At 46.1% G+C, this 288,358-nt stretch overlaps 1 protein-coding gene and 1 pseudogene across 2 annotated transcripts; one reads left to right on the top strand and one right to left on the bottom strand.

Annotated features, from left to right (window-relative positions):
* Positions 1-38,569: 38,569 nt before the first annotated feature.
* On the bottom strand, positions 38,570-161,954 carry mn1b (meningioma 1b). Of its 2 annotated transcripts, XM_070886368.1 has the most exons (3): positions 161,630-161,954; positions 158,227-161,533; positions 130,206-130,486 (listed from the first exon to the last, which is right to left on the bottom strand). In XM_070886368.1, the coding sequence occupies exons 1-3, from the start codon at positions 161,879-161,881 to the stop codon at positions 130,305-130,307; spliced, it is 3,741 nt and encodes a 1,246-aa protein (XP_070742469.1). In that variant the 5' UTR covers positions 161,882-161,954; the 3' UTR covers positions 130,206-130,304. The 2 variants fall into 2 exon arrangements, with proteins under 2 accessions (XP_070742468.1, XP_070742469.1); XM_070886367.1 differs by lacking the exon at positions 130,206-130,486 and adding an exon at positions 38,570-39,954 and having other exon boundaries at positions 158,227-161,954.
* Positions 161,955-264,759: 102,805 nt separating this feature from the next.
* LOC139269820 (5S ribosomal RNA) lies at positions 264,760-264,878 on the top strand (annotated as a pseudogene).
* The last annotated feature ends 23,480 nt before the right edge of the window (positions 264,879-288,358 follow it).

Here is a 288,358-nt window from a genome sequence, read left to right on the forward strand (position 1 = left end):
AGGTTCCCTGGAGTACAGGGAACATTGGTTCCTGCTCCTGATCACTATCCAGCGATTCATAAGAAATAGGAGCAGGAGAAGGCTATTTGGCCCCTGGAGCCTGCTCCGTCATTCAATAAAATCATGGTCGATCTGATCTTGGCCTCAATGCCACTTCCCTGCCCGTTCCCCATAACCCTTGATCAGTCTATCTCCACCTTGAATATATTCAATGACCCAGCCTCCACAGCTCTCTGGGGTAGAGAATTCCAATGATTCATGACCGTCTGAGAGAAGAAGTTCTTCCTCATCTCCGTTTTAAATGGGCGACCACTTATCTGAAACTATGCCCCCTAGTTCTAGAGTCCTTCACAAGAGGAAATATCCTCTTTGCATCTACCCTGTCCAGCCCCCTCAGAGGGCCCAAGTTTCGGATCCCCAGTAGAATGGCTCGGAGAGGCCCGCCTAATTTCTAGAACTGAAAAAGCGGCAAATACTTACCTCGCGATTCTCCGATATCTGTAGGCCCGTTTGCAGCTCAGCGCGGCGCAGCAGGAGCTGCTGGGGGCGGAGCAACGCATTCTGACCAAGCACTGCCGGCAGAGGGCGGGGCTAGGGCCCAGCGTCAGTTTGAGTGCCGGCAGCATTGCGCATGCACGTTAGAGCGTGCGCGCATGCGCAATGGCACACAAACATTGGCAATCGGCCATCTTTAAAGGTATATGCAGAAGAGCGATTTTTGGTTTTGTGGAGCTGTGCAAAGCCTTCTGACTAATTTTTTGTGCCTGAAGGAGTGCTGTTAGCAGTACTGTGGAAGAAATCACCTGCTGGAATCAGTGAGTGTTGCTGCTAAACTTCCAGAACAAGTGCTGCATAGGTGCATGCAAATTAAGGGCTGTGTGTTTTGAAAAATCACTGAGTGTCAATTCAATACAGCAATGGAACAATGTCCACCAAGAACAAAGAATTTCTTGCATGAGGAAGTGGAGACACTAGTGAATGTCATTGAGCAGAGATGGCAGGAGCTAGATACCAGCAACAGAGGTCGCACAAAAGTGCCACCCAAAGAAATGAAGAAATGCTGGAACCTAGTTGCAGAAGATTACTGCGCAGTGGTGAATACCACGAGATCTGGAAGCCAGTGTAAAAAGAAATGGCACGATCTTGGTCAAGTAGTTAGTGTAAGTAATAGTTTCATTTTTCAATGGAATCTAAATTGTAAATGTGACCATCTGTGTATGACCCACCCTGCAGAAAGACGCACTCTGTAAAAAGTTATGTTTTAATCTTTGCAGAAGAAATTGGCCCACAACAAAAGGGAAAGAACTCAAACAGGAGGAGGCACACCCAATCTGCATCCACTGACACCCTTGGAACAGAGGGTCGCTGCTTAGATGAGTCGTACATGGAGAAAAGCAATCAGAGCTGCACACGCGAGGGAGAGGGTAAGTCCTGAAAATGCATCGTGGCCCTTCAAATCAACCTGCTGTCTGGCCTGCTATGTGTGAGAGTACTCATGCCACCCATCCTGCCCCCTCCTGTGCTGCTAACCATATGACTGTTCTGTTATATTTTGCAGAAGATGATGCCAATCCTGAAGATACAAAACAAGAACTGGAAGAACCAGATGCAGACAATCCAGACCAAGGGTGGCTGCAGGGGTTGACTGAAATGTCTTCAGGGGAGACTTTAGAACTTAATATTTATGAGCCCACATCAACGTGTTTCAAACACTTGCATAGGTTCTGGTCTGACGTTCCATGGTTTCACAGATTCCGACGTTGCGGGTCCCAGTGGTGCTGGTGGTGGTGTAATGCAGCATTTTACACCCAGGGCCCCACTATCCCAGCCTGTGCCTCCCACTGGAGTGGTGCCGCATGCAAGATCCAGGGCCCCACCAATCCAACCCGCGGCTCCCACTGGAGGGGTGCTACTTGGAACACCCAGGACCCCACCATCCCAGCCTGTGCCTTCCACTGGAGTGGTGCCACGAGGCAGACCCAGGCCGAGGAGAAGGAGAATCGAGACACCCTCTCCTGAGATGCAGCATGCAACAAATGTGGGTCAGGTTGTGGAATTGGGTGTGGAGAGCAATGACCTTACCCGATCACTCATGGGCAGGGTCAGTGTAGTGGGTATGGAGAGAAAGCAGGAAAGGAGTACTGAGGGAATGATCAGCCATGATCTTATTGAATGGTGGTGCAAGCTCGAAGGGCTGAATGGCCTACTCCTGCACCTATTTTCTATGTTTCTATGTTTCTATGAAGAGGTAGCGATACTGACGGGAGAAATAGCAATAATGACACGGTAAATGAGGGAGGGAATGTCCGAGGGAGTGCAAGCGATGGCACAGGCCGTCAGGGAGGGGATGCAAGTGACGGCACAGGCTGTCAGGGAGGGCCTGGGTGAGGTAGCTGCTGCAATAAGGGCACACAGCCCAGCCAATCAAATGACACCCCCATGAAGAAGTGAACATTCACTGAGATGTGGATGAGAGATGGTTGCAGCCTTTCTTTGCTGCTTTTGTTCTTGTTCTTGATGTAACTGTAGTAACTTTTTTCAAATTGAAATTGTTTTGTAACTTTTGTAACTTTACAACTTATAAGTGATCTTAGGGTTTTTAAGTGATCTTACAGTGTAAATGTTCTCACATTTTGTAAGTTATTTAATTTTGTACCTAAAAAGTAATCTTGAAGTTTCAGTGATCTTAACAGTGTATGATTTTTCACATTGAAATTGTTTTGTAACTTTCGTAACTTTACAAGTTTATAAGTGATCTTAAAGTTTTTAAGTGATCTTAGAGTCATATTAAAGTAAAGTTTGATACAACAAATATTTTATTACACTAACGTGCAGTACATTGTGAACTTTTCAATAAAATATTTTTACATTAAAACTGAATCATGTTCCATTAACACAACACAACATAGGAACAACTCCAAAAAATAAACATGTCCATGCGGAACAGTTGTCGCTGAGCCCTCAGGCATCAGTAATTGAAGTGTTCACGGATGAACTGCTGGTGCAGGGCTCGAGCAATCATTAAAGGAGCACGATGGACCACCCTCCTCCGACGTCGTGCTCCGGCATCAGGCACTTGCATGGTCTCCTAATCGTCGTCATCATCCTCATCCTGCTCTTCCAAATTACTATCATCAGGTACTCTCACCTCATGTGGGTCTTCTGGTTCAACTACCAGCTCCTGCTGCCTCATGATGGCTAAGTTATGCAGTATGCAGCACACAACAGTGAAGTGACTGACAATCTCAGGAGAGTATTGCAAGTTGCCTCCGGAATGGTCCAGGCATGGAAATGCTGTTTCAAGATGCCAATGGTCCTCTCTATGATGCTGTGTCGCAATGTGCGACATGTTGTATTGATGGTCAGCTTCCGTCCGTGTTATGCGTAGGGGCGTCATGAGCCAGGTGGCGAGGCCGTACCCTTTGTCTCCCAGTAATCAGCTCTGCCCTTCTGGCTGCTGCTGAAACATGTCAGATATAACACTGTCGCGTAGGATGAACACATCATGAGTGCTGCCAGGGTATCTTGTATCAACTGATATGATGTGCTGCTTGTCGTCACATACGAGCTGCACATTAATGGAGTGGAAACCTTTTCTATTCCTGAACTGCTTGGCATCCTCCACAGGTGCTCGCAAGGCGATGTGGGTATAATCATTGCAGCCCTGTACCTTTGGGAAGCCAGCAATCCTGGAGAAGCCCATAGCCCTGTCATGCATTGTTTGGCCGGTCATTGGGAACTTGATGAAGTAATTCCTCTGCGCAAACAGTGCAGCCATGACCTGATAAACACAGGCATGTATTGCACGTTGAGAGATAGCACACACATCTCCAGTTGAAGCTTAAAATGATCCCGAGGCATAGAAGGAAAGTGCAGCTGTAACCTTCACTTCAACAGACAAGGCAGTTGGCGTTCTGCTTCTCGGCTGCAAATCTGCTCTCAGCATATCACAGATCTCAACGACAACTTCTCTGCGGAAACGCAGCCTTTTGACACAATTAGCCTCGCTCATGTCCAGGTACGAGCGCCTGGCTCGATATTGCCGATGTGGGTAAGCCCTCCTGCCCATCAGCCTGTGGGCTATGACGTTCCTGGTGCGGTGAGCACTAATCAATTCTCTCCTATGCAGCGATTTGAGGGACTACCATTGCGTAATCCATGGCGTTGAAAATGCAGCACCTTACTTGAAGTAAAAATTAAACTTTCAAAGGTGCGTGCTGGCTGGCTGTCTCTCCCTCCCAGTGTTTTTCAGGCCTCCCCTATCCCCTGGCCGAACGGCCGAAAGATTGCAGCTTGGTGCCTGCTGCCGCTGCTTCGATGGAGAGGTAGGAAAATGTATTTTTTATTTATTGATTTATTTATCATTTATTATTGATGATGGCTCTTTATTGGGAAAAGTGAAGTATTTAATGCTTTGTAAAATCCCCTAACTTCCCATCTCCTCCCCTCCCCGTCTCTCGCTCCCTGCGCCTAATTCCAAAAATGTAGGCAAGGTTTTTCTGAGCGTACCAAAATTGGCACTTACTCCATTCTAAGTTAGTTTGGAGTAATTTTTCGCTGCCTAAACTTGCAAAACAGGAGTAAGTGGCTGGTAACGCCCCCTTTTAAGAAAAAAACTGTACTAAAACGGAACTATTCTAATTAACTAGAATTGGAGCAAACTAAATGCTGAGAATTGCGATTTTTAAGATACTCCATACTAAACTAGTTGCTCCAAAATAATAGGAGCAACTCGAGCCGAAACTTGGGCCCAGAATCTTATATATTTCAATAAGATCACCTCTCATTCTAAACTCCAATGAGTACAGGCCCAACCTGCTCTACCTTTCTTCATAAGACAACCCCTTCATCTCAGAAATCAACCTAGTGAACCTTCTCTGAACTGTTTTCAATACAAGTATATCCTTCCTTAAATAAGGAGACCAAAACTGTTCGCAGTACTCCAGGTGTGGTCTCACCCTGTATAGTTGTAACAGGACTTCCCTACTTTTATACTCCATCCGTCTTGCAATAAAGGCCAACATTCCATTTGCCTTTCTAATTACTTGACATCCTGCTGGAAAATGTGTGTGTCTAGATTTAGGATGAGACCAGGATTGGGCTCAGTTGTGATGTCTTTGTGTGGCTTTCGTGGTCTGTCATATGAAGATTGTCCATTTGGCTGATGGGGACTGGCACTTGTTGAACTTTTAAGCCGTCAAGATTTCAGTACTTTCAGGAGAGAGGGAAAAAATGGTGCATAAAGAAGAAAACAATAAGAGACAGTGTCAGCAAGCTATTCAACAAAAACGTGCATTTATATGGCACCTTTAACATAGAAAAGGTCCCAGAGTGCACAGTCAGGTAAAGATTAAGACCGAGCCAAAGAAGGAGATATTAGAAATACAAAGAGAAAATACTGAAAATACACAGCAGGTCAGGCAGCAGCTGTGGGAGAGAAACAAAGTTAACGTTTCATGTTGATGACCGTTCGTCAGAACTGGAACAAATTAGAGATGTAACCGGTTTTAAGGAAGTACAGAGGAAGTGGGAGGGGATAGGGTGGAAAGCAGGAGAGATTAAATGACAAAAAGGATGATGGTGCGAGGTGAAAGGGAATGGTAATGGGACTAGTAAAGAAACAAAAGATGGGTCTAGATAGGGTGTAAATGGGAATTCAAGCATGGGTAGTGGAGATCCAACCCTGATCTTGGCCTTACCCAATATTCACACGCACAGTTCCTCAGCAGGAGTCACTGGACAGTGATTGGGGGGCAGAATCCCCAGCTGAGGTTTATACTCCGCCCTGATCCAGAGTAGCTGTACCCCCCGTACCACTACCCTGACCAAGAAAAGCCAGCTCAGCACAGGTCAAGATTGGGCCCTGGGATCTTTCTGCATTATATGGCTCAGTTCCACACCAGGCAGTGCACTTGCAAACTAAGCCATCAGTGGAACTTTTTTGCTTTATTGCAGTCTGTATAAAGCGATTGTGAACCCAACTTTTGGCAGGGAGGGGTGATTCAGTGGCGGGTATCCAGCCTCCCTCAGGATTTAATAACACTCCGTCCGTATTGAAAGAGGCCCACAAATTGTGAGGGAGAAACAGTGCTTCACATTTTCTGACACGATTTGGTTCCGAGACCAAGACTAAACTTTACTGAGCACAATAACATCCAATAACATCATTGCCCAATGTAACAAAATTAGTTAATGATTGAACAGAGTGGTGGCATTTTGACAGAAGCAGTCAATGAATGGACCTCTTGTGCTGCAGTCTCGAGGGAAAATTGGAGTTTTTGCAACACTGAGAAAGTCAAACAATCAGAGAACAGGAGAGCAGAGAGATTGCATGGGACTGTGCTGTTCAGGAAGGGTCAGCACTGAGATAACTATTGTATCACTGGGTGTACGTGTGGGCTCACCCACTGCGGGTTACAATGTTGGCGGAGTTGCGCTGTATGACTCTTTGTGTCACTGTACGCCTATTTCTCCTCTGCCTCTGTCCATTTGTCTGTCACTTCTATGTCACGGTATGTGTGCAGATCTGTGCGCAGGTTTCTATCATTGTGTATATTTCTGTTACTGTGGAAAAGAAATATAACCTCGTTTTGACATTTTTTCAGGCAGAACATTCAGGTTGGAGGGATCCATTTTCTGTCGCGATCACTCGCATCTGATCTTCCTCAGAAGTGCACTGGCAGCCACATTGTAAGTGTGCAGGGTGCTCGCCTGAAACAGGTGCCTTTAGAATGCAAATTGGGGTCCAAATGCCTGTTTTAGGACCCCGATGCAAAATTGGTGTGCAAATGGGAGCAACATGCTCCAGCCAGTTGTTCCAGGTCTTCAGCGCCTTATTCCTGGGTCAGTAAAGGGACCACTGGAGGCCAGCCACAAAAAGTTAAGCAAACATTTTAATTGTTTCCCTTCTGTGGAGCCAAGAGGAGCAGAAGTGCAGATGAGGCCCCAGGCCTGATTTCGGATGGGCTTCAGGCCGATGTCTTGAGGCACACTAGCCCGTAGTCAAGGGCTGGAGTGATGAGGGGTCATTTTCTGTTTTCACCTGCCAGGTGTGCATTACAATATTTCTCTGCCACTGTGCAGCCACTGCGACAGCGGCGAATGTTTTTGTGGTGGAGGAGCTGCGAGAGATCATGGCAAATGAGGGTACGGGGCCCAGAAGAGCTGAGGGCCCAGGGGCAGCACGGGCCAGTCCACACTGTGATATGTGTGCGCACTAGGTCCGTGCAGCAGAGCAGGTCTCCAGTCGTCCTGGTTAATCTTTGCCACTGGATAAAGGCCTACCTCTGTCAGGCCCGTGTGGTGGCTGATGTGCAACGGTCACCACACGGTAAAAAAAATCCAGACACTGGCATCTTCCACCCTTCAATTGAAGTTCAGGACTGGAAAATCGGCTTCATTGAAACATCTGTGAACTCTTGTGGAAGTAAGTCATCCTTGATCGACGGACCGCCTGTGATGATGATGCCAATATTTCGGGCAAACTCTGGGAAGGCTTTCACAATCATTTAAAATGAGCAGTCAGTAAGAATATGCGCAGCACAATGCCAACATTTCCAATAGATTCTCCAGGCAGGTGAGGCCTCTCACCAGGAGAGCAACATCAGAAAACTCCATCATCATCATCATCAGCATAGGCAGTCCCTCGGAATCGAGGAAGAATTGGTTCCACTCTTAACATGAATTCTGTTGTGTATGCAATAACTGTTCGACTGAGTACCGTTTAACTCCAAGAGGTATGACCTTGGCTCTGCTTTATTAAGGCCCAAAGTGACTAATCTACAAAATGGCTGGCCTTTTATACTTGGGCTGCACACATGTGCGTGCAGCCCAATGGCCACCAACAGTGACGCCATCTAGTGGTTAGTGATCCCAAAAGTACATACATGATAATACCCACCTCTGAGATAGTAACACAGTCTTTTAGAAATTGAGAGCGTCCGGTGGTTCACGCTCCAGGATTGACCGTCTCAGTTTAACTCCAGCCTTAGCTGAGTGTTCAGAGTCTGTTGTGACTGGTGGCTGGGTGGCTGACCTGGTGGGAGTGGCAATGGCCATGTCAGGAATTGAAAGTCCATTTTCATTGAACAAGTCAGTGATTGAAAGTTTCGATTCACTGATGACCACTGAGTCCTCTGATGACTGCGGGTAGGTTGGTTGGTCGTCGATTGTCTCTTCCTCCGACTGTTCCAGTTCGTCTGTGTGCCACAGCTTTGTCTGATCCATCTGTTTCTTTCATGTTTGCCCATTTTTGAGCTTGGCAATAAATACTCTGTTGCCCTCATTGGCCATGACAGTACCAACAAGCCACTTGGGACCCAGACCATAATTCAGAACATATACAGGATCATTTACAGAAATATCGCGTGACACAGCTGCATGATCGTGATACCCTGACTGACTTTGTCTTCTATATTCAACATGATTATTCAAGGCAGGGTGCACAAAAGATAGCTTGGTCTTAAGACTTCTCTTCATCATTAGTTCAGCAGGCGAGACCCCGGTAAGCGTGTGTTGTCTTGTCCTGTAACTCAGCAGTATACATTACAGGCAGGTCTGCAGTGACCTTCGGGTTACTCGCTTCATACTCTGCTTTATGATTTGGACAGCACGTTCTGCTTGCCCATTGGATGCAGATTTGAACGGTGCTGACCTTATATGTTTGATACCATTGAGTTTCATGAACTTTTGAAACTCCTGACTGGTGAAGCACCATCCGTTGTCGCTAACAACGATGTCAGGCAGACCATGTGTCGCGAACATGACACTGAGATTCTCAATTGAAGCTGTGGATGTGCTGGATGACATGATTATATACTCTATCCACTTCAAATATGCATCCACCACAACTAAAAACATCTTCCCCAGAAAGGGACCTGCAAAGTCTATGTGGATCCTGGACCATGGTTTGGATGGCTACGACCACAGACTCAGCAACGATTCCGCTGGTGCTTTGCTGAGCTGCATGCAAGTGTTGCACTGATGCACACATGATTCCAGCTCAGAGTCAATTCCCAGCCACCATACATGAGACCTGGATATGGCTTTCATCCTTACAATGCCGGGATGTGTGCTATGTAGCTCACATATAAATTTCTCTCTCCCTTTAACAACATGATTGCCCCACAGTATACAATCTGATTGAATAGACAGTTCGTCTTTGTTACGAATGTAAAGTTTGGTCTCCTCACACATTTGCTTGGGTAGAGCAGACCAATCACCTTTGAGGATGCAATTCTTCACCACCGATAAATCGGATCCTGACAGGGGTTCCTTCACTCTCAAAAGCATCCATAACTAACAATATGTCCGCCGGTCGTGGCATTTCTACCTCCGGTGTGGGCAATGGCAGATGGCTCAAAGCATCGGCACAATTCTCGTGCCAGGTCTATGGCGAATGACATAATTATAAACGGATAATGTCAGCGCCCACCTCTGGATATGGGATGAAGCATTGGTATTGATACCTTTGTTTTCAGAGAACAGTGAAATGAGCGGCTTGTGATCTGTCTTCAGTTCAAACCGAAGACCAAACAGGTACTGATGCATCTTTTTAACCCCATACACACAGGCTAGTGCTTCTTTCTCTACCATGCTGTAGGCTCTTTCCGCTTTAGACAAACTTTTTGAAGCATACACGACTGGTTGAAGCTTACCCGACTCATTAGCTTGTTGGAGTACGCAACCAATTCCATATGACGAAGCATCACAGGCCAATACTAAACGTTTACATGGGTCATAATGTACCAGCAGCTTGTTAGTGCAAAGCAGATTAGTGGCTTTCTCAAAAGCTCTGTCTTGAGACGCACCCCACACCCAGTTGTCGCCTTTTCTTAGCATAATGTGCAGTGGTTCCAATAAGGTGCTCAATTTAGGTAGGAAGTTATCAAAGTAGTTGAGTAGACCCAGGAACGAACGCAGCTACATCACATCCTGCAGCTTTGGTACATTCTTAATGGCCTTGGTTTTCACGTCTGTGTGCCTGATGCCATCAGCAGCAATTTTCCTCCCCAGGAATTCAACCTCTGGTGCCATGAAGACGCACTTCAAGTATTTCAGTCTGAGTCCCACTTTGTCCAGACGATGTAGAACCTCTTCCAGGTTGTTCAGATGTTTCTCAGAGTCACGACCTGTGATCAGGATGTCATCTTGGAACATGAAGGTTCTGGGAACGGACTTCAGCAGACTCTCCATGTTCCTCTGAAATATTGCTGCAGCCGAGCGAATTCTAAAAGGGCACCTGTGATAAATAAACAGTCCTTTATGTGTGTTAATGCACGTAAGTCTCTTCGGTGTCTCGACCAGCTCCTGTCTCATTTAGGCCGATGTCAAGTCCAATTTGGTGAATGACTTCCCCCCCGGCTAGTGTTGCAGCCTTCGGTAACAGGTACTGATCCTGTTTCGAAACCCTGTTGATCGTAGCCTTGTAGTCTCCACAGATTCTGACTGTGCCATCACTTTTCAGCACAGGAACAATGGGGCTGGCCCTTCACGCTGGAGTCTGTCCAGTTCGATTTCGACCTTCTCCCTCATCATATACGGAACTGCCTGACCTTTATGAGGGACAGGTATTGCATCCGAGTCCACGTAGATCTGCACCTGGGCTCCCGTGAAGTTGCTGATACCTGATTCGAACAGTGAGGGGAACTTGCTCAGTACTTGGGCACGTGTATCTTTCGCCGATGACAACGCCTTGATGTCGTTCCATCGCATCTGTTTTTTCAAGCCAGTTCCTGTCAAACAGCGTTGGGCCATTGCCTGGGGCAATCCATAGCGGTAACTCATGAACCGCACCGTCATACGACACTTTAATTGTGACACTGCCAATCACCATTATGAGTTATTTGGTGTACGTGCACAACTTGGCATTGACTGGACTCAGCCTAGGCCTCACAGCCTTAGTATCCCACAGCTTGTCGAATGCCCTCTGGCTCATTATTGATTGACTCACCCCTGTGTCCAGTTTCATTGATACCGGTACCCCATTAAATTTCACATTGATCATTATCGGTTTGCTCTTAGTTAGGAACAAGTACAGCCCATACACTTCCTCCTCTGGCATCTCGGAGTTCGTAACCAGATCCGCACTAGTCTGACCATCATCCTCCTTGTGGTGTGTCACTGCACGCTTGCTCATCTGCGGACATTTGCGCTGGAGATACCCCACTCTCAGACAGCCTTTGCAACCAAATTGCTTAAATCGGCACTGCTGGTGCCGGTGATTTCCCCCACAACACCAACACGGAGAAATCAGATGCATGCCCGCTGGCAGACTTTGGGCAGCCACAGGTTTCGCGTCTGCAATTGGGTAGACCTTGCCATGTGCCGCTCTGCCGAACGGTGACTCAATCACATTTACAGTACTTGCCGAGTTTCAATTTTTCGCTGATATCTGCTTTCGACTTTTATCCGTCGTCATGCATGACTGAGCGATCATGATGGCCCTGTTCAAGTCCAACGTCTCCACCGGCAGTAGTTTATGCAGGATCACCTCGTGTTTGATGCCGATTACAGGTGCTCAGCGCCCTCACGGATGCACTTCCTCCACCTTGGGCGGTCTTTGGCAGGGGCTCCCAGGTGTCAGTGGGTTGTTGCACTTTATCAAAAAACTACCTGTGTGGTCTCTGCACATTTAGAACTGTACTTTTTGGGAACGATAATCCACAGGATCCAATATTCTGGCCTACGTGTCGGGATGCGCCTGCCAATGGCCTCTGGGGTCATGACCAATGGGGTCATGTGGAGGTAACTTTCTATTGCCGATGGGCATCCACATCAGATGGGGCACATCTTGGCGACCCGCCTGACTGCGCAGGCCGGCAGTTGTGGGCAAAGCTGGCTGCCTGTGCGGGGATTCCAAGGCCACCTCCCCAAAAGGTGACCGCGCAAAGTCCACATCATAAGGTGTGCTGTGAAATGGAAGATGTGCTCGCATTTTCTTCAAGGGTCCATCTACGACCCAGGACTGAACCGCCAGGTGGGCCCTGTTATATATTTAACCCCTTGTAACCTGCATCACACCTGTTCACCAGAGGGCCTACCTGTTGGAGTTCCAAAGGATCCCAGCATCCCTTGGGAGCAAGTATATAAGCAGGCCACCCACGAGGTACCTGCACTCTGGAACCTTAATAAAGGAGCTAAGGGTCACACTTGTTCATTGCACACAGTACTCTGTTTGACCATTTATTATGAATGTAACAGGCCCAACTTGCACCCCTCCAGCAGCCAGTACTCCTTCTTTCACCTAGCATAATGGCCGTGACTCAGCCACTAGGCTGAGGCTGAAGGAACGCCCTCTGATGTGGGTGATCATGACTGGAGGTGGCAGAGGTTCAGCCTCAAATAAGGCCCCGCCGAAGCAGAGGAAGAGCGCCAGGAAGCAGTTTAACTGGGTCCTATCCGAACTCCCAGGTCTTCCACTGTATTCCTGCACCTAAAGGCTTGTGGAAATTCAATATTGTAAGTTATCAAAAGAACCTGGGGACCTAACTTCCTGACTTTTTGAAATTAGGACTGCACTAGCAGTCAGTCAGTCACACGGGGGCATTATCCTATGGTCAGTCACGTCGTTGCATTGTCATGTGGTCAGTCAGTCACAGAGCGACTCTCTATCCTATGGTCAATCAGTCACACACTGATGGGGTTAAACTATTGTGAAGTCCTTCAGTCACAAGGTATCCCAATAAAATATCTGCTTTTCAAATCACATGACTCTCATATTAAGTTCACTGTTGTCCCTGGCATTAACACCGGGCAAGAATAGCAGGTTCATAGACTATTTTCTGTGTCCCATTTGGCGTTTGCTTGTTAAGTTACAGCTCTGTCACTAAACACGGTGATGCAATTACTACCTTTTTACTCAGACTCTTAGCCCTGCACCTCCCTATAAGGGTCTGAGGAGAGATAGGCTTCCATTACATCTGTGTTTTCAGCAGCTAGCTCCCTGCCAGCCCTGGCACGAGCCCAGGCAGCCTCTAATCCTGTGACAAAAATACACTTGCAAATCCCAGTCATAAAAATACCTGCAAAGTAACCGACACATGTTTTAGATAGCTTCCAGTGGGAATAAAAATGCTAAAATTAGCGATGAGTTCAGAGTCCCTGACTGGGGAATGGGGTGGGGGGAGGAGGGAGGAGAGAGAGAGAGAGAGGAGGGGAGGTGCGTTACGTTATCATTCTTGTAGGTATCAATCAGGAATACCCTGTGCTTTAACTAACCCTCAGAGCTATCTGACCCATTGTAATTACCTTTTTACTGTGAGTGAGAGTCTAGCCTTTTTATTCATTCGTTCATAGGATGTGGGTGTCACTGGCAAGGCCAGCATTTATTGCCCATCGCTAATTGCCCTTGAGTAGATGGTGGTGAGCCGTCTTCTTGAACCGCTGCAGTCCATGTGGTGAAGGTACTCCCACAGTGCTGTCTAGGGAGGGAGTACCAGGATTTTGACCCAGCGACGATGAAGAAATAGCGATATACTTCCAAGTCAGGATGGTGTGTGACTTGGAGGGGAACTTGCAGGTGATGGTGTTCCCATACGCCTACTGCCTTTGTCCTTCTAAGTGGTAGAGGTTGCGGATTTGGGAGGTGCTGCCGAAGAAGCCATTGTTGATTCACCAAAATGTGGGGGGACAATTGGACCTTATTGTGTCAGTTTTTCAGGGGTACATCGTGCGTCCGAGGGGGGCCTAAAATACACCTGATGGTATATTGGCTCAGGCGATATTCAGACGTCCCTGGTGGTTGCCTGAACAAGGAGTTAGGCCCCTTGTTTCTACCAATGAGGGGCTTGATGCCTGTTTAAGGATCCCTATGGGAAACAAATTGGTCAGTGGTGAATGGAGCTCCGCTCTGCAGTTTTGGTTCCTTCTGCGGCCTAACCTGTGTCCTCAAAGACCGCTGGAGGCCACCATCTCAAAGCTAAGGTTGATTTAAGCTTGCCTTATTGTGGAACCAAGGGAGGCAGGAGTGCTTCTCCTGGCACCACAGTACGCCTGCACGCCGCTGCCAGCCTGCACTCGCTCCCGTCCCCGCCCCCCTCCTGTGCTCCTTCCCAAGATCCTACCCCAGGGAGTGGCAACCATCCCAAATCGGAGCTCAGGAAACTAGGGAACTGCCTCTGCAGATCTGAGCAACACCACAGCTCGTCGGAAAGTTTAAGATGTAATCCGATTTTGGGTGAGCCTCGGGGCTTAGGCTTCTGGCACCCGTTCCGCACCTGAAAATAGGTCTAAATCAAGTTCTAGGCCCGTGTCTTTTATGACTTTCCTTGTCAAATGACTATTTACAGAAACCCCTACAATTAACATAAGAGTGTAAGAATGTATTAGCAACAGGAAAAACCCATCCCATTTTGATAGATCTCAACACTCCACCTGCCCACTTTCTCACCATAGCCCTTATCTCTCCAGAAGCCCATTTAGATGCCCCTTGAACCCAATTATGGTGTGCACATCATTACCCTTCCATGGTCATTTGTTCCTCAAATCTAGTACCCTCTGGGTAAAAAAAAAAGTTCTCCCTGACTTTCCTACTTATTCCTAACTCCCTCATTTTTAGTTTGTGCTTCTGGTTTGTCAACCCATTTGCAATACATTTGTATAAACAAGACTAACAGCCCCAAACGCTGAGGGCCATCAAACTATTAATCCACAGGTATTACCATCATTCAGTTAGAGTGAGTAAGACACAAGGTGCAAAGAGTTTGTGAGAGGAGGAGGAGAGCAGTTTGATTTGATACTCATCAAATCTAGAAGACTGGGTGATGTTGAGTAGAGCGGGGTAGTTGTTCGAATAAATGAAGCAGGCTACCCAGCAGCATTTCTGCACACATTGGGCTTTACAGATTTTTTTTTTATTCAGCTGTATATTGGGTAGCTTTAAGCTCACAGGACTGTATTTGCTTGTTGAGGGATTATTCTGAGACATTTTCCATTCATACAATTCGTCTCTTTTCACAGACCTTTCAGCTAGTGCTGCCGCATAAACTTCTACGAGATTAGTGACGCTGCTGAATAAAGTGAATCAATATCCAGTTAAGAATGGGACTGAAACTTGTGTTATTTCGGGAGGAAATGGACTGATGGTTGGATTAGCTAGAGAGGAGTAGGACTGGGAGGAAAACCTTATCATGTCTGTCGGATCTATCTCAGAGCAATTGTTCTTGGGATGTGGGCGACACTAGCAAGGCAGTATTTATGGCGCATTCCCAGTTAGAGTTGCCACATCAGTGAGACTGGAGTTGTATGTAGGGCAGACCAATAGGGGTGGCAGGCTCTCTTCTCTAAGGGACATTCATGAATCAGCTGGGTTTTTACAAGAAACCTGCCTCATAGCCCACAGATTACCAGATTTAGTCAATTTCATAACTTATCATGCGAATGATCTCACAGCCTCAGGGTTGCTAGTCCACTAACATAACCACTAGATTACCACATCCATTCTGAGCCTACAATGAAGTACCCTGAAGTGTAGTGACTGTTGTTATGTAGGCAAATGCGGCAGCCATTTTGTGCACAGCCCATTAACAAGATCAATATAGAAGTAAGTACTGCACCTTTCAGTGTCTCTCAATATCAATAAAATCCATTTGTTCACATAATGCATCAGCACTGAAGCATCACATATTTGGGAAAAGAGGAGCCAGAGGAGTTACAGAGTACCAAGTATGTCAGAATACAGCAGTGTGACTTGCATTTTGTTATATTAATTCTAAAATGGAAATTGACTGCTTGCATCAAGACAAAATGAACAGGAAGCAGAAGTGATAACATTAACTACTTATTTTATGTCTTCAAATGAAAGTAGGACATTTAGTTGCATTTTCATCTTCAAGTTGTAAAAGCAAAATTTTAAATACGACTTACTTTACCAGTGAGTTGATTTAAAAAAACGCATATCAAATGGATATTCTGTCGGCATTTTAATGTGATTCTGTGATAAGAACCTTTAGTGGGTCAGTCTCAAAGCAGAGGAGCCCATCACTCACAGCAACACTCAAGACTGTAACCTTAATTCCACCTCAAATAACATCATAGCGTTCTGTCCTGTGACGTCCCAAGACTGCACATAGGAGAGTTTCTGGTGTCCCACTGAAGTAAGTAACAAACTGACTACAGTGTGACCATAAGAAACGATTTACTCCAGCCTTGTTGCATGATGATGTATATTGCAGCTGATCTAACGTCAAGAGTTAGAACCTCAGCCCACCTGTCCTATGCTCAAGGACAGCTGAAGACAGAGAGTGTTCTTATGACTTATTGAGTCTAAGGCACTCATCTATCCAGTCTCCATAGTTGCTGTCTCCATTTCTGTTCTGCCAAGTTGATCAGCCAGTGTTCTGTGCCTGTCAGAAATGATCCGATGGAGATGCCTGCCAAGGCCATGTCTTCCTCGCAACATGAAAGAAAGAAAGACTTGCATTTATATAGCGCCTTTCATGACCACCGGACGTCTCAAAGCGCATTTACAGCCAATGAAGTACTTTTGGAGCATAGTCACTGTTGTAATGTGGGAAACGTGCCCAGCTAACTCTAACTACAGGTACACTGCTTTCCACTTCCGCGAAGTCTTCGGGATCCTCTTCAGGATAGGCAATGGCTTCTTCACCAGAGCAAATTGTCCCTTGGAATGTAGTTAAATCTGCTGAGAAGATATTAACATCAAAATAATGAATTTATGGATTCCAAGGTTTGGTGAACTATGAACTTTTTAAGAGCATTTGATTTGAAAATCAATGATCTATTCAAATGTATTGACTGCAGATAGAACATGGGAAATAGCGTTAATAAATTTTAAAATGTCACTGTCTCAAATTAAATAACTGGAATATTATGTAATTTGTAAATGGATTTACAAAAAATGTTTGGGTTTCTTCTTCCTCAATAATAATAACTTAATAATAATAACTTTTATTTAAATAGCGCTTTTAACTTCGTAAAATGTCCCAAGGCGCTTCACAGCAGTATAACAAGATAAAACAGATAAATTTGACACCGAGTCACAAAAAAATAAATTAAGGCACCTGCATCTGATTAAGGTGACCAAAAGCTTGGTTAAAGAGTAGGTTTTAAGGAACGTCTTAAAGGAGGAAAGAGAGGCGGAGAGGTTTAGGCAGGGAGTTCCAGAGTTTGGGCCCCAAACAGCTGAAGACACGGCCACCGATGGTTGAGCAATTATAATGTGAGATGTTCAAGAGGCCAGAATTTAAGGAGTGCAGACATCTTGTAGGGTTGCGAGGCGAAAAAAGATTACAGAGATAGGGAGGGGCAAGGCCATGGAGTGATTTGTAAACAAGGATGATAATTTTGAAATCGAGCCGTTGTTTAACCGGAAGCCAGGGTAGGTCAGAAAGCACAGGGGTATGATGGGTGATCGTGACTTGGTGCGAGTAAGGACATAATATGGAATAGTGCATCTGTCCTCCCAGGAGATTTGCAGGATCTTGCGGAGGCATCGCTGATTGTATTTCTCCAGCAATTTGAGATGTCTACTTATATTATTTTATAGATAATCTCTACTTAACTCATAATATTTGGGGGGATGGGGGGGAATGGAACATCGCTAGATCCTTGGAGATTTTGCTTATATTTGTCTAATTATCTAGAGAACGTGAGTTCAAATCCCACCATGGTAGTCTGAAAAATTGAATTCAGTTTTCGAATATCATTAAAAGTGACCGGATTGTCAAAAAAATCCCAAATGGTTCACTGAAGTTGTTCAGGGAAGGAAACCTGTCTGACCTATATGTGATCTAGTGTCACACCTGGACAACAAGGAATGGGCAATAAAATGCTGGTCTTGACAGCGACGTCAACATCCCAAAAATTAATTTTTTTTAATTGCTCAATGCGAGCCAGTCCAATAAAAACAGGTCAATTAAGCAATGTTTGCATTCTTCCATGTACCTGGGTGTGTGGGATACTTTGATGTCCTTCTTGTTACTTACACACAGACTTTTTGAATCTGCTGAAAAGATGGGAAGCCCAGTAACCTGCTTTTAATAATGTTTAAAATAGTCCTTTTCTAACATTTCAAAGGGCAGGTTTTGCTGTTGCTGCATCTGGGTGTAGTGCGTAGAGGCAAATCCGTAAGGGAGTCCACCTGATTTGCCATTGAAAATGACCCACTCCTATGCGAAAGATTTCTTCAGTGCACTATGTGTAGCACAATTGTGTAAACGGGGGGTTTTTGCTGCACTTCTGGTGAAGCAATGTCGGCGGAACAGAAGCAGCTCTGAGCTGTAATTCAATCTGTATTGGTTAGCTCCTGAGATGGGTTTAAAGTGTGCATTGGGCATTGATGGCTGGTTGCATAGCTGTGGATGGTTGGCTGTGCAATGGGCGTGGGTGGCCTGTTGTAGGTTGGACATGAATAGCTGGCTGTGAGATAACCACAGATCGGTCGTGTGTGCTGCGCATGGATAGCTGGAAATGAGGTGGGCATTGATGGCAAGTTGTGAACTGAGTATGGATGGTTATTTATATGCTGAGCATAAATGGCTAGCACTGCAGTGAATATGGACGGCTGGTTCTGTGATGGCTATATGCTGCTCATGGGTGACTGGCTCTAAGGTGGGCATGGATGATTGGATGTGCAATGGGCATGGATGGCTAACTCTGGGCTGGGCATGAATGGCTTAGTGCAGTCGCCTGGCCACCAATCTATTTACAGGTCGGGCATTTTCTACTGAACCTTTAATCTCACTTCCGTGCATCCTTCCCCAGGCAAATGATCTACTCCTAGATTTCATTCATTGCCACTGTTTGGTATTCAGTAAGAGGACCATGCAGGAGGAGGATGTCCCTCTGACTTAACTGTTCCTCATTTTGGTTAAACAGCAAGTCCTTGCTCAACACCTGTCCCAGCAAGCACAGAAATGCCTACATGTGAGAGAAGGGAATAGATGGATGTGGGGCAGGATGGAGAGGTAATTACAATAGGAGGAAAAACTCGATCAAGTTGGCTAAACTCGATTTGCCTTTAACAAATCCATGCTGGCTTTCCTTAATTAATCCACACTTGTCCAAGTGACAGTTAATTTTGTCCCTGATTATTGTTTCTAAAAGCTTCCACAATCCCGAGGTTAAACTGATCGGCCTGTAGGTGCTGGGTTTATCTTTACACCCTTTTTTGAACAAGGGTGTAACACTTACAATTCTCCAGTCCTCTGGCACCACCCCCATTTCTAAGGAGAATTGGAAGATTATGGCCAGTACCTCTGCGTTTTCTTCCTTCAATTACCTCAACATCCTAGGATGCATCCCATCAGGTCCTGGTGACTTATCTACCTTAAGTACAGCCAGCCTTTCTAGTATATCCTCTATCAATTTTTATCCAATTCAGTATCTCCTCTATCTCCTCCTTCACTATGTCTATAGCAGCAGTTTCTTCCTTGGTGAAGACAGATGCAAAGTCCTCATTTACTGCCTCAGCCATACCTTCTGCCTCCATATAATGGAGTATATACAGCGGCATGGACTATTTGGACCAAATAATCTTTAGCTTCTACGTAATTCTACATAAAACTTACAGGTGTGAGCAGGATTTATATGCAAGAGCAAGGCCTAGAAATCCGAATAGGCTGGGAAACAGCCAGTGCCAACGTGGACTGAAGTTATCGGCCGCCCGCAGAAAGAGCCCAGGCAGCAGCAGTATTTTGGTACTGCGTGCCGATTTAAATTAGCGCGGGGCAAAACCTGCTGTGTCACACGCTGTTTCGGGTGGTAGTCTCAGCAGGAGGCCCAATTCACCACTGGGCCGTGAGTGTGGAGCAGAGCACTAAGGGAGGCATTCCATACTACTTTTAGGGCGCTAAGCCTGCCGAGCAACGGAAAATCCCGAGATAAACAGCCAGCCTCGGAGCGCCATAAGAGAGGTTGCTGCAGGGTGGAAAAATCGGGGGGAAAACCACCAAAAACTTTCCTGACATCACATCCACAAGAATCGCAAAAATAACAAAATTACAAACAATCATACTTACCTCAGGTCAACATTATTTCACTTACTGCGGCTGGTACAGCTTGGACCGCCAGCTTTCACAGGCGGTCCCACTGGAGTGCGCTGCGGGGCGCTACGGAGCAGACGCAAATCAAATTTCGAACCGGTGTCACAACCAGGGACATTGTACACCGGCTCACCTCTCCCAGACAGTACTGCTCCGTGCCCCCGCAAACCCGGCACTGAATGTCCCAGCGGGGCACTGGAAGCTGGCCGCTGGCCCAGAAATGCTTTCCACTGCCATTACCGCCCTTCCAGGCCAAAAACAGAGGTGACAACAAGCTGAAAATCCAGCCCCATAAGCTTAAGTCCAAACCTGCCTGAAAGATGTTTGTGTCCCTTTACGAAGCGCTGACAGCGTCTCTTTAGGATTGCTTCAAACACGCTTTTCTGTGCATGGTTAGAATCCAGCAGAACGGTGAGTGAAAACGTCCAAATTAGCAATCATGGCGACAGGTCAGGCTGCACACCGATTGACGTCACGATCAGCTCATTTACAATTCAGAGTCCAGCGCTGTCAACGGCAGCGCTATGGCCCTTACCAAAATGGTGGCCATCGCCGGAAGCGGGTGGAAGCAAGGCGGCCGCAATTTTTTGGAACAAGACTGGCCTTAACGGCCGGCGGGAAATTTCTAGGCCCACGTTTCTATAGCAGGACAATTTGATATCCATCTGCTTTCTATAAAGTATCTGCAAGTGAAGTGTGGACAGAAAGCTTTGTGATGGTCCCTAATTTCTTTGGAATTCCAAAAGTTTAACAGAAACAAATGCAAGATATAAGCCTTGAAATTAAAATAGTTGTAGCAATAAAGTGTCACATGATGAAAGGAGTGTATTACAAGGATGCTGACTATCTCCTCTGATCAAATAAATCGTCTTCCTACTTGTAGGCTTTTACTGTCACGTATTATTTTTGGTACAATGCATCTTTGAAAGGCCAGTGATGTACGTAAATTAATATTAACAACCACAGCCTAACAAGGGCCAAACAGTTAGACTTCTCTCACTTTTCTTCGTGATTAAACATTGTTCATTGAACCAGATATAAATTTATGATGCTCTTTAAAATTTAACAGCTAACATTGTACTTTATTTTTATTTCATACTTTATGATCGTGACACCCAATGGAATTAGGAAAAGAATTCCTTCTGCTGAAAGCACATGAGGCCCGTAAGTCATGCTAAAGCACAGTCAAGCAGATGAAATAGTTCTAAATGTAGGTTGGTAATTTATACCTATCTCTTTAGCTTCCCAATCTTCAGGAAACCTTTCAGTGAGTGTCCTTCTGCCCACCCACAGCTCACAATTCAGGGTGAATAAATTGTTCCTTCAACTAATTGTGCTCACGACCCACTTGCCATCATCAGCATGTGTAGCAGAAGCATTACAATTGGTCTCAGTGCCCCGCAGGTTAGGAAAGGAAGAAAAGCGGCCAGAGTTCTTGCCCTTGATCATTGTCCAGTGACACCATGCTGGAGAGAGCATGTGTGGATACTGATTTTTGGCTAGTTGCTGCCTCTGTTTTTGCCCTGGAGGGGCAGCAATGGCGTCGGTGAGCTTTTCCAGGCCGACAGCCAGCTTCCAGCGCCCGCCGGGATTTTTGGTGCCGATTTTGGCAGGGTACAGAACATTACCGCCCAGAAGAGGCGAGCCAGTGTGCAACGCCCCTGCTTGTGACACCAGCTTAATTTTTGGCTCCCGCCTGATCCGTAGCGCTCCATAGAGCGCCCCCTGCTGGGATCGCCTGTGAAAACGGGCGGTCCGACCTGTAGCGGCGGCAATGAGGTGTAATGTCGACCTCAGGTAAGTGTGATTTTTATTTTATTTTTGTTGCCATTTATGTTGTGGTGGCATGAGTTATTTATTGGGAATATTTTTGGTGCTATTGTTTCAGGGTTTTTTTTTTTCTCCCCAGGCGCACCCAGGCTGGCTGTTTAGCTTGGGATTTTCCCATGCTCAGCTGGCCTAGCACCTTAAGAGAGGGCGCTCCGCCCCACACTCAGGGTCCAGCTGCCCAATTTTGCTGACTGAGGCCCAAACTGTTCCCGGGTGCAAACTTTACCGCTCCGCCGCCGTTACCACTCCGAAATGAGCAAAGCCAAAAATCCAGCTCGAATCAGTATCCTTTTCACACATGAAGAACAGGGTGAGTCATTAGCTAAAGAGAGGAAATGTAAGGGAAGCATGCAGTGAACTCAAGTTGAAGGAACATATTCTGTAACTGCCTGAGAGCTAAAATTATTAATTTGTCTCTAAAGTCAGGTCCACATTAGGTTATAGTGTGTGAAGTTGTCTCATTACACTCCTTAGGGCTGTGTCTATTAAACAATCCACCAATCTATTTGTGGCTGAGTCTGTGAGAGTTAAACTGTCCCATTGAACTCCTCAGGGAGAACCGATTGCTTGAGGCCCACAGCTGTCAGGACCTGAATCTGCCTGGGGTTTTTTTGCCCCGGATGGCTGCTGAGAATGCCTCCTGGTAGTGACAGATATGAGAAAAGGTGAAAGAAAAATCTCTTGAGTGCATTGTCTTGGCTTGGAGCATGTATGTTTGGAATATGTAAAGAGAAGTCTATAGCACCTTCACCACAGCACCTGGCTGAAAGTGGTAGTGTGGAACTGGAAATTCTCGAGGGGGGAAATGGGAAGTGAGCAAGCCATGCTTAATCAATTGCATAGAAAACACACAAGCATGTCAAGGCTGAGGTGAGCCAGACTTTAGAGCTGATTTGCTAATTCCTTATCATTAGATGCCATTAATGCACATTTAATATTGTAAACTGCTTGCTAAACAAACTAAAGGTACTCATTTATAATGAAAGAGTTGGTGTGCAAACGCTTTGTTTGAATCTCTCCAATTAGGTTTCCACCCCTCCTATGGCACCGAAACAGCTCTAACCAAACGCACAAATGACATTCTCTGTGACAGTGACCAGAGTGCATAATCCTTCCTCAACCTTTCTGGCGACTCTGAGATGGTCGACCACGTCATCCTTCTCCAATTCCTTTACTGTGTTGTCCAGCATGGTGGCACTGGCATCATTTAGTTCGACTCTTGCCTGTCCGATCCTAGCCAGAGAATCTCTAGCAATGGCTTATCTACCCGCACTGTTATAAGAACATAGTAAATAGGAGCAGGGACTAGGCCATTTGGCCCCTTGAACCTGCTCCGCCATTCAATAAGATCATGGCTGATCTGTTTACCTGTTACCTCAGGAGTTTCTCTTTCCCATCCCCCACCCCTCCCAAAGATCCATCCGCGGCCACCAACTACTTGCTGCCCCTTGGCGACGTCAACCACAGACATGGGGGTCAGCTTCCATCGCCCTCACCTCTGTTAACCACCCCTTCACTTCTCCCACTGCCTCTGAGCTGAACTTTGAAACCCATTTCCATCGGAGAGACGGCTTACTGCCACCTATGTCACATTGCCCGTCTCCACACCTGCCTCGACGCATCTGTCACTGAAACCTTCACCCGTGCTTTTATTGCCTCCAGACTTGACTATTCCAATGCTTTTTTGCCCAACCGCTTATCCTCAGCCCTCCGTAAGCTTCAGCTCATTGAAAATTCTGAAGGCCCTATCCTATCCCGCACCAAGTCTTACTCACTAATCACCTCTATCCTTGTTCCTGGTGACCTCCCAATGCCTCCATTTTTTTCCACAGACTCTGACCTCGTGCACCCTCCCCTCACTTTGCCCCATATTTGATAGACATGCCTTCACCCACCTAGGCTCCATGCTCTGAATATCCACCGCTACACCCCACTCCTTCTTCACCTCCCACTGCTCCTTTAGGACTCTCCTTAAACTCCACTGTTTTGACCAAATTTGCTTGACTCAGGATGTGTTAGCCCTCCTAATATCTCCTTCTTTCGCTCAGTGTTCATTTTGTCTTTATGCCTCTGTGAAGTGCCTTGGGAAGTGTTTCTACATTGAAAGGCTATTTGAAGTGCAAGTTGACATTGTTCTCGAACTGAATTTTAAACACCCCCAATAACCTAGCAAAATAGCAGTCAAGTATTTGCCTTGGTTTAAATGAGCGAGGGTGTTAGAATCCTACACACAGCCATTAATAAATTACTATCTTACAATTTATATATAAAAATCTATTTCATGATTTCCAATTTGATGTTTCTTGCATTTAGTTTTGGAGAGCCAACCAGGTCATTTGGCTCAAATGTCTTCCTAACCGACCTCTAGGGGAAAAAAATCGAAACAATACTTTATTAATGGTACACTGGAAACCGCAGAACCTTCATCTTTATACTCGTCTAATGTAATGGGGAATCTGGAGCAATGGACACATAGTCCCAGCACAGAATTCCCAGTGAACATTCCCATCATAGGATGCTGATCTAAGCATAAAACTGAGACAAAAAAGCAACAAAAAAAACTTAAACCTACACCATCCACACTGCCTTAAATCTAAACAAAATACTAAAGCGTCTCTGTTGTTATTGGCCCAGAATTTGCTGGATCGGGGCACTTCACGACGTGCCCTGTTGGTTAGCTTTTTTCCTCACTCTGTAGCTCGAAAAAGTTTTCACGGCACAAATTGCTGGACGCGTGAGCTGATAACGGGACATCTGGGACCTTGGTGAACGATGGGACCAACAGTCTGTCTCTGTAGCCAATGAGATTTAAGGATAGAGAATGGAATGAAGGAGAAGGAAATAGGGTGAATTAGAGGCAAATTTGATACAGAAAGAGAATAAAAAGAGAAAGAAAGATTAAGAGAGAGCGAGAAAAAGACAAAGGAAAAAAAGACATTTTTTTTTTAATTAAAATTTCAATCACCTCTAGGATCAAGTTACTATCTGCAGTAATAAGATGCCACAGTTTCAATTGTTCCCTTTCTGGGCCTGAGAGGTTGAGTGCCATTGCAGGCACATAAATCGTGCCATTAAAAGGTTCCTTACGCCATTAAGTACCAGCCCTAACTTTCCGTGGTGATTTAAATTCATTTTAATATTTCAAATGCAGCAATCTCTTGAAACTCATGGGGAAGTTGACAGAGTTTTCCTGTTTTTCAAGGCTGCGGTGCAAGTCGTCCAGAAATTTGTGGTGATTCGCAACTCATGGCGTATCTCTTTATTGCCACAAAGTGCTGTGTTAATTACACACTAATAAACATAGAAACATAGAAACATAGAAAATAGGTGCAGGAGTAGGCCATCCGGCCCTTCGAGCCTGCACCACCATTCAATAAGATCATGGCTGATCATTCCCTCAGTACCCCTTTCCTGCTTTCTCTTCATATCCCTTGATCCCTTTAGCCGCAAGGGCCATATCTAACTCCCTCTTGAATATATCCAATGAACTGGCATCAACAACTCTCTGCGGCAGGGAATTCCACAGGTTAACAACTCTCTGAGTGAAGAAGTTTCTCCTCATCTCAGTCCTAAATGGCCTGCCCCTTATGCTGTGTCGCCTGGTTCTGGACTTCCCCAACATCGGGAATATTCTTCCCGCATCTAACCTGTCCAGTCCAGTCAGAATCCTATATGTTTCTATGAGATCCCCTCTCATCCTTCTAAATTCCAGTGTATAAAGACCCAGTTGATCCAGTCTCTCCTCATGTGTCAGTCCAGCCAGCCCTGGAATCAGTCTGGTGAACCTTCGCTGCACTTCCTCAATAGCAAGAACATCCTTCCTCAGATTAGGAGACCAAAACTGAACACAATATTCCAGGTGGGGCCTCACCAAGGCCCTGTACAACTGCAGTAGGACTTCCCTGATCCTATACTCAAATTCCCTTGCTATGAAGGCCAACGTACCAGTTGCCTTCTTCACCGCCTGCTGTACCTGCATGCCAACCTTCAATGACTGATGAACCATGACACCCAGGTCTCGCTGCACCTCCCTTTTCCTAATCTGCTGCCATTCAGATAATATTCTGCCATCGTGTTTTTGCCCCTAAAGTGGATGCCCTCACATTTATCCACATTATACTGCATCTGCCATGTATTTGCCCACTCGCCTAACCTGTCCAAATCACCTGCAGCCTCTTAGTGTCCTCCTCACAGCTCACACCGCCACCCAGTTTAGTGTCATCTGCAAACTTGCAGATATTACACTCAATTCCATCATCTAAATCAATTAATATATATTGTAAAGAGCTGGGGTCCCAGCACTGAGCCCTGCGGCACTCCACTAGTTACTGCCTGCCATTCTGAAAAGGACCCATTAATTCCAACTCTCTGCTTCCTGTCTGCCAACCAGTTTTCTATCCACATCAGTACATTACCCCCAATACCATGTGCTTTGATTTTGCACACCAATTTCTTGTGTGGGACCTTGTCAAAAGCCTTTTGAAAGTCCAAATACACAACATCCACTGGTTCTCCCCTGTCCACTCTACTAGTTACATCCTCAAAAAATTCCAGAAGATTTGTCAAGCATGATTTCCCTTTCATAAGTCCATGCTGACTTGGACCAATCCTATCACTGCTTTCCAAATGCGCTTCTATTTCATCCTTAATGATTGATTCCAACATTTTCCCCACTACTGATGTCAGGCTAATCGGTCTATAGTTACCCATTTTCTCTCTCCCTCCTTTTTTAAAAAGTGGTGTTACATTAGCAACCCTCCAGTCCATAGGAACTGATCCAGAGTCGATAGACTGTTGGAAAATTATCACCAATGCATCCATTATTTCTAGGGCCACTTCCTTAAGTACTCTGGGATGTAAACTATCAGGCCCTGGGGATTTATTGGCCTTCAATCCCGTCAATTTCCCTAACACAATTTCCCGCCAAATAAGGATATCCTTCAGTTCCTCCTTCTCACTAGACCTTCGGTTCCCTAGTACATCCGGAAGGTTATTTGTGTCTTCCTTTGTGAAGACAGGACCAAAGTACTTGTTCAATTGGTCTGCCATTTCTTTGTTCCCCATTATAAATTCACCCGAATCTGACTGCAAGGGCCCTACGTTTGTCTTTACTAAACTTTTTCTCTTCACATATCTATAGAAGCTTTTGCAGTCATTTTTTATGTTTCCGGCAAGCTTCCTCTCGTATTCTATTTTCCTCCTCTTAATTAAACCCTTTGTCCTCCTCTGCTGTATTCTAAATTTATCCCAGCCCTCCGGTTTGCTGCTTTTTCTGGCTAATTTGTATGCCTCTTCCTTGGATTTAACACTATCCTTAAATTGCCCTTGTTAGCCACAAATAAAGGCATGCGCATTAAACTCCCCGCTAATTTACAAGCAAATTCTGGGCCGATATTTAGGTGATATAAAATATTTAAAACTACTCGTCACTACTCGTCTCTAAATAGTGGATAGTTAGTGCAGTAAATGTTCAATGACATAACTACAGGAATCTTTTGTGATCATGGTTTTAGAAATACTAGTCGATCTCCTGTGGCATTGCACACAGAGAGTCAGGACCAAGGACAGTATTCATTTAAGCAGGGTTAAAGGACAGGGAGGAGAATTGGACCAAGGTAGGGAAAAGAAAGGGAGGGAGTGGGCGAGGGAGGCAGTTAGGAAAGGGCAGGAAGAACAGGAGAGCGAAGGGAAAAAATGGAGGGGCTGAGGTCAGGAGAATTAGGTCAACGGTAGGGGAAGGAGGTGTGGGCGGGGGATTGAGGCACAGGAAGCCAACCATAAGCGCCGGGGGAAGAAGTGATGGGGAAAGTGGTGGGGAAGGGGAAATTCAGGTCATCAGGAGATAGGGGCATCAAGTCGTGGGAAATCAAGCCTGCAGGGGAGCAAGCGGGATGCAAAGGAGTGGAAATTCGGGTCATCAGGCGGGTGCAGATTGAGGCATGGAAAGCCCAGCCAGCAGATGAATGAGACGCCGAGGAAGGGACTTACAGATCAGTGGAGGAGGATGGCAATGCATAGGAAAGTCAAGCAGTGAGGAAGGGGTTGCCAAGGGAGGGGGAATTCGGGTTAGTGGGGAAGGAGGGGTCAAGACATTGTTAAGCTAGCCAGCAGGGCTGGGAATATTTGCAGTGAACGGTAAATCCAGCCAGCGAGAGATGGATAATGGGTTCCATAGAATGGAACGTCAATCTCAAAGCATGGCATATGATATGAGATCAAAAGTATGGAAAGGAGAGCAACTCCGGTATGGACTACTGGCTGAGGAGAGTGGAGCAGCATCTTTTCTGAAGTGGGCATGGGAAGACTGAGTTCAGGATCAAGAGCAAGTGTCGGGAAAAGCTTGGCTGTCAGAATATTGGGTGCTCCCAAGTGGACAGTTCCTCATCATTGTTCACCATTTCAGAAAGTCTCATGGGAACGGGAGTTCAAAAAACAGTTTCTGAAATGGCACAGAACATCATGAGCGAATGGTCATCCCGACCATTGCTAGTTTATTATGCAACTCACAACAAACTTTCTGTATAAATCCGGCAACTTGGGACAGTGTTTAGGGCTCAGCGATAATGTTCACTAGCTGGTTCCAGCATGATTCACAATGAAGTTGATTTGCTTGTCATGTATTAGGAAAAGTGATGAGCCAAAATGTCAACACTAACAGTATCAGGACACAATCGGGAAGAGAGCCTCCTTTTAAGGGAATTTTTTTTTAATTCATTCTGGGATGTGGGCATCGCTGGCAAGGCCAGCATTTATTGCCCATCCCTAATTGCCCTTGAGAAGGCGGTGGTGAGCCGCCTTCTTGAACTGCTGCAGTCTGTGTGATGAAGGTACTCCCACAGTGCTGTTAGGGAGGAAGTTCTAGGATTTTGACCCAGCGATGATGATATGTTTCCAAGTCAGGATGGTATGTAACTTGGAGGGGTAATTGCAGGTGATGGTGCTCCCATGCGCCTGCTGCCCTTGTCCTTCTAGGTGGTAGAGGTCGCGGGTTTGGGAGGTACTGCTGAAGAAGCCTTGGCAAGTTGCTGCAGTGCATCTTGTGGATGGTACACACTGTAGCCACGGTGCACTGGTGGTGGAGGGAGTGAATGTTAAAGGTGGTGGGTGGGGTGCCAATCAAGTGGGCTGCTTTGTCCTGGATGATGTCAAGCTTCTCGCGTGTTGTTGGAGCTGCACTCACCCAGGCAAGTGGAGCATAGTCCATCACACTCCTGACTTGTGCCTTGTGGATGGTGGAAAGGGAATTGGAGAGCAGTGCAGTAAAGGAAAAAGAGACAACTTGCATTTTAGCTTTCCACTACTTTTATGCAATATATCACAGCTTATAAAGTTACGGTCCACAAGGAATCTCACAATACACTGCAATTTTGAATGCTTGGGTGGTACAGAGACCACAGGATACTGTCGCATAACGTCAGGCGATGCCCTGTGCCAGTTAATAAGTCACAATTTTATACTTACAGCACCACCTACAGGCGTAATACCTGGCATTTTGAGATCATCACCATTTTTAAGTATGTAATAGTGTATCATAATTGAAAAATAATTCCGACTTGACACACTCTGCTCTCACAAAATGGAGTTTCTACTTCACACTTAGCGCTAAAGATCCATCATTGTTAAATTAGGGACCTTCCGAGCTAACGCAACTCCACAATGTGGTTCATCTGAAAATGTTCTCTTCAGAGTGGCCTTCAGTTGACTATGTGGAAAGGGTTACCCTGTATGCAAATACCAAGTTATTATTTCTATTAAAATGTAAAAAAAAATCCACGAACACAATTTGTGGTGTAATTGTACAATTGTACACTTCTCTATTTATAAACCTGTAAAAGCAGCTCAATAGACACATTATCAAGATAAACAACTAGCTCTCCCCTTTTCTTCGCTAATTTTCTTTCACCCCTCCTCTTCTGAATATGTTGGGACAAGTGCCAGCAGTTCTCCGGTGCCTCGCTGAAGTGTCCTCTCTTTATGTGTGAGCTCAGGCAGCGAGTGTTGGTGGGCCATATAATGGTGGGGGGGGCTTTGCAGTCAAACCCAATCCCTCCCTCACCTGATGTCCAGACCTGCACACGTCCCAACTGGGATGAGAAGCAAAATCGACTGCTCCTGGGCATGGCCGGTCCAGGCAGCGGGCGGTCAAGGGGGTCGCTCAGCCCGACTGCCTGCCTCTCTCCCGCGCTTACATCCGAGCCAAGGTGTTTCTGGAGATGGAGCACGTAACGTCCACTAGTACGCTCTCGGCCTTCCGCGAGAGGTGGGCACCGGAGGGACTGGAGTGCATCATCACCTCCGGCAACCAAATTTTAATTTGATCATTTAAGTTTAAAGTTTAATTTGTTTAATTTGTCAGTTTTAGTGTCCGCACCCCCCCCCCACCCTTTTTTAACCAAGGGCACTTGTATACTTTGTGTGTTAGTGCCCTCAAAAAAAAAGGGGGGGGCACTGGAAAAAAAATTATTTTGGAGTGTGACCCCCTTTGCAGGCGACATTTGTTTAAAGTGCACAATTAAAATAGATGAGGAGCGAAATCAGCTACCCTCTCCAATTCCAACAATTGATACTTAGATAGCACCTTACATGTAACAAAACATCCCAAGGCACTTTGCAGAAGCAGCGATGAACACAAAACAGAAAGTAAGAAAGAAAATGCAGTCAAAGAGGTATATTTTGAGGCGACTTCTGCATGTCAGATAAATCCACCTGCTGCCTGCAATCCTTCCTTTTTGAACACTGGAGCATTTGAGATAACTGACTACATTTGGTAGAATGTTTTTCTGCTTTCCAGCCTGTGAATCTTCGAGACCAGCACCCTTCCGTCAAGTAGAAATCGAGAAACACAGAGATACAAACATCACACAATACATCAACATTGATGTCAACAACAATCAAATTAGCCATTTAATTCACCTGAGATGGAAACCACTTTGGTCTCAAAAACACGTGTATTACATGGACTGAAAATGTAATTAAAAGGCATCATTTTTTCTGTTAAATATATATTTTCTGGCTAACAATTACAAAATGAATAAAATTTAACATATATTCATTTCCTTCATTCCAGATAGATCAACCCATATTGTTCTGGTAACTCTTCAGAGATTGGGTTCCAGCTTATAACATGGTACCTTTTTATCAGATGCACAACTCTACAAACATAGGTTGTTTTGTATCATTTGCTGATTAGTTAGTCCTGATTTCATTGGTTGGTTATGTTTATGGTTTCATTGGTATGTTCTGGTTTGGTTTGGTTACTTGGTTGGTTCGTTGCTTGGTCCTGATTTATCTGGTTACTTCTGGTTTGGTTTGTTACAGTTTGGTTAGTTAGTTGCTTGGTTCTGATCTGGTCGGTTAGGTATGGTTTGGCTGGATAGTTGCTTGGTTTTGATAAGATTGGCTGGTTAGTTAGTCGTGGTTTGGTGAGTTGGTTGGTTGTGGGTTTGGTGGGTAGTTGTGGTTTAGTTGGCTTGGTTTGGTTAATTTAGTTGGATAATTAATTAGTTGTGTTCTGGTTAGTTGGTTGATTGGTTAATTGCTTATGGGTTGTTTGGTTGCTGATTGGATGTGGCTTCATTGTTGGTAGTTTGTTTAGTTGGTTGTGACTTTGTGACTTGTTTCGTTGACAATGAAAACCTGCATTTATTCTTTGCAGTAAAATCAAAGCTGCATCTCTCTCCATTGGCTGACACGGTTTATTTCTTTTTCTGCTTCTTAAAAAAAAAATCATTCATCAATTAAATGTACATCTCTTTACACAAGCTGAGTCCTCATGAAATATTTACAAGATATTAGAAAAACTGAAAATTTCATCAAAGTACAATTTTGACAATACTTCAGAAACAAAATGGCTGCTAATTTCTATTGTCTTAATGCTTCTGATTCATGGTGGTGCACTATCTTTAGAGACTGTGCAAAACATTTTTGTAAATGAATTGTACCTTGCATGCATGGTTTGGAGAAGCTAAATTCAAGATAGGTCAGGAGCCAGTGGTGCTGAGCAAACCCACAATATCACTCTGGCAACGTACTTAACTCCGTCCAGCAGCTTCTCAAACCTATTTTTGACAAAGAATTATATTGACCATACAAAAGAGATACTTGGTGTGAAACCACATCTGTTGATGTTTGTATACAAATGTGGTAACATTAAAATAAATGGGTTAAAGCCTCTGTTAAAATAGCAGACAGAGGAATTTCATACAAGCACGTAAATGCATTGTACACTGATAGTGCACAGCACTGGTGGGGGAGACTGGAACTAGAGGGCATGATCTTAGTATAAGAGGTCGCCCATTTAGAACTGAGATGAGGAGAAATTTCTTCAATCAGAGGTTGTGAATCTGTGGAATTCGCCGCCTCAGAGAGCTGTGGAAGCTGGGACATTAAATAAATTTAATACCGAAATAGACAGTTTCTTGAGCGATAGGGGGATGAGTGGGCGGGGTAGTGGAGCTGAGTCCATGATCAGATCAGCCATGATCTTATTGAATGGCGGAGCAGGCTCGAGGGGCCTTATGGCCTACTCCTGCTCCTATTTCTTATGTTCTTATGTATGTTCATAATTTCATCCCAGCAATTGAGATCCCAAATCACTGATGTTTTGAGACCGAGCTCAGTCTCTTAGGTTTCTTAAGTTTACTGTAAGCACCCTGAGGACTCAGCATGGGCCTCAGAGCAGGGGCTCTCAGCAAACTCTTTGGAAAATGGGGCACGTTGTTGGACACAAGATGGGTTCAGTGTGGGACTGAACATTTCAGACCCTGGGGGTGATTTTAACCTTACCTGCCGCCGGTGGAAAGCGGGTGTGTAGATGAGCGGGCGGGCGGTTAAAATCCTCTACGGTCACTTACTCGCCCTGGGGCTGCCCTGCCAGGATTTTCACCTGATCCACCCAGCAGGTGGCCAGGACACCCACCCAAAGCCAGCCAGGTACTTTTTTAGCAGATGCCTGTCGGGTTCCGATAATGTTATCGGGACCCGACTGCAATATTTACTCGGAGGCCTGAGCAGGCTAACCCAGCGCAAGACTGGATCGGAGCCAGAAGAGGCCCATAAAGGTAAGTTTGAAATGATGGTTTATGTTCCGCTGGGCAAGAGTGCTCCTCTGGGCCTCGCAAGGACATTCGAAGTCCTTCCTGCCGCACTCACGCGCCCACCCCCCTTCCCGCTCGCTAGACCCCTTGCAGGACAACCAAGCAGCCGATCCCATGGAGCAGGCTGGCTCCGGGCAGCACAAATTTTCACCGCTATCAGAACAGTTGGGAAGTCAATTGTGGCATTTAAATGAGGCCCTGGAGTTAAAGTACCCTGGACCTCTTTTTGCAGAGTAGATGAGTTTATAACTGATGGCAAAACTTGCCCGCTGAAAACTGGCCGCCAGTTAAAATTGGGGTCTCAGCAAAGAGCAAATCATAGGCCTTGGTGTGGAGAGACCTGAGTATATAAGGTTCATCTTGGGGCACATTGAGGGCTTCATTGCAGGATTCCGTCCAGACTCCAGTGTATTATTCAGCAGATGCCACAACATAGCCTCAAGGCAGGACTGACCACCGTCAGAAGCTGTGTGAGGGCTTCAATCTGAAATTCATCTTGGGACAGAGGACTTTGCAGCTACTCTCAGCTTCCCTTCCTTGACTCAATTTTACCCTGGTAGAGCCACGCTCCCATCATTCATGCTTCAATTGAGCATGTTCATTAGATCAGTGAGCATCTTTAGTCGCCCCACCAGGGTCGGTCTGAAGAAAGAAAAACAACAAAAATGATTTGAAGCAGTAACTTCAGGATTTATGTTACTCAGGAAGAAACAAGCAGAAGTGAACGCCAAACTTCAAAATAACAAAATTAACACAAAAACCAGCACTTCCCTCAGCGCTTCACCCGATCGCCCTCCGCAACTTCAGCGGAAACTCTCTTTACACAGTTCATCCGGAGTTTCTGCCCACCTTCTGCCGAAGTCATGGAGGCCGATTGGGAGACTCCCTGAGGAAATTCCCAGCGCAAGCTCTAATCTTGATGTTTGGAAACAAAACTTTGTTCTCAGCAGAAAAGCAGGTGTTAACATGCAAAATGACATCAGAGGTCAGGCACGGACACTGGAAATCCTGATGCAACGACATCACAACGCATCACGTACAGTTGCAGGAACGATCCCATAAACCCGGAAACAGGTCACACTATAAATGTCAGATTCCAAATGATGGTTAGATTGTTACAATGCAAGTTCAGCTCATGTGATTTTTATTTTCATTTAACCAGGCCAAATTTTCACATCTAACGGGAACTCAAACAGCCAGTGAATGGCTTCAGTATTCAGTTGGTATCTGTGATGAAATACTCACATATACAATTTGAATTGATAATAAGGATTCTGAATGAATGAGATTTACATACAAAATAAATTTTGGTTAAAGTAACACGCTCGCAAAAAGAAGGACCTGAACCATGATGCCAAACCAAGCTGAATCATGCTGGGTCTGCCTTAAGTGTGAAGGTGTGTAAGTCCCGATAGTAGTGGGTGCTTGGTTTCTTGAAGGTAGATTATGGCCTGGTTCTCAATTTGTGTCTCAACTGTGACCCCAATCCCAAAGAATGGATTTTCAACTATATTAATGCAATATTTTATGATATTAATAATATTGTCCATAAAGAAATGAGAATTAAATTGGTACAAAGAGGGATCCCGTTGTTTTAAACATGCAAATGACCTGCTAAAGGTGTTCTAGCGTTCAATTTAAGATCATCTATTTAGGATGACCCATTAGCTTAGATAGGTATAGTTTGTTTTTCACCTGTTTTTGCTAAGTCCAACTTGGCCAAGCGTATTTTGACTACCCCAAATTCCAAATTTGTTTGGGCCTAATCTGATTGGGCCTGGTTTGGTTGGACCTAGTGTGGTGAGGCCCTGTGGTTTTTCTTTGCCCCAGTTTGGTTAGGCTTGGTTTGGTTAGGCCGGGTGTGGTTTGGCTGAATTTGGACCACAGTTTATTGACTTTTGATTTTTAAATCCAGCTGCAATATTCCTTTTTTGTCGGCAACATTCTTCAATTTAATTTCAGCTGCTGATCAGGTCAACTTGATGTCTTCGCTTCGAGCTGCAGAACCCTCAACCAGATGATTGGAAGCCACGTTACCCACTGCATAGTGGGGAAACAATGTTCACCATTGGAAAAACAACATTCCACCAGCTGGCTGCGTCAAGAGAGTGCAAATTCCAGCTCTGTCAGGAGAGACCAAAGTGGCATTTGTCCACGCGTACTATTGCACAGCAAAGTCACAACAAATTAGTGTCACTTCCTGCCTCCTATTCTTTTTTTGAAGCGTTTCTCAGACATTTCCTAAGGGTGAATTCTGTTGTCGGGGCTGAACTCCATGGCAGCTTTCACACCTGAACCTTCTGAATGTAAAACACGGTCAAAAATCAATTTTAGAAAATTATGTTTACACTGTCCCAACTTACTTTAGATGATATCTATAAAGTTTAAAAGGACACTTTTTAAAACAATTTGTAAAAAAAAAAGAACTTTATGCAAATGCTACCATGCTGTAAATGATCAGTTTATAACTCCATCATTAATTAGGTCCTTGTGAAATGCACTAGCTCTTACCTAGTTCATACAGTTGCGATAAGGACACCATCTAACGTCACTCTCCAACACAAGCTACACCAATTGGTGCCTGTAGTTTTTAACGTAAGCCAGGACACTGGTCTGTTCCACCTCTCTCTACTCACTAGTAGATCCTGTTGCGCTTGGTATTGCCAAAGTGCTTTTTTTTTTTACAGACATGTGGTTTTATTGTTATTATATGAGAAATTTGATTTTGTTAACGTATATTTATGGCTCTCACTTAACTTTAATGAGCAGTGCTCGTTCCCATATATGGCACTCAAAGCATAGCCTTGCTGATGACACAAAGTATCATAGTTGATACGGAATTAACCCTTTGAAAGTGAATGATTATTTTTGGTAGCATTCAGTTTCATTATTTTTAATTTATTATTTTGATACAAGAGCTTTGTTATACAATTAACTCTGTGGTTTAAAATTGAACATCGATTAAAGAAAGTGTTAGAGTGCGTCCTGTGTACTGTCCAAAGTCTGCTGGTTATTCCAAAAGGTAAAGGTTGCTCACTGTGTAACTCTCTAATAAATGGAGTTGCTGTTTATTTAGAAAAGTAAGGGTTGCTCGTTGTATAATATACAGAATTACTGTATGTTCAGCAAGTTAAGAGTTACTCACTGTGCAACAATAAAATACAATTGTTTAGCGCCTTTAACATGGAAACAATTCACAAGATGCTGATCAGATAGAAAAATAAAAAGGGCCGGATGCTGAGCCATATTTGGAGAGTTAACAAGGGAACTGCAAGCTTGGTGGAAAGGGTGGGTTTTGAGAAGGATTTGAAAAGTGGAGAGAAAAGAGTAGCTGAAGAGTTTAGGGAAAATGTTCCAGACCATGGGGCTGATGTGTCTGAAAGCTCTACTAACGATGGTGGGATAAAATGGCACAGAAGTTCAGAATTGGAGGAGCAGATTTTGCAGAAGAGGTGTAGACTGCAAAAGTCAGATCAGGCAAAGCCAGAGGGATTTGAGGATGAGGAGTTTAAATTCAATGCATTGGGAGCAATAGGATAGGAGCTATGGGTGTGTGGGATTTAGTGCAGCACACCGCAGAGTTTTGGACAATGTCGAATTTGCGAAGTCAGAAGAATGGAAGGCCAACAAGTAATGTGTTTGTGAAATCAAGTCCGGAGAGGTGAAACGTATGGATAAGGATTTCAACAGTAGGCGTGAGATAGTGCTGAGGCAGGCGATTTTGTGGAGATGGAACAAAGTGGTCTTCATAGACATGATGTGAGGTTTGAAACTCAATTGTGGGTCAGGTAGGACGGCAAGGTTTTTGCACAGGCAGAATTAATCTTGAGTAAGTGCCCCATAGATGAGAATAGTATCAGAAGCAAGTTTATAACAGTGGAAAATTTCACTTATCCACAACTTGAGGCCAATCAAGCAATCTGATGGCACAGATGGGGCTGATAAGTCAAGGTAAATGGTGGAGAGGTAGAGCTGGGTGTTGTCAACATATGTCTAGAAACTGGCTCCATGTCTACAAAAGATGTCACCGGGGGCAATGCATAGATGAAGAACGGAAGGGGATTGAGTGTGCAGAGGTGGGAAGAGAGCCATTGCTATGATGCTCTTGTTACATTGGGACAAATAAGAGTGGAATGTGAAAAGGGCAGTCCCATGGAGCTGGTAACAAAGGATGATCATGTGTTCAACCATGTGTAACACTTTGGAGAGGTCAAGGGGATAATACAAACCAATTGGAGTGAAAGAGAATATGATTTGTGATTTTGGCCAAAGCGGACTTGGGCAATATGGGTTGAAGCTGGATTGAAGGGGTGTAAACAGGGAGTTTTGGGAGAGATCGACGTAGGGCTAGGAAGCAATAACACATTCAAGGGCCTTACAGAGGAAAGTGATGTTTAGAGATGGGACAGGAGTTGGAGAGGGTCAATGGTGGAATATTTGAGGATGGGTTGTGATGATGGTTTTGGTGCCTGAGCAATGGGGGCCGTTGACAATGTCGGCTAGCATGAGGGTGATGAGAGGTAGTTGAGTGGTCAGGAATTGGGTGGGGAGGAGATTGAGGGAGCAGGAGATGGGCATCACAAAAGAGATAAGGTTGGAGAAATTGAGGAGAAACTACAGTGATGGGATCAGGAGCAGGATGAGTGGAAGGTGGGGAGTCGTTTGATGCCACAGGGAAGAGGACATGGAAGTATCAGCAGAGACACTTATACTGATGGTCTCAATCTTAGATACGAAGAAGTCCATAAGCTCTTCATACTTGTGGCTGGAAATAAGGATCAATGGAATAGAAAATTAGCCATGGTGTAAAACAGGCTACCAATTCACTATCAGCCCATTTTGTGCTGCTGGCGTGGACCAATTTTCACCCCTCTGTCCACAAAACAGGTTTCTATCAGGCCCAGGATGTCGATAGATTCATCCGTGATGAAGCTATTTCTTATGTTCTTATGTTAGGGCCTTGTTTGTGGGTCAATGAACATTCTGGAGGATGGTACGGACTAGGACAGACTGGAGGAATCAGAAGGGAGGGCATTGGAAAAGATAAAGGGGATGGGCTGACGTTAAAAAGACTAGCCTCACGAAAAACGAACTGAGTAATAAGTATGGGGAAGATAGGATGAGACATTTGGGTTTGCTATTATCTTCCCCACAGCCTGCCTCTCCTCTGGGGGAGACAGTGGCAGGTGCTGTGATGGCTGTTGCAGAGAATATCAAGGGAAAGGCAGAGGTTGATTGTGGGCCTGTTCAAGGAAGAATTAAGCCTGGGTCAGAAGGAGGAAGTGAGAAGATTGGTGCAGAGTGTTGTCGAGTGGAAACAGAGTGGAAAAGGTGAAAAGCGGCCAAGAAGTGGAGTTTGGGATACTCGGGTCCAGAGCAGGAGGCAACTTGCATGTGTGCGGTGACACAGAGGGAGACCTTAGGTTACCTGGAGCAGTGACAGAAAGCTATGCATAGCAAGGAACATATAGGAATAGGAGTAGACCATTCAGCCCCTCGAGCCTGTTCTGCCCTTCAATTAGATCATAGCTGATCTGTGTCTCAACTCCATCTACGCAAGGCAAGGAAGAGGACTTGGGGTAAGATCTTGATACAAAGGGGGAGCTCGCCCAATGGCTTGAGAGCCTGTCTTGGAGAGGAAGCTGAATTTTAAACAAAAAATAAACAATAACTCTGGACAATTGTATAGAGTTGCAGTTTATTCAGCAAGGTAAGGGTTACTCGCTGTGTAACTATACAGAGTTGTTTATTCAGCAGGATAAGGGATACTCGCTGTGTAACTGTACAGAGTTGTTTATTCAGCAGGATACCGGTTACTCGCTGTGTAACTATATGACATTTTACAGCAGATTAAGGGTAAGAAGAATAGAATCGCTAAAGAATTTAATAGGATTTTTAACAATGTTTGGCCGTGGATTTCCTCAGAGCTGTTCCTGATCTGCCGGCGTAACTTCGGCGGAGGTGCGGAAGAAACCCCGCTGGTTTCGATGGACTTCCGACAAAGTTACGGCGGTGGAGCGGGAACAGCTCCAAAGAACTTCCCGGGCCATCGTGATTGCTGCCTGTGTTCTTCTGAAGCAACGTGCTCCATCACCACAGCTCATTCAAGAGGTACTGGAGCCTCACCAGTGAGGGCGCTAGAGCTCCAGTGTCAATCAAAGCCTGTGTTCAGACAGTCAGTCTTCTGTGGAGTCCACTGTTCTACCAGAGTAACTGGGTCTGTGGAGTCCACTATTCTCTCAGAATAACTGGGCCATGACTGGGAAATTTGGGAAATTGTTACAAATCCCTCAGCTTAATAAGCTATCGTCATTGGTGTGGCATCACTCTATGCGCAACCTGCAAACTATTCCTTATTTACTGGCCTAACATCACATTTCTTTTGCTTGCACTCCAATTTTCCAGTGAGCAAGGATGAGACTGGCACCAATATCCCAATTAATTCATCTAGATGTGGGCAGTGCGGAATGATTGGGAAATGGTCACAGCCCTTAGTGACCATTTTTCGTAGTGTGTTCACCAAGAATCTTATCCAATCACAGTTCATCTTGCTTTGGGGGGCTGGGAGATTGAAATTGCAGACCATGCTTCTGCAGACAGCAAGTTATCCCACATTGGCCAAGTGTAAGGGATATTGCAGCTGTTATTCTCCAACTTCTCCAAACCAATTTAGAAGCATCACACCACTCACAACATTTATGACTAGGCACAGAAATGCACCCAAAAAGACTTAAAAGATGTTAACATAAAAGTCTTGTTGCCATGGTTTCAGTGACCCTTTCCAAGTCCGCCCAATAAAACGTGGTCTGTTTTGCTCCCTCTCTCTCCTTGGTCATCCATTTATATACAGGTCAATGCAGCTGCAAAAGTCCCAGCTCGGTAAGTGATGTCCGAATGTGATGCCATCCACGACTGCACAGGGCTCTGTGGCTTAGAGTCAATGAGGTCAGTACTGTGGACTGAAAGATGCTGAGAGTGACTGCCAGCTGGGCCCATCGTTGCCTTGCTTTGGGAATTGTCCTGGGCTGTAAGGGGTTAAGAAATATCATTAGCAAGACACACACAGGAATCTCATTTTTTTTTTTCAAAGCACAAATCTTATATTTTGACCACGTAACTTTCTTTGCGTTCATCAAGGTGAGGCATGTTAGTTTCGGCAAATGGGACACTTTCCATTCAGGCAACCAGTGTCTCCAGCAGCACTCCCAGGTCAGGTACAGCATGGGTTAGATGGGCCTCATCTAGTGCTCCTAGGTATGGTTCAGCAGAGGATGGATGCAATGTAAAGCTCCTTTCGAGCTGTTCCACCGAGCACTCATAGGTTAGGTATAGAACAGGTTAAATGCAGAGAAAGCTCCCTCTACACTGCTCCAACAAGGTGCCTTGCGGCAGCCTCAGAAAAGCACCCGTTACTGCATCAGTATAATATTCCACGGCTCATACCAGCCATCATTGTGGCCTTTCTGAATGAGATTGCCAATTAATGCTAGATTAGGTGTATTTTTATGCTGTGGGACCAACGCCCGCTAAGAATGGAATTGCCAAAACTCATTTCATGTTCCAGGCAAGAGCTTCTCGTCCCCATCAGTGTGGGCTTGATTAACACATACAACAACTTTTATTTATATAGCGCCTTTAACGTAGTAAAACGTCCCAAGGCACTTCACAGCAGTGTTATAAGACAAAACAAATAATTTGACACTGAGCCACATAGGAAGAAATTACAGCAGATAAACAAAAGCTTGGTCAAAGAGGTAGGTTATAAGGACCGTCTTAAAGGAGGATAGAGAGGCGGAAAGATTTAAGGAAGGGAGGGAGTTCCAAAGCTTAGGGCATATACTGTGGAAACAAGACCCAACCCATTCACAGAGAGCACTTGCCACTATGTCCAGCCATTAGGTGGGCTATCTAATGCTCCAACAGGTGAATGTTTCACTCCTGACGCACAGAACGAACGTCTGAATCCCAGGCTGTGACTGACATTCAAGCTCGTCTACCCCTTCCCAGAGTAAAGGGGAGAGTGGGCCAGAGCTTCAGCTTAAAGTCATTCAAAAGTACATGGCACAGCAACAAGAGCCTCCCGTAATAAGGGGAAGGGAAAGAAAAGTAACTGTCAGCAATCCCCACACTGGGGCTCCCTCCAGTTATACAAACCCAGCATTGAGAGGCCCATGTCGACATCTATAACCCAGGCTGTGCCATTCTCCCAGTACAGGAAGCACAATGCTGGGGGACTAAACAGAGAGGCTGCGAAGGAACAATAATGAGGCATCATTTAGTAATGTTCATGTTTTTGTACAGTATCATTGACCTCCTGAGGAACTATTGCACATTCTTCCAAACATATTTGGAGAAAACAAAAGGCCATGTAATTCTTGAGGTGGTTTCTGTGACAGGGCGCTATTGTCGCAGGTCAGGAATATGCAGGTTTACAGAACTAAACACTGCTGCACAGGAGGAGAGCCCCACAGCTTCCACACTGTTGTGTCAGACCCCCAGCTAAGGGGCCCCTTGTGACATCAACTCAAATGTGCATCTTGGTGGATCGATCAATGAGCAGTACCCACAATCTGGGGAGGGGAGGGGGGGGGAATATTTTTTTCAAAAATAGAATCCAGCAGCATTTCCATGGAAACAATTGAGATAGTTTGTATAGAAATGCTAGCCTTGACAACGTGTCATATAGCTTTTGTTCTGTTAAAAGGTTTAACATGACCTACTCTTTACTATCAACCTTCCCCTAACCTCTCCCACAAAACAGCACACCCACAAAACACCCCCGCAGGCCAAAAGCACAGAGCAGTCAGCATGGGACCCCTGTGTCTTTATCAATCCATCATTTGGTGACAGATCCCTCCAAGTGCCTGTTGTGGCCAGCAGCAACACTCCAGCATTACACAGAGCAACCCTCTGCTGGCAAGGGGCAATCTCTTCATACTAATTAGAAACCCAGATTACTTAGAGGCACATTAGTCAGCTCTGCATAAACATATTGGTGCCTAATATACTTATATAATACTCAGACACATCAACTGTACACACAAATGTATATGTGTCAGCTGTGGCTCAGTGGATAGCATACTCGCCTCTGAAGGTTGTGGGTTCAAGTCCCCCTTTAGGGGCTTGCACACATAAATCTAGGCTGACACTGCAGTGCAGTGCTGAGGGAGTGCTGCACTGTAAGAGTTGCTGTCTTTCAAATGAGATGTTAAACTGAGATTGCATGTTCCTTCTCAGGTGGATGTAAAAATTCCATGGTACTATTTCTAATAAGAGCAGGGGAATTATCCCTGGTGTTTTGGCCAATATTTATTCTTCAATCAACATAACAAAAACAGATTATCTGGTCATTATCACATTGCTGTTTGTGGGAGCTATGCGCAAATTGGCTGCTGCATTTCTCACATTACAGACTGCACTTGGCAGTAAAGTGTTTTGAGACATCCGGTGGCCATGAAAGGCGCTATATGAATGCAAGTCTTTTTTTCTTTATATATTGCACAATGTTGTTACGCATTCTAAATGATAAAATACTCTTATTATTAGAGAAATATAGATACATTGGCAAAGCAAGCAGGAAACAATGGGAACATCGAATGCACATCGACATGTGGGCAGATATAAAGATAGATAAACAGAAAAACTGGATAAACAGACATGCACTGCCCTTGTGCTCGGAAGGAAAGAAAGTCATCCAGGGTTCCTGCTTGAGGATCAAAGTTGGGTGAGGACAGGATTGAGATTAGCTGTGATGCTTTCCCCAGTTGACCAGTCTGTTGACACAGCTCACACAGGATGAATAGGCCAATGGGTTGAGGTATCAAAGTGCTGCCTGTACCTGTTGTACCTCACCTCAGGAAGGGTTGCACCTTCTGGAGAGGATTGGAGAAAATTCAAGGACCGTATCTAACCTTTACATACTTCCAACCTAGCAGCAACAACGGCCTGGCAGCAGTATACAGCCTGTTGTCACCCTGAGCATGAGTGTTTAATTATAAGAAAGAGGTCGGCTCCCTGTACCCATCACCCTGACATTTGATGAAAAGAATGATTTATGTTTTTCCAAAAAAAACGTAATGTTATGAGTCATGCAAATATTTTTATATTAAAATGGAAAAAGAATCATTTCTTTTTGCCTACTTTCAGCACAGACTGTTCTTGGCAGTTCTCAGGACTCAGTCCCTAGAAACAACATTACCCAACAGCACAACATGTCCAGCTGAAGGACTTCATCCCACTCGCGCAGAGCCGCTGAGGAATTCAACAACGCTGAGGTAGCAGGGCAGCAATTCACTCGGTTTGAAACAGGCTCTACATCCGGAAATTAACTTGAGTTAACAAGTCCCGCTCACCCATCACCCCTGTGCTCGCTGATGTACATTGGCTCCCGGTTCAGCAACGCCTCAATTTCAAAATTCTCACCCTTGTTTTCAAATCCCTCCATGGCCTCATCCCTCCCTATCTCTGTAATCTCCTCCAGCCCCACGACCCTCCCGAGATGTCTGCGCTCCTCTAATTCTGCCCTCTTGAGCATCCCTGATTATAATCGCTCAACCATTGGCAGCCGTGCCTTCTGTTGCCGAGGCCCTAATGTCTGGAATTCCCTTCCTAAACCTCTCCGCGTCTCTACCTCTCTTTCCTCCTTTACGACGCTCCTTAAAACCTACCTCTTTTTATCAAGCTTTTGGTCACCTGCCCTAATTTCTCCTTATGTGGCTCGGTGTCACATTTTTGGTCTCATAATACTCCTGTGAAGCGCCTGGGGACGTTTCACTACATTAAAGGCACTGTATAAATGCAAGTTGTTGTTGTTGTGGTTGAGATGGGTGCTGGCACTGTTGCCTCAGAGTTGGAAGGTTGTTGGGTCAAGCCCCACTAATAAATTTGAATACGTAAGCGAAGTGCAGCCCTGAGTGAACACTCTAGTGTTTGACTTGGTCTACCTGTAGATGAGATGTAAACCCAAAATTGCCGCCAGTGTCAGAATGGGTCATCTCGAGATGAGATATTAAACCAAGACCCCTGCTCAAGTGTGCAGTAAAGATTGCCTGACAGTATTTAAGAAGACCTCAGGGCTTAGATAGTGTTTGCACTGGAGGTGTGTCAGAGCAAGGTGTCTGCCTGCCAGTGTGACCCAGCTCTTACCCTGTCTTATTTTCTTTGGTCAGGGTCATTATTGTGTTCATGACAACCTCCTCATGGTATTACAATTCACATTGGGAGCTTACCTCTGAGAAATCAGCATGGCTGCAGCACTTAACTGGCTGCAGACACTTAAAGGGGCAGGCCGCCAATGTAACATCTCTGTACAGGGGGATGCTTGAGTGCCTGAGTGGTTGCCTGATTAGTCTCACTAACTTGCATTTTTACTCCTCACCCTCCTCCCCTTCTAAATAGCACAATTAGAGGGGAATCCCTCATGATTACACCATTACTATTGAATGACAAAAGATACAAAAAGGAACCCCAGAGCACAAAGACAAGTGAAAAAACTAGCAGTAAGGTTTAGATGAATAAAGAAGATGATCACTAGGCAGAAAGTTTTACCAATCTAAATATCTGATGAAAGCTCCCTTTAATTGCAGTGTTGCCTGTCTGCAGCTGCTTAGCGACACTGAGCACCTCTTATACCAGCGTCTGTAGGGACCACATTGGAAATTGGACAGTTGACAGCACAGCAGCATTTTAAAGCAATTTATATACAGTAGTTGGACAGCTGTTTACAACCAATCACCTCAGTTGTGGAGGAAAATTGGGAGGAAGTTTTTAGGGGCAGAGATTCAGTGGAACGCCTTACCGAACTATTTTCCCATCCTGGCTGCCCCAAACCATGTGAAATCACGCAGGAAAACAGAGGAACTCCAGCTCCTCTCTCAACCACAACAACCACAAACAGGTGGGCTCGTCTTTCATGTTCTCCATTTAAAAAGGCATTGCACTTGGTAATTCATTGTATATGAAGTGCCTCGCGATGTGATAAGGGGCTATGTAAATGAGGAAAGGATTTGGCTTACTACATTGACTCCCAATCTAGACGAGAGCATTGCTTACATGCTATGTGTATAAATTAGACAGAGGAAGGGCCTACCCAGACTTCAAGGATAGCTTTCTGAATGCAAAGAGTTAAGCAGTTTGTTATGAAATGAGTATTACCCGATGTGCCCTGGTGCGGTTTCTGGACTATACCTCAATCAGAGGATTGGGATTCTACAGACCAGACTTAATTTGAAATCTTGCTTTTACTCAATAAAGACCCATATGTTTGTAGTCAGTGTGTCCTTTAAAGATGGGTCACATGACCCTTGCTGCTTTGTGCCAATAGACCTTTAAAAGGCTTACAGGACCTGACAGCACAGGCAGCTATTCCAAGCTTTGCTAATAGGTTGGAGAAAGCACACACAGGCTGAATCTAATACAAAAACCTGACAGAAATAGGCAGGCAACTGAAAGAGTGTGGGAAATAGGAGCAATAGGAGAGTATCCTAAGTACACCAAAAGTGTATGTCCTTTCTATGACACAATCTCCTCTATATCACTTCCTTCTCTGTAGCACTTCCCTCTCTATAGCACTGTCTCCTATATAGCACTTCTTTCATTGTAACACTGCAGCATTGCCCCCTCTATAGCGCTCTCTTCTGTATTGCCTTGCTCTCTCAATAATGCTCCTATTTCCAGCGCACATTCCTCTGTATTATACTTTCTGTAATTTTAATATACTCTATAGAGAGCAGTGCTATACGGAAGGGAGAGCTATAAAGTGGGCAATGTTGTGGGGAAGGCAGCGTTATAGTGAAGGAAGTGCTAGTGAGGAATGTCATAGACAGGGGATTGCTATAGAAATGGCAGTGCTATAGAAGGGAATGTTATAGAGGAGGGGGTGCTTTAGAGAAGGCAGTGCCATAGAGAGGAGTGTTATAGAGGAGGAAATATTATAGAAGGAAGTGCTATAGAGAAGGCCCCCTCGATAAGATTTCTTGTGCATTTGATACTAAATCAGGAGGCACAGTAAGTTGGGTAGATGGGAGCAGTAAGTTACAAAGGGACATAGTCAGATTAAGTGAGTGGGCAGATGGAGTTCAATATGAGGAGGTGTGGGGTCATCTACTTTTGATCCAAGAAAGCCAAATCAGAATATTTTCTTAATGGTGAGAGACTAGGAATTGTGGAGGAGTGAAAGGATTTGGGTGTCCATGTACACAAATCACTAAAAGCTATGGCACAGGTACAAAAAGTAATCAAAAAGGCAAATGGAATGTCGTCCTTTATCACAAGGGAGCTGCAATGCAAAGGTGAGGAAGTGATGCTTCAGTTGTACAGAGCCTTGGTCAGACCCCACCTGGAGCCCTGCATTCAGTTTTGGGCACCGTGCCGAAGGAAGGATATATTGACCTTGGAGGATGTACAGCGCAGATTCACCTGAATGATACCAGGGCCTAAAGGGTTAAGTTATGAGGCTAGGTTGCATAAACTTGGCTTGTATTCCATTGAGTTTAGAAGATTGAGGAGTGATCTAATTGAGGTGTTTAATATGATAAAAAGGATTTGATTGGTTAGATACAGAGAAACTATTTCCTCTGGTGGGGAATCCAGAACAAGAGGGCATAATCTTCAAATTAGAGCTAGTTCATCCAGCAGTGAAATCGGGAAGCACTTGTTCACACAAACGGAAGTAGAAATCTGGAATTATTTTTTGAGGTCGGGTGTTTCCACCACCACAAGTCCCACCCACCTAAAATCCGCCAGTAAGCGAGGAGAATTCTGACTACAATGGGTGAGCTGAAATGTTTAAAATCCGCCAGTAAGCGAGGAGAATTCTGACTACAATGGGTGAGCTGAAATGTTTAAAATCCGCCAGTAAGCGAGGAGAATTCTGACTACAATGGGTGAGCTGAAATGTTTAAAATCCGCCAGTAAGCGAGGAGAATTCTGACTACAATGGGTGAGCTGAAATGTTTAAAAAATGGTCAGCTAGAAAGAGACAGAAATTCCCCAGAGCTGCTCGAAGTTTGCCTATACAACAACAGTGACTGCACTTCCAAAGTAATTCATTGGCTGTGAATCACTGTCCTGAGGACATGATACGCCAAGTTCTTTCTTCTTCTAGCCTTTAGGTAAACATTGACAGATTTTCCTATTTGCAATCAGATCCAGAAAACCAAGATAAAATTCTGTCTCCACAGCCGTTAACCAGGTTGGGGCCTCTGTTAAAATAGCAAATTTATGTCATGTGAGGGCCTTCGTTAATATTGCACACAGTCATTTCTAGCCTGAATTTCCATTCCGAGGCCTTCCTTGACATGGTGGGAAGGATTTCCACTTGAATTAAGCCGGCAACCCAGCTTAACTCAGATAGGATGGGTCAAGGATTTCTATCGAGAGTTACTCAGCCTGCTCCCCAGTCAAACTGGCACTTAGGGCATTTCCCACCAGGCGTGACATTGGGTGTATAATATTTTTGCCTTTCAAATTAACAGTTGCATCATTGACTGTTGTCAGAACAAAGATTCATAGGAGCTGGAGGGAAATGGCCATTTACATGAAGAAATTTTTTTCTTGGTCCATCCACGTTCATGGAGTGGTAGCCCTTTCTATTCATGAATGGGTTTGCGGCATGTATAGCTACATGAGTGCAGTCAATTAGTCCCTGTAATTGTGGAAATCCCACCATATGTTAGGAGTGGAAAGTTAAGGAAATCACAAGCAGTGGCAAACAATGTTTCAGTGATCTGCACTGAAGATAGGGAAATATCACAGAGGTGTCCTGTTGCTTGCTTGGCAAGACACCTTCAGCAGTTCAATGTGTGTAGGGGCCTGGCTGTTCCTCAGACATTTCATGATAGGTTTCCAAAGAAAACAGACCCAGGCCTGCAGGAACATGGATAAGGATAGATATGGGCAGTCTACCTCTGTTGCAGTCAAATTTGCCACATAGAATAATAGAATCATAGAAATTTACTGCACAGAAAGAGGCCACTTCAGCCCATCGTGTCCACTCCGGCTGACCAAGAGCTATCCAGCCTAATCCCACTTTCCAGCTCTTGGTCCGTAGCCCTGCAGGTTATGGCATTTTAAGTGCACATCCAAGTATCTTTTAAATGTGGTGAGGGTTTCTGCCTCTACCACCCTTTCAGGCAGTGAGTTTCAGACCCCCATCATCCTCTGGGTGAAGAAATTTCCCCTCCTACCTCCTCTAAACCTCTTCCCAGTTACTTTAAATCTGTGCCACTGGTTGTTGACCCCTCTGCCAAGGGAAACAGGTCCTTTCTACCCACTCTATCCAGGCCCCAAATAATTTTATACACCTCAATCAGGTCTACTCTCAGCCTCTTCTGTTCCAAAGAAAACAGACCCAGCATCTCCAATCTTTCCTCATCGCCAAAATTCTCCAGTCCAGGCAACATTCTTGTAAATCTTCTCTGCACCCTTTCCACACTTTTCCTGTAATGTGACCAGAACTGCACACAGTACTCCAGCTGTGGCCTAACCAATGTTTTATACAGTTCAAGCATAACCTCCTTGTTCGTATGCCATGCCTCGACTTATAAAGGCAAGTATTCCATATGCCTTCTTAACAACCTTATCTACCTGGCCTGCTATCTTCAGGGATCTGGGGCCCTGCACTCCCTTCTTCCTCCTCCAAATTAATTAAATAACACAAAGAATCATTCTCAAAAGAATTCTGATATCCCATGCTTTCATTGAAGCAATCGAACAAGTTTCTAATAAAAATCTAGGCAAAAATAAAATGCAAAAATAAAATGGGTGCAGTATCTCTCCTCCAGTTCCTTTTGAGCATGATAATGTTGGGAGTATGGGATTTACCTAAAACTGTTCAGAAAACGAAATGCAGCTCTCAGTAACCCACTCTTAAATCTACTTTATGAAGAGGCCATGGTCAAATACAGCAGGTCCTCCTTTAAAGAGTGACTTTCTATTTGACCTCAATGGGTTTGACATTCATTGCCCATTTCATATGTGTTAACTGAGAGCACAGCACGTTCCCCGCACTCATTTTACTGACATTAGCATATATTGCACTATTTAAATAGAGCTCTCAAAGATTCTAGACTTGACTATTCTAACGCACTCCTGGCTGGCCTCCGACATTCTACCCTATGTAAACTAGAGGTGATCCAAAACTCAGCTGCCCGTGTCCGAACTCGCACCAAGTGCTGCTCACCCATCACCCCTGTGCTCGCTGTCCTACATGGCTCCCTGTTAAGCAATGCCGCGATTTCAAAATTGTCATCCTTATTTTCAAATCCCTCCATTGCCTCACCCTCCCTATCTCTGTAATCTCCTCCAGCCCCACAGCCAGCAGAGATGTCTGCGCTCCTCTAATTCTGCGCTCCTGAGCATCCCTCATTATAATCGCTTGCCATTGGTGGCCATGCCTTCTGTTGCCTAGGGCCCAAGCTCTGGGACTCCCTGCCTAAACCTATCCGCCTCTCTACCTCTCTTTCCTCCTTCAAAGCGCTACTTAAAACATACCTCTTTGACCAAACTTTTAGTTAGCTGCGCTAATTTCTACTTATGCAGCTCGATGTCAAATTTTTAGCGCATAATACTCCTGTAAAGTGCCTTGGGATGTTTCACTACGTCAAAGGCGCTATATGAATACAAGATGTTGTTGTTGTTCATTGTACCTGTGCAAATCGTATCGACGATTCAGTGATGTGGATCTCCGCCTGATTTCTCAACACGGCTCACCCACTCCACAATGGTTTAACGGCTATGCAGGGCGGAAAGATTATCCCGTAGTTTTCTGTTTGTTCTGAGCTCACTGTATGAGCATCTGTCTGGGCAAACAGTGTTTGTGCATGCGAGGCAGGAGGGTATCCGAGCCACAATAATGCAAAAAGTGATGGCATCTTGCATGGTTACTTGAGCAGGGAGCAACAGTGCGCGAGTGTTGACCAAATGCCTCCAACACTGCGCTTCTCGTCGAGCCAATTACACGCGATGAACTACCATTATTAACACTTCTCACTTTTAAATTATAACCTCGTCCCACTCACTAGAAAAAGCATTTGAGTTTTGTCAAAATCTCAAGTCCTTCGCAATAAATTAAGGAGCCGCCCAGGTCCTAGTCAGATTTCATCACATTTAAGCATATGCACCGCGCTCTAGCCAAGGGCAATACAGTAAATTAAGGGACTAACAGAGAATCCGTTGGGAAGCCAGCATCTAATGAAATGAAGACTAAACTCCCAAAGGAGTTAGACTGGGATGAAGATACCTCATATCTAATGAGCGCAGAGCAGTTACCACAAGAAGTAGAACCAGGGCCACTGCTCCAGCACATATCATTTGCATTTTTCCGTTTCATTTTCATTTGCTCCTCTGAATACAAGTATCATTAGAACATTCCGTTACCTGCGGAAAGCGCACACCCACCCCCACAGCATCTCATTATTTACTGCAGATGTCGGTATTGAGTTTTTCATTTGATAATCTTTGGCAGAGATGAGTCAGTTACACACAGACACAACACACACAATCTCCCTACCTGTGCTGAACAGCCTGACTGACCCTCACCCTGCTGAATAAATGGCAACGCCACACAGTTACACAGCAAGTGACCCTTACCCCTCTGAATCAACCTTCAACAAACGGCAACGCCATCTCCTCATCTCAGCTGGAACCTTCCTGTTACCATTCTGTCTGTGACCCGGCATATCGCAATTAGAATCTGTGGAATACTTCGGAGCTATTTTTCGGAGAGTTTTAGCCAGCTGATGCAACTCATTCGCTGGTAGAAGTTGATTGCTGAGTATTTGCCCTGTATCTATCTTAGGAACGAGACTATCGCCAGCCGCAGCTGTTTATACTGAGCCAAATTTAAGGAGCAGGATGCGTGCCTTTGAGTATTTCTGTAACAATTCCAACTTCCAACATTTAAATAAACTGCAACTCGTCATGTTCTACTTTCAGTGAAATATGTTCCTATTAGCTCCTTTATTTTTTCCAATTTCCTCTGCTTGTTCTCTCCTCCTCTCCCAAAGATACTGACTCATGCCGGGGCCACGGTTCCATGGTGCCAAGATATTTGCCTTTCATCGCCACTCCACCCAAGCCACCTTCAAACACCAGTCAAGATGGAAATTGTGGCTCGAGTCTCCTCGGCCAAGCGATCACAGGCCAAGGCTATTGGAATGAGGAGCCCATTGCTTTTTACCATGAACCCTCAGGCAATGTAACTAACTGACTGTTCCCATTCCTTACTGCTATCCTCCCATTGCGCTGCTTGGCTGTGTAAATGCCATAAGCACGTAAGAACATAAGAAATATGAGCAGAAGTCGGCCATCTGGCCCCTCGAGCCTGCTCCGCCATTCAATAAGATCATGGCTGATCTGATCTTGGGCTCAATTCGACTTCCCCGCCCGCTCCCTATAACCCTTTACTCCCGTATCATTCAAAAATCTGTCTATCTCCACCTGAAATATATTCATTAACCCAGCCTCCATAGCTCTCTGGGGCAGAGAATTCCAAAGATTCACAACCCTCTGAGAGAAGAAATTCCTCCTCATTTCCATTTTAAATGTGCGGCCCCTTATTCTGAAACTATGCTCCCTAGTTCTAGATTCCCCCATGAGGGGAAACATCCTCTCTGCGTCTACCCTGTCAAGCCCCCTCAGAATCTTATACGTTTCAATAAGATCACCTCTCATTCCTCTAAGCTCCAATGAGTATAGGCCCAACCTGGGTAAAAGTGGTTAAACCATCAGAAAAAAAAAAATCAGCTGTCTTAATCGAAAATACACTGTGATCGCAAACAGTAGCTGAAGCCTAATATCGCTGGGTTGCTGGCACCAACATTCTGCCCTGATCACACAACAGCCTGGTAAAGATGGAAAGGTCACCGCGGGTCAAACTGCATCTGGGTCAAACTGTACCTCTGAAACTCTGCTGAAAGAATCTCTATCCCAGTTTTTCTCACTGGAGACTGAACCCTCTCGGGTTCCCGAGCTTTGAGAATCAGTGCCAGTGGTGGGGCTCGCCAGGAAAGCTTTTGACAAGGTCCCACACAAGAGATTGCAAAATTAAAGCACATGGTATTGGGGGTAATGTATTGATTACTGATGTGGATAGAGAACTGGTTGGCAGACAGGAAGCAGAGAGTCGGGATAAACGGGTCCTTTTCAGAATGGCAGGCAGTGACTAATGGGGTGCCGCAGGGCTCAGTGCTGGGACCCCAGCTATTTACAATATATATTAATGATTTAGATGATGGAATTGAGTGTAATATCTCCAAGTTTGCAGATGACACTAAACTAGGTGGCAGTGTGAGCTGTGAGGAGGATGCTAAGAGGCTGCAGGGTGATTTGGACAGGTTAGGCGAGTGGGCAAATGCCTGGCAGATGCAGTATAATGTGGATAAATGTGAGATTATCCACTTTAGGGGCAAAAACACAAAGGCAGAATATTATCTGAATGGCAAGGGGAGGTGCAACAAGACCTTGGTGTCATGTTACATCAGTCATTGAAAGTTGGCATGCAGGTACAGCAGGCAGTGAAGAAGGCAAATGGTATGTTGGCCTTCATAGCTAGGGGATTTGAGTATAGGAACAGGGAGGTCTTACTGCAGTTGTACACGGCCTTGGTGAGGCCTCACCTGGAATATTGTGTTCAGTTTTGGTCTCCTAATCTGAGGAAGGACATTCTTGCTATTGAGGGAGCGCAGTGAAAGTTCACCAGACTGATTCCCGGGATGGCAGGACTGACATATGAGGAGAGAATGGATCGACTGGGCTTGTATTCACTGGAGTTTAGAAGGATGAGAGGGGATCTCATAGGAACATATAAAATTCTAACGGGATTGGACAGGTTAGATGCAGGAAGAATGTTCCTGATGTTGGGGAAGTCCAGAACCAGAGGACACAGTCTAAGGATAAGGGGTGAGCCATTTAGGACTGAGATGAGGAAAAACTTCGTCACTCAGAGAGTTGTTAACCTGTGGCATTCTCTACCGCAGAGAGTTGTTGATGCCAGTTCATTGGATATATTCAAGAGCGAGTTAGATATGGCCCTTACGGCTAAAGGGATCAAGGCGTACGGAGAGAAAGCAGGAAAGGGGTACTGAGGTGAATGATCAACCATGATCTTATTGAATGGTGGTGCAGGCCCGAAGGGCCGAATGGCCTACTCCTACACCTATTTTCTATGTTTCTAAGCAACTGCAGCACTAGTGAAAAAGTGGCATGGCTTGGCAGGGTGGGTGGGGTCGCAGTCCACCTCATGAGCGCACAAGCTTAATGCATTGTAGCCTGGTAACACACATGATTTAAAGTTGAATAAACAGTCGAGTAAATGCCCCTGCACTTTTGTGCTTGCCTCAGCACATGAGGAGACTGATAGCATAATGGAGGGCCTGCGACTTAAGTTAAGCGACCTGGGACGTTTTAAGAAAGAAACACTTGGATTTATATAGCGCCTTCCATGACCACCGGACATCTCAAAGCGCTTTACCTAAGAACATAAGAAATAGGAGCAGGAGTAGGCCATTTGGCCCATCGAGCCTGCTCTGCCATTCACTAAGATCATGGCTGATCTGATCATGAACTCAGCTCCACTTCCCTGCCCGCTCCCAAGAACCCTTTACTCCCTTATCACTTTTGCAGCCAATGAAGTACTTTTGGAATGTAGTCACTGTTGTAATGTAGGAAACGCAGCAGCCATTCTGCGCACAAACAGCAATGTGATAATGACCAGATAATCTGTTTTTTTGTGATGTTGATTGAGGGATAAATATTGGCCAGGGCACCGGGGATAACTCCCCTGCTCTTCTTCAAAATAGTGCCATGGGATCTTTTATGTCCACCTGAGAGAGCAGACAGGGCCTCGGTTTAACATCTCATTCGAAAGACCTTTACTACGCTAAAGGTGCTTTATAAATGCAAGTTGTTGCTGAGTTATACTGCCAGCTTAATGCTGCTATCTGTGTGGAAAACTGATTGTCTCAATGCCTTTCGGCTAATACTAAAAAGTTTAAAAATTATATTTTAAAAGTTCCTAGATGTGTCTCATGATACCGTGGCAGGTGCAGAGCTCGCGTGGTGTGAGACGTCCTTCTGGGAGGCTCTAACCCAGCAGTAGGCCCCTATAAAAATAGTGTCTGGCGTTAACTAGAAAGAAAGACTCGCATTTATATAGCGCCTTTCATGACCACCGACATCCCAAAGTGCTTTACAGCCAATGATGTACTTTTGGAGTGTTGTCACTGTTGCACTGTGGGAAATGCAGCAGCCAATAAGTGCACAGCAAGCTCCCACAGACAGCAATGTGACAGTGACCAGTTAATCTGTTTTTTGTTATGTTGATTAAGGAATAAATATTGGCCAGTTAACGGGGCAGTAAGTCTGACGATCCTGTTTTAAGGCCATTAGTGACGATTTCAGCAAATTAAAATTGGCTTCATTGGAAAATAAAACTAGCCAGAGTGTAAAACGGGAGCCCGATCCGATCCCATCACTTTCTCCGCCGTGTTGTGGATTAGCTTAAAGTTAGTTCCCATCTTTTGTTGTATTTCATTGAAATTGCTGCAATTCACACCTCACAAAAGATGTTCCATTGAAAGCAGTAACTCCTGCACAAACCCAGTGCAATTAGTTTGCTTTTAGTCTTAGAGAGATTATTCTACTTCAGCACAAATTCGGCAAACATCCAGATGTCTGCCGCCAGTTTGTAACAATAATGAATTCAAATTCGCGCACACACCCGACACCATTTCCTCTCCATCTACTAAATCTTGTAATCGCAGGGGGCCCCTGACTCAAGGCAGTCTTGCAGAGCTTTAATGCTGTGTGTCCCACCAGATACCTGGGAGACAATGTTTTGTGAAATGGAGATGGGTCTCACCATATCACTGGGAAAAAATAGGAGAAAGGATCTCACTATTCTGTATTGCCATGGGCTCTATCCCGTCCTTCCCTCCCCGCCCTGTCTGACCGGGATTGCCTCCTGAAGACTGCTCCTGCTTTGCAAGACTTGCGCTGACACCAAAACCTTCTGGTATTCACACACTATGCCGTCACCTGGCATTAACGGGGAACTAACGGCTGAAAATGGGATCAGTAGTCTTAGTGCCCCGTTAACACTGGTGATGCGGCCAGCTCCATTTTAAAAGGGGCCTACGGACAGGTGTCCAAAGGGCACGCCTGTTTCAGGCTATGACGTAAATAGGACCCCGATTACCATTTTAGGTCGGAACTGGTCACCATTGTTGATGGCACAAAACTGGAGAGTTAGACTTGGAAGCCTGAATATGATTCCCCTGTATCAACTGCTATTCAAAGCAGGATTTTCCCAGCTAAAGGATTTGTGAGTGAGAGTCTGCTTGTGTGAGAGGGGTGAAGGTAGAGAGAAACCGAACTCAAGCAGATATAATTTGTCACTGCACTCAAGCATACAGCCTGGCAGAGAAGAGCAGATTTAAGGGGGAGCATTAATAAAATGAAATGAATGTGATATTATTTGGTTCCTTCCTGGTTCTATGGTGCCTTAAGTCATTGAGTCTAATGCATAGTTCAGAGACGTGCAGTAGGAGGAGGCATATCATAATGTCAAGGATGGTGTGGGGTATATCAGAGAGTGTTACAGTGAAGAGTGTGGGGTTAATTGGTGACTGTTACAGTGCGGCAGATGTGGTATATCTAAGAGGGTTACAGTAAGGGGTATGGGTATATCAGAGAATGTTATAGTTAAGGGAGTGTGGTATTTCAGAATGTGTTAGAGAGAGGGGTATGGGTATATCAGAGAATGTTATAGTTAAGGGAGTGTGGTATATCAGAATGTGTTACAGAGAGGGGTATGGGTATATCAGAGAATGTTATAGTTAAGGAAGTGTGGTATATCAGAATGTGTTACAGAGAGGGGTATGGGTATATCAGAGAATGTTATAGTTAAGGAAGTGTGGTATATCAGAATGTGTTACAGAGAGGGGTATGGGTATATCAGAGAATGTTATAGTTAAGGAAGTGTGATATATCAGAATGTGTTTTAAAGTGAGGGGTGTGGGCATATCAGGCATTGTTGAATTAATCCCAGTGACAGTTATTGGAATTATTATGTTGATGTGAATTTTTCCCAGTTCTTTCTTATTTTTCTCCTCACAGCATTCTCTTTTAACTTAATTAGTCCACTAGGGTACAATGATGCCTTTTGCCCTGTTTTTCGAACTTTGAAAGACAAGTGGGATCACTGTAAACTGGCACTTGCTTTGTAAGCATTGTCACTGGGTGAAAACTTTCTGCTGGGCTGTGTGGTCTGCCAGACGTGTCAACCCCGGGAAATGTAGAGATTTATGATCAAAAAGAGCTGAGGAAAATAGTCGACACAACAAACACTATTCTTAAGAGGGACATGCACCGATATACAGCACATTTTTAAAAACCAAATGAATGAGTCTCAGTCTACCTGAGTTAGTCCAAGCCTCCATTCAGCCATCTAACCATAACTCCCAGCTGCAAAACAATTGCCATGGCAACCCAGGTCACTTTGATAAGCAAGCACACAGGCTTGGCAGGATAAATAAGAAACAGCTGAGAGAGATACACAATCATAAAGTAGAAGGAACACTGAGTTATAGTATCATTGAATGACTTCACTGCTGAGCGCAGTTCCCTCCCCTTCTAAAAGGAGGGAAGGGTGAGTAATACGATGGAAAGAATTACTTCACCCCTCCTGGAGTTCTATTTTCCTCGGAATTACACTTTTGCACAGTCCTGCAGAGGGGACGGTGCCTCTCGCGCTCCTCTGCTCTGTTGTAAGAACAGCCAGAGTTTGAACCAGAAACTCTTGCCTGGAAAGTTAGATTGAAGTGTTGCAGGAAAATATAATGTGGATGGCTTCTCAGAAGCTTTAGGCTGTGGTGCTGTTCAGCATTAATTAAAATGAGATGACAAGAAAAGTAAGATTGCAAAAAATCTGAGCCGAGAAATTACTGTGTATGACATTGGTGTATGGACACTTAGGGGGTTCCTGAGACATTAGCGACAGGACACTTAGGGGGTTCCTGAGACATTAGCATATGGACACTTAGGGGGTTCCTGAGACATTAGTGTTCAGACATTAGGGGGTTCCTGAGACATTAGCGTACTGACACTTGGGGGGCGGGGGGGGTTCTTAAGATATTGTTTCTTTTTCGCATTATTTTGTTGGCTGTTTCAATGGATACATTCAATGGATATATCTTTATTTTATATGGGTTAACACCTCCATTAAATAGATGTCAAAGTAATGTTACACAAGGTGATGAAGCATTCATACGTTAATATCACACATCCGAAAGCGAAAAAATTGATTCATATTTCTGATATGGTGAAGAGTCCTGTCTTAAATATTAACCTATCTTTCTCTTTTCAAATGCTGATGCACCTGTTGTGCATTCACACCAATATCTGCTTTAGTATTTGTTATTGTTTGATAGCTTTGATTACCCACTACTAAATAGTCAGACAGCAATACATAACTACATCACTTTGATCCCTGGGTTATCTGTGCCCTCACAGACCCAAAAGTAGCTTTGTTTTAAAACCTAGCCAGAGCAAAGTCTCGAATGAGGTTTGATAGGATAATCGTATCACCCGTCATTGTGTCTCACACTCACATCCTTTGATAATTTCCTCGTTTTCTGGATCTATTGCTGTCACTGTTGCTGGCGAGTGAAGTTGGCTTTAATCTGACACTGATGGGTTAATGGAGCTTGGCTCAGCACGGGTTAAAGAAAATAGTTGTTTCCTTTGTCTGATACTCTGAACTCGACTACAGAAAGGAATATTTTTTAAAACCACAGTACCACAGAGATTGCAACACACTCGTATAGGAAGAGATGCCGTTGAAATGTTCCCTACTCATCTTTTCCTCTCGGCGCACACTCTTTCTCTGTGGTGTTATTTATGGTCGGTCGAGTGTTGGATACTTGCAGAAACCCATTATTGTGCTTAAGGTTCTCCAAACCAAACTTCTGAGAAATCCGCATACGTAGTCTGTTTGCCTCATACAGAATGCAATTTCTTTTCTCCCGTAAAAGGACATCCTACTCACTTAAGCCCAGGAAATGTAGCCACTGGTTGGTAAGAGCCGAGGCTTAGGGATCCCTGGAGTCCTGGTAAGCTTCCTGCTTATCCAGTCTAGCCATTAGGACATTGGCTTGCATGGTTATAAGAAACAATGTGGAAAGAATATCAGGCCCCAATGATGGCCAGTCCCTGGAATCGAGGATGACTTGCTTCCACGTCAAAAAGTTCACAGATGTTTCAATGAAGGACCTAATATTCCAGGTCCCGAACTATATGTTGAAGGGTGGAAGATGCCTGTGCATGGATTTTTTTAACGTGTGGTGGCTGTTGCACACCAGCCACCACATGGGCTTGACAAAGCTAGGTCTTGTTCCAGTGGCAAGGATTACCCAAGACGACTGGAGACCAGCTCTGCTGCATGGATCGAGTGCGCACACATATCGCAGTGTGGGCTGGCCCGTGCTGTCTCTGGGCCCTCGCCTCTTCTGGGCCCCCGAACTCACGCCTCTCCTGGGCCCTGATCACATCACTCTACAATCTCTTGCCACTCCTGTGCCCCGACCTCGCCGCTCCTGCTGTACCTGCCCACACTCCAATCAGTGACCTGGACCTTGATGACATCCAATTCAGTTGCCCTCTTCACAGCCGTCGCCCTCCTGCACCAGCTCGCATTGTACCTTGCAGTGGCATGCCACCACGCTGCTCCAGGGCCGCTGCTCACTGCTCCTTTTATAGCCCTGACCTGCCGCTGATGGTCTCGCACAGTGTACAGTGTGCAGAGTCTACTGTATGATAGGACTATCTCATTAATAAGCTATTTCGGCTGATCAATCACCAACAGTGGAGTATTGCGAACCTACCAGCTACTGAATTTTCCACAAGAGATTGACGGTTCCAATCTCTCGTTGCCAATATTGTCACCTTGGAGCCAACTGAAGCCCCCAAGAGGCCTTGTTCACCTTGTCACTAATTGGTTGTTGCACAACTGACGAGTACAGACCCGCTATTGGGCCTTGGGTCTCATTTACATCAGGCCAGGGAGCTGCAAACACCGGCTAGGCATCCCCAGTCACCCCGCCAAGATCCCACCGGATCCTTATCTGGCCGTTATCAATTGTTATCAAGATGTTCCAAAGTACTAAGAATGCAAGCCAAATATGCCAGTTTCACAGTGTGGAAATGCTCCCAGTCATGATCAGTCAGTTCACTTGATGTGGTAAAATCTACAGGGGCAACATTGTGATAGCCCAGTATGGCCATGCTCTCCAGAGAAAGAGAGTAAGAGTGGCAGAACTCATTCGCTCATGCTATGATTGTGAATTTGTGTCTTTTAATTGATGGGATCTGAGCAAGGACTGATGATTGGGAGGTCTGTGTAGAGCAAGCGTCCATACAAGCAGTCATCATCTTTTATTCATCTTCTCCCCTTGAGTTCTTGGCCATATCGTGCATCATTACTTGATCCACTAACATTGGGATCAAACACCAGGAAATACAATCAAAACTAGGAATTAGGAGTCAGAAGGGAAATCACTCTTTTCTCCTACGTACATTTATGTAATAGGTTACCAGAGAAGGCCTCTGAAGATGGCAGCATATATTCAAGAGACAATTAGACATGTTTTTGGAGAGACAAAGGGGTGGAAATTTGGTCACTCCTCTGTTGCAGCGTTAACCCAGGCGGAGCGGTAAATTTTGCGGCAGGTAATGGTTTGCGCCTCCAGCCACAAAATGCTTTGCGTCTCCAACCGCAAAATTCACCAGCTGGGCCCTGAGTGTGGAGCGGAGCTCTAAGGGAGGCGTTCCACACCTCTTTTAGGGCGCTAGGCCGGCTGAGCAAATGAAAATCCCGAGGTAGACAGTCGGCCTCGGAGCACCCTAAGAGAAGCTTCCGTTAAAAAAAAAAGTCTGAAAAAAACCCACCAAAAACATTCCCAATACTTTCCTGACGCCACATCCTCATGAATCGCAAAAATTTTAAAAATTAAAACAATCACACTTAACTCAGGTCGACATTCCTTCCCTCACTGCGGCCGCTACAGCTGGAACCTCCCTTTCACAAACGGTCCCATTAGGAGGCGCTACGGATCGGGCAAGTTTCAAATTTCGAGCCGGTGTCGCAACCAGGGGCGTTGCACACTGGCTCGCCTCTCCCGGGCGTACTGCTCCGCCCTCCCCACCTAATGTCCTGGCAGGGTGCCGGAAGATGGCCACCTGCCCAGAAATGCTTTCCGCCGCCATTACCGCCCCTCCAGGGGGGGGAAACAGAGGCGGCAACAAACTGAAAATCCAGCCCAAGGGGTTGAGGGATATAGTCAGAGGTTGGGTAGATGGGGTTCAATTCCATCAAAAGGGAACAGGTTTGTAATGCTTTTCCTAGTCCGAACTGCTCTTATCTGCTCATTCTCACCCCTTCGCTATGGAGAAGTTTTGTTACTCTGTAAACCCCCTCCCCAAACTCACCCAACCCCTTGCAAAATCAAGCATTCCAGATCACTTGGTTTTCTCAAAAATAAGGAATGTATTTTTTAAGCTTTAGCGAGATTCTTATAAACAATGGCGGGTTTGCCAAGAATTATTCTGCTTGAATCCAGATCTGTACAGAGTGTTTGTATAAAACACAGCAATGTGGAATATTTGTATCGCAGCCCAGTAATCAGTCACTGCAATCTAGTCTAAATCAAAAGCCTTATTAAACACATCATGATCTTTCGCAGCAGAGTTGTTGTGTTGTGAGAGAAAGGAACAGAGTGCGGCAGGACAGTACTCACTGTGCTGACCAAAGCAATAACCAATCACTGGGAAACCTTTCCTGGAACACAATAAAATAATCATTTTTTGAGTGTGTCTCCCTACATCTACATGTTTTTCTATATCTGTGTGTGTCATGGTGTGTCTATAGTGGGGTGGAGTGTAGATGTTTTCAGTATAAGGGGTGTTGCAGTTATGTGAGGCGGACTAGTTGGGCCGGGTGCTCTTTGCCTTTCCGTCATTGTTCATAGGTTTATATGTAACCTTTAGGGCTGCTGATCAAGGGCCGTGCGGCTCTTTGTCGGCCGGCATGGACACGATAGGCCAAAATGGCCTCCTTCTGCGCTGTAAATTTCTATGTTTCTATGTTTCCATGCGTCAGGATCTGTCTATGTCCATGCGTGTGTCAGGGTGTGTCTATATCTGTGTGTCGGGCTGTGTCGCGCTACATCTATATGTGTCAGGGCGTGGCTTTCCATATCTCTGTGTATTGGACTGTGTCTCTTTGTATGTATGTATGTCAGGGTGTTGGTGTATCTGAGTGTGTTGGGGTATAGCTTTGTATTTATGTTGGTGTCTCTCTAGATCTATGTGTGTCAGCGTGTGTTTCTGCACATCGATGTGTGTCAAGGTGTGTCGCTTTATGCCTGTGTGTGTGTCGGGGTGTGTTGCTCTAGATTATGTATGTCAAGGTGTGTGTTTTTGTACATCTAGGTGTGTCAGGTAGGAGTGACTACTGCACAGTCCTTGTGGAGACAAAGTCCCATCTTCACACTGAGGATACCCTCCATTGAGTTATGTGGCACTACCACCATGCTAATTGGGATAGATTTAGAAAAGATCTTAGCAGCTAAAAGCTGGGCATCCATGGGCGCTGTGGGCCAGCAGCAGCAGCAGAATTGTATTCCACCAAAGTGTGTAATCTCTTGGCCCGGCATATCCCTCACTCTACCATTACCATCATGTCAGGGGACCAACACTGGTTCATTGAGGTGTGTAGAAGAGCATGCCAGGAGCAGCACCAGGCTTACCTGAAAATGAGGTCCCAAGTTGGTGGAGCTAAAACATGGGGCCACATGCATGCTAAACAGTAGAAGCAGCATGCTATAGCCAGTGCTAAGTGATCCCACAACCAACGGATCAGCTCAAAGCTCTGCAGTCCTGCCAGATTCAGTAGTGAATGGTCATGGACCATTAAACAACTAACGGGAGGAGGAGGCTCTATGAACATCCTCATCCTTAATGATGGCGGAGCTCAGAACTTGAATGCGAAAGACAAGGCTGAAGTATTCGCAACTATCTTCAGCCAAAAGTGCCGAGTGGATGATCTATCTCGCCCTCCTCCTGAGGATCCCACCATCACTGGTGCTAGTCTTCAGCCAATTCAGTTCACTCCACGTGGTATCAAGAAATGGCTGAACGCACTGATTACAGCAAAGGCTATGGGCCCCGACAATATCCTGGCTGTCGTGCTGAAGACTTGTGCTCCAGAACTAGCCGTGCCTCTAGCCAAGCTGTTCCAGTATAGCTACAACACTGGCATCTACCCGACAATGTGGAAAATTTCCCAGGTATGTCCTGTCCAAAAAAGCAGTACAAATCCAATCTGTCCAATTATCGTTCCATCAGTCTAATCTCAATCATCAGCAAAGTGATGGAAGGTGTCATCGACAATGCTATCAAGCAGCACTTACTTACCAATAACCTGCTCTCCGATGCCCAGTTTGGGTTCCGCCAGGACCACTGCACTCCAAACCTCATTACAAACCTCTTGGAGCTGAATTCCAGAGGTGAGGTGAGAGTGACTGCACTTGACATCAAGGCAGCATTTGACCAAGTGTGGCATCCAGGAGCCCTAGTAAATCTGAAGTCAATGGGAATCAGGGGGAAAACTTTCCACTGGCTGGAGTCATACCTAGCAGACAGGAAGATGGTCGTGGTTGTTGGAAGCTAATCATCTCAGCTCCAGGACATCGCTGCAGGAGTTCCTCAGGGCAGTGTCCTAGGCCCAACCATTGCTAGCTGCTTCATCAATGAACACAGATAATGAAGCAGTCCATGCCCGTATACAGCAAGACCTAGACAGCATCAAGGCTTGGGCTGATAAGTGACAAGCAACATTTGAGTCACACAAATGCCAGACAATGACCATCTCCAACAAGAGAGAGTCTAACCACAACCCCTTAACATTCAATGACATTACCATCGTCAAATCCCAACCATCAACTTCCTGGAGGTCACCATTGACCAGAAACTTAACTGGACCAGCCCACATAAATACCGTGGCTACAAGAACAGGTCAGAGGCTGGGTATTTTGCAATGAGTGACTCATCTCCTGACTCCCCAAAGCCTTTCCACCATCCAGAAGGCACAAATCAGGACTGTGCTGGAATACTCTCCACTTGCCTGGATGAGTGCAGCTCCCAACAACACTCAAGAAGCTTGACACCAATCAGAACAAAGCAGCCCGTTTGATTGGTATCCCAACCACCACCTTAAAAATTCACTCCCTCCACCATTGGCACTTTGTGGCTGCAGTGTGTACCATCTACAAGATGGTACACACTGCAGCAACTCACCACGGCTTCTTCAGCACCACCTCCAAAACCCACGACCTCTACCATCTGGAAGCACCAGGGCAGCAGGCACATGGGAACACCACCACCACACAATGTTGGAAAGTGTGAGGTTGTGCACTTTGGCAGAAAAAAATCAAAGATCGAGTTATTATTTAAATGGAGAAAAATTGCAAAGTGCCACAGTACAGCGGGACCTGGGGGTACTTGTGCATGAAATACAAAAGGTTAGTATGCAGGTACAGCAAGTGATCAGGAAGGCCAACGGAATCTTGGCCTTTATTGCAAAGGGGATGGAGTATAAAAGCAGGGAAGTCTTGCTACAATTATACAGGGTATTGGTGAGGCCACACCTGGAATACTGCATACAGATTTGGTTTTCATAGTTACGAAAGGATAGACTTGCTTTGGAGGCAGTTCAGAGAAGGTTCACTAGGTTGAGTCCGAGGTTGAGGGGATTGACTTATGAGGAAAGGTTGAGTAGGTTGGGCCTCTACTCATTGGAATTCAGAAAAATTGAGAGGTGATCTTATCGAAATGTATAAGATTATGAGGGGGCTTGACAAGGTGGATGCAGAGAGGATGTTTCCACTGACAGGGGAGACTAGAACTAGGGAGCATAATCTTAGAATAAAGGGCCGCCCATTTAAAACTGAGATGAGGAGGAATTTCTTCTCTCAGAGGGTTGTAAATCTATGGAATTCACTGCCTCAGAGAGCTGTGGAACTGGGACATTGAATAAATTTAAGACAGAGATAGACAGTTTCTTAACCGACAAGGGGTTATGGGGAGTGGGCAGAGAAGTGGACCTGAGTCCATGATCAGATTGGCCATGATCGTATTAAATGGGGGAGCAGGCTCGAGGGGCCGTATGGCCTACTCCTGCTCCTATTTCTTACGTTCTTATATTCTTATGACTTGGAAATATATTGCCATTCCTTCATTGTCGCTGGGTCAAAATCCTGGGACTCCTTCCCGAACAGCACTGTGGGAGTACCTTTTGCAGCAATTGAAGAAAGAGGCTCACTACCCGCTTCTCAAAGGCAAATCGGGATGGGCAATAAATGCTGGCCTTGTCATCGACGCCCACATCCCGTGAATGAATTCTTAAAAATCTGTGGTGGGGGCTGTCTCTGTATATCTGTGTGTGGGTGGCTCCATCCATATCTGTGCATTGGGTGCCTTTGTGTACATCAATGTTTATCTCAATCTGCATCTGCCAGTCAATGTTTTCTGAGGGTTTTCCTCCTTGTTTAACCGTATGCTACATGCAGGCTCAGATTCACAGAAATAATTTGTTATTGATGCTGCTTCACAGTGAAGTGGCTGAACCTGTCCTGCACTGTGCACTATTCCATCAGCTGCAAGCTGTGAGGGGACTCATCTTATTTGTTAAATTCTACCTGGGGATATCTTCATGCCATATGGAATTACACGAGGCTGCTTCAATAACATCACTGCATTCCTATGGTCTGCTTTTTGGCATTTAGATTAATGCCAGAGACTGAAAGAGAGAAACCGAGCTGTCTGCCACATAGTCCCTCAACAAACACTGGGTGATGGACAAAGACTCCCACTTCAAAATGCTTTGCTAAATCTTTCTTTCTATCTATCTATCTATCTATCTATCTATCTATCTATCTATCTATCTATCTATCTATCTATCTATCTATCTATCTATCTATCTATCTATCTATCTATCTTTCTTTCTTTCTTTCTTTCTTTCTTTCTTTCTTTCTTTCTTTCTTTCTTTCTTTCTTTCTTTCTTTCTTTCTTTCATTCATTTCATTCATTTCATTAATTCATTCTATCTCTCTCTCTCTCTCTCTGTCCTTTACCTTCTCTCTGTCTCTGTCTCTCACCACTATGTTGCTCACTCACTCTTCCCACTCTGCTGCCCAACAGGGATTGAAGGGAGAATCAGCAAACTCTCCATCTCCCCAGACATGAAGGAAACTGATATACAAGAGCAAATGGATTTAGAAATCCAACTCCTAAGATCAGGTCATATATCCTCTATTGTCCATTGGGAATCCAGAACACATATTATAAGGGGTCTAAATTCCTACAGATTTACTGGTCGGATACCAAGACATGTTAGGAAGAAAGAAAGACTTGGATTTATATAGCGTCTTTGGCGACCACCGGACATCTCAAGGTGCCTTATAGCCAATGAAGTACTTTTGGAGTGCAGTCACTGTTGTAATGTGGGAAACGCGGCAGCCAACTTGTGCACAGCAAGCTCCCACAAACAGTAATCTGATAATGACCAGATAACCTGTTTTTGTTATGTTGATTGAGGGATAAATATAGGCTTGAACAACGGGGATAACGCCCCTGATCTTCTTCAAAATAGTGGCATGGGCTCTTTTATGTCCACCTGAGAGGGTAGATGAGGCCTCGGTTTAACGTCTCATCCAAAAGACAGTGCAGCACTCCCTCAGCACTGCACTGGAGTGTCAACCTAGATTTATGTGCTCAAGTTCCTGGAGTGGGACTTGGACATACAACCTCCTGACTCAGAGGCGAGTGTGCAACCCACTGAGTCACAGCTGACACAGGAAGAAAGGAAAGGAGTGTTTCCCCTGACTCCACAGGCCTGGCGATCAATCCTCCCCAGCCCTCATTGCCCGACTCAATGCCACCATCATGTCCCTGCTCCTACCGGGCCAATGGTAGTTTTTCCTCATTGGTCTAGCTGCCTGTGGAGATGCAGTAGGTGGCAGCAAATCGTCCCAAAGATGTTGATAAGTCCCAAGGATCACTTTCTGGATGGCCTCGGGCCTTTGTCTTCTGCTCCTCACACCCAGACACACTGTCACACTCAGGCACAGCGAGACATCACACCCAGACACACCCTCACACCCATACACACCCTCACACCCAGACAAGCGAGACATCACACCCAGACACAGCAAGATATCACACCCAGACACAGTGACACATCACACCCAGACACAGCGAGATATCACACCCAGACACACCCTCACACCCAGACACAGCGAGACATCACACCTAGACACAGTGATATATCACTCCCAGACACACCGTCACACCCAGACACAGCATCACACCCAGACATAGCGAGATATTACACCCAGACACAGTGAGATATCACACCCAGACACAACGAGACATCACACCCAGACACAGCGTCACACCCAGACACAGCGAGACATCACACCCAGACATAGCAAGACATCACACCCAGACATACCGTCATACCTAGACAGAGCAAGATATCACACACAGACACAGCATCACACCCAGACACAGCGAGATATCACACCCAGAAACAGCGAGATATCACACTTAGAGACACCGTCACACCCAGACACAGCGAGACGTCACACCCAGATACATCATCACACCCAGACACACCGTCACACCCAGACACAGCGAGACATCACACCCAGACACAGTGCGATATCACACCCAGACACACCATCACACCCAGACACACCGTCACACCCAGACACAGCGTGACATCACACCCAGACACAGCAAGATATCACACCCAGACACACCGTCACACCCAAACACAGCAAGACTTCACACCCAGACATAGGATCACACCCAGACACACCGTCACACCCAGACACACCGTCACACCCAGACACAGCGAGACATCACACCCAGACACACCGTCACACTCAGACACAGCGAGATATCACACCCAGACACAGCGAGATATCACACCCAGACACAGCGAGATATCACACCTAGACACAGTGAGACATCACACCCAGACACACCATCTCACCTAGACACACCGTCACACCCAGACACAGCAAGACATAACACCCTGACACACCATCACACCCAGACACAGCAGCCCACCCAGAAATACCATCACATCCAGACATACCGTCACACCCAGACACAGCGAGACATCACACCCAGACACACCCTCACACCCATACACACCCTCACACCCAGACAAGCGAGACATCACACCCAGACACAGCAAGATATCACACCCAGACACAGCGACACATCACACCCAGACACAGCGAGATATCACACCCAGACACACCCTCACACCCAGACACAGCGAGACATCACACCTAGACACAGTGAGATATCACTCCCAGACACACCGTCACACCCAGACACAGCATCACACCCAGACATAGCGAGATATTACACCCAGACACAGTGAGATATCACACCCAGACACAACGAGACATCACACCCAGACACAGCGTCACACCCAGACACACCATCACACCCAGATACACCGTCACACCCAGACACAGCGAGACATCACACCCAGACATAGCAAGACATCACACCCAGACATACCATCATACCTAGACAGAGCGAGATATCACACACAGACACAGCATCACACCCAGACACAGCGAGATATCACACCCAGAAACAGCGAGATATCACACTTAGAGACACCGTCACACCCAGACACAGTGAGACGTCACACCCAGATACATCATCACACCCAGACACACCGTCACACCCAGACACAGCGAGACATCACACCCAGACACAGTGCGATATCACACCCAGACACACCATCACACCCAGACACACCGTCACACCCAGACACAGCGTGACATCACACCCAGACACAGCAAGATATCACACCCAGACACACCGTCACACCCAAACACAGCAAGACATCACACCCAGACATAGGATCACACCCAGACACACCGTCACACCCAGACACACCGTCACACCCAGACACAGCGAGACATCACACCCAGACACACCGTCACACTCAGACACAGCGAGATATCACACCCAGACACAGCGAGACATCACACCCAGACACACCCTCACAGCCGGACAACCAAACTATCACCTCTAAACAGTGAGCACCCATACAGAAAAAATCATGCCAAAAAACATCACACAAAGAGAGCCACATAAACATTCACACATCCTCTCACACAGAAACACGAGTACACCCACCATCACCAAAACATTATGTCAAAGGTTCGTTGAAGGTGTTTGAAGTCCTATCATTGGGACCACTCTCCTCGCCTGCCACTGATTGAAGAGAACCTCTGATGAGACACACACTAACTGACAGGGCTGCAATCCAAAGATATTTCTCAGCCCTGAATGTCAAAGCAAGCTCTCTTCTGCCTGACCTCTTACTGAAGGAAAGCCTCTGGTGATAGGCCAAGCCAGGGCCGTGCCTCTCTAATTATTGACATCACAGCTCAAGAGGAAGGAAAAAGCAAATCGTTGGATGACAGGCATGTTGTACTGCAGGTGTTGCAGGCTGAGAGCCAAACAAGTCGCCCAGCTCAGAGCGCCAAAGATTCCACACTGAGTTTTAATAGCACGACGAATCAACGCAGATCATTGTGTTAATACTTGAAGAATCCAGTGATTCGACCACAGCACTTAAAAAAATTGCATGACTACAATTTATTTTTAAAACACTCAAAGGCACAATGCCAATTTGTGTGTATTAGATCATATTACAGTCAATTTTTAAAATGATATATATATATATATATAATCAATGAATTGCTAAACTGAATTGTGATCAAGATGCTTAACGTTTGCTCCATGTCATTTCGGATTTAACCATGGTGTCACTTGCTTTGTTTTGTGACTGCAGTTTTAGGGGGAAAGATTGCGAATAAGGGAAATGTGAAGCCTTTAAAATTAAAATGTAATTGTTTAAACAGGTACTAATTGATGGTAAATGTGATTGTTTGGAAGATTTGCTGAAATACCCCCCCACCAAGAGCTAATAACAGCAAAGGAGCAATCCACTAAATCATCAGGCTGGATATACAAGCGGCTGGAGGCAGTGGGGATTAGGGTTACTCTTACTTTTGCCCCTTTTCTCCCCTCCTCTCCGAAGGCACTGACTTTGCTGGGGTGTGGTTCCATGAGTGCCAATCATCTTCTGGTGCATTGCCCAATTCATCATTCTTCAGGTGTGAGTTGAAGCTTGTCTTCTGATTGGCGATCCCTCTCACAACGCCAGCCTCCAATCTCTCTCTCTCTAACTCGCAATATTCCTCGTGTCTCTCTATTTTATCAATTCTACAATGGGTAGTGGTCCCTGAACTTTTATCTCTTGTTCCGCGATAGCTCCATCTCATCATCATAGGCAGTCCATCGGAATCAAGGAAGACTTGCTTCCACTCTAAAAATGAGACCTTAGGTGGCTGAACAGTCCAATATGAGAACCACAATCCCTGTCACAGGTGGGACAGACAGTCGCTGAGGGAAAGGGTGGGTGGGACAGGTTTGCCGCTCGCTCTTTCCACTGCGAGGATATATACTATCCTAGACTCTCTTTCACCTTTCTGTATCCTCACTGTGTCGAAATCGAGATATATCAAATGGCCTGCCATAATTAATTATTTCCCAGGATCTCCAAACTCCGGAGATCTTTAACCCCTTCAGTTTTCCTTTCCCTTCTTAATCCGCATACTCTAAAACCTCCAAACTCAATGTCACCTAATCATAAAGTCATCTATTGATTTACTTCATCTTCACTTTTACTCTTTCCAACCTCAATGTTTTTCTAAAGAGGTGCCGTCTTTCAGATGAGATATTAAACCGAGGCCCTGTCTGCCCTCTCAGGTGGACTTAAAAGATTCCATGGCACTATTTCAAAAAACAGCAGGGGAGTTATCCCCGGTGTCCTGGCCAATATTTATCCCCCATAGAAAAACTTATTATCTGGTCATTATCACATTACTGTTTGTTAGAGCTTGCTGTGCGCAGGTTGGCTGCCGCGTTTCCCACATTACAACAGTGAGGACACTACAAAAGTAAAGCGCTTTAAGACGTCCAGTGGTTGTGAAAGGCGCTATAAAAATGCAAGTCTTTCTTTCTTTTTCTACTTTGGAGCTTGGCCCTTTCACCTTTCTCAGTTAGTAGCAGTAGACTATTTAATTGTGAGCAGCATCACAGCCAAGCCCAGTGTCGCCCTCACCCAGAATACACAAAGGTGGACTTTCCACTGAATGGCAAGCAAGAGTAGAGATCCCGAATTTCTCCTCCTTGGTCCAGCGACCCAGGGGCTAGTTGTTGCTCCTCAACTGTTGCACCAACTAAAATGAGCAAACGCAAGATAAACCTGGGATTTTCCAGGAAGGTATGTCTCAGTACCATGGCATGCCATGCTGCGCATTCACATATTTAGGCACTGAGGAACTTGTCTTTACTTACGTTCCTGACTCTGCCCCCTTATTCCCTGACTAAGAGCCAGCAACATTTGCTCCCTGGTATCTACTTTTCTTTATTCATTGGATGTGGGTGTCACTGCCAGGGCCAGCAGTTATTGCCCATCCTTAATTGCCCTGAGTAGGTGGTGCCAAGCCATCTTCTTGAACTGCAGCAGTCCGTGTGGTGAGCGGTTTGGTACAACAGAGTGCAGAGTGCCCTGCTAGACCATTTTAGAGGGCAGTTAAGAGTCGACCACATTGCTGTGGGTCTGGCCTATCACATATAGGGCCAGACCAGTAGATTTCCTTCCCTAAAGGACATTAGTGAATCAGATGGGTTTTTACACAATCCGGTAGTTTCATGGTCATCATTACTGACACTAGCTTCTTATTCCAGATTAATTAACTAAATTTAAATTTGTGCCATGGTGGGATTTGAACTCACGTCTCCGGATTAGTAGTCCAAGTCTCTGGATTATTAGCCCAAGTCTCTGGATTATTAGCCCAGGAACATAACCACTAAGCTACAGTACCTTGCTCACCACCACATTGTAACTTTCTGTCAGTCAGTGCTCCAGAGCAGCCCAGATCCACTCGATTTTTTCAGCTTGTTCTTTTTGTTTGAGGAGTAAGTCTGCACCCTCGCCATCCAGACACCCCGCTCGGTCGATTGCACAGGTTTGATGCAGGAATAAGGCAGGGTACCGATTAAAGCACAAGGTCAGAGTGGAGAGCGCAAACCACTTCTCACTCCTTTGTATCAGAATAAAACCATCATCTTTTGACACTTCCCTTTCGCGACTTTCCACGACAATTTCAGTTTGAAACGGACTCTCAGAATGTGCTGGCAATGGCTACTGCTGTTCCAAAGTGTACTAATCTACACAAACCAGGAGCTCTGAGGTTCCATTGCTGGTCGATGTTGAACAGCTGATGTCAGCCAAAGCGACTGCTGGGGGCACTATAATAGGCAACAGACTTTAGGCCTATGGAGAGGGAAAATTACCCAGCTTCTGTGGGTTGCCGTTCTGCTGAGTGTATTTTTTTGGACAATGGTGAACATGCTCCTGTAAAATTCCTGTGTTGGCTATTTTTATTGAAGCCACCAACCTGTTTATTTTAAATATCGGACACCGGTACTTTAAACGGGCAAGGTAATCATCGTGCCGAAAAACAGCGGCCGTGAGAATTTCAATCCCCCAATTGCCATTCGGTGACACCCCCTCTACACCCACCACCTGCCCTTGCTGGAAGTGTTTGTGTTTTGGGTGTCGGACACAGACAGGAGCAGGCTCGGCTGTGAAGCCTTCCATCGAATAGCCTGCTGACAGCAGGACTGTTTATGCTGACACATGAGGAATGGCGAAGTACAGGAGGGTGGCCATTGGCCAGATGAAACATTGCACGTTGAGGTTAACTTGTTGCTCGGCCCCGAGAGGCTCCCTAACACAAACCGGATTAACAAGTTACCATAGTATTCTATTTCCTTCTCGTCTGCATTCTCTCTCCTCTTTTGTTCTCGCAGAGAATTAGACAGGGAGCCTTACTGTCCTGAGCTGGTTAGTAATCTGACCTTCCTTCCAGCTCTGCTTCAATCTCCTGTTACAGCACTATACTGGCTCCTGCCACTTCCACAGTCAAATTTGTTGTGGTGTTTATGTTTTTATTTATTAAAAATGTTTCCTGGCCTTGATGGACTGGCCCGTGATTGTCCTGTATTTTCAGAATCCCACAAAGATAGGAAATATTTTTCACCCCACGTGATGGGTTAGGTGAGATTACCATGTAGGCCTGAGGAGAAGGTATGTCGGTCTCCTTAAAAAGAGAATTACTGTCTGTAGGTTCTTAATCTTTCCCACAGATCTTTGTGTACAGTGAGGCTGCATTATCTTTCAATATAATTGGCACCAGGAGCAATCTGGATTGTTGTAAAATTAATAGTAAGCGGGATCAAACAAGCAACCACTTTCCAGCAGGTTTCCTCAAACATTTAAGAAGTGGGTAATGGGTCATCCTGGGGGCACTGAGCAACCAAAGTGAAGTGCCAAGACCCATAGTACAGGACAGCACCAAGGTTGGAAAGAGTAGAAGAGAGTAGATGAGAACACAATGCAAATCAGGACGTGGAAGTCAATGGCTGCTTATCCATGTTTGCAGATAACAGTCAGTGCCACTCCGAGCACCGCCCCTCAGGACCAATCCCAGCTCCGACCTGATACTGCTCCAGAGGATAGTAGTTTGCTGATAGCAGGCACCTCAGCTGTACGTTGGCTTATAGAATTGCAAGGTTTCAGTCACCTAAAACTATGGTGCCCTTAAAGCTGTAAATGATTCATGGTAAAAATATATGAAGATAGAAAGAATATTGGATACACCTAATAAGTCAATATTCCAAAGCCCTTCAACAAATTAATAATTTTGGTGCTTCTCTTCCACATTATAGGGGTAATTTCCATTGAAGTCAATGGCTATGTATAATTGAGTGGCTGAATCGATAGCGCTCAATTTACACTATCACCCAAAGTCGAAATTACCCCCGTTTATGTCTGCACTTCAATAAGTCTCATCTCGACCATGTCTTTTTCTCTTAGCAACTCCACTCTTAACCTGTTTGCTACTGTTGTTAATATTGTGCTGAAGGAATTTTTTTCAACGTTATTCATTAAAAGAATGATTCTTGAATTCTCTCTGTAGAATGGGCAGCTTAGTATGATCTATGTGACAGACAAAATGGCTTCCTTATCACAGAGTATGAAGCAATCAAGCAGAGAACACTTGGATCATTTATTTTTCAGTTTATAATGACTCAAATTAAATTAACTAGTAAAAAAAAATAAGCCGTAGGAAACTCGCCAGAAGTGAGGCCGGTCCCTCCGCCAGTTCAAACATGAACAATTATATATAATTTGAAAGAACCAAACTATTTTAAACCACTTAAGGCTGCACATTTCACACTGTAACACATTTTATTTCACTGGCTGTATCCATAAAAGACTTCAGGTTAGCGGAATGGGCAAACAGATGGCAGATGCAATTTAATGTGGATTGGTATGAGGTAATACATATTGGTAGGAAGAACAAGGAATGGGAGTGTACACTTAATGAAAAAAACACTGATGGGTGAGACTAAACAGATTCTTGGAGCATGCTTCACCACACAGAGTCATGCATCTTTTAATGGAACATTGGGTAACTGTTTGATGCATAGGAAGATACTGAGATCAACAGTGCGGGCCAGTGGGATTGGTTTTGGATTGTTATAGCAAAATGCTGGCACACCCACAGTGGGCCAAGTGGCTACCTTCTGTACCGTAGACCTCTGACGTTCTATAGCAAATATACTCGCATTCCTGGGAAAATGATGCAGGTGCAGAGTTGAGGCAAAGATAATGGTCCTGATGGAGTGGTATTTCCCTAATCTCCTCCTTTCCCCCCATGTACACAAAGTGCAAGCCCTGTCAGCAAAATGTTTACATACAAATATGTATCACAGAGAATACTTTCGTAGCCATTGCTTTCTTCTGCTTTATTGGTTCGGTAGTTTATAAAAAAAGCAACGCGGTAAAGTGATCCTGGCAGTCTTGATGAAACTTAATTCTCTTTCCAGACTAATAAAGAGTTTTTACATTGTCGTTGGCAAGGCAGGAGAGCAGTGCTCAAGTAGAAACCTGCAGCCCACTCTCTGGCCCCAAGTTTCGTCCTGCGACGAAAACGGCGCACCTCCGAGCTGGGCGCCTGTTTTTCGCGCCGAAATCTGCGCTTAAAAAAAACTCCGATATTCTCGAGCTCCTTGGAGCTCGATGTCTGCTTGGCGCGGCGCGCTCTTCGCAGCAGAGAGTGGAGCCTAACACTCGCGCCAATTTTCTAAGTAGCAGGGGGCGGGTACAATTTAAATTAGCCTTCGTGGTGCCGGCAACCCTGCGCGTGCGCGTTGGAGCGTGCGCGCATGCGCAGTCTCAAACAAACATTGGCACTCGGCCATTTTTAAAAGGGCTGCAGAAAAAGTGAAGATTTGTTTCTTGGACCCCTGCAAAGGCTTGTAATTTAATTTTTTTGATATTTCTGTGTGTGAGGGAATGCTTTTAGCAGCACTGCCGAATAAATCACCTGCTGAAATCAGTGAGTTCAGCTTTTCACTGCTAAACTTGCAGAACCGGTGCTGCATTGGTGCATGCAAATTAAGGACTGTGTGTTTGGAGAAATAAGAGTGCCAATTCAACTTTGCAATGGATCAATGGCCTCAGTCCCCCTCACAGCTCGAAGGCTGCTGCTGTATCTTCGGCTGCCGTCGAGCCACTGACGCCGCCCCTAAAGCGTGGCCGAATGGCCTCAAGCACCATAAAGAGCTGCGTGTGTCAGGTGTTGATTTTCGGCTGCCGGCCAGCCACTGACGCCGCTGCTATCTCATGGCCGAATGGCCTCACGTCGGTCCGCTGCTGATTCTTCGGCTGGCTGCCGGCCAGCCACTGATGCCGCTGCTATCCCATGGCCGAATGGCCTCAAGTCCGTCCGGGTGTTGCTTCTTTGCCGCCAGCCACGAAGAGAATGAAGGTCTGCCTCAAGCACTGCAGCTCAGCTCGCAGCTTGCTGCCGCTGCTGTCGAGACACTGATGCCACACCCCTGCCTGTCTCCAACATGAAAGGCCTGCCTGAAGCACAGCAGCTCGAAGGCTGCTGCTATTTCACACAGGTAGGAACTTGGTTTATTTAATCTTTTCTTTGCTTATAAATTTTTATTCAGGTTGGATTTATTTGTATAAGTATAACTAAGGATTGATTGTAGAATTTAATGACTTCCCTTCCCCCCTCCCCCCCCCCCCCCCCGCCCACCCGACCTCGTTCCCTATGCCTAATTTGTAACCTACACCTGATTTTCTAAAGTGTAGACAAGGTTTTTTCGAGCGTACAAGAATCTTCACTTACTCCATTCTAAGTTAGTTTGGAGTAAGTTTTCACTGACGAAACTTTGAAAACAGGCGTAAGTGGCCGGACACGCCCCCTTTTGAAAAAAAAAATTCTGTTCCAAAGTGAAACTGTTCTAACTGACTAGAACTGGAGCAAACTAAATGGCGAGAATTCCGATTTCTAAGATACTCCATTCTACACCAGTTGCTCCTAAAAATCAGGAACAAATCATGGCAAAACTTGGGGCCTCTTCTGTCCCTGTGTTTGCCTTACAATGTGCTGCTAAACCTTTAAGAAGACGTTGGAAGACCAACAGGATGGAGGCCCATGGTTTAGGCTGTCTCTGGTGGCACTAAAATTCAGGTCCTGGACATCAGAGGTTTGGGTTCGGGTGTAAATCAGTTTTAATTTGGATTGCATTGCTTTAAGGCCCGCCTGAATCTCGAGTGTAAGTAGCATTCACTCTTACACTCTAACCTCGTTTTCACAATTATTCACATCTCTAGGGGTAAACACAGCTGGACGACGCCACGAGGAGGACAGGAAAATTGGGTGTGTCAAATTTAAAGTAATTGGCGCAATTAAAGGGGACTGTCACAGGAAGAGGGACAAATGTTTAATTTATGCTAAAGTCAAGGTGGTGCTACATGGGATGCCAGTGCAGTGGGTTTCCCTCAGGGCCAATCGACAGCACTGCCCCATAGGCCCGCAGCAAGCTTGCAGGAAGGGGCCGCCAAATGGTACGCCCCAGCTGACCATCCGGTTCCTGCTGTGTGCAGGCTCTGTGCTGCACGGCGGCTGCAGAAATCCCCGCCGCAAATGGCACAACCCAGCATCTGTCTCGCTCGCTGCTGGTCCACACCCAGAAAAAGGCAGGCTTGCTCGGCTCATTCCCAGGTAAGCTTTCCAGGTCCGAGGCCTTTTGCCACTCGCGGGTGGCTCCTGTACCATTCCTGGTACACCTGGGCCACTCCCCTGGGCTAGAGGGAGGGCTCGTGTGGTGGTACTTTGCTGCAACGTAAATAGGCTCGAGGGAAACACAAGATAATGAGATAAAACCACTTGGTTTTGCCACTTTCAGAAGTCCACTCAATTGCAGAGAGTTCGATCGCACCGCTGAAGACAGACTTTTCAAATTGAAAACATCACTGCCAGAGCTTAGCGAGGCCCGACACCAAGGGACCCCTCGGGTATCTCTTGTACCCTGCGTCATTAGAGTACAGGCATGGTGTTGCAATGCCCTCACCCCAAAAGTGGCTGGGAATTCGAACTGGCAGAGAAAAGAGCAGAAACTCAGCATGTCAGGTTTCCCTCACACCCTCATCCATCCAGAAAATGACACCAGGCCTGAAATTCCTGATGGGCTGATCCATTACCGGGAGTCTGGCCCCGACCTCGACACCGGTCCCAAATCCCAGGGACGGGCACATCCACAGAAAGTTGCTGGGTGCCTGCACCATTTACAATATACCCTGTGCGTACACTCCACCGCTGGTCTGGACTGTCGGAGCTTGCCACTGCTCTGGAGATGGCGGGGTGTCCAACCCCATGATGGAAGATCTTTATCAACAACAAAAAAATCTATTTCATGATAGCTGCTTTCCTAAAGGCAACTCCAATGCTCTGCTTTCATTGGCCATTAGAAAATCGCCATTGGCGACCCCACTTTTGTCAGCATGTCACACAGGCCTACATTGTCTGAGGGCCAAAGGAAGCAGAACTGACGGATGACATCATCCCACCAGTCCTACTGTCATCCCACGGGAGGGTGGGGCGGGGGAACGGAAGCAAGAAGCATTAGCACCCATCTCCCTTCAGAATGTCTCGCTGTGAGGGTAAGTGGCAGGGGAGCAGGGTCTGCCTCAAAACCCAGACTTACATTTTAGAAACATCAGCAATGGCCCAGGAATGTCAGGCCCCTTCAGCGTACAGGGAAATATCGCCTTTCTGAAAAGTAATCTAGCACAGAAGGTTGGTATCAAACACTGTTACTACAAACCACTCATAACAAACTGCTAATACAAACCTCGTGACAACAAGCTGCTGCATTACAAACTGAGCTTACACAATCAGTGATTCTTACTCTGCTGAATAACCAGCGGCTTCATCAGTTACACAGTAAATAAGAACGAGAAAAAGAAAGAACTGGCATTGTTATAGCGTCTTATCACGTCTCTCAGAAAGTAGTGCAGTCATTGTTGTTATGGAGGCAAACTCTGTAGTTACACAGTGAGTAACCCTTACCCTGCTGAATAAACAGTAACTCTGTAGTTACACCGTGAGTAACCCTTACCCTGCTGAATAAACAGGAACTCTGTACAGTTGCACCGTGAGTGCTCTGCTTAATTGGAAGATGGGGAAACACTCACATCCTTTTGTAATGCAACCTGTCTAAATTGATTTCTTTAAAATGTAATTTTTGGCTAAATTATTTCATTTTATGTTAGGAAGCCCTCCGCTTGTTTCTGGTTCCAATGTTTCTCTCCTTCTCCCTCATGCCACTAACGCATAACTGGAGTACGGTCTCACAGGTACTGACTACCCCCCTACCCCCCCCAAATGGAAATGCTTCATGCATGAGCCTAGGCCGTTGAGTATCAGCAGAGCTGAATATGAGGGGTGGGGGGTGGGATTCCAGTTTCCTTACATGGTTTTTGAGCTTCACTAACATATAACTGCACTACCACAGCCTAACCTCCCGACTCGCAAAACTGTCTATTCAGAAAAAAAAACATAATTTTCTTTAACGCGCAAAGTTTTTTTTTCCCTCGCCAAAAAAAGTATCTGAGGAGCAGTGCTGTTGCTAGGCAACCGGCCCGCAGGAGCAGACGGCGGGCCTTGCTTCGTGCTCTGGTGACTCGCACACATGACTTGATTTGGAGCCGCTCTGACCTGTCAGCTCGTCAGTGCGCTTGCTGCTAATACAATCTTGTGTCAAGCACAACATAGGCGCCAAAACCCAATCGTGGGGAGGCTCAAGCTCATGTCCTGGCATTAGAGGAACTGTCAGTGATCTGAGCGGATGTCGAGAGACTGAGGAGAATCCGATCACAACAGGTTGGACTGGTCAAAACCAGCCGACACAAAGCCCCGCCAGCCTTCAAAGGCCGCGCTGTCTTGGTCGCTGGGCCTACTCCTTGCCTCTCCAGAAGAGGAATGTGAAATCAGACGACTCCGCTGCAGTATAATGATACTTCCACTGAAAGAAAGAAAAATGCACAGCTTGCAAGCAAACAAAAAGGTGCTTTTTGCCTACCTCAGGCTGTGGCACAATTCAAGGCTGTTCCAATTTGCTCACGAGCAACTTTATTTTTTCTACAAATGCAAAAGCTCCCCCATCCAAAGAACAGTTGCATTCTCTTCCAAAGTATTGTTGGAGGAACGACAGCAACAGACCGCAATTCCTAGACTAGGCCCCATTGTAGATTCCGCCTCTACCCGAAGCCTATCTCAGGAACAACCAACCCCACACAATTCAGGCCTCCCCCCTTGCTCTGCTTCAGGTTCCATTGTGGCACCCGCCAGATTTTAACAAAAGTGCTCCAAGTCTGAACAGGCAGGATGAACAGGACACAAGAAAAGTTCGATTTCCCCTCCATGACCAAGGTTACCTGAAGCCTTGTTGTCACAGCGTTAGTAACCCTGAACCTGCTGAATAAACAGCACGTTTGTACAGTTACACAGAGGGTAACCATTATTCTGCTGAATAAAGAGGCACGCTGTACAATTACATAATGAGTAACCCTAACTCACATAAATCAGGTCTCTCGTGTCTCCCAATTCTGTGGCTGCATAGTTTGTTCTTTCCCACAAAATCCCCCCTCCCTTGCACAGAAGCAGCATAATCAGCAGCCAGGAGCAGGTGGGAGGAGTGAAAAAGAGCAGTCAGCTTTTGCAGTAAACTTCTTAGTTAATATAGAAGTCTTGCTTTGTCTTGTAAAGACATCAGTCCTGCATAAGAAGCCGCCATTTAAAAAGATCATGCCCAATCTTTGACCTCAACTCCACTTTCCCGCATTTTCTCCATATTCCTTGATCCTCCTAGAGTCCAAAAATCTATCTATTCTCCAGGGACCTGAGCACTCCAGTGCAGCTGAGGGAGTGCTACACGTCAGAGGAGCCATCTTTCGGATGAGACATTAAACCAAGACCCCGTCTATTCTTTTAGGTGGATGTAAAAGATCCCATGGCACTATTTCAAAAAAGAGCAGGGGAGTTATCCCTGGTGTCCTGGGCAATATTTATCCCTCAATCAACCTAAAAAAACAGATTATCTGGTCATTAGCACATTGCTGTTTGTGGGAGCTTGCTGTGCGTAAATTGGCTGCCGCGTTTTCCACATTACAACAGTGACTACACTCCAAAAGTACTTCATTGGCTGTAAAGCGCTTTGCGACGTTCAGTGATCGTGAAAGACGCTATATAAATGCAAGTCTTTCTTTAATTCTCAGCCTTGAATATATTTAATGACTCAGCACCCACAGCTCTTTGGGGTAAAGAATTCCAAAGATTCACAGCCCTCTGAGTGAAGAAATTTCTTCTCATCTCAGTCTTAAATGACTCTCTAGCCAGAGGAAACAACCTCTCAGCATCTACCCTGTCAATCTCCCTCAGAATCTTATATGTTTCAATGAGATCACCTCTCATTCTTCTAAACGCCAGAGAGTATAGGCCCAATCTATTCAATCGCTCCTCATAGGACAATCCTCTTCTCCCAGGGATCAATCCAGTAAACCTTCGTTACACCGCCTCCAAGGCAAGCATGTCCTTCCTCAGATAGGGAGACCAAAACTGTGCACATTACTCCAGGTAACCCTCTGTCCCTTCCTGTCACATTCTGCTTACCTTCACCCAAATTGCTAAACTGCTGCATTGCCTTGTCTTTTCCCTTTGATCTTTGAATTTCTACATTTTCCCTCACCTCTCCCCCACCCCCCCTTTTAGTTTAAAGCCCCTATCTATTAGTTATTCAATTCGCCAGCCTGATTTAAATGGAGCCTGTCCCAATGGAACAGCTCCCTCTTTCCCCAGTGCCCCATGAATTGAAACCAGTTCCTGCCACACCACTCTTTAAGCCACACATTTAACTCTCTGATCTGCTTGCCCCTTTGCCACTTTGCGTGTGGCTCAGGTAACAATCCAGATATTATTATCTTTGAGGTTCTGCATTTTAATTTGCTTCTTAGCTCCTCAAACTCTCTCAGTAGAACCTCATTTCTAGTTCAACCTATGTCATTGGTTCCTACGTGGACCACGACAACTAGATCCTCCCCCTCCCACTCCAAATTCCTCTCCAGCCGCAAGGAGATGTTTCTTTTCACTCCGCCCACTTGAAAGGCCTCCTGTACCATGATGCCGTGGTCAGTTTGCTCATCCTACCTGCAGACTTTGCCCCATCCACACAGGCAGCAAGAACCTCGTACCTGTTGGATCAGGACAAAGGCCGAGGCTCCTGCAGCACTGCACCTAGGTCCCCTTACCTGCCCAAGTTGCAGTCACACCCTTCTGTCCCTGACTACGAACCAGACCTCTACCATCACCTAACCTAAGGGGTGTGACTGCCTCCTGGATCAAAGTGTCACAGGACAGAGAGTGGAGAGCACCAGTTCAAACTGTCACAGGAGAGGGAGTGGAGAGCACCAGTTCAAACTGTCACAGGAGAGAGAGTGGAGAGCACCAGTTCTAACTATCACAGGAGAGAGAGTGGTGAGCACCAGTTCAAACTGTTACAGGACAGAGAGTGGTGAGCACCAGTTCTAACTATCACAGGAGAGAGAGTGGTGAGCACCAGTTCAAACTGTCACAGGACAGAGAGTGGAGAGCACCAGTTCTAACTATCACAGGACAGAGAGTGGAGAGCACCAGTTCTAACTATCACAGGAGAGAGAATGGTGAGCACCAGTTCAAACTGTCACAGGAGAGGGAGTGGAGAACACCATTTCTAACTGTCACAGGAGAGGGAGTGGAGAACACTAGTTCTAACTGTCACAAGAGAGAGAGTGGAGAGCACCAGTTCAAACTGTCACAGGAGAGGGAGTGGAGAGCACCAGTTCCAACTGTCACAGGACGGGAGAGTGGAGAGCATCAGTTCCAACTGTCACAGGACGGGAGGGTGGAGAGCACCAGTTCAAACTGTCACAGGAGCATCCAGTCGTGCCCCGGTAACTGCCCCCAAAGGAAGTGGAGTGTGGGAAATTGCACTCCGCTTCCATTGAGGGGTGGTAAGGCCAATTCTGCGGCAGGAGCAGGACTTCCATGCTGGGGGCTAAAATTCCCTGCCCAAGAAGGTTACTGCCCCCAAGATGGGAACCTGTGCGGGGAGGCAGAGGGAAGATGAGGGGAGACGGGGGCGGGGGATGGAGGGGAGAGTGGTAGAGGTGGTGGGTGGAGAAACCCAGGGCGGGGGACAGGAGGGGCCACATTGCAGCGAAGGTCTGGGGGGGTCGAAGTGTGTTGGAGGGGCGGGCCTGGGGGCTCTGTGCCTCGGTGCGGGGAGTGTTCAGAGTGCGGTGGACGGGTTGACTGCGCAGATGGCGGTTGGTGGATGTGGTGTGGTTGGCGTCGCGGGGGCGTGGCTCCGGGGTGGCCGGGGCTGGGGGCTCGACATCTGGGGGTGGTCGGCATTTGGGAAGGATTCTGACGGGACGGGGCGGGTTGGGTGCGGGGGGAGTGTTCCCGGTGTTGGGTGGGTCCGGAGCCGGGGGGTGGCACGCTCTTGGGATGGGGGGTGGGCTGTTTGGGGCTGGGATTGGGAGAGACTTCTTCACTCGGGGAGTTGTTGGCCTGTGGGGTTCCCTGGCGCGGAGAGTTGTTGATGCCAGTTCATTGAGTGTGTTCGGGAGGGAGTTGGATGTGGTCCTTGCAGCTGGGGGGGTCGGGGGTTGGGTGTGGAGGGAGCGTAGGGGGGGAGGTGCTGGGGTGGGTGATCAGCCATGACCTTGTTGAATGGCGGTGCAGGCTCGAAGGGCCAAATGACCTATTCCTGCACCTATTTTCTTTGTTTCTATGTTTCTATGTTTCTATAACTTTCCTCCTCCCTGATGCCCCGCAATGTCTGCACCTCAGACTCCAGCTCAATTCTGTGTTGAAGTTCCTCGAGATGCAGACACTTACTGCAGACGTGGTAATCTGGGATCGCGATGCTCTCCGCAAACTCCCACATACTGCAGTTGCGGCACACCACCTGCAATGCCATCCCTATATAACCTTGTTGTATTTAAATTAAATATATGTACTTAAGTTACTTAGTTAATAGTTTCATGTTTTAACTAATTACTAGATATAGTTGAAGTTCTAGGTAGATTAAATTAAATATTTACCTGTAACAACTCACTACAAACAGCGGAGGCAAAAAGCAGCACCTCCTTCCCCCTTTGCTCCAAATTCCTCCTCTCTCCAAATTCCTAACTTTATCACTGTGTTTAGAAGCACTCCATTTAAGATCACTCTGTGCAGGCTGCTCTGTGCATCAGCAGATAAGTGTTTACTTTTATACACTTGGAGACACACACAAGTTACCAGTCCTGCTGGTTCTCCCGCTTCCGCTCGGCCCCCGCTCCCGCTGGCTCTCCCGCTCCTGCTGGTTTGAGAGAGAAAAACAGCTGCAGGCCGGTGAAGCCTCCAGCTGCGGCCCTGGCTATTGGTGTGGCAGACTTCCCGTTGCTCCTGCAGGTCAGCAGTCGGAAGATCTCTCGGCGCTGATGAAAAACAGTGGCCTACCTACCTTCTGCACCCTCTGATCTGATAGAGGTCCTGGTGCAAGGCCCACTACCAGGTTCTTGGGGCATTCCCAAATCTGGTGCCCTGAGGCTGCAATCACAGGACATGGAGGTGGGAAGCTGGAGGTACCCATTGCAACATGGGTACCCATTCCAACCTCACTAACATGGGTATGCTGGGCCTGTGACCTACTACAGGCACAGGCGCTGACTGACCCTCAAGGAAAACACTGGAAACCCCAGGGGCAATGTAAAGAGGGCAAAGAATGAATGAATCTCCTCTCTATCCTTTTTTCTTACTCCTTATGCCCAAATATTAGGTGTTCCCTGGCAGCAAAAGTCGAATAATTGGCCGCTATAATTGGTCTATAATTGGACTCTGTCATTGGCCTCTTTCTAAACTTGTGCTGTTTTAAAATCTAAAAATTGCTGTCTTTCATAAGATATAAATGTGTGCAAACCACTTAGTAATGCAGAAACTGAATAGACTTGCCACATAATCGACATTCTCTTGTCACAGAAATTGGTTGGGTTTATCGCAGAAATTGCCCTGAAGGTGTTGGAGAATTCCAGGGGCCCTGTCTTTACCCCGTTGAATAACCAGGAACTTTACATAATTACCCACTAAGTAATCCTTACCTTGCTCAACAATTTGCAGCTCTGTGCAATCACAGTGAATAACCCTTTCGCTGCCAAATAAGTTTCAATTCCGCGAAGTGTTTGAAGTGTTAACCGCGTCAAAACCTGTGTGTATGATTCCCACAATGTGTTGCACATGATCACCATGAGGTCCAGGTTCACCGGACACCACAGAGTACAGAGACTGATCCAACTTGCATCCATTCCCTACCCAAAGTGGAACTCTATGCTATCATATGGCCCTGGCTTTTTGGTTCCAGTCTCAGCCAGGTTGGGATGATACTGAGGTTGTTACACCAGACAGTGGAGTTCAGCAAACTTTGGCACACATACAGTTGCTGAAATTATGGCAGAACTGCGCTATCAAAAACGGTTGAGAGGAACATGTCACAACAGAAGTCAGACCAGTACAATCCCAACCAACGGAATGTGATGTTCAATTCAGTACAATTTTGATGCCCAGCTAATGTTTCCCGTTCAGGCTTACTAAATGAAGTTCGATTTGCTTTACTGATGGGTACGGTAGCATAGTGGTTAAGTTATTGGACTAGTAATCCAGAGCCTGGAGTAATAATCCCAAGACGTGACTTAAAATCTCACCACGGCAGCTGGGTGGGATTTAAATTCAGTTAATGTTTGACTGTGAAACTGCCGGATTGTTGTAAAAACCAAACTGGTTCACTCGTGTTCTTTAGGGAAGGAAATCTGCCGTCCTTACCCGGTCTGGCCTATATGTGACTCCAGACCTACAGCAATGTAGTTGACTCTTAGCTGCCCTCTGAAATGGCCCAGCAAAACACTCGGGTGTAACAAACCACTGCAACAAAGTCAGCACTGTGGGAGCTTCTTCACCACATGGACTGCAGTGGTTCAAGAAGGCGGCTCACCACCACCTTCTCAAGGACAATTAGGGGATGGGCAATAAATGCTGGCCTTGCCAGTGACACTTACATCCTGCAAACAAATAAAACACATTTTTACTGAAACAGTCCCATTTTGAAAATCCAACTGAATCTCAGCCATTTATGTGAACAATCTTAGATATGCCAGAACCATTTTCCCAATCACTCAGTAGAAAAATACAAGTCCCGCTGCGATGCTGAGTCATACAGACCAGGAAGATCAGAGGTCCAATCCATAGGGGGCTCAATTTTTCACAGTGATTTGCGCCGTTTTTTTGGAGCAGGCCGCTATTTTTGGTCGAAGTTAAAAAAAACAGTTTCCCCAATCAATTTGCACCAGCGTAACTCAGTTAATTATGATTTTTTTTTAGGTACGTTTTTTTTTCAGCCAAAGGGGACGTAACCTGCCACCCGCACCAATTCTGGCCAGTTAGGCACGTTTTGCCAGCTGAGAGTTACTCCAGTTCTTCTTAGGCCAGCGTAAGTGGCCTCTGCAGAAAAACCTTCTGGAGAGTTAATGAAATCGGCGCAGGTAAGGAAATCGGTGCAGGTAAGTGCAGCAGATGCCCAGACAGCAGCAGCATGAAAGGTAAGAGAGAGGGAGAGAGAGAGGGGGAAGCCTTTCAGGGATAGTTAAGTGTGAGGACCGGGAGGGAGGAGGCCATTCGGCCTTGGTAGGCGCGGGGGAGCGGGCCGGGAGGCCCTTCGGCCAGTGCTAGGGGCAGGGATCAGCACCGGCATCAGGAGGGGGTGGACACTTTAATAATTGGAAGTAAGTTGCTGCAATGTATTTTAATGTGGTTTTAAGTTGATGCAATGTATTTTAACGTGTTGCGAGCTGGCTGTATGTTTCACTTTGCAGCCTCAGCCCGCATTGTGTCCCTGGTTACCGTGGCAACCCGATCTTTTTGCCGCAGATCAAGGCTCCACCCCCGAATCCAAAGGACAGGTTAGGCTGCGCAAAATGAAGAAATCAAACGGGGAATATTAGAACATTTTTTTGGCGTACTTGGGCCCCCCAAAAAACGGGTGTAACTCTTCAAGTACGCCAAAAAAAGCTTTGGGGAAAATTGAGCCCATGGTCTGTGCAGTTAGCTGTTATCATTTAGGGCAACAGGGGGTCTGAGCCGGGCTCAGAAGGGGAAATTCTGTAGGGCCAGCGACGAGATGTACACGGACTGCAGCGGTTCAAGAAGGCGGCTCACCACGGCCTGCTCAAGGGCAATTCCGGATGGGCAATAAATGCCGGCCTTGCCAGCGACGCCCACATCCCAGGAACAAATAAAAAGAAAAGGTGCCTTAGAATTACCTCATGTGTTTTGTTTTTTCAATAATCAGTTCTAAGAACAGAATCTATCCTTCTTTAAATCTCTCTGCAATGTTAGTGCAACACAGAATGCCTGGAGTCTGAGATGGAGAGAGAGGGAGAGAGGCCCATAGGCCAGGAAAACCGATATTTTTATCCAAGTTATGTTTTGCCTCAGGCACGACAAAAGCTAATTTTACAGCGGTTTTGCAGGCTGTGTGTGAGCAGCCAGTGTGGATTTACCAGAACCGCCTCCTGGCAGCCATTCCTGTTTACTTACAGATATTCTAGATCCTGAGTTATTCTGGTCACTGCAAAAGGAAAAGAGTCACAGTTAGCTGCAATAATCTACCAGTCTTCATAAGGATACGGCAAGGGAAGGTGGCTCGGCTGGAAAATGGACTACTTGTTGTAATACTCAGCCACACAGATCACAACACCATCTTGCATTTATATAGCGCCTTTAACGAAATGCAGCAACCAATTTATGCACAACAAGCTCCCACAAACAGCAATGTGATAATGACCAGATAATTTGTTTTTTAGTGCTCCTTTTAACATCTCATCTGAAAGACAGCACTTCCGACAGTGCAGCACTCCCTCGGTACTGCATGGGAGTGTCAGCCTAGGTTTATTGTGCTCAAGTCCCTAGCGTGGGATGTGAACCCACAACCTTCTGGCCCAGAGGCAAGAGTGAGCTGCGGCTGAATCAGGAGGATCGTGTTTAGGATGGCATATTTGCAGCTTAACAGGAAGAGAGGAACTGTTCACAGTAACATTGACCATAGTATCCGAGGCAAACGATAAAGAGAGATAAGAAAGGTTGTGATGGAAAAGGAGAGCAATCAGAGGCTCGAGTGAAATACGGATCTTCACACATGCTCTCACATTCTCCTGCAAGTTACTTAGGACTGGGTCTTGGCCCCAGTTTGTTGTGTTGCTGCTTGCTTTCATCCACGTGACCAGTTGGCCAACAATCTCATTGAAGATTTGAGCCCAAGGGGTCAATAAAGTAAACAGCACTGAACGCAAGGGGACTGACAGCAATAAAGATATTAATTACTTGAAACCTTTACTGCTTAAGAGAGGCCTTTGTTGCTGCAGTGAAGCTGATTTATAAGCAGGGTCATCAGTAAACACATTACTGCACTGAGACGTAAATAATTTTAAAAAGGAAAGCTCTCTCAATCGAAACTCCACTTCCCTAACATTTTTTTTCCCTCAGGTACAGATTGATCCTATCAAACCTGACCTCTCATAAATATGTTTTTCTTGCTCCATTTTCTTTAGCTCCAACCTGTATATTGGATTTTCGTTTTTCATTTCATGACTGTACGGGCCCTGGTAGCACAAGAGGAGCTCAGATTGGACAAATATTCTTCTGTTTAGTTCAAGTTTCCACACCTCAGCCTGAAAGGAGAGATGGCTTCATTAATCTTTATTGCAGCTTGCTCTCCCAATGGCCCAGGGAGTAACTGCTTCACCCAGTGTGGAACCGTGCTATGCAGATCAGGAAGGCCTTAGCAATGGAGGCACGGCAGCTGTGCCTCATCAGGGATGAGAATATTAGACAGGATTCCCTCTGCTGATGGGCTATCCAGTATCCACTGCCCGAAGAGTGTGCGAGTAGATGTTGGGCGGGTCTTGAATCAGGCCCATCTGTGATGCAACCCACAATCCAGTAGCCTGCCCACACACGCACACACCAGTGCGGATTGACACTTGCATGAGGTGCCTGCAGGAATGTTACCCCGGCAAGGATCGGTGCTATCAGGGAGGTAGGGAGAAAAATGAAAGGCAGCAGAAAGGTGCATTCGGACATTGAGCTTGAACATGACAAGTTGAGGTGGGCTGGGCAGAGGAGCATTTTAAGCACAACCCGACATTGAGAAAAACAGCTGGCAGGAGCTTGAAGCAGAGAGACCAAGATGCTGTTCAATACTCCAACAGAGAGACCAAGATGCTATTCAGTACTCCAGCAGAGAGACCAAGATGCTGTCCAATACTCCAACAGAGAGACCAAGATGCTGTTCAATACTCCAGCAGAGAGACCAAGATGCTGTTCAGTACTCCAGCAGAGAGACCAAGATGGTGTTGGGTACTCCAGCAAAGAGACCAAGAGGGTGTTGGGTACTCCAGCCGACAGACCAAGATGCTGTTCAGTACTCCAGCAGAGAGACCAAGATGCTGTTCGGTACTGCAGCAAAGAGACCAAGATGGTGTTGGGTACTCCAGCAAAGGGACCAAGATGGTGTTGGGTACTACAGCAAAGAGACCAAGATGGTGTTGGGTACTCCAGCAAAGAGACCAAGATGGTGTTGGGTACTCCAGCAGAGAGACCAAGATGCTGTTTGATACTCCAGCAAAGAGACCAAGATGGTGTTCGGTACTCCAGCAAAGACTGTAGCAAAAAGATTGGTTGCTGTGGATACAGCATTGGAGCCGAGTGACCAAAACAAGGCATTTGTATATACACACTACAGGAAGCACTCTGCCCCCAAAATAATAACAACTTGCACTTATAGAGCACCTTCACTGTAGCCAAACATCTAATACACTTCGCAAAGTCAGGGTTGGACTCGTATAGGAATTGGTAGGGGTTAGGGAAGGTGGCCAAAGACAGAGTTAAAGAAGGCAGGCTTTGAGAAGGTTTGTGAAGTGGGGAGAATTGCAGCAGGGTAGGGGGGCTTCGGAAGAGTGCAGCAGTAAGATGGCTGAAACCTCTGCCACAAATGGTTGAGCAAAGGAAGAAAGAAATTGCCTTTATATAGCACCTTCCACAACCATAGTATGTCCCAAAGCGCTGTACAGCCAATGAAGTACTTTTGAAGTGTAGTTGCTGTGGGAATGTAGTAAAGGAAGCACATCCACGGGCAGATTCATAGAAAATAAAATAACTCACATCCGTGGTAGAAGGGCAATGAACTTCAACACAACTTACATCAATCCATTGCAACATTCGGCAAACGCAGAAAAAAAAGAAGCCCTACCACAGGTAATTTATTAAAGGGAGTGACCTGTTAAATACAGAGATCAGTGCTTTGCTCATCGCTCCTGCCCAGATGTGGAGCCCTGCTGCACATTATCTCTGAAAATGCTTCTCCTCCCACTAAAGGATTTCAGCTAACGGGCATGAGCAGCAAAATCAATGTCACCGATAGTGCATCAGCAGGGCCGAGCGACCATGCAATCGACTGGCTCCCCCCCAAGAGCGAGTACAAGATCGATCCACCCTCAGAACTAGAGCACCTCATCACTGCACAAAGCAGCCCTGGATGCATCAACACCCTTCCATCTCTGCTCCTGCTCAATACAGTTATATTTCAAATCTTAACTCCCTCGTGCCTCAGACGGTAGATACACCACCCAACATGATGCTGAACTATATGGATCAGGGAGGTCCCAGGTTCAGTCCTCTATCTGTACTGTTAGCTCATTTCCGCTGGCGGGCTTCAATTGGTGTCAGTATCTCTCAGTTTGGGAAAGAAATCAGCCAAAGCTCCACTTCTCGATGGCTATCCAGTGACCCCTGATAGAATGCACTAATGCAGGATGTTGGTTAAGAACATCCTCTGTGTTTGTCACTCTCTATCTCTCTTTCTGTTTATCTTTCTCTGTCTTTACTTCTCTCTGTTTCACTGTTTCTGACTGTTTGCAGTCTCAGAGTCTTATTTGACCCTGAGCTGAACTTCCAGTCCGATATCCTTCATCACGAAGACTGCCTATTTTAGCCTCCATAACATTGTCCGCGTCCACCCCTACTTCTGCTGCTGAAGCCCTCATCCATATCATTGTCACCTCCAGACTCCACTCTCCGGGTAGTCCTCCCATCCTCCACCTCCATAAACTCCAGTTCATCCAAAACTCTGCTGCCTGTATTCTACCCGGACCAAATCTCACTCACCCATCACCCATCCCTGTCCTTGCTGACCTACTTTGGTTCCTGACCCCTCAACACCTCATACTGAAAATTCTCATCCTCATTTTTAAATCCTTTCAGGGGCCGCTCTCTATCTCTGTAATCTCCTCCAGCTCTACAATCCCCACCCCAAACTCTCCATTTCCTGACTCTGGCTCTTGCACATTCCCCTTCCCATTACCTCGACCCCATGCTCTGGAACTACCTTCTTAAACTCCTCCACTTCATCGCATCCCATTCTTCTTTGAAACCCTCCTTAAAGGCCACCTCTTTTGGTCACCCCTATCTCTCCTTTCACATTCTGGCGTACTCTGTCCATATCATTTCCCCCTCTCCCTTACTAACTCTAATGCTCCCGCTCTCCCTGTCTCCATCTCCATCTCTATGTCTCTCATCAGATCCATCTCTCCCACTCCCTCTCTCTATCTATCTCTCACTTTCCTCCTCACTTTCTAGCAATCTTTCTCTCACTCAGTCTCTTTCTATTCTTCCATTTTGTTGCATTTGCTAACTGCCTCGACAGCAAACCAGACTGAAAAGGGTTAAATTATTGAAAAGCCTTCAGCCCTCTGGGTTCACTGATATTTTCTATCAATGAATTATGCAGAACTCACCAGATAATGACCCACCAGGCAGAGCTGTTTAACAAAACCAGAAAAACAAAAAAAGTCAATCAATGCTGAGACTGAAATACTCCAGGGAAGTGATAGCAAGGCACAGCTTGAGAGAGAAAGAGAAAAGGATTGGGGGAGGGGGAGCGGGAGGAGGGAAAGCAGCTTCCCTTAACACCCCCTCTCCACGTGTGGTTTACAGCCAGAATTTATGAGTATAATTTAGATGGTAATTGAGTGCACTCAGTACCTACACCCCGTGAATTACACTATATACAAGCTGTGTTTTAGTAATATCGTTTCCCCACTCACCCACACGTAGAACCACACATACACACACACACATACACCACCCTCCTAAGATTGTGCTTAGCAGCTTTGTACCCGATCGAATCTTCAAAGAATGAACAGCAACAGAAAGGGAATAACGCAAGGTTAAACCATTGCTTCAGGGAAAAAAATAAATCAGTTATTCCTTTGCCCATTAGGTACTTTTCCAAATAAAAAAACAGCTAAAAAGACAGAGGGAGAGTGTGAATGTCAGATGAGATTCACGTTAACCTATCTAGGCAGCAAGTGCATGTTAGAGGGGGGACTGCCTGCTGGGAGAGACCATCCCGGGGCAGCTTATGGATGGGACTGAAGGGAGACCCCCACCAGGCCTGTCTGCAGACAAATGCCTCTGGCAGTCGAAGGGTTACACACGGGTTACTGCCCCGACACATTCATGTTGTTACAAAGCCTCAGTGTCACCAAAGCTGCACATCTCAGTGAAGGGGAGAAAGAAAAATCCCGGGCCGTTTTTCTTCTTTCCTAATATCAGGCATGAACAGGCTCAATGGGCTGAATGGCCTGCACCTGTCCCTATGATCCTATAATGAATGAAACTGCATTATCCAAAGGTTCCATGGGTAAAAGCACCATTTAGTCACGTCAACCAGGAAGGCCCCGCATCCAAGCTCCTGCCCATGGTGTTAGTCGGTCTCATTCAGAACAGCAGCTAAGGTGCTACAATTGGCCTCAGTGCTCCTGTGATGCCCTCCACAGTGGAATACCTGCCAACACTTGCAGTCTAGGGTCACTCAGGAAGAGCTGTGACTTCACCGGAGTTATCGAGAGAGCAGCTGGCACCATAACTGCACCCCAATAGGGCCAGCATCTTCAGCAACAGTGGGTGGAAAATTGGTTCATGACAACCCATTTTTAAAATGAAGGCCTCACCCCCCTTTTCCCCCTTCCCACCGTCTCCCCTTCCCACCTCTCCCCGTCCCATCTTCCCCCTCCCCCACCACCGCATTTCACCCAAACACACACACACACGCACAGGCTTCGAGAATGTGAACTGTTAACTTTCTGCGATCACCCACAGGTTCAAACACCCGAGATAGTCAGCACTTAGTCCTAACCGGGCAACTGATCGCGATGTCCCTGTCATTTCCTAATACAGGAATCAATCCTCAATTGTGAGAAGACTGCACCCACTGAGAACACCTGAGATTAGGTCAATTATAAGCCTTTCCTTCCCTCATTCAATTGATTAAAATACGCCCCCCCCAAAATAGACAGTATTAACACTGTATCAAATCACCAATTAACAAAGAGCTCGCATTGATCGGTCCTGACATTGCCAATTAAGGTCTGGCCATTTCGGGCCCAACAAAACAGCCTTCTGTTCATCACGCTCCATGTAAAGGATCTGTGCCACACAGCTGTTGGGGACTCTGCTCACTCACCACATAAGACCTGGCCTGACTATAGGAACAGGAACAAGACTGGTTAATGAAGCTACCCAAATAAAGGCCTGGGAGCAGACTTTGCTTTTTTAAATATATAACATCTTCCTAAAAAGTAAATAAAAAGTCTCTTGTATTGGACATCTCAGTGCTCATGGTGTTTTTTTACACGGTCAGTGGCCAGAAATGTTTTAAAAGGGCAAATCTCTGATTTTGAAATTTTAGTCTGTTTTTCTCTATAAAGGTGTCTTTCAATTCTGATGGCTCTTTTCCTGCTCCCATAAGAGAGGACCACACAAGCTCCACCAACACCTTTAAATGGTAAATATGGTCCCAGAACAATACTGATCCACTGAGACAAGGAAGGCCACAGATTAAATGTCCCTTCTGGGTTGAATGATTTGATGTTAGCGCTGAAGGAAGGGTGCAGCAATTGGCTTCTTGTGCTCGGGTTAGGGAGGGGTGGAAAAGTGCAGGGTTCCCATCCCCACTCGGTGTCCAATTTGACTCTGTATTAAGCTGCCAGCCCCATAGCCTCTCCATCAAATTCAACCTCCGCAACATTGTCTATCTCCAACCCTGCCTCGGCTCATCAGCTGCTGAGTTGACTATTCCAATACTCTCCTGACCGACTTCTCATCTTCCACCCACCATAAACTTGAGCTCGTCCAAAAGTCTGATGTCCGTATTCTAACAAGCACCAAGTCCCGCATCATCCCTGTGCTTGCTGATCTACATTGGCTCAGGGTCCACCAACTTCTTGTTTTTTAAAATTCTCATCCTTGTGTTCAAATCACTCCATAGCCTTGCTCCTCCCCATCTTTGTAACCTCCTCCAGCCCCACAACCCTCCGAGATCTCTGTGTTCCTCCAACTCTAGCCTCATACATCTCCCACTCCCTTTGGTCCACCATTGGTGGCTGTGCCTTCAGCTAGGTTCTGGAATCCCCTCCCTAAACCTCTCTACAACTCTCTCTTCTCCTTTAAAACTTTCCTCTTTAACCAAGCGTTTAGTCACCCCTCCTAATATCTCCTTCTTTGACTCAATGTCAATTTTTGTATGATTACGCTCCTGTGAAATGCCTTAGGACATTTTCCCATGTTGAAGTGGCTATATAAATGCAAGTTCTTGTTCAAGCAACAGCACCTCTATTCTTACCAAACTAGTCTGTGTTCCAACACTATCACTTCCCAATAAAAGCTCCAAGCACTCTCAAACATTTCCATAATTGCCTTTCGAATTAAGCATCACTGGCACAAAGTAATTATGTTGGGAGGATCCTCGAATAAATATAGCAGCTGTCATCTATTATTATATGCACCTTGAGCTCACTCTTGTTCCATCCTTCCATCTATTTCTCTCTCTATTCCTTCCTTTCTTATCTGTTTTGCTGTCTCTACCCTTCTTCCCTCTCCTCTCTCCATTCTTCCGTCTCTCTCTTTCCACTCCTTCCTTCTTTCTCATTTTTCTAATTGTTCCTTCCCTCCCTCTCTCCTTCCTTTCTCAGAATCTCTAGCTCATTCTCCATTGCTTCCTTCCCTCTCATTTTCTCTCTCTGTCTCCATACCTTTCTTTCCTCTCTTCCTCTCCAAATCTCCCTCTCTCTGTTTTTCCCCTCTTTCGCCATTCCTTTATTTCTTCCTTCATCTCTCTTTCCTCTCTCCATATCTCCCTCCCCTCTCTGTCTCCCTCACGCCGTTGCTTTCTTCCCCCTAGTTCTTTCTGTGTTCTGATCCCTCCGAACTATTTTAATTAAATGTCCACATCTAAATTAATCCATCAGATGGTGGCGGTTTCTTCACTTCCTGTCAGTTCAAGACACCACAAAATACAAGGCTAGAGATTACTGTTGGTAATAATATGCATTCAACCAACATCCATCTGTCTGCCCTCTTAACAAAGGTGTTAACTCATTTATTTTAAATTAGCAGACAGAGGAATGTCATACAAACTGGTTAAGCATTCATCCACTAATGTCACCAAAAGCCATTTCTAACCTATAGTCTTCAGTCACTGCTGTCACCATCACCCATGGAGAGGCGGGTTGTGGGAAGAAATCACTTGGACACAGACACTGAAAAGAAACCTTTTTCTATTAAAATTTATCTCAATATCTCTCTACCTTTTTAAAACTGGACAGCATGTACTGACTACATGTAAGGACTGTGAATGCGAGACAACTGCAATAACAGTGCCGGGCAGACCAACTAACTTTGGCAAAGCTACTAACGGTGCCTGGACCAGATTGAAGTGTTAATCGCAGGGAGGATCTCTCAAAATCTAAACACTGCATGAAGTCAACAAGGGTTAAACAGCGCTTGAGCCTCCGGTAACCAAGCTCTCTCTGATCAAGCACAGAAAGAAAATTCGATTAAAACCCTTTTGCAGACCCCCACCCCCCAGTTAATGGAAGGTACTCCTCTCATCAGAATGCCTATTCTTCCTCCTTACAGATTTACATTTCCACAGACCCACTATCAAAGTGCCCATTGTCTGATGTGACCTATGGCATTTCCCAAGGGCACTGGGAACTGCTCTCTCTGATTTCTCCAAAGCCCCTCTGCTTCCTGAAGAGTAGGGAGGTCCCGAAAGACTAAAGGCGGAATACGATTACAAAAAGAAAAATAAAAGAATGAAACAAATTTGCAAGCCAATAACTCCATCATGGTTTGCACTGCAAAACTGATCAGCCATTTTGCTGGGAGGCAAGGTGGGGCGGAGGGGGAGGGGTCACCAAGGTATAAGCGTTACACTTTGTCATCATTCAAGCTGTAACAGTTTACTGATCCATCATAGGATATATATGAATCAGAAGTTAAATACAGACAAGGAAGATCATTCGATCCATGTTAGCTTATCCATCAGGAGAGGAAAATTGGCAGATCCCCATCACAGCATCCAACGAGTTTTTGAATGACTCTGAGGTGCTTGCTCCACTACCCTCGTGGCGGAGATGCGACGAATGTTTGTGGCGGTGGAGCGGCGACAGATCGTGGCGGAAGTGCGGTGAATGAGGATACGGGGTCCAGCAGAGCCGAGGGCACAGGGGCAGCACGGACCAGCCCACACTGTGATGTGTGTGCGCACTAGGCCCGTGCAGCAGAGCAGGTCTCCAGTCGTCCTGGTTAACTCTTGCCACTGGATAAAGGCCTAGCTTTGTGAAGCCCGTGTGGTGGCTGGTGTACAACAGTCACCACACATTAAAAAAATCCACGCACAGGCATCTTCCACCCACTCAATTGGAGTTCAGGACTGGAACATCGGGTCCTTCATTGAAACACCTGTGAACTCATGTGGAAGCAAATCATCCTCGTTCGAGGGACCGCCTATGATGGTGACCTAGAAGTCTATTACAAGTGTTGATTGCTGTTTACTGAAAGGAATTCTTACTGACATCAATCCTAAATTCACCTTTCACCAGTATTTACCAGTATAAATTTTCCCACTGTCCCGATTTGCTTTGGAAGATGTGTTACAGATTTACTTTTGCTATGTCATTTAATATCTTATATATTTCTAAACGTTTTCTCAGGCTCTTCCTGCACTGCTTCCAGGGCTTGAACATTCCCCCTTACGTTCCACAAGCTCGCGATGCATTTTGATCAGAGCCCTGTAGAGTTTCAGCAAGATGTCCTCTGACTTGTCCTCTACTCATTTGGCTACATAGCTCTGAATTCTGTTGATTCTGGTGATTGCTGCTACAATGACTAGACATTTTTCAGAAGAATTTCCACGGGGTTTGTCCCGAATTTTCCCATTGTAAATTCGGCAGAAGATCACGAAAGTGTGAACTGCTGGTTTTTAACTGCTTATCGTATTTCTGCGGAGTTCCGCCAATCTCCCGCCGGAGAAACCCCATCAAAATTCCAGGTGTTTAACATAAGAAACATAAGAAATAGGAGCAGGAGTAGGCCATTTGGCCCCTTGAGCCTGCTCCGCCATTCTAGCCTCAACTCCACTTCCCTGCCCGCTCCCCATAACCCTTGACTCCCTTATTGTTCAAAAATCTGTCTACCTCCACCTTAAATATATTCCATGACCCAGCCTCCACAGCTCTCTGTTGTAGAGAATTCCAAAGATTCACGACCCTCTGAGAGAAGAAATTCCTCCTCTTCTGCCTTTTATTCTGAAACTATGCCCCCTCGTTCTAGATTCCCCCAGGAGGGGAAATAACCTCTCTGCATCTACCCTGTCAAACCCCCTCCAAATCTTATATGTTTCAAGAAGATCACCTCTCATTCTTCTAAACTCCAATGAGTATAGGCCCAACCTGCTCAACTTTTTTTCTAAAACAGTCCCTTCATCTCAGGATTCAACCTCGTGAACCTTCTCTGAACTGCCTCCAATGTATCCCTCCTTAAAAGTGCAACAGCCCCACCGACACCTGGGAATCCCTGGCTCAAGGCGTTCAAAGTGAAGGAGAAGCATCCGGGAAGGCGCTGAACACTTCGAGTCTCTTCATTGGGAGCACGTGGAAGCCAAGCGCGTGACAACCCAAACCCCACCCATTCGTACCCTCAACCACCGTCTGTCCCACCTATGATAGAGACTGTAGGTCCCGCATCGAACTCATCAGTCACTTGAGAACTCGTATTAGTGTGGAAGCAAGTTATCCTCGACTCCGAGGGACAGCCTATGAAGAAGAAGAAGATCCCTCCTTAAATAAGGGGACCAAAACTGTACGCTGTACTCCAGGTGTGGTCTCACCAACGCCCGGTACAATTGTAGCAGGACTTCCCTACTTTTATATTCCATCCCCTTTGCAATAACGGCCAACATTCCATTTGCCTTCCTAATTACTTGCTGAACCTGCAAGCTAACTTTTTGTGTTTCATCTGAGTCTATTAATACCGTTAATCTCTGTGACCTTGACCAGTTTACACTGGGAATCTCAGTTGCTGATGTAGATTGGAAACAGCAGGCACTCCAGAAAGATCAATTCAGGGCCCAGAAGTGTGAGCCAACCGCCAATGATTTGATGGAATTTGGGTGAAGGGGAGTTGTGTCAAAGTTACAGATTTATTTATTTGAGCAATCAAATGGAGGATCAGAGAAAAGCTAAGCTTTGCAGCTGCCTGCAAGTCAGAGTAGGAATTGTGACTTCAGCCCTTTGGATCAGATCCGAAACTTGCATCTAATTCGATGGGAGGTTGTCTCCTCTTCTGCAAACGAACTGTTTGCAAGGGATAGACAAGCGAACATGGATGTACTTCCTTCACTGTATACCATTCAATAGAGTCCACTAGATCTTGTGTAAAACAAGTGTTAAAAGCTTCATTTGCAGCAGAGATTGTCTGCTCGACACGCTATGGTCTTCCAACAGTGTTTAGCAGCACAAGCGTAGCTTTTCTGATTGGTTACACAAGTGGGTGTGGCCAATCGGAAAAACAGGCAGAGGTCAGTTCCGTAAGATCTCTGCCCAGTTAGCGATCCATTTCGTTTTCCGTTCAGGTCTTGTACTTGTGCCACGGAACACCCCCCAGCTTGCAGCCAATTATATTACAATTAGCCTCCTTGACATTGTTTAGATGTGCACACAATTTCCTGATATTTACATCGGTCTGGTGCTCAGTCATCTACCCATCCAGATAAACTGGGATGCTAGGGTGTGCTGCTTGCAAAGATGCCTTTTAAAAGCCCTACAGTAAGACTTAAAGCAGCATTTTGAGGTTAAAGCGGAATATTTGTTCTTGTTACTAATATCACAAAATAAGATAAAGTGCAACATCCCCACCGATACCTGGGAATCCCTGGCCAAAGACCGCCCAAAGTGGAGGAAGAGCATCTGGGAGGGTGCTCAGCACCTCGAGTCTTGTCGCCGAGAGGATGCAGAAAACAAGCGCAGGCAGTGGAAGGACCGTGCAGCAAACCTGTCCCCCCCAACCTTTCCTTCAACGACTGTTTGTCCCACCTGTGACAGGGGCTGCAATTCTCGTATTGGACTGTACAGTCACCTGAGAACTCACTTTTGGAATGGAAGCAAGTCTTCCTCAATTTCAAGGGACTGCCTATGATGATGATGATCGCAAAATGTGATCCCGATTCCTATTTCCATACAAACCATTCACTACCGATAACTGGATCATTTTAGCTGCAGAATCCTCTTACAGGCAGCTGCCGCTTATTTAAAGATTTCTGGTGTTTACTGGCTGTGAATAATGGAGTAATATCTGAAACGGTTAAAAGTCTGTGCAAAAAATGACTCCCGGGAAGCTTTCCCTGAATCCTGCAGTCGGTGAACAAGGTTCTTTCAGATGAGACGTTAACCGAGGACCCCTCTCTCAGGTGGACGTAAAAGATCCCACGGCACTATTTTGAAGTTATCCCTGGTGTCCTGGCCAATATTTATCCCTCAATCATCATCACAAAAACAGATTATCTGGTCATTATCACAGTGCTGTTTGTGGGAGCTTACTATGCGCAAATTGACTGCCACGTTTCCCACATTACAAAAATGACTGCACTCCAAAAGTACTTCATTGGCTGCAAAGCACTTTGAGACATCCGGTGGTCATGAAAGGCGCAATATAAATGCAAGTCTTTCTTTCTTTCGATACAATGCGGTAACGGAGCAGTGCATACAGACTCACAGCCACACTCCCTCGTGCACTGAGTTATTGCTTCAAGCACCTTCCACTGGTGGCTGGAGTCCGCAGTTGATATTGAAGATTCCCAAGACTACTGTACATCTGTAAACTCCAACTGTGTTGGGTCTATCCTGCTGATAGAACAGGACATACCCAGGGATGATGATGGAGGGTACTACCTCGATACTACCCAGGGCAGAGCAGTTTATTTAATTAGCGCCATTGGCACTGAATTCAATATGCATCCTCTCCACCACTTACACACTATGGCTGGAGCGCCGGGCCCTGGAACATCATGGGCCGCCCCGACCTGTGTGAGAACACCACCGCAGGTCGGGGCTATAAATAGAGCTGGAGCGCTGGTCCCTGGAACATCGTGGGCGAAGGTGCGATGAATGAGGGTACGGGGCCCAGAAGAGCCAAGGACCATGTGCAGCACAGGTCAGCCCACACTGCAATATGTGTGCGCACTAGGTCTGTGCAGCAGAGCAGGTCTCCAGTCGTCCTGGTTCAATCCTTGCCACTGGATAAAGACCTAGCTCTGTCGAGCCCATGTGGTGGCGGATGTGCAACGGTCACCACACCTTAAAAAAATCCACGCACAGGCATCTTCCACCCCTTCAATTGGAGTTCAGGACTGGAACATCGGGTCCTTCATTGAAACATCTGTGAACTCTTGTGGAAGTAAGTCATCTTCATTCGAGGGACCTCCAAGGTGACTGGTGGATGCACCGAGCACTGATCAGAGGGTGCAAACAGGGCAGGGAAACAGAGGGAGGGTTGCCCAGGGAGCCACTCTCACACACCTTCAGTGGCCACATTCTGAGCAGTATTGGTGGTGGCCTTAGAGCAAACCGGGCAGGCATCCTCTCAGCCACAGGGGGCGGGGGGAGTGACTCAGAGAACCCGAGGAAGGGAGAGGGAGAAAAGAAAACCGATACTTGAGGAGCAGTGCTTCAAATGATCTACTTTATTCAACCGAGAAAATACAAGTATTTTGAAATAGAACAGGTTAAGATCAGGAGTGGAAGGAGTCAAGTATGATCAATATCTCCACTCGTCGATTCTCAGTGCAACATTGATTGAAATATTTTGCATATATCCCGGAATCATGACTTGGCCGCTATCTTTGTTTATAGAAGTGATGTTGGATCAGCTGTAAATGATTTTCCAGCCTGCAAGCCTTAAATTCCCAATGGTATAGATTGAATATTCGAGCACATTTTTCTTTATTTACTGGGGTGGCGGAGTTTCTTTATCTGCTCATTTTCTCCCCTCCCCATCTCCTCTTCTGATCCTTTTCGGAGGTGCCATTGTATAGCCAGCGGGCACGGCCAGCACCTCGTCCCCAAGTGGACGTTTGTCAGCTGACACAGTGAGAGTTGGCACAACGTTCCACTGTGGAGGTCATCAGAACTGAGCCTGATCTGACATCCATCCAGTCGGGGGTCACTGTACAACAATGAGGAGTGAAAGCCCTGGCTGTTTCGTTCCACTGTCATGAGGCCAGCTGAGCAGCACTATCACCCATCCCAGGTGAAATCACCACAGTGGAAGCAATTTTAAGTTATCGCCAGTGAAAATTCAGTGCTGTTTTGATGAACAGCAGCCATGCAAGACTCAACCCACTCACAAATCTCCTCAATCACAGGCTTACACACTCACACAAATGCAGACTCACACTGACACTTGCGCTTACACACTATCTCACGCTCGCACACTCACACAAATACAGACTCACACTCACACAAACTCTTACACACTATCTCACGCTCGCACACTCACACAAATACAGACTCACACTCACACAAACTCTTACACACTAACTCACGCACGCACACTCACACAAATGCAGACTCACACTCACACAAACTCTTACACACTAACTCACGCACGCAAACTCACACAAATGCAGACTCACACTCACACATGCGCTTACACATGAACTTACACAAATACAGACCCACAATATCACACTCACACACACTCTTACACACTCACCTTCATACTCTGTTAACAGCACCTCAGACACAAGGGTTTACAAATAAAATGTAAAATAGTAACAAGACAAACTGAAAACAATACTGCCCTACAAACATTTATTTACCATGTAAGCTATACTAATGCATCCCAGCTACTGGCACAGGAACAGCATAACAAATGTGTGGCAGGACTGCAAGCAGCCTGCGCTGTAGAATAATATCCAACTCAATATTAGTTTAAATAATCAATGTCTGATTACTCTTTGGTCCCTACCCCCTCCCCTCCACCCCCTCCACCCCCCATAAAACACAGGAAAGCTTATTTCTCTCTAAAAGCACAAACCTGCTCTTGCTAAAGGACAAGAAACAAAACAACTTCCCCACTCACAAAACAAAAAGAAAGCCTAGTATCAAAGACCCATTGAGGAGCAAGGGGTCCCTCATTCATTCATCTCAACGCCAGGGAACAAACGCTTTCTATTGGATTTCACTACAAGGTCAAAGTTCACTCCTTTTTCCCATTGAAAAAGAATGTGAATTTGATGATAGTTTTTTTTTCTTTCTTTCTCTGTCTGTTCCCCCCCGCCCCCCCTTCTCTTTCTCTTTTATTTGCCTGGTCACTAAAGGAACAAAACACAACCAGGCGATGGGTTTCCTATTAAAGTCGAACAACTAGATAGATGATTGCAGGAAGAGGTAGTTCAGCCCACTGCAGAAAGATGGACAAATGGCTAATGTAACATCAGCCCCTTTCCACTTGGCCTGAAGTCCTAACAATAATATATCACTCATCTGCAGGCAGTGAGGGAGTTCCTAAAAGGCAAATCCTGCTCATGTATTTAAAAGCCAGAAATTTAGGCCACATTTTGGTTGGAGGTAGGTGTGGGGCCCTCCTACAAATGATTCACTGCAGTGGGTGATATTGTAACTCATTTGGGGAAGTGCATTCACTTACTTGCCCCTTGGCCCACTCTATTCTGAATTATCACGTGCCGCTCACCTCTCTCCAACTCCTGGTCTCCCACTCCCTTCTCTCTTAGCCCCTAGTCTTCTGCTCCGCTCGCTCAGGCTCCTGATCCTTGTACACAGTGGTGGCAACACAGGAAACAGTCAGTGCACTTTAAAACCAAATTTCCCACACCCTGGGCAGCCATGGTTACACCTGGTTGTCTTATATGTTGGTCATAGGTTTTTTTTTCACGTTTTGTTTCAGCTGGAAAGAAAGGAAGGTGGTCTTGTACAAAGGGGTCCTGAGATTCCTGGGGGCCCACCCCGCCAGTATTCGTGCAGAACCCCCCACCCACCCTAGCCCAGGCCAGAGAATCCCTCCCGGGGACAGTGTTAATAGTGTATCCAGGATAAACGTCAGCACCTGCAGGAGCACATCAACAGTTCCTGCCCCGGCCTGATGTGTTCAGGTGAAGCAGTGTCTTGTCCTTCTGTCTGAGGCCTCCCCTCACCCCCCACTGGAGCTATTCTGCCATTAGTCGAGGTAATCAATCCGCTCCAAAGTTTTATAGCCTTCAGAAGGCCTCATAGGGACTCATGCCAGAAATCAGAAGTTCTGTTAAGACTGTTTAAGGGCATAAAGGGAAGAATTTCCTGGGAACTCCCTCTGACACACCCCCTTGACATCGGAGGGAAAGCAGAAGATCTGCCCCGCATCCCACCAACCTCCCCCGCCCCCCACCCAACCACCGCCTCAACTGGAATTTAAAGATCTGGTCTAAATGAGCCTGAATCCTAGTGAAACTGGTTTCTCCCCCATATTCAGGGTTGCCCCGGCAACAATCGGACTTATGCTCTCTCCCAACCCAGTAATTTTGGGGACAGGGTGTCTCACACACGAGTATTTATAGTATAACCAATATCTGAAACTCACTAAAATTCATGTCTAAGCTATTGGATTGACCAGTGCTTCTCAACAGGCTGGTATTGATTGCTGTCAGAGGAAGATGCTGAGTCTGTATAAGATGTTTCTGAAATGTTGCAGACCAAGGCTGTGTCACATCAATGCCATTCTTGTGCATGGCCAGTTCACGGGGCCTGGTAGCATGGCACCTGTTCCTTGTGTTTGAACAGAGAATAGGACAGGACATAGGAGAGGAGATGTCATAATCAAGAATAGCAGAAATATTCTAAAGCAGTAAAGTGCTGGGATCTCTCCCAGTGGTTCAAGAGAGTACATTACCCGACGTAGTACAGAGCCATACAGGTCAGGTCTCAGGTTCCATCCCACTCAGTGCCGAGTGAAGCCACAGCGGGTATAGGAGTTTTAAGAACATAAGAAATAGGAGCAGGAGTAGGCCACCTGGTCCCTCGAGCCTGCTCCGCCATTTAATAAGATCATGGCTGATCTGATCATGGACTCAGCTCCACTTCCCCATAACCCTTTATTCCCTTATTGCTCAAAAATCTGTCTATCTCCGCCTTAAATATATTCAATGATCCAGCCTCCACAGCTCTCTGGGGCAGAAAATTCCATTGATTTACAATCCTCTGTGGGAAGAAATTCCTCCTCATCTCAGTTTTAAATAGGCGGCCCCTTATTCTGAGATCATGCCCCCTAGTTTTAGTTTCCCCTATGAGTGGAAAAATCCTCTCTGCATTCACCTTGTCGAGCCCCCTCATTATCTTATATGTTTCAATAAGATCACCTCTCATTCTTCTGAACTCCAATGTGTATAGTCCCAACCTACTCAACCTATCTTCATAAGTCAACCCCCTCATCTCCGGAATCAACCTCGTGAACCTTCTCTGAACAACCTCCAATGCAAGTATATTCTTCCTTAAATATGGAGACCAAAATTGTATATTGTACTCCAGGTGTGGCCTCACCAATACCCTGTACAGTTGTAGCAGGACTTCTCTGCTTTTATACTCTATCCCCCTTGCAATAAAGGCCAACATTCCATTTGCCTTCCTGATTACTTGCTGTACCTGCATACTCACTTTTTGTGTTTCATGCACAAGGACCCCCAGGTTCCTCTGTACTGCAGCACTTTGCAATTTTTCTCCATTTAAATTATAATTTGCTTTTCTATTTTTTCTGCCAAAGTAGATAACCTCACATTTTCTCACATTATACTCCATCTGCCAAATATTTTCCCACTCACTTAGCCTGTCTATATCCTTTTGCAGATTTTTTGTGTCCTCCTCACAATTTGCTTTCCCACCCATCTTTGTATCATCAGCAAACTTGGCTACATTACACTCGGTCCCTTCATCCAAATCATTAATATAGATTGTAAATAATTGAGGCCCCAGCACCGATCCCTGCGGCACCCCACTAGTCACTGTTTGCCAACCGGAGAATGACCCATTTATCCCGACTCCCTGTTTTCTGTTAGTTAGCCAATCCTCTATCCATATTACCCCCAACCCTGTGAACTTTTATCGTGTGTAGTAACCTTTTATGTGGCACCTTATCGAATGCCTTCTGGAAATCCAAATACCCACATCCACTGGTTCCCCCTTATCCACCCTGCTCGTTACATCCTCAAAGAATTCTAGAAAATTTGTCAAACATGATTTACAACTGTTTTCAGTGTCGCTGGGCTAGGGAGGAGGAAAAATCAGCCTAGATTGCCGCTCCTGAAACCTTGTAGCCAGTGGCCTCCACTGAAAAGTGCACATGTGGACATTAGGGAAGGGCAGGATTGGGATCGACTCTGAGACTTTGTTCAATAACCAGCCAAGGTGGCTCACACACAGAGTGTGGCCACCTTGACCAGATATTGCTGTGGAACCACAGCACGCCCATCAAAGGATCAGCGTCTTCAGGGCAGAAAAATTACTATAATGGGTTAAAACAGGAAGCGTGCTGCTACATATTAGATACAGAGACCGCCCTAAGTGGAGGAAGTGCATTCGGGAGGGCACTGAGCTCCTCGAGTATCGTCGCCGAGAGCATGCAGAAATCAAGCGCAGGCAGTGGAAGGAGCGTGCGGCAAACCAGACTCCCCGCCCACCCTTTCCTTCAACCACTGTCTGTCCCACCTGTGACGGAGTCTGTGGTTCTCGTATTGGACTGTTCAGCCACCTAAAAACTCATGCTAAGAGTGGAAGCAAGTCTTCCTCGATCCCGAGGGACTGCCTATGATGATGAGTAGTATTACATAGTATTTACAGCACAGAAACAGGTCATTTGGCCCAACACGTCCATGCTGGTGTGTATGCTTCACACAAATCTCCACTCACCCTTCTTCATCTAACTCCAGCAATTATATACTTCTACTCATTTCTCCCTCATGTGTTTATCCAGCTTCCCCTTAAATGCATCTATGTTAGTCACCTCAACTACTCTTTGTGGTAGTGAGTTCCATATTCTAACCACTAGTTAAAGAAGTTTCTCCTGAATTCCCTATTGGATTCATTAATGACTATCTTATATTTATGGCCCCTGGTTTTGGTCTCATCCGCAAGTGGAAATATATTTTCTACATCTGCCCTATCAAACCCTTTCATAATCTAAAAGACCTCTATCAGGTTTCTCTTTTCTAGAGAAAAGAATCCCAGCCTGTTCAATCTTAGCTGATAGGTCTAACCTCTCAGTTCTGGTTTCATTCTAGTAAATCGTTTTTGCACCTTTTCCAGTGTCTCTATATCTTTTTTATAATTTGGAGACCAGAACTGTTCACAATACTCCAAAGTGTGGTCTAACCAAGGTTCTATATAAATTTAATATAACTTCTCTGCTTTTCAATTCTATCACTCTAGAAATGAACCCCAGTTGCTTTGTTTTCTTTTTAAAATGGCTTAATTAACCTGCGTCGCTACTTTTAGTGATTTGTGTATCTGTATCCCCAGATCCCTCTGGTCCTCTACCACATTTAGACATTTAGGGTCCAAGTTTGCCCCGACGCTTAGAACGGTGATCTCCGTGAGGTGTGGCAACTTTCTGGAACAAAAAGCGCGCCTAAAACTTACCGAGGAATTTTTCCCGCTCCTCAGGATGTCTTCGGGCTCGGCGTAGCACACCACATCCAGTGAAAACACTGCCGGCACCTCTGCACATGCGCGCTAGAGTGTGCGCACATGTGCAGTAGCTCCTTCGCTCCCGAATCTCTGCAGGCTGTGTGGGAGGGGCCCGAAGCACACCGCCCCTAGCCCTGGCCGAATGGGCTCCCGAGAGAAGGAACTAGGTAAGAAGTGACTCCCGGCAGTGGGATAGAAAATCAAGCAGCAACGGAGCGATCAGGGCAGCGGAATGGAAAATCAATCAAAGAGGGAGTAATTGAAGATAACAGGGGCTAGCCTACATATCAATTTAAATTTCCCAGTTGCATTGTGAAATTTTCCTGCGAATTTCACGATACATGCATTCAAACAAACAACTGGATGATTTTATAATGGCCTCCGACGCACCTCCCCTGGCTGTCAGGTGGGTAGACCTACCCCTCCCCTCCTCCTCCGTCTCCCCCCTCCTTTCCCCCTCCTCCTCCTCCTTCCCCCACCCCCCTTCCCTCCTCCTCCCCCTCCTTCCCTCCTCCTCCCCCCTCCTTCCCCCACCCTCTCCGTCCCTCCTCCTCCCCCTCATTCCCTCCTCCTCCCCCTCCTTCCCCCATCTCCTTCCTTCCCCCCACCCCCCTCCTACCTCCCAATCCCCCTCCTTCACCCCTTCCCCCACCTCCCTTCCTTCACCCACCCCCTCCTCCCCCTCCTTCCCCCCTCCTCCCCCTCCTTCTCCCCCTCCTTCCCTCCTCCTCCCCCTCATTCCTCCCACCCCCCTCTTTCCCACCCCTCCACCCACCTTCCCCCCCTCCTTCCCCCCACCTTCCCCCCAACCCACGCCTCCCCTCACCGATGCCGTATTGAGCCTAGACTCCCGGTGTGCATCTTACCGCCCCTAGCCCTGGCCGAATGGGCTCCCTCATCAGCGGCCCGCTGCCATCCCTTCACATAAAGGTAGGACTTCTATTTTTTATTTGTTATTGATTGATTGATTGCTTATTACCTTGGTCTTGGTGCTTTAGGTGCAGGGTTCCTTCTATTTTTTATTTGTTAATTCATTGCTTATTACTTTTTGTGCTTTGTTTAGTGCTTGGAGCTTTAAATGTACTTACCGTATATACTCGCGTATCATGCGACTTTTGAAGACCTAAATTGTAACCTAAATTTGGGGGGGCGCATGATACGCGAGATACAAAATTTGCGGGTGTGAAGTGCTGGCCAAGAGTAGGCTGTTAGGCTGTTAAGCAGACCGTATCCACGCTGAATCTCGGCATGCTCCAACAATCCTCTATGTAAAGACATTTCTCTTGGTTTCTCCTCTCACTCTCCATGATGGTTGTAAATCGAATATCCCTGGTTGATATTAGTTCCTCGATACTCATGACCAAATCATTAGTTTATGTGGAAAACAAGCCAAGTTCCTGCAGCACACCACTAACTACATCCTCCCAATGCAAAAAAAAATCCATTTGACTCCTGCTGAAATTCTTCTCTTCAGGGGGAGAGAGAGTCGCGGAGGTCGGGGGGGGAGAGAGAGTCGGGGGGGAGAGAGAGTCGCAGAGGTCGGGGGGGGAGAGAGAGTCGGGGGGGAGAGAGAGTCGCGGAGGTCGGGGGGGAGAGAGAGTCGCAGAGGTCGGGGGGGGAGAGAGAGTCGGGGGGGGAGAGAGAGTCGCGGAGGTCGGGGGGGAGAGAAAGTCGCGGAGGTCGGGGGGGAGAGAGAGTCGGGGAGGTCGGGGGGGGAGAGAGAGTCGCGGTGGTCGGGGGGGGGAGAGAGAGTCGCGGAGGTCGGGGGGGGAGAGAGAGTCGCGGAGGTCGGGGGGGGAGAGAGAGTCGCGGAGGTCGGGGGGGAGAGAGAGTCGCGGAGGTCGGGGGGAGAGAGTCGCGGAGGTCGGGGGGGAGAGAGAGTCGCGGAGGTCGGGGGGAGAGAGAGTCGCGGGGGTCGGGGGGGGAGAGAGAGTCGCGGAGGTCGGGGGGGAGAGAGAGTCGCGGAGGTCGGGGGGGAGAGAGAGTCGCGGAGGTCGGGGGGGGAGAGAGAGTCGCGGTGGTCGGGGGGGGGAGAGAGAGTCGCGGAGGTCGGGGGGGGAGAGAAAGTCGCGGAGGTCGGGGGGGGGAGAGAGAGTCGGGGAGGTCGGGGGGGGGAGAGAGAGTCGCGGAGGTCGGGGGGGAGAGAGTCACGGTGGTCGGGGGGGGGGGAGAGAGTCGCGGAGGTCGGGGGGGAGAGAGAGTCGCGGAGGTCGGGGGGGGAGAGAGAGTCGCGGAGGTCGGGGGGGGAGAGAGAGTCGCGGAGGTCGGGGGGGGAGAGAGAGTCACGGAGGTCGGGGGGGGAGAGAGAGTCGCGGAGGTCGGGGGGGAGAGAGTCGCGGAGGTCGGGGGGGAGAGAGAGTCGCGGAGGTCGGGGGGGGAGAGAGAGTCGCGGAGGTCGGGGGGAGAGAGAGTCGCGGAGGTCGGGGGGGGAGAGAGTCGCGGAGGTCGGGGGGGGAGAGAGAGTCGCGGAGGTCGGGGGGGGAGAGAGTCGCGGAGGTCGGGGGGGAGAGAGAGTCGCGGAGGTCGGGGGGGAGAGAGAGTCGCGGAGGTCGGGGGGGGAGAGAGAGTCGCGGAGGTCGGGGGGGGAGAGAGAGTCGCGGAGGTCGGGGGGAGAGAGTCGCGGAGGTCGGGGGAGAGAGAGAGTCGCGGAGGTCGGGGGGGAGAGAGAGTCGCGGAGGTCGGGGGGGGAGAGAGAGTCGCGGTGGTCGGGGGGGGAGAGAGAGTCGCGGAGGTCGGGGGGGGGAGAGAGAGTCGCGGAGGTCGGGGGGGGAGAGAGTCGCGGTGGTCGGGGGGGGGAGAGAGAGTCGCGGAGGTCGGGGGGGGGAGAGAGAGTCGCGGAGGTCGGGGGGGGGAGAGAGAGTCGCGGAGGTCGGGGGGGGGAGAGAGAGTCGCGGAGGTCGGGGGGGGAGAGAGAGTCGCGGAGGTCGGGGGGGAGAGAGTCGCGGAGGTCGGGGGGGAGAGAGAGTCGCGGAGGTCGGGGGGGGAGAGAGAGTCGCGGAGGTCGGGGGGGGAGAGTACGGAGAGAGAGCACGGAGAGAGAGTACGGGGAGAGAGTACGGAGAGAGAGCACGGAGAGAGAGTACGGAGAGAGAGCACGGAGAGAGAGCACTGAGAGAGAGCAGAATCCATTCGATGTTTCATGTTAAGGTCTGTATTCGATCTCAAAAAAGTGACTCGCATGATACATGAGATATATGGTAAAATCATGTTTTGGGGACGAAAATTTAGGGGTCGCATGATACGCGAGATCGCAGGATACGTGAGTATATACGGTATGTTTCTTTAATGTTGTTGTGAAGGTGTTTAGTGCTTTGGAAAATCCTCTAACTTCCCTCTCCCCGCCACCACCCCCCCACCCCCCCAATCTCTGGCTACCTGCGTTGATTTCTTCAGTCTCCGCAAAGTTTTTCTGAATGTACAAAAGTGGACACATACGCTGGCCTAAGTTAGTTTGGAGTAATTTTTCGCTGGATAAACTTGATTAAATGGCCAAAACAGGCATAAGTGGCTGGTAACGCCCCCTTTTGAAAAAAAAACTGAACTGAAAAGAAACTGAACTAACTCACAAACTGGAGCAAACTAAATGGGGAGAATTGCGATTTTTAAGATACTCCAAAAAAAGCTAGTTGCTCAAAAAAAATAGGAGCAACTCCTGGGGAAACTTGGGCCCTATATTTCCAAGGAGTATTTGGCCTCCTTATTCTTCCTACCAAAATGTACCACCTCACACTCAAATTGATGAAAATTTGCCAATTACGCACCCATTCTGCAAATTTCTTAATATCTTCCTGTATTTTGTCCCAGTCCTTCTCTGTATTAACTAAACCCCCAATTTGGTGTCATCCGCAAATTTTGAAATTGTACGTCCGATTCCCGAATCCAAATTGTTTATGTAAATGGTGAACAGCAGTGGTCCCAGCAACGATCCTTGTGGAACACCACTTCCTACCTTTTGGCAGTCTGAGTACTGACCACTCAGAGCAGGTGGCTGCTTAACTAAGACCAAAGCCCACAGGTCAGGCTGTGGATGTTCTGGTCAGTTTAGAATGAATGGAACATTTGTGTAATTAATGACAGAGGGGCATCTGACACTTTAAATTTTAATTGCTAATTGAAATGACAGTTATGGACCATGGTGGACGGCATGTAATCATGATTTGAAACCAGCATGATTTAAAGAACGTAGTGTTCCTGCACAAGATACGCATCTGCAGCATGTAAGCTGTCAGCTGTCGACCACACCAGCCTGCTCCCAAACAACTTCATATATCCCAGTCAGCCAGTGGTTCTAGCGTGCCAACACAAGCTCTCCAGAACATTATTTAATGTCGCCCCATTTTAAGGCATTTAGCAATCTTTACACTGAATAATAAATTGATGCAGCAGCAATGAATTTATTCCTTCAAGGACGACTGGATGGTGTGAAGAAAAAAAATCACCTGAAGTCCACCTCAATCAGCAGTGGCAACAAATGCACACCTCATTTACAGAAAGGTGGGTACTTTATAGTCAGGATGTGGCATACATCAGAGAATGTTACAGATAGACGTTTCGGGTATATCATAGAGTGTTACATTGAGAGGTGTGGGTAAGATTGTGGTGTGTGTCAGAGTGTATTATAATGATGGCTATGTGGTATATGGGGGAGTGTTACAATGAGGGATGTGTGTAAGATTGTGGCATACGTCAGAGTGTATTAAAGCGATGGGTGTGTGGTACATGGGAGAGTGTTACAGTGAGGGGTATGCGTAAGATTGTGGCGTATGTTAGAGTGTATTATAGTGATGGATATGTGGTATATCTGAGAGTGTTACAGTGAGAGGTGGCGGTGTATTAAACATTCCAATCACTATGATGTGACTGAGAGTCTCTGTCTGAAATGCTCCCCCATTCCCCTCCCCACAGATTTCTGTTATCTTATCCCTGAGGTACAGTTTTGTTGTAAATCATGAGAAAAACAATTGTATCTGCTCTACTCAAGTCTGTCAGCAGCCTATAATTAATCACTTCTGCAGTTATAGGAAACAGTGTACAAACCCCATCAAGAAAATATCAATTTAGGAAAATGAGTCTTCCCAGCTCAGCTCGGCTGCTGGCTGTCTGGGGTCATGTCTCCTCTCCACACTCCACCACTCCCAGAGAGACCATCAAAGCTCCAATATCTAGATAATCTTTTCTAATGCAGTACAAGATATAGCCTCCGATAAACATTTCATTTAGCAAGGTAGGCAAAAGAGCCAAAAACATAACTGTCATTCAAATTACTAGATACCATGATAAGAGTTAATGTATTAGAGTGATAAGCTTTAATGGGATGAGTGCCATTTTCTCATCTCTGCCTTTTCTTATATTTCAGCTAAGAGGATTAGCACCAGCGCATCATCCGAGGCACTGCCACATGACGTGGACCGACAGTAGGCAGGGGCTAACTCTATGATGTAACAGTGCCCGTCGCAGAGATTCTATGATGTAACTGTGCACCTCTCAGAGACACTGGGAGCAAAATTGCGTATGGCCCCGTTCGGGGTCAGTAACCTTTGCGAGATGGGACTTCCTGCCCCTGGCGCAGAAGTCCCGCCCCGGCAGCGCAATGTCGGGCGCTCCACTTCCTCTCAGGGGTGGTTCTGGGGCGGTAAGCGCACAGAAAGTCGCAGCGCTATGTGGCCTCTCTGTTAAAGGGGAAGGCACACTCCAAGCCCTGCGAGGGGCCTCCACTCGACCACTGGGGATGCCGCTGCTGTGGCCGCAGCCTGGCACAAAAGCCGAGTACCGGGCTCCACCGTCGCGGCACGCACTCTGTAAAAAAAATAACGGAAGGCCGGACCGGTAAGTCAGCCGAGAGGACAAAATGGCGGTGCGCACCTTCCCCTGTAAATTTCGCCCTGTGAGCGGAGTGCGGCCGGCCCGCGAGGTTGGCACTGATATCGCCCATGGCGGCCTCACAGGGCACTGCCCAATTTCCACCGTGGGGCGAAAATGGGGTGATGCTCACAGCGATGATACTGCTAACAGTGCCCCCCCCCCCCCCACCATTCTCCCCGGGAACACTAACAGGAGACACAAACCATCCGAATTTCTCCCCTTCTTATGACATAACTCTGGGCATCTCAGACACTCTATGATGTAACTGTGCACTTCTCACCATGGTCAAGGTTGTGTTGCCAGAAACCCTTTTTACCAGCTCTCTGCATCAAACACAGCATGACACAAAATAGACTGCAATTGTCCTGTGTCTGAAGTTTTTAAAAATATATTGAATCGTAGAATACATTTCTCCTAAGGAGTACAGTTGGGGAGGGGAGAGTGAGAACGAATTATAGTAACAGCCTAAATTAGATGGGGTTCAACCAGAAAGAAAGACTTACAATGATATAGCGCCTTTCAGGTTATCAGGACGTCCCTCAGTGCTTTACAGCCAATGAAGTACTTTTGGAGTAAATCATCATTGTAATGTGGGAAAGGCGGCAGCCAATTTGCGCACAGCAACTCCCACAAACAGCACTATTATAATGACCAGGTAATCTGTTTTTAGTGATATTGAGGGATAAATATTGGCCATGACTCCCCTGCTCTTCCTCAAAATAGTGCCATGGGATCTTTTACATCCACCTGAGAGAGCAGACGATTTAACTTTTAACGTCTCATCTGAAAGATGGCACCTCCGACAGTGCAGCACTCCCTCAGTACTGACTGGAGTGTCGGCCTAGATTTTTGTGCTCAATTCTCTGGAGTGGTACTTGAACTCACAACCTCTGACTCAGAAACAGGGGAGAATGGGGGTGAGCTTACGTGGGAGCATTCCCTTATAGATTTATGAATGAAATGTCTTGAGGAATTGCTATCGATGGGTCTCTGAGAATTAATGTTTATAATAATGTAGTTTCTCTCCTCATTTTAATTGGCTTTTACACTTCAAACATAACTCATTGGCTGTAAAGTATTTGGAGACATCCTGAGGATGCTTTGAGACGTCCGATGGTCATGAAAGGCACTATATAAATGCAAGTCCTTCTTTTCTTTCTTTATGTGAAAGAGTTCTTTTTTTTATATCCAAACTATGGACTAAATTTCAATGCTTTATCTGTAGTATACCAGATATAATTAAAATCATAAAATGTTACAATACAGAAGGAGGCAATTCAGGCTTCATGCCTGTGCTAGCTCACTGAAAGAGCTATCCATTTAATCCCAGTTAATTGACCTTTCATGTAACCACCGAATCTTGGAGTTTACTGGAATTAAAATATTAAAATTCCACCACTTCCTAATGCACACCAGTCCACTTTGGCACCAAACTTAAAACAAGCGCCTTTAATGTAGTAAAACGACACAACAAGCACTACAAGGCACTTCACAGGAGTGATTATCAAACAAAATTGTACACCAAGCCACAATTATACATTCTCAATTGGTAAGAAATGACTTTGACTCGTAAAATCATTTTAAGTGCTTTAAAAACAGGATCCTTAGCAACCTTCCGTGGTTTTGTGAACAAACAAATAAACTTACTTTCGATGCTTAATTCTGTAAATATCATAGGTTATCCTCTATTTACTCCCTTGCTTTGCAAGGCTTCCCATATTTGGGCACACGTCACAAAGTAATATTTTTTTCCATTCTGACTGCTATAATATTTTATAATCTCAGTTTATCTGAGGGCTGTTAAGGTGAGGGGGCGGGTGTGGAGTACATCACTGATTCTGACAAGCATACAGACGAGAAGCTGTGTTGAGTTTGTTATGCACTTGCCAATAAGAGACGAACAGGCAAGAGAGTAAGAGCAAGCAATCTTGACTGTGTAATAGGCCCACTGGGGTCTATCAGGACAGATTCCTGGGCTCAGCCACAGCAATGGGTCTCCCAACCTAATCTGTGCATCATAAATCATGAAAAGGACAGTTTCTAACAGGTCAAATTAAGATAAAATGCCTTTAATTATCAAAGCAACAGCTACTTGTCCCATCACAAGCTGTATTTCATCCCTGAAGAGAGACCAGCCCCAGACTAGATGTGCTTATTGTGTTGCCGTGACACCAGGCAGGCTTCAGCCAGCTTCCTTTCAAGAGACGGAGAGGAAAGTGGCTTCCTCTCAACTGCCATTCAACTATTCCAAGAAAGGGAATTCTAAACAGTGGCTGGGGGGGGAGGGCACAAATCAGGAACTCATGTTCTCCGCCTCCCACCTCAGCCCGTAGCTTAAGACCTGCTGATTAGGCCAATTATCATTACTTAATGACTTTTCAATACCACTCTATTCAGACCGGACAAAAAAAAGTTCAGCAACACCACAAAGGACTCGAGGAACAACCGCTTGGATTCAAGTTTCCATTACGGAACCCCACCTGAAATTGGAGTCCAGGCCGAAATACGCGTCGTTTGTGGACTGAGATATGTGAGAAAGTTGAGAGGAAAAGCCTTTTGTGTGTGTGGTATTTGGCCTCAACTCTCAGTGCTGCTCCTGGTGTGGTTTTTTTTGGTAGCCTTATGCTGAGGGTATGTGTGTGTGTGTGTGTTTTTAATAAACTATTGATTAGGTTTGTTTGCTGGCTGGCTGGAGACTCATTAACAAACAGCTGAGAAGCTGCTTTTTCAGGATTTTAATCCCCCAAATCTTTAGCCTCTGAAAAGGCTATTGGGCTGCCCCCCTGCCGCTTGAGCTCAACCCTGACACCTGGGTCACTGTTCAGCCAGGCCCAATGTAAGCACTGTGATATTCGCGCAGAACACAATCTAACTCTAATCTTGACTTCTGTGGATTGAGTGCTGAGTGGCTACAGAAAGAATGGTTGTAGCAAGCACGTCATTAACCTGTTATAACCTGCACTGTATCTGCCCCTGTAGACGGGCATGGCCCAGTAAAGGTTTCATCTATTCATAAGGAAGCTAACTAGCTTCTACACGACGAGTCATAGAATCATTGAATGGTTACAGCACAGCAGAAGGCCATTCGGCCCGTCGAGCCCGTGCCGGCTCTCTGCAAGAGCACCTCAGCTAGTCCCACTCACCCGCCCTTTCCCCGTTACCCTGAAATGTTTTTTCTTTCGGGTACTTATCCAATTTCCTTTTGAAAGCTGTGATTGAGTCTGCCTCCGCCACCCTCTCAGGCAGTGCATTCCAGATGCTAACCACTCGCTGCGTAAAAAAGTTTTTTCTTATGTCGCCTTTGGTTCTTATAGAGATTTACAGCACGGAAGGAGGCCATTTCATCCTATCGTGTCTGCGCCGGACAACAAAGAGCTATCCAGCCTAATCCCACTTTCCAGCACTAAGTCTGTAGCCCTGTAGGTTACGGCACTTCAAGTGCACATCCAAGTACTTTTTAAATGCGGTGAGGGTTTCTGCCTCTACCACCCTTTCAGGCAGTGAGTTCTTTTGCCAATCACCTTAAATCTGTGTCTTCTGGTTCTCGACCCTTCTGTCAATGGGAACAGTTTCTCTCTATCGACTCTGTCCAGATCGCTCATGATTTTGAACACCTCTATCAAATCTCCTCTCAATCTTCTGTCATATAACATTTGCTATTTATTTGGGAGGGTGGGAGGGTACTGAGCCTCCCCCAGAAGTTTAATGGATTTTCTATTCTAGATTTATTCTCAATTATCTCCCCTCCTCTCTTGAAGACTCTCGCTGGGAACAGTTCCAGGGGTACTGATCACTGTACAGCATCACAGCTGAGCCTGATCCTGTCTCACCCAGCAACCGCGCATGTAATGCCCAGCAGAGTCACTGGATATTGACATTGCTCATCCCTCGTTACACTACCCCCACCCGCTCCCCATCTCCCGCCCAGCACATCCTGGGCCCTCACCCAGTCTCTCTACTCAGTGCACTGAGGCCAATTGTGCGCCTCCCACTGCTGTGATCCAACCTGATATCTCCATGGTCTGAATGGCTCAGTGTCACATTAGCGGATGCATTTACCCTCTATGTTGTTGGAGGAATGGAAATTGCATTTTTAACCTATTGGGAGAACATGAGTGATTGTGGAGATCCACTTTGAAACCGCCACAATTGCACATTCATAAAACTTATGCAGAAATTTTTTTTTTTGGACTGATTCTCATCCTTGTTTTCAAATCCCTCCAGGGCCTCACCCCTCCCTATCTCTGTAATCTCCTCCAGCCCTGCAACCCTCCGAGATGTCTGCGCTCCTCTAATTCTGCCCTCCTGAGCATCCCTGATTATAATCGCTCAACCATTTGTGACCGTACCTTCTGTTGCCTAGGCCCCAAGCCCTAGTTCCCTACCTAAACCTCTCCGCCTCTCTACCTCTCTTTCCTCCTTCAAGACGCTCCTTAAAACATACCTCTTTGACCGAGCTTTTGGTCACCTGCGCTAATTTCTAATTTTTAGCTCATAACACTCCTGTAAAACGCCTTGGGACATTTCACTACGTTAAAGGCGCTATATAAATACAAGTTGTTGTGGTTGTTGACTTTGGAAGGACCCATGCAGTAGCCGTTCACATGAAATCAAGCCCGGGACAGGATTTCTCACTCGTAGCTCCCGCACATCACATCAATAGTGAAACATGCAGCTTACACCAGGTCCTATGTGCCTTGTGATTCTCTGGAGTCCCCTGAGTGCCATTAGTTTTATAGAAGCATTGCCTTCGTTTATTTGTACACACGGGAGTCTGCTGGCTGTGGCATGGCAATATCATTTTTCTTTGTTAAGGTTGAATAAAAACAAAAGAGAGGGGGGAAAAAACATGCTCCCCCCTCCCTTCCCCTCCCCCAGCCCAGTGAATGACAAGGCACAGAATAGACAGCAGCTTTTTCCCTGAAATGGAATGATCCAAAATAGTTATCCGAAGCAGCACTGGCACTTCCTTCAACTCGATGAGGCATTTTAGGAATAAAGAATGTGCAAACTGGTAAAGGAAAAACAAAGAGAAAAGTGGGAGAACTGCAGAGCAGCCTGTCTGCGTGACTGAACTCTAACTGAGTTCACTCTGCAAAGTCTGAGCAATCTTGGGATTGAAAGCCGCCACAGGGTAGGATCAGACCAAGTATTGAACACGTACAGACAAATCTCCTTCAACAACGTCAGAAATAAACTGCAATCAGTTGGACACACAGCAATCCTCTGATTGAACAATGACACAGGGTCTAAAGCCATTAAGAGATTTAAAGAAATAATCTGCATCTTCTATGTTCCCATGTTTCTATATTTGTATATCGCCTTTCACACCCTGGGGGCATCCCAATGCGTTTTGTAGCCAATGAGGTACTTCAGTGTAGTCACTGTTTAATACAGGCAAATATGGCAGCCAATTTGCACAAAGCAAGATTCCACAAACAGTAATGAGATAAACGACCCATGAAAACCTGTTTTCGTTTTTAGAATGAATGGTAAATGTTGACCAGGTCTCCGAGAGAACTGCTCTGCTCCTTGAATAGTGGCATAGGATCTTTTACATCCACCTGAGAGGTCAGGCGGGGTCTCAGTTTAACAACTCATCCAAAAGACGGCACCTCCAACAGTGCAGCACTCCCTCAGCATTCCACTGGAGTGACAGCCTGGATTATATGTTCCAAGTCTCTGGAGTGGGGTTTGAAGCTGTTATATATGCAGACTATAGATATACTCTCTGTGTAGTCACTGTTTAGTTGCATAAGATGGAAACTTGTTACCGTACGTACAATAAATAAGGTTTACACTGTGTATATACTATGCTGTCACCACTAGAGGGTGCAACTGGTGGAGACCGGGATTTCCTGCCTCTGTGACAGAGGCTGTCCACCAGAGGGCACTGTGGTGGAAGACCTGAGGGTCATCTGCATAGGTGTGCAGGGCCCAGTATAAAAGGCTGCTCACCATGCTTGTGCCTCACTCTGGAGTTACGAATAAAGGACTAAGGTCACTACAGTTTGAGTCAACACATTGCCTCGCGGCATCATTCATAAGTGCATTACAGACATAATAACTGCCGACAAGAATACGGACTTTCACAGGATTATGGCTACCTTTGGCATACTAAAAGACTTCGCAGGGGGTGATGATTGGGATGCCTTCACAGAAAGGCTCGAGCAATATTTTGTGGCAAACGACCTGGCAGGGGAGACAGACACATTGGCAGAGAAGCCCAAGGCTATACTGCTGACCAGCTGTGGGACTGAGATCTACCGCCTCGTCAGGGACTTGCTGGCACCCACGAAGGCCAAGGATAAGACATACGATGAGCTGACTGAGCTAATTCGTGACCAACTAAAACCAAAATAGAGCATCCTCAGGCACAGATTCTACACTCACCACAGACCTGAGTGCCAGGAGATTGCAAAATATGCTGTTGACCTCAGGAGACTTGCGGCACCGTGTGATTTCGGCATGCACCTCAACGAAGCATTACGAGACATCTTCGTTATGGGAATTGGCCACAAGGGCCTCCTTCACAAGCTATTATCTGGTGACACCACAGTCAACCTGCAGAAGGCCATCAGCATCAGTCAGGTGTTCATGACCTCGACCTGCAGCCCCAAGCAAATTATTCATCCTGTGGACTCATACCCGGCAAGTACTGTACACAGAATGGTGCCTTTCACAGGCAAGACTGTAGAACGTGACTCTGCCCAGGGCAGAGAGCACAGACCTCAAGGTTGAACTCAGAATCCGCTGGGGGGTGCTAATCAAGTAGCACCATGTTGGCGATGTGGAGGAAACCATAGGGCCCACCAGTGTCGGTTTGCTGAGTATGTATGCAAAGCTTGTAACACGAAGAGCCACCTCCAGGATATGTGTGAAAGAAATACTACTCACCGTCTAGCAGAGGAGTCGTCAGATGACTTTGAATCCAGTATGATGATTTGGCCAGAGAGGCAGCTCAGCCCCAAGAAGAAATGTATGGACTGTATACCTGCATCACCGATTGTTCTCCGGTGAAGATGGAAGTTGAGATAAACGGCGTTCCAGTCTTCATGGAAGTAGACATGGGAGCGAGCCAGTCAGTGATGAGCCAGGATGCTTTTGAGAGGCTATGGAACGAGAAACGACCCGAGCTGGTTCCAGTACAAGAAAAGTTGCGCACCTACACCAAGGAGCTGATTCCAGTCCTTGGTAGTGCGGATGTAAGTGTAATCCATAAAGGCGTGGTGCACAAGTTACCCCTGTGGATTGTTGCAGGTGATGGTCCAACGCTACTTGGAAGAAAGTGGGCGGGGAAGATCCAGTGGAAATGGGAAAACCTCTTCACTCCAGCAATCGATGTCCACCGTGCTCAGAGGCAGAGCAAAACCTCACCTCGCTTAGGCCAGGCACCAGAGAACAGACCAGCGCAGCACCTGAGGTCCATCATGACTGCATGGCAATGATCCGACCGGTACGACCTAAAAGTACCTTCCCAACTCCAGTGGCAGGACTCCTGGGGAGGAAGATCGAATTCACAGGCACTCTTCCAGCTTTTGTGGCAGAATTGTGGGAGAGAAGGATCAAGGCAGTCGACCGCGAGGACAGAGGCAAGATGTCATCCCTGCTGCAGCGAGGTGCAGCGTGGCTGAAAAAAAAGATGGCCGCGGCTATATCACGAGGGACCAACACGTGGTGTCTAACAAAGGATTTAATTGGGTTAAAGCCTGCAGGGTTCTCTTAAAGGAGACCTGCAACTAAATGAACTTAAAGAGACATTGTATGCATGGCAATCAATGTAATGAACCGATTAAGATTTTGAACAAAATGTTGTTGCGAGATGTCGGTACTATTCCTAATGTAAAGAACAAAATGTTGTTGTGAGATGTCGATACCAGTCCGAATGTAAAGAACAAAATGTTGTTACGAGATGTCGGGAATAGAGTGTCCCCAAAAGTAGTAAGCAAGCGAATTCGGGAGGGTAAAGGTGCTGATCCTGATGCCCTGCCCCAGATGTCCCCACAAGTTATAGGCCAGCAACCTCAGGAGGGTGAAGGCCTCTGATCTTGATACCCTTTCCCATGCTGCAGGCACCCGATGGCAATATTCGCCGCGGACCTGGAAACAACAACAGCACCAATACGCGCAATCGGCCACCGTTGCCCAACGCCTGGGTGGAGACGGCGCAGCTTCCAGACCCAGTAGCTACCTTAGCCCTCAGCCATGTCCGGGAGCAAAAGGTCAGAACCAACGAGTTCCACAAACAGGACCTGGAACAGCCAGGTTCCCAACACCGTTAGAGTGCAGGCAGAAGATTCTGCAGCCCTCAATGGAGGATAGGAAGGCCACGCACATCTGTGGCTCTGCACACTACTAGGCAACGGCAAAGGCCCTGAGTCCTGGCTAGGTGAGTGAACCAAGCCCACCCCGCTAGCAGGGGGTGCAGCACCGCAATCAGATGACTTGGATCCCTTACAGTTGCTCTGGAACCAGCGTCCTCGCATACCTGCACTGCTACCTTAGTACTTACCATGACTGAACCATGAATGCAATCTACCCAATCCTGGTGCATGACCGCAAAACATAACATAGAAACATAGGTACAGGAGTAGGCCATTCGGCTGAAATTGCAAGTGGGTGGGGTGGCTTGACCCATCCACCTCCACGGAGGTGTGTGTGGGGGACCTGACCCATCCACCTCCATGGCACGAACCTGGTATTGCAGTACTTCCAGGAACGGTGCAGTGGCTCTAGGCCTTTTGGCTAAGAGCATTGGCGCAGAGTGATCCTTGGCGTGTGCAAGGTGACCTCTGGCGTTTGTGATTTGACAAAGAATTGGAACGATTGGCTACGAATTTCAAAAAAAAAATTGCAACTTCAGTACCCCATTCCTGCTTTCTCGCCATACCCCTTGATCCCCCTAGTAGTAAGGACTACATCTAACTCCTTTTTGAATATATTTAGTGAATTGGCCTCAACAACTTTCTGTGGTAGAGAATTCCACAGGTTCACCACTCTCTGGGTGAAGAAGTTTCTCCTCATCTCGGTCCTAAGTGGCTTACCCCTTATCCTTAGACTGTGGCCCCTGGTTCTGGACTTCCCCAACATTGGGAATATTCTTCCTGCATCTAACCTGTCTAATCTCGTCAGAATTTTAAACATTTCTATGAGATCCCCTCTCATTCTTCTGAACTCCAGTGAATACAAGCCCAGTTGATCCAGTCTTTCTTGATATGTTAGTCCCGCCATCCCGGGAATCAGTCTGGTGAACCTTCGCTGCACTCCCTCAATAGCAAGAATGTCCTTCCTCAAGTTAGGAGACCAAAACTGCACACAATACTCCAGGTGTGGCCTCACAACTGTAGTAACACCTCCCTGCCCCTGTACTCAAATCCCCTCGCTATGAAGGCCAACATGCCATTTGCTTTCTTAACCGCCTGCTGTACCTGCATGCCAACCTTCAATGGCTGATGTACCATGACACCCAGGTCTCGTTGCACCTCCCCTTTTCCTAATCTGTCACCATTCAGATAATAGTCTGTCTCGCTGTTTTTACCACCAAAGTGGATAACCTCACATTTATCCACATTATACTTCATCTGCCATGCATTTGCCCACTCGTCTAACCTATCCAAGTCACTCTGCAGCCTCAAAGCATCCTCCTCGCAGCTCACACTGCCACCCAACTTAGTGTCATCCACAAATTTGGAGATACTACATTTAATCCCCTCGTCTAAACGAGTGTAAGTCACTGAACCAAGGTGTCACAATACAAACTGTAACTTCCTTTCTTTGTAATTGCACTGTGTTTAATCCTGTATGTTAATGTAATGGGCCTGCTGCATGATCTTGCTGTGGGGGGGTGGGGCGGGGGGAAATGAATGTATGTAACCATGGACACACACATGGATCACACCCAGAACCCACTGGAACCTCCACTGCATCATCGAGCCATCCAAACTGATAACCACTACCCAACGTTGTGGCAAAAGGACTTGGGGGTTAACAGGGAGAGAGCTAAGTCAAAGCACAGCCAAGGTGCAAGGGCTATTGGCACTTAAGTCTGGGGAGAGCTAAGCCAGAGCACATAGTGCAAAGTTAATCGGCACAAAGGACTTGGGGGAGAGTGATGTTATATATGCAGACTATAAATATACTCTCTGTGTAGTCACTGTATAGTCATATAAGATGGAGACTTGTTACCTGATGTACTGTCAATAAGGTTTACACTGTGCATGTACTATGCTGGCACCACTAGAGGGTGCAACTGGTAGAGACCAGGGTTTCCTGCCCCTGTTCAAGGAAACTATCCCAGATACACTCTATGAACTCTTCCTCAAGGCTACCCTGTCCAATTTGCTTTGTCCAATCAATATGAAGGTTAAAATCGACCATGATTATTGCCGATCCTTTATTACAAGCCTCTATTATTTCTTGATTTATACTCTGTTCAACAGTGTAGCTACTGTTAAGGAGCCTATAGACTATGCCCTCCAGTGACTTTTTCCTCTTATTATTCCTCATCTCCACCCAAACTGATTCAACATCTTGATCTTCTGAGGCAATATCGTTTCTCACTAACGCACTGATCTCATCCTTTATTAACAGAGCTACCCCACCTCCTTTTCCTTTCTGTCTGTCTTTCTGAATTGTCAAATACCCCTTAATATTTCATTCTCAGTCCTGGTCACCTTGCAACCACGACTCTGTAATGGCTATCAGATTATACCCATTTGTATCTATTTGTGCCGTCAACTCATCTATTTTGTTACGAATGCATTCAGATAAAGAGCTGTTAAAAAAAAATTTTACCATTTTTTTCCTGCTTTGACCCCACTTTCTGATTCATCTTTATGTTTATACATTCTGTCCCTTCCTGGAACATTCTGGTTTTCATTTCCCCCAGTGCTACGCTGCTCTATTACCTTCTCCTTATTCTTTGACTTTTTAGATTTTCGCTCACCTGAATTGGTTCCTTGCACACAAACAGCAAGTTTGCCCAGTGATGTTTCATACGTGGACACGGTTTGATGGGTTGACAGTGCTCTCAAAAGCCAGTGAGGTTGAGAATTGTTTCAGAACCAGTCAAAAATGCAAAATGCCACCTGAGCTATTGAATTCACACCCAGGCAGAGGATAAAAACTTTGAACACCATCCAAAGAATTTAAAAGGAGAGTCTCACTGCCAGAACTCCTTTACTAAACATTGCCGGCACAGGATGGTGGTCATGATTACACTTCACTGCAATTCACTGCCTAAAATGCTTTTGAGATGTTTTGACACAAACTATATAACTGCAAGGTTTGTCATGTTATATATGACTCCTGAATTTGCTGGATTTCCATTGGGTAAGTGGCAGGTTTGATGGATTGTTCCCTCTTGGTCAAACAAGGCCCCTATTGCACCAGCAGGTTACCTCCCTCCTGTGGCCTCTTACAGCAAGACCAAATAATAGATTGCAAATGAATGTGGAGTAGTTCGGAGGTGCTCAGTGGCTCTAGTCTCAATATAGACGGAGCTAGAACATTTTAAATGGACCCACTTTTCATAGCCCAGTCTGATTCTATCCTCACACAGTTCCATCGGGGGGTCACTGTATAGTAACCCTCCTTAACCCAGGATTTGATATCCCCACTGCTTCTCTCAGTGATATCAGCTAAGGCAGCACTGACCAGGGATCGATGCTGTGATCTGTGCAGTATCACGCTGAGGAGCGCATTTACTCACTGAGCCAATGAGAGGAGCTGCCAATTTTTTGTTAAAGAGCAAATCACCTCGCAATGGTTTGCAGAGTGGTGTTGGATGCAGGTTAACCGCCAGGAGTCTCAACTAAGGAAAGATGCAGAAGAGCTGAAAGTAAGAGAGACTTGACTCAGAGCAGGGCAAGAGTTCTCACTTGCATTATATTTTATTCATTTTCTTGAGTCTCATTAAAACATATGTATACATTAGGCATGAGTACAGGCGAATGCACCTACAGTAAATTGTCCATTTTATTTTTCTTCCCGTTTCCAAAACTGAGTCCTGTTGCACCGACCTAGACAAAAAACACCCAAATAACGGTGGGAACTGCTGCAGTCAATCAACAGGGACCAAAGCAGCATTGTGTGAAAGACAGAGCCAAACAAAAACTGTCAATAACAGGATTTGTCAAACCACACAGAAAGGAGTTATCAGCTCGTACTGTTACATGTGCAACTATCTTTAACCTGCAGCGAGAACAGAATTGGTGACGTTCCACCCCACCCCGATATCTTAATGGATCTTTTTGTCAATCAACAAGATCACGGGCCCATGACGGGACAGGGCCGCAGCAATACTTCACTGTACAGGCTATTCTGCTCCCCTCCCACCCAATATATATATTTTTTACCTCTACTCTCAAGAATACCCCAAATTAGCCACAATCATAAAATAAACATATCAATCATAATCCCAGTTCTTACACGGTGATTCAAAACCAGACGGAATAGGGTCCTTTTCTTGTGTCAGAACGGGATGATTTAGGCTGGTAGCACACTGATCTTTGACCTCAAAATGGGAATCTAGCTCAGACAGAGGGGAAGAAGGCCTTTCTCTGATGGCGGCTAGGCTCTGCAGTGGATCAGACACTGTCCCTTCACCTCTATACTCACTGTTTGAATCCTAGCCCAGAATGGCAGCCTTTAAAGGCCCTAAAGTTACGAAAGAGCTCGAGGCTGTCTCAGACACAGATCTGTGGCACAGTGCGTACATAACACTCCAACCAAAATACTCATTGTGAAGCTTCTAAAATAATCTCGGATTTCATTGGTACAGAGGGCTGGAGCATGAAACTATAACAAGGTGCATTTCTTATAGCGTGTGGGACATCAGAAAACAGTTTACAGGGGGAGAAGGAGACCGAGCAAGGGGCAGTTTAAAAGAGGGCTTGATAGAAACACAAACAAGATGGATTTAGGAGGCTTTATGGAAGGAGGGAAATGAGGTGTCACAGCCAAATTATATAGTGACTGAGTGAGTGACAGCTGATTAGTGGAGGAGGGGCTGATTGCTAGTTCCCAGCAGGGAAGGTGGAAGGTGCAGGCTGGGGCATGTGGTTGAAGGAGATTGCTGAAGTAAGAAGGGGCGAGATGGTGGAGGGATTTGGATCGGAGATGAAGAAAGCATTGTTGAAAAAAAGTGTACCAAAGAACATTTTGAATGTTACTCTTCCAAAGTAAGTTATTAATAAATGTGTGCCTGTGGGTGACAGATGGGGACACAGGGCTGTGATGGATTATGCAATACTTTATCGTGGGAACATATTACTTTGCAGTACCACTACAGCGCTCACAAAGGCAACGAAATATCCAGTCACTATTAAACTTGTCAGGCAACTTTACCGCTGCATTGCTGAACTCTGAGCAGAATCTGAGCGTGACATCACACAACACAGTTTACAAAGCTACAGGCAGGGAGGCTCTGTGGTACGAATCACAGCGTTTGGAATTCAAATGCTATGAATGGGACAGTTATTATGTTTTTCCACCTACAGGAATCGGAGCACACCAAACGGTGCCAAGTGCGGGAACGATCGTCATTCAACGGAGTGAATAACAGTGTGAGGGAGCATGTGCTTCAAGCGGATTGTATGACAGGCCACACATAGCACTTGGCAGAAGTCACCATTTTTGCGTCGTGATAAGCTGCAATGACTTGCTGCCGTTATATGCACCAAAACCACAATAGCAAGGACGACAGGGAATGGAAATAGAATCCACTGTGGACTAAGGCTCCATCACACTGAATAAACCCCACAAGCAGTGAGCAACACCGGCCACAACACTCCATTTACAACTTTTCAAAGAATCCAAATTCGAGAAACCAGTTTTACTAACCAGCAAAACACGAGTCCAAATATTTGAATGTCAACAGGAGAACCTTCACTTTAATAATCGGATGCTTTGTTTTGCTGAATGTTGACTTTTAAGACACTAATACAACTGCTTGCTTATGTGTAACTGCAGGTGTAAGTGACACAGGATTTAGAATGGTACATGGAGGTGTGGGGTGAACGTAAGCTCCATGGAACAATCAGAAGGGATCACTGATGCTTGCCGCTATGTATTAGCCACCTTGTTAAACACAGTGGGGAGATTTCCTCTGTTTGCAATTTCCAGCCAAATTGGAATAACATTCTGTAGGAAACTATTTATTATTTTGCTGGAAATGGCAATAAGAAGCGTTCCCGCTGGGTTCACCCTGTTACTGATATATATTTCGGACAGAGTTAGGCCCAGAAATTCATCGCGGGCAGAGGTGCAAATCGGGCGGTGTCGGATCGGCCACCGCTGTACACCCGCAGTACACAGCGCCTGATATTCAGTCCCACTGCAATCAATGGGTGTATAATAGGCGGCCGAACTGATAACTGCCCGCACTGCTCCACCGTCCGCGATTAATTTCTAGGCCGTAATCCCCACCCAGTTTTTCGTCGATTTTTGACCAGAGATTCCGAATGTTACTGTCCACTTGGAAACACTGTGGTCAGCTTGCTTTTTAATAGCAAGCACTGGGACTGCCGATTGCTTCATCAACACCATGGCTGAACTGACATCTATTTTGCCCGTGCAGCGCCATAAAGGAAACATTCCTCGCATGGTTTATTTTATTGCATCATCTGGTCAGTATTTCCTAAAGCAGGTGAAGTATCTCGGTGTAAAGTCACCTCCAATATAAAGGCTCATTTCACAATGCTTCAAAACAGGTTTGGGAATCAAAAGATATTCCTGAGAACAGAGAAACCGAAAACAGAGACAGAGCCAGAGTCGTGCTCCATGGCATTTAAAAAAAACACTCTCTCCAACTGGTAGTTGGAAACATTTCGTCGGTTCAACGTTTCAACAGTAATAAATTCACTCGTTTAAAACAAAGCGTCGAAAATAATTCAGAAAACAACTGGTTTAAGTGTCAGTGGCTTCACCCATTTCAAAATAGAAGGCGGAAGTAAAGCCAACAGGATTCTCAGTGTTTATTTTTAATATTTTAAGAAGTTTAACTGATTTATTTCCTTCATCCCACCTAACTCCTGCCCCCTAAACCCTAACCCCCAGCTTGTTATAACTTTCAATATCGTTACAAGGAGGTTTCAAAGAATTCACTTGAGTTGGACAATTAAACTGTTGGAGTAGGAATGGAAATTAAAAACTAGAGACAAAACGGAAAACCGGGGGGGGGGGGGTGACTACCAGAAATCGAGGCACTTACCCACTGAAATCTAAGTGGGTTACGTAACCTGAGCACCAGAAATGTCTTTATGTGATCCATAAAAAATCTCTCCCATTGTGTGTCATTCGCATTGTTCGGTCCACGTGAGCCAGCCATTAATTGGCTAATATGTTCAGGGCTTCCAAAAGATCAAACTATTTTCTAAAACTTTGTGTTGATAAACAATCAATCGTTAATGGTATAACGTCTATCGGGGGCAGCAGATGCAGGCAGAAATGGTAAATGGAAACCTCTCAGCTCACTCTTCATCCGATTTATCGCCTCATTTTTGATACGGAGTGGGTCGAGTGGTGACCCATGGGAGAAATAGTCCACTCTGCAATCCCCAACTTGTGGGCGCTTTACCCTCAGTTGGCACCAGAGGGTTCCACCGCACGGTGATCAGTGTAGAGGTGGAGCGGACTGCTGGCCCGTAACCCTGGGAATGAGTGGAATATAACACGAAACATAATGCTAATAGTCCACGCACAGGAGAAGGCCCGACTGAAGCCAGATAATCATAACCACCCTCACTTCCCATTCCCGCCCCAAGCTTCTACTGGGAAAAGCATTTTCAGTTACACGTGCAACACGACAAGCGTGCCCTGAGGACCGGACACTTTGGTCTTTTTCCAGTTTTCTCTGTTCCATCGCGCCACCCTCCAGTGCCTTTGCTCCAATGGCCATTCTTCGTACATGGACCTTGCCAGTGCACGTCAGCAGACCATAAAGGGATACAGCACAGCCAAGCTGTCTCTTGTCCTCATCCAATGCACGCACGCACATATACATATATATATGTGTACACGTGTATTCTAGCAGGGAATCAGGAGCAGGAACTCTGGCTTATTTTCCTTGTTCTCCCTCCAATTCTGAGGCCAATCTTAGCATTCCCATTACTGCCCCCTGCTGAGCTCAACTAATTCAGGATAGGCCAGAGATGGGACCTGGGATCCTCCTGATCTGTGTGGCTCAGTGCACTCGGTGGAGCATTTACCCAGAGTCAGTTACCGTTATAATGTCAACACGCTCAGATAATCCACCTTGTGGATTCACTGCTCCTGTTTCTGCCTGAAAGTGCACTATTGGCCTACTGACTGTCCGCTGGAAGATTAGAATAGACACACACACAGCCAAGGGCTGCACCTCCGGTCAGCATTCAGCCATGGTTAGTTCCCTTTCACAGTGATGCAGCAACATGAGGCGGCCAAACCGTGAACAGATTCCTGGCTTCACACCTTAACTGCGAGTTTCAAAAACAAACGTAGTTCCCATAAACTCTGAAGCGTCTCGGACCCGTACCCAAGTCACGCACCAGTGCAAAGAGGGGTGGGGGCAGCGAACACAACAAATTCTGAACACCCGACCTCAAGCACAATTGTCAGATTATAGCATCATGCCCATTACTGCGGCAATGTCACATCATGTGATTTGGACTTGTGCGTATTTGAGTCACTTTAGGAGACCTCTCACGGACGCGCGAAAGAGTGAAATAGGGCAAGATATGGACCATAATTATAAAAACAGAAAATGCTGGAAATACTCAGCAAGTCAGGCAGCATCTGCGGAGATAGAAACAGAGTTAACGTTTCAGGTCGACGACCTTTGGTCAGAACTGATGAAAGGTCATCGACCTGAAACTTTAACACCGTTTCCCTCTTCACAGATGCTGCCTGACCTGCTGAGTATTACCAGCATTTTCTGTTTTTATTTCAGATACCATCTGCAGTATTTTGCTTTTGTACAAGATATGGACCATATCTCCCTCTCAGGTGAACGTCCCATAAGCGTTTCTGAACTTTAGTTTCATCGTGTTACTTTTTCCCATTGTTTTCAACTGCACAACACTTGGGAGAGGATCAGGGTGAGAATGAGCATTGCCCTGACCTGCTGTCCTCAGAAGTACCTGCCCGGGATTTGCATGATAGGGTGTTGGGCACAGACAGGGCATCTGTACAAAGCTGTAGCTGGGCTTTATCTGTTCATGCATGTAGCCCACTGCGGTCAGTGAAAAATCAGAGTTGGGGGGTGGGACGCATAACCAAAAAAAGACCACTGGCTGATTTGAGTACATGTAAAGGGGCGTGGAGGGAGAATAGCTGAGGGGACGGATAACAGGGACATTTTCCCCCAATTTTTGGGGAGCTGGGATTATGGTTTCTTATTCCCAGTACGGCAACTGCTTTTGATGTTTCTGCAACTCTTTAGATGTGATAGGAGCCATTTAGCCCCACAATCCTGTTCCGCCATTCAATGAGATCATGGCTCATCTGCGACCTAACTCCATTTACCCGCTTTTGCCCCATATCCTTTAATATGATGCAATGGTGCCTTGGGAGCCTGGGGGTGGGGGGGGGGAGGTGAAGGGGAGGGGGGAAAGGGCTGGAGATGGAGGTTGGGTACAAATGATATTGCAAAGGCCAGATTGACAGCTAAATCCACCTTGGGGAAAATCCCATCATTATTGTTCATCCTTGCTACACCTTGTACACTTTGTTTTGATGTTACCCTCACCAGGCCCACCTCTGCATGCCTTGCCGACTTCAACAAAGGCATTTTAAACATTTTCCAAGTGAAAGAAACATGGTTTTAGAAACAACGCAGCGATTCATAGGTTATGGAAAGCGAGTGATGTTTTTCGTGTGTTTTTTTTTAATACATTTTTTTCTAGAAATTCAAACATAATGAGATCTGATGGATCCAGGACCACTACAGCTTTATATATATAACTTGGTGGAATAGATTGATTCGAGCCTAGGGCTGCCACCTGTCCATTTTCCTTTGTCCAGAACTTACTAAATACTAAATGTGACCCGGATATCAAAACTTTTGAGTTTCTATTCACCCACGAGGTGGAGCGATTAATGGCTGAGGTCATCAGCAAATCGTCACATCGGCAAAGTGTCCGAACTCTAGCCGCAATCCCAACCCTTAGCCTGCTCCTCTCCTGTTCCCCGCCTGATTTTGGCCGAGGTGACAACCCCACTCGAGCCCAGTGTTTATTGAGGTTTACACATAACAGACTTTGGATTCCTGGTGAAGAGGCTTGAAAAGAATATTGCCAACATTGCTTTGCTTTTGACTCCGGGGTTGTTGCCGGGAAAGCCGGTGCCCGGGTGGGTTGGGGGGGGGGAGGAATCAGTATAAGTGCAAGGAATCCAATGAGGGGGAACATCGTTCAACTCCAACAACAAACAGTCTGTTCAGCTCAGCTTAAGGTCAGTCTCTGCAGCTATTTCTGAGCAATCCAACGGGCCTGGCATCGGGCAAGCCATTGCGGCAGAAGCCAGGGGAGGCACGGCCTCGGAGTTAACCCTTTCCAGGCCACCAGCCCAGCGTCGCAGGTACTGAGCCAAAGTGCCGGCAAGGGGGGGGGGGGGGGGGGGGGGGGCCGGACCCTTTTGTGACTATAACTGTGATTTGTTTTTAATGTCTGTCTGTCGCACTGCAGCAGCCGAGAGGAGGAAAACAACAACAAAAAAAGAGAAATAAAAAAGAAAGTTCATCTCTGTTCAGGTCAAAGCAGCCACGAATGTCCCAAATCGATTAGAGATGTCCGAATGCAAAGACCTCCAAGTTTGCATGGGGCTCCGGCCCTTAGAGTCAGTAAGGTCGTCTGTGCAGTGCACCGACAGGCACTGCAAATGGCTGCCAGTCTGGACTGATGAAGCCTTGTTCTGGGAAAGCTCGTGGGCTGGAAAGGGTTAATAAACAAAATAAGTTTTAGTTTTCTGGATTAAGGATCATTTCGCTTTTTCTTTTTTCAAAAAAACAATCAGATTTTTTTTCTCTTTTTTGACCAATAGCAAATCCTCGATCCGAGAGTCGGGCCCCGGTACACGCTCCTCCGTAAAACCGGTAGGCTCAACCATCGGCGGTGGACAAAACCCCCTCCTTCTCAAATGAACTGTTCCGCTCGATGATGTCATGGGTTGAACAGCAGAATGTGACGGCATCAATGGTGTGACGAAACTCCGACCAAGAAATTGTAGGCCGGAGAATTATAATTTGAGTAAGGAATCAGTGTCACCGGTTAGTTGTGAATAATTTAGATGGGAAAGTGGATTTACTTTTAAGTGAATTATATCCAGAGGTAACCAATCAGATCAGATTCAACACATTTTGGGAAGCCTTCCTTTAGTGTTTCTCTGTGATGAGACTTTTACTTTCTTCTCTGACGCTGAATTTTTACTTAAAACAGTGGGTCGTCACTCTGCTGTTGTCACCCTGAAGGTGGTTTCTGTAACGTAATGTATGCACACATATTTGTAGAGCTGTTGAGTTGGGAGTGGCTTAGCCAGTCATGTGATGTTCACAAGACTCAATAAAACCCCAGCCAATTGGGTTCGGGGGATCCACAATGAGGCAGGTGGTTGTGAGCCTGGTGATGTGTAGTGTGATTGTTAAACTTTTGCTAATAAACCAACTGCTTCTTAATAGCAATGTGTTGCTATGAATTCTTAAGCAAAGAACCCATGAAGCAAATACATTACACATAAGAATAGTATTCCCATCTCTGTGCAATTGGGTCCGTTCCTCTTGCCACCATGGAACCCGCGCACATTGCAGAGTTTCCCTTGGGGAGGGGTGTCCCTCACAGCGCATGTGGGCAAGCGAAACATTTGAGAAATTCTCTTCAGCCAAAGCCAGATTTTAAACATTTGTGGTTTTCCTTCACGTGAGGTAAATCACCCCGACATGAAGAAACAAGCAGCAAGAGGTCTGTTTTTTGAAAAGAATTAATTTTGGCCAAAAAGCTTAAAAGTGATGGCATCAAAGCATTTGCGCTCTTAAAGCCGCCTGGTCTTGTCTCCTGAACAGGGCAAGTCAAGTCTGCTTTTATTTGCTCAGTTGTTCATTTCGTACCACACACTGTACAATCATACAACACTCAAAAAGACGCCATGGAGGGGGTGAAATGCGTCTTGGGCGGTAGCGCGGAGTGGGCGACAGCGACTCGGCAAACTCATCTTTTCAAAGACAGTCGGGTGGAGTGTTAACCGGACTGCCGATTGGCTGTCGATAATTTTGCGTCTGCCCAAACCAAATTTCACCTCCCATGCCTCCACTTCAGTGAAGCAGACTGAGCTTGACGCTAAAGACACAGCAAGCATACCATCCAGTTACAAAATTTTGATTCTGTCAGCTCTTTGCAGGGGGGGTGGGGGAGAATCATTATTGTATCATTTTAGTATCTGTAAACGATCACACACTGCAGACAATTTGATTTTCTTTTTGCTTCAGTACGATCATTTTATCCTGTTTCTCTTCTTGTGAACGCAAGGTTACAGAGAATGGATTTCCATTCAGTTCAATTCTCAGGAAATTCCACGTGCAATGGGTGCAGAACTTTGATGCCTGGTCTGTGCTGAGTTTTTGAATATTAGCTGCCGCAGCAATGGAACTGCTACGGTTGCTATCAGCATGTCTGAGCTGAGCAGGGTAAAGATCTGCCAGAGTTCCCCACTCCTGATCGAATGTGCATCTCAGCCAATGGCAGAGTTGGGTTTTGGTTGTGAGGCCTCGTGGTGGAACAGTCAATCAACAATCACTGCATGCACACATGAAAAATGCCACGAGCAAAGTAGCCATGGCCTACCATTGCCTGTGGGAGACTACCCACCATCAGTCAGTGCTTATTTGGAATAAATAAGGTGCAGCCCTCCAGGTGAAACGATAAGGCACATTGCCGTCTTTATTTAGAACACTACTAACATCACTCATTGTGAGACAAGTCCAATTTTACATCGAGCCTCCGCAAAGTATTTTTAACTGAAAATGATAAGGCAAAATTCACAAGAATTATTCTCTAGTCTATTTAAGGCCAGCGGAAAGAGACGCCATCTTCTTTCATCAACCACATCTTTGCACCATCTTGAACTGGAAAAGTGTCATTCGTCTGTCAAAGAATATGCGGGCAGAATTGGAAAATGGAAGTCCCGTCCCCACCGCGGAATTGCCCTTAGCGCCCTGAATCAAGCGGAGCGCAATCTCCTGCCCTCCACTTCCTTTGGGGGCGGTAACCGGGGCGCTACTGGGGCAGGGAGTCAAGCACTTCATGGGTGCTCTGCATAGCGTTGACGCGCTTCAACGCCCCTCCCCTTCGCTTAAAGGGGATGGCCGCTGCGCACTCTGCACGGCCTCTGATGGCCTCCACTGGACCACCAGGGCAGCGTGGGACCGGGCCTGTAGCCCGGCACCCAAGACGGAGTGCTGGGCTGCACAATGGCCGCCGGGACCACGCTAGGGCCACCATCGTAGAGCCGATCCGAGAGTGAGCAGTCAAAAAAAGGTGGCATCCCGGGACGCTGGCACCCTCCCCTTTAAGCACCGCCCCGAGAGTGAGGGGAGGGCCAGCTTCACGACCCCAGGGCTATTTTCCCTGAGGAGCGGTGAGGGGTCGCTGCACACGGCGATGATGTCATCGCCGGTTGCGCGGCAGTCCGGGGGGTGGCTAAGGCTGCGCCTCTGCAAATTCCCGGGAATAGCAGCCCCCTCCCCCAAACGAAACCCCCAGAGGCGCTAATGGGGCTATAAAGCGGGACAATTTTCACCCCGTATATTTCACTCCCTGCCTCCAGCATCATCGCGTGTAGACGTTTCAGATGGTCAGGAGAATCCCACAGTTAATTTCGTTAAAAAGATGTCAACCTGCCCAACCAAACTGGGATCCAGGAGATACAAAACAAGGACTAAATTACCAAAATAGCTTTGAGGCTTTATATTTTGCATCATAAACCACTCGTGAGATTATGTGTTAGATGGATAACAAAAGGACTCAGCTCAGACCCAGCTGCTCTCCTGAACTTGAGGAGGTGTGTGGTAACAAGAATAGTGATCACTGACTGACAAAAGGAGTTCCCATCTCCCATTTATTTCTGCGCCTGACTGATGATGCAGAACCTCAAGTGTCAGAACATCTTGGGACTGCAAGTGTCCGTTACACTAAAACACCTGTAACTCTGAAAGGACAGTATACAAAGGGTGATTCTGCCATCCCACGCTCCCAGCGTCCAACATCAAGTTGCGCTCAGAGGGAATGTGGCTTGAAGAATCAGAGTTACAGGGTTGTAGCTCTATCTCTGATCCCATGCCCCTTTTGAGAATAGGGTTGTGGAATCACCCCAATGGAGCACATTAATGATGGAAACCTATTTTTCTTTTAAGTTCTACTTTTGCAAGATAGCATACTGTCAGGTTCAGTAAATATAGAAATGTATCAAAATAACAACATGCAGTACACCACAGCAAACATCAGTGGGACCCCTAACATGGCTCGAGAACCATATGCAGGCCACTATCCCTTCATCTAGTTGCCAACCCTCCTGGATTGTCCTGGAGTCTCCAGGAATTCAAGATTAATCTCCCGGACAGTGCTCCAGCAATCCAACATTTTTAAAAATCGGAGACGAGTTAAAAAGGCTGTTTGACTGACTGTCAAGAATCATCCGATCGGGTAACAAAGAGGCTGTTTGCTTTACGATTGGCATGGGAAGGCAGTGCGCGGCGTGAATGGACATGCCGGGTAACCAATGGTGGCAGCGTGGGGGCAGCACAGTTGGAGGCAGGAGGTCATGTGATGAAACCTCCTGGAGCACGTCCAATCAGAGTTGGCAACCCGGCCTTCATCTGTGGCCCCCAGCTGGCTTGCTGCCCCGTGGGCCTTTGGGCCTCCTCTCGCAACCTACCCAACCGCAAACTGGGCTTCCCTGCGATTCCCCATTTGTGTTCTCCAGTAAAACAAAGTCAGTGAATGTTATCAGGAGACAGGGTCATCCCAGCTTCCATACAAAAGTGAAAGGACCCTATCAAAATAGTATAGAGGTATTGGCGTGGTAGTTTTATCCTATTTTGGGGGCAGAAGGGGTGGGTGTGGAAGGAGTGCCTGCCTTCCACTTGCCAATTCCAATTGTCTCCAGTGCCATGACTGAGATTAGGAACGACCATGTGAGGGGCTGACTGACAAAGACCCACTTCCTGTCACAAAATTGTGAAGCATTTGGAGCAATCTTGAGATTGGGTCTTGAGCAAGACGTAGATCGGGATTGTGACCCCTGACAAAAAGTTATCCTCCTGCCCGAGAAGACAACACATTATTGTAGGTTAATGTAAACATTTACGAAGAGTGGAACGGGAAAGCAAAGTCCTGTTACCCAAAAACGGTGGCATGTTCCAACAAAGTGGGTGTATCTCTGAGCTGCCCTGAATGGTATTTCTATTGCTTGATCAACCTGATCCTTTCAGTGATCTGCTGCACAATTAATTGACTAATCAACATTCAGCTCTATTGATATCAGCACACCACATCCTGTTTAGAAATACGCACCGTGCTTTTTTCCGCGCGCTCGCGCGCCGATGTCACGCTGAACACCTCGAACAGCTTTACTTTTTTTTCAGCCCATGCGCACGCCAACTGCCCAGCTACAGACTACAAGTAACACGCTTGCTTTATCGCAACATTGTGTCAGCTGTCCTCGTGGAGAACGGCATCTAAAAAAAATAAAGAGGGCGGTCAGATGTGTCATCAGAGCTATACTCCTCCATCCCCCCCTGCCGCACACCCTCCCCCCCAAAAAAAAACAGCGCAGCCCGTTTCAAGACCACTCGGGATTTAAACGTTAGCCACCACTGCCTTTATCTCGGGAGCCTCCTATCAACAAAGGCAGGCATTGACGACGAGATCCAACACTGCCTCCAGTGCTTCACTGCAGCCTTCAGCCGCCTGAGGAAAAGAGTGTTCAAAGACCAGGCCCTCAAAATTGCCACCAAGATCATGGTCTACAGGGCTGTAGTAATACCCGCCCTCCTGTATGGCTCAGAAACATGGACCATGTACAGTAGACACCTCAAGTCGCTGGAGAAATATCACCAATGATGTCTCCGCAAGATCCAACAAATCCCCTGGGAGGACAGGCGCACCAACATCAGCGTCCTTGACCAGGCCAACATCCCCAGCATTGAAGCACTGCCAACACTCGATCAGCTCCGCTGGGCAGGCCACACAGTTCGCATGCCAGACACGAGACTCCCAAAGCAAGCTCTCTACTCGGAACTCCTTCACGGCAAACGAGCCAAAGGTGGGCAGCGGAAATGTTACAAGGACACCCTCAAAGCCTCCCTGATAAAGTGCAACATCCCCACTGACACCTGTGAGTCCCTGGCCAAGGACCACCCTGAGTGGAGGAAGTGCATCCAGGAGGGCGCTGAGCACTTCAAGTCTTGTCGCCGAGAGCATGCAGAAATCAAGCGCAGACAGCGGAAAGAGCGTGCGGCAAACCAGTCCCACCCACCCCTTCCCTCAACGACTATCTGTCCCACCTGTGACAGAGACTGTGGTTCTCATATTGGGAACCACCTAAGAACTCATGTTTAGAGTGGAAGCAAGTCTTCCTCGATTCCGAGGGACTGCCGATGATGATGATAACAGCTATAACGTGAAGGTATTAAGTCTCTCATCCACCCATTCCTTCCCCTCATCTCCTGAAGTTGCTGAATCTGCCTGGCATGAGGTCATGAGCGTTTGCCACCAAGTAGAACCTCACCCAAGTTGCCGATCATTCTGTGTGAGCCTGGACAGTGACTGGAAACTATTCCACCAACGGGGGCCATCACAGACAAACCTAATCTTGACCTCACCCAACATCCACACCCATGCACTTTCTAGAGGAAGGTCACTGAATGCCAATCGGTTTATTTGTCAACATCACCCCTAGCCCAGGGGATCTGAGTTATAGCACCTCAATGTGCCTGGTGAGATCAATTAACTCAACACAGACCGAGGATTGAATCTAGAAATATATCATGTTTATGCTGAATGACGAAATACTCACACTGGTTAAATCATCACTCCAGCTTTCGTTATCCATTGTCCAACTATTCCCCTCCTAGCTGTAAAAGTCTTCTTGGGCTTGTGTACAAGCAACACAGTTTGAACCCATCCTTAAATGTTCTGTCCTCCTCTGACTCTGCCCCTCACCTCCATTGTCAAAGACTAAAACAACCCAGCCAAACTAAGGCTAATGTTTCCTTCACTCCAGGGCATGTACCTGAGCGGGCTTTAGCACTGCTCACCCCTAGTATCCTCACCGCTAGAATCCTCACCATAGTACCCTCACCTCTAGTATTCTCACCCCTCACCCGTGGTATTCTCACACCTTATATCCTCACCCCTAGTATGCTCAAGCCGAGTACCCTCACCCCAGTACCTCACCCCTAGTACCTTCATAGAAACATAGAAACAAAGAAATTAGATGCAGGAGCAGTCCATTCGGCCCTTCGAGCCTACACCACCATTTAATAAGATCATGGCTGATCATTCAACCTCAGTACCCCTTTCCTGATTTCTCTCCATACCCCTTGATTCCTTTGGCCGTAAGGACCATATCTAACTCCCTTTTGAATATATCTAATGAACTGGCCTCAACAACTTTCTGCGGTAGAGAATTCCACAGGTTAACCACTCTCTGAGTGAAAAAGTTTCTCCTCATCTCGGTCCTAAATGGCTTACCTCTTATTCTTAGACTGTGATCCCTGGTTCTGGAACTCCCCAGCAACGGAAACATTCTTTCTGCCTCTAACCTGTCCAATCCCGTCAGAATTTTATATGTTTCTATGAGATTCCCTCTCATTCTTCTAAACTCCAGTGGATACAAGCCCAGTTGATCCAGTCTCTCCTCATATGTCAGTCCTGCCATCCCAGGAACCAATCTGGTGAATCTTCGCTGTACTCCCTCAATAGCAAGAACGTCCTTCCTCAGATTAGGAGACCAAAACTGAACACAATATCCAAGGTGTGGCCTCACCAAGGCTCTGACAACTGCAGTAAGCCCTCCCTGCTCCTATACTCAAATCCTCTAGCTATGAAGGCCAACATGCCATTTGCCTTCTTCACCACCTGCTGTACCTGCATGCCAAACTTCAATGACTGATGTACCATGACACCCAGGTCTCATTGCATCTCCCCTTTTCCTAATCTGCCACCATTCAGATAATATTCTGTCTTCCTGTTTTTGCTACCAAAGTGGTAAACCTCACATTTATCCACATTATACTGCATCTGCCATGCATTTGCCCATTCACCTAGCCTGTCCAAGTCACCCTGCAGTCTCTTAGCATCCTCCTCACAGCTCACACCGCCACACAGCTTAGTGTCATCTGCAAACTTGGAGATATTACATTCAATTCCTTCATCTAAATCATTGATGTATAATGTAAATAGCTGGGGTCCCAGCACTGAACCCTGCTGGTCACTGCCTGCCATTCTGAAAAGGACCCATTTATTCCAACTCTCTGTTTCCTGTCTGCCAATCAGTTCTCTATCCACATCAATACATTACCCCCAATACCATGTGCTTTAATTTTGCACACTAATCTCTTGTGTGGGACCTTGTCAAAAGCCTTTTGAAAGTCCAAATACACCACATCCACTGGTTCTCCCTTGTCCACTCTAATAGTTACATCCTCAAAAAATTCTAGAAGATTTGTCAAGCATGATTTCCCTTTCATAAATCCATGCTGACTTGGACCAATTCTGTCACCGCTTTCCAAATGCATTGCTATTTCATCTTTTATAATTGATTCCAACATTTTCCCCACCACCAATGTCAGGCTAACCGGTTTATAATTCCCCGTTTTCTCTTTCCCTCCTTTTTAAAAAAGTGATGTTACATTAGCTACCCTCCAATCCATAGGAACTGATTCAGGGTCAATAGAATGTTGGAAAATGATCACCAATGCATCCACTATTTCTAGGGCCACTTCCTTAAGTACTCTGGGATGCAGCCTATCAGGCCCTGGGGATTTATCGGCCTTTAATCCCATCAATTTCCTGAACACAATTTCCTGTCTAATAATGATTTCCTTCAGTTCCTTCTTTTCGCTAAACCCTCGAACCCCTAGTATTTCCGGAAGATTATTTGTGTCTTCCTTAGTGAAGACAGATCCAAAGTATTTGTTCAATTGGTCTGCCATTTCTTTGTTCCCCATTATAAATTCACCTGATTCTGTCTGCAAAGGACCTACATTGGTCCTCACTAATCCTTTTTTTTCACCCCTCGTACCTTCACTCCTAGTACCCTCACCCCAGTACCTCACCCCAGTACCTCATCCCAGTACCTCATCCCTAGTACCTTCACCCCTAGTACCGTCACCCCTAGTACCCTCACCCTAGTACCCTCACCTCAGTACCTCCACCCCTGGTACCCTCACCCCTGGTACCCTCACCTCTAGTACCCTCACCCCGGGTACCCTTCCCCCTAGTACCCTCACCTCTAGTACCCTCACCCCGGGTACCCTCACCTCCTAGTACCCTCACCCCTAGTACCCTCACCCTGGGTACTCTCACCCTGAGTACACTCACCCCTGGTACCCTCAAACCTTCTCTCCTCACCCCTAGTACCCTTACCTCTGGTGCCCTCATCCCTAGTACCCTCACCCTGGGTACCCTCGTGCCTGGTACCCTCACCCACAGTACCCTCACCCCAAGTACCGTCACCCCGAGTACCCTCACCCCGGGTACCTCACCCCTGGTACCCTCATCCCTAGTACCCTCACCCATTGGTACCCTCACCCCTAGTACCCTCAGCCCTGGTACCCTCACCCCTAGTACCCTCACCCCGGGTACCCTCACCCGCGGCACCATTCACTTCCCGCACTCACACACACCTTTTTCTTAACCTGTTAACATTTGCGATTGAAAAGTAATTTATTTGAGAAAAAGAAGCAGTGTCATCATTAATAACATGTCAGTTACTGCGCCAAGACACCTGTAGAGCAGCTACAAGGACACCAGTCGACGTGCTGAATGACGAGACTGGCAAGTACCACTGTAAAGCACGATGGCATCAGTGGTATTGAACACGGACTCCTGTGGCACTCCTGAGAAAGTGACAAACAAGAACAACTTTAGCTGTTCTTAAAATGATTTAAAATTGAAGCAAAAACCTTAAACTCGAGCTCCATTCCAAAACTACCAGCTGCTGCTTGGCTGCGTATGTATGAGGCCTACTGTCTGCACAACACAACCATCTTATTTGATCATTCTGCATATACACATACACAAAGCTGTGTATGGCATGGATTGCTCTCTATGTGCACAAACACGACACTGAGCGCACACATGATCATATTGTATGCACACATACTCGGCATTGTGCACACAGAGATTGTACTGTGTATGTGTATATATATATATATATATATACAGCAATGTGCGCACATACAGATCATACTGTACGTGCACATACATGACAATATGCATACATAAATCATACTGCACACGCATAGAGGTCACAGTCTAAGGATAAGGGGTAAGCCATTTAGGACCGAGATGCGGAGGAACTTCTTCACCCAGAGAGTGGTGAACCTGTGGAATTCTCTACCACATAAAGTTGTTGAGGCCAATTCACTAAATATATTCAAAAAGGAGTTAGATGAGGTCCTTACTACTAGGGGAATCAAGGGGTATGGCGAGAAAGCAGGAATGGGGTACTGAAGTTGAATGTTCAGCCATGAACTCATTGAATGGCGGTGCAGGCTAGAAGGGCCGAATGGCCTACTCCTGCACCTATTTTCTATGTTTCTATGCATTGCAGTGTCATCGTGTACTCATCATACAGTACACCTCCCTGCTCCAGGAACAGAAGCAAAATATTTGTTACATTTCTTTAAAGGCAGGAAATTCCCCACTTTAGAGGAGAGACAAAAGACCAAAAGAGCTACTCGGTGATTATTTTTGCGTAAAGTAAAGCCACGTGCTAGCTATGATATTTTCCAATGCAAATTAAGTTGTGGTATTTATTAAAAACAGAAAGTATGCTACTGATGAAGAAGAAAGATACTGAGCAAGCACCCACCAGTGGTGTAAGATCCTCAAAGCCTCCTTGATAAAATGCAACATCCCCACCGACACCTGGGAGTCCCTGGCCAAAGACCACCCTAAGTGGAGGAAGAGCATCCGGGAGGGTGCTGAGCACCTCAAGTCTCGTCGCCGAGAGCATGCAGGAAACAGGCGCAGGCAGCGGAAGGAGCGTGTGGCAAACCAGACTCCCCACCCACCCTTTCCTTCAACCACTGTCTGTCCCACCTGTGACAGAGACTGTAATTCCCGTATTGGACTGTTCAGTCACCTGAGAACTCACTTTTGGAGTGGAAGCAAGTCTTCCTCAATTTCGAGGGACTGCCTATGATGAAGAAGGAACAAAGAGTAAGGTGATGTCGGAGCAGAGGGCAGGTGCTGGGACATTTGGCTGGAGAAGATCACTGAGGTGAGGCGAGGTGATGCCATGGAAAATTTTGAAAGCGAGGACCAGGATTGTGAAAATCGATTGACCGGAGCACTTTTAAGCAAAAGTCTGAAACGCCAGCAGCAATGGAAGTGTTTTCAAACATTAAAAGTGTGCAGAAAAATGCAAACCGGGCAGCTCTCCTGTGGCTGGCCCTGAGTTCACTGCTGACACTTACTGTCTTTAAAATGTTAAATTTCTCATCCTTGTTTTCAAATCCCTCCATGGCCTCACACCTCCCTATCACTGTAGCCTCCTCCAGCCCTACACCCTCCAAGATCTCTGCGCTCCTCTAATTCTAGTCTCTTGCACAGCCCCAATTTTAATTGCTCCACCATTGGCCTCCATGTCTTCAGCTGCCTGGACCCTGAGCTCTGAAATTCCCTCCCGAAACCTCGTCGTCTTTCTACCCTTCCTCCTTTAAGGCGCTCCTTAAAACCAACCTCATTGACCAAGCTTTTGGTCACCTGTCCAAATATCTCCTTATGTGGCTCGGGTGTGAAATTTTGGAGGATAATCGCTCCTGTGGAATGCCTTCAGATGTTTTACCACGTTAAAGGCGCTATATAAATGCAAGTTGTTGTTGTCTAGGCTTCAATTAAGATTGGCTACTTGGGTGAAGTAATGGAGGGCGATATCGCCTATGAAAAAACACCACAGAGTGAGTTAGTACTGCTGGGGCCGGGCGGGGTCCTAGGGTGGTGGGTGGTCGATGGGGTGGTGGGGGGGGGAGCAAACTAGGAAAGATCATTTTCACCCCCCAAAAAATCCAAGTAGCACGAGTTCAAATTGCGAACGTATTCCGGTTTCCTTTCTCCAGATTAGGAAAGGTAAGGGGGAGGGGGAGTCACATCCAACAAAGAAGAGTAATAAATGGGCTTTTTAAATGCTGGATGCACATATTCCTGTGCTGCAAAAACAGTCAAGTGTGAAATCTAATTCCCATCCCCGCCCTACATAAAAATAATTAAATTGAGCAAGAGCAGAGCAACAATGCATTATTCAATTTTATTTTTCAATTCGTTTCATTAGAAGCTTCACTTATCAGGTAGTTACAATCGGTGAAATTGAGCATGTAAGATTTGGTCCCTTTTGTTGGCTAGCCTCCAGGAGTGTATCCTCACACTTCTCATCTTTTTTACAAAAAACAAAGATGGGTTTGCCTCTGACTTTAACGTGTGCCTTGACTGCGTTTATACAGTATCATAAGGACCATAAAGAGAGCACCAAACTCCAAGGATTTGAAACACAACCAGGAATGCGTCCAACAGAAACCACAAGTAGTGGCTTTACTTCAGGGAGTCATGGTCTGTTTTACTGTCTGATATTATGTGTGGGTTTTGTTGTGTGCTGTTGTTTCCTCTCTTTCTGTGCTGGAAAGTTATTTGAAATTGCAATCTGCCGAGGGTCACTCCTGAGAATCACATGTACACTGTAGTTAAGCACAACTGGGAGATTTTAAGTGACAGGGCAGAGTTTGAATATCTGCCGCAGCCTCCGGGCTTGTCCCTTTCACCTACTGGAGCGTGCTGACAAACTGCGAGCAACTGCTGCACGACCGCCCGAGTTCCATCCACCGAACACAGCGTGAGCCCTGTATGAAGACGACCGCTCTCAATGGCTAGTCAAGCATGAGACCCTGATCTGTCTCTCTCTCTCTCTCTCTGCCCCGCTCTCAGAATATGTGCAATCTATTCACTTTCCGAGCTATTGCCTTGAATGGCAACAAAATGGAAATACACCACGCACTTAAACAATCAAAGAGTCAAGAATTGGGCCTTTCGTTTTATCTGGGGTTGAGTTTTTTTTTCTGCTTTAACAAATAAACCGGTTGTTCCTGCTGCATATTCTGAGCTGATTGGAGACCAACAGCCTACAGAACTGGTCTTTCTACTTGGCTGCCTCTGAAAGAGGCCCTGCCCTCCCTGCGCCTTCCTTTCCCATCTCAGGCAAGCTGAGGCTGAATGGGAAGATATAACCCAGGGTCAATTGTGGCGGGAAAAGGGGGAAATAAAGTCCTTCTCTCCCCCCCGCCCCCCCAAATCACACAATACGTCAAATCGCTAACTTGCCTGGTGGGATTTAGCTGTCTAAGAGACTGCAGCAGCTATTTTTTTCCTCTGTACAAATGCAATCACCACACAGCACTCACAACAAAGGCAAGATCTTTGCTGCTCTATGCATTTTCGAGTTCTATAAGTTTATAATCACCGCACAGCTTCAAGTGGCTTTGTTTCCCTCTTTGTCACCCCCGCCCCCCATTTTAAAATTATTCCCGATGCCAATTCCAATACAGGGTTGCCAACTCTGGTTGGAGGTATTCCTGGAGGTTTCATCACAGGACCTCATGCCTTTAACCGCCCCGCCCAGTCAAACAGCCTTTTCTTCCCCATCTCCAATATTTTTTCGACCTAATAAATGAAAGTGCTCAATAAAAAATGAAAAGATACAATTTATTTTAATGCCCTGTAATGCTCACGGGTTTGTAGAGCTGGCACACCCTGTGCGGAGAGGAGCGGGCAGGTAGGAAAGCCTCCTCGTAGGAATGCTCCTGGGCCTGGCTAAGGTGGCCATTAACCGGTCCAGGCGGCCGAGGGGGTCGTTCAGCCCGACTGCCTGCCTCCCTTCTGCGGCTACATTTGTACCCAGGTGTCCCTGGAGAAGGAGCACATGGTGTCTACCGTTACGCTCGCGGCCTTCCACGAGAGGTGGTCACCGGAAGGACTGGAATGCATCATCACCCCTGACAACCAAATTTTAATTTGATTTGTTAAGGTTCCTTTAAAGTTTATTTGGTAATTTGTGGGTTCTAGTGTCCCTGTAATAAGGCGGCACTCGGCTTTATCTGTTAATTAAATTAGTTGTAGAGCTGCTGCATTGTGAGTGGCTTAGCCAGTCATGTGATGTTCACAAGACTCAATAAAACTCCAGTCAGTTGGGTCCACGATGAGCAGTTGTGAGCCTAGTGGATGAACTGGTAATGTGTTGCTATGAATTGTTAAACAAAGAATCCATGAAGCAAATACGTTATATGTCCCTATGATTTTTCTCCTGGTTTGCTCGCAGCAGTGTCCTGGAGATTAATTTTTAATTCCTGGAGACTCCAGGCCAATCCTGGAGGGTTGGCAACCCTACTCCATTAACCTGCACCCTTTTCAGATCTGCAGGATGGGTTCAATGTTGGTTTGCTGTAGTAAGCCCCTGATGTCGGGGACTTAGCTGCGTGCTGAGCTTTCTCTCCTCCCTCTTCTTTTCCAACTGTTGGACTAAGTTCCTGATCTCTCCCAACAAAGGCCGGGGACTAGGTCACATCTTACCCCGTCACCCCAAATTGGATTCGAAATTGCTCCTTTTTCTAACAACAACAACAACAACATCTTTGGCCTGTGGAGCAATTTCCCCCGCAGGGTATCAAGGGCTCGGTGCGGGGTCGCCATACATGGAATGACGTCATCACTGGTTGCGCGGTGGCCCAGGGCGTTAACTGTAGGGCGTGGTGCTGCCGTGCCAGCGCCTCCGCAAATTCCCGGGCAATTTCCCGGGAGGCGGTAGCGCCTTCTCCCTTGGGCTAAAAGTGTCTAGCACAACGTTAGCGCCCCCCGGAGGTGCTATCGGTGCTACAAAAAGGGCAATTTTGCGCCCTTACTGCCAATGCTCACACATGAAGAATGGCCAGGACTAGTCGGTACCTTCAGGAGATATAGGGGAGGTGGGCGGGAAGAAATGCACTCCAAACCTTATTCCCACACATTTGCTGTCAAAACAGCAATACAGAACATGTGACAAGTGCTGCCTGCTAAGAATTTACCTTTTTAAGGAATATTTTTCGACACCAAGCTGCACATCATTCCCCGCCACAGATAAGACAGTTACCCGCTCTCAGGAAACGTTTGAATTCTCTGACCAAGAAAGCCAACCCTGTGTGAGAGACGTCACATTTGGAAACACCTTGAAGGAATCACCGTCAGACTGTGCTGGCATGAGCCTAGCCCGGAATCAGTAAAATAACATAAACCTTCCCATGCGGCAGGCAGCAGCAAAGTGGTGCGATGAAGGTGATGCCAGAAACATGCTTGATGTGAGCAGCGCAACACACAAGCATTGTACGCCAGTTGCCAAAAATCAAATGGGAAACACAACGCACTACAGATGGGCACACCAAACAGCTCGAATGGAAGCAAACTTTTCAAAAAATCATTCCATCCACCAGTCTGTCAAATAAAATATTCCAGAGTGCCAACAGACATAAATGACCAAATATACAGACAGAAATGTAGCTGTTAAACAGGTTAACACTGATATTAAGATAACACCAATTGGAAAATACGGGCTAGACAGAAAGAGACAGATACAGAGGACAGACACAGATAGGCAAACAAAGACAGACAGAGACAGTTTGACAGAAATGGAGAGACAGAGAGAAACAGACACAGAGATATAGATGGAGAGAGACAAACAGAGACAGGCAAACAAAGATGGACAGATAGAAAGATGGATACAGAGAGAGATGAAAAGAGAGACAGACACAGATAGGCAAAGAAAGGCAAACAGACACAGTTAGACAGATACAGAGAGACAGAAAGAGGGACAGACACAGATAGGCAAACAAAGACAGACAGGTAGATAGGCGCAGATCGACAGACATTGATAAATGGACATACATAAACAGACACAATTAGACGAACAAAGATAGGCAGACACATAGATCGAAACAAATAGATGACAGATACAGGCAGTCAGATACAGACAGTCGATCATTGGCAGATGGACACATATATACAGGCCATGGCGGATGGACGCAGAGAGGCGGGCGTGGACAGATGAACAAAGACAGATGGGCACAAATAGATGGACAGAGACAGTCACAGACACAGACAGACCCAAACAGACAAATGCAGAAAGACAAATGAAGACAGACTGATAGACAGACAAACACAAACGTGCAGGGACAAATAGATGGATATGGTGGACACAGACAGACAGAAACAGATAAAGAACACAGACAGACGGATGTAGCAAAACAGACGCAGAACAACAGACACACAGGCACACTAGTGCAGACGCAAACCATTATCTAATGTATCATATTCAGAGTTTTGTAGAATTGGCAATAACTGTACAAATCAAATCCAACATTAATATTTGTACTCAGCAATTATTCATCACCAGTTTAAAAGCAAAAACACGACTGTAATGGTATTCTGAACATGCTAGTCACAGATACTATAAATATACAGCAATGAACCGAACGGTTGATGCAGTGAGAGTTTTTTAACTGAATTATGAGACTCGCACTGGTCGTTTTGCAGCATTTCATCTTTAAAATTAGCAGCTACTTTAGCATGTATTTGTGTTCAGACAGTTTTTTTTATCCACTCCAATTATTTTCCATCCTCTCCTGAAAGCAGTGAATCTCCCTGAATCCTCCCCTCTCCTGAAAGCACTGGGTCCCTCCTCTCCTGAAGTCACTAACTCTAACTCAGATCCCTCCTCTCCTGAAGGTACTGACTCTCACTGGGGTCCCCCCTCTCCTGAAGGTGCTGACTCTCACTAGGATCCCTCCTCTCTTGAAGTCACTGACTCTAACTCAGATCCCTCTTCTATTGAAGGTGCTGACTCTCACTGAGGTCCCTCCTCTATTGAAGTCACTGACTCTCACTAGGATCTCTCCTCTTCTGAAGTCACTGACTCTCACTAGGGACCCCCCCCCCCCCCCCCCTCTCCTGTAGGTGCTGCCTCTTGGTCCTACAGGTGCCAGCCACCCTCCACTACTTTGCCCAAATGATCATGTTTCCTGTTGGAGCTCAATGAATGTTGCAGGCTATTTGACCATGCGCTATCACAAACCAGTCCTCCACCATCCTCCCCACATCCACCAGGGGTCATCGGATAGCGGTCAGGAGCAAGAACCCTCCCTAATCTAAGGAGCTGAGGCCAGCTGTAACACCCGTACCACCACTCTGGCTGAGGCTAGTTAACTCAGTACAGACCAGGGATGGAATCTGAGATCTCCCTGGTCTGTTAGGCTTAGTACTATACCAGGTAGTAAAGCTGCCCATTGAAGCATTTGGAAAAGCCAGAATTTTGTTTTCCAGCAGGTTTAATTTTCCTTGCTTCTGTTTACAAGTTAACGTGACCTCAATTGCTGAATCCTTCCATATATCCAGGAAAGTGGAGGCAGTTCCAGCTATGCACTGACATTAAACGTATGATATATAAATAGGGTGTCAAGGTCCACAGCTAACTCCAGAGTGAAGCAGATTGAGACTACCTCCTCCACAGAGTCTCACACCACTTCATACAGGGGTTAGGTTGGGCCCAGAGTCCAGTTTCAGACTTCATTGATGTTGTAACTACAGTGTCCATGTGTAGCAAAACCACTAACATAGCTGATAAATAAAGTAGAAATATTAGGTCATAATCAACAAAGAAATAGTCCATGACAGGACTGACAGTGTCTGTAACAGGACTGACTGTATTTGTAATAAGACTGACAGTGTCTTTAACAGGTCTGACTGTATCCATAACATGACTGACAAGTTTCATGACATGACTGACAGTGTCTGTAAGACGGCTGACTGTATCCGTAACATGACAGTGTCCATGACAGGACTGACAGTGTCTGAATGAGAAGTGACTGTGTCGGTAATATGACTGACAGTGTCTTTAACAGGACTGACTGTGTCTGGGATAGCACTGACAAGCCTAGATTTTCCAATAATTGTTATTTTAATGTCAGCGGTAAGTTAATTAAAATAAATGGGTTCCAGCAGGTGTTAAAATAATGTTGACCAGAAAATCGAGACCACTGTGTCCTTAACAGGACTGACAGGGGTAGTGCGGACTGATAGGGTAGTGTGGACTGACAGGGGTAATGGGCAGTAATCTGGCATTGCCACTCGGCCACCCATTTATAGAAACCACCTGGCTGTTGTTCCGTTGAAATCAGGTAGAGCAAAATCGGGCAGGTTATAAGTGATCCGCTTCGCCAGATTACCACCCGGACAGAGAAGTTGAAAATGACCCCCAGACTGACAGAGGGGTGACAGAGTCTGCAACAGGACTGACTGTACATGTGGCAGAACTATCGATCCCCACAACGGATGGGCACAAATGACATTTCTCACTCTGAAACACATGAATGATGTCACATTTACCCTTGTATACCATTCCTGATGGACATGAGCAAATGAAACGTGGTGCTGTGCTCGCTGTTGCACTCCGACACTGCTGACATGTGGGGTACAAACAACAACAAGTTGTATTTATATAGCACCTTTACCGTAGTAAAATGTCCCAAGGTGCTTCACGAGAGTAATATGACATAAAATGTCCCAAGGTGCTTCACGAGAGTAATATGACATTTAAAAATTGGCACTGAGCCACATAAGGAGAAGTTAGGATAGGTGATCAAAGGCTTGGTCAAAGAGGTAGGTTTTAAGGAGCATCTTGAAGGAAGAAAGAGAGATAGAGAGGCAAAGAGGTTTATGCATGGATTTCCAGAGCTTGGGGCCGAGGCAACAGAAGGCACGGCTACCAAGGGTTGAGCGATTATAATCAGGGATGCTCAAGAGGGCAGAATTAGAGGAGTGCAGACATCTCGGGGGGTTGTGGGACTAAAGCAGATTACAGAGATAGGGAGGGGCAAGGCCATGGAGGGCTTTGAAAGCAAGGATGAAAATTTTGAAATCGAGACGTTGCTTAACCAGGAGCCAATGCAAATCAGCAAATACAGGGGTGAGCGGGATTTGGTGCAAGTTAATACCTCAAAATAGTAATCGAAACTGAGTGTGTCAGCAATGAATCACACTTGCTGAGCTCTCAGAAACACAATTCACTGTTTGTTTTTCCAATCTAATAAATGGCACATGACTGATTTTGTTTCCCCCACAAAATTTCTCTCCCCTTCTTCTTATGGCGCTGAATTACCCTGGGGAACCTCAACGCTTTTCCAGCACCTCACTCAAGTGGCTGTTCTTCATGTGTGGACCGAGGCAGTGAGTTTCAGTGGGCTATCTGATTACAGAGGTAGGAGACACAGAAGGTTTCACAGATAATTTTCTCATCACCCATGCATTTTCCAGCTGGGATTACTAGACTGCGGTCTGACCCAGTCATGCTGAGGCGAATTGTAGGCCCTTACCAACCCAGCTGACATCAGCTCCCTCATCACCGAGGAGGTAAAACCTGGAACCCCCTTGATCCCTACAGTTCAGCTAGCTCCCAAAATGAAATTACCGAGCCTTCATGAAGTCATGTTTAATCTCAACACATCAAACGCTTCAAATAATTACCAAGAGCCCCCATCCCATCCCACTGTTTCTATCAACCCTTAAACCCTTGCATGATTCCTGGCATCCCAGTGCATAGAAAGCAAGAGGTGGAAATGATTATATTTTTGAACCGGGATTTCATTTTTTTTATAAACGTTAAAAATGCATTGGTTTCAAAATAATTCCAAATAAAGCACTAATTTAATTGCTCTGTAATAAGAGAGCTATTTATGGTGGGAGTAAATCACACCTTCACTGCTGCCTTCCCCAGCTAAGACTGAAACAAGATATCCAGCTCAGAAATGCAGTCCTCACAGAGGTGTCATTCTCAGTCCCGAGTCACCAATATAGCAGTGGTGTTGAGAATGACATTTAAAATCGTCACATCTATTTTAAGTTTGGGAAAAATCTATAGATTAAGAAAATAGAATTTAAAGAAAGGAGACCCCTAGTTTTCACAGAAGTGCTATTTTGCATTAGTTACAGGTGATGGGAAGCATTATTAGGGGCTGTGATCAGCGATCCCCCGCTATCCACCATCCACAAAGTAACTTGATCCCTGTTTTCCTGACGGTGAGCAGTTAGGATTAGAAGCGCCAGGATCGGGTAGCCTGGTGGCACAGGGTATAAGTACGAAGGCATCACACTGCCAGTCAGCAGGGCATGGGTTGCCCTTTAACCCCAAGCAGTTCCTCACACTGACAGCTCTCACTCTCACTTAGACTAAGCATTAAGGAGAAATATCCCAAGAAGGGGTGAAATCAAATATTTTTTTTCATCCAAGCATAGGTCAACTTCCTGTAAAAGAAACAGTGAGGTGATCGAATCAGAGTTCTGGCAAAAGAAGCAGAAAGGGATGAGGCAGATTTATTTACGCAGCGAGTTGTTATGATCTGGACTGCGCTGCCTGAAAGGGTGGTAAAGCAGATTCAATTGTCGCTTTCAAAAGGGAATTGAATAAATACTTGAAAAATAAAAATTTGGAGGGCTATGGAGAAAGAGCAGGGGGAGTGGGATTAATTGGATAGCCCTTTCAAAGATGCACTTTCTTCTGTGCTGTAAGATTCTGTGACTCAATAACTTACGATTACAAGGGAAACTGATGTTATTTATCCAGGTAAAGTGTCTGCAGAAGAAAAGAAAAAAAGAAAGATTTGCATTTATATAGCGCCTTTCATGACCACCGGACATCCCAAAGTGCTTTATAGCCAATGAAGTGTAGTCACTGTTGTAATGTAGGAAACACAGCAGCCAATTTGCGCACAGCAATGTGATAATGACCAGATAATCTGTTTTAGTGATGTTGATTGAGGGATAAATATTGGCCAAGACACTGGGGATAGCTCATCTGCTCGTCTTCAAAATAGTACCATAGGATTTTTTACATCCACCTGAGCAAGCAGTCAGGGCCTCGGTTTAACATCTCATCAGTAAGATAGCACCTCCGACAGTGTAGTGTCCGCTCAGCACTGCAATGGAATGTCAGCCTAGATTTATTGTGCTCAAGTCCTTAGCATAGGACTTGAACCCACAACCTTCTGACCCAAAGGGCGGTGTGCTACCCACTAAGCCACAGGTGACACTTGCAAACAGAATAAGGAAGTTAGGAGTAGGAAGAAAATTCCTACCAAACTTTCTTCACACATGTTAATAGAGTTGTAGAATTAATTATGACTGAAGGGCACTAAAGAAGATAGTATAACCAATTGTATGTGTTTCCAGAAAGAAAGGGGATTAAAGAATATTGTGAAAAGTGTGTAGGTGGGTTGATCTATAAAAAAGGGACAGGCCTGTCGAGATTTTCCCTGTTCCTAATAATTCTTCTATTCGCTCTCCGATTTATCACTGACCATGTCTGATTGGGCCGTGCGTTTGATTGACAGGATCACAAATCACATTGGGCTGGAGGCGAGGAGGGGGTTTCTTACTGCATTTAGATTAAATTAAAGACAACAGCAATATTTTTAACTAAATATTCATACTAATAGCACGATGTGAACCGTGTATTATGCTGTGTGAAGATGAGAGTATGAAGGTTCCATGCACCTCCTTGTTGCAGTATTTTGTTGGCGGTGCCACAATTTATTTGATTTATTTTAAAGGCCTCGATTAACGCAGCAGATAAAGGAACTTCAGACAAATGTATAACGCATTTAGATGCTAATTTTTGCACAATGTAATTTTAATGCTGAAGTGTACATATTTAGAATGTTATAATTAAACAGAAGTTTATTTTCCCATATTAGCACCTTAGTGACAGTACTTGGAAATTCAACAAAAATCCAACTGTGCAAGTTGAGACGGTAAGTCTTCAAACTATAGTTAGGTATGATTTAATATCCACACTACAAGAGAGGGAGAGACCAAGAGCTCATCCAAAAGCTGAAAGAATCAATTCACCAACCTAGCACCTCATACATTCTACACCCGGCAGATCATACTATATATTTGTTAATTTATTTCAGTAAATGCCATTCATGATCCCATTCTGTTAGCAGTAAACAAATGATGGAAATACCCGAAGCCTTTATGAGGCGTTTGCAACAAGAATAGATCAAAATTGACAAAGTTTAATTACCTAAGCTTTGCATTTTTGTTTTTAAAATAACTATCGGCGTGAACCAAATTAATTAGAAAATCTAACAGGGAGCCAAACACACTGCCACAACTGATCAGCAAAACCTGTCTCAAGCCCAGAGTGTTTGCAAACAATTTCTGCAGATGAATAGTCCCTTATTGTACAGAAAATCAAATCTCCCCACAGACCATTTCCTGGGATCTCCTTTACAGCAACCGCTCAATAGATGAAAAGGTATTTAATATAAAGCTGAACAGGCTCTTATTCCCATCTCTATTTAATGATTACTATTTTGTAAAGTGAGCTTCAAAGATTTCATTCCTGTGTCGCTCAGGAACAACTTGTTTGGCTCGCCAGTGTAGGCTTTCCCCTCAAACACTACCGCTATTCTGCTGTTTCTTACACTCTTTCCCAAATAGTCTCAATGGTTTGAGTTGTGCAGATTGTTCGATCGCATGGCAGTTTGTACAGATTGTAATCGCATTGAATTAGAGTTTGAGGCAAGTTAAAATACACAACTACTCGGGGGAAATAAATAAATATTCACCGGAGGTGGAATGCAAAGGTGAGGTGAAAGGGTCTGATACTTTCAGTGTCTGTTCACCTCAGCTCCCACAAGGAAGCAGAGAGCGTCGCCAGCCCGAGATAATTCCCCACTCCAGTATTTGAATTCACACCGTGAAATATATCCCCATAAAAGGGAGCTGCGTGGGTGGGTGAGTGCAGGGGTGTGTGAGAGAGAAGGAGAGTGTGGTGTGTGGCAGTCAGTCTGTGCATGTCTGTGCGTGTGTGTGTAAATGCGTGTATTTGTATCTGTGTTGGGGGCACATATCGCATTTCACTCTCACACGCACACACACACACATATACGCACATATGTACATGCACTTATACATGCATTCAAACACACACATATACATACACTCACACACACACATACATACATTCGCATACATACACAAACATGCATGCACACATACATACATATACGCATACACAAACATGCACATATACTCATACACATACATGTACACATACATACATGCACGCACTTACATATATGCACACATGCATACACATATATGCATACATTCACACATACATACACCGATGCATACTCACGCGTATACATACGCTCACACATGCATGCACACATACACATGCACTCACATACATGCATACACACACATACACACACACACACATATGCATACACTCACATACAGACATACACACACACATACATACACTCACACAGCCAACAACATGGCGAAATGTGGGAGTGACATTTAAGGTCAGAGTTACAAATTGCAGACAACCTCTTCAGACGGAGCTGACTTAATTTAGGAGTGAGATACACCCGAACATTAAGCATTTAAGCCAGATTGAGCTCCGAGTGAGCACCCTTCAAATATTTTGGGTGAAGGAGAAGGCGAGGGTCCTGACAGGGAACACCCGAGCCCTCCGCTCCTTTGCACTGATGAAACCCACAGCGCGACACGGGAGAGGTGGCCTCGAACCCGGAGAACACAGAGGTTGGGGACCAACAGCCCGGTCCAGTCCCATTCCAACAACTGTTCCCAGCGGGAACCGAGCGCCCACACAAAGTAAGCGCCCATTCCTGCTGCCCTTTCTACACCGAATTATTCCGAAAACGCAGTAACTTGCAGGAAGCTGTTTGACATTGGTCTTGCTGGCATCAGGTTTAACACAAGAAATTCATCGATTTCATTGCAGGTAATATGAAGATTCCTCGGATTTGAAACTAGATATAAAGTTGATCAAAAGGCTCGCCGTTCAAACTCAGCACACAATACCCAGGAAAGCAGAGACTCGGTGGAAAGCCCCAATGCTGAATTCAATTACCAAAAAAGGTCATAATATTTCAATCTACAGAACCGCCCGATTATATCGCTTCAAAATAACGAAATACATTCACGAATGTTAGAATCAGTAAGTGACTGGTCATGTTTTAATCAGTAATAATGTTATCTGATAGCCGACCCATGCCATGATTCAAAGAGACGTTTTAAACCAGAAATTCACGGGGATTACTGCAGCTATTATGGGGCATTTTCAGATTATTGAAACTAAAGTTAATGAAAAGGCTGGTGTGGGTCCCGGTTGTTGGGAGAGATTCTGGGTGCATGTTAAATCCAAAACCCTATGCCTGTTCCCCAAATGTTCAATCCACATTCTTTCCTGGAATCTGCTAACACTTAAACGAGGGATGTCTGTAAAATCCAGAACTCTATTTTAATAATTCCATGTTTTGTTCCAGTAAGATTCATTTCTCTGTGTGTCTGCGCTTTGCGCCTCTCGCAGTCCCCAGTTCTTTCCATACTCCTTTTATTACTGCAGGTTTTGCCCGGAGCCCGTTCCCCAGACGCTGTCTGGCACTGAGGTAGCTTTTAAGGTTAAAGCCTGGCAGTATTGAAAGGGTTACCCCTCAGAGGACTCCAGGAATGTTTCAGTTCCTGAGAAACAGATGTGTTTCCCATCACTCCATTCCTCAAACAAAAATCAACCGGTGCGGAATATCACACCTGGAATATCCCACTTAATACTGCATTAAACTAAATGACACATTAGGGTACAGTACCCCAGTCTTACTATTAGTAAACTACACCTTACAGTATACCCTGAATATCACACCTGGAATATCCCACTTAATACTGCATGAAACTAAATTACACATTATGTACAGTACCCCAGTCTCACTATTACTAAACTACACCTTACAGTACACTCTGAATATCACACCAGGAATATCACACTCTGAAAACCAAATCACACGGCCATATACTCCTAATATGATCAATTAGTAAATCATACCACACTACAATATACTCTGAATTTTACTATCAATTGAATCAGGTTACTGAATCTGACACTGCGGTTAACACTGAATATAACACTCCAATAACACATTATAGAACTCTATGAATGCCATCTATCACACTCTGAATTCTACACCAGCTGACAAACTGTGGCTATCACACTGTGCAGACACTAAGAGTGATTCCAGTTCTCGCAAACTGTACGAAAAAATGACAATGGCGAAGTCATACAGTTACTGCAGATAAACACAGAGCCTATCTCAGCATAGGATCACAGCGGGTCGCACTGCCAGTCCATTCACTCCTATTGTACCGAGTACAGAATCCAGACACAACACAACTCCTAAGCCACACAAAGCCAGAATCCAGACAGAAACATTCCCCAATTATTCCCAATTCTATCACCACGTATACAGAATGCTGTCCGTTCGACCAAACCAGTAACCTCCCACGCAAGTAACGACTCCCCTGCAAATATGCTTACGCTCTGATTAATAAATAGAGAAATCTTTCGACACTTTCAGCTCGAATACATCTTATTGTGTGGGAGAAGTTTGGGGAGGGAAAGTGCTTGCGAGTAAAGTGGGCAATCTTGTCGCAAACAGGTGCGAGTGTGCGTTCAGCACCGGATCAGTAAATCTAGCCTGCTTAGTACCGGCAGCTGGGGCAGAGGGAACACCAGGACCCTGGTCGCTTTCTGTGTGACTTTTGATAAGAGGGTGTTTTTTTTACGAGTGCCTTGTCGTTTGCTCCAAGTGTCTAAGAGATCATTTTGACTCCCGATTGAACAGCAAAACCTTTTAATGGAAAGTCCAGTCCGTTCGGATTTTGATGACAACGTCACACGGTATATTGTGCTATTGATTGTTTTTGTCCCCTGCCTGCCTTCTGGCAATGACAATCGTTTCGAAAATATCCATTACACTCTCATATGGAAATGTGCAGCCTTCACGCACAGAGCATCGGTAAAAGCAACTGAGACCGAGATGAACGGACAGTAACACGACCATCGGTTTCCAGCTTGATTCACTGGTTATACGGAAATCAACTTTTTTCTAATATGTTTACAATACCAACTTTTCAATGAATGTTCTGCTGTTAAAATCCCCAAATACTCGATTCAAAACAAAACCGTCCCCAAGTGTGAGCGCTCGCTCACACGTTCATACAATCTTCCTAGTGCTTCTGGTAAAGCACTGGAGCTCTGTTGTATTATTTAGAAAGTATATTTCGTTAGTTAGCAAAACATGTAAAATGTTTCTAACGCTTCAATGTATGTGTTTGGGCAGCGTGACACATCTCTGGAGCAGGATTGACTGCAGGAGTACAGAGCACTTGAGTGTGGGACAGTGCGGATGTCTGAGTGTGAATGTGTTTGTTGTGTGTGTGTGTGTCTGCGTGTGAGACTGTATGAGTCTGTGTTTATCTGAGTGCATTGTCATTGTGGGTGTTTGAGTGTGCACGGATAGGTGCGTGTTTTGGTTAATATTCGTGTCTGAGTGTAAATGTATATCCGTGATTATGTGTGTAATGTGTGCCTGTGTGTGTGTGTATGTGTAGCTGTTAGTATGTGTGAATGGGTGTGTATTTGAATAAGTGTCTGTGAGTACATGTGTCTGAGGGTGTATGGATGTGGGTGTATCACTGAGTTTGTGTGAGTGTTTGTGTTTGAGTGTGTCAGAGAGTGTGTGTTAAACAGGGGAAATCACATAAACAAAGCAGTTCGTCAATAGTGAATGTTACAGGTCAATAAGTCCACATGATGAAGGTTTATTTCAAATACATTCCTCAGCCAGACCAAGGCGGCAGCTGCACAGGAATCCTGCTAACTAGCTATTGATCCAGTTGGCCTTAACTGTTGTGAACATGAAGGGCCAGGAAGGACGCCGTGCAACTACATTTAAAAATGGAAAGAAGGTTTTCAACAAACCAATTTATGTCCTTGCCGACGCGAAGCTTGGAGAATGCTGATGCGCTTCTCAGCAACACAAGCCTTGCATGTTAAACACGCCAGCTCCAGATCCCAACCCTCCTGGGCTGAGTATTAAACAGAACAAAGGAGCTATCAGCAGGGCTACCTTTACACTTCCACACAGAAGCAGGAATGCCATTTGGGTCCGTGGCTATCAAATGATGCTTGTCTCTCTATTCCAAACTTCTACAGTTCCCACCAACCCCCTACCACCACCATATCTGTATGAGAGACCGAGGCAGGCCGACATGTCTCTGTGTTCGGAGAGAGGCAGGCAAACTACAGATGTGAGCTGGGAACTAATTCTTGCAAATAGCAGACAGCTGCAAGGACCTGTTGTGAAGTTTCGCTGACAAGCTAGAGGTGGTCAGCTTTAAACCGGGGGAAGTGAATATTTTTGAGAAATTAAACAATAACTGAGCAAGCCAACGCAGTTTCGGTTTCCAACGTCAGTTTTTTTCCTCAAACATTTATTAAATTAGAAAACAAACTTGAACAAAAATGTTTTGAAAAGGTGGCGTAGAATGTCATGATATATTCACCCCAAAGGGAACAACTCTTGGGAAAGATCGAATGAATCGTTTTATTTTTACAGGTTGTGCCTTGAACTTAAATGAACAGCTTCAAACCGAAGGCTTTATCCGAGGATAAACATATTAGCAGTAACCCTTCGAGCCCCGGCAGTCCCTTGCGCCCCTCACACGACATCCGCGCCAATCGCGTTCGGCGAATTTCTAATGAATATTTATAGCAGGAGAACTGGAGATGTGTGCAGGAGCATCGGTCAGGTAACTCAAGACCAATCTCAAGCAACCCTGTGTTCTCTCTTCTGACCATTGGGAGGGTGCAAAGTCCACTAGGGCAATGGTTGAAGGGTTAATGCAATCAATGTTGTAGGCGGAATGCTCACAAGCAAAGCTGGGGGAACCAGAGATCGGCAGCACCGAGTTGCTGCCTGGCGTATCTGTATTTCTAACATGCCTTACAAATCCCCATTCAATTTCATTGCATACGGAAAATTCACTTTTATGATTGTAAACATTGGCTTTGAAAGGATTTCAGTAACAGGTGAAGTAATATTTTTGTTCGTAGATGAATCGAATTGGTTGAGTTTGTAAGAAACTCTGTAATGGTCTTTTCACTGTTGCCCAAAGAGAACCTCCCTGAAATTGATCCGGCAGCCCCAGGACCTTCCCCACTTAATTTGTTTTTAAAAACATTGGCTTCACGTTATTACAAGTATTGTCCTGCAACCCGAAAGTGTGATCACACCTCACTAACATGATAAACCCTCTTCCTTCTCCTCTCCACAGCCACTTTCTGGTTCCCGGGGCACGGTTACCTTTTCAGAACTCATCTCGGTGTCCTGTAACCACTTTCCCCAATGGGAAATTATTAGATCCTCAAAAGCTCGCATCAAACAAATTGCCGACTTAGCAAGTTATTGTGTGGTATGTCGATCCATGTAAAGGAGAAACTAGAAAGTTACCTTCTTTGTTGGTACTTGCAGACTTGGCCTTTTCCCACGGTGCCATTTGCTTGTCTTCATCCTGTGGATCCATCATGGGCTTGTCACCGGGCATGTACCAGGTAGAGTTATGCTCTGCCATCAACGACTCAATATCTATAGTGCTGATGGCAGCTTTACTATTGTCGGTGCCACAAGCGGCCAGTTCTGTGTCCCCATTCTGGCCGGGGCATTCAGGTTTTTTGTTCTTCATGGCAAGGGGCTGGTCTTCAGATATGCTAAACTGTTGCCGCTGGAGCTGGATCTGTGCTTGCAGGATCTCCAGCGGGTGGATCTCGTCCTGTGCCGACGTGCTGGTTGGAGTGCGAACCTGCTCCATGCCCGGCGTCCCCGGGTGCGCGCTCCCGGTACTGCTCAGCCCGAAGCTGTCGGCGACAGGCCCAGTGTTGGAGGTAGTGTTGCTGTTCGGGTGTGCACTGAGCAGGCCGTGGCCCATCTGCTTCTGACCGCCCATCAGCCCGTGCTCAGCCCGCTGCAGCTTGGGGGAGCTGGTCACCAAGCGGCTGGGTTTGGACATGTTGTTGTCCGAGCTCGAAGACACCTCGTCCTCGTTCCCGTAGTTGTTGCTGACATCGTCGGAAAAGTCGACTTGAGGCGAGCTGCCATCGGACTTGGCCACACTCTGAATGCCGCTGTCGAGGGAGGACATGAGGTCGGGTTGGTCGGGGAGCAGGAGGTCATTCCCTTTCGCCCATGATGGAGAGGTGAGGGACTTGTCCTGTGGGGTCCCGCCTCGATCCCCACCGTGTGCAGGCTGACCCTGCTGCCCTGGGCTGACCACAGGGTTCACAGTCTCAGCGGAATACTTGTCAAAGAAGTTCCCTGGGCTGACGTGGCCGCTGTCCCTTTTTCTCCTCCCTCTGCCTCTCCCTGTCTGCCCTTTGCCTTCACTCGGGACCGCCTCCAAGCCGTAGTTTGGGGACAGGTTGCACTCGGGCTGGGACGGCTGGCCCTGCCCCTGGGCGCTGTTCTGGGCTGCAGGTGTGGCCAGCTTGCCGCTCCCGTTGCCAGAGACACCCATCTGGCCGCTCTGAGGAGCGCTGCTCTGGAAATACTCGGAGCCATTGCTCCCGGTGGAGGCGCCGCCAACACTCCCGCCTCCACCTCCAGCGCTCGGCCCGCCGCTGGCGCTGTCCTGCTCGGTTTGACTCAGTTTGCGTTTCCCTTCATTCTGGTTTTTTTTGTTAAATGTGACATTGAGGTTGGGAGCCCCCAGGCTTGCGATCATGTTCTGGCACGCCGTGGAGAGGGCAGCCAGGCAGCTCTGTCCATAAAGGGTGTTGTCCTTTGCGCCGGGCTTGCTGAAGGAACCCAGCGAAAGTGAGCCGATCTTACTCATGGAGGGGCGCTGGTTGGGCTGGAATTCAGACTGGGGCGGGTAGTTGCCGGGTGATGGAGGTACTCCGGGGGGGTTGTTGTGTGGGTTTGCCGGCCGGCTGGGTCCCCCAAACGGAAAGCCCGGCTGTCCGCCCATTTGGGGACCTGGAAAATCAGGCCCGGCTCTTCTGTCAGTTGTGGTGTTGGGGAGGCCCATGCCCCCACTGGGAGACTGCATCTGAGTCACACTGCCCATACTGTTGCCAAACTGCGAGTGCATGCCAGGAGAGTGCAAACCCTGGACATGCCCATCGCCTGGCATCCTCATTGGCTCTTGCATCCCGAGCCCATTCCCACCTGGCCTGAACAGCAGGCTTGAGCCATTCTGCTGTAAGTTCATCTGGACAGATTCGTGGGGGCTCCCGTCAGCGGGCACAGCAGAGCCACCCATCCTTCTCTGAAGCATGTCCCCCGGTGGGTGGGGCCCGGGGAACCAGGAGTTTTCCTGGCCCATCTGCGGGTTCTGAGGATCAAAGTTGGCCATCCTGCCGCCGCTCTCCCTCTCAAAGTTTGGCTGCGACATATTTCCCACTGGGTTGCCGTGCACCATGCTGCTCTGATTGACGTCCCCATGGTGGCCGAGGTGCTGGAGGTCGGGTTGTCTCATGCGGTGCCGCTGGTTCCTCGACACCATTTGCTTGAACATCATCAGCATGTTTTGGCGCTGCTGCAGGGACTGCTGGTCGGTGCCGGGGTGCTGCAGAGGTGGGCCTGGGGGGAAGCCCTCTGGGCCAGGCGGCGAAAACTCGTTGGGCAGACCAGGGTAGGCAGAGGGCGATAAATGGTTCTCCAAGCTTGCGTTGTGCAGACTGCTACTGCTCCAAGTCGTACAATTGTCCACATTATGGTTATTTGCAAAGTCAAACCGTGGCCGCTTGGCCACATTGAGATAAGGAGCGTCAAAATGCTGTAGTCTCTGGTTGGTCTGTTGTTGGATGTTGAACATAGGCTCGCTGTAAGGGTGCATATTTCTGTTCTCCAATCTTTGAATTGGGTATTCAAAAGGAGCATGCTGATTCTGCATCATTGGCCCATTGTCCTGCAGGCTGGAGCTAGGAGCCCCGGCATCTGCTTGCTGTTGCCTAGGTATCGCTGGAGGACAAGAGTTCTGTCGAGCAAGCAAACCCGCCTGTTGCGGCATGAGAGGGTTCCTGGCAGCGACCCCAGGCTCCATGCCCACAGACATCTTCCGAGCGCTCCCAAACCTTTCATAAAACACGCCGTGCTGTTGCTGCGGATGGACTTTGCCCATGGTCACCAGGCCTGGCGTCCTGGGCATGGCGGGGTTGGCAGGGAAGTTGGTGCTGGGCACCTGCCGGCTGCTGCCATAGTGCGGGAGCTGGGCACTGGACTCGGAAGGGGAGAACACTGGCATGTCAAAGGGCCCCGAGGGAGCGTCGTTCGTGTAGTTGTATTCCATGGAGTCCACTGGTGGCGGGTTCTGCAAGCGCCTCTGCTCGAGTCCATGTGCGTCGGAGGAGGACGAGGAAGGAAGCCCATGGAAAGAGGCAGCTCGGTTGGGAGACTGGTCCAGGGGGAGGCAGGGTGTGTGGTTGGACGCCGGGGTGTGGTGTTGGTGGTATTCCGTCAGGTTACCTGATCTCCCAGGGGGTGGCGGCGGCGCTTGCTGCTGCTGCTGCTGCTGCTGTCCAAAAGCTTCGCCTCCCCCTTGACTCTCGGCCATGGGGTCGTAAGTCTCCCCGAAGGCTTGCTGCTGGCCGCTCAGGGGGTTGGCGCTGTAGCCGGGGGTGCCCAGGAGGCGGCCCCCGTGCAGGCAGGACGGGCCGGGGTCAGTGCCGCAGAAGCTGCCGCTGAAGTGGTGGTGGGCGTGCGGATGGTGGTGCTGGTGGTGCCCGTTGGGGAAGTAGCCGTGAGCCGGCGGGGGCTGGGGCTGGGGCTGGGGGGGAGGAGGAGGAGGAGGAGGAGGGGGCGGCTGAGGCTGGGGCTGGGGCTGGGGAGGCGGCGGCTGCTGCTGCTGTTGCATGGCCCCGGCTCCGTGGAGCTCCGAGTGCCCCCGAGTGTGGAAGGCGTAAGGCTCGCCGCCCAGCGCCGGGCTCATGCCCATCGCCAGCATCGGGGGCTCGCTGAGCGGATTAATGCCCGCTTCGCCCATGGCGCTGCCGCTCCCGCCGGGGAAACTTGGGCTCTTGTAGTGGCCCGACATACCCAGGGCGGACTGGCCGAAGTTTCTCTCCCCTCCCTGGCCACCGCTCCTGCTGAATTGATCCAGCCCAAACATACTTCTCCAAGCCCCCGATCAATACGGCATGACAGCCCTGGAGCTGATCTTCTCAATCGCAAAACACAGGAAATAAAAACAATATTAAGAAAAAAAAAACCAAAACCAAAATAAACAGTAAAAGTAAATAGAAAACAAAAATAAAGAATCCGGTTGCTTCAGTATCTAATGTCCAAAAAATAATATTTCGAAATTCTCAAGCACAACGAAGAAGGTTTGCAGAGAAACTCACCCTGCCAGGATCACATTGTGATTCCACACTCTCTACAATGTCACTTCAGCCTTCATATCAGCATTATTTTTTTGTTCTGTTGGTTTACAAAAAATATTTCTTGGGATTTTATTATTTATTCTTAATTTACTCTCTCTCTGTCCCTCCTTTGGACAAGAGGACTGAAATCTCCCAGCGCTGTTATAATCAGGAAGGTGGGGAGGTTTGAGTTTTTCTCGTGTCCAGTGATAGTCCAGATCTGGCAGTAGGCGCTAGGACACTGCACCCGCTGCCCGCTTTACACTGGCTCCAAACTTGTCTCCATCCACTGACTTGAAATCTCCCGCAGCAAACAATCCTGGTTGAAATATTTTAGTTGCAATTCTCGTTCCCTTTTCAAAAGCTTGATCCAACACATGTGAGCGAGTAGGTTAGTTCTGTCTCTGTTCTCTCTCTCTGTCTGTCTGTGCGCCTCTCTCTCTGTGTCTCGATCACTAGTGCTGGCTGGAGAAACACAGCCTGATCTCATTCCCCGGAAAGCCAGCAACAAGTCTGCATACTGGTATCTGCAATCAATTTCAGCCATTATTCCTCCACCAATCATTGCTACGCATGCTCCTGGCCAGAAGGCGGGGCTTGGAGTTAAGGTGGACTGAGGTGGCCCCCTTTATAAAAAAAGACAAAGAGGAAAACGCACAAAAAGGGGAGAGAGAGAGAAAAAGCGAGAGGGGAGAAGTACAAAGTCCGTGTGAGACCCAGAGCGCGGGTCGAATTGATAAGCGAGGCTTATCTCACTGCATTTATAAATCATCTGCATTTCGAAAATTATTTTGCAACTGCATTCACGCCGGCGGCGTTTTAAATAGAACCAACTGCCAAGTTACAGTATTTTTTCGAAATCTGTTTTGTGAAGGAAGTTAAAGATTAGTTGGAGAAAGGGAAAGGCTCGCTTTTTGTCGCTGAGAGTTTAGCTGGTCTTTCCGCCCTGCTGTCAGTCCCATTTGCAAGGGCAAAAAAAAAGCAGAAATCAGATTTTGTCCTGTCTGTCGCGTGGAATTGTAAAATAGTGAATGAAATCATGTCGCGACGCGTTTATATTTTGTAGAACTTTTACCGAGGAATGAATAAAGATGTTCTCTCAGGGAGAGAGAGATGGGCATTCAGTCAATGTACCTACTATCCTCTCTGTCTCAGTTTTAATCAAGTTATCGCAAACCTTCCGCCGACCTTCTCCAGATTTCATTCCGATGCCCAACCCGATAAATTCAGGAGACTGGATCGCCGACCATGCCTCCTTAAACAACCCAATTAGTCTTCGGAGGGCTAACGAATGTAATTCTGTTGTGATGCTAAAAATCAATAGTGCAATTTAATATCTCCTCCTCACTTTATGAAATATTTATGCCAATAATCTCTAGTTAAAATGTTTAAATCTTGATGTGATCTGGGCGCGGAGTGGCGGGGGGTTGAAATTCATCCCGCAATTAGACACAACGAGAAGGCTCCTCTTCCTCAGCGGCAACCTAATCCTCCTCCGAGAGAGAGAGACACGGAGAGCGGCTTCGCTGGAACTCGGCAACTTACACACACACACACCGAGAACAGCAACGCCGAAAGGATCGGCTTCAATTCAATAATTCTAGCTATTAATATAATAAAATAACACAGTCGCGATTTTAAATACTCACATATCTGTTCTGTGCATTATTATTATTTTTGCAAAGCGCGATCAATTCCCTACAAGACGTGTTAATTTCCAAGTCAGTTTCACCTCGGCTGGAAAACAAAACACGATTTTTTTTTTAATTTAAAAAAAGTTTAGAATTGGGTTGTTAAAATAATCCGAACGGTGTTCGAGTGCGGGAGGCGGAGGGCGATTGATGTATTGCAGTATATTTTTTAAAAAAGAATCTGTGCTCTGGCTCTTATGGAATCCAAGGAGCCGGAGCTGGTGATTAAATATTGATTCTGTGTAATTAGTTTTCATGTGAGCCATCCGCGTGGTGATGTTTTTAGGTATTGAGTAACATCGCCGAAATGAACTTCGACACTGAAATTATTAGTTAGGATGTGACAGGCTGGGAGAGATTTGAACGAATTTGCATTGTGATCTAGGAGAGAGAAATAGGACAGAATGAAATCTTTCCGAAGGGGAGGGGGGAATAGGACAGAAATGAATAATTTTTCCTCTCTCATTTATTCAATGCGTAAAGTTGAATAAAGTATAGAATGGCTTAAAATACTCTTCAGGAGCTGGTGCTGAAGAAATGCATTTTATGAAATAATATTTATAGATAAATATATAATAATACCGAAACAATTCAACAATAACAGCCACGGCTATGTTTTTATGTATCACAGGTAATCTCCAGCACCAGTTGTAAATCGCTAAAATGCGATTTTTAAAAATTATTTAATATTTTAATTGTAAAACAGCCCCCCCAGTCTGAGAAGTTGAACCGCAATTCCTTCCTCTCGATCAAAGTTCTTAATTCCCCATTCATTCTGAATTGTCCTTTACAGCGATTACCTGAAGTCTTCTAGTCACTATTAGGGCGCCAGCCCGAGAATGTGGCTTGGGACGTTGCTCATGAAATGTAATAAACATAAATACTTGTGTATTTCTGCGTATCTTTAGCCGGGCGACAATATTAGAACATAATATATATCTCTGTTCCTGAGTACAGACGCCGTTTCTCTCCCTCCCTCCCCCTCTCTCACACACACACACAAAGCGCTGGTTCTTTGTGGTTTGGACACTGATTCTGAAGGTTTGTACACGTGAACATTGCCATCTTGTGGCGATGGCTGGAGCAACCCGTAGAAAGAGTGCGTCTGTGATGTGTTGAAACACTATTTTTCCATGGAAATTCGTGAAGGCGAAAAAAAGAGAGAAAGAAAAATTACAGGGCAGCACCAAGAACATCATCTTTGGTTTCACGAGTTGAAAGTGTTCTGGGAGTTTCCGCAGCTCTACTCAATTGTCGCACCTAGGCATCTTTGAACGGGACACTGTCCTCTTGCTGGGCAATCATAGCCCAACTTCCTGGAGTACTTTATCACCCAGAAGCTGATGCAGTTGCCACCAGCAATCTACATGTCCCCGATTTTTTTTAAAAAACTCTTCAGTAGGGCCCACACCAATACTTTGCTTTTGTACCAATATATCACTATTCGGTTAATAACTCAGTCTAAATAGGCTTAACATTTTTTTTAAATCCCCAGGGATAGATCGTATTTATCCCAGAGCGTTGAGAGACCAGGGAGGAGATTTGTGAGGCACTGGCTATCATTATGAGGATGTCAATGAACACGGTCGGGGAGATCAGTAGATTGTAAACAGGCTAATGTGGTGCCCAAATTCACAAAACGGTAACATAACAGCACTGTCTAGTACAGACCCATTACATCCATTTCATGCAAAATGGAATTGAGTATTAGAAGTATAGCTGAGGATCATATGTACAGCACTAAGACAGTCAGCAGCAGTCAGCATGGATGTAGCAGGGGGACGATCCTGCCTAACCAAACTCCTCCACTGAGGAAGTGACAACCCAGCTCCTGGCAAAGTTCCACAGGAAAGGCTATTGATTATTAACTCAAAGCTGTGGGGGGTTCAGGGTTATCCCTGGGAATTGATAAGAAACTGGCTGACCAATAGAAAAAACAATGAGTAAGAGATATGTCAGAGTGGAGTTGGTAACTATTGAGTGGGGTGCCTCCATGCTTGGTGACCTGGGTTCAGAAATTAAATGGAAGTGGGGAAATTTGCAGATGATGGAAACCAAGGAGGCGCAATGGAATCAGAAGAGGCAGCCCAGAAACTTTAGAACATAAGAAATAGAAGCAGGAGTAGGCCATTAGGCCTCTCAAGCCTGCTCCGCCATTTAATAAGATCATGGCTGGTCTGATCCTGGGCTCAGCTTCACTTCCCTGCCCGCTCCCCATAACCCGCGACTTCCTTGAATGAGTTGGACAAGATGTGTACGTGGGCAGAACAAGGGCAGAGTAAATTTAATGCAGTAAATTTAAAGTAAAGTGCAGCACGGAGAAAGGAAAATAGACAACAGCTACTCCACAAATGATGTGGAATTAGCAAAGGATGAGTTGAGATTTAGGAGTCTCAGCAAAGCATAGCAGCAAACTGATAGAACCAATAGAATGTTAAACGGCATCATCAACACAGTGGAAAACAAGTGAGAGCAACTGGTGATCAAACCTTATACAGCACCAAGTTCTGGCCACCAAGGAACAAGAGAGACATTATAGCACCAGAGGCAGTGCCGAGAAGCCACAAGGCCGATTCCTAATGTCAGGGGACTGAGTTATGAGGAAAGACTGCAGAAACTTGTACCTTTCAATCTAGAAAGGAGGCATGTGGGAGGTGATCTTATACAGTAAGGGCATATAGAAAGTTAACTCAGACTATTACTTTAAATTAAACTATGGGAGAACTAGGGGACACAGGTTCAAACTAGTAAAAGATCATTTTAGGACTGGTATCAGAAAATTCTTCTTCATACAAATTGATCAACATTTGGAATAAACTTGCAGATGGATTACTGAAGGCAAACCTGGAGTCACTGAAGCAACAATTGGATACAAGAATGGGGAGACATGTCTTTAGATGAATGGCCTTCTTCATTTGTAGTTATTTGGGGGTTGCAATTGCAAACTGCTCTTATCTGTAACAGTACAACACAGACAGGGTTTAATGATCCATCATATGTGCAGTGTCACATGTCGAAAAGTGATTCACAGAATGGTTTACATGCCATTTAAAAACAGCTCCGGTGGGGAGCTAGGTGTGGGATTCTGCATCTTGCTTTCTGTGCAGTGATTTTTCAATTTTAGCCACATTACAGATCTGAGTAACATCTATTTCACACACACACACAGACTAAATGCTCTTCCCTCCACACATAGAGCTCACTCTTGCTGGGGTGGAGTTTCATATATGGTGGAATTCCTCACCAATAGAAGCCTAGAAGGCGACTCAACACTGAGACGCACCACAGTTGAGCTCAATTGTAACCTTCCCAGCTGAAGTCGTGGGATTGTAACCGGGGGTAGGGACCCTGGCCACCTTTATTTTCTCCCTCCCCGAGCCGAAGGTCACTGGAGCCCCTACGACTATCCTGACTGAGGTCAGCTAACTCAGAAGAGAGTGGGAATGAATCCTGGGATCTTGTCCTGTGTGGTTCATCAACTGGATACACTCACTGGGCAATCAGGCGAGATATGGGCAAAACATTTGACTGAAACTCTTCTGTTTCCACACTTCCACAGTTCCAGATGGCAAGAGAAAGTCACACAGTCTCAACGGAAAGGTAAGCAACTCAGTCTGCTATGATTCAATTATAATATTAAATTATGATTTTTAGTTCCCCTGCAGTGAGTTACACTCCTGAGTGCTCAGACCCCATTAATAAGGAACAAATTACCCCCTCACCACCAGATCCCACTGTGTCCTATCTACCATGTATCCGTATCTGTATTTTTTCTAAACTAAAGCAAAACAACAGATGATGAATTTTTAAAACAGATAGTTTGCAGTGGTGACATTGAATCACTACTGTCCTTGTGAGAGGGAACTGCACACATCACTCACGCTGGCATCCTCGTGAGTGCGCTGTCTCTCACATTCATCATGGAGAAGTGGCGGTATCAACACCAATACCTTATATCACTGCAGAATGCCTGGCAATTCATAGGCAGTGAGCTTAATACAGTTTCACTGCTGTTCACTTCTTTTCCTGGAAAGAACAACTGGGAACATAGCAATAAACCGAAGCCATCCAGGATGATTCCTCAGAAATCATCAAGCAATAAAACAAAATCCCAACAGGACAAGGAATTCAAGACACGAGCCAGAACTTTCAGTAAATCTCGTGTTGTGCCAGGTGTCTGACATCATTCCAGCTCTCGGAGCAGATGTCATTCAATGCTCCAGTCACCCAGCATCCACATACCCATCAGCAGGCCCACTGAATTATGGCTTTCATGGGCAAATGGGCAGAACCACAGCATTCAATCCCCAAAAACACTGGTAAAAATCGCAAAACCTTATGTAATTCAAATGGAATTTGAATAACTAGGCCACTGTAAATCAATGTCCCTGCTCGTCTGACCTCAGAGTTAAACCTGGCGTTTTCTTTTTCAAACAGAGCCGAGGTATAATTGCTCAACATAAGAATAGAGAAATGTGGGAGTGATGCAGTGTGCCGGGGTTTAACCCCCTGAGCCCTAAGACTCAAATCCAAATTAATTAGCAACTTGCATGTGATTAATTCCCCCCACCCCACCCACTGTCCTGAAGTTGCTGACTGCTGCTGGGCATTTTCTTCCATGGTTGCGTTGACCTTCTGATACCTCAGCCAAGTGGCCATTCTACATGCATGAGCCTTGACAGTGGATATTGGCAGCCTAGTTGATCATGAGGGCATCATAGCCAAGACTGATCCTCTCCTCAGCTGGCATCCACTGCAATCAGGTGTGAATAGAAAACAATTAAAGCAAAGCTGATAATCCCCTTTCTTAGCCCAGGGTTACTCAGGCCAAATGTAGTGCCCCAACTACTGCCCTGGCTGACACCAGCTTACTTAACAATAAATCAAGGATATATGACTGTAATCAAAGAAAACATGAGCTAAATGTACCTTATGGAGCATCGAGTGGTCTCCTTACCTAGTGAACGATATACTTGCCTTAGAGGGAGTGTAACGAAGGTTCACCTGAATGATTCCTGGGATGGGGGGATTGTCCTATGAGGCGAGATTGAGTAGACTAGGCCTATATTCCCTAAAGTTTAGAAGAATGAGAGGTGATCTAATTGAAACCTATAAAATTGTTACACAGCTTCACAGGGTAAATGCTGGGAGGATGTTTCCCCTGGCTGATGAGTCTAGAACCAGGGGTCACAGTCTCAGAATAAGGAGTCGGCATTTTAGGACTGAGATGAGGAGCATTATCTTCATTCAAAGGATGGTGAATCTTTGGAATTCTATCCCAGAGGGCTGTGGATTCTCAGTCGTTGAGTATATTCAAGAAGGAAATTGATAGATTTTTGGATATTAAGGGAATCAAAGGATATGGCGATAGTGCAGGAAGATGGAGTTTAGACAGAAGATCGGCCATGGTCTTATTGAATGGCGGAGCAGGTTCGAGGGGCTGAATGGGCTATTCCTGCTCCTATTTCTGATGTTTTTTGTGTTCATATGTAGATGAATTAATTGATGGAACATAATGCTCCCAGCACAGTGGATGTAAAGCCAGCTGACCCAAAGAAAAAGAATTGGACAGAATCCAGATTCAATAGGTGGCAGTGAGCCCTGGGCTATGGGGTAAAAGGGAAGTAAAGATGATCAGAATGGCTTTGAGTGAGGATCTAAATGAGAGAGAGCTGCATGAAGTAATATCTCAAAGCATGAAATATCACCAAATCAAAATGCCGAGTAGAAGAATGAAAGGGTAAGTGCATCATTCCTACCTATCAAATGCTGGGTTCCTAAACGGAGGCCGTGTAACAGGCCAGCATGATATATTTTAGCTACTTAAGCTCTGTTTCAGGAGTTACCATTCTAACTTTTATTCTGTACCTACAGGTGTTTTTGAAGAAGCCACCCCAAACCCCAGTGGTGTCCATGGAGCCAGTACCGCACAGCACTCCGTATACCCACTCCACTCACAGAAAGCACCACACAGGCACATCCACACAGTTTGAGGTGAGCTCCACATAAGAGCAAGACTGGCCAGGGGAAGGTGCTGATGGCAAAAGAGGAGCTAGAATCTGATAGCTGAAGGGCCAGCAGACGTCCTTTGTCAGCTGCAGAGCCTCAGGATCCATTTAAAAAAAAAGGATATTATCTGAGCATCAACATTTTCTGCGGTCATTGGAGCATTTGCCAAGAACCATGCAAGGTCTGAGGGCCACTGTGGAAGAGGTCACTTGTGCAGTCGAGAATAACCGCTTATCAGGACTGTAGTGCACCATTGAGGGGATAGAGTATAAAAGCAGAGAAGTCCTGCTACAATTGTACAGGGTATTGGTGAGGCCACACCTACAGTACTGCGTACAGTTTTGGTCTCCGTATTTAAGGAAGGATATACTTGCATTGGAGGCTGTTCAGAGAAGGTTGATTCCAGAGATGAGGGGGTTGACTAATGAAGATAGGTTGAGTAGGTTGGGCTTATACTCATTGGAGTTCTGAAGAATGAGAGGTGATCTTATCGAAACATAAGATAATGAGGGGGCTCAACAAGATGGATGAAGAAAGGATATGTCCACTCCTAGGGGAAATTAAAACTAGGAGACATAGTCTTATAATAAGATGCCGCCCATTTAAGACTGAGATGAGGAGAGATTTCTTCCCACAGAGGGTTGTAAATCTATGGAATTCTCTGCCCCAGAGAGCTGTGGAGGCTGGGTCATTGAATATATTTAAGGCAGAGATAGGTAGATCTTTGAGCGATAAGGGAGTAATGGGTTATGGGGAGCAGGCAGGGAAGTGGAGCTAAGTCCATTATCAGATCAGCCATGATCTTATTGAATGGCGGAGTAGGCCCGAAGGGGCCGAATGGCCTACTCCTGCTCCTATTTCTTATGTTCTTATAGAGCATTTGGCCACTCCAGGACCACCTGCAATCAAGCACCAAGTGACAGAAATCCTAAGCCCAGTTGCGATATCTCTTGTGAATGCTCAGAGCCTAATAGAGTCATTGGATTCCAATCTTCATTGCTATCTTGTGTGATTTCAAGATGCAGGGCAATCCAATGTGTAGCGCAATTACTGCAGGATTTCACTACCCTCATTGCTGCCTGCCTTGAGATCTGCTCCCAGATCAGGTGAGGTGAGTGGCACAGGTGAGGCTGCTGCCTCTCAAGGTAGGATCACATTCGACATCTTCAGCCACCATGCTCCAATGACAGTAGATGTGCCAGAAAATGAACAGCACCATAGCCAGCCAGCACAGCACATGCAACAGAGCCAATTGTGGGACCATCACAAGTAGCTAGAGGGCTACTTCAATCACAAGAGGCTCAAAATAGACACCCAACCACCTCAATTACTTTGGGACGTACCTAAAAGCAGCAGTCATTTAGATTCACCACACCCAGACATCTGAAACTCTGCATCAAAATGTCTGATGTGTTGGTCATTACATTATGCACATGCAGTGAATTGTTGTTCATTGGGTGAATGGGGCACTTAGGTAAAGGTATTGCCAGGGAGACCCTGAGGTATAGTACTTGCTGCCTGCAATAGTGATTCAGTAGGAATATCTTCTGACCCATCAGCAACAACAACTTGAATTTATATAGCGCCTTTACCTAGTAAGACGTCCCTTGGAGCTTCACAGGAGCGTTAGCGAACAGACTTTGACACGGAGCCACATAAGCAGATATTCGAGCAGATGACCAAAAGCTTGACCAAAGAGGTAGGTTTTATAAAGCGTCTTAAAGGAGGAGAGAGAGGTAGAGAGGCAGAGAAGTTGCGGAAGGAAATTCCAAAGCTTAGGGCCTAGGCAGCTGAAGGCACGGCCACCAATGGTAGAGCGATTATAATTTGTGACGCAGAAGAGGTCAGAATTAGAGGAACGCAGAGATCTCGGAGGGTTGTAGGGCTGGAGGTTGCAGAGATTGGGCTGGATTTGAAAACAAGGATGAGAGTTTTATAATCATGGCGTTGCTGGATCAGTAGCAGATGTAAGTCAGTGAGCAAAGGGGTGATGGGTGAATGGGACTTCGTGCAAGTTAGGATACAGCAGCAGTGTTTTGGATGAGCTCAAGTTTATAGAGGGTGGAAGATGGGAGGCCAGCCAGGAGAGAATTGAAATAGTCAAGTCTAGAGGTAAGAAAGGAATGGATGAAGGTTTCAGCAGCAGATGAGCTGGAGCAGGGGCAGAGTCGGTGGATGTTAAGGTGGTGGAAGTAGTCGTCATCTTCATATTTCTCTCTTTGGCAGCTGGAAGATGCTTCTTCCTCCACCTGCCCCATTCTTATGCTTCTTCGGATGCTGAGCATGCCAAAGACTATGATGACCTTGGAAACCCTAGCCGGACTGTATTGTAACTGCCTCCAATCTGTCTAGGCCTCTGAAGCATATTTGGTAATGATTCTGATGGCTGCATGAGCTTCATTATGTCTTCACCGAACTGCTGTTTGTAGCTATCTCAATAGTGTCAGGAACCAGGGCTGAAGATTGTAACCTTGATCTCCGAGAAGCCAACCAGGCTAATTTTCATCACCTACAATAATCCTATCACTTTGCATTGCCTTAAATGATGGCATCGTGTTTGCTGCCTGAGAAACCTATGGGTCCTCCACATAATTCCATTAATCAAGCCATGGACTTTGGAGAATCCTGCTATCCTGAGAAAAGTGGCAAGCCCTCTCATTCTGCTACTGTCGGCCCATGTGAAAGTGAGAACAAGCATCAGTCGTCTGCTTGGTACAGCTGTGAAGTGCAAATTGAGTGACATTGGCTGATATTTGGAATGAGCCACCTGCATAAAGGTTCAGGGCTGTGATAACCGTAACCACAATTGGCAGTGCCATCTCTGTGGTGGAGGTTGGCTGAAGTTCAGATTTTGACATAATTTTATCACCATTCACTAGTGAATCAGAGCCTGAATGGTAGGTTTCTTCTGGCATTCCAAGTAGGTATGTCTCTGCTTGCTTGGTCAGGGCAGATGCAGGCAGTCCACATGATTCATTCTGATCTGCCTTATATCCTCCCTTTCATTCTCTTCTTCGCCTTCCAAATAATACAAATTCGTGGAATCCCCATTCTCAAAATTATTATGCAGCAATGAAAAATGTAGCATCTTGTAGCAAAGACCTTTCTCTGTTCTTGAACAGTGGTGTTTTATTTGCAACTCTTCAACCCATACAGTTCTTGTTTCCAAAGAATTATAGAAAATTATCGTTAGTACCTATTATGTCATCTCCCTCAGTATTATCAACATATTAATATTTTGTGAAAGGCATGAAGATGCTATATGCCCAGACCTACCTGTGAAACTGCTTTATCAATCCTGCTTTGTATCACCATCTTCTTTGTCTCTCTCCATTTAGTTTCAAGCTATGTCCCATTTGTACAAATATCTGGTATCCAATTACAAACATGCAGCATTTTGATTTTACATCATGATGTATTTAAACTATTCTGAAGCTAAATAAAGTGTTTTCACTGACAGTACTGTTCAGCATTGTGTAACAGCCTGTCACATCAATGAGTGATACACCAACATCTTAATCAGAGATCAGCTGGGTTTACATTATGCTAAAAGTGGTTTGAGGCCATTGTGAGATGAATGGTGGCACTAAGCCCTGCTGCGGCTTTGAATGGGATATTGCTCAGTATTAGGTGCTTACATAATCAACTTTTATTGCTATCGGCAGGTTACAACTTTTTAAAAATTCATTCATGTGATGTGGGCGTTGCTGGCAAAGCCACCATTTATTTCCCATCCCTAATTGCCCTTGAGAAGGTGGTAGGTGAGCCGCCTTCTTAAACTGCAGGTTATGTGGTGAAGGTCTTTTTCATAGTGGTTTGGTGCAACTGAGTGGGGTTTGCTAGGCCAGTTCAGAGGGCAGTTAAGAGTCAGCCACATTGCTGTGGGTCTGGAGTCATGTATAGGCCAGACCAGGTAAGGACAGTAGATTGCCTTCCCTAAAGGTCATTAGTGAACCAGATGGTTTTTTACAACAATCCTGTAGTTTCATAATCACCCATTACAACTCTCTTGTTGAATCAGACGAGATCGGGCGTTTTCAGACTAGTGTCACTAGTGATACTAGCTTTTTATTCCAGATTCATTTAATTAACTGAATTAAAATTTCCCAGCTGCCATGGTGGGATTTGAACTCACGTCTCCGGATCATTAGGCCAGGCCTCTGGATTGCTAGTCCAGTAACATAACCACTACATAAAAAGTCATATAAGATAGCAAGAGACAGCCTGAAGACCAGCTCTCCAGATTATTCAATTTTTTTGTTTTCTGCCATTTTAGAAACATAGAAAATAGGTGCAGGAGCAGGCCATTCGGCCCTTCGAGCCTGCACCGCCATTCAATGAGTTCATGGCTGAACATGCAACTTCAGTACCTCATTCCTGCTTTCTCGCCATACCCCTTGATCCCCCTAGTAGTAAGGACTACATCTAACTCCTTTTTGAATATATTTAGTGAATTGGCCTCAACAATTTTCTGTGGTAGAGAATTCCACAGGTGAACCACTCTCTGGGTGAAGAAGTTTCTCCTCATCTCGGTCCTAAATGGCTTACCCCTTATCCTTAGACTGTGACCCCTGGTTCTGGACTTCCCCAACAATGGCAACATTCTTCCTGAATCTAACCTGTCAAAACCCGTCAGAATTTTAAACGTTTCTATGAGATCCCCTCTCATTCTTCTGAACTCCAGTGAATACAAGCCCAGTTGATCCAGTCTTTCTTGATATGTCAGTCCCGCCATCCCGGGAATCAGTCTGGTGAGCCTTCGCTGCACTCCCTCAATAGCAAGAATGTCCTTCCTCAAGTTAGGAGACCAAAACTGTACACAATACTCCAGGTGTGGCCTCACCAAGGCCCTACACAACTGTAGTAACACCTCCCTGCCCCTGTACTCAAATCCCCTCGCTATGAAGTCCAACATGCCATTTGCTTTCTTAATCGCCTGCTGTACCTGCATGCCAACTTTCAATGACTGATGTACCATGACATCCAGGTCTCGTTGCACCTCCCCTTTTCCTAATCTGTCACCATTCAGATAATAGTCTGTCTCTCTGTTTTTACCACAAAAGTGGATAACCTCACATTTATCCACATTATTCTTCATCTGCCATGCATTTGCCCACTCACCTAACCTATCCAAGTCACTCTGCAGCCTCATAGCATCCTTCTCGCAGCTCACACTGCCACCCAACTTAGTGTCATCCACAAATTTGGAGATACTACATTTAATCCCCTCGTCTAAATCATTAATGTACAATGTAAACAGCTGGGGCCCCAGCACAGAACCTTGCGGTACCCCACTAGTCACTGCCTGCCATTCTGAAAAGTACTCATTTACTCCTACTCTTTGCTTCCTGTCTGCCAACCAGTTCTCAATCCAAGTCAGCACACTACCCCCAATCCCATGTGCTTTAACTTTGCACATTAATCTCTTGTGTGGAACTTTGTCGAAAGCCTTCTGAAAGTCTAAAATAAACTGGTTCTCCCTTGTCCACTCTACTGGAAACATCCTCAAAAAATTCCAGAAGATTTGTCAAGCATGATTTCCTTTTCACAAATCCATGCTGACTTGGACCTATCATGTCATCTCTTTCCAAATGCGCTGCTATGACATCCTTAATAATTGATTCCATTATTTTATCCACTACCGATGTCAGGATGACCGATCTATAATTCCCTGGTTTCTCTCTCCCTCCTTTTTTAAAAAGTGGAGTTACATTGGCTACCCTCCACTCCATAGGAACTGATCCAGAGTCTATGGAGTGTTGGAAAATGACTGTCAATGCATCCGCTATTTCCAAGGCCACCTCCTTAAGTACTCTAGGATGCAGTCCATCAGGCCCTGGGGATTTATTGGCCTTCAATCCCATCAATTTCCCCAACACAATTTCCTGACTAATAAGGATTTCCCTCAGTTCCTCCTTCTTACTAGACCCTCTGACCCCTTTTATATCCGGAAGGTTGTTTGTGTCCTCCTTAGTGAATACCGAACCAAAGTACTTGTTCAATTGGTCTGCCATTTCTTCCTTGTTTTTTTCCCCTCACTTTCCTGAAAGTTAAGATCCATACCAGGTTGCAATACTATGGGTGGCGGCCACCTCCAATACTTTACCTAAGTGCTCATTCTTCATTTATGAACCTGGACAACAAACAGCAACAGTAAGTCCACCATGAGATGCATCACAGCTGACCTTGCCCTCACCTGGAATGAATTTCCAGAAAGAGTCCCACGATAAACAGAATCACAGTTCAGGCTTTCCCCCAATACTTGTGTCCTGTGTTCGTGGCTTGATGATTTTACAGCACCGAGTCTCCTCGGAACATAAATGTATGTCCGTTTATGGAATACTCCACCTAGTTTCAACAATTAGCCCCTAATTGCTCACTAGATAAAGCATGGGAGGTCCACCAAGTTCTCCAATCATTTTCAGAGGTAGAAAATATTATCATACTAATGCATAAAATCACTTTGTCAGATTTATTTAATGGTTAAATGGAAGCAAAAAGACACTGCAAGATACTAAAGATCGCAATACTTAAAAAGCAATGAGACTAGAATCTGACCACAAGGGCTTAATACCCAATTTATAAAATGGGGTTTCTTACAGGATTTGACAAGTATCAGGTCTTTTAGATGAAACAATTAGGGATCAGCCTCTTCGTACATGTTCAGGATGAGATGTTGTATATAGGTGACATTAATTCCTGTTCACCCATGTAGTTCAATGTCTTTACCAGAACTAAAGCCTGAGTTCTGACTTGTGCCAATGAACTTCTTTATGTTTCAGCCATTTGTTCGCAAGTAAACAAACAAGCTGTTAGTTTAACGAATCTTAAATATTGCGAGATAAAGTATTAATGTCTGGATATTTGCCATTTTCTATATACAATGCCCCTAGATGGAATTTTGCCTCTATAATGGATTAACCTAATAGCTCAGTATTCAAAATGAATAGAGTTGTTCTACTCCATTGTCTGCCAATCTGCATACATTAACATTTCAAATAAACTGTTCCAGCTACCAGAACAACTTTGACTTAATTGGTTTCTCAATAAAGCCACTCGATGCATTTCCATAGACAAAGCATCAGTGGTCCTCCATGTTGAATATGGGTGAAAAAGTACATCTTTCATTTTAATTCTTTTTAAAAAGTGCATGAAGTACTGACATAAAAATCCCTGTATGTCATTATCAGGAGCAAGAACCTTGGATATTATTTTCCCTTCCCTAGCCAAGGGACACTGAGATCAACCGTAGCTCGTACTGCCTGCTGACCGTTAGCTCAGTACAGACAGTAAGTTGAACCTGGAACCCTTCTGGACTAGATAGGTCAACTTCACATTGCATTAAGGGAACTGGCTCTTCTTTCTCTGTTTTCTTACATTTAAAAATTAAACTGCACAGTTCTGATATATCAACTCCTAATAAAAAGCTAGTAGCCTCGTTATACTTGGTAATGGATCCCATTAACTCTGCTCTGTCATTTATAATGAATGCTGTTTAAGTATCATGTGATCACTGGCCCAGCTCTGGACAAAACTGTTCCTGTAACGTGCGTTGCAGACAGTTCATGTGCACGAGAGGCGACCTCAAACGATCAGGTTTCCACCTCATTTAAAATGCGTGGCTGAGACCTTGGCTAACAACAAAACCTCCTTTGTTAACTTAAAAAATCCCTGAAGATATGAACAAAGAGCTGGAATTCAAAATGTTCAATGATTTAAATGTTATTTAATGAACATGCCTTAGGTATAGATGTTAAAACACCAATAATGGAGGAAACTATTTTGACAATTGCTTTGTCTGTTGGTATCACAGTTTCGTTTATAAGGCTAAATGAAATAGATGGTTTACTGTGCCTATCCGCTCGTTGCAACTTTTCATGCCATATCCAGTTTTCTATCTTTGCAGTCCACTTGTGATTTTCTGATCGAAACCCCCTCATGTCCATGGCTCTGGCAATGTTGTCTGCCAGGACATTGATGTGAACAAATCTCTGCACCACCCCCTGCCTCCACCTTACCTCTATATTCTCACCCCCATTAAATTATTTATTCCCTGTAGTTTCTCCAGCCCCACAACAACCAGCCCCCCCTCCCCCCCCCCGCAAGATATCTGTGCTCCTCTAATTCTGCTCTCCTGAGCATCTCTGATTGTAATCGTTCAAACATTGGTGGCCATGCCTTCTGTTGCCTAGGCCCCAAGTTCTGGAATTCCCTCCCAAAGCCTCTCGGTCTCTTTACCTCTCTTTCCTCCTTCAAGACGCTCCTTAAAACCTACCTCTTTGACCAAGCTTTTGGCCACCTGCGCTAATTCCTACTTACAGTGTCAAATTTTTAGCGCATAATACTCCTGCGAAGTGCCTTGGGACATTTCACTACAGTAAAGGCGTAAGAGAGGATGTTTCCCCTCATGGGGGATGCTAGAACTAGGGGGCATAGTATCAAAATAAGGGGTCGCTCATTTAAAATGGAAATGAGGAGGAATTTCTTCTCTCAGAGGATCGTGAATCTTTGGAATTCTCTACCCCAGAGAGCTGTGAAAACTGGGTCATTGAATATATTTAAAGTGGAGATAAACAGATTTTTGAATGATAAGGGAGTCAAGGGTTATAGGAAGTGGGCAGGGAAGTGGAGTTGAGGCCAAGATCAAATCAGCCATGATTTTATTTAATGGCGGAGCAGGCTTGAGGAGCCAAATGACCTACTCCTGTTCCTATTTCTTATGTTCTTATGTTCTTATATAAATACGTTGTTGTTCTTGTATCCTTTGACTATCTATCGTCTCCTTCATACTCGAACTGTCTTTCCCCATGACTTGACTGAGTTTTTGCAGAACGGATTTCAAACACTAAGCTGCATCCAACAGCACCACAGGACGATATGTTTGGTGTGATGACAACAATGCCAATGGCCCATCTTGAACAGGACGCATCCAATGACTGGTTGGCTATGGCAAATCACTGATTTTACCCAGGGCAGTATGATTTCTGAACTGACTGTCCGAAAGTACCTAAATGAAAACTAGCTACCACACAGTGTGATTTTTAAAATATAGATCCATAATTTTCCACGTCTATTGATATAGAGACATTGGGTAGAACATTCAACTTTGGTGAGGGCATAAAATGGGCGGCCGCGAATCAGTTGCCCATTGTACACCCCGACCAGTTTTGCTTTCCGCTGAAGTCAACAGAAAGAAAATTTAAGCTGAGTGTATGATGGGTGATAAAACCGCAGTCACAATTTTTATGCCATCAAAGAAGTTGAAAGTTCTGCCCATTAATTAAGATTTTCAAAGAACTTTCATCAACAAAGCATCAGAACTCAATCCTCATTTGGACGTAGCAAAAGCTAATCATTTACAGAGATGAGTTATATTGAATCTGGAAACAGCCAAGGAACTGCAGTCATAGCTTCATTAATTTTACGATGCTGGTATTTATCCGATGCCTCCATAGGTCTCTCTCCATTCTTTGAAAGTGGCAGAGCATCACATCAGGCTTTTTTTAAAGTTTAAATTATTAAGCAAATTATAGAATCATAGAATGGTTACAGCACAGCAGGAGGATCTTTGGCCCATGCCGGCTCTCTGTATGAGCACCTCAGTTAGTCCCACTCCCCCACCCTTTCCCCGTAGCCCTGCAATTTCTTTCCCTTCAGGTACTTATCCAATTCCCTTTTGATAGCCACAATTGAATCTGCCTCCACCATCCTTTCAGGCAGTGTATTCCAAATCCTAACCACCCGCTGAGTAAAAAAGCTTTTCATAGAATTATAGAAATTTACGGCACGGAAGGCGGCCATTTCGGCCCATCGTGTCCGCGCCGGCCGACAAAGAGCTATCCAGCCTAATCCCACTTTCCAGCTCTTGGTCTGTAGCCCTGTAGGTTACGGCACTTCAAGTGCACATCCAAGTACTTTTCAAATGTGGTGAGGGTTTCTACCTCTACCACCCTTTCAGGCAGTGAGTTCACCCAGACCTCTGGGTGAAAAAACTTCCCCTCAAATCCCCTCTAATCCTTCTACCAATTACTTTAAATCTATGCCCACTGGTTGTGGACCCCTCTGGTAAGGGAAATAGGTCCTTCCTATCCACTCTATCTAGGCCCCTCATAAATTTATACACCTCAATAACGTCTACCCTCAGTCTCTCTCCTCTGTTCCAAAGAAATCAAACCCAGCCTATCCAATCTTTCCTCATAGCTAAAATTCTCCAGTCCAGGCAACATCCTCGTAAATCTCCTCCATGCCCTGTCTAGTTCCTGTATTTCCTGTAATGTAGTGACCAGAACTGCATGCAGTACTCTAACTGTGGCCTAACTAGTGTTTTATACAGTTCAAGCATAACCTCACTGCTCTTGTATTCTATACCTCGACTAATAAAGGCAAGTATTCCGCATCCCTTCTTAACCACCTTATCTACCTGGCCTGCTACCTTCAGGGATCTGTGGACATGCACTCCAACGTCCCTTTGTTCCTCTACACTCCTCAGTGTCCTACAAGTTAATGTGTGTTCCCTTGCCTTGTTAGCCCTCCTCAAATGCATTACCTCACACTTCTCAGGATTGAATTCCATTTGCTACTGTCTGCCCACCTGACCAGTTCACTAATATCTTCCTGCAGTGTCCAGCTTTCTTCTTCATATCAACTACACAGCCAATTTTTGTATCATCTGCAAACTTCTTAATTATACCCCCTGCATTCAAGTCTAAATCATTGATAGATACCACAAAAAGCAAGGGACCTAGTACTGAGCCCTGCTGAACGCCACTGGAACAGCCTTCCAGTCACAAAAACACCCATCAACCATTGCATTTTGCTTCCTTCTCTGAGCCAATTTTGGATCCAACTTGCCATTTTGCCCTGGATCCCATGGGCTTTTACTTTCGTGACCAGTCTGCCATGTGGGACCTTATCAAAAGCCTTGATAAAATCCATATACAGAACATCAAATGCACTATCCTCATCGATCCTCCTGGTTACCTCCTCAAAAAATTCAATCAAGTTAGTCAGACACAACCTTCGCTTAACAAATCTATGCTGACTGTCCTTGATTAATCCATGTCTTTCTAAATGAGGATTTATTTTCCCACCACCGAGGTTAGGCTGACTGAACTGTAATTACTCGGTCGATTCTTTTCTCCCTTTTTAAACAAGGTACAATGTTAGCAGTCCTCCAGTCCTCCAGCACCACACCTTTAGCCAGAGAGGATTGGAAAATGATGGTCAGAGCCTCTGCTATTTCCTCTGTTGCTTCTCTTAACAGCCTGGGATACATTTCATCCAAGCCTGGGGATTTGTCCACTTACAAAGCTGCCTTTCTAGTACCTCCTCTTTATCAATTTTTATCCCATCCAGTATCTCCACTACCTCCTCTTTCACTATGACTTTGTCTGCATCTTCTTCCTTGATAAAGACAGATGCAAAGTACTCATTAGTACCTCAGCCATGCCCTCTGCCTCCATGCGTAGGTCTCCATTGTGGTCCCTAATCAGCCCCACCCATCTTCTTACTACCTGTTTACTATTTATATGCCTACATAAGACATTTGGATTCCCTTTTATATTAGCTACCAATCTAATCTCATACTCTCTCTTTGCCCCTCTTATTTCTTTTTCACTTCCTCTCTGAACTTTCTATATTTAGCCAGGTCTCACTTGTATTCTTAACCTGACATCTGTCATATGCCCCCTTTTTCTGCTTCATCTTACTCTTTTTCATCATTGAGGGAGCTCTAGCTTTGGTTGCATTAACTTTCCCCCTCGTGGGGGAAAGGTAGATCAACCAAACCATCTCTTCTTTAAAGGCAACCCATTGTTCGATTACAATTTTGCTTGCCAATCTTTGATTCCAATTTAACTGGGCCAGACCCATTCTCAACCCATGTATTTTTACTCTAAATTGTCCCTTATACTTTTCCATGGCTAATCTAAACCTCATGATACTATGATCACTGTTCCCTTTCAGACATTTTCTCTACTTGACCCACCTCATTCCCCATAACCAGTTCCAGCAATGCCTCCTTCCTCGTTGGGTTGGAAACATACTGATCAAGAAAGTTCTCCTGAACACACTTCAGTCTATATTAGGATATTTGAAGTCTTCCATTATCATGACTCTATACTTCTTGCACCTCTCTGTAATTTCTCTGCAAATTTGCCCCTCTATATCCTACACACTAGTTGACAGCCTATAGAATATACCTAGTAGTGGAATGGCACCTCGATTGTTTCTCAACTCTAACCAAATAGATTCTGTCCTTGACCCCTCGAGGACATCATTAAATAAACGAACAAGTAAATAATCCAATAATTGCATATTATAATTATATGTTTCAGTAGAAAGTCTATTAACTAACTCCGCGATAAGAGTCACTATCTAATGCTAAGCTATTCTTCTATAATAACTTTTCTGTATACTTGGTCCATTTCTTTCTTGTAATCAGACACATCTTTTCCTGTGAAGGTTCCAATCAGTTCAATTATCATAGTTGAACGCAGCTTGTAAGCCATTTATACATCCTTTCACCACTTGTCATGGTGTGTTTGGATTTTCTTAACTAACAATCAAAACTCAAAAATAATTGTCTGGCATACCTTTAGCTGAACAAATCACACAGTCTGTTCTTCAGCAGAAGATGGACCAAAACCCACCATAAGCTGTGGAAAACAGGGTTCTGTCAATATTCCACTCTACACAGTTACATAGGGCCCAAATTTCCCCAACCGCCTTTTTCCGGCGCATTAACCCGAGATGCGCCGACTTTGTGCGCTCAAAACGGCGCTAAAAGACTTACTCACGATTCTAGCCGCTCTGCTGTGTGTCCCGGGTCCTGGCGCGGTGTACATAGTGCAGTGGGAGGCAGAGCTACAGCCCTGTGCCGAAAACAGTGCCGGCAGCTGTCCTCATGCGCGATGGAGTCTGCGCACATGTGCAGTAGCTCCTCGCCCTCCCAACGCGTCCTGCGGGCTATAAGCCGGATCCGTTGCTCGCCGCCAATATCCCTGGCCGAAGGGATGTCCCGCTGTTTGCCGCCCCTATCCTTGGCCGAATGCTCTCCTGCACCAGCCCAGGAGTTATTGAACAGATGGAAAGCTGCTGTGCTAACTTGTTCCTGCCAAAAATATGGGCAAGTTGTTTCTATTTTACACATCTTTTGGGAGTATCTCGGCATTCAGCCTTTGGAGCCAATTGGAGAATGGAAACATCGCTCGGCTTAATTTGTTTTAGGGAGATCCCTGTACAGATAAAAAAATGATTGTGAAGGAGACCTGAAAAATGTGCAAAGTAATGAGTGACATGAAAAAGCCCTGTAAATGTAAGGAGCTGCTTGTGTTGTTTAAACTGCTGTGATTGTGTGTTTGCAGAGTTCCTTTATTTTCTTTTAATCTTTCTGAAAACTTTGTAAGTCTTGGTGCTTTAGATGCAGGTGTTCTCCGTTTCCTTCTATTTTTTATTTGTTATTGAATGCTTTTTGTGCTTTGTAAGTCTTGGTGCTTTAGAATGTACCAACCTGCACTGATTTCTCAACTCTCCGCAAGGGTTTTCTGTGCGGCCACAAGTGGCCACATACCCTGGCCTAAGTTAGTTTGGAGCAACTATTAGCTGTTCAAACTGGCTTAAATGGCCAAACCGGCTGGTATTGCCCCCTTTTGAAAAAAAACCGAAACTAAAAAAAATCCTAACTAACTCACTTACACTACCGCAAATTAAATGTGCAGAATGGGGATTTTTAAGATACTCCAGAAAAATCAAGTTGCTCCAAAAAAAACGGAGCAACTCCTGGCAAATTTGGTGTCTTTATGAGTAAGCCTTACTTTGCTGAATAAACTGGAACTCGACACAGTTATATAGTGAGTAGCCAATCGGAAGAACCCTCAAGGAAATTCTCAGTAAAAATTGCTACCAATTCAGCTAATCTTATACACAAATTTGCTTTGCTTAATGAATAGGAAATTATTAGTTACACAGTGAGTAGATCTTATCCTGCTGAAGAAAAAACCCAGTACAGCTATACAATGAGTAGGCCTTAACTAGCTGATTAAACCAGAACACTACAGTTACATAGGGCTCAAAATTGCCCAGGAATGACAGTTTATTTTGGAGCAACTTGATTTTTCTGGAGTATCTTAAAAATCCCCATTTTGCACATTCAATTTGCATCAGTGTAAGTGAGCTAGTTAGGATTTTTTTTAGTTCAGTTTAGTTTTTTTCAAAAGGGGGCATTACCAACCACCTACGCCCGTTTTGGCCATTTCGGCCACTTTGGACAATAGTTACTCCAAACTGACTTAGGTCAGCGTATATGGCCACTTGTGGCCGCACAGAAAACCATTGCAGAGAGTTAAGAAATCAGCGCAGGTAGGTACATCGGAGGCCAGCAGAACTTAATGACTTGACTACAGAATGTGAATAGGATCAAACAGCTATACAGGACATCATATGACAAACTTCACAAAGTTAATTTACTATACAACAGAAGCAGTCATGGAAGCTTAAACTACAAAAATAAAAGAAGTGGAGACAAAACATATTTACATAATTTTTTCAAAATATCCAAATAAAAAATAGAAGTACCGCCTGCTCGTAACTCTTATGTTCTCCCAGCTGCCTAAGCTCACCCACCATCAGCATGCCCCTAACAAACAACCCTACCTCCTGGGGTCGGGGATCAGACCCTCCAGGATCAGAATAGCACCTGGGGTCAGAGATCGGACACACCTAGGGATCAGATCTTCCCTATAGGTCGGGGATCAGACCACCCACGGGATCGGAACCCCCTGCCCCCAGTGGGTAGGTGATCGAACCCACCCTGCGGTTCAGAATTCCCCCCGCTCCCGGGGATCAAACCTCCTCCCACCACCCCGGCTTGGGCCCCGCATCAACCTGCTTGTTGTGGCCTTCTAGCCCGGGAAGGCAGCGGGCCAGCCTGTGCAGGAGACCACTCGGCCTGGGATAGGGGCGGGACATATCGGGTCCCAAGCTGCAGCACGCACACAAGAGGCTGGGGGCAGGAGCTACTGCGCATGCGCGCACACTCCAATGCGCATGTGGAGAGCTGCTGGCACTGTTCCTGGTGCAGGGCCCTAGCTCCGCCCCCCAATCGACTGGCCACACCAAGCCCTGGGAGAGGCAACACAGCGGCCAGAATCGGGAGACATTTTATCGGCGCCCTTTTCAGCCCACAAAGTCGCCGCATCTTTGGTGAGCGCGCCAAAAAAAGGAATGCGCCAATTTTGAGGCCATAGTGAGTAAACCTTACCTAGCTGAATAAACAGCAACTCCACATTGTTGCACAGCAAGTAACTCTCTGTTAAGTAAACTGCAATTTTGTAAAGTTATATAAAATGTAGCGTTACCTGCTGAACAAACAAGAAGTCAACACAATTATACCAGAATTGCTGTGATTGGTGCTATATATTTGACATTTACAAGACATGATTTTGCCTGCACAACTCAACTGCTCACCACCTTGTTCCAGTGGGCACCTCTGCCCTCTTTAGTGGATTTTCAGCCAAATTGGTTGAAGGTAAAACAAGAGCCTGTGACACCTGGAGCAGTATTGCAAAATCTAAACTGTGTAAAAAAATAAAAAAATAATACGAGTCCCATCTAATTCTAACTAACCTTATTATCATGGCACTCTCCTGACTGTCTCACTGAGGTCAGCAGGATTGTCTGTGGTTAGCAGCGAGGCCGATACCATGATAAGATGAAGATTTGACAGTTCAGGGTGTTATATTGAATCGGATCCATTATATATTTGCACCAAACCATGGAAGGCTGAGGAAACAGAAAGTAATTTTGTTTATTACCCAATGGCAGATTTTTCAGTGAATGACAAGAGTAAGCAGAGGCAGTTAAAAAGGCATGCGGGATCCTTGGCTTTATAAATAGAGGCATACAGTACAAGGGCAAGGAAGTTATGTGAAACTTTTATAAAAACACTGGTTCGGTCCTAGCTGGAGTATTGTGGCTTCTGGGCACCACACTTCAGGAAGGATGTCATGGCCTTAGAGAGGGTGCAGAGGAGATTTACTAGAATGATGCCAGGGATGAAAGACTTCAGTTGCATAGAGAGACTAGAGAAACTGGGGTTGTTCTCCTTTGAACAGAGAAGGTTTGGGAGAGATTTGATAGAGATGTTCAAAGTCATGAAGGTTTTTTTTTAAAGAGTAAATAAGGAGAACCTGTTCCCAGTGGCAGAAGGGTCGGTAACCAGAGGACACAGATTTAAGGTAATTGGCAAAAGAATCAGAGGTGACATGAGGAAACTTTTTATTACGTCGCGTGTTGTTATGATCTGGAATGCACTGACTGAAAGGATGGTGGAAACAGATTCAATAATAACTTTCAAAAGGGAATTCGATAAATACTTGAAGGAGAATAAATTGCAGGGCTAAGGGGAAAGAGTAGGGGATGGGACTAATTGGATAGTTTTTCCAAAGAGCTGGCACAGCCAAGGTGGACCGAATGACCTCCTTCTGTGCTGTATCATTCTAATGAATAGCAACTATTGGTTGGTGACACCTCCATGTTCCCCTCCAAGTCACACACCATTCTGACTTGGAAGTATATTGCCGTTCCTTCATCGCTGAGTCAAAATCCTGGAACTCTCTCCCTAACAGCACTGTGGGAGTACCTTCACCTCATGGACTGCAGCAGTTCAAGAAGGCAGCTCACCACCATCTTCTCAAGGGCAATTAGGGATGGACAATAAATGTTGGTTTCGCCAGTGACTCCCACATCCCATGAACGAATAAAAACATTTAAAAAAATCACAGACCACAGAACAGAATAGCTATTCTTCAAGTGTGATCATGGACAATGAGTATTGGCAGGTTGAGAACAAGTGGACTCAAAGTAGTTCTCTCACTTGATGGCTCAGTTGGTAAATCTGTTCGGTGTGATAACTGAAACAATGCAGATCAGGAAGGTGCCAGAAGCAATCACTTATTATTAAGTTAGCTAGTTTTAGTTGGGACAGCAGTAGGGTGCTACCAAAGGGTGTCAAATGATGACAGGTTCAGCTGTGATGCTCTCTGCCCTGTAATAGTCTCTGTCCATATGGCTATTTGGAAGAGATGCCGGAACACTGGTGGTACTGTACCCCAACATGATCCAACAGATCAGGGCAAAAAGGAACCAATTGCACTACCCTTTGGTAATCTTGTGTGAGGTCTAATGTGTGTGTGAGTTCCTTAACCATTCAAGACATGCAGTAGCCAAGTATTGAGTCCAGAAACACATTTTCACTCCTTTTATTTCATGATTAAAACAAAATACAATGACCTTTTACATCCCCTTTCTTTTCTTGGTGCATGCGAGATAGAATCTAGATTTGAATTACTGGGGCTTTAGAGATATAAAAAAAACAAGTCCCATATGTTCTCATATTCTACTCATTATAACTTTGGAATCTAATGCAGGTTCAGTATGCAAATTGCGGGGCAGGAATACGAGAGAAAAGTTCCAATATGCATCCACTTCTCACATTTAATACAAATTGTAAACTAGAAATAACATTTTGACTAAATTAAATTTTAAAATGGGAAAACTTGTTATTTTCTTCCTCCTCGAACTTTGCAATATGCACCAGCGAACTCACCCAATGTGCACCAGCACCGTGACACAAAATGCACGAGCAAATGCAGTACGCCAACAAACCAACCAATACACACCAGCATCCACCCAGTTTACACCCGCAAACCCAGCAAAGTGACACAGAAGACACCAAAAACCCATCCAACACCAGCAAATCCCTACAAAGTACACAAGTACCAGCACAGTCTGCAAACCAACCCAAATATGATAGTCAATGTAATCAAAGCTTTTTGAAGTGATGTTTAAAAAAAAACACGATCAGGTCGATATTTTTTACTTCAGAGACACGCTGCATTGGTGGCTAAGAAAGACAGACAGATAGGGAGGAGTGGGATGGTACAGTAACCTGTACTTTTGTTAATACAGAGAACTTGAAATAATCATTGTTTACAGAAAGATTGATTTATACAGAAGGGAAACAAAAATGATTTATTTTGCAGGAACCAATCAAAAAGCTCTTGATTCACCGACTCTGAGCAGAACCCATACAAACTTTTTTCTAGGCTCTTTCATTGGAAATTGTAATTATAGAGTTCCCCCTAGTGGACTACTGTTGTACTGCAACTACTCATGTAAACACAATAAAAGGATCATGTGACAAGTTCCTGTCGAGCCATCTTGTGTGCAGTGTGCTTCATGATGTCGTCAGCAATATATTGCATAATATGCTATTTTTCCCCACTTCCATAACCTAGGACCTACATGAGAACAATGTAAAGCATGAACTTTAGAATGTTTTGAGGTAAAAATATATGTACGGGGAGTTGTTTATAAATGCAATTTACAATTATTAAAGCAGCAGTCTGGTTATTCAAAACATTTACTTCACTATTTCAAAGCAGATCTTCTTTCAACATTCTCCCCCCCCGCCCCCACCAACCCCCATCCTCAACTACACCCCCACCCACCCCAGTGATGCCAAACGCCAGGAACAACTCCACCAGACATCAAATCCCAACCCTATGCAGTACGGTCAAATCACAGAACCCCCTTTGAAGTTCCCAACCTCAAGACACTCTCCCTAAAACAATTGTCATAAAGAAAGGGGCAGAACTGTAGATTTGATCACCCAAAGGACAGGTTAAAAACCCCAGATCATGCCATTTGATGTAATGCCATTCAAAATATTTTTTTCAAAACTTTATCAACCACAATTTATTTTAGCTTGGCAAGCTATACATAGGTAAACACATGTTGGAAATAAGATTGGAACATAATAAAGACTTAATAACAAGATTACATTTACCTATAAAATTGTCTTTTGTATTTTTCAGTATGTTTGTTAACATATGTACTCAGAGAGCTCAACCTTCTGACAAACAGAGCTTGAGCTGATATTGTTCCGAGAGCTATTACTCTGTCAGCTGAAGAGTGGTAACAACTACATCTGTGCCTGCAATTCCCCAAATACTGGAGCCTGAGTGTGTGCAATGCGGAGAATCTTCCAGCATGCATTTGTATGATTCTCTCAGCTACGCTGTGCAGCAATATGAAGCATGTCTTTTCTCAGGCTAGAACAGCAATTACGAGCTTGTGAAGAGTGTGCTCGGCGAGACTCAGAGCACAAATGAGCAGGAGCAGGTGGAGGTGGCACAAGAGGCACAGGAAGCAGTTGGCTGGAGGGTGAGATTGCTTCTATCCACGGCTGATGAGGACAAGATTCTGATCTCTGGAGCCCAGCTTTTAAAAATAGGATGCTTTCTGAGTATGAAAGATGGTTGGAATCACTGGGGAGCGTACCAACCTGCTTTCAATCGCATTACGGTTGGTGTAGACAATTCCAGATACCATGTGGCCCGTCTTGGACTGTCTGACAACACCAGAGACCCCATGGAAGGAACCCTAATGGCATCATAGCACCTCTCATGAATATCCTTGAACGCCACTGTCAGCTCCTTCTTAGACAAGCTGAGTGATCAAATGGAAAAAGTCACTGATATGAATTTGAAAAATGCCTTTGCTACCATGGGGTCTGATAGTTTGCAGATCAGCATTGTTCCTTGGACATTACCCAGGGGGATAAATTGTACCATGCAGCGCCTGTTTTATAAGCGCTACATGGTCACAGATGTGCCAAAAATGGGGTCCGAGATGCGCACGCACATTTCCGATGATTCACAGAATGCCATCTTGGTAAAGGGGTTTGCGTGCGTGCGTGCCTAAGAGACCACATGTAACATGTAGAGCAGTGAGATGATGATGCAAGTCAGTGTGCAATGTTGATTTGACACCAACATTGCCATTTTCAAACACCACACTGCAGACACCGTCCTGTCTTAACCTCGCACAGCTGAACAGGCCATTAACCGGAATGAAGGACACTCCCACCCCCCCACGAGCACTATTTAAAGGGATAATGAACTATTAACAGGTTAGCTGCTGGATTATTTCTTCTGGTTGCTGGGGCAATTGTATGTGGTTTGGAGCTTTTACTTGGCTAAAGTTTCAATACTTTATAGGAAGTGGTGTGGCTGGTCTTGAAGTAGCTCTTTGGCCATTTAAAATCTTGCGCTGAAAGAACTTACTTACAGACATGGGTGGTCTGGTAAGGCTTCCTCTTGGAGTTGAACATGACTGGGAGAATGAAGAGAGGCCATGCAGAGCAGGACAAGCTGTCAGAAGAGGGAAGAGGAGGGTGGGGAGAACGGCACTCAGCAGTAGGCCATATCCGCTGAGGGTCTTCAGAGAAAATTCAGTAACCTAAACTTCAGCAAAGATTAAAAATGTTCAAGACATCTTCACTTCACAAAAGAGGCCGTGACTGAAATCTGCCAACCGCTGCAGCCATAGGCACAGCCTCAAAACAGGGCAAGAACAGCAATGCTTGTGGCTGTGAAGGTTGAATAGCTGCCAGTGTGTGTGAGAGCTGTGAGTGCAAGGATTGCAAGAGTGCTAAGTGTGTGAGAGTGAAGTAAAGCATATGAATTGAAAGGTTGAGTACTGATCCATAGAGATTGCTGGTAGGTGGGTGATGGGGGTGTAGTGAATTGAGCAGTGGATGTGGCTAGTGGTACAGTTGGGAGGATATGTCATTTGAAAAAGAAACTCACTCACCTTGACAACTCTTGTCAGATTGTTAAACTTCTTTTTGCACTGCATCCATATTCTTGGAGCTACACTCCTGGCATTGACCTCCGCCGCTACTTGTTCCCATTGCCCTCTGAGCCGATGTCTGGAGGGCCTTCTGCCCCCCTGCAGATGCAGGATATCTCTTCTTGTCCTGCACCAAGATCTCCAGTATATTGTCAGAAAATCTTGTGCATGTTCAGCCATTCTTCAAAGTATCACACCACAGATTCAATTTTCAAATGGCTCCCACCACTTCTTGTAGCCACAATGTAGCTCCCCTTTAAGACGTGCAGGCTGCCTTTAAGTAATGCTAGTCTCTCATGATATCAGGCCCCCTACGGATGCTGCCAATCAACAGCACAAATTTAACGTAGTGCCTGCATTGCAGTGAACGGGTGCGGGATAATCACATACCGTTACTGATACATGTGGCTGGAAGGGTAATGGCCTGTAGGCGCTCTCCTTCTGTAATATAACTTGGCTTCCCTTCCATCTTCATCCTCCAAGTAACCTAAATAAAGTGGTATTCTCATAGGGACACCCAGGGGCAGAATTTCAACTTGCGCTCAAAAGGTGCACAAAGTCAGCAGAGTCCGTGCCAGCCTGAGGTCTGATTGTTTTGGATCTACTTTAAATGCTGTTGGTGCCAACCAAGTGTGCCAACCACTGCAGCTCATCAGTTGGGGAGAGGGCAAAATCAGCTGGCTGTCACATGGAACCAGCTGGTAGATTGGGTATTGGGGGTGGGTGGGGTGGGGGGAGGGCGGGGAAATCGGTAGGTGTGAGGTGGGTTCAAGCGTGCCAGCAAACGGTCGGAGTTTTTTTTTGGGGGGGGGCGGGGTTAACATGGCACTTCTGCTTTTCCTGGGCCCTCAAAAAAAAAACTTTTGGGGCCTTTTTTTGTGCAGCCTCCAACGGTCTCTTTAAGGACCACTGGTTACGCCGCTCAAGACCTGGTACAGCTAGGCGAAGCATGCACACGCCATCTCTGCCTATTTATATCTGAATTTTTTATTTGGGGACCTACAATCAGGGTCGGACATTATTTGCATATTTAAGGAGCCAAATGCCAGTTTTAGGTGTGCATCCTAGAGAACTTAAAGTCACCGCAGTTAACATGGCGACTGGCACGTTTCCGATCTAGGTCAAGCACGACAGATCGCAATGCAAAATTCAGATGCTGAACACTCATTTTACATTCGCAAAGCAGGTGACCCTAAGTTGAAGTTCTTCTTACTTATACATAAGAAACAGGAGCAGGAGTATACCACACGATCCCTCAAGCTTGCTCCGCTATTTAACACGATCATGACTGATCCAATCATGGACTCAGGTCCACTTTCCTGCTCGCTCCCCATAACCCCTTATTCCCTTATCAGTTAAGAAACTGTCTATTTCTGTCTTAAATTTATTCAATGTCCCAGCTTCCACAGCTCTCTAAGGCAGCAAATTCCACAGATTTACAAACCTCTGAGAGAAGAAATTCCTCCTCATCTCAGTTTTAAATGGGTGGCCCCTTATTCTAAGATTATGCCCTCTAGTTCTAGTCTCCCCTATCAGTGGAAACATCCTCTCTGCATCCATCTTGTCAAGCCCCCTCATAACCTTATACATTTCGATAAGATCACCTCTCATTCTTTTGAATTCCAATGAGGCCCAACCTACTCAACCTTTCCTCATAAGTCAACCCCCTCATCCCCGGAATCAACCTAGTGAACCTTCTCTGAACTGCCTCCAAAGCAAATATATCCTTTCTTAAATATGGAAACCAAAACTGTACGCAGTATTCCAGGTGTGGCCTCACAATACCCTGCGTAACTGTAGCAAGACTTCCCTGCTTTTATACTCCATCCCCTTATGTGTGTTCGGGAACAGTGGGAGTCATAATGACTAACCACAAAGCTTACCTATGAAGGCCTATAACTCACACAATTATGCAGAAAGAAAAAAGGGTTGCAAAAAAACTCACCGACAGCTGAAGAAGCTAAATTTAAATTGCAGCTGTAATTTTATTGCCTGCCCCTTTAACTAACTTTTTATGTTAAGCCATTGTAGAACATCTGTCAACAGCTAAATTTATGTGAGCAAGATCAGGAAAGTGGTGTAACAGCTGGAAAAAGATGCAGAGGTCATAATAATGTCACGTCCACACCATTACAATGTTATGATTCCTGCACCCATCGACAGTCCAACCTCAAGTCTGTGTAATGTTCAAAAGAGGAGTTGTAGGTCTCTATCCTATCTTCACACAGGGCATAACCAACATGAAAATCAACCCCGCTGTGTGTTACATATAGAATGGCACATTAGTACCACAGAGAGTTAAGAGTCACATTTTAATGATTGGTTCAAATAACAACTACAGGTATGTGTGAAGTTAACCATGGACTTATGAACAGTGTCAGCTGTGTCTCAATGGGTATCATACTCGCCACTGAGTCAGATAGTTGAGGGTTCAGGTTGTTCATATCCCTTTAAAGTCCTTCACCGCCTCTTCTGCTGCTCCACTGGCATTTCCCCACGCTCATACTGGCAGGTTCTCTCCTGCCGCCACTGTGTATATGTAATAAGCCCCAAGCCAGGAAAATAAGTTGGGTTGGGGTGTGTATGGAGGGACATTCTCAAGTCCAGCCCTACCAGAATACCCCGAGAGAATGTATATAACAGAAAGAGTCGCAATAATAAAGAATGACTACATGACAAATACTAAGTGGGTAGCACACTCGCCTCTGCGTCAGAAGGTTGTGGATTCAAGTCCCACTCCAGGGACTTGAGCACAAAAATATCTAGGCTTACACTCCAGTGCACTGTTGAGGGAGTGCTGCACTGTCGGAGGTGCTGTCTTTCAGATGAGATGTTAAACCGAGATCCCGTCTGCTCTCTCAAGTGGATGCAAAAGATCCTATGGCAATACTTCAAAGAAAAGCAGAGGAGTTATCCCTGGTGTCCTTGCCAATATTTATCCCTCAAACTACATAATTAAAAAAAACAGATTATCTGGTCATTATCACATTGCTGTTTGTGGGACTTGCTTGTGCGCAAATTGGCTGCCGCGTTTCCTACATTACAACAGTGATTACACTTCAAAAGTACTTCATTGGCTGTAAAGTGCTTTGAGACATCCGGTGGTCATGAAAGGTGCTAAATAAATCCAAGTCTTTCTTTCTTTCAGAAAGTCATGGCAAGTTCTACGAATAGTCAGTCTTGCTGTTAATCATAAAAATGAAATTCTGGAACTTCAAAAATGCATCCAGATTTTCTGATTGAGACAAACAGATTTTTTTTCTGCCACATACAGCCTTCTGATTGAGAAAAAATTCTGCTAATTACGAGATATCCGCTAGTACCTATTTAAAAAGCTCTCCTTGAGCTGTCTGGGGTAACAGCAACAGTTGAATATGCCAGCAGGGCAATGAACAGCCAGACGGCAGGAAATTCCTTCACAAAATTGACAAATCAAAACCAAGCCTAATCCTCTGATTAATTTCCAGAATACTAGGGATTATGCATAACTGTTTGCTTAATGCATTTATATAAATGACTTTGCTCACTCTTTTAAAGTAGGTTTTTGGCAGTTTGTTTTAAATGGGTAACACCACTGTTAAAATAATAGACAAAGTAATGTCATACAAATGTGTCAGGTGTTTGTATACTATTTCCTCACAGAGTAATTTCTAAACTCATGGGGGTCGAAATTCCCCTGTTGTGCACCTCCCGTTAGCGCCTCCATGGGGTGCAAAAATGTTTTCGCCGGGTGGAGTTGCGGGGTCGGGTTGGGTGCTACCGGCCTCCATGAAATTGCTTGGAAGTTAGTGGAGACGCGACTGCATTAGCAACGCGTATCGCTGGTGGCGCCCGGGCCACCACGCCAGCAATGATGATGTCATCGCAGTGCAAGGCGACCCCTTTTCGCCCCGCAGCGGAAATTGCGCAGCAACCCGTGTGGCCACCGCAGGCAATGACCGTGCCAGCCTCACGGGTCACAAACTGGGTCAGTCGCCTATCGCGGGGAAAAACTTAAAAGGGAAGGTGCGGCTGCACTGTGCCCCACCATCTTTTTTTTCATACCCCCCCTTTACTGGTCGGGCCGTTGGCCGCTCTTTTCGCGGGGTTGTGGCCACGGTACCCCTTAGCCCCTGGCGGCCCAGTAGAGGCCCTCAAAGGGCCGTGCAGAGCTCACAGCATCCTTCCCATTTAACGGAAGGGGAGGGGCGTTAAAACGCGCCAGCGCTACACAGAGAGATCGCATAGGGTTCCGCGTTGCGCCCAGGTAGCGCCCCCGATCCCACCACAAAAGACATTGCCCTCCACTTCTTGTGAGGGATGGTAACCCGAATTTTGCTTCAGGGGCTGGACTTCTGTGCCGGGCACAGAATGTCCAGCACCAGAGAGGTTACCAGCCCCAACCGGGGCGATCGGCAAGTTCTGCCCCAAGGTTCTTTTCCAAATGGAGCCTAAAACTAGCACCCTTCTATCTCAATTAGTCAATTTTAAGTCTCCCCAGAAAATGATTCCTTAATTGTGAAAATAATAGCATTAAAGGAAAGGAATCAGGATATTTTCGAATTAACCATGCTTTTCTCACTGTTCAGGCTTTTTATTGACTTGTTAGAGATGAGATACTGATGTACTTTGTTTAAGAGGGAAGCTCATTTCTGCAAGGCCTCTCCAATTGTAATAAGACATTTGTCAGAAGTGTATGCAGGGTTGGGGGGGGTTAGTGGTTGGCGGGGGGAGGGGGAAGGTCAGCGGTTTCATTTTCCTTAAGTAAAATGCATCAAATTAATCAGTGTTTGCTCCGACAGTACTTGTGAAGACAAGCACTCACATCTCATTTACGTCTCCCGCCACAGTCTGGGAGCTCTGATGCTGACAGGTGGTGTCTTGAGCTTTGAGCAACTTGGAATGATGTAATCTTATCTGAAGGCAAGATGGGCCAAGTGGTACATGAACCGAGTCACAAATTAATAAGAGAGAGTTGCAGACATAGTCCAGAAGCTACTGAACCGCTCCTGCAAAAACTTGCACTTTCCAGGGACTCGCTTACGTTTGTATCCTTGAGGTGAACAGCAACTCATCAAAATGGTGTGTTATGTTTTGCGCCATAATCCAAACAGGGTCGCAAGTGACCCGGGGGGTAGATTTTGTCCGTGCACTACCTGTAACAAAATGACAAATCTTTTTGTAAAGCATGTGCTAATAAAGGTTTTGCTGCACATCCTGTAGAGAGGAAATCTTGTGCCCAGAATGATAAAGCAGTGTAAAGAAAAACAGGCATTTCTATAGCACCTTATCACAGCTCTCAGAAACATCTCAAAATGCTTCACATGTATTGACGTCTCGTAGGCAACTGGAAGAGCCACAAGGTCCCACAAATGCACCCAGCCCATGTTTGATGGCTGGATGTGCTGCTGCACAAGGTGGGTGTGAGGAGCGTCGCTCCATTGAGCCCCAGAGGATAGCAGTGCACCTTGCCTGACTGGCGATGGTAGTCCAGAGTCAAACTTCAGTTCCGTACATAGATGCCCCATCAAAGATCCACCACCAAGGTGCACTCTTGCAATCCTGAGAAAAATTCAAGTTGATGCTTGCTTTCCGCACAGCAAATGATGAACATGTAGCCTCTTGCAGACAAGATTTTATTCTTCAATTACAGCAGTCAACTAAAAAAAAGCTGGTGAGCAGAGGAGAAAATGTGGGCAGGGAGCTGTCCCACCAGTTCGTCATCAACCACACCACTTTCAGAATTTTCCACTAGCAGCTGATGCTACCACGCAAGATGTCCACCCAAATATGGGTGGGCATATTATAATAAGATGTAAATAATGGGATGATGTCATTCAACGTATTTCCCATCATTTATGCCTTTTCAACGATGGGTGCAAGGAACATTCCCGGTGTCCAGCATCATAATTGATAGAGGAGGGGAGGTGGGTGGCGGGGGCTGCGGGAGAAATGGGCTGGGGTGAGTTGGGTTGGGGTGGGATCCAGCATCTCCTCCCGTCCCTGTTCTCCCTCTTTCCATCCACCTAAGCCCCAACCTCCTGCCCTCCATTTTATAGTCTGCCTCTTTCCCTCGATCCTACATTCCTGACCTGTATTTCCCAGATTCCTTTTCTCTCCAAGCCCCCGTTTTCCAGTCCCTAACCATCACCACCACCGAGTCATCATCCGACCCCTGTACACCATTCTCTCCCGAGCCCCCATTCCCCAAATTCAGTACCCCGTCACCCTTTCCCCAACCCCCAGTCGATCACCCTCTTCCTCTGACCTCCTACCCCAAACTCCAATCTCCCCGCTGCTCCCGACCCCCCAACCCCACCCTGAGTCCCAATCGCCGGCCATATAGTCGCCCTCTCCCAGCCCAGCCACACATCTCTGTGGTGGGCTGTGCGAAGCAGTGCCCAAGGAGATTTGTGTCCATGCCAACACTATGCGCAGGACACTGCAGGCCGGATTAAACTGTATGGTTGACACCCCTGGTCATACTCATACTTGAAGCATGGGTTAGGAAAGTACTGGAGGACGGCTGGTGGATGTACCCCAGCACGATTCAGCACCTTTGGGAGGAAAATTGGGAAGGAAAAAATATTTTATTAAAGAAAAAAACAAACTAAAATGTCAATTGATTTGGACAAAGGCTTTGAGCACTGCTTGTAAGGGAGCGTAGATTTATTGAACTGCTGCCCACATGCAATAACTGTGCTGCAGCTAAAACATTAATAAAACTCTGCCTTTGTGACCTTCATAAAATCATGTTTTTACTGCAATCCTGCGGCTCTGGTAAGATGGTCATGTGTACAGTATTGCCTTGGATGGATTAGTGGTTTGTGTGGTTGACATTTCTAAATCCTACAAAAGCATAATTGATAGGTCAGCAGTAATTGGGCATTAAAATGAGAACTGCAATCTGTGTCTCACTGACAAACTGCCCCTAATTACATCTTTCATTGCTCAGGATGGGATGCAACAAGGATCATACTTGGAAGCCTCCCGGGGAAGGCATCTGATGCGGAAAGAGTTTTCACATGAACTGCTGGTGTGTGGGTCAGGAACAGACTCGTTCACACCGAGAGAAAAGTGGAAGAACTAGGAGTTGAATGATTATCTAGGAATTAAGCGTGCCCTCCTTAGATCCTCTTCACCGCCTGGTTCTGTTAAGAACTCCCTGAAAAATGAATTCCAAGAACTAAGCACGCTCTTCGCATTCTTTTCAATAGTTCATTAGGTTAGGGTATGGACAATGGAATCCAACCCGGACAGACGGAATGAGAATCTAGTTGTGCGACTCCAATAAGCCCAGTATGACACTAAGCACCCAGTTCAGAAGGTCCCAGGTTTTATTTCCGGTCTGTGTTCAGTTAGACGATCTCAGCTAGGATGGGAGCATCATCAACAATTGGGCCTCAATGATCTTAGGCCAAGGAGAGGAAAGATCAGCCAAGGTTTGTGCTATCCACGCTTGAAAGTGTGTGTGTGTGGATAGTGAATAAGGAGCGCATCAGTACTCCCTCACATTCAAACAGCCTGTTGATTTATGAAGTATGGCCACTTTGGTGGGACACTGGATGTCATGTATGTATGCTTGGGGTTACTAGCCACCAGGTGGCGCCACTGTTAGAGATCATTGGGCTGTACGCACGTGTGCGCGGCCCAGGTATAAAAGGCAAGCCATCATGTAATGTAATCACTTTGGGCTCTAATAAACCAGAGCCAGGTTTGTACCTGTGTTAGTTTACAGTATTCAGTCTATCAAGCTATTACATACATAACATTTGGCGACGAGGTAACTCAAAAACCTTCGCAAGCAAAAAATGAGCGTAATTGGAATTCTGGAGAGATTCGTGGAGGGAGAGGACTGGGTAGATTTTGTAGCTCACCTGGACCAGTATTCGTGGCCAACAAAATAGAAGCCGCTGACGCAGTTAGGCGCAGGGCGGTCTTCCTCACGGTTTGCAGTCCAAAAATCTATGGATTCATAAATAATCTTCCCTCGCCTGCAAGTCCAACGGACAAGGACTATGAGGAATTGTGTGCTCTGGTACGTGACCATCTCAAATCAGAAGGCGGCATCATCATCTCACGATATCGATTCTAAAAGCACGTTCGGTCTGAGGGCCAGGATGTGTCAGAATTCATTGGCAACCTAAGATGTCTAGCTGGACTGTGTAAGTTCGAAAACATGTTGGGAGACATGCTGCGGGACTTCTTTGTAATCGGCATCAACCACGAGGTGATCCTGCGTAAGCTACTGGCGGCAGAGACGCTGGATTTGAGCAAGGCCATCACGATTGTCCAGGCATGCATGACGACAGACAAAAACTTAAAGCAGATATCATTGAAAAATCAGAACTCGACAAGTACTGTAAACAAGATTGTAACGTCGTTTGGCAGAACTGCATATGGCGGGGCCTACTCGACTGCGTATACGAAACCTATGGCTGCCCAAAGTCCGCCAACAGGAATGAATCCGATTTCACCATATTGGCGTTGTGGGGGCAATCATCGGTTCATCACTGTTGGTTTAAACAGTACATTTGTAAAAGCTGTTCAAGACTGGGGCATCTCCAGCACATGTGTCCGCAACTGAGCAAGCGTGCTGCGACACACCACGTGGAGAATGATGACCAGTATAGTGTGGATCCGGATATGCAATCCGAGATACCAGAGGAGGAAGTGTATGGACTGTATTCGTTCCTAACAAAGAGCCAACCGATAATGATTAATGTGAAACTTAACGGTGTGCCAGTACCGATGGAATTGGACATGGTTGCGAGTCAATCAATAATGAGCCAGAGGACATTCGACAAGCTGTGGGATACTAAGGCTGTAAGGCCTAAGCTGAGTCCAGTAAATGCCAAGTTGCATACGTACACTAAAGAACCAAAATGGTGATTGGCAGTGCAGTAGTCAAGGTGTCGTATGATGGTGCGGATCATGATTTACCCTTATGGATTGTTCCAGGCAATGGTCCAATTCTGTTCAGCAGGAATTGGTTACAAAAAATCAAATGGAATTGGAATGATATCAAAGCATTGTCGTCAGAGGATTATACTCCATGTGCTCAAGTGCTGAGCAAGTTCCTCTCGCTGTTTGAACCAGGCATCGGCAATTTCACAGGAGCCAAGGTGCAGATCCACATGGACTCAGATGCAAGACCCATCCATCATAAAGCTCGGGCGGTTCTGTACATGATGAGGGAGAAGGTCAAAATCGAACTTGACAGACTCCAGCGTGAAGGGGTCATATCACCGGTCGAATTTAACGAATGGGTCAGCCCCGTTGTTCCTGTGTTGAAGAGTGATGGCACTGTCAGGATTGGTGGAGATTACAAGGTTACGATCAACTGAGTTTCAAAACAGGATCAATACTCACTACCGAAGACTGATGACCTGTTTGCCACGCGAGCCAGGGGGAAGTCGTTCACCAAACTGGATCTGACGTTAGCCTACATGACACACGAGCTGGTCGAGATGTCGAAGAAACGTACGTGTATCAACACTCATAAAGGACTGTTTATCTACAACAGAATTCGCTTGGCTGCAGCCATATTTCAGAGGAACATGGAGAGTGTACTGAAGTCCATCCCTAGAACAGTTGTGTTCCAAAATGACATCCTGGTCACAGGTCGTGACACCACCGAACATCTGAACAACTTGGAAGCAGTTCTACATCATCTGGACAAAGTGGGACTCAGACTGAAACGTTCGAAGTGTGTCTTCATGGCACCGTAAGTCGAATTCCTGGGGAGGAAAATTGTTGTTTACGGTATCAGGCCTACGGACTCAAAAACCAAGGCCATCAAAAATGCACCCAAGCCTCAGAATGTGATAGAGCTGCGTTCATTCCTTGGTCTACTCAACTAATTCGGTAATTTCCTACCTAGATTGAGCACTTCATTAGAGCCACTGAACATGCTGCTAAGAAAAGGCAACAACTGGGTTTGGGATGCATCTCAAGGTAGAGCTTTTGAGAATGCTACTAATCTGCTTTGCTCTAACAAGCTGCTGGTACATTATGATCCGTGTAAGCATCTAATATTGGCTTGTGATGCTTCATCATATGGAGTTGGTTGCGTGCTCCAACAAGCTAATGAGTTGGGTTAACTACAACCTGTTGCGTATGCTTCTAAAAGTTTGTCAAAGGTGGAAAGAGCCGACAGCATGGTAGAGAAAGAAGCAGTAGCCTGTGTGTGTGGGGTTAAAAAGATGCATCAGTACCTGTTTGGTCTTTGGTTTGAACTAGAAACAGATCACAAGCCACTCATTTCATTGTTTTCGGAAAACAAACGGGTCAATACCAATGCATCGTCCTGCATCCAGATGTTGGCACTGACATTATCGGCCTATGATTATGTAATTTGCCATAGACTTGGAACCGACAATTGTGCCGATGCACTGAGCTGTCTGCTGTTGCCCACACCGTAGGTGGAGATGCCACAACCTGCAGACCTACTGTTAGTTATGGATGCTTTTGAAAGTGAAGGAATCCCTGTCACGGCTCAACAAGTTATGACCTGGACTAGCTAGGACCTGATATTATCGGTTGTGAAACATTGTGTCCTTAGTGATGATTGGTCTGCCATACTCAAGCAAATGGGTGATGAGACCAAACCTTACAACCGTCGCAAAGACGAACTGTCCATTCAGTCAGATTGTTTACTGTGAGGTAATCGTGTTGTTATGCCTAAGAAAGGCAGAGAGAAACATAGAAACATAGAAAATAGGTGCAGGAGTAGGCCATTCGGCCCTTCTAGCCTGCACCGCCGTTCAATGAGTTCATGGCTGAACATGCAACTTCAGTACCCCATTCCTGCTTTCTCACCATACCCCTTGATCCCCCTAGTAGTAAGGACTTCATCTAACTCCTTTTTGAATATATTTAGTGAATTGGCCTCAACAACTTTCTGTGGTAGAGAATTCCACAGGTTCACCACTCTCTGGGTGAAGAAATTCCTCCTCATCGCGGTCCTAAATGGCTTCCCCCTTATCCTTAGACTGTGTCCCCTGGTTCTGGACTTCCCCAACATTGGGAACATTCTTCCTGCATCTAACCTGTCTAACCCCGTCAGAATTTTAAACGTTTCTATGAGGTCCCCTCTCATTCTTCTGAACTCCAGTGAATACAAGCCCAGTTGATCCAGTCTTTCTTGATAGGTCAGTCCCGCCATCCCGGGAATCAGTCTGGTGAACCTTCGCTGCACTCCCGCAATAGCAAGAATGTCCTTCCTCAGGTTAGGAGACCAAAACTGTACACAATACTCCAGGTGTGGCCTCACCAAGGCCCTGTACAACTGTAGCAACACCTCCCTGCCCCTGTACTCAAATCCCCTCGCTATGAAGACCAACATGCCGTTTGCTTTCTTAACCGCCTGCTGTACCTGCATGCCAACCTTCAATGACTGATGTACCATGACACCCAGGTCTCTTTGCACCTCCCCTTTTCCTAATCTGTCACCATTCAGATAATAGTCTGTCTCTCTGTTTTTACCACCAAAGTGGATAACCTCACATTTATCCACATTATGCTTCATCTGCCATGCATTTGCCCACTCACCTAATCTATCCAAGTCGCTCTGCAGCCTCATAGCATCCTCCTCGCAGCTCACACTGCCACCCAACTTAGTGTCATCCGCAAATTTGGAGATACTACATTTAATCCCCTCGTCTAAATCATTAATGTACAATGTAAACAGCTGGGGCCCCAGCACAGAACCTTGCGGTACCCCACTAGTCACTGCCTGCCATTCTGAAAAGTACCCATTTACTCCTACTCTTTGCTTCCTGTCTGACAACCAGTTCTCAATCCATGTCAGCACACTAGCCTCAATCCCATGTGCTTTAACTTTGCACATTAATCTCTTGTGTGGGACCTTGTCGAAAGCCTTCTGAAAGTCCAAATACACCACATCAACTGGTTCTCCCTTGTCCACTCTACTGGAAACATCCTCAAAAAATTCCATAAGATTTGTCAAGCATGATTTCCCTTTCACAAATCCATGCTGACTTGGACCTATCATATCACCTCTTTCCAAATGCACTGCTGTGACATCCTTAATAATTGATTCCATCATTTTACCCACTACCGATGTCAGACTGACCGGTCTATAATTCCCTGTTATCTCTCTCCCTCCTTTTTTAAAAAGTGGGGTTACATTGCTACCCTCCACTCCATAGGAACTGATCCCGAGTCAATGGAATGTTGGAAAATGACTGTCAATGCATCCACTATTTCCAAGGCCACCTCCTTAAGTACTCTGGGATGCAGTCCATCAGGCCCTGGGGATTTATCGGCGTTCAATCCCATCAATTTCCCCAACACAATTTCCCGACTAATAAGGATTTCCCTCAGTTCCTCCTCCTTACTAGACCCTCCGACCCCTTTTATATCCGGAAGGTTGTTTGTGTCCTCCTTAATGAATACCGAACCAAAGTACTTGTTCAATTGGTCCGCCATTTCTTTGTTCCCCTTTATGACTTCCCCTAATTCTGACCGCAGGGGACCTACGTTTGTCTTTACTAACCTTTTCCTCTTTACATATCTATAGAAACGTTTGCAATCTGTCTTAATGTTCCTTGCAAGCTTCTTCTCGTACTCCATTTTCCCTGCCCTAATCAAACCCTTTGTCCTCCTCTGCTGAGTTCTAAATTTCTCCCAGACCCCGGGTTCGCTGCTATTTCTGGCCAATTTGTATGCCACTTCCTTGGCTTTAATACTGTCCCTGATTTCCCTTGATAGCCATGGTTGAGCCACCTTCCCTTTTTTATTTTTACGCCAGACAGGAATGTACAATTGTTGTAGTTCATCCATGCGGTCTCTAAATGTCTGCCATTGCCCATCCACAGTCAACCCCTTCAGTATCCTTCGCCAATCTATCCTAGCCAATTCACGCCTCATTCCTTCAAAGTTACCCTTCTTTAAGTTCTGGACCATGGTCTCTGAATTAACTGTTTCATTCTCCATCCTAATGCAGAATTCCACCATATTATGGTCACTCTTCTCCAAGGGGCCTCGCACAACGAGATTGCTAATTAATCCTCTCTCATTACACAACACCCAGTCTAAGATGGCCTCCCCCCTCGTTGGTTCCTCGACATATTGGTCTAAAAAACCATCCCTTATGCACTCCAGGAAATCCTCCTCCACCATATTGCTTCCAGTTTGCTTAGCCCAATCTATGTGCATATTAAAGTCACCCATTATAACTGCTGCACCTTTATTGCACGCACCCCTAATTTCATGTTTGATGCCCTCCCCAACATCACTACTACTGTTTGGAGGTCTGTACACAACTCCCAATAACGTTTTTTGCCCTTTGGTGTTCTGCAGCTCTACCCATATAGATTCCACATCATCCAAGCTAATGTCCTTCCGAACTATTGCCTTAATTTCCTCCTTAACCAGCAATGCTACCCCACCTCCTTTTCCTTTTATTCTATCTTTCCTGAATGTTGAATACCCCTGGATGTTGAGTTCCCAGCCCTGATCATCCTGGAGCCACGTCTCCGTAATCCCAATCACATCTTATTTGTTAACATCTATTTGCACAGTTAATTCATCCACCTTATTGCGGATACTCCTTGCATTAAGACACAAAGCCTCCAGGTTTGTTTTTTTAACACCCTTTGTCCTTTTAGAATTTAGCTGTACAATGGCCCTTTTTGTTCTTTGCCTTGTGTTTCTCTGCCCTCCACTTTTCCTCATCTCCTTTCTGTCTTTTGCTTTTGCCTCCTTTTTGTTTCCCTCTGTCTCCCTGCATTGGTTCCCATCCCCCTGCCATATTAGTTTAACTCCTCCCCAACAGCACTAGCAAACAATCCCCCTAGGCCATTGGTTCTGGTCCTGCCCAGGTGCAGACCATCCGGTTTGTACTGGTCCCACCTCCCCCAGAACCGGTTCCAATGCCCCAGGAATTTGAATCCCTCCCTGCTGCACCACTGCTCAAGCCACGTATTCATCTGTGCTATCCTGCGATTCCTACTCTGACTATCACGTGGCACTGGTAGCAATCCCGAGATTACTACTTTTGAGGTCCTACTTTTTAATTTAGCTCCTAGCTTCTTAAATTCGTTTCGTAGGACCTCATCCCTTTTTTTACCTATGTCGTTGGTACCAATGTGCACCACGACAACTGGCTGATCTCCCTCCCTTTTTAGAATGTCCTGCACCCGCTCCGAGACATCCTTGACCCTTGCACCAAGGAGGCAACATACCATCCTGGAGTCTCGGTTGCGGCCGCAGAAATGCCTATCTATTCCCCTTACAATTGAATCCCCTATCACTATCGCTCTCCCACTCTTTTTCCTGCCCTCCTGTGCAACAGAGCCAGCCACAGTGCCATGAACTTGGCTGCTGCTGCCCTCCCCTGATGAGTCATCCCCCTCAACAGTACCCAAAGCAGTGTATCTGTTTTGCAGGGGGATGACCACAGGGGACTCCTGCACTACCTTCCTTGCACTGCTCTTCCTGTTGGTCTTCCATTCCCTATCTGGCTGTGGACCCTTTCCCTGCGGTACGACCAACTCACTACACGTGATACTCACGTCATTCTCAGCATCGTGGATGCTCCAGAGTGAATCCACCCTCAGCTCCAACGTCCTTGAGTTCCCACATGGTACAGGAGGAGTATAACACCCGACCGAGCTCTCCTGCCATGACTTAACCCTTAGATACACTTAAATTGGCAACAACAATGTAAAAGTTTAGTCACTGTTATAGAAGAGAAAAAAGAAAAACTACTCACCAATCACCAGCCAATCACTTACCCTCTTGGCTGTGACGTCACCTTTTGATTTCTTTCTATTTCTTTTTTGCCTTCTCTCCCCGCTGCAGCTGCACAAGTATGCCTCTCGCTGCCGCTGAGCCTTTTATAGGCCTCACCAACCACGAACTCCCGCCTCTCGGACTGCCGCCGCCTCTCGCTGCCGCTGAGCCTTTTATAGGCCTCACCAACCACGAACTCCTGTCTCTCGGACTGCCACCGCCTCTCGCTGCCGCTGAGCCTTTATAGGCCTCACCAACCACGAACTCCCGCCTTTCGGACTGCCGCCGCCTCTCGCTGCCGCTGAGCCTTTTATAGGCCTCACCAACCACGAACTCCCGCCTCTCGGACTGCCGCCGCCTCTCGCTGCCGCTGAGCCTTTTATAGGCCTCACCAACCACGAACTCCTGCCTCTCGGACTGCCACCGCCTCTCGCTGCCGCTGAGCCTTTATAGGCCTCACTAACCACGAACTCCCGCCTTTCGGACTGCCGCCGCCTCTCGCTGCCGCTGAGCCTTTATAGGCCTCACCAACCACGAACTCCTGCCTCTCGGACTGCCGCCGCCGAGCCTTTATAGGCCTCACCAACCACGAACTCCCGCCTCTCGGAATTTGTACATGATCTACATAGCACTCATCCCGGTATTGTCATGATGAAAGCCATTGCCAGGTCTCATGTATAGTGTCCTGGAATTGACTCCGATCTGGAATCATGTGTGCATCAGCGCAACACTTGCATGCAGCTAAGTAAAGCACCAGCGGAATCGCCACTGAGTCTGTGGTCGTGGCCATCTAAACTATGGTCCAGGATCCACATCGACTTTGCAGGTCCCTTCCTGGGAAAGATGTTTTTAGTTGTCGTGGATGCATATCCCAAGTGGATAGAGTGTATAATCATGTCATCCAGTATATCCACAGCTACCATTGAGAGCCTTCGTGTCATGTTTGTCGCTCATGGTTTGCCCGACATCATTGTAAGTGACAACGGACCTTGCTTCACGAGTCTGGAGTTTCAAGAGTTCATGAAACCCAGTGGTATCAAACATGTGAGGTCAGCACCATTCAAACCCGCATCTAATGGTCAAGCAGAGCGTGCTGTCCAAACCATCAAGCAGAGTATGAAACGTAGACTCGCTTGTCACGCATATTGCTTAGTTACAAGACAAGACCCCACACGCTTATCGGCGTCCCCCCTGCTGAACTATTGATGAAGAGAGGTCTCAAGACCAAGCTCTCTCTTGTCCACCCTGACTTGAACGATCATGTTGAATACAGACGTCAAAGTCAGCGGTGGTATCATGATCGCGCTGCCGTGTCACGCGACATTTCTGTTAACGATCCTGTGTATGTGCTAAATTATGGTCCAGGTCCCAAATGGATCACCGGTGCTGGTACGGCCAAGGAGGGTAACAGAGTGTTTATCGTCAAGCTCAAGAATGGGCAAACATGCAGGAAACATGTTGATCAGATAAAGCTGCAGCACAAGGATGAACCGGAACAGTCTGAGGAAGATACAATCAGTGACCAACCAACCTACCCTCAGTCATCAGAGGACTCTGCTGTCATCAATGAATCTGGACTTTCAATCCCTGACATGGTCATTGTCACTCCCATCAGATCGGCTACCCAGCCCCCAGTCATAACAGACTCAGAATGCTCACCCAAGGCTGGAGTTGAACTGAGACGGTCAACTCGGGAGCAGAAAGCCCCGGACCATCTCAATTTGTAAAAAGATTGTTACTAATATCTTAAAGAGGGATATTGTCATGTATGTATGCTTGGGGTTACTAGCCACCAGGTGGCGCCACTGTCGGAGGTCATTGGGCTGTACGCACATGTGCGCGGCCCGGTATAAAAGGCAAGCCATTATGTAATGTAATCACTTTGGGCCATAATAAAGCAGAGCCAGGTTTGTACCTGGGTTAGTTTACAGTATTCAGTCTATCGAGTTATTACAAACATAACACTGGAGGACCTCTGTATCCTGCAGTGAATAAAGACTCAGAACAAAGATAGAGGGGTGCAAAATCGAGAGGTGCCGTCACAGCCAAGCTGGTAAGTGGTTGGCTGTTCGACTGGTAAGTATAATTCTCTTTTAGACTGACTTTTAGATTGGTTTAATTGGCAGCGAACTACTAAGTAACTGTTTGGTGTTTAAGTACATTTTTAGTAAGTAAATTAATTTAAGGGTTAAGTCATGGCAGGAGAGCTCGGACCTGTGTCATGCTCCTCCTGTGCTATGTGTGTGGGAAGTGTGTCCAGCTGCAGCTCCTAACAGACCGCATGACGGCACTGGAGCTGCGGATGGACTCACTCTGGAGCATGCGCGATGCTGAGAATGTTGTGGATAGCACATTTAGTGAGTTGGTCACACCGCAGGTAAGGGTTAGGAAAGATAGTGAATGGGTGACCAAGAGACAAGGCAAGAGCAGGAAGATAGTGCAGGAGTGCCCTGCGGTCATCTCCCTCCAAAACAGATTTGCCGTTTTGGATACTGTTGGGGGAGATGACTTACCAGAGGAAGGCACCAGCAGCCAGGTTCATGGCACCGTGGGTGGCTCTGCTGCACAGAAGGGCGGGAAAAAGAAAGGGAGAGCTCTAGCGATAAGGGACTTTATCGTAAGGGGAATAGATAGGAGTTTCTGCGGGTGCAACCGAGACTCCAGGATGGTATGTTGCCTCCCTGGTGCAAGGGACAAGGATGTCTCGGAGCGGCTGCAGAGGGAGGGTGAACAGCCAGTTGTCATGGTACATGTAGGTACCAACGATATAGGTAATAAGCGGGAAGAGGTCCTTCAAGCTGAATTTAGGGAGTACTAGTAGTTAAATTAAAAAGTAGGACCTCAAAGTTAGTAATCTCTGGATTACTACCAGTGCCACATGCTAATCAGAGTAGAGGGAGCAGGATAGTTAGAAAAATATGTGGCTTGAGCAGTGGTGCAAGAGGGAGGGATTCAAATTCCTGGGACATTGGAACCAGTTCTGGGGGAAGTGGGACCTGTACAAAAGGGATGGTCTGCACTTGGGCAGGACTGGAACTGATGTCCTGGGGGTAACATTTGCAAATGCAGTTCGGGAGTGTTTAAACTAATATGGCAGGGGGATGGGAGCCTATGCAGTGAGACAGGGCGAAGTAATATGGAGTCATAAACAGATGGTAGAAAGGTAAAAAGCAATAGTAGAAGGCCGAGTAAACAAAGGCAAGAAAGAAAAAGGGCCACACTACATCATAAATCTAAAAGGACAAAGGCTGTTAAAAAAACAAGTCTGAAGGCTTTGTGTCTTAATCCAAGGAGTATCCATAATAAGGTGGATGAATTAACTGTGCAAATAGATGTTAAGAGACATGATGTGATTGGGATTACAGAGACATGGCTCCAGGATGATCAGGGCTGGGAACTCAACATCCAAGGATATTCAACATTCAGGAAGGATTGAATAAAAGGAAAAGGAGGTGGGGTAGCATTGCTGTTTAAAGAGGATATTAATGCAATAGTTAGGAAGGACATTAGCTTGGATGATGTGGAATCTATATGAGTAGAGCTGCAGAACTCCAAAGGGCAAAAAACATTAGTGGGAGTTGTGTACAGACCTCCAAACAGTAGTAGTGGTGTTGGGGAGGGCATCAAACAGGAAATTAGGAGTGCATGCAATAGAGGTGCAGCAGTTATCATGGATGACTTCAATATGCATATAGATTGGGCTAACCAAACTGGAAGCAATATGGTGGAGGAGGATTTCCTGGAGTGCATAAGGGATGGTTTTCTGGACCAATATATCGAGGAACCAACTAGAGGGGAGGCCACCTTAGACTGGGTGTTGTGTAATGAGAGAGGATTAATTAGCAATCTCGGTGTATGAGGCCCCTTGGGGAAGAGTGACCATAATATGGTGGAATTCTACATTAGGATGGAGAATAAAACAGTTAATTCAGAGACCATGGTCCAGAACTTAAAGAAGGGTAACTTTGAAGGTATGAGGCGTGACTTGGCGAGGATAGATTGGCGAATGATACTTAAGGGGTTGACTGTGGATGGGCAATGGCAGACATTTAGAGACCGCATGGATGAACTACAACAATTGTACATCCCTGTCTGGCGTAAAAATAAAAAAGGGAAAGTGGCTCAACCGTGGCTATCAGGGAAATCAGGGATAGTATTAAAGCCAAGGAAGTGGCATACAAATTGCCAGAAATAGCAACGAACCCGGGGTCTGGGAGAAATTTAGAACTCAGCAGAGGAGGACAAAGCGTTGATTATGGCAGGGAAAATAGAGTACGAGAAGAAGCTTGCAGGGAACATTAAGATGGATTTGCAAAAGCTTCTATAGATATGTAAAGAGAAAAAGCTTAGTAAAGACAAACGTAGATCCCCTACAGTCAGAATCAGGGGAAGTCATAAAGGGGAACAAAGAAATGGCGGACCAATTGAACAAGTACTTTGGTTCGGTATTCACTAAGGAGGACACAAACAACCTTTCGGATATAAAAGAGGTCAGAGGGTCTAGTAAGAAGGAGGAACTGAAGGAAATCCTTATTAGTCGGGAAATTGTGTTGGGGAGATTGATGGGATTGAATGCCGATAAATCCCCAGGGCCTGATGGACTGCATCCCAGCGTACTTAAAGAGGTGGCCTTGGAAATAGAGGATACATTGACAGTCATTTTCCAACATTCCATTGACTCTGGATCAGTTCCTATCGAGTGGAGGGTAGCCAATATAACCCCACTTTTTAAAAAAGGAGGGAGAGAGAAAACAGGGAATTATAGACTGGTCAGCCTGACATCGGTAGTGGGTAAAATGATGGAATCAATTATTAAGGATGTCATAGCAGCACATTTGGAAAGAGGTGACATGATAGGTCCAAGTCAGCATGGATTTGTGAAAGGGAAATCATGCTTGACAAATCTTATGGAATTTTTTGAGGATGTTTCCAGTAGAGTGGACAAGGGAGAGCCAGTTGATGTGGTGTATTTGGACTTTCAGAAGGCTTTCGACAAGGTCTCACACAAGAGATTAATATGTAAAGTTAAAGCACATGGGATTGGGGGTAGTGTGCTGGCGTGGATTGAGAACTGGTTGGCAGACAGGAAGCAAAGAGTAGGAGTAAATGAGTACTTTTCAGAATGGCAGGCAGTAACTAGTGGGGTACCGCAAGGTTCTGTGCTGGGGCCCCAGCTGTTTACATTGTACATTAATGATTTAGACGAGGGGATTAAATGTAGTATTTCCAAATTTGTGGATGACACTAAGTTGGGTGGCAGTGTGAGCTGCGAGGAGGATGCTATGAGGCTGCAGAGTGACTTGGATAGGTTAGGTGAGTGGGCAAATGCATGGCAGATGAAGAATAATGTGGATAAATGTGAGATTATCCACTTTGGTGTAAAAACAGAGAGACAGACTATTATCTGAATGGTGACAGATTAGGAAAAGGGGAGGTGCAACGAGACCTGGGTGTCATGGTACATCAGTCATTGAAGGTTGGCATGCAGGTACAGCAGGCGGTTAAGAAAGCAAATGGCATGTTGGCCTTCATAGCGAGGGGATTTGAGTACAGGGGCAGGGAGGTGTTACTACAGTTGTACAGGGCCTTGGTGAGGCCACACCTGGAGTATTGTGTACAGTTTTGGTCTCATAACTTGAGGAAGGACATTCTTGCTATTGAGGGAGTGCAGCGAAGGCTCACCAGACTGATTCCCGGGATGGCGGGACTGACATATCAAGAAAGACTGGATCAACTGGGCTTGTATTCACTGGAGTTCAGAAGAATGAGAGGGGATCTAATAGAAACGTTTAAAATTCTGACGGGTTTAGACAGGTTAGATGCAGGAAGAATGTTCCCAATGTTGGAGAAGTCCAGAACCAGGGGGTCACAGTCTAAGGATAAGGGGTAAGCCATTTAGGACCGAGATGAGGAGAAACTTCTTCACCCAGAGAGTGGTGAACCTGTGGAATTCTCTACCACAGAAAGTTGTTGAAGCCAATTCACTAAATATATTCAAAAAGGAGTTAGATATAGTCCTTACTACTAGGGGGATCAAGAGGTATGGCGAGAAAGCAGGAATGGGGTACTGAAGTTGCATGTTCAGCCACGAACTCATTGAATGGCGGTGCAGGCTTGAAGGGCCGAATGGCCTACTCCTGCACCTATTTTCTGTGTAACATATGAGGCTAGATTATCTGATCGGTAAGGGGTGATCTTCAGTTGTAAAGTTCATCAAAATAAAATGAATCTGTTCCACCACTTTGATTTAGTTCAATTCAAATTGTACATGCGCTGTTCTTTACATGTTACACACAGAGTAGAAAGCAGTTCATGTTTTTATGCAAAATTACATGTGTTTCAAGGTAAGGTTCAAAAGATGGGGTGGAGATCGGTCATGCTCCATCTGTACCCATTTTATACAGCGCGTCTATTTCTGATTACGGTTTTAATGAAGGGGAAAGGGATAAGGAGGCTCCTGGAATTTTTCAGGCGAGAACATATTTGTACTATTTAAATGAAGTTGCAATAAAGTTATTTTGGCATGCACAAAATTTCCTGATGTTGATGTGTGCATTACATTGAATGATTGACTTCCCCTGTGTAAAGTGGGCATCCAAGTTTGTAAAGCGACTTAGTTGGGATGGAGCTGTATCTTGAAAGAGCTCAACAAAGAAAATTCACTGTACAGGCCATTCCTCCACAGTTTTTCTTTATTTCTTTTCTGCATTTTCACGGAGTTTTTCAGGTGACTTTGCGGCAATTGTTGTCTTATGGACCTCCCGCTGCTCCAACTTTTCTAATAGTCCCACAATAGTTTGTCCACAGGAATCTCTCTGTATTTGTATGTCATGGAGAAAAAAAAGAGGACAACTAAAGCAAAGTTGTTGGGCAAGTCAGCCTGCACCAGAAGCATTCTGTACCAACTCACCGGAACCCCTGACACCAGAATCTATAGCTCGTGGCATACCCAGCAATGATCCCTCTAAGCTGTACTTTGTTGTGAGCGGCCTGTCTATTTCAATGCGCAGTCCTGTTACATTTCTATGCATCGGCAGTATATCCAATGGAAATGTTTGTGAGTTACTTGCGCAGTACCTTGCGGAGGTTCGGCGAATGTTTGGTGCGGAGGAGCGGCGGGAGATCGTGGCGGAGGTGCAGCGAATGCGGGTACGGGGCCCAGAAGAACCAAGGGCCCAGGAGCAGCACGGGCTTGCCCACACTGCGATACGTGTGCGCACTAGGTCCATGCAGCAGAGCAGGTCTCCAGTCGTCCTGGTTAACCCCTGCCACTGGATAAAGGCCTAGCTCTGTCAAGCCCGTGTGATGGCTGATGTGCAACGGTCACCACACGTTAAAAAAATCCCCCCCACAGGCATCTTCCACCCTCTCAATTCAAGTTCAGGACTGGAACATCGGTCTTCATTGAAACATCTGTGAACTCATGTGGAAGCAAGTCATCCTTGTTCAAGGGACTGCCTATGATGATGATGACCTTACAGATTACTGCATGGTCGCGCACAGCTTAGTGGGAACATTGGCACACACCTCCATTTGTTGGAAGCAACTGTGGCAGCTTCAATTTCCAAGGCAAACTACTGACAGAGATATGCTTCACGTTCCAAACGGACCGAAGGCCTTCAATGGCCATTAAGGTCACAACCACCTTTACCTTTTGCGATTCAAGATTGTCTCAGACCTCCATCGGCGTCATCGGCAACATAAGCCAATCAGCTGTCCACAGATTTGTAAAGGAAGTAATCAAAGCTTTATTTGCTCAAGCAAACAATGTTATCCCCTTTCCTATGGCCCAGCCAACAGCAGCCATGCAATTGTGTGCCTTCTGGTCAGGCTTACACCCAATTAGAAAATCTAAGTGTAGAGTTTAAAACAAAATGTGCGGGATAGTAGGTCCTCCCCAAGTGCCATGACTGCCATCAGTGCCACTTTGCGGCTGGGTGGCAGGGGATAGGATTTTCTGGGTCATAAATAATGTATTTCTGGTGCGCCCTGCCACTCTTTGGACAGCGAGCAGGTGCCGTTCTGCTTCGGCACTGCCGTGCAAACTAACCCTACTGAACAACAACAGCTTGTATTTATATTGTGCACTTCCCAGGAGTGTTGAGATAAAACATTAAACCCAGAGCTGCATAAGTTGAAATTAGCGCAGGTGGCCAAAAGCTTGGTCAAAGAGCTAGGTTTTAAGGAGCGTCTTGAAGGAGGAAAGAGAGATAGAGAGATGGAGAGGTTTAGGCCGGGAGTTCCAGAGCAACAGAAGGCACGACCACCAATGGTTGAGTGATTATAATCAGGGATGCTTAAGAGGGCAGAATTAGAGAAAGGTAGATATCTCGGAGGGTTGTGGGGCTGGAGGAGATTCATCATCATCATCATAGGCAGTGCCTCGGAATCGAGGAAGACTTGCTTCCACACTTAGCATAAGTTCTTAGGTGGCTGTACAGTCCAATACGAGAACCACAGTCCCTGTCACAGGTGGGACAGACAGTGGTTGAAGGAAAGGGTGGGCAGGGTGTCTGGTTTGCCGCACGCTCCTTCCGTTGCTGCGCTTGATTTCTGCATGCTCTCGGCGACGAGACTCGAGGAGCTCAGCGCCCTCCCGGATGCACTTCCTCCATTAGGGCGGTCTTTGGCCAGGGACTCCCAGGTGTCAGTGGGGATGTTGCACTTTATCAGGGAGGCTTTGAGGGTGTCATTGTAATGTTTCCGCTGCCCACCTTTGGCTTGTTTGCCGTGGACGAGTTCCAAGTGGAGCGCTTGCTTTGAGAGTCTCGTGTCTGACATGCAAACTATGTGGCCTGCCCAGCGGAGCTGATCAAGTGTGGTCAGTGCTTCAATGCTGGTGATGTTGGCCTGGTCAAGGACGCTAATGTTGGTGCGTCTGTCCTCCCAGGGGATTTGGAGGGTCTTGTGGAGACATCATTGGTGGTATTTCTCCGGCGACTTGAGGTGTCTACTGTACATGGTCCACGTCTCTGAGCCATACAGGAGGAGACTGCAGAGATAGGGAGGGGTGAGGCCATGGAGGGATTTGAAAATAAGAATAAGAATTTTGAAATCGAGGCGTTGCTTAACCGGAAGCCAATGTAGGTCAGCAAACACAGGGGTGATGGGTAAGCAGGACTTGGTGCGAGTTAGGACATGGGCAGCCGACTTTTGGATCATGTCTAGTTTAGAATGTGGGAGGCCAGCCAGGATTGGAATAGTCTAGAGGTAACAAAGGCATGGATGAGGGCTTTAGCTGCGGATGAGCTGAGGCAAGGGCGAGACGGGCGATGTTACGGAGTTGAAAATAGGCGGTATTAGTTATGCTGTGGATGTGTGATCGAAAGCTCGTTTCAGAGTCAAATATGACACCAAGGTTGCAAACAGACTGGTTGGGGTGAGGGGTGGATTCAGTGGCTAGGGGATGGAGTTTGTGGCGGGGACCGAAAATAATGGCTTCGGTCTTCCCAATATTCAATTGGAAATAAAAGACATTTCTAACCTCCCCTCCCACCCAATAAACAAACAGGCAGTTCGTGTGACGAGGATACCCAATGGGTTTCGAACCTTATGCCATCTTGGGAGGGAGGCACTGCGCTGGGTGCACCATCAAGGACACCCCAAATATACAATAAAATCTGCAGCTGTAGATTTACTGGTCACTTTATATGTATGCAGCATTGATTAACATTGCTGAAGAGACAGAATTGTGTCTTGAGACAAACTCTGCAGTGAATGCTCACTTTAATAATCAGCTAAGAGAAAGGCACACCACAGCTTTTAACTGTGGTGCAATGCTATTTATAAAGTTGGTGCATACTCATTCTACCAGAGGAAGTGCACAATGCATTCAGTGAGATTAGATACCTTGTTATTTTTGGTTGATTGATGTCTAAGCGTATTTCCTTGTCACTGCATTGTGAGCGAGTGATTCGGTGAAATATTTCCGTATTCTTGTGGCAGGATCAGGAGCACAACATGTGACCACACCGCATCGCAACATTATTTATTTGCTAAATTTGACAGATGTGCTCCAACCTTTGACTTCTCCTGTTGTAATTGCAGCACTGACAATGTTTCTTAAAAGATATTCTTATCAAACTTTTTGAGAGGTGAAAATTCAGAGATTGCTCGAAGTTTTTTTTTTCCAAGATTCCCTTTTTTTTGGTCTACCACTGCTCTGACTGGGACAAACGAACTCAGCACAAAAATAAATTGAACTGTGAACCTTCCTGGCCCATACAGATCAACGACTCACTGGCTCAACTAATTTGGGCAAGACCAGGGAGAGAACCTGGGTGCTTCCTGCTCTATATGGTCTAGCTGATGGTTGATTGATTACAATAAAGACAGTGACAGAACTATCATTTCATATTCATATTTGTCATATCATGTGTGTATATGTCCATGGCCAGCGACACTGTTGTGTTCGCATGCCAGACACGAGACTCCCAAAGCAAGCACACTACTCGGAGCTTCCGCATAGCAAACGAGCCAAAGGCGGGCAGAGGAAACGCTCCAAGGACACCCTCAAAGCCTCCCTGATAAAATGCGACATCCCCACTGACACCTGGGAGTCCCAAGACCACCCTAAGTGGAGGAAGTGCATCCGAGAGGGCGCTGAGCACTTCGAGTCTCAATGCCGAGAGCATGCAGAAAACAAGCGCAGGCAGCGGAAAGAGCTGTCCACCCACCCCTTCCCTCAACGACTATCTGTCCCACCTGTGACAGAGTCTGTGGCTCTTGTATTGGACTGTTCATCCACCAAAGAACTCACTTCAGGAGTGGAAGCAAGTTTTCCTCGATTCCGAGGGACTGCCTATTAAGATGATGATGATGATGATGATGATATGTACAGGAAACTCAGCTGCATTTATAGCATTGGCAGTCATCACTGATAAGTAGGGGCTTCCAGATGAAAAAGAAAGAAAGAAAGACTTACATTTATATCGTGCCTTTCACGACCACCTCAAAGCGCTTTACAGCCAATGAAGTACTTTTGATGCGTAGTCACTGTTGTACTGTGGAAAATGTGGCAGCCAATTTGTGCACAAGCAAGCTCCCACAAACAGCAATGTGATAATGACCAGATAATCTATTGTTGTTATGTTAAGAACATAAGAACATAAGAAATAGGAACAGGAGCAGGAGTAGGCCATACGGCCCCTCGAGCCTGCTCTGCCATTTAATACGATCATGGCTGATCCGATCATGGACTCAGCTCCACTTCCCTGCCCACTCCCCATAACCCCTTATCCGTTAAGAAATTGTCTATCTCTGTCTTAAATTTATTCAATGTCCCAGCTTCCACAGCTCTCTGAGGCAGCGAATTCCACAGATTTACAACCCTCTGAGAGAAGAAATTCCTCCTCATCTCAGTTTTAAATGGACGGCCCCTGATTCTAATATTATGCCCTCTAGTTCTAGTCTCCCCTATCAGTGGAAAGAAACATCCTCTCTGCATCCACCTTGTCAAGCCCCCTCATAACCTTATACGTTTCGATAAGATCACCTCTCATTCTTCTGAATTCTAATGAGTAGAGGCCCAACCTACTCAACCGTTCCTCATATGTCAACCCCCTCATCTCTGGAATCAACCTAATGAACCTTCTCTGAACTGCCTCCAAAGCAAGTATATCCTTTCTTAAATATGGAAACCAAAACTGTATGCCGTATTCCAGGTGTGGCCTCACCAATACCCTGTATAACTATAGCAAGACTGCCTTGCTTTTATTCTCCAATAAAGGCCAAGATTCTATTGACCTTCCTGATCACTTGCTGTACCTGCATACTAACCTTTTGTGTTTCATTAATTGAGGTATAAATATTGGCAGGATACCGGGGATAACTCCCCTGCTCCTCTTCGAAATAGTGCCACGGGATCTTTTATGTCCACTTGAGAGAGCAGATGGTGCCTCGGTTTAACGTCTCATCCAAAAGGCAGCATGTCCAACAATGCAGCACTCGCTCAGTACTGCACTGGAGTGTCAGCCTGGAGTGGGGCTTGAACCCACAACCTTCTGACTCAGAGAATGCTACCCACTGAGCCACAAGCTGGCACTAGTGTCTCCCTGCCCCTTGTTTATGATGTACAGCTGCCGGTCACTGCTTTCCAAAGTGTGCTGCTACTTTCCGAATGAGGGCCAGAAATTAGACGAGCCCCATTTTCGGGCTTGAAATAGGCGTCGAGCTTCCAGTGCATGCCAGAAACCGAAGGACCTAAGCTCGTCTCAAATTGAGCCGTGTTAGAAATCAAACCATGGAGCCGAGCAGGCCCGGCACCTTCTCCACTCAGCGCCAACACATTTCCAGGAAAGGTATTTAAACAGCAGTTAGGCCTCTCAGTAACATATTTAAGGGGCTGAAAGCCTGTTTCGGGCAGACCCAGGACACCCAGCAAAGACACCTATGCCAATATGGCGGTGCCAGTAATGCAGGTGCAGATCAGGAGGTGGACATTGCACCCTTAAATTGGTCCTTTTTTGCCCCTGCCTTCTGCCTGGAAATTGGGCGTGACGAGGACCAAGTTGTCTCCCATGGGCTCCAGGACTCAGTAGTGCAGTTTGCAACTTGTCCATCAGGGGAGCTCTCAATAACTCTTGACAACCAACAACCCCTTCCTTTTGTGTAACCTCTTGTGGTAATGGAACCTATATCGGACTCGAGGAACCGTAGGATGCATTTTGACAAATATTTTGTTCCAAGCAAAAACAAACCAGCAACTGAGCAACAGAAAACTCGACCCAATACTTCACTAAAGTGCAAAAGTAACAATAATTAACCACGCAAAGTGTTCCATTTCCCTGTATCTCTCAACCAGGTCGATTGATTGAAGTGATAACCGTTAGTGAACAGTGAGGTCTTGTTGGCAAGATTAGTGATTAATAATGGGTAAATAAACAAACTCAGCACAGCTACAGGTAAAGGCCAATTGCACTATACAATGGAAGGTGGTTTCAGCTTCACAGCGACAAACGGTAATTCGGATGCCAAACCCCAGAAACATACTTTGGTGAGAGATAGTCTCACATCACTTCAACATCACATTTGCTCCTGTGTTACTAGCACCAGTAAACATTCACTCCCTCCACCACCAGCGCACCGTGGCTGCAGTATGTACCATCTACAAGAGGCACTGCAGCAACTCGCCACAGCTTCTTCAGCAGTACCTCTACCACCTAGAAGGACAAGGGCAGCAGGCACATGGGAACACCACCACCTCCACATCGCATACCATCCAGACTTGGAGATACAGGTACAGCGCCGAGAATCCGGAAGCCTCAGGACCAAGGCCGCTCCGGATGCTGTGTATTTCCAGACTTCGGAACAGTCCAGAATCCGGAAAAGCCCGATCCCAGGTTCATGTATTTCCGGACTTCGGAACATCTTTCCGACGTCACGAGTCCTGAAACGCCTAGGCCAAGGTAGGTAGGTAGGCAAGGGACGGTCGAGCGGCGGTGGGGTGGGGGGTGTGGTTTGAGCAGCTGTGGGATGTGGTGGGGGGGGGGGGGGGGGGGGTCGGCCTGAGGCGGAGGGCGGGGTGGTCAAGCAGCGGCTGGTGGGAGGTCGATCGGTTGGGGGGGGGGGGGGGGGGGTTGGCCAGAGGTGGCAGCGAGGTCAGCGGCGGCAAGGTCAGCGGCAGCCCGAGATGAGGGCGTGGGCGGCAGCCCAAGACAGGGGTGAGGTTAGCGGCAGCCTGAGGCCCGCCATGGATCGTCCCAGTGTCCACATTCCGGAACAGTACAAATTCCGGAACTCCGGATTCTCAACACTTTACCTGTATATCGCCGTTCCTTCATTTTGGCTGGGTCAAAATTCTGGAACTCCCTTCCTAACAGCACTGAGAGAGCACCTCCACCACACGGACTGCAGCGGTTCAAGAAGGCGGCTCACCACCATCTTCTCAAGGACAATTAGGGATAGGCAATAAATGTGGTCTGGCCAGCGATGCCCATAACCCCTGAACTAATTTTTTTTAGAGTTTAAAAAGTTCCCTGGTGATCTAATGGGATCTCTTTGAACACCATGTTGTATGTTTTGTTTTAAATCGTGAACTGAACTTTCCACCAACTCTCTCTGAACATTAAGAGACATATTATCTGCCACCAGGATTGGTCCCACCAGCACAGAACATGCACACAGGTGCCAGGAAAGCAGGCAGGAAATCCCTTTCTAAGGATCCCTGCCTGATCACACAGTGCATGATCTTCCAGCTGGTCTTTCAGGCTAGCCTAAAGCGTTTTCACGCTAGATGTGCAAGAGCTTAATTAAAATATGAATTTCCACTTAAATTGATGTAAAATTGACAGTGGTGTGATTTCCCAAACACTTCCTACAGAATCAATATCTGCCAAACTGGAGTGAACATAACAGGAAGCTCCATGTACAATGAGGGACCCAACACATTTTTTTCCATTATTTAGTATTGGTCTCCACTTTTTTTGTATTTTAAAACTTATTTGTATCAGAACATGTTTTTTAAAAGAGCCATGTGACTCCAAAATCGCTAGAAAGCTAACTATAAATGAAATATTTATGAGACTTCAGCAGAACAGTAAGAGCCTTAAAAGGAGACACATAAACATGCTTGAGCAATACAAACATTCACAGGAGCTCTGGTAATGACAAGACAATTAAGGGCAAGCTGTAGATTGCCATGGTGGTCACTAATGTAAAATTAGATTTAAAGAGAAAGAAAACTTGCATTTATATAGCGTCTTTCACAACATTAGTACACTCCAAAGCGTTTTACAGTCAATGAAGTACTTTTGAAATGTAGTCACTGTTGTAATGTAGGAAATGCAGGTGCCAATTTGCACACAGCCAGGTCCCACAAACAGCAATTAAATAATTGACCAGATCATTGGTTTTATCAGTGCTGGTTAAGGGATAAATGTTGGCCCGGTCACTAGGAAAAGTCCCTTGCTCTCCTTCAATTAATCCCATGGGATCCTTTACGTTTGTACACCGGCATCGGTTTAACATCTCACCCGATAAATGGCACCTCCGAAGTGCCAGTCTAGATAATGTGCGCAAGTCTCTGGAGTGGAACTTGAACCCACAGCCTCTGGCTCAGATTCAGGAGTGCTACCACTGAGCCAAGGCTGACACCTAAAGTTGGATTTAATGATGGGACTTGATTTTAAAGCACCCCAAACACAATGGCCAGGAATCGCCTCAGAGCTGCTCCCACTCCGGTGCCATAACTTCTTCAGAAGTGCTGCATAATGCCCATTGATACACGTCGCTGCACGTCCAGCAAAGTAATGGCAGTGGAGCGGGAGTAGCTGCTAAATAATTCTTCACCGATATTTCTTGGTTGATTATGGTTAAAAGAAGGCATGTCGAAAAGAAGATCAGCAGGAAGATGTATATGGTGGTGGGAGTAATATTCTGAGGTCACCTCACCTATTCGGAGTTCACCTCACCGATATCACTTTGGGAAAAGACCCAGAGGTCCCCCGCGGAGGAAAAGAGCCATGTCGTGGCTTCTTCTCCCTCCAGCTGGTCCCAAGGACGACAGAGCAATTTTCAGGTTGTTCCTGACCCTTTAAAGTCCTTCACCGCCTCTTCTGGTGCTACACCGACATTTCCCCTCGCTCACACTGGCAGGTTCTCTCCTGCTGCCACTGTGTATACATAATGAGCCCCAAGCCAGGAAAACAGGTTGGGTTGGGGTGTGTATGGAGGAACAGTCTCAAGTCCAGCCCTACCAGAATCCCCCTAGAGAATGTATATAATAGGTGGAGTCACTATAATAAAGAATGACTTCATGACAAATACTAAGTGGGTAGCATACTCGTCTCTGAGATAGAAGGTCGTGAGTTCAAGTCCCACTCCAGGGACTTGAGCACAAAAATATCTAGGCTGACACTCCAGTGCAGTGCTGAGGGAATGCTGCACTATCAGAAGTGCCGACTGTTGGATGAGATGTTACACCGAGGTCCCGTCTGCTCTCTCAGGTGGACATAAAAGATCCCACGACACTATTTCGAAGAAGAGCAGGGGAATTATCCCCAGTGTCTTGGCCAATATTTATTCCTCAATCAACACAATAAAACATATTATCTGGTCATTATCACATTGCTGTTGATGGGAGCTTGCTGTGCACAAATTGGCTGCCGCATTTCCCACATTACAACAGTGACGACACTTCAAATGTACTTCATTGGCTGTATAGCGCTTTGAGATGTCCGGTGGTCGTGAAAGGCGCTATATAGATGCAAATCTTTATTTTTAAACAATGCCTATCCTGAAGTAATAGTGGGTGGTCATTTTGACTTTGCGATTTTGAGTTCCTCTGTTACACTAGCACAGATCTTTAATTCTGGTAGCACTGAACAGGCGGAGGAGAGAGTCCGAGCACAATGGAAAGGTTGCTGGAGTCTGGGGAGTTGGCGGGGGAGTTTCCTGGGTGTGCATGTACCAAAAGGGATGGGCTACGGGGGCACTAGGGAGGGACCCCTTGGTCTGATAGTATGGAGGTGTGTGAATAGTGGTGTGTGACTATGGGAGTATTGGAGAGAAAGGACCCTGGGTCTCGAAGCATTGGAGAGGGCGATTCCTGGGAGTAAAAGCATTGCAGGTGGGCCCAGGATCTGGGAGCACTGTGGGGTGGGGTAGGTGGGGGCAGAAATACTGGGGAATAGGATAGTGGTATCCAGGAGTATGAGGGAGAGGGATCCCAAGGTCCAGAAGGGGACCGGGGTTGGGCAGCATTGGCGGAGGCCGGCAACTGGTAAAATTGAAGGGAATCCTGGATTTGAAAGCTCTGGGAAGCAGAGTCCAGGACCACTGAGGGAGTGGGATCTGACCTCATGTGGTGGGAGGGGAGGTGGGCAGGGGGAGAATCTGCCAGTAATGAGGTAGCGGAAGGCCCAGGAGGAACCCGAGCTGGGCTGGCTGGACAGACAGGTCAACCCACTCCTGGACCATTCTCGAGCAGTAGGCACACCTGCACCATCTTCATGGCCAGTTCCGAGCTGGTTCTAAGTGTGAAATGCTTTAATGCTGGTGTTGCTAACTGTATGTATGCTATGATTAACACAGCTGAAATCATTACAATGGTTACATTTGGATAACACAAGTGGTGTAATTTGTTTCTTAAAGTCAAAGGTTAAATATAAATAAGCACAGGTGATGACATTATCCTACTCTTCTACGTGAAAAACTTTCAAAACTTAATGTTTGCCTTTTAAGAAAAACACCCGCAGAAACAAACTTTGAGGATAACAAACAAAGAATAACATTTATATTTCATAATTAAATGAGCATATTTGTGCTTTTCTTTCTCTCTTCTTGTCTCTACCTTTCTTTCCCTTATCTTTTACTTTCCCAAGTCAAATGAAAGTGTACCTGAATTTAATGTTTGGAAGTTTCCCAGTGTTTTTCAAGCCACGTTCAAAACACAAAGGAACAGAACATCTATGGGAGAATGAGGAGGTGAAGCTTACAGTTGGAAGCTCCAGAGAGAAACGCAAACTGCACGTGCTCAGGTTTCGCAGGCGTGGTTGGTAACTCCCTTTAATTGTTCTGTGAGGGAAACATCCACCTGACGCGCAGGCTTTTGAAACAGGCTGAGGCCTTGAACTTAAGTTAAAACTTTTATAAAGGTATCAAAAAAAAACTAAAAAAGATCATTTTCTGCGTACATTTCATTGTTATTGTGAAATGTGTTCCTTTTGATGTTGAAAAAAGTGGCAGACAAAAGGACTAAGAATTTTGTTTTTGAGCAATTTAAGAACATAAGAACAAAAGAAATAGGAGCAGGATTAGGCCATACGGTCAATAAGATCATGGCTGATCTGATCATGGACTTAGCTCCATTTCCCTGCCCACTCCCCATAACCCTGTTTATTCCCTTATCACTCAAAAATCTGTCTAACACCGCATCGCCTTAAATATACTCAAAGACCCAGCCTCCACAGCTCTCTGGGGCAGCCAATTCCATAGAATTACAACCCTTGGAGAGAAGAAATTCCTCCTCATCTCAGTTTTAAAGAGGCGGCCCCTTATTCTGAGGCTATGCCCCCTAGTTTTAGTTTCCCCTTTGAGTGGAAATATCCTCTCTGCATCCACATTATCAAGCCCTCTCATTGCTTCTCCATCTTCTTTCCTTCATTTGTCGATTATGCTGACTGGCCCTTATTGGCTGTTTTCACAAGTCTTTATGGTGGCTTTCAAGACGCTTTTCTTGCCTTTGATTTGTAAGTTTCCAATATCTTCAGTTCTGATTTGCAACTCTTTTACTTTGAGGCAATGAACAAAGTGTGATCAAAGGGTATCAAGAAAATGTTGCAACAAGTGTTACTCTTACAAGAAGTAGGCACTATGAACAAGATTGTTAATATATTATACATTAGGTTATTTTCAGAGCCATTGGTTTAAGATGATTCAATAATTCAAGTTCTGTTTTTATTCTATGGCAATTCCAGGATGTTTGCCAGTGTAGTTCTGCCTATAACATTCAAGGCAATGCTCTATAATCAGGGCTACTGGTTTACGGTGACTAGTGTCAGTTTTGCAAAGCGTCCCGGACACGGGTCAGGGACCCACGGGCTTGAGATCACCCGTCCAATTCACAGTGCGCCCAATTTTCTGATGGGTGTTTTGAGCCTTTGTTGTGAGTTTGCAATGGGCCTCATTAACATATGTTTGCTTCACAAGACAGGCTGCCAGAGAGTTGTACCATCCGTTGTATGCTGAGTTGCAGGCAACATCTGAATTGGGGAAAGCTCTTCCCATAGCAGGGAAAGTTACCACAGCACGAAGCTTTCAGGCTACTCGACCCTTCCCACCCCACCCCAGGAGACATCTACCACATCAGGTAGTCTGCCGTGCAAACATATTAAGCAATCGACAAAGGCTATGTTTGCAAGCAACTGCAAATTCATCATTTTTCCTCGAAAAAGAACCATCACCTGGTATTGTGGTTTTCATTTCGTGGCAGGGTTCACCTGAGCGCAAAGTGTTGCACATGGTACCCATGGTCGATATGCAGTATCACTCTTGGGTATCCCTGGCCCAACAACGCTCAAAGTGGAGGAGACTCATCTGAGAAGGCACCAAACACTTCTGGTCTCTTTGGCAGGAGCACGCGAAGCCAAGTGCAAACAGCGGAAGGAATGTACGACAAACCAAGCACCCCACCCACCCGTCCCTTCAACCACTACCTGCCCCACCTGTGACAGAGACTGTAGATCCCGCATTGGTCTCATCAGTCACCATAGAACTCATATAAGTGTGAAAGGAAGTCATCTTCAACTCCAGGGGACTGCCTAAGAAGAGGAGATATGTAGGTTCTTTCCCATTGCCTACATGGGCATAAATGATTGGCATTCAATTATTGTTCAGGTGGTATCTGACACAGACGCAATATTACGCAGATCAGTGGCCATTATTCAGGAAGTCCACTTTGCTACCAAGACTACAATTTGCCTTTTAATGATGAACTGTAACCCTTCAAGAGCTACTACCGTGCTGCTCCCCAGTCAAGTGCGTTACGGGGCAAGATCCCTCAGTTACTTCGTAGAGTCATAGAATGTTACAGCCCATCGCACCTGTGCCCCATCTTAAATTCCAATTACCCGCCCAGTTTATCTGGGCTAGTTTGCTATTTAGCTCATTTAAATTGGCTTTGTTTTCCAGTCAGGCACTTTTATTTTTGACTTTTTATATTTTTATATCAAACCTGATCATGTTGCTGTTTATAAGATGTTACTCTACACTTATATTACTTATGTGTCCACTTAATTTCCAAGAACCATGTCCAGCATCGCCTTGCTTATATTGCCTTGCTTTCCATACCATGGGAGCCTACCATCAGCAAGGGCAGACATCGACGACGAGGTCCAACACCGCCTCCAGTGCACCAGCGCAGCCTTGGAAGAGAGTGTTCGAAGACCAGGCCCTCAAATCTGGCACCGAGCTTATGGTCTACAGGGCTGTAGTGATACCCGGATACCCGCTCTCTTGTATGGCTCAGAGACGTGGACCATATACAGTAGACATCTAAAATTGCTGGAGAAATACCACCAACGATATCTCCGTAAGATCCTGCAAATCCCCTGGGAGGACAGATGCACCAACGTCAGTGTTCTCGATCAGGCCAACATCCCCAGCATCGAAGCACTGACCACACTCGACCAGCTCCGTTGGGCGGGCCACACTGTCCGCATGCCCGACCCAAGACTCCCAAAGCAAGCACTCTACTCGGAATTCCTACACGGCAAGCGAGCCCCAGGTGGGCAAAGGAAACGATTCAAGGACACCCTCAAAGCCTCCTTGATAAATTGCAACTTCCCCATCAACGCTGACCAAAGACCGCCTGAAGTGGAGGAAGAGCATCCGGGAGGACGCTGAGCACCTCGAGTCTCATCGCCGAGAGCAGCCAGAAAACAAGCACAGGCAGCGGAAGGAGCGTGTGGCAAACCAGACTACCCACCCACCCTTTCCTTCAACCACTGTCTGTCCCACCAGTGACAGAGACTGTAATTCCCGTATTGGACTGTTCAGTCACCTGGGAACTTACTTTTGGAAGTCTTCCTCGATTTGGAGGGACTGCCTATGATGATGATGCTTATCAAAAAAAAACTTACCAATATAGAAAGCAGTCCCAGACACACTGTCGGAAATCCTCCCCTTCTTTGCCACTTTTATCCCATCTGGCAGTAGCCCACTCAAATTAGGGAGATGAACTCCCATCATAACACTTGGGGCCACCTGGGCCCTATGCTACCAGCACAGGCAATGCCCACATCACAGCTGTGTGCAGCCCTGATACTGTCGGGGTTGCAGAACTCCAAATTCCATTTTATTACATCGAATTCTTAAACTGGCATCTTGTAGATTGTTTCTCACACATCTATTTTTCTTTGGAAACCAGTGGCCTCACTTATTTTACTAAGATTTTAAATTCATGTGCTATTCATGTGGTTATTGTAATTATTAGTCATCAGCCATTTGATTTTGCCATTTTCTTAGCGGAGAAATCCTGAAGTAAAATGTTTAACAAAAAAATGGCAGAAGACAATAGCTGCCAAACACGACCTCAGGAAAGACACTCTGCCTCCTTAAAGAGGGAAGAAGTTCCGTGAGAACCTTCCCCAAACAGGAGGTTGTGTGATCAGTATTCTCTGAACTGCGAGCCCTGCCTACAAACCGATGCCCACAGGCCAGGCTTTTGTTTAGAAGCTGGGCTAACAAACACTGCAAGTCATTCTTCCTGTTCCACTTTCTGAAGCATGTCCTGTTTTGCTGAGAGCAAGATATGCCGCTGGCTGCGATTAGCACCAAGTGTCACAATGCATTATACCAACGTTACGTTGGAACTCAAATAGGGATGTGCTTCAGAAGATTTTTTTAAAAAAGGCAAAATACTCTACTTACGAAAAGCTGGATGGGAGATAACTAGCTGAATCATAGTTGATAGCGTAATCTCTGTCATCACAGAGCGTGTGTTCTCACTGGCAGTTATTGTGGCAGGGCAGCTGGCTACTCTATTGGGCTACTCTACCCAGCAGGCTAAGCGGTCCCCAGCCTGCAAGCACCATCGGAGCGCGCCGGAGAGCGGAAGGAGCAGTGTGGCGGCATACCACTCCAGGGAGCAGCACGTGCTGGAGCAGGAGAGCAACGGCAGTGAAGAGGGACATCACCAAGATCCAGATTGGTGATTGGAGCGTTGGCAGGTACAGCAAGAGCGACGAGGTCAGGGCAAAGGAGCGGCGAGATATTGCAGAGGGACGTGATCGGGGCCTAGGAGAGGCACAAGTTCAGGGCCAGAAGAGGCATGGGCCCAGGGCAGCACAGGCCCAGCCCACACTGCGATATGTGTGCGCACTAGGTCCGTGCAGCAGAGCTGATCTCCAGTCGTCCTGGTTAATCCTTGCTACTGTCAAGCCCGTGTGGTGGCTGGTATGCAATGGCCACTAGATGTTAAAAAAATCCACGCACAGGCATCTTCCACCCTTCAAGATTTAGTTTGGGACCTGGAATATTAGTGTCAAGTATCCAAACATGTTTACTGCTTGTACTATTACATATGATGTGCCACCAGAGGGTACTACTATGGGAAACTTGTATACCAGCTGTATGGTCACTAAGGTGTGCCACCAGAGGGCACTGCAGTGGGAGACTTGTAGGTTACCTGTACAGGTGTGCCAGGCCTAGTATAAAAGGTAGGCCACCATGTGTGGTTCTCACTCTGGAGTTACATTAAATGGACTAAGGTCACTATAGTTCAAGTACAATACATTGCCTCGTGGAGGCATTATCAGAGCATCTAAAGACATAACAATTGGCGATGAGATTACGGACTTGGCGAAAATGGCTAACCTTGGTACGTTGCAGCAGTTCGCCGATGGTGATGATTGGACACCTTTGTGGAGAGGCTCGACCATTTCTTCACAGCAAATGACCTGGCAGGCGACAATCCGGCCACACTGGCTGATAAGCTCAGAGCTATCCAGCTAACCAGTTGTGGGCGCACCGTCTATGGCCTCGTCAGGGACTTGCTGGCACCAGCGAAGACAACGACCAAGACATATGAGGAGGTTGTAACGCTGACCCAAGAACAACTCAAACCCAAAGAAAGCATCCTCACAGCCAGACACCGGTTTTATACCCACCGACGGCCCGAAGGCCTGGAAATCGCGAAATATGCTGCAGACCTCAGGAGGCTGGCGGCACCATGTGATTTCGGCGATCACCTCACCGAAGCACTGCAGGATATCTTTATCATCAGAATCGGCCATGAGGGCCTTCTTCACAGACTACTTTCTGTGAATACCACAGTCACACTGCAGAAGGCCGTCATCATGAGCCAGGCATTCATGACCTCGACCTGCGGCTCTAGGCGGATGACTCTTCCTCAGGACTCAAACCCGGCAAGTACTGTACACAGACTGGCACCTTATAGCGGCTGGACTGTAGAACATGAATCTCCTCAGGGAAAAGAGAACAGGCCCCCGAGTCCCTTAACTCAGAGTCCGACGAGGGGGGGGGGTAATCGAGTAGCACCATGCTGGCGTTGTGGAGGGAATCATAGGGCTCATCAGTGCCATTTTAAAGACTATGTGTGTAAAGGCTGCAGCACAAAGGGCCACCTCCAGCAAATGTGTAAAAGAAATATGACTCACTCTGTTGCTGAAGAGTCTGCAGATGGCCATGAATTCAGCATGGATTATGAAGCGATAGTCAGAGAGGCAGCTCAGCCCCACAATGAGGTGTATGGCATGTTTGCCTGCACCACAGAATGTTCCCCGTTGAGGATGGAAGTTGAGATAAACGGCATCCCAGTCTTCATGGAAGTGGACACGGGGACAAGCCAGTCAGTAATGAATCAAGAAGACTTTGAGAGGCTATGGAACAATCAAGCTGAACGACCCAATTTGGTCCGGGTTCAGGCAAAGCTGCGCATCTATACCAATGAACTTATCCCAGTCGTTGGTAGTGTGGATGTAAAGGTACTCCATGATGGCATGGTGCACAAGTTACTACTGTGAATTGTTGCAGGAGATGGACCACGCTACTCGGAAGAAGGTGGATGGAGAAAAACCATTGGAGCTGGGAAGATTTCATTCCTCCAGCGATCGATGTCCCCCGAGCTCAGAGGCAAAACAAGCCCTCACCTGAGGTTGGATCCAGCACCAGAGAGCAGACCAGCACAGCACCCGAGGCACAGACTGCTCAGCACGACTGCGTGGAGATGATCCAGCTGAGACGACCCAAACGCACCTTCCAGGCTCCAGTGGCAGGACTCTGGAGGAAGAAAATCGGATCCAAAGGTGACTTCCCAACCTCGGTGGCAGAACCTGGGAGAAGAGGATCACAGCAGACGACCACGAGGTGAAGCGCTGAAGAAAAAGATGGCGGTGGCCAGACCACATGGTACCAAGCGAAGAAGAGGATTGGGATACAGATAGCAAGGCTCTCTTAAAGGAGGCAGCAACCCACCACACTTAAAGGGACAGGTCCACATTCTCAATCAATGTAATAGCAACTGTGAGTTAGATATAAAGCTTAATAATTGATGATCAGAGTTTTATACATGTAATAAGCAAAGAAAAGTTGTGCAGTGTAGGATTTCAACTGCATTCAGTTAATGTAGCGGGCAAACACCCATCGGGAGCACACAGGTCCAGCGAGCTACCCAATGCTGTAGCCTGCGTCGCTGGGACCAGAGTGATGCACCACGGAGTGTGGCCACGAGCAGCTAATATAGACAAGTTGCAGAGCAAGCGATCTCAGGAGAGCAACGGCACTGATATCGATACCCTGCCCCTGATCGGCTCCACATCTCAGGCACCCAATGTCACAAGCCTGAAAGAGCAAACCGCGCTAAGGCACAGCCCCCAGACCCTATCGCCACCAAGGCTACACCCGGGAATAAAGGGTCACCTGCAACGGCTCTCCCAAATGGGACTGGGACCAGCCAGGATCCCAAACCAAATAACGCCCAGGCAAGTGAGTCAACAATTCCCTGTGCACTGCCAAATGAAATGCTCCTCAGGGAGCAGCAGCGACCCAGGGCACAAGGAAAGGACAGGGAGGTCATAGGCATCTGGGAACCTGCCCAATGCTAGGAGCTAACCGGGTTCCCACTGCCAGCACTGGGCACCGCGCCGCCACCAGACTACCTGGACATCATCCAGCAGTTCTAGTACTAGTTTGTCCTCACACAGGGTGCTGACATCAGTACTGATTCCAAGTATGTATCAAGTATGTACCTCACCAGTCAAATGTACTTGCTTCACAACTGTACCACAAATGTAATGATGTAAATGCAATTTTTTTTTTGGACTTGAATGTATAGGAATGTAATGAGCCACCGGCATAATCTATATGTGGGGGGGAGAGAATGGAGTGGTCATGGACGCACAAACAGAAACCACCAGCACCTCTACTGCCAATGAAACACCATCCACTCACCCAAGATGGAAACGACCCTCCAAGGGTCAACCAGATAGAGCTAAGCCCAGAGCACAGTCAATGCATGAAGGCGATTTGCACTAAGGACTTGGGGGAGAGTGATGTCATGTATCCAAACATGTTTACTGCTTGTACTATTACATATGATGTGCCACCAGAGGGTACTACTATGGGAAACTTGTACACCAGCTGTATGGTCACTAAGGTGTGCCACCAGAGGGCACTGCAGTGGGAGACTTGTAGGTTACCTGTACAGGTGTGCCAGGTCTAGTATAACAGGCAGGCCACCATGTGTGATCCTCACTCTGGAGTTACATTAAATGAACTAAGGTCACTGCAGTTCAAGTACAATACATTGCCTCGTTGAGTCATTATCAGAGCATCTAAAGACATAACAATTAGGTCTTTCATTGAAACACCTGTGAACTTCTTGACATGGAAGCAAGTCATCCTCGATTCGAGGGACTGCCTTTGATGATGACTCTATCGGAATATACAAGATTTATTATATAGTTTATCTGCCGATATTTTTGTTGAAGGATGTGATATCCATGCGGAGGAATGGAATTTTTTTTCATTTGCATTCAGAATCCCACTCCAAGGACTTGAGCACAAAAATTTAGGCTGACTCTCCAGTGCAGTGCTGAGGGAGTGCTGCACAGAGGAGCCGTCTTTGGGATGAGACATTAAATCGAGGCCCTGCCTGCTCTCAGGTGGACGTAAAAGCTCCCATGACACTACCTCGAAGAAGAGCAGTGGTGTTATCCCTGGTGTCCTGCCCAATATTTATCCCTCAATCAACATAACAAAGAAACAGATTATCTGGTCATTATCACATTGCTGTTTTTAGGAGCTTGCTTGTGCACAAATTGGCTGTCGCGTTTCCTACATTGCAACAGTGACTACACTCCAAAAGTGTAGTTGGCTGTAAAATGCTTTGTCTGGTGATCGTGAAAGGCGCTATATAAATCTAAGTCTTTCTTTTTTTCTTTAATTTAAAAAAAAATCCAATGTCAGCATTAAGCACTCCCAAGTCAGCTAAAGCACCGGTTAAAAGCAGAATAAAGCTCCTCCATACTGTCCCAAGAAGCATTCCCCCATCAGGTGCAGCAAGTTTGATGTTATTTTCATGAATTCTCGGGATATGCTGGCAAGGCCACATTTATTGCCTCCCTGTCCTGACAAGGTGGTGGTGGGCCACTTTCTTGAGAAAAAACAACAATCCGGCATCTTTCCCAGGAATTATTTTCTGGTACCACAATATCACAATTTGTCCTGATAGGATTATGAACTCACCACGTCTGGATTACTAGGCCAGTACCACAACCAGCACATTATCATAGCCAACAAAAAGTGAAGCTTCTCTGCATTGTTCTACCAAACCTTTCCTGGTCACGTTAAGCATGGGGTTCAGAGTAAAGCTGTCTCTCATTATCCCTACAATGTACCTTATCATCTGTAACTAACCGTAATAATACATCTATGCCTTGCTACCGCAAAACACCAGTCTGTTAGTCTTGGGACCCTGGCCGTCAGATAGAGATAAACGTTTAAATTGCCAGGAACTGCTTGATAATGGGTGGTGAAAGCTGGTGCAAAGTTCATCAAGATCATGTGAAATAATATAGTTAGTGTAATGTATTTGCTTCATGGGTTCTTTGCTTAAGATCTCATAGCAACACATTGCTATTAAGAACTAGTTGGTTTATTAGCAAAGGTTCAACAATCACGCTACACATTAACAGTTCATCCACCAGGATCACAACTACCTGCCTCATTGTGGATGACCTAGACCTAACTGACTGGGGTTTTATTGAGTTTTGTGAACATCACGTGACTGACTAAGCCACTCACAATGCAACAGCTCGACAAACCTGTGAGCATACTCACAATGCATACATTTCAGTTTAGAAAGACATAAAATTGGCAAAATTGTAATGTGAAGTTGAGAGTTGAAGAAGAGAGACATCTCGAGCTTGTCATGTATTTCACCATCTTGCAATGACAATAGTTATGTAACTGTAACTCATGCACACTGTACCTGTACCCCTGAAATGCAGACCCTGACCACAGGTGGTGAGCTTGCAGGAGACACTCCTCACCTGGGCTTCCAGGTATAAAAGGGGAGGTCCCACCCAGGGTCAGCATTCCTTGGTCCTGGGAATAAAGTGAAGGTCACAGAGTGACCGTGTCTGATACATACATGCCTCGTGTGGGTTTGTAACAAGGTGCAGAGACACTACATCTGGCGATAAGAAACGGGAATCACCGAACCACGAGGATGGCCACCGGTGGCACAGAGGAACGCTACTGTGTGGGTGAGGACTGGGACGACTTTGTGGAAAGACTCCAGCAGAGCTTTGTCACAAAGGACTGGCTAGAAGAGACAGCGGCTGACAAGTGGAGGGCGCATCTACTGACCAGCTGTGATCCACAGACGTATGCACTGATGAAAGACCTGCTCGCACCCCAAAAGCCAGCGGACAAGTCTTTGAAGAGCTCAGCCAGCTGATCAGTGAGCATCTCAAGCCGGCAAGTAGCGTACACATGGCCCGGACCGGTTCTACTCTCACCGGCGTCGGGAGGGTCAAAACGTCTCGGAATTCGTGGCAGAACTGTGGCGTTTGGCCAGTCTCTGTAAGTTCTCCAATGCCTACAGGGGGGTGATGTTAAAGGATTTTTTCATCGAGGGCATTAATCGTGCCGGCATTTTCAGGAAGCTCATAAAGACTAAGGACCTGACTTTAGAAGGGGCAGCGTTGATAGCTCAGACCTTTATAACAGAGGAAGAGGAGACCTAGCTAATTTACACACACAGCCCTGGTTTAAACGTTGCGATGAACCAGGGAGTTAATGTTGTAAAAGTGATACAGAACCCAGAACACAGGCAGGCAAGGGCAATTCGACACTGCCCAGGCAGGCAGGCAAGGGCAATTCGAAACCGCCCAGGCAGCAACAAGCTCCAGGGTAGGACAGCAACAGAGACAATGGAAAGGGGATCAGCAATTCACACCATCATGAGGAACAATGCAGCCCGTGATGGGACCATTAACACCCTCCATCAGAGCGCTTAGGAACAGCCAAACGGGCCATCAGAGAGGAATGCCTGGGAATAGTCCTTTTGTTCACAGCACTCTCAGCTCATGTTGGAGGTGTGGGGGTAGACACACCGCCAAAAACTGCAGGTTCCAGCTTTACACCTGTAGGATTTGTAATGTCAGTGGACACTTGGCCAGGATGTGCAAAAAGGCAGTAGCGAGGCTAGTCTGCTAGACAGAGGAACCAGACGAGGGGTCTGTAATGCAGGATGAGGCCTGGGGAACAACCATGGATGCTGAAGTTCAGAGAGTTCATGTGGTTGACGTCCACAGCTCATACACTAAAACGCCACCCTTAATGATGAAAGTCTTACTGAATGGCATTCCGGTGCACATGGAGCTGGATATGGGAGCTAGCCAGTCCCTTATGAGCGGCCAACAATTTGAGAGACTATGGCCACACAGAGCTAGCAGGCCCAAACTGGAACGCATTAAGATGCAGCCACGTACGTACACCAAAGAGATCATCCCAGTGCTGGGCAGTGCAAACTTGGTCGTAACACATAATGGATTACAGAACCGGCTACCACTCTGGATTGTTCCAGGAAATGGCCCCGCGCTTTTGGGGAGGAGTTGGCTAGCTGAGATGAATTGGAAATGGGGGGGATGTGCACACCATTTCATCCGTGGAGCGAAGTTCATGCTCGCAGATATTGCAAAAATTCGAGTCACTCTTTCAATCCGGTGTCGGAACATTCAAGGGCACTAAAGTAGTGATACGCATCACTCCGAACACCAGACCAGTGCACCACAAAGCCAGAGCGGTGCCGTACGTGATGCGTGAGAAAATAGAAAGTGAACTGGACAGGTTGCTCAGAGAGGGCATAATTTCGGCCGTTGAATTCAGCGACTGGGCAAGTCCCATCGTTCCCGTCCTCAAAGCAGATGGCTCGGTTAGGATTTGTGGCGACTACAAAGCCACCATCAACCGAGTGTCGCTACAAGACCAATACCCGTTTCCGAGAGCAGAGAACCTCTTTGCCACGCTGGCAGGTGGAAAGCTGTTCGCGAAGCTGGACCTCACTTCAGCCTACATGACTCAGGAACTGGTGGAAGATTCCAAGCTTCTGACCACCATCACGATGCACAAAGGATTATTTGTCTACAACAGGTGCCCATTTGGCATTCGTTCGACAGTGGCTATCTTTCAGCGAAACATGGAAAGCTTGCTCAAGTCCATACCTGGAACAGTCATATTCCAAGACGACATCTTTATAACGGGTCGAGACACCGAGGAACACCTCCGCAACCTGGAGGAGGTGCTACGCCGATTGGATCGGGTAGGCTTGCGGCTGAAAAAGGCCAAGTGCGTGTTTTTGGCCCAGAGGTTGAGTTCCTGGGCAGGAGGGTTGCCGCAGACGGGATCCGGCCCAATAAATCAAAAACTGAGACGATTCGTCCGGCGCCCAGGCCCGGCAACACAGCGGAGTTGCGATCATTCCTGGGACTTTTGAACTATTTTGGGAACTTTCTGCCGAACTTAAGCACATTGTTGGAGCCGTTACACATGCTCCTCCGTAAAGATTGTGAATGGTTTTGGGGGGATTGTCAAGAATGGGCTTTCAATAAGGCGAGGAACCTGCTGTGTTTCAACAAACTGTTGACTTTGGATGACCCCTGAAAAAACTGGTTTTAACATGCGATGCGTCATCCTACGGGGTCGGGTGTGTGTTGCAGCAGGGTAAAGATGACGGCCAACTTCAACCGGTGGTCACGCCTCCAGGTCGCTCTCCCAGGCAGAGCGTGGATATGGCAAGGTCAAGAAGGAGGCACTCGTGTGTGTGTATGGTGTGAAAAAGATGCACCAGTACCTTTTCAGTAGACAGTTTGAGCTAGAGACGGACCACAAGCCGTTAACATCCCTGTTGTCTGACAGCAAGGCTGTCAATGCTAACGCGTCAGCTCGCATACAGCAATGGGCCCTCAAGCTGGCTGCGTATGACTACACCATACGGCACCGGCCAGACACCGAAAATTGCGCTGACGCACTCAGCAGGCTCCCACTGGCCACCACCGAGGGGGCGTCAGAGCAGAGCGGCGAGATGGTCATGGCCGTTGAGGCTTTTGACATTGCGGGCTCCCCCATCACAGCCCAACAGATCAAACTCTGGACCAACAGGGACCTCCTCCTATCCATGATAAAGAAATGTGTCCTGACTGGAAATTGGGCGCCCGCGCACAGGGCGTGCCCCGAGGAAGTCAGGCCGTTTCAGAGACAGATGGATGAACTCTCCATCCAAGCCGACTGTCTGTTATGGGGCAGCCGGGTAGTCATGCCCCAGAAAGAAAGGGAAGCGTTCATCAGGGAACTCCACAGCGAGCACCCTGGCATCGTGTTAATGAAGGCCATTGCCCAGTCACATGTATGGTGGCCGGGGATTGACTCAGACCTGGAACACTGGGTTCGCAGGTGCACGACGTGTGCCCAGCTGGGCAATGCCCCCAGGGAGATCCCACTCAGCCTGTGGCCCTGGCCCACCAGGCCATGGTCATGCATTCACGTGGACTATGCGGGCCCGTTCATGGGGAAAATGTTCCTGATCGTTGTCGATGCATACTCGAAGTGGATCAAGTGCATCATATTGAACTCATGCACGACATCCATCACTGTGGAGAGTCTGCGTACGGTTTTCGCGACCCACAGCTTGCCGGACATCCTGATCAGCGACAATGGCCCATGTTTTACCAGCCATGAATTCCAGGAGTTTATGTCGGGCAATGGGATCAAGCACGTCCGCACGCCGTTCAAGCCGGCTTCCAATGGCCAGGCAGAAAGGGTGGTCCAAGTCATAAAGCAGGGCATGCTACGCATCCAAGGACCTCCCTTCAGTACTGGCCTACAGGTCCCGGCCACACTCGCTCACAGGAGTCCCGCCAGCGGAACTCCTCATGAAATGCATGCTCAAGACGCGGCTGTCCCTCATTCACCCAGACCTGGCAGACATTGTTGAGGGCAAGCGCCAGTCCCAAACCGAGCCCCATGATCGACGCTCAAGGGGAAGGTGAAGAGAAATAGATGACCCAGTATTTGTTCTTAACCATGCTTTGGGACCCAAATGGCTTGAGGGCACTGTAATCGGCAAAGAAGGAAACAGGGTCATGGTGGTCAGACTAAACAATGGGCAGATATGCTGCAAACACTTGGACCAAGTAAAGACAAAGCTCAGCATAGACACGGAGGAACCGGAAGAAGAGCATGATGAAACAGCACCCACACCACTGTCAGCGTACGAGCAACAAAGACAGCCCTCAGCATGCACAGTCCCGCCGGCCAGCCCGGAATCACCTCAAGTGACAGAGGCGCGGTTTGAGGCTCAGCCACCAGAGCCACAACTGCGGCGCTCCACGAGAGAGCGTCGACCACCCGATAGACTTAACCTCTGAAACTAAAAGACTTAAGGGGGGAGGTGATGTCATGTATTTCACCATCTTGCAATGACGATAGTTGTGCAACTGTAACTCATGCACACTGTACCTGTATCCCTGAAATGCACACCCTATCACAGGGGGTGAGCTTGCAGGAGACACTCCTCACCTGGGCTTGCAGGTGTAAAAGGGGAGGTCCCACCCAGGGTCAGCACTCCTTGGTCCTGGAAATAAGGTGAAGGTCACAGAGTGACCGTGTCTGATACATACATGCCTCGTGTGAGTTTGTAACAAGGTGCATAGACACTACAAAGCTCAACTGACTGTAACAGGTATCTACTGCGGCAAAGCATCCTTTGTAATGTTGCTGTTGGTCACGAGTATGAACATTTAATCTTTAATAAGCTGCATGTGTTTTACTCGGTATCCATATCGGTAATGTAGTATTACAAAAATACATTGATAACAAAAGCTGCACCACAACACCTACCCCTTCAGGTTGGTGCAATACATTAAATCTTGCAGCAGCACACAATTCCCCAACACTGACATTTCTGACACCTGGAGCAACTCATCACATGGAATTACATAGAATTATGCAGAACGTACAGCACAGAAAAAGCTCATTCAGCCCAACTGGTCCTTGCTGGTGTTTATACTCCACACAAGCCTCCTCCCACTCTACTCTGTCTAACACTATCAGCATATCCTTCTATTCCTTTCTCCCTCATGTGCTTATCTAGCATCCCCTTAAATGGGTCTATGCTCTTCGCCTCAACTACTCTTTGTGGTAGTGAGTTTCACATTCTAACCACTCTCTGGATAAAGAAGTTTCTCCTGAATTCCCTATTGGGTTTATTAGTGACGATCATATATTTACTGTTATGTATTTAACCCTTTGTAACCTGTATGACATCTGACCACCAGAGGGACCATCTGTTGGCGTCCCAAGGGATCCCAGCATCCCTTGGGAGCATGGTATATAAGCAGGCCACCCACGAGGTACCTGCACTCTGGAGTCTTATTAAAAGGAGCTAAGGTCACACTTGCTCATTGTACACAGTACTCAGTTTCATCCTTTATTGTGAGTATACCAATTGGCGACGAGGTAACAAACAACCACGCGAAAATGCAAAGAACAGTCGGTATCCTGGAGAAGGGGACAATTGGGAGGCCTTCGTGGAGAGACTCGACCAATTCTTCATGGCCAACAAGCTGGAAGGGGAAGAGAATGCTACCAAACGAAGGGTGATCCTCATAACAGTCTGTGGGGCAACAGCCTATGGCCTCATGAAGAATCTCCTGGCTCCGACAAAACTAACAGAGAAATCCTACGATGAATTGTGTACACTGGTCTGGGAGCACCTAAATCCTAAGGAAAGCTTTTTGATGGCGAGATATCGGTTCTACGATCGGAGGGCCAGCAAGTGGCGAGCTATGTCGCCGAACTAAGGCGCCTCGCAGGACATTGTGAGTTTGAGGGATTCCTAGAACAAATGCTCAGAGTCTTTTTAGTACTGAACATTGAACGTGAGACAATCCTTCGCAAACTGTTGACTGTAGAAACTCCGAATCGAAGTAAAGCCATAACGATAGCCCAGGCATTTATGTCCACCAGCGACAACACCAAACAGATTTCGCAGAGTAAAGTCTCGGCCAGTACTGTGCATAAAGTAACGTCGGTTTTGAGCAGAAATGTACATGGCAGAACATACACGTCGGCTGCTGCTGCCTGACCTCAGTTGACCCAGAGTCCGCCATCAATTGTTAATGCGAGGCAGTAAACAACTTGTTGGTGCTGTGGAGGTGATCATCGGCACCATCAATGCCGCTTCCAGCACTATGCGTACAACGGTTGCAGATCAATGGGACACCTCCAGTGAATGTGCAGGTGAGCTGCAAACCCTGCAAACCACCACGTTGCAGAGGAAAATCGATTCACTGGGGATTAGGCTGAATTGGAGACTCGTACCGAGGAGGTAGAACTGTATGGAGTACACACATTCACTACGAAATGCCCACCAATAATGTTGAAAGTTGAACTGAACAGTATTCCAGTATCTATGGAACTGGACACGGGTGTATGCCAGTCCATAATGAGTAAAAAGGCCTTCGACAGGTTGTGGGGCAAAAAGGCACACAGGCCAAAGCTCAGCCCCATTCACATCAAACTAAGGACTTACACCAAGGAACTAATCCCTGTAATTGGCAGTGCAGAAGTCAAAGTCTCCTATGACGGAGCAGTACACGAACTTCTGCTGCAGGTGGCCCCACGTTGTTTGGCAGAAACTGGCTGGGAAAAATCCGCTGGAACTGGGACGACATCCGAGCGCTTTCGTCTGTTGACGACACCTCATGTGCCCAGGTTCTGAGCAAGTTCCCATCGTTTTTCGAGCCAGGCATTGGATACTTCTCAGGGGCAAAAGTGCAGATCCATTTGGTTCCCGGTACGCAACCCATCCATACATGATGCGTGAGAAAGTAGAAATTGAGCTGGACAGGCTGCAGTGAGAAGGCATCATTGCGCCGGTGGAATTCAATGACTGGGCTAGTCCGATTGTCCCGGTCCTTAAAGAGGACAGCACGATTAGAATTTGTGGAGACTATAAAGTAACGATTAACCATTTTTCGCTGCAGGACCAGTACCCGCTACCCAAGGCAGACGACCTATTCGCGACCCTGGCTGGAGGGAAGACGTTCACCAAGCTGACCTCAGCCTACATGACGCAGGAGCTGGAGGAGTCTTCGAAAGGCCTCACCTGCATCAACACGCACAAAAGTCTGTTTATCTACAACAGATGCCCGTTCAGGATTCGGTCGGCCGCGGCTATCTTCCAGTGGAACATGGAGAGCCTGCTAAAGTCGGTTCCTTGCACCATGGTTTTCCAGGACGATATAGTGGTTACAGGTCGGGACACCATTAAGCACTTGAAGAATCTGGAAGAGGTTCTTAGTCGGTTGGATCGTGTGGGGCTCAGGTTGAAACGCTCGAAGTGTGTTTTCCTGGCGCAGGACGTCAAGTTCTTGGGAAGAAGAATCGCAGCAGACAGCATCAGGCCCACCGACGACAAGACGGAGGCCATCAAGAACGCGCCAAGACCACATGTAAAGTCCTTACACAATACCACAAATCCACACGAGGCACATTCTATGGACAAGGTCACTCTGTGACCTGCACCTTTATTCACAGGGCCAAGAAGGGGACCAAGAAGGTCCCCTGCATGGGACCTCCCTTCATATACCTGGATGACCACGTGAGGAGTGTCTCCCACAAGTTCACCCCCTGTGGTCAATGTGTGCATTCCTCAAGTATATATAGTATTGCAGTGTTGTTACATAAAGGTTACATACATGACACCACAGAACATGACGGAGCTGCGGTTGTTCCTGGGACTCCTTAACTATTTCGGTAATTTCCTACCTGGGTTAAGCACCCTGCTAGAACCCCTACATGCGCTTCTGCGAAAGGGAGGCGACTGGGTATGGGGGAATTCACAAGCGGCTGCCTTTAAGAAAGCCAGAAATCTGTTGTATTCAAACAAACCGCTTGTCCTGTATAACCCTTGTAAACGATTAGTGCTAGCTTGCGATGCGTCGTCATACAGGGTCGGGTGTGTGTTACAACAAGCTAACGAATGGGAGATCTTGCAACTGGTCGCTTATGCATCCAGGAGTTTGTCCAAGGCCGAAAGGGCCTACAGCATGATTGAAAAAGAGGCTCTGGCATGTGTTTACGGGGTGAAAAAAATGCACCAGTACTTATTTGGCCTCAAGTTTGAGCTTGAAACTGACCACAAGCCGCTCATATCGCTGTTCTCTGAGAGCAAAGGGATTAATACCAATGCCTCTGCCCGCATCCAAAGATAGGCGCTCACGCTATCGGCATACAACTATGTAATCCACCACAGACCGGGAACAGAGTACTGCGCAGATGCTCTCAGTCGGCTGCCATTGCCCACCACCAGGGTGGAAATGGCACAGCCAGTGGACTTGCTCATGGTCATGGAGGCATTCGAGAACGAGAAGTCCCCTGTTTCAGCCCGCCAGATCAGGACCTGAACCAGCCAGAACCCTTTAGTGTCCTTGGTAAAAAACTGTGTCCTCAATGGGAGCTGGTCCAGTATCCCAGCGGAGATACAGGAGGAGAATAAGCCGTTCCACAGACGCAAAGATGAGTTGTCCCTGCAGGTGGACTGTCTATTGTGGGGCAATCACATGATCTTGCCCAAAAAAGGCAGAGGTACGTTCATCTGTGAACTGCACAGCACCCACTCAGGCATCGTAATAATGAAAGCCATAGCCAGATCCCATGTGTGGTGGCCTGGCATCGACTCAGATTTAGAGTCATGCGTGCACCAGTGCAACACTTGCTCTCAGCTGAGCAATGCACCCAGAGAAGCTTGTGGTCGTGGCTCTCCAAACCGTGGTCGAGGATCCACATGGACTATGCAGGCCCATTTCTAGGCAAAATGTTTTTGGTTGTCGTGGACGCTTACTCAAAATGGATTGAATGTGCAATAATGTCTTTAAGCACGTCCACGGCCACTATTGAAAGCCTACGAGCCATGTTTGCCACGCGTGGCTTGCCTGATGTCCTGATCAGCGACAATGGGCTCAGCTACCGCACCAGACCCCACTCACTCACCGAGGTTCCCCCAGCCGAGCTGCTCATGAAAAGGGCGCTTAAAACAAGGCTCTCTCTTGTCTACCCATGATCACGTGGAGGGCAAACGGCATCAACAAAGTGTGTACCGTGACTGCACAAATTTGTCATGTGATAGTGAGATCAATGATCCTGTGTTGTGCTCAATTATGGACATGGTCCCAAATGGCTCACAGTCACAGCCAAAGAGGGGAGTAGGGTGTTTCAGGTCAAATTGGCCAAATGATAAACATACAGAAAACATTTGGACCAAATCAAATTGTGGCTCACCAACAGCTACAAACAATCTGAAGAAGACACCACCAACTTTGACCCTCCAACACACGCACAAGTGGCAACTGACATCATGGTTGACCACAAAGCCGAACTCATCATCCCCAGCAGCCCGGCAAGGCCGGCTGCCCAACAGCCCAGTGAAGAACTGATCAACCTCCCCCTCCCCACATCCACATTTGTACCGAGACAATCGACAAGAGAGCGAAAAGCCCCAGATCGTCTCACCTTGTAAATAAGTGTACTGTTGACTTCACGGGGGAGTGATGTTATGTATTTAACCCCTTGTAACCTGTATGATACTTGACCACCAGAGGACCCACCTGTTGGAGTCCCAATGGATCCCAGCATCCCTTGGGAGCACGGTATATGAGCAGGCCACCCACAAGGTACCTGCACTCTGGAGTCTTATTAAAGGAGCTACGGTCACACTTGCGCATTGTACACAGTACTCAGTTTCATCCTTTATTGTGAGTGTACCATTTACAGCCTCTAGTTTTGGTCTCCCCACAAGTGGAAACATCTTCTCTAGGTCTACTCTAACAAACACTTGCCTAATGTTAAAGACCTCTATCAGGTCACCCCTTATCCTTCTCTCTTCTCGAGAAAAGATCCCGAGCCTGTTCAGTCTTTCTTGATGGATAGAACCTCAGTTCTGGTATCATCCTTGAAAATCATTTTTGCACCTTCTCCAGTGCCTCTTTATCCTTTTTATAATATGGAGACCAGAACTGTGCACAGTACTCCAAGTGTGGCCTCACTATGGGCCCAAGTTTCCACATGATTTGCGCCTGATTTTTAGGAGCAACTGGTGGAGAACGGACTATCTTAGAAATCGCAATTCTCCACATTTTTTTTTCTGCAGTTCTAGTCAGGTAGAACAGTTCTACTTTGGAACAGAATTTTTTCTTCAAAAGGGGGCGTGTCCGGCCACTGACGCCTGATTTCAAAGTTTCCACAGTGAAAACGTACTCCAAACTAACTTAGAATGGAGCAAGTGAAGATTTTTGTAGAACTGAAAAAACCTGTTCTACACATTAAAAAATCAGGCGCAGGTTACAAATTAGGCGTCCAGAACGAGGTGGGGGGGGAGAGGGGGGAAGGGAAGTCATTAAATTCTACAATAAATCCTTAGTTATACTTATACAAATATTATACAAATAAATCCAACCTGAATAAACATTTATAAGCAAAGAAAAGATTAAATAAACCATCTTCCTACCTGTGTGAAAGTTCTTCAGGCAGGCCTTTAGGAAGCGGTTTGTCGTCGGGACAGAAGGCTGAACGGGCTGGGCCCGAGATTTCGGGCAGGGCCCGTCCCCAGCACCAGAGGTAGGTGGCGTTGGGTCGGGTCGGGGAGAGAGGTTCGGTTCGGGTCGGCGGGGGAGGGAGGGAGAGAGGGAGGGAGAGAGGGAGGGGGAGGGGGAGGGGGAGGGGGAGGGAGAGGGGGAGAGAGAAAGGGGGAGAGAGGGAGGGGGAGAGAGGGAGGGGGAGAGAGGGGGAGGGAGAGGTCAGGTCGGGGAGAGGGAGGTCAGGTCGGGGAGAGGGAGGTCAGGTCAGGTCAGGTCGGGGAGAGGGAGGTCAGGTCGGGGAGGGGGAGGTCAGGTCGGGGAGGGGGAGGTCAGGTCGGGGAGGGGGAGGTCATGTTAGGTCGGGGAGAGAGAGGTCAGGTCGGGGAGAGGGAGGTCAGGTCAGGGAGAGGGAGGTCAGGTCGGGGAGGGGGAGGTCAGGTCGGGGAGGGGGAGGTCAGGTCGGATCCAGTCCGGGGGCGAGAGTAGAGTCGGGTCGAGTCGGGTGGGAGCGGGAGTGGGAGCGGCAGACGCAGACGGGCCGAGTCCGGTCGGGGGGGGGGGGCGGGGTGGAAGCAGGAGCGGTAGCAACAGGCGGGTCGAGTCGGGTCCGGTGGGGGGGGGGAGGAGGGGGGAAAGCGGGAGTCGGCAGGAAGCAGGAGCTGGCCGTGGGAGGAGCCTTATTCATGCAGCCCCAGTGAGGCCATTCGGCCAGGGCTAGGGGCTGCGTGCTTCGGGCCCCTCCCACACAGTTTCGGGCGCCTGGAGTTACTGCACTTGCGTGCCCACTGTAGCGCGCATGTGCAGAGCTCCCGGCACTGTTTTCGGCGCAGGGTCCTAGCTCCGCCTCCGACAGCTCCTGCTGCGCCGCGCCGAGGTCCAGAGGGCCTGCAGGGAGGTGGAGAATACGGAGGGTTTTTTTAGGCGCACTTTGTGGCGCGAAAAACGGGCGTCCAGCTCGGAGGGGCGCCCGTTTTTTTATCGTGTGGAAACTTGGGCCCAAAGGTTCAACATAATTTTAACACAACTTCTCTGCTTTTAAATTCTATCCCTCTAGAAATGAACTCCAATTGCTTTGTTTGCTTATTTAATGGCTTTATTAACCTGTGTCGCTCCTTTTAGTGATTTGTGAATGTGTACCCCTAAATCCCTCTAGGCTCCTGTTTCAGAAGACGAGCCTCAGTCTCAGACTTTTGCACAAGTCAGGTGCCGATCACTGTCGGCATGCTGGATTCCACTGGTGAAGACAGAGACCCAGTGAGCAAATACCTAGCTCTGGCTCCTGGTGTTGAAATCGGCATCTTTAACCAGAAGGCAGACTCACAGATACATGTCGTCATGAGTCTACAATGCCGACATTCCTTGACGATTGGGCTTCTGACAATATGAAATGCAGCTAGACGAGGTCTGTATGTCTGCCTTCGGCATTTGTAAAAGGGATAAGCCAAGCACACAGGCCTCGATTTTAACTCCCCGCACGTGGCGGAAAACAAGCAAGGGGTGCAGTTAAAATGAGGTCAGCAACATACCCTCGCCGATCCCGTTGACTCTCCCTGATGTTAACCTGTTCTTTTAAGCAGGGGAGTGGGACACTCGCAGAAAGGGAAGGCTTCCTACTTTAAATATGCAGATCGAGTCCCGATTATGTCAATGTTCATCGGAGGCCTGGAGAAGGGAACAGTGGAGGCTGCCCCGTCAGACCAGACCTGCTCAGCGGGGGATTGTGAGCCAGAAGGTGCCCAAGAGGTAAGTTATAAAAGATTATTTTAGGTTTCTTTGTGGGCCAGGAGCTTCTCTGGGCCTCACAAGGAAGCCTTGGGCCTCCCTTACCCCCAGCTTCACCCCGTTCTCTGATCACCTTTGTCCCCTCGAACCCCCTCCCCCGCCACCCTCACCACTTCCCAGACCGCAGGGACCAATCCCGCGCGCCCTTGGCTGCGGCTTGCCCGCCAGCTTCCGCTCCCGCCAGGCAGTGCCGGGTTCGTACAGGACTGCGATGAAAGTTGCGGCAATCAGCACTGGCTGTCACGATCGGCCAGGGCTCCACGCCCCCGGGTGTCACCACCCACTTCGCGGTTCACAGGCACCGCACCCTCTCACCACCCGCCCCCTCCTCTAAAATCGGGGTCACGCACACTAGGCAACGTTGAACGAGTCGATTGATTTGAGCTTGCGTTTCCGCGCAAACAGCAGCCGCCAGTGCCCTGCTCATCCACCCCCACGCTCCGTCAATTATAGTCCCACTGCTTGATCAAGAATCATGGCGTAATCACTTTAGAAATAGTCAGTCATTTGCCAAGTTAACACACAGTCTATCTAGCAGTAAACAAAACACACAAACTGAGAGAAGGCACAATGAGGTTCAACATGTTGAACTGACTGAGTAGAAATCCCCAACCTGCTACAAGTCTTGACTCACACACACGTTGCCTCTAGCCAAAGAATATCGATGTGCGCTGAAACCCCTTGTGCCAACCTTGTCATTCAGCTGTATGAAAGGACCCTCCTCACAGTCTAATTTATTAGTCAGTTTCCTGTTGCCTTGGAGGCAAGTGAGTTTGCAGTATTTTATAAAGGGCAAGTTTTATGTGCTGATATGTTACAGAATGAAGGCTTTAAACCTTTGTGCAGGAGCGTGGCCTGTAACACTGATGTGATATAGAAATGAGAGATAATTTGAGGCACCCGTGTAATAGCCTTGCATCAGTGAGGTCATCAGGGTACAAGGCACGCTGGCAAGGCTAATGAAGAGATCAAAATCAAAAACCTGCATTAGATATTCCTTTAATAACACTCAAATTGTTGACTTCATTCTAACTGGAGTTTTGCTAAAAGCAAGCATATACTCTACTGAATGCTCATAATTCTAATTGGGATGGCGAGCACTATTCATGCATTTAATGTTCATCAAGTGTTAAAAATAAGCTTGTGTTTTCTTGGTTCTGTTGTTGGGGTTGAAGTCCGACATCAGGCCTTGAATACAGAGAGCAAGGAGGTCGCCTGATGTTCCGACCTTAACCAACACCACCCCAAATACAGATTAACTGGTCAATTGGCTTTGCTATTTGTGGGACATGGAGACACAGAATAAGTATCATTTTTTTGTTACAAAAGCATGACTGCACTTGGAAAATAATGTTCTGTTAAGCGTCTGGCAAGTGCAGTCACCCTCCACCATGTTTAAAAATCTCCAAATCAAGCGACTGAGAAATACTCATACTTAACAGCCAATTTGGACTCCCAGGCGGGAGTGGACGAGAATCCCACCTTGGAGTTTGAGTCAGAGGCCCAGCAGCTTTTAATGGCTGGGCCTCATTTGAATGCCATTGGTCAGGTCAGCTGGTCTCCAATTTTGGGCGGGGGGGGGGGGGTGTGGGGTGGGGGGGAGAAGTGGAAGCTGGCAGGTGAGTGAGTGATGAAAGTCGGGCGGGACAGCACCAAGTGAAGGCTGTCGGCAACAAGGTAAGTTGTGGAGCCCGGAGAAACACACGTTCTCTTCCTAGCCTCACTAAGGAAGGTTTCTCCACTTGCCTTCAGTGGCCTCGCTGGTTCTGCGACAGCTTTACCAGGCGGCATTGCGGCTGCAAGTGCCCCACTCAGGAGTGGATTGTCTGGGTTCCCATAGACATTTTGGACCCCAATTAACACATAACATTAATTAGATTCCTGCCGGAAACTGCCATACCCAGCAGCGTTAAAATCGGAAATTGTCAGGAAATGGAAGCGCTCCATTTCAACTTGGTCTCAAGGCTCACAGAGGCTAGAGGAAGTAATTTCACTGCACGCCTAGATGTTCTGAGCCATGCACTGTTGTACACATTAACCTACATTAGGACTTTGTTGTTATTGAAGACAACCAAGACCAAAGTGCTGTTCATTCCTTCTCAGGCTGATGTTGACATCCAGTAGGACAGCAACCCCCCCCTCCAATCCAACTGCACCCCCCCCACCCCCCCACCAACCCACGCCACTTCAATCCAACCTCCCCCAACAATCACCCCCTCTAATCCAAACCCCCCCGCCTTCCAATCCAAACCCCACCCAACCAACCCACCCCACCCCACCAACCCCATACCCCCCCCCCACCTTTCATGACCTCAGTACAGCCCAAAGCATTTTACAGTCAGTGAAGTACCTTGGAAGTGTAGTCAATGTTGTAATGGAGAGAAACGCAGCAGCCAATTTGCACGCAACACAGCAATGTGATCCATGAACATACAAGATAAGAACATAAGAAATAAGAGCAGGAGTTAGCCATATGGCCCTTCAAGCCTGCTCCGCCATGGCTGATCTTCGACCTCAACTCCACTTTCCTGCCCGATCCCATAGCCCTTGATTTTCTTAGAGTCCAAAAATCTATTGATCTTAGCCTTGAATATACTCGACTGAGTATCCACAGCCCTCTGGGGTAGCGAATTCCAAAGATTCACAACCCTCTGAGTGAAGAAATTTCTCCTCATCTCAGTCTTAAATGGCTGACCACTTATTCTGAGACTGTGCCCCCTAGTTCTAGACTCTACAACTAGGGGAAACAGCCTCTTAGCATCTGCCCTGCCAAGCACTCTCAGAATCCTATATGTTTCAATGAGATCACTTTTCATTCTTCCAAACTCCAGAGAGTCCATTCTACTCAATCTCTCCTCATAGGACAACCCTCTTATCCCAAAAATCAATCTAGTGAACCTTTGTTTTAATATTGTTTGAGGGACGAATGCTAGCCGGGACACCGAGAGAACACCCTTGCTCTTCTTCAAATAGCATCATGGGATCTCATATGTCCACCTGCGAAGGTCGACGGGTTTAATGTCTCATCCGAAAAATGGCACCTCTGACAGTGCAGCACTCCCTCAGTACTGCACTGAAGTGTCAACCTGGATTATGTGCTCAAATCTTTGGAGTGAGGCTTGAACCCACGACCTTGTGACTCAGAGGAGAGAGTGCTCCTACTGAGTTACAGCAAACTTGTCGAGGCAATTCCTTCCAATGTCATCCCACACAACATCGCTGAAAATATCACATAGGAAAGGCTACAGTGTACAATCTCACCGCACATCTGTTCTGAGTTGGACATGCTTAAATTCGACTCCTATATGACTTTACACGGGTCTTGAAACTGGAGTTCAAGATCCCAGATAAAGTCTAAGACTTGGCCATGGACTCCCATAGCTTCCAGCTTCGTCGTGAGGATCACATGAGGCACACGGTCATAGGTGGTTTGAGATACAAGCTTCATCGCTTGTGTACAACTATCCTATTAAAATCCGTTGATTTTATTTTAAAAGCTGCATATGCACTGAGATTTATCCACTTAAAATCCAGAGTTTTATTCGGATAGGTTTATTCATTTGCAATTTTACTCCCCAGAGGAAGGAGGGTTAATGGGATACAAATTCAGAAGCATGGTGTGCATAGAGAATCAATCCAATTCCATTCACTTAACTAACATGATCAGCAGTCAAATAAAACCATTAAAGATTATTTCTTCCACACAGAATATTTCGATTTACAAAAATGCTTCAATTACCAGGGAAGTAATGTGGTGCAATGCAGGTTAAAAACATTAGAATATTACCCTGCAATGTGCAAGGAAATCAATCGGCTGGTCAAAAGAGCAAGGAGCTCTGTCATACTTGACTAGGGAGAGATGGGACGTAGCTTATTCAAACGATCCGGAGGAGCAGGAAGCTCAGGGAGTGCGGGGCTGGATGTGGGGAGAGTTTTACATTCCAACACATACAATGATTGATTATGTTCGGGCAAAAATCTCTCAGCAGCCAGCGTTGCATCCTAAACAGGTGGAAATGTTAGGATAGTGCAGGCAATGGGTAAAACTGGAAATAAAGGTAATATATATGCCCCTAACCAGAAACCAACACATTTATCAGGGATATCTGGGTATTCTGGCAGCCGCCCAATATGCGCTAGATTGTGAGGGTGAATCCCACTACGGCCACAGTGTTAAAGCTACAGCGGTAAACCGAAGTTGAAAAAGACCGAGAGATCTTGCATTCATTTCAAAGAAAAATATTAAGAATTCTTACAGACATTGGATTACATAGGATATACTGCACAGAAACAGGCCATTCGGCCCAACTAGTCCATGCAGCCGTTTATGCTCCATTCAAGCCTCCTCCCGTCTTTCCTCATCCATCAGCATAATCCACTGTTCTCTTCCCCTTCATATGCTTATCTAACCACCCCTTAAATGCATCTGTACTATTCACTTCAACGTGGTAGCAAATTCCACATTCACACCACTCACTGGGTAAAAAAGTTTCTTCTGAATTCCCTATTTGATTATCGTCTATTGATGGCATCTAGTTTTGCACTTCTCTGGAAATTTCAGTAACTTTTCTCATGGGAAAATCTAAAAACAATCAGATTCATTTGCAGAAACACAAGTAATATACAAGCTTGTTCCAGATAGAAGCCAGATAATTTAATCTTTTGTTATGTGGACTGAGGGACAAATATTGGCCCAGGACACCAGGGGGGGATCAGGAGGGGGTGGGGGGGGGGGGGGGGGGGTTGAGAGGCAGGGGTGGGAGCAATGGTGGAATCAGTACTTTATAACAGAAAATACTTATCTGAAACGTTCTCTCCCTGTTAAAGGGGTGGACGATGAAGGAAGCATTATTTTATACAAAGAAAGATTCTCCAAACTGAAGAGGTCAATTTTGAAAGAGTTCTGAAAATTCAGAGACCAGCAGAGCAGAAAAGGTAGGATTTTTACTACTTCCTGTAAAACAGAGAAAAAAACTAATGACTTGTTCAGTCATTAGTGAGACTGGAGGCAATGGTTGCCAGAATAGCACTCTTTCAGTACCACACCGAATATTAGCTTGGGTTATGTACTGAGGTTTTGGAATGGGGCTTTAGAACTCTCCACCTTCTGGCTCAAAAGCAAGAGTCCCATCAGCCAAACCAAGCAGACCTTTAATCAAACGTAGGTCCCTTGCAGTCAGAATCAGGTGAATTCATAATGGGGAACAAGGAAATGACAGACCAATTGAACAAATACTTTGGTTCTGTCTTCACTAAGGAAGACATGAATAACCTCCCAAAAATAATAGGGGACCGAGGGTCTAGCGAGAAGGAGGAACTGAAGGAAATCCTAATTAGTCAGGAAATTGTGTTAGGGAAATTGATGGGATTGAAAGCCGATAAATTCCCAGGGCCTGATAGTCTGCATCCCAGAGTATTTAAGGAAGTGGTCCTAAAAATAGTGGATGCATTGGTGATCATTTGCCAACATTCTATAGACTCTGGATCAGTTCCTATGGATTGGAGGGCAGCTAATATAACCCCACTTTTTAAAAAGGAGGGAGAGAGAAAACGGAATTATAGACCGGTTAACCTGACATCGGTAGTGGGGAAAATGTTGGAATCAATTATTAAAGATGAAATAACAGCGTATTTGGAAAGCAGTGACAGGATCGGTCCAAGTCAGCATGCATTTATGAAAGGGAAATCATGCTTGACAAATCTTCTAGAATTTTTTGAGTATGTAACTAGTAGAGTGGTCAAGGGAGAACCAGTGGATGTGGTGTACTTGGACTTTCAAAAGGCTTTTGACAAGGTCCCACACAAGAGATTAGTGTGCAAAATCAAAGCACATGGTGTTGGGGGTAATGTATTGACGTGGATAGAGAACTGGTTAGCAGACAGGAAGCAAAGAGTAGGAATAAACGGGTCCTTTTCAGAATGGCAGGCAGTGACTAGTGGGGTACCGCAAGGTTCACTGCTGGGACCCCAGCTATTTACATTATACATCAATGATTTAGACGAAGGAATTGAATGTAATATCACCAAATTTGCAGGGGACACTAAGCTGGGTGGCAGTGTGAGCTGTGAGGATGATGTTAAGAGGCCACAGGGTGACTTGGACAGGTTAGGTGAGTGGGCAAATGCATGGCAGATGCAGTATAATGTGGATAAATGTGAGGTTATCCACTTTGGTGGCAAAATCAGGAAGGCAGAATATTATCTGAATGGTGACAATTAGGAAAAGGGGAGGTGCAACGAGACCTGGATGTCATGGTACAGCAGTCATTGAAAGTTGGCAACCAGGTACAGCAGGCGGTGAAGACGGCAAATGGCATGTTGGCCTTTGTAGCGAGAGGATTTGAGTATTGGAGCAGGGAGGTCTTACTGCAGTTGTAGAGGGCCTTGGTGAGGCCACACCTTGAATATTGTGTTCAGTTTTGGTCTCCTAATCTGAGGAAGAACATTCTTGCTATTGAAGGAGTGCAGCGAAGTTTCACCAGACTGATTCCCGGGATGGCAGGACTGACATATGAAGAAAGACTGGATCGGCTAGGCTTATATTCACTGGAATTTAGAAGAATGAGAGGGGATCTCATAGAAACATGTAAAACTCTGACGGGATTGGACAGGTTAGATGCAGGAAGTATGTTCCCGATGTTGGGGAAGTCCAGAACCAGGGGTCACAGTCTAAGGATAAGGGGTAAGCCATTTAGGACCGAGATGAGGAGAAACTTCTTCACTCAGAGAATTGTGAACCTGTGGAATTCTTTACCACAGAAAGTTGTTGAGGCCAGTTCGTTAGATATATTTAAAAGGGAGTTCGATGTGGCCCTTACGGCTAAAGGGATCAAGGGGTATGGAGAGAAGGCAGGAATGGGGTACTGAAGTTGCATGATCAGCCATGATCATAGTGAATGGTGGTGCAGGTTCGAAGGGCCGAATGGCCAACTCCTGCATCTATTTTCTATGTTTCTATGTTTTGCTCCTAACTCCTTCTGAATGGCAGATATCTAACTGTACCTAACCACTGCCGAGTACAACGTTATCGTTACTTCTTTACTCTTGTACTCTATGCCCTGGTTTATAAAGATGCTTTTGGCCTCTTTTATGGCTTCATCTCTTTCCAGTTTCTCTTTCAGGGAATTATGTGTTCGAACCCCCCAGGTCTCAGTTCATCCATATCCTTCAGCGCCTTTCCATTGTATATGCTGTACTCCCATTCCTCATTTTTCAAAATATATTACCTCACACTTATCCACATTAAATTGCATCTGCCACCTGTCTTCCATTCATTAATCTATGTTCTGCAATCGTTTATACCTCGCTGTTTGCCGAACTCCCTTTTTTTTGTGTTATCAGCACATTTTGAGATTGTGCTCGCTATGCCCAAATCCAAATAATCACAAAATCCAAGAACAAAAATAGACCCAGCATTGACTGCTGGAGTCCAGCACTTCCAACCATTCACCTAGTTAGCTGTCAGCCATCTTTGCGCTGCTACATCTTCTTCGACACCACACACCTGACATTTTATTTTGGAACAAGCATCCTGTGATATTCCAACTGGCCTTAGTATCTATGCCTCTGGAATCACCACACATTCCATGCTAGACTAGTACAGTGAAGTTTTGCTGCACAACTTGACAGGTGTACTCTTCCAGACTCCTTGCCTGATATTGAAGGGCATTTCTGTCAGGCTCGGGCGACTTCTGTGGATGGTATTACTCAGACAGAATTTTTTTTTCTATTTAAGCGCCACGAGGTCCAAATCATTAGGCACTGTAGCTGATGAAGGAACGGAGTTGGCCCTCTGCCCAGTGATTCCTGCTCTTCACATGTATACTGACTCACCAGATGCTATTGCCTATGCTCACGACCTACAACCTCCAGGGTTAAGTGTAACCGCGTTGGTCCTTGTGACAATTGGTGTGAATGACACAGAGTACTGGGAGATGCCGGCAAGCTGTTTGTCCAGGCCTACACAAACAATAAAGGAATACAATATAATGCTGGAAGCAAGAGATACCTTCAAAGCAGCCTTACATTGCAACATATTGTTTGTGATAAGGCAAGGCCCATTGTAGAGAGTGAGAGTTGAAGAGACAATACAAAACAATCACCTGCATTTATATAGCACCTTTAACATAAGGCGCTTCACTGGAGTGATTGTCAGACAAAAATTGGACACTGAGCCAGCTAAGGCGTATTAGGACCGATGAGCAAAAGTTTGGACAAAGCAGGAGGAAAGCCCGGAGTTTGGGGAAGCGCTCTGCCTTGATCCTTGCTGCACTCATAGCATAGGAACAGGAGAAGGCCATGAAGCCCCTCAAGCCTGTTCTGGCATTTAATGAGATCATGGCTGAACAGTGGCCTAACTCCATTTACCTGCCCTTGCCCCATATCCCTTTGCTTAATAAACATAAACAAAATTAGGCAGTGATGTGCAGCATGGGCTTCTCAAAATAAATCAATGGCTTGACATTTCTAGGCTCTCCGCCCTTTCAGGTCTATTCCCTGCTGTTATGCAAGATGTGGCCTTGAAGCCAGAGCAATAATATCGCAAAGTTGCAAATTTGAATACCGCACACACTGGCACACAAGTTCCATCATGCATATAGTATATGAATATACATTGCACAGCGAGGTGAGAAGACTTGGCTGTATGAAACTTTTAAGATTTCAACATAAAGTTGCAGCTTGTATTTGTGCCTTACTGCAGCATGGCCCTAAATGCTAAGTATTCACAGGATTGTGAGATTGTATGAAAGGCGCATCAGTGAAAGACTAATAGGTGTTGCAGAAACACTTGTGGCATGCATTCCTGCACTTGGCGCAGGAAGCTTTGATACAGCCTTAGCTTGGCAGCTTTCCTCTGCCATCGTCTTATGCATTTGGAACCAGAACTTTTGGCTGTTGCTGGCAGAATAAATCTATCTCAACTCAACTCCTCCTTTTTCAACTCCCAGCTTCACCAAGCAACATTGAGATGGTAATAGCACAAGTTAGGAAACAAAATGTGAGTCTATATAGGATATGAATGGCGGAATAATTACCAGCTAATTATCCTATCTAGACTCCTCTTTTGTTTTCTAACTTGTGCTATTACCATCTCAATTTGTCCCAGCATCCTTTTTGTCTCTCAAATCTCTTCTGCCTTCCACCCTATCACAGACCTTCCCTTTTGTTATTTCCACCCCACCTCCACTTTTCAGTGCTCTTTAAGAATCTGTTACATTTCGAACTACTGGCTCTTCTGACGAATACCTGAAAAGTTAACTCTGTTTCTCCACAGATGCTGCCTGACCCGCTGAGATTTCCAGCATTTTCGTTTTTTATTTCAGATTCCAGCATCCGCAGTATTTTGCTTTCGTATGATAAGCCTAATGTTGAATCAGGAATGCAGAGTAGTACAGAAGATGCATTTATTGAGAGAGCTGGAGATGTTATGATGGCCTTTATTAAAACATAACAGTCACGGCAACCCAAGATTCATTAATAGTTTTGCGACATTGATAATGTGCCAAGGCGTTATAGATATAATGGGCTCAATTTTCCCCATTGATTCGCGCCGTTTTTTTGGCGCATGCCGCTTTTTTTGGCCTAAATTTAAAAATCCAAGTTTCCTCAATCTTTGTGCGGAACTCAGTTCGTTACAATTTTTTTTAGATTAGTTTTTTTTTTGCGTTATAGGGGGCGTAACCTGATGTCTGTGCCAGTTTTCCACCATTATGGAAGTTTGGCCAATTTAAATTGCTTCTTTTTTTTTTGGAGTAGTTGGGGGCCAAGAAAAACGGGCGGATCTCTGGCAATACGTTGAAAAATGTCATTGGTGAAAATTGAGCCCTATAGCTGTTTACAACAACTAATCCGGTTGCAATTCAGGCCTACTGTTTCTGCAGACCAGGTTTAAAAAGAATAAGCATTCAAGTGGTTTTAAACCTCAGCTTGAACAAGGAACAAGATGATTTTCACCAAAACGATAAAGAACTGATTACTTTATCAGTTGATTTCTCCCATTTCCTCATTCTCTTTAGTGAGGGACACATTCATCTGGATTTAATGGTTTTGCTAACCTGTCATTTACACAGTGCTGCTCTTATTCAGATGTCAAAAGGAACAGTATTCTTCTTATAAATACCAGATAATACGCATCAACCCCTCCAAAATGTATTTGTAAATGTGAAAATTCCTTTTTAATTGATAACTTGCAACAATGTGAAAAGGTGAACTCTGTACCTCCACGTCTCAAATTTCATGGGTTCCAAAAGTGAGTATGTCTATTTTTGATTGGCCCTCAATGGGCCAATAGGGACCAGCTGTGCATTGGTAAAATCATCACTTGCAGATCACGGATCTTGCTTGAGCAGATTTGCACTTGCGACAACATAAAAATCTGTTTAAAGGAATCAGATGAGTGGCAGAAAATCTCAATTCTCATGCAGGCGTTCAAGCGCACACACTCAGACAGAGTGCCATTTCAGCAACAAACTCAATGTTGTTATAGCTTGGATACAATCACATGAAGAAAGGTTAAAAAACATTACTTGATGTCACATTTATTAGATCTTTTCAGTTCTGTTCCACGGTCTTATACTGGGACATTGGAACCGGTTCTGGGGAGGTGGGACCAGTACAAACCGGACGGTCTGCACCTGAGCAGGACCGGAACCAATGTCCTAGTGGGAGTGTTTTCTAGTGCTGTTGGGGAGGAGTTAAACTAATATGGCAGGGGAATGGGAATCTATGCAGGGAGACAAAGGGAAATAAAATTGAGGCAGAAGCAAAAGATAGAAAGGAGAATAGTAAAATTGGAGGGCAGAGAAACACAAGGCAAAAAACAAAAAGGGCCACATTACAGCAAAATTCTAAAGGGGCAAAGTGTGTTAAAAAGACAAGCCTGAAGGCTCTGTGCCTCAATGCGAGGAGTATTTGGAATAAGGTGGATGAATTAACTGCGCAGACAGCAGTTAAGGGATACGATGTGATTGGCATCACGGAGACATGGCTCCAGGGTGACCAAGGCTGGGAACTCAACATCCAACATGTATTAAACATTTAGGAAAGATAGGCAGAGAGGAAAAGGAGGCAGGATGGCGTGGCTGGTTGAAGAGGAAATTAATGCAATAGTAAGGAGGGACATTAGCCTGGATGATGTGGAATCGGTATGGGTGGAGTTGCGGAATACCAAAGGGCAGCAAACGTTAGTGGGAGTTGTGTACAGACCACAAAACAGTAGTAGTGAGGTTGGGGACAGCATCAAACAAGAAACAAGGGATGTGTGCAATAAAGGAAGAGCAGTTATCATGGGCAACTTTAATCTACATATTGATTGGGCTATCCAAACTGGTAGCAATGCGGTGGAGGAGGATTTCCTGGAGTGTATTAGGGATGGTTTTCTAGACCAATATGTCGAGGAACCAACTAGAGAGCTGGCCATCCTGGGTGATGTGTAATGAGAAGGGACTAATTAGCAATCTTGTTGTGCGAGGCCCCTTGGGGAAGAGTGACCATAATATGGTAGAATTCTTTATCAAGATGGAGAGTGACACAGTTAATTCAGAAACTAGGGTCCTGAACTTAAGGAAAGGTAACTTCAACGGTATGAGGCGTGAATTGGCTAGAATAGACTGGCAAAGTATACTTAAAGGGTTGACGGTGGATAAGCAATGGCAAACATTTAAAGATCACATGGATCAACTTCAGCAAATGTACATCCCTGTCTGGAGTAAAAATAAAACGGGGAAGGTGGCTCAACCATGGCTAATAAGGGAAATTAAAGATAGTGTTAAAACCAAGGAAGAGGCATATAAATTGGCTAGAAAAAGTAACAAACCTGAGGACTGGGAGAAATTTAGAATTCAACAGAGGAGGACTAAGCGTTTAATTAAGAGGGGGAAAATAGAGTACGAGAGGAAGCTTACAGGGAACAGAAAAACTGACTGCAAAAGCTTCTAGAAATATGTGAAGAGAAAAAGATTAGTGAAGACAAATGTAGGTCCCTTGCAGTCGGATTCAGATGAATTTATAATGGGGAACAAAGAAATGGCAGACCAATTGAACAAATACTTCTGTCTTTACGAAGGAAGACACAAATAATCTTCCGAATGTACTAGGGGACAGTGGGTCTAGTGAGACGGAGGAACTGAAGGATATCCTTATTAGGTAGGAAATTGTGTTAGGGAAATTAATGGGATTGAAGGCTGATAAATCCCCGGGGCCTGATAGTCTGCATCCCAGAGTACTTAAGGAAGTGGCCCGAGAAATAGTGAATGCATTGGTGATCATTTTCCAACAGTCTATCGACTCTGGATCAGTTCCTATGGACTGGAGGGTAGCTAATGTAACACCACTTGTTAAAAAAGGAGGGAGAGAGAAAATGGGTAATTATAGACCGGTTAGCCTGACATCAGTAGTGGGGAAAATATTGGAATCAATCATTAAGGATGAAATAGCAGCACATTTGGAAAGCAGTGACAGGATCAGTCCAAGTCAGCACGGATTTATGAAAGGGAAATCATGCTTGATGAATCTTCTGGAATTTTTGGGGGATGTAACTAGTAGAGTGGACAAGGGAGAACCAGTGGATGTGGTGTATTTGGACTTTCAAAAGGCTTTTGACAAGGTCCCGCACAAGAGATTGGTGTGCAAAATCAAAGCACATGGTATTGGGTGTAATGTACTAACGTGGATAAAGAACTGGTTGGCAGACAGGAAGCAGAGAGTCGGGATAAACGGGTCCTTTTCAGAATGGCAGGCAGTGACTAGTGGGGTGCCGAAGGGCTCAGTGCTGGGACCCCAGCTCTTTACAATATACATTAACGATTTGGATGAAGGAATTGAGTGTAATATCTCCAAATTTTCAGATGACACTAAACTGGTGGCGGTGTGGCTGTAAGGGGGTCGCTAAGAGGCTGCAGGGTGACTTGGATAGGTTAGGTGAATGGGCAAATGCATGGCAGATGCAGTATAATGTGGATACATGTGAGGTTATCCATTTTGGGGGCAAAAACATGAAGGCAGAATATTTTCTGAATGGCAGATTAGGAAAAGGGGAGGTGTAACGAGACCTGGGTGTCATGGTTCATCAGTCATTGAAGGTTGGCATGCAAGTACAGCAGGCGGTGAAGAAGGAAATTGATATGTTGGCCTTCATAGCTAGGGAATTTGAGTATCGGAGCAGGGAGGTCTTACTGCAGTTGTACAGGTCCTTAGTGAATATTGTGTTCAGTTTTGGTCTCCTAATCTGAGGAAGGACGTTCTTGCTGTTGAGGGAGTGCAGCAAAGATTCACCAGACTAATTCCAGGGAAGGCTGGACTGTCATATGAGGAGAGACTGGATCGACTGGGCCTTTATTCACTGCCTTTAGAAGGATGAGAGGGAATCTCATAGAAACATATAAGATTCTGACAGGACTGGACAGTTTAGATGCGGGAAGAATGTTCCCGATGTTGGGGAAGTCCAGAACCAGGGGACATAGTCTTAGGATAAGGGGTAGGCCATTTAGGACTGAGATGAGGAGAAACATCTTCACACAGAGAGTTGTTAACATGTGGAATTCCCTGCCGCAGAGAGTTATTGATGCCAGTTCATTGGCTATATTCAAGAGGGAGTTAGATATGGCCCTTACGCCTATGGGGATCAAGGAGTATGGAGAGAAAGCAGGAAAGGGGTACTGAGGGAATGATCAGCCATGATCTTATTGAATGGCGGTGCAGGCTCGAAGGGCCGAATGACCTACACCTGCACCTATTTTCTATGTTTCTATGTTTACAGCTGATATGAAGTTTAGCAGCATACACATTCACTACAACTTCCCCAATTTCCAGAGTCAAGAGGGCCAAAATTGCTCCGTTCCTTAAGGTCCACCAAGAGACAGTAAGGCCTTTGGGGCAGAGGGCAATTTCGGCCCCAAGAAGTCAGTCATTAAAGAAATCAGCATCAGCATCATCAGCACTTGGTGCAATTTTTAAAAATTAAATAACGATTTAAATCTACATGTCAAACCCCTGAAATCACAATTTACTGTGCAGAATAAAGTATTCATTGATCTTGATATCAAGTAGACTCCAGACAAGTAGTTAACAGTTCGACTCTGCATCACTGTAGCAGTACAAATGGGAAAAAATAGCAGCAATGCCAGTGGTATTTGACAGATTACGCATAGATGCAAAATATGATAGATATAAGATGCAGAAGTCTTCTTTTAAAATAAAGTGGAGAATGAGCAAGGAAAGGGAGAATTGAAAAGTTCAATAACTAGCACAACAGACTACAATGCAAAACAAAAATCACAGATCAAATCTGAAAATAAAGTGTCTCTGAATAAATTCAATACCGATTTTTCTACCGATTACATTTATCGTGTTCCTATATAGGACTTACAATTGCTCAATTTATTTACAATGGCCTGTAATTTGCGATCAGCAGTGAAGCAAAGGCATTTGCCGCTGACCCCTCGCGATCTCTGTGGCGAGATGTTTGCCTTTTTCTGTTGTGTATTGCTCTTGTACATTAAATGTACAATGGTGCACCACAGAGGGCGCTGTGGTGGGAGACCTGAAAGTACCTGCACGAGGCAGTATAAAAGGCTGCCCACCACACCTGTGGAGCACTCTGGAGCTGTTCAATAAAGGACTAAGGTCACAGCAGTTAGATCAACACCAGACCGTGTGGAGTCAGTGATTTGTGTGCTACATACATCACATTGGCGACAAGGAAGCAGATGAATTCCATGCAACCATTGCTACTCTGGGCTCGCTAAAGGATTTTACCATGGGCAATGATTGGGAAGCCTTTACGGAAAGGCTCAAGTACTACTTCACAGCAAATGATCTGACGGAGGACACGAACGCACTGAGAGAGAAGCATAAGGCGATATTGCTCTCCAGTTGTGGCGATGAGGTTTACTGTCTCGTCAGGGATTTGCTGACACCCGGGAGCGCCAGGGACAAGTCATATGAGGAGCTGACTGAACTCATCCGTGACCAGTTGAAACCGAAGGAGAGCATCCTCACGGCCAGATACAAATTTTACCATCACTGCAGACCAGAGGGCCAGGATGTCACCAAATATGCTGCGGACCTCAGGAGACTTGCGGCACCGTGTGATTTTAGGGCACACCTTAACAAGGCGCTGCAGGACGTTTTCGTCATGGGGATCGGCTATGAGGGCCTCCTTCACAAGCTGCTAGCCACGGAACCCACAAAGGCCATCACCATCAGCCGGGCATATATGACATCAACGTGCAGCACCAAGCAAATAATCCACACAGTCTCGAACCCGGCAGGCACTGTCCACAGGATAGCGGCCACCACGGACAAAATTGCAGAACGTGGCTCTGCCCGGGGAAGAGAGCACGGACCTTGGGGTCCTGGAACTGAGTCCGCTGAGGGGGGGCCAATCAAGCAGCACCATGCTGGCGCTGCGGAGGAAGCCATGGGGCTCACCGGTGCAGGTTTGCGGAGTACACGTGCAATACCTGCCACACGAAAGGCCACCTTCAGCGTATGTGCAAAAGAAATCAGACTCACCATGTGGCTGAGGAGATGGGGGATGATCTACTGTTCAGTGAGGAGCAGGCAGAAGAAGATGAGGTGTTGGGACTGTATACGTGTACCGACGATTCGCCTCCAGTGATAATGGAAGTAATAATTGACGGCATCCCAGTGAGTATGGCAGTGGATACAGGATCGGGTCCGTCATTGATGAGTCAGAGAACTTTTGATAAACTGTGGGGTAACCTGGCTGCACAACCCAAGCTGGCCCCGGTTAAGGCAAAGCTGTGTACTTACACCAAGGAACTGATACCTGTTCTCGGCAAAGTGGATGTACAGGTATCTCATGGGGGCGAGACGCACGGTTTACCTTTATGGGTCATTGCAGGCGATGGGCCGACGCTCCTCAGCAGAAGATGAATGGGAAAGGTCCGTGGGAGCTGGGAAGACTTCTTCACTCTCCCACAGACTGCTGCTCCCCGGGTTTCCAAAGGGCAGCGACAACCGAGCTGGAGCTGCAGCAGCAGCCCAGAACCCCTGGCCCCAAGCAATCCTGCAGCCTCAGCCTCCACCCAAGGCTACAGGTGCGGGCCCATTGCTGGAGTGCGGGCCGGCGGGGCACTGCGGTCCATCGATGGCCGGGGGACCCACACAGCAGAACAAGCAGGTGGCGGCCACGGAGGCAGCAGGAGAGGCAGCCACGGAGGCAGCGGGAGAGGCGGCCACGGAGGCAGCAGGAGAGGCGGCCACGGAGGCAGCAGGAGAGGCGACCACGGCGAGAGCTGTAACGAAACGCCGCGCCGAGTTTGAGAGCGCCAGCATCGAGTAAGTCCAGCATCAGCGCCAGAGGAAGAGGATCGTGATAAAATGCCTGAAACCTTTCCCCAAAATTCCCTCTCCCCACCTTCTGTGTTTCCCTTTCCCTCCTTCCGTGTTTCTTCTTCTTCTTCTTCTTTCTAGGCCAGCTGAACACAAGATGGCGGCGCCCAACGGAAGCCTCGTGAGAGCCACAAGATGGCGTCTTAAAAGGGAAATGCTCTCGGGCGTCTTAAAAGGGCCTCACACCACTGCGGTCCCCATATAAAGACTTTGGGACTTTTGTAAGGCTAGAACGAGCCTAAGTGTGCCATGTGAATGTAGGATGATGGATTTATGACAAGAAATAATATGTTAACGCTGGGTGGTCACTGTGTTTAAAATAATGGACATGAATTGCGAATTTCGACAAGAGTTAATATTTCAATGCTAAATGGTCACTGTGTTTAAATTCAGGGGATTCTAGCAACGGCTTTTTGAACTGGTGGGGGCAGTGATGTTGTGTATTGCTCTGGTCCATAAAATGTATGATAAGTACAATGGTGGGAGACCTGAAAGTACCTGCACGAGGCAGTATAAAAGGCTGCCCACCACACCTGTGGAGCACTCTGTTGCTGTTCAATAAAGGACTAAGGTCACAGCAGTTAGATCAACACCAGACCGTGTGGAGTCAGTGATTTGTGTGCTACATACATCACATTTTCGACGTTCAATTGTTTGCAGCGCTGTGAATAGGGGATTCTTATGGTGATGCTGCTGTGATGTCAACAAGCTGTCTAAGCACCCAATCACACTGAAGGATTCTCACAGACAGGAAACCAAGAAATGAGAAGTTGCTTTTATCCAGACTTTAAAAAAATGTTACAACGTACAAGCTGAAATATCATGAACAAATGTAATTTTTTTTTAAAGATTGTAATTATTGTGTTCCTAACACCGATGAGACTGCACACAGGGAGGTTAAAGTAACAGTGACCTCTGTCTTTATTAAGACACTCCAGAGTGAGGAACAGGCCTTAGAGGCCGGCTTATATACAGTGCTCCCAAGGGATGCTGGGATTCCTTGGGACTTCAGGGGATGCGCTCCCTGGTGGCGGAACATGGGAGTGCATGGTTTACAGATACACAACAGTAATTTTTATCACAATGAAGTAATTTGACACTCAACAAATATAAAGATGAGCTTTTCAGGGCCAGATCATTGGTTTACCAGTCAATACGCTAGTAAAACCCTATTCCAAAAAGGCTGCATAGTTAATGGGGTATTTAATGGCGATATTACCGCGGAAAACCCCAAGTTTTTGATGGTTTCACTGATTGCCGGCTATGCGGGGGTGGGGTGGTCCACCTGCAGCCAGTGTCAGAGCAGTGAATGACTGACCGGCAACTTCAGCATTTCCGCGTTTAGATGCACGTGCGCTACACCCCGACATTGCGGTCAGTTTCAGACGGATAATGACGACGAACGCTGACAGTTCTCCGTCATTACCTACCGCAAATTCCGGGCCGATATTTCAACTTTAGAAGCCTGGGTACGATACTGTCAAATTATGTATATAAATATTAAAAAATATATCGATCTTGGTCATGAATATACTCAACGACTGAGCTTCCACAACTCTCTGGGGTGGAGCATTCCTAAGATTCACCACCCTCTGAGTGAAGAAATTTCTCCTCATCTCAGTCCTAAATGGCCGATCCCTATTCTGAGACTGTGACCTCCTTCTGTGTGGAACAGAAAATGCAAGAAGCACAGGACTTATCCCACCTTAACCATAACTTGTTCAAAGGAACACAATCATGTTAAAATGGGCATTACCTTGGAGGTAGAGCACGAGTTTCAGGATCATAAACATTGAAGAGTTTACTGTTGGCAAATGTTCAAAAAAATATATTCTCACCATCTCAAGACTTCTTATTTTCCCATTCCACAACCAGAATTCTTTCACCAGCAGCAGTGAGTGAAAGGAATGCTGAATCTTTCACCACAGCTATATTACAATCATAAACTAGCAAAAACATTTTAAGAAGAAAAAGCAATTGGACCTTTTTTAGAGATCAACAAAGCTTACCTGCCTTCTCACTATATCTATATAACGTTCAATGATACAGTGTCCTTCAATGGCCTTTCTTGGTAAATTATTCCACACCTACTACCCTTTGGGTGAAACAATTGCATCTGGCTTCTCTTCTTCCATAACGACCGAGTATTATAACTAGTGTTGACTGGAAATTGAAGCCTTCACCATAGTGAACAATCTACCTGGATCAGTCAATTTCCCTCATCGACAATCTTGCAAGCATCAACCAGATCATCTCAAAATCTCTGCAGAAGTAACAGTCCTTTACCTTTCCTGAATATGAATTTATTTTATTAAACTCTCAAGTGTGATATTGATCTGTGATGCAGCTCAAGGAAATCAAGCAGCAATAGGTTTCAGCCAGCATATCACACAAATGACCGGCTATAACCAATTGCAATGCTAAGGCAATGCTGTTAAGCTTAGGCTATTTCATTCCAAATTTAAAACCAAATCATGCTGGCGTTCACTTGAAACTGACTATTGTCTCAGTTTGAACTTTACAGGTTGTAAGACACAAAGTGCGTAATAAAAGCAATTTAGTGCAGCAATATAGCTGATGCCTGCCTTACCAAAGTGAGGCCAGATGGAATTCAACAAAACAGATCAAACCTAATTGTTCAATTTCTCTCCCATTTAGCAAATGGAAAGCACGTACCAATAGAAATGATTGCCATTCATTCAGCTTTTAAGTCTTCCAGATCATTTGTCAATTGCTTAGACATTTGCCCCGTCCCCCAAAAAAACAGATGCACCTGTGGACTGAATGGTATCAAGTCATTCCAATATCTTAGTTGCCCTCAAAACCAGCCAAACAAAATCAGTTCTGTGGTTCCAATTGGTCCTTGTACTTTTTCCACAAAGTTATTGCAGAACATTTCCAAGCTGCCACAAGGGTCTAAAATCTGCTAACAGCCCTTGCCTAACCCAATGCAACCAGTGAAGTGAATAGGCTGCAGCGTCACCAGCACGATGGCCGGCAATGTCACCAACTCTATAAAGACACGCGCATACCAACCCCCCCAAAGAACTACCAAAAGTAGGCTAACAGCTTCAGAAGCCCCAAACATCCATGACAGCTCAAAATATAGGCTTACCGCATTCAAAGTGCAGTGGGGTATAGGCTTGCCCGGAGTTGAGCTTGATGCGTGCTCAGAAGGGCTTCCTCTGTTCACCTCACGTATTTGCCGGGCTTCCGTGGCTTAACTCACGAATCGCTGGTGGGACTTGCATCTTGGTCCCACCTAGCAATATTAAAACAATTGACCCTGCTATTTCTGGCGGCATCAGGGCCATTAGGCGGACGGAAGACCCTGCCCCATTCAACTTATGGTGGCGGTTATCTGACTTGAAATTTTGGGGCCACTGTCTTTGATCAAAATTTATTTTCCTTGAATATGAACCTGTTGGCCATTTCCACCACCCGTCTCTAACAGTGAAATCCAAGCTCACAATGCCCCGCTGCTTCTTATCTGCTCGCTGCTAGCAAAAATTCAAATTCTCTTTCATTTCCATGTTTTCCAAGGCAAGGCAGTCTTTCCCTGCTTGATCTTTGTATGTACGTACAATTTGTTACATCTTGCTGGGTATCCTGATTTTTTTTTTATAAAGAGTTGAGCAAGACTAATTAAGTACATAGATAATGGAACTTAACAATAATCAAGTCCTAATGGTCAATCACAGAATTGATCCCTAAAAAAGTAGAAGTCCCAGAGTACCAAGCAATAACGCTTGTTGCATCCTTGTTCACACTAATCTGAAAATGCCGGATCTCGTCTGATCTTGGAAGCTAAGCAGAGTCAGGCCTGGTTAGTACTTGGATGGGAGACCGCCTGGGAATACCAGGTGCCACAGGCTGCTCATGGTTCTGCACACACTCTGCCGTTAAATCCATCAACAACCCTTTAGGGGATCTCATAGAAACATATAAGATTCTGATGGGACTGGACAGGTTAGATGCGGGAAGAATGTTCCTGATGTTGGGGAGGTTCAGAACCAGGGGACACAACACAGTCTTAGGATAAGGGGCAGGCCATTTAGGACTGAGATGAGAAGAAACTTCTTCACTCAGAGAGTTGTTAACCTGTGGAATTCCCTGCCGCAGAGAGTTGTTGATGCCAGTTCATTGGATATATTCAAGAGGGAGTTAGATATGGCCCTTATGGCTAAGGGGATCAAGGGGTATGGAGAGAAAGCAGGAAAGGGGTACTGAGGGAAGGATCAGCCATGATCTTATTGAATGGCGGTGCAGGCTTGAATGGCCTACTCCTGCACCTATTTTCTATGTTTCATCATGCTAAATCAGTGGCCTTAAATACATTGTTTGTTACATGCTACAACACCTTAAAGCACCAATCCAATGTGTGCTTTATTTTTAAACAGTTGCATAACGAGCCTTCAAAAGAAAGAAATCCAGTCAATGTTGGATGCTCCTGACTTGTACTCTGAAACTTGAAATTATTTTCCAATTAAAAAAATTCCCTGATCGAATAACAGTGAGTATCTGATCTACATTGGCTCCCGGTTAAGGAACGCCTCGATTTCAAAATTCGCTGCATAAACCTCTCCACCTCTCTTTCCTCCTTCAAGACGCTCCTTAAAACCTATCTCTTTGACCAAGCTTTTGGTCACCTGCCCTAATTTCTCCTCATGTGGCTCAGTGTCAAATATTTTTTGTCTTATAATATTCCTGTGAGGGACATTTTACTACGTTAAAGGTGCTATATAAATACAGGTTGTTGTTGTTGTAATGTATACCCAATTACTTGTTTGAGAAAACTATGGCAACAATTGCAGGGATTCTCCCTTAGTCCTTGCAAAGAAATTGTGGGCTTTTGTGCACATTTATTGGTACTCTGGCTAAACCGTCTTATTTCTACGCTTGTTAATGGCATATAGACACTTTGGGGGGAATTTTAAACCCAAGGACCGGTTGGTTGTGGGCAGCTGGGAAATAAAACATTTAAAAATCTCAAACCTGACCCTAACCTGCCTCTAACCCGCCCACTTCCAGTTTTAACCAAGGCGGGTCGGGGGGATGGGCAACCAACCTGATCTCAGGGCGCGGGTCATCCAGTAAAAGCTTTTAAGGAGGTGCGTGCATCCATTTTAACAGGATTTTTACATTTTTAATCCATGGAGGCTGGGTTTCCGGAGGGTAAAAGGAGGCAGGAAGAGTAGTTGCATTTACAGCACTGCTTGTGGGCTAGGGGGAGCAGGAGGTTTCCTCTAGGCCCAACAAGCTTAACTCTTTACAGAGGACCCCATGACCTCTGACTTTCCCAAATCCCGCAATATCCGAGTGTTCACCACCCATCTCCGACTCTTCTCCACTATCTTCACAAGCTCGCCAATCTCCGACTCACCACCCCCCACAATCAGCAAACGCCCTTCCCCCGTCATCGTCTACTTACCTCACTTCTGCTCCTTGGCTGATTTCCCACCCAACAAGCAGCCAGCCTGTCGATCAAGCTGGCTGTTGGTCGGGAAACCTTCTGAAGAAATGGAAAAGATGTCCAGTTGTTAATTTCAGCAGGATGTCCGGGAAAGCTGTATTTCCGGATTTCCTATTCAGAAATCCCCTCAACCCTCGCTCTCTTCACAGCCCCGAGTAAATATCAAGGCCTTTGTTTCCAGCTCAGAAGAACCCTTCCTCACAGCCCCAGTGCAGAGGCACTCATTATAGAATTCACAGCACAGGAGGACTGCATCACTTCTGTGCCAGTACAACTCTTCATTTGAAGCTATCCAATTCCATTTCTCCAACACTTTCTCATGATCTCTATTTCCTTTTTAAATACTTATCTAATTCCATGTTAAATGTTACCACTGCCTCAACAGACATCTGTGGTATAGATTTCCATGTTCTAATAACCATCTGTGGAAAAAAAAACATTATTTTAAATTCCCAAAAAGAAAAATACAGCAGATGCTGGAAATCTGAACGCTTTTGTGTTATATTCAGAAACACTCAGCAGGTCAGGCAGCAATGGGATCCTCATCCCATGCACCAGCCCATTACCAGAAGTGCTGCTGCACACATCCCAAATTACACCCATTTTCAACTAGTGGAAACAATCTTTCACTTTTTACCCTCTCAAAACTTTTTATCACTTTGAAAACCTCAGATTCTCCCCAACCCCTTAAACCTCTTCTGTTCCACAGGAAAAAAATGCTCGAATTGTAAGCTTTTCATCATAACCAGAAGCTCACATTTCTGTTATCATGAGTGAATCTTCACTTTTCCCCTTTCATAGTTTTAATATCCTTCCTACAATGGGATTTTCAGAATTGCAAAATATATTCCAGCTGCGGCATAACCAATATCTTGCACAAATTCAAATCCATTATTTCCTTTTTAAAATTCTACACCTCAAGTATAAAACCCAGAATTCTATTTACTTTTTCAATGGTCTTTTCTACATGCATTGCTACCTTTAAATATCTAAGTTGCAAAGATCTATGTTCCTTCACTCTTTAAAAAAAAGTATTGTTACTGTATACTTCCGTTGTTCTTTCCCCCAAAATGTATTAACCTGTACTTTACATTTCTCTGAATTGCATCTGCATTCATTTCAGTAACCAATGTCCTTCTGCAATCTGCCGTATTCAGTTTGCTGATACCAGAGTGAGGGTGTGAAACTAACAAAATGTTCTAATCATTTCTACAAATGAAAAACAAAAAGCAAAGTCCTAACGGGAACCCCATCACTTGCAAGTTCCCCTCCAAGTTACATACCATCCTGACTTGGAACTAATGTTCCATTCCTGGGTCAAAATCTTGGAATTCCCTCCCTAACTGCACTGTGGGAGCCATCTTCACCACACGGACTGCAGCGGTTCAAGAAGGCGACACACCACCACCACCTTCTCAAGGGCAATTAGGGACGGGCAATAAATGCTGGCCCAGCCAGCGACACCCACATCCCAGGAACTGATAAATTTTTTTAAACTGATCCTGGGAAACAACACTACCCACATCCAAAATGAATCTATTTATCCCGACATATGTTGTATATAAAACACAGTCATTTCCTCAACAAAATGAAGTTAGTCAATCACAACCTATCCCTTACAAATTCCGTTTGTCTGGCTGATTAGTCCATGTCTTTCAAACTGCTCACTAATTTCATCCTCGATTGTAGACTCCAGGGAACAGAAATTGCCGCTTTTTATAGCCCCGTTAGCACCTCCATGGGCACTAATGAGCGCAAAGGCATTTTCACCCGGGGTGGGGGATACTGGCATCGCCCAGGAAATTGCCCCAGAGCTTTGGGGGGCGCTGACCTGGCGCACAATCGGCGATGCTGTCATTTCCGAACCCTCACCGCCCCTCGCTGACCCCCTTGCGCCCCGTGGGGGAAATTGTCCCGTGGGCCGCGAGGCTGGCATGGGCCGATGTCAACGCTAGTTTCGCGGGGCGGAAGCTGGCAGACATCCGCCGCTGGGACGCCCCTGAAAGGAGAGGCCTTTAGCGCCCCGGGCCGCCATTTATTTTGTTGGCCGACTCTTGCGTTGACCTGACAATGGGCATTTTAGGTCCGATTTAGCTACTGGCCCGGTTGATCGCGTCCCAGGTGGCCCAGTAGCTGGCCACTAAAGGGCCTGCAGAGTACACAGTGGCCCTCCCCTTTAAATGAAGGGGAGGAGCGTTGCAGCATGTCGGCGCTATGTGGAGCATCCGCGTAGCGCTGGCGTCCTCAGTGCGGCACTAGACTCAGCGTAACGCTGCTGCCCCAGCAGCGCCCCTCCAAGGAAGGGTAGCACCGGAGACAACGCTCCGCCTCCTTTGAGGGGCGATGGCCCAATTCCACATCAGGGCGGGACTTCCGAGCCGGGCGATAAAAGTCCCGGGTCAGAAAGGTTACCAACCCCAATCGGGGCAAGGGGCAATTTCACCCCCTAGAAGTTTATCCACAACTGAGGCAAGACAAATTTACCCATCATTTTCTGGCTCATCCTTTTCCCCTTGAGCAAAATGCAACATTCATCACCGTCCAGTTCTTTGGCACTGTTCCAAAGATTTTTGGACAATTCGTTCAGTGCCTTCACTATGTCTTCCCCAATCTCCTTCAATATTCCAGGAAGCATTCCATCTGTGACATCTCTATTCAAGGACTCTGTATTAAGAAAGTTAATGGGGCTAAAAAGTATTCATCGCCAGTGACTCTTCCACATCCGTCTCATGTATTCTACAGCGCTACATTCAGCATCCCCTGAAAAAACACATCCAAAATGTTTCAGCAACTCTGCCATTCCTTCACTCTCAAAAACAAGATGACCCCATGCATCCCCAAGTGGTTTCACCCCTTCTTTGACAACCCTTCTTGGTTTATAAAAGCCCGCAACCTACCTTTTAGACTATTTTATATTTATCATGTCTTTTTTTTTTTAAACCTCATTTTTTTCTCTACTCTTTGAAAGGAAACACTTCCTTTGAAATACAGGTACTTCCTTTGCTGTCATCATCATCATCATCATAAACAGCCCCTCGGAATCGAGGAAGACTTGCTTCCACTCTAAAAATGAGTCCTTTGGTGACTGAACAGTCCAATACGAGAACCACAGTCCCTGTCACAGGTGGGACAGATCGTCATTGAGGGAAAGGGTGGGTGGGACTGGTTTGCCGCACACTCTTTCCGTTGCCTGCGCTTGATTTCTGCATGCTCTACGTAGAAAATAATGCTGTACATAGAACGTATTTAACCTGTACTTTCTCCATCTGTTAAAAAAAAGATATCCTTCACTGTTAGTGTGCTGTGTCAGCTTTCACTTTTTCCATCCAGTTAATCTGGACTTAGTTTATTTTCTTCTCACTGAAATGAGCTAATTTTGCAGTCCAGCCTCACCAGCAGATGGTCTCCCTTTGCTTTCACCTACCTCATTACTGCTCTCTAGCTGTGGGATGACCGCCCCCTGCAATATATGCTGTAGAAATCATCGAGCTTTGCAGCACAGAAGCAGGTTATTCAGTGCATTGCTTGTGCTGGCTCTTTGCTGGAGCAATAAGAAACAAATTCTGCAGCTCTCCCCTTGGCCCTGTGTCATCATTTGCTTCCAAATGTTTATCTACACTTTCCTTAAAAGATGCAATGGTCTGCAGCTCAACAACCAATGGGACAAAACATTCCACACTTCAACATTCAGCATTAAAAAAAAATCCTAACCTCTCTCCTCACTCTTAGTGATGAGTGGTCGCTTGTCATCAACTCCCAAACCAGTTCAGCAAATTTCCCACTATTAATTGCCTTCTTGCTCAGCAGGCTTCTTCCAACTTCTGCTCACCCCTCCCAATTCTTACATGCTGCCTTGCTTGGGGATCCTGCACTGCTGCACACTCTGTGGAGGAATTCGTCTTGCAACGCTAAAATTTTTTAAAAAAATCAAATTTCCAACCCTCTCAGTCTCACATGTCAACATCTATTTCATAACTTAATGCAGGCAGATGGACTACTTTCACTCAACGTCACTTCCGGTCGCCATATTTTCTTTCCGATTACCATCAAGTCAAGAGGTGGAGCGGAGAGGAAGCAGGATCACTGCAGCTGACCCACAACGGTTTACAGGATGACCTGCTTGCGGAAATTAATTTTTACCTGCAGGCGCAGGCATTGGGTGCAAAATGGAGCAGGAATGTTCAGTTCCCAGCAGAATTCATGAATTTGCTTGGTCAACAATTGCCAGACTATATACATGCTAATCTAGAATGTGCAAACATTTGTATAACATTTTACAATTACAATGCATTTAAATCACACAAGAGTATGTTCGGCAGTTCGTCTTTTCCCAGAGAGTAACGAGCCTCTGGAACGCATTGCCATCTTGTGTTATGTGTGCTGACTTTTTGCACAATTTTAAAAAGAGCTGGACTGGTACTTGGCTGGGGCAGGGATCACATCATATAAAAAGATAAGTGGTTTAACCGTTAACACACACACAGTCAATTTGATCGCCTGGACTGGTTTTGATTGCCTGAAGGGGGTCAGAGAGGTATTTCCCAGATTATAAAAATCTTTTTGGCCCATTATAAGTGAGGGACAAGCTTGATGGACTAGCTGGCCTTTTCCTGCCCGGCATTTTCATATGTTCGGAATAAAGACCATGACCACTCGGGTCCAGACCTCATTACAGACTTGGTCCAAATCTGGACAAAAGAGCTGAATTCTGGAGGTTAGGTGAGAGAGACTACCCTTGATATCAAAGCAGCATTTAACCGAGACTGGCATCAAGAAGCCCTTGTAAAATTGAAGTCACTGGGAATCAGAGGGAGTCTTATCGAGCACAAAAGGAAGATGGTTGTGGATGTTGGAGGACAATCATCTCAGCCCCAGGACATCGCTGCAGGAGTTCCTCAGGGCAGTGTCCTGGGCCCAACCATCTTCACCTGCTTCATCAATGACCTTCCCTCCAACACAAGATCAGAAGTGGGGATGTTTGCTGATGATTGCAGTGTTCAGTTCCATTCGCAACTCTTCAGATAATGAAGCAGTCCATACCCGCATGCAGCAAGACCTGGACAATATTCAAGCTTGGGCCGATAAATGGCGAACAACATTCGCGCCACACAAGTGCCAGGTAATGACCATCTCCAACAAGCTAGAGTCTAACCACCTCCCCTTGTTACCATCACCAAATCCCCCACCATTAACATCCTAGGAATCACCATTGACCAGAAATTTTCCTGGACCAGCCGCATAAATAATGTGGCTGCAAGAGCAGGTCAAAGGCTGGGTATTCAGCGGAAAGTGTCTCACCTCCTGACTCCCCAAAGCCTTTCCGCCACCTATAAAGGCACGCCAGGAGTGTGATGGAATACTCTTCACTTGCCTCGATGAGTGCAGCTCCTAACATTCAAGAAGCTCGACACCATCCCGGACAAAGCAGCCCATTTGATTAGCATCCCATCCACCACCTTAAACATTCACTCCCTCCACCTCTGGTGCTCCGTGGCTGCAGTGTTTACAATCTACAAGATGCACAGCAGCAACTCGCCAAGGCTTCGTCAGCAACACCTCGCAAACTCGCGACTTCTACCATCTAAAAGAACAAGGGCAGCAAGCGCATGGGAACAACACCACCTCCACATTCCCCTCCAAGTTACACACCATCCTGACTTGGAAATATATCGCCGTTCCTTCAGCATTGCTGGGTCAAAATCCTGGAACTCTCTCTCCCTAACAGCACTGTGGGAGTACCTTCACCGTATGGACTGCAGTGGCTCAAGAAGGCAGCTCACCACCATCTTCTCAAGGGCAATTAGGGATGGCCAATAAATGCTGGCCTTGCCAGCGATGTCCACATCCTGTGCATGAATTTTTAAAAAGAGATTGGATGAGAATCCTGCCAAGAGAATTTTGCGTCACCAAGTTTTAGAATTAGTCAAGGTCAGAGAATTTTCTGGATCTTAACTTTGATTCATTTGGGCCAGCATTGCTTTTGTTTTACAAGTTACATTACCAAGCAAGTTACACCAGACAGATTTTATCATTAGGAGCAGTTGCTTTGCCAGAGAATGTAGCACTCATTTGGAAATTTCAGACACTCTGCAGCTAGTCAGTTGGAACTAAACAGGGGATTGAGTTGCTGCCAAGCACAATTCACCTACCCTGTGCAAGCAGACATTTCCCCGCTACAAATAAAATGTGCCTGCAATTAACATAACCTAAATCTGGGAGAAGCTGAATGTACAAGTTGGGAGCAATTGTTCCTCCTCTCTCTTTCTCTCTGGCCCCCGCTATGTCCTCAGAACACTTGCATAATCTAGTGAATGGAATAAGAAAATGAACCAGATTCCAAGAGTAATAGACAGTCATTTATTCTTCAAACAATTTTGTTCCTAATGATTTGGTCCACATGTAATTTACAGTAACTACAAATAGAATTCATCAAGTTTCCAAAAAATAAATAAATACAAATTATTCAGCAGCGATGAATTAAAAGCATAGGGCTAGAATTTCCCTAACCTGTTTTTCTGGCGCCCTCACTCGTGCTGCGCCGCTTTTGTCCGCCTCCAAGCGCGCCGAAAAAAAGACCTCCGTATTCTGGCCGCTCCCCAGCCTCTCCTCCGTTGTGGCACAGCGTGGCCCAATGGATTGGGGGCAGAGCTAGGTCCTGGCACTGAAAACAGTGCCGGGACCTCTGCACATGCCCGCTAGAGTCTGCGCGCATGTGCAGTAGCTCCTGGCAGGCCATTTCTGCAAACGCGTGCTGTAGGCTGTGTGGGAGGGGCCCGAAGCATGCCGTCCCTAGCCCTGGCCGAATGGGCTCCCTCATCGGCGGCCAGAGTGTGCTCTGCAGGCTGGGTCAACTGATTGTTTTCTTCCCTTCATGTCAAAAGATGATTTGATTCCTTTCAGCCTTGGATTAGGGGATTTACAGATGAGAAACACTTTAAGAAAATCACAATGGAACTTTGGCCTGGGAGGGGCCCGTGGTGATGGTTCTTGGATCCACCAGTGGCGACACCTCTGACCTGATTGTAAAACTCCTGAAGAGTTTCTGGGGGTCTGGGTTTGTAACTCTCAACCAGATGAACCAGGGATTCATGCGGGTGTTTGATGCCATGCCAGACATCAGTCTATACGTGCTTCGCAAGAGGGTACTTCCACCTCCCCCCATCCTCTTCCCCCACCTCCTCTCCCGCACTCCTCCTAGCCCTGGCCAAATGGGTTCCCTCATCGGCAGCCCCTCTATTCCCTAAGTTAGAGCTTCTATTTTTTATTTGTTATTTACTGATTGATTTTGGTGCTTTAGGTGCAGGGTTCCTTCTACTTTTTTATTTGTTATTTATTGATTGCTTATTACTTTGGTCTTGGCACTTTAGGGGCAGTGTTCCTTGTATTTTATTTGTTAATGAATTGCTTATTATTTTTTGTGCTTTGTTTGGTGCTTGGTGCTTTAACTGTAGTCACTTGCGCAGATTCCTTAACTGTAAATAAGGTCTTTCTGTGCGGACAAAAGTGGACATGTACGCTGCCCTAAGTTAGTTTAGTACAATTTTTTTCTGGCCAAATTGGCATAAATGGTGTAAGTGGCTGAGAACACCCACTTTTGAAAAAAAAACTGACCTAACAAAAAACCTAACTAACTTACTTACACTGGTGCAAAGTAAATGGCCATATTTGCAACTAAAAAGATACACCAGAAAAATCAAGTTACACCAAAAAAAAAACGGTCCAACCCATGGGTAAATTTGGGCCCATAGTCTCAGATGATTACTCTTATTCAAATTGTTCCTAATAAAGATATGAAAGTGACACTGGGACCTATTCTCATTACGTATTCAGAGCTGTGTATAATATTAAATGTAGGTGCGCGTTAAAAAGTTTTACATATTCAACACCCAATCCATTTTCTGGGATCTACACCAATATTTGGATTTGCCATGCATTTTGACGTTTTGACTCATTGAGTACCTTGGGATTGTTTTTTGCTCCATTTTTGGTTTGGATTGCTACACCTAAAAGTCAGAATTTCAAAATTCCTATGGGAAATGTTTTTTGCAAGCAGAAGAGTTTGTACCAGAGACAGACGCGACCTGCCTTGCATTTCCAACCATGTGTACAGACATGCACCTACAATTGGTAAATAGCTGAAGACAGCTTCCTTCTCAGACTCCACTTCACTCGGGAGACGGCATGTGTTGAAATCTCGACTGCAGGCATCCTCCACCTATCCCTGCATGAAAGAATCAGAAGGGCAGAGGCACTGTGACTCTGAATCTTATATTCTCCAGCACATTCCTAAGCTACCTTGGAACATCAGTCAATCTGCAATGTAAATCCTAAAGGTCTCTGCATTTTGCCAGAACATATACTTTCATTATTTTTCCAGCAGTAAATGGACGGCAGTCCTCCCACTTATTCTTGGGGTAAGTGGAACAGATTGCCGAGTCTCCACTTGGTGCACCAAAGATCATCATTGCACCAATATGGAAAGACCTATATTCATAGAGAAGAAAATGTATACCGTGACCTTAGACACCATGACAAATTTTAAACCAAGATCTCAGTAACTAAAATGGAAGCAGAACAGGTAAATTACTTCCCACTGTTATTGGCAAAAAAGAGGCTATTTCTTGGGGGAAAAAAAGCATAGCCTGATTGAGGATTCATCTCTTCCATCTTGTTAGTACACAAATATCCTACCAGAAACAGTGGTGAATGCAGAATCTGTAATCATTTTCAAACGGGAAGTGGATAAAAGAAGGACAAAAATGAAAGATTTGCATTTCTATAGCACCTTTCATGATCACTGGACGTCTCAAAGCGCTTTGCAGCCAATGAAGTACTGCTGTAATAAGAACATAAGTATTAGGAGCAGGAGTAGGCCATTTGATCCCTCGAGCCTGCTCCACCATTTTATAAGATCATGGCTGCTCTGATCATGGACTCAGCTCCACTTCACTGCCCACTCCCCATAACCCTTTATTCCCTTATCGCTCAAAAATTTGTCTATCTCTGCCTTAAATATATTCAATGACCCAGCCTCCACAGCTCTCTGGGACAGAGAATTCCATTGATTTACATCCCTCTGAGAGAAGAAATTCCTCCTCATCTCAGTTTTAAATGGGCGGCCCCTTATTCTGAGACTATGCCCCTAAGTTTTAGTTTCCCCTATGTGGAAATATCCTCTCTGTGTCCACCTTGTCGAGCCCTCTCATTATCTTATATGTTTTGATAAGAGCACCTCATTCTTCTGAACTCCAATGAGTATAAGCCCAACCTATCTGCATAAGTCAACCCCCTCATCTCCGGAATCAACCTAGTGAACCTTCGCTTAACAGTCTCCAATGCAAGTATATCCTTCCTTAAATACAGAGACCAAAACTGCATGCAGTACTCAAGGTGTGACCTCTGCTTTTATACTCTATCCCCCTTGCCATAAAGGTCAACATTCCATTTGCCTTCCTGATTACTTGTTGTACCTGCATACTCACTTTTTGTGTTTCATGCACAAGGACCCCCAGGTCCCACTGTACTGCAGCACTTTGCAATTTTTCTCCATTGAAATCATAATTTGCTTTTCTATTTGTTCTGCCAAAGTGGATAACCTCACAGTTTCCCGCATTGTACTCCATCTGCCAAAATCTTTGCCCACTCATTTAGCCTGTAGCCTAATGTTGGAAATGCGGCAGCCAATTTGCTCACAAGCAAGCTCCCAAAAATAGCAATGTGATTATGACCAGGTATTCTGTTTTTGTTATGTTGATTGAAGGATAAATATTGGCCAGGTCTCCTGGGATAACTCCCCTGGCTCTTCTTTGAAATAGTGCCATAGGATTTTTTACATTCACTTGAGAAAGCAGACAGGACCTCAGTTTAAATATTGAATAGTGATGAAAATGGAAAGAGCAGGCATGATGAGCAGAGAGGACTTCTGTGTTGTAACGTTCTATGATTCTATGGTTAATTCCAAACCAGAACATGTACAAATCGTTTCACTGAATCCATGGAAAATGTACATTGCAAGTTAATTAGAATGATAGCGCAGTAAGAAAATATAGTTAGAAAAGACTTAAAAAGATACGGTTGAATTCTCAAGACGAATTAGAAAGACACTTGGAACATATTCTAAGGCACAGTGAAAGAACAACAAAATAGATTTGATAGCTCTGATGCGACAGCCTAAACGGCCTCCTCTTGTACTGTAATGTCTGATCCCATATACAATGTGGTAACCCTAGTGTCAAGTTTCTTATTTTTCAGCTCAACATTATTTCAGTACTTCTCAAATCTCATCACCTTTAAAGTTCTTGTGCCAAGTTTTTGGACAAAATCATTTCACTTTCAATGGGAACATGCAAGGGGTGCAAAAAATCTATGTCAACCAAAAATGTATTGCTTGCTAAAAAAATGGCACTTTCAGTAGATAATTTACTTTCTAGTATTAATTTGAAGACATCCTGCATGGTGCCCACCTCCGTATTCTTCTGTTGACAGTTTATTTACTGCCTGCTCTCCTGATGTTCTGCTTGGTTTCCTGGCTAGGAGTCCAGGAACAAAGCTAATACTCAGACCTCTGCCAATGATCTCTGCACCTACTCTGAGGATCAGGATATGTAATTCATCAAACAGGGAATTATGATTACACAGTGTTGGTACAAACTGTACTAATCTGCCTAAAACTAATGTTCATAATGTCAATTCTAATCAGTAGTTGTCTAAAGTGCCAACAAGGAAGCAGTTGGGGATCCTGCGTAAAAACATGGCAATTCAGCTTTTACTGAAAATGTGACAGTGAGATCTAAAAATATCTTGGAGCACAAATTATAAACAGATATTCAAGCTGCAATGTACTTGAGAATAACTATGAACAAAAACATGAAAGAAAAAGCTGTTGAGTACACAATACCAGAAACCAGGTATAAATACAGCTTTTAGTTTAAAAAAAACACATGGCCCAAATCAACACAGGAACTGTTTAACTATAGATTGGTAACATATATGCTAGACATGTACAGATCACTGTGCTACATTAAAAGGACAATGGCAAAAGTCGCATTTTAAGCTACTTTAACCTTCTAAATACTGATAAGATCATAAGAAATAGGAGCAGGAGTAGTCCATACGGCCCCTCGAGCCTGCTCCGCCATTCAATAAGATCATGGCTGATCTGATCTTGGCCTCAACTCTACTTTCTTGCCTGTTCCCCATAACCCTTGACTCTCCAATAGTTCAAGAATCCATCTATCTCTGCCTTGAATATATTCAATGACTCAGCTTCCACAGCTCTCTGGGGTAGAGAATTCCAAAGATTCACCACCCTCTGAGAGAAGAAATTCCTCCTCATCTCTGTCTTAAATGGCCGACCCCTTATTCTGAAACTATGCCCCCTAGTTCTAGATTCAAGAGGGGAAACATCCTCTCAACATCTACCCTGTCAATCCCCCAATGAATCTTATATGTTTCAATAAGATTACTTCTCGTTCTTCTAAACTCCAATGAGTACAGGCCCAACCTGCTCAACCTTTCTTCCTAAGACAACCCCTTCATCCCAGGAATCAACCTAATGAACCTTCTCTGAACTGCCTCTAATGCAAGTATATCCCTCCTTAAATAAGGAGGCTAAAACTGCATGCATTTTTGCTTAATTTTGTTTGTGAATCTTAAAGCAACATTGCAGCAATTTTTCACTATTTGACACCTTTATTTTTTGAAAGTGCAAAATGGATATAAATTCACTGTAGATGTGGACTGGACCTGTTCTTCCATTCCCAGCCCTCAAGAAACAAATGCTTGATTGTATAAGGAGGGTCTCAGCACTCTCAAGCATTTATAATATTCAAATTGCTTGAAGGCGTTCACAATATCCAGTGGATTTCTTAGTGATATGAGATGCTCTTTTGTGTGCAATGTCTGATCCCACACTTATCCACTTTACAGGTGGAATATCAGACAGACATTTAAAAGTCTGAGAGGGCTGCACCATTTACAAAAGAAAGATTTAGAAATGTACAATATAAGTTAATTGCTCCAAAGAATACTATTTATTAAATACTATGGTCTGCTAAACCACTAACCCAACCAGTCCTACCTGTTCCTGTATCAGGTAGAGACACAAGAAATGCTAGCCGATATTAATTAGAAGCTGTGCCAACTGCATTGGTCATTTGCATAGTACAGGTACAACATCCGGAATCCGGAATTCCGAAAACCGGAATTGTCCGAAAAACGGACATTTTTCAGGTGGCCAAGTTGGCGACATCGGGCGGCGAGGGACGAGGAAACCGGTAAAAAATGCAGCGCCCGGGGGCCACAGGCAGCGAGAATCGGTGGGCGGCGAGGAGCAGAGGATCGGCAGGCGGCGAGGATGCCAACAGCAAGGTCCGAAATCTGGCAAAACCCAAAAACCGGCACACGTTCGGTCCCGAGGTCGCCGGGTTTCGGACATTGTACCTGTATTACAACTGAATGTTCCTGTGGCCCAGCTCCATTTCCCCTCCCATCTCATTACACATCTGTTGAGGATTACTGGCGTGCATACGCATCGGGTCCACCATTTCAAGTTTTCATCATTCACAGCTGGTATCAAAAACATGGCATGAATATTCAATTTCTGCATGTGCAGCTTTATCTTATGACCTAGCAGGAACGCGTCTCTCCTCATCTGGTCAACTGGGGTTATGGTAGCATAGTGGTTATGTTACTAGAATACTAATCCAGAGGCTATGACTAATAATCCGGAGAGTTCAAATCCCACCACGGCAGCTAGGAAATTTAATTCAGTTAATTAAATAAATCAATTACTGACCATGGAACTACCAGATTGTCGTAAAAACCCATCTGGTTCACTAATGTCCTTTAGGGAAAGAAATCAGCCGTCCTTACCCGGTCTGGCCTATATGTGATTTTCGATCCACAGCAATGTGGTTGACTCTTAACTGCCCTCTGAAATAGCCTAGCAAGCCACTCAGTTGTTCCAAACTGCTCCGAAAAAGTCAGCACAGTGGGAGTACCTTCATCTCAAGGACTGCAGCAGTTGAAGAAGGTGGCTCATCACCACCAGTTTCTCCAGGGCAATTAGGAATGAGCAATAAATGGCAAGCCAGCCACGCCAACATCCCGTGGACGAATACATTTTTTAAAAGCGTATGTTATACCCTCCTCTTCCTTGTCACCATCCGCCCCAGTTATTTTCCTTTAGTCAATAATATATGTTCTATGTTTTTTACATTCCAAAAGTACTTCATTGGCTGTAAAGCACGTTGAGATGTCCGGTGGTCGTGAAAGGTGTGATATAAATCCAAACCTTTCTTTCTTATTGGAGTTAGATTCACTATACAGTGAGCAGTGGTTGAAATTCATCAATCTACAACCACACGAAAAGGAGCATCGGATTTTGGGAAATGTTTAGAAACAGAGCAAAACTTTTCAAACAAAAAAGAAACATTCTGAAGTGATCAAAGTTGCAGAAACATCTCAAGGTCAAACCGAATAGGCAGAATGTGTCAGATGTAATTAAAAACAAAGCATTTACCCTGAAAAACGCAAAAGCCCCCACACTACATGTTTACATTTACTGCATTCCAATCCTGATAAACGCATAATGGAGTTTGCCAAGAAATGTTATGCTTCAATCAGTATTCCTTTAAACTGAAGTTAAACAAGATCCAATTTGTAAATTTTACCCATTTAATCACACTGTATTTCAGCATAAATATAGGAAGTACTGAACAAAAACATGCTGGAGAAAAGTTACTCAATTACTAAGATGTGGATACTGGGACCGTTTTGGGGGCCAGGGAAGGCTGTACAGATGGGATGGCCTTCACCTAAACCAGAGAGGCACTCATGTCCTTGCAGAAAGGGTAAGTAGGTTAGTAGGGCTGGATTTGAACTAGTTGGGGAATGTAGGTGAGGAAAATACATACTAGATTAACAAATTCTTACAGGGCTTGACAGGGAAGATGCAAGGAGGATGTTTTCTCTGGCTGAGGAGTCCAGAACCAGGGGTCAGAGGGCTAGAATTTCCCGAAACTTTTTTTATGGCACCCTCAACCGAGGTGCACCGTTTTTGTCTGCCTCCAAGCACGCCTAAAAAAGACGTCAGTATTCTGGCCGCTCCCCAGCATCTTTTGATCGTGGTGAATCGTGACCCAATGGATTGGGGGCGGAGCCAGGTCCTGGCGGTGAAAACAGTGCCGGGACCTCTGCACATGTGCACTAGAGTCTACGCACATGTGCAGTGACTCCTGGCAAGCCGTTTCTGCAAATGTGCGGCAGGCTGTATGGGAGGGGCCCGAAGCACTCCGCCCCTAGCCCTGGCCGAATGGGCTCCCTCATCGACGGCCAGAGTGTGCTCTGCAGGCTGTGTCAACTCGGACCTGATTGTAAAACTCGAAGAGTTTCTGGGGGTCTGGATTTGTAACTCTTGACCAGATGAACTGGGGATTCATGCGGGTGTTTGATGTCATGCCGGACATTAGTCTAGACGTGCTTCGAGGACTCTGAAGGGGTTTGTGGACCATTGTCCTCAGCAAGCGGTCATCACCAAAGCCCTCCAAGATCAGTGCCCCAAACGTGAGCAAGGACGGAAGTAACTGCATCACGCAGGCAGCCTAGTAAGCAGCCGCGACAGCAGGAACAGATGAGCCTTTTGCGGAGGGAACATCCACCGTATCTCAGGCGAACAAGATCCCCAGGATACTGAAGTCCAAGGGGCTGGCTCCAGACCTTCCAGAGGATTTGTACCATTTGATCAAGAGGATACTTCCACCTCCCCCCTCACTCCCCTCCCCTCCTCTCCCCCTCCCCTCCCCCTACCCCCTCTCTCCCCACTCCCCCCTCCTCCTCTCCCCCCCTGTCCCTCTCCTCCCTCCTCCCTTCCTCTCCAACCTCCCTGCCCCCCTCCACCTCCTCTCTCCCCCTTCCTCCTCCTCTCTCCCCTTTTCCTCCTCCTCCTCCTGCTCCTCTCTCCCCCTCCTCCTCCTCGCTACTCACCTCCTCATCCTCCCTCCCCCCCTTCCTCATCCTCTCTCTCCCGCCTCCTCTTCCTCTCTCTCCCCCCCTCCTCTTCCTCTCTCTCCCCCCCTCCTCTTCCTCTCTCTCCCCCCCTCCTCTTCCTCTCTCTCCCCCTCCTCTTCCTCTCTCTCCCCCCCTCCTCTTCCTCTCTCTCCCCCCCTCCTCTTCCTCTCTCTCCCCCCCTCCTCTTCCTCTCTCTCCCCCCTCCTCCTCTCTCCCTCCCCCCTCCTCCTCCTCTCTCCCTCTCCCCTCCTCCTCTCTCCCTCCCCCCTCCTCTCTTACACCCTACCTCTCCCCCCACCCCCCCGTTCCAAGCCCTGGCCAAATCGGCTCCCTCATCGGCGGCCCGCTGTGTTCCTTAAGGTAGGACTTCTATTTTTTTATTTGTTATGTACTGATTGATTTTGGTGCTTTAGGTGCAGGGTTCCTTCCATTTTATTTGTTAATTAATTGCTTATTACTTTTTGTGCTTTGTTTGAAGCTTGATGGTGCTTGAAATGTTGTTACTTGCGCCGATTCCTTAACTGTAAGTAAGGTCTTTCTGTGTTGACAAAAGTGGACACATACGCTGCCCTAAGTTAGTTTATTACAACTTTTTTCTGGACAAATTGGCATAAATGGTGAAAGTGGCTGGGAACGCCCCCTTTTGAAAAAAAAACTGACCTAACAAAAAACCTAACTACTCACTTACACTGGCGTAAATTCAATGGCCATATTTGTAACTAAAAAGATACACCAGAAAAATCAAGTTACACCAAACAAAACGGTTGAACTCATGGGGAAATTTGGACCCATAGTCTCAGAATAAGGGGTCAGCCATTTAGGAATGAGATGAGGAGAAACTTCTTCAATCAGAGGGTGGTGAATGTTTGGAATTCTCTAACCCAGAGGGCTGAGGAGGCTCAGTCTTTGAGTATATTCAAAACAGAGATGAGTAGATTTTTGGATATGAGGGGAATCAAGGGATATGGGGATAGTGCAGGAAAGTGGAGTTGAGGTAGATCAGCCATGATCTCATTGAATGGTGGAGCAGGCTCGAGGGGCCGAATGGTCTACTCCTATTCCTAATTCTTAGATTCTTATGCAAGTGTGAGAAAAAGACCAGCAAGTCACATGAGCAAGATGGGGATCATTACCCAAATAAGAGTTCTGTACACAAATGCATGTAGCATAAGGAATTGAAGGTTGGCATGCAGGTACAGCAGGCAGTTAAGAAAGCAAATGGCATGTTGGCCTTCATAGAGAGGGGATTTGAGTACAGGGGCAGGGAGGTGTTACTACAGTTGTACAGGGCATTGGTGAGGCCACACCTGCAGTATTGTGTACAGTTTTGGTCTCCTAACTTGAGGAAGGACATTCTTGCTATTGAGGGAGTGCAGCGAAGGTTTACCAGACTGATTCCCGGGATGGCGGGACTGACATATCAAGAAAGACTGGATCAACTGGGCTTGTATTCACTGGAGTTCAGAAGAATGAGAGGGGATCGCATAGAAACGTTTAAAATTCTGACAGGTTTAGACAGGTTAGCTGCAGGAAGAATGTTCCCAATGTTGCGGAAGTCCAGAACCAGGGGTCACAGTCTAAGGATAAGGGGTAAACCATTTAGGTCCGAGATGAGGAGAAACTTCTTCACCCAGAGTGTGGTGAATCTGTGGAATTCTCTACCACAGGAAGTTGTTGAGGCCAATTCACTAAATATATTCAAAAAGAAGTTAGATGAAGTCCTTACTACTAGGGGGATCAAGGGGTATGGCGAGAAAGCAGGAATGACTTGTTCAGCCATGAACTCATTAAATGGCTCGAAGTGCAGAATGGCCTACTCCTGCACCTATTTTCTATGTTTCTATGAATGAAACAAGCAAGTTAGAAACACTAAGAATCAGATTGAAGGGTATGATGTCGTAGCCAGTACAGAGACTTGGCTACAAGATGGGCACAATGGATAGCTGAATATTCCAGGGTATCGGATTCTTAGAAAGGACAGGGAAATTCAGAAAGATCGAGGAGTAGCAATATGGATTAAAAAGACAATTGCAGCAGCAGAAAGAAAGGATTTCAGTTAAGGGTGATCAGGCAGTGAACACACTATGGGTAGAATTAAAGAACAAAGGATTCAAGACTCTGGTAAAAGTTATATAAATGCTGTATAAATGGAAGTTATTGTTGAGTTGACTACAGACCTCTTGACAGTAGTGATTTAATAGGCAGCAGGACGGGGTGGGGATGGGGAGGGAGATATATAAATATGGAGATTAGGGAAGCATGTAGCAAACACAATGTGGTTATAATGGGAGATTTTAATTTCCAAAGACTTCGAGAACCAGAACTACTTCACAGTTCAAGTAGTAAAGACAATTAATATCAAGAAAGTTTTCAGGACAGTTTTCCAGAACAACCTTAAAGTTAGAGCTAGGCTTTTCAGGAGTGAAATCAGGAAACACTTTTCCACACTAAGGGTAGTGAAAGTTTGGAACTCTCTCCCAAAACGGCTGTGGTCAATTAGAATTTTCAAGACGGAGACCGACAGATTGTTCTTGGGTAAGGGTAGCAAGGGATATGGATCAAACGCTGGTAAATGGAGTTGAGGTGCAGATCGACCATGGTCAAATTGAATGATGGAGCAGGCTTGAGGGGCTAAATGGCCTGCTTCTATTCTTATGTTCCTGTGAAGAACCGCCAAGGGAACAAGCCACATTTTATTCACTTTATATCCAATTTTCACCCTTCCCTCCCCTTCACATGGTCCATCTCTATATAAGTGCAAATTGTTGCTGATCAATGGATGGGTGACCAAAAGCTTAATAAAAGAGGTGGGATTTAAAGAGGGCAAAGAAGGAGAAGAGTGAAGTGAAGAGGTGGAGGGTTTTAGGGAGGTAATTCCAGAGACAACTGAAGGCATGACGCCATTGGTGGGGCAAAGTGATGAGAGGATGCACAAAACGCCAGAGTCAGAGGAATGGAGAGTTCAGGAGGGAAGGTTAATGTAGGAGTGGAGAAGGTTAGATATAGGGAGGGGAAAGGCCATGTCGGCAGCTAAGCATAATGAGAATTTTAAATTTGAGGTGTTCGGGGATTGGGAGATAATGAAGGTCAATGAGGACAGTGCTGATGGATGAGTTATACTTGGTGCGGGATTTTGGATGAGCTGACGTTTAGAGAATGAAGAACGGGAGGTCGTCCAAGAGAGCATTGAAATAGTCAAATCTGAAGATGACAAAGTCATAGAGAAAGGTTTCAGCAGAATATGGGCTGAGGCATGTAGAGGTGCACGATGTCAGCCATGGCTCAGTTTGTAGCACTCTTACCTGAATCAGAAGGTTGTGGGTGCAATGTATTTGCTTCATGGGCTCTTTGTTTAAGAATTCATAGCAACACATTGCTATTAAGAACTAGTTGGTTTATTAGCAAAGGTTTAACAATCACAATAAACATTACCAGTTCATCCACCAGGCTCACAACCACTTGCCTCATCATGGATTCCCCCGAACCCAACTGGCTGGGGTTTTATTGAGTCTTGTGAACATCACGTGGCTGGATAAGCCACTACCAACTCAACAGCTCTACAAACCATTACAGTAGGTTCAAGTCCCACTCTAAAGACTTTGTGAAGGGGAGGAGGTGGATGATGCTGGCTCCAGTGTTCCAAACTCAATCTTTGTTGCTAAATCTAAGGCAAAGCTTGGTTAAATATTAAATTCAATTGTAAGGATTTAAATCCTCTCTTTCTCGAGCCCTGCTCGTTACAAAAGATTATTTTGCCAGCATAAAAGAAGGAATTGAAAATTCTGCGATTGTGCCTTCATTTTGCCGATGCACTGAGTACCTGGTCTCCAATGGACTGCCAAGTGCAATACTAAGCAGAAGTAAGGTCATTCCCAAGAGGAAAGGAAGGGAGGGACAGACGAATTCAGATTAGTCATCTACAAAGCCATTAATCAGCCATGACCATCCTAGCAGCCAATTATGGAGCAGCTTTAGCAGGGCCCTGTTTAGGTCAATGCTTGCCATCTAGAGGAGGGCAGCTATTGATTAATTGCAAGGTTTAAGGACATATATTCTCAAAGTTAAGCGATACTTTTGTGAATGAAGTCTTCTACTTCGTTCTGCAAGTTCAACCATTTTAATTATACGGCCGGTCACTAGTTTGTAAGCACACATCCGAGGACTTTCAGGGTCATTGGCCAGTTCCTTCTGTTGGTAAAAATACAACATTTAAAAAAAATAGATTAATGTCACAAGTATCAGCGCCAGAAAAAAACAATTATAATGCAGTAGGTCAAGAGAAAACCAAATGGCATTTGTGGAATAGTCAGGTTCGAAATGCTTCACATTATTAAAGCAAAAGGTGCAATTTCACAGACTAGACTCCAGCAACTGAAAGCTCCTTATTATCTTGAGCCATAACTTTAACACCCAAATCCAACAATTCTCTATGTTTAAAAAAAAATCTTTTGGTCTGAACTATTTCACTAAATTCCCAGAGCACCAGTATTGAGTCTCGAACATCAAACTTAATTTATTTTCTTGTGTTTCATTCCATCAGCACAATTCCGAACTTCAAAGTACAGAATCAAGTTGGGTAAGGTACCTATAGCTCTTCCCACTCCTGTTTATCCTTAACGAATGCCTCTTGTGCCAACAGTAAAAACTCTCAATCTTAATATTCTACTGAATTGGAAACAAACTCATTGATTCGCAGCTTGCCTCTCTATCTAGTCTCTGTTGCTTGACTCATTTCTTATGGTTGGTTCCTCCGCCTCTGTCTGCTTACCTTCTGTTGCTCAGAGTTCCTGCTGCCCCAAATATTGTCAGAAGCAGCAACATAAACCTACTGCTAATCTGGTTCGCAGCTGTCCCCAACTTCTGTCTGAGGCTGAACCACACTGTTCGCAACCTTGATGTCATATTTGACTCTGAAGTGAGCTTTCGACCACTTATCCGCAGCTTAACTAACAACGCCTATTTCCACCTTCATAACATCGTCTGTCTCCACCCTTGCCTTGGCTCATCCGCTGCTGAAGCCCGCATCCATGCCTTTGTTACCTCTAGACTTGACCATTCCAACGCACTCCTGGCTGGCCTCCAACATTCTACCGTACATAAAAAGAGGTGATCTAAAACTTGGCTGCCCGTGCCCTAACTCGCACATAAGTCCCGTTCACCCATCACCCCTGTGCTTGCTGACCTACATTGGGGTCTGGTTAGCAATGCCTCGATTTCAAAATTCTCATCTTTATTTTCAAACCCTCCATGGCCTTTCCCCTCCCTGTCTCTGTAATCTCCTCCAGCCCCACAAACCCCTCCCCCCTTCCCCGCCGAGATATCTGCGCTCCTCTAATTCTGCCCTCTTGAGCATCCCTGATTATAAATCGCTTAACCATTGGTGGTCGTGCCTTCTGTTGCCTAGGCCCCAAGCTCTGGGACTCCCTGCCTAAAGCTCTCCGCCTCTCTTTCCTCCTTCAAGACAATCCTTAAAACATACCTGTTTGACCAAGCCAATTTCTACTTATGCGGCTCGGTATCAAATTTTTAAAATCTCATAATACTCCTGTGAAGCACCTTGGGACCTTTCACTACATTAAAGGCGCTATATAAATACAAGTTATTGTTGTTGTCATTTTAATAGTTTCCATGGCTCTAGAAAGACCATTGGATCACTTGTTCTCGGGCATTCTGGAAGTACTACCTTCCATTCGGGTAACATAGAAACATAGAAACATAGAAAATAGGTGCAGGAGTAGGCCATTCGACCCTTCGAGCCTGCACCACCATTCAATGAGTTCATGGCTGAACATGCAACTTCAGTACCCCATTCCTGCTTTCTCGCCATACCCCTTGATCCCCCTAGTAGTAAGGACTACATCTAACTCCTTTTTGAATATATTTAGTGAATTGGCCTCAACAACTTTCTGTGATAGAGAATTCCACAGGTTCACCACTCTCTGGGTGAAGAAGTTTCTCCTCATCTCGGTCCTAAATGGCTTACCCCTTATCCTTAGACTGTGACCTCTGGTTCTGGACTTCCCCAACATTGGGAACATTCTTCCTGTATCTAACCTGTCTAAACCCGTCAGAATTTTAAACATTTCTATGAGATCCCCTCTCATTCTTCTGAACTCCAGTGAATACAAGCCCAGTTGATCCAGTCTTTCTTGATATGTCAGTCCCGCCATCCCGGGAATCAGTCTGGTGAACCTTCGCTGCACTCCCTCAATAGCAAGAATGTCCTTCCTCAAGTTAGGAGACCAAAACTGTACACAATACTCCAGGTGTGGCCTCACCAAGGCCCTGTACAACTGTACTCAAATCCCCTCTCTATGAAGGCCAACATGCCATTTGCTTTCTTAACCGCCTGCTGTACCTGCATGCTAACCTTCAATGACCCGATGTACCATGGCACCCAGGTCTCGTTGCACCTCCCTTTTCCTAATCTGTCACCATTCAGATAATAGTCTGTCTCTCTGTTTTTACCACCAAAGTGGATAACCTCACATTTATCCACATTATACTTCATCTGCCATGCATTTTCCCACTCACCTAACCTATCCAAGTCACTCTGCAGCCTCATAGCATCCTCCTCGCAGCTCACACTGCCACCCAACTTAGTGTCATCCGCAAATTTGGAGATACTACATTTAATCCCCTCGTCCAAATCATTAATGTACAATGTAAACAGCTGGGGCCCCAGCACAGAACCTTGCGGTACCCCACTAGTCACTGCCTGCCATTCTGAAAAGTACCCATTTACTCCTACTCTTTGCTTCCTGTCTGACAACCAGTTCTCAATCCACATCAGCACACTACCCCCAATCCTATGTGCTTTAACTTTGCACATTAATCTCTTATGTGGAACCTTGTCGAACGCCTTCTGAAAGT

Source organism: Pristiophorus japonicus, chromosome 8 (genome assembly GCF_044704955.1).
Source record: "Pristiophorus japonicus isolate sPriJap1 chromosome 8, sPriJap1.hap1, whole genome shotgun sequence".
NCBI lineage: Eukaryota > Metazoa > Chordata > Chondrichthyes > Pristiophoridae > Pristiophorus > Pristiophorus japonicus.

Coding starts and splice junctions, on each gene's coding strand:
- mn1b (XM_070886367.1), bottom strand. CDS start 161,881: ATGTTTGGGCTGGATCAATTCAGCAGGAGCGGTGGCCAGGGAGGGGAG. Junction 39,955..158,226: donor TGCAAGTACCAACAAAGAAG/GTAACTTTCTAG, acceptor AACCCCTTACAG/CCCAGGACAATTCCCAAAGC.